The sequence below is a fragment of the Solea senegalensis genome, linkage group LG19, assembly GCF_019176455.1.
Source record: "Solea senegalensis isolate Sse05_10M linkage group LG19, IFAPA_SoseM_1, whole genome shotgun sequence".
NCBI classification, from domain to species: domain Eukaryota; kingdom Metazoa; phylum Chordata; class Actinopteri; order Pleuronectiformes; family Soleidae; genus Solea; species Solea senegalensis.
The window spans coordinates 12619718-12905343 of NC_058038.1; the positions used below are offsets into that span (position 1 = coordinate 12619718).

The following is a 285626-nucleotide window of genomic DNA, read 5'->3' on the forward strand; positions in this document are numbered from 1 at the left end:
AATGTCGCTCAGGAGGGCCGTGTCAATATCGCTGGGGTCATTGAGCGATATGGTTGGATCCAGGTTATCCAACACGGGATCGTCAAATGTCAGACCGTTCATCGTTACTCTTGTGCCTGTCTTTCTAGTGTAGACTTTTGACTCGATGGAGAGAGAGACAAAAAAAAACCGGACAGCTTTAGCGTTCTTACATTTGTCAAAGCACTTAGTTCCAATAGCGGTACCAGAAACACGCGCACAAAAAGCTGCAACTTTCGACAGACGCGTTAACTAAGTATTCACTCTAACCATGATAGCGTAGTGGAACTTGTCAAACCAAGACAAACACTGAGGCTCATTCAGAGATTACTAACTTGCTTGCGATGGCTACTGCCGAATAAACCCGCCCACAATTATTGACAGGCGAGTCAAGCCAATCGTCTCCTTCAGACTGGATTTCCCACGTCCCTGTTCCTTGTTGTTGTGACTGACTGAGGAGCAGAAAACCCGAGGGGTTTATGGCTTATAATATAATATGTCGATGCATACAGAGCCATGATTTTTAAACTCATATAATGTCAACATTACTTTATGAAGCCAACTAAATTGTGCCATAAAAAGCCTCAATATACGGAGTACATATTGTGTAATAAAAACGTATGTTTTTGGTTTTGTAGTTCAGTAGCATCGTCCTCTTTTGAACCATATTCTTCCAACAGATGTGATTTTTTTTTTCTTCAGGACAAACAGCGTGGATATGTTTATTGTGGGCTTGCCGCCGATAGCCAATCAGAGCCGAGCGGGCGTGGACAACGGAAAGTCAAGCTTGTATGACTCGCAGCCGTAGCACGTCCTGTAGAACCAGAGATATCGTCCAATGGGAAGCTCGAGAGCCGAGTGGGGTGATTTGACGTCACATCTCTGAGACTTGTGATTACATCATGTGTTTCTCCCCGGATAATGTAATGGCAGGTAACAGGGAGGAAATCAAGGAGGATGTACTGAATGTTGGCAAAAAATAATGTAACATTAAAAAGAAAGAAAATACTCAATACATATTCCCAGGATTAAATTACAAATAAAGTGAAAGTTTCAGATAAGCATTGCCTTCACTGGATCATGAAAACAAAGGCATGGTGTGAAAGTAGGTCAGTGACCCAGGGTAACAGTAGTAAGTTGTTGTCAGTGTCACAGAAGTCAAATAATATTAAATAATAATTAGCAATCATTTTCATCAACACAATAGTGTGGTTTGTCATAAGATGTGTGTGTTAACTGCTAGTGGAAACTTAACCACACTGAAAAACATGACTTTTAAAGGGGAAAAGTCTTAAAATATCAAGGTGGAAACAAAGTTTGTTTACATTTTAGCTTGGCACATGTAAAATGGCACATGAGCATATTTGTTGATGTGTCTATAACCACCATACGGGAGGGGGGTGATGGGTTCACATGACAATGCATGGCCAGTACAGTGATATTCACTAACTGATGCCAGGTTGCATCAGCAGCTGCATGAGGGAAAGGGGAGAACATGTCACACAATACTTCACAGTAAAATAACGACAAACATTTGTGAGGTAGAGGTCACACACTGCTAGTGTTTTATTGGGCAGTTACATACGTACAACGTGCATTAGGTCAAACAAAAAAATCTGACCATTATGTGATGGCAGCAGATGGAAAAGCTAAACCCACAAGAGACCAAACAGCAGAAAATAAGCATCATATCTGTGTCCACAAAATGTTCACTAAATGCTGCCTTATCTATATTAAAAGACATTCAGTAACAATTTTGAGATATAGCCACAATTCCGAGGAATACATGTTGCTATAAAGACTTCATAAAAGCAATTAACACACAATGACACTTTGTTACTGATCCAGAAACACATTGTACATATACATAAAACATTTTATTCATTTTAGGAATGCTTTATGTTTAGCCTGCATGATTTAAAAAAAAAAAAAAACACACACACTAATCAACAGCAAATTTAATGCTATTATCTCAGTTGGCTGGCAAACATACTGAACCTATATAACCATACTGCATATAAGACAGTTAAAGCTCATTAGTGATAGATTTTACAACTGTAACTGGTACAACTGCATTTAAATATTTAAATCATAATGATTATATAGACACAAATCATGAATATCTTCTTCTTCTCCACTGGGAGGATTATGGCGAAAACTGTTAATAAAACAAGAAAGTCTGATTAGGGTTGAAGATTGAAATGGACTTCCTCTTAAAAACAGGACAATCAGCTTGAGAGATAGTAAAATTAAATTGAAATTAATTGAATTTAATTGACTGCATGCATGAAATGTATAACTGTGTTTGTTTGATCCAAGACAGGTTCAAGCACGTTTTTCCTTACATGACCTATAAAAAACACAATCAGGGGCCCAAATAATACATTAACATTTCTGCCTTCTGGGTTTTATGAGCTAATACATTTTGACCAGATACAGAAATTAAAAAATCCTGTATTTTGAGGTATATACATTATTCAGTATAGAATATGTGAGGACCCATCTATGCAAACACATCCTTTAATACTTAAAGAGTACTTTATTCAACTATAATGCTTGATAATTTGAAAAACAACGTTCGCTTGTATCTTTGTGCAATTTCTAATACTTTTTTTTTGCAATCCCACTTTTGACAGTTCATCTACCCACTTCTGTGGGAACAGGAGCTGCAATTACACAGTTAGAAAAGTTATGTGCAAAATGAAGTCAATCTAAAGACCATTTCCCATCCCCTAGAAAAATAGTGACCATCTTGTAAACATAAAGGAGAAAATACATATTTGTTTTTGCTTCAAAGTGCACTGACCTTAATGATAGCAGGGGAAGGAAAATGTGCATGACACAACAACATGATTATTGATGAGCAGGGAATATTAAGAGCTAGCTGGTCATTAAAGCCTTCATAGTCTTTGGAACGGCTACGCGTGTTAGCAAGTGTTTGAGATATTTCTCTTAGTTTAAGTGTTGAAGCTTTTTAGAGGACTGAAAATATCAATGGACCAACTTCCTTCCCCTTCTTCACTACTGCTTTTCAGATTTTAGGTTTTTTTTCTACATCCCTTTGGTTAAACAAATACTGGCATACACGATTAGCTATGATTTAGCTGTTGTATTCCCAGTTAGCAAAGTTTGCCTGCTAACATAATTTTATCTACATTGCTTCAGGCACCATTGCACATATTAGTTTTTTGACTATAACTCCATCTGGTGTACAAACAAAATGCATGGATCAACCATAACCACAGAGCTAGTACAGAGTACAGAACAAAATTATTAAAACAATAAATGCATAAATTAGAAATCAGATGAATGTAGTACAATATTGTCCTAATTTTGTTTTCATACTGACTCAATCCATGGACCTGCAGCAATCTTTGCGTTAATCTCGCAGTAATAGTCCATGTTTTTTTGATTTTTTTTCTCAAACCACATCGGAAAAATGTTGCCCTCCTTTAGCGGAATGTTATAAACGCAAGTCTGCAAGTCGTACATCCCATACAACAGGTTAATACATCCATATATAGTTAAATGCAGCACAGTAATGCACAGCACACATGTTGGAACTCTGTACATTAGAGCAACACTGTGGCACAAGCATGACAAAGAGGAGTAGAGCACTTGCTAGAGCAGTGCTGATCGGCTAATAGCTTTGAAAGGGCACTAGAAAGACAGTCCTTCAGATGCCCTGGAGAGGCATCAAGGTTCTCGGGGGGGAACAGACTACAAGGCAAAGAGGGCATCTTCTGTCCGTTCAGCCTTCTTGAGGGAGCCACCAGGGGCTCGGGCTGGGTGAGCATGGTTAGCTGCCGGAGGAGATGGAAGGGTGTCCGATGCCTTTGCTCGCTCTTCCAGGAACTTATCAAACTCTGGAGGAAATAAATTGTTTTTCTTTCAGTCGTGTGCTTTAAAGGTTTAGTGGAGGTGTGAAAGCTAATAAGCACATTTAAGTTAGTGGACCATACACAACTGTTTACATTAATTGAGTCTGTACCTTCACTTGTCACCCCTTCCTCACTGGCATCCCCTTTCTATTAAAGGTGAAAAAGAAAAGGAAAATACACGTTAGTAGAAACTACTGAATTGTCTTTGTTTTCAATGACAACTATAGACCATATACGTTTAAAAAAGCAAGGCATACACAAAAGTGTCAATATCACACAGAATAATCCATACAAAGTTGCTCATGAAGAATCCATCAGTCATGCATCCTTCACACCCCTCTGACAGTTGGACTCAACAGGAAACCTTCTTGAGCCCAACTTCACAACCATCACATGTACTATATACGTTAAGTAAGACCAGCATATCTTGTTATTTATAAGTGTCACGTTAGCTGAAGAAATATCACTCATTGTTGGAAATAAGTTAACAGTGAACAGTGAATGAAAGGATGATAAATTAAAGGACGGGGGGTTTTTGTACCCAGTTATGAGGTGGATGAATAAAAGATGTTATCTCAAAAGAAAAAAAAAAAAGTGATGGAGAAAGTAGAGGAGAAATAGAGAAGATATAAATCAGGGTAAAGAAGTCTCACCACGTCAGCACAGAGCCACTCCTCTATGTCATCCATGACAGAGGACTGCGAGACAGGGATCTATGGAGCAAAGCCATGGACAAACCACCAGCCAGCACCAAAGCCACAGACACCCAACCCCAACAACAAAAACAAAAATTGTAACACACACACACAAATAACTAGAATAGGTGTCACCAAAAGATCAGAAGGAAAATGACAATAATAAAACAAATCAAAATTAGAACAAAAAAGAAAAATTTGCTTTGCCAACACTCAACCCCTGTGGATTCTGTGCTCTTACTGCTTTATCAAGTGCAACACCCTGCTACTCATGGGAACATGGGAGTTCTCAGGTTGTGTATTGTTCGTATTAGTTCTGTGGAGCTGCCATGGCTCAAAAGCTGCCGGCTAATGTCACACAGCAGTGTTAATCAGTCCACATCATTAGTTAATGAGCAAATCACTAGAACACCGATTAAGAGATTGATTGGTTGGGAAAAGCTGAAAGCGGCTGTTGAGAAGCAAACACAAACGTGGAGCGCACACGCTCAAACACACACACACACACACACACACACACACGCACACGAGACGTGAGCAATGCTGCATGGTGTGCCGTGACTGTTATTATGAAAGCTATGTTAGAGTGAATGATGGACATTTATATTCATGTCGGCGATGTCAACAGACAGTCAGGACTAGCAGTAAATGGGGCAAAAAAGCGAGTTGAAATGATGACACAAATACCCTTAGGTAGCTATTTACATGGGAAGGAAGGTACATGCATGTGTTTTGTTAGGAAAAAAAAAGCAGAAAAGGTGTCAAGTTTTTCCTGGTCCTTTCGCTGCCTACCCGTTAACAGATGTAAGAAATTTTTTTTTCTAAGGTCCTGTTAGAAAAACACTGATGGGGGTTCCTTGTGAGATCACAGTGGAGTAAATAAGGAAATCAAAAGAACAGCCACAGCAGTGGGTCAGTGAAGGTCATTCATAGAAGAAAAAAAACAACACATACACACAGCAGGTGTGTAAGGGAAGATACTTGTGGAGAAGTGATCAATAACACCTCTGTGTCCCTATCACAAGTCACAGTTTATAGTGATAAAAGCCTCATCCTTAATTTTGGAAAAACCTACAACAAATGAATTGTTATGCTAAAATGTTAGTCAATCTATTTTGGGCATGCAAGTTTGTAACTCATGGTTCCTAATGTATTATTTTAAATCCACAAACTGTTAGAGAACAGCTAACAAATACTCACCACTACACAGCAAACTGCTTTTAATGATCTTAATCTTTCGTTCTCTGATGTTATTTTACTATCAGTGTGATATTAAAATTCATCTTTGATGATATGACTTAGTTTGCTGTGTAGCTTAAGGATCTGTACTCCTCCATTACTTTAGTTTGTGACTGTTAAGAGGTGGATCCAGCAGATGGATGCTCCCAAGGACCAGATATACTAATTTTTTCATCCACAGAGGGGTCAGTGTTTAGTGCTCTTGTCAATAAATTACAATAGAGCTGAGCAATATGGATAAAAAAAAAAACAGTAGATCATAATAATGCATTTTCTGGAAATTCAACTGGTCTGCAAATGCCGGATATGTTATCTGGCTTTTCAAGTGAATGGTATAACAAATAATTTCATTACATAAAATCCAACAGATTTAATTTTACCGCAATCAATAAAAATAAATCTTATTGAATGTATTACAAATATGTCAAAACCAGTGGTATATGTATTGTCATATTGCCCAACACTAAAGTATATCATCTGAACTACATAGATATGGGAGGTGGTGAGAAGGAGAAAGATTTTGTGGGTTCTGGTCTCCTTGAGCATTCTAGGACAAAGTAGTGCAATGAGGCTGGAAATGCAGCTTATGAAGTGCAGCATATGAGGGCCATGGGTGATGGTGGAGGAGCTTGACTGCAGGAGTGATGGCAGACATGAGGGAGTGTTAGGAGGAGGACACATTGAGGATGGAGTCCTCACCATTCCTTGGGTAATTAGCCAGCTGTCTATGGGCAGCTCCTGATCTGCTGGGTTATCATCACCTTTTACCCTCAGCTGAATCAACAACAGAACAACACCTTACACAAGAGAAGAAAGGTAGCAGGCCCCTACCACAGCATACAGCATACAGTGCAGAGAGAGAGACAGAGGAAAAGTCAAATATGCAAGAGAAGATTTTAATTTAAAGAGACAAATGATGCGAAGAGAAAAAAAATAATGGGAGAAAGGTTCATTCCATAGAGATGAAAATGCAGATGACTTCAAAACAGCACCTGAGGTAACTTAAAAATGGATGGTATGTCACCACTGGCTGTGTGTTTGTCTGTGCCTGTGTGACTTCAAGTTTCACAATCATCTGTGTACTTTGTGATAACCATTCAAATACATTGGCCAACAAGGATATATTGAACTTAAAATGTGACCCTTTGTGTTTGATTTTCTGTGCAAACTGTAAAAGTAAACAGGAGCTGGAGAAAAAAAAAACTGATAACCACTTTGAAATGGCATTCTATGTTTTTCATTAATTATCCACAATGAACTTACCCATGACAAATGCAAGAATCTGAGAGATTTTGCACCAGTTTTGAGTACCAAACATATCAGCAACCAAAATATAAGATATTCAAGTTCCACTGCACACAAGATAAATATCACTGTTGAACATACAGTAATACAGACCATCACGTGCACAGAGTGTCCAAAGACCACACACTGGAACAGGAACCTTTGACATAAATAAAAAACACACAGCACCCACACTCCACATGGGTGAAAGCTTTATTGCCCATGTGCATCAATGTACTCACCCCTCCTGTGTTGTGCTGTCTCACATCCAGAGCTGAGGCCAGGCCACCCAGGGCCTGTGGGTCCTCATACTTTACACTGCATGCAAAACAATAAACAAAACGGATGAGATACAGCACCGAAGCAGCACAACAAAAACAACACACAAGACAGCCAACAGCCAGATCACTTAACACATATTTGTCTCACCTCCTTTGATGTTTATTGTCTTTGCCCAAAATGTTCAAAATACTGCTAAATACAAAAATATCTTGGCAAAGAAAATAGGTTATTCTAGGATATAATAATGAAGGGAATGAGCTCATTTAAGAAAATGTGGTAAGGGCCAATACACATAAACAAAAAACACAGCTGTGTGCCATTACAGTTTTTAAGTGTAGAAGGGTAGAATTTATTTAATATACTGAAAAAGGTTTTGAAATAAATGAGACCCTGAATAGCATCATGAGAGGACCTGGGCTCAGACCACAACCACAGAGAAATCCAGACCTACTTTTTGCGTTGTTCAGCCAGCGAGCTACTCCTGGTCTGGGCAAACATGTCAAAGTCATCCTGTTTGCGGCCCGGTAGAGACGACAGCGTGCTGCTCACACTGTCTGCACCTACATCTGAAGCGAGATGGACACAGAAGAGAACAAGAAAAGAGGAAGGACAGGAAAGGTGGAAAAATTGAGGATTAGGTAAAATGATTTTAAGAAACAAAAAAAAAGAAGTGAAAAATACATGTACTGCAGATTTAAGTTTGACTGAAGTTTTAAATTCTCCCATTCAGCACTATGTGGTTGCCTATACTCTACAAAATAAGAAATGCAATATATCTACGCTTTAATCAGGTTTGTGCAGTGAATTACGTTGATGGCCTTATTTCCCATTAGCAGTCAGATTAAGAGCCTTTCTTTTACACTCTGCTGAATCTCCATTGTCAGACTGGGGGGAGTGCTACAGCTCTGATGAGGAAGTGAATAAGGCAGGACATATATTAAAGCATGCATGTTATGTTCTTACCAAGGCCAGCTAGAGCAGTGGACAGTGATGCTGTAGTGGGGTGATGAGGTGGGGAGGTAGTGGCCCCAACAGTGGACTGAGGTGGGGGGCTGGATGTGACCCTGGGTGTGACCACAGCAGGGGAACCAGGGCCCAGGTCTATCAGGTTGTCTTCTGTGGCCTCATTCAACATCTGTTGGGGGGGGTAAGCAAATGATACAACTGACAATCTCGAACAACACTGTGGGTCAGTAGTTATGGACTAGTGGCTAGACACAGAAACAACAGCGGGGACTAAATCATGTACTGTATATTTGACGAGTGAATTGACAGTCTTTGCAGCCAGAGAGCAATCAGGCACCTATGTGCAATGCTTTATCATGTATTTTAGACGATAAATAATAAGAAGAAATATGTGAAATAGGAAAATGTTTACTGATGTTATAAATCGTGTGGAGTAGAAGTAGACCCACTAGTGGACTCGCCTCCTAGAGGCTAACTGCTACTTCTGTCCTACTTCCTGGGCTTCTTTTCAAATCAGAGGACTACATACATTTTTATATACAGTCTATGGGTAGTATAAACAATAAACAACACACGACTTCAGATATACGAGGCAGAAAGAAAGAGGGATGAGAGAGGGGGACAATCTGAAAACTATCTATTCTATTTTCAGTGTCACTGATGTTGACACAATGTATGGGTCGATTAAGCGTTAGCTCCACAGAGCAGACGTGCTAACATTCATCACTCTGTTCATCCCTGCACACTGGCTTGGATTGAACATGGCATTGGTGTCATACTTGCCTCTGACAGCTAGCCACAACACAAACAGACAGAGCACACAGAAAGATCATCTTAATGCAGACACAAACAGCTATTTGGGGTGCAGTGAGAGACATCCCAGTCCTCTGGCAAATCACTGATACTGGCAAATGTACACTTTGAATAGCACATTGGAACAGTTTCTGCTCTGCACTTATGTAACATATCAATGCTGCTGTGGAGTGTGTGAATTCAGACACTGACACGATGAAATTAGCACAACAAATGGCTACGTGGACTCGTTTGTGTTTGAAACGTCCCTCACAGCATCCCCAAAGTTAATGCCACAGGCAATGTAGCTGTCAAAATATTTCTGAAAACAGGCTTAAAGCAAACAGAATAGAGGTAATCCTGAGAGAAAATTGGCGGTGTTTGATTTCTACTATTGCTTTGCATGCAGAGTGGTGATTGATGGCACTTACCCCATTGTTCTGCGCCGCTCTACCCAACCTGCACCTCTCAAACCTGTGAACAGCACAAAAACTTTTGAATGTTCAACATAATTCTTTGTGGCCTTCAAACGCTCATGGTGTGTTTCATCTCCTGTTTTGCTAATGAAATAAACTCTAATGGATGTTTTAGTTGACTGTACCTCTCATATCGGAGAAAAATGTTGTTGAGGTCATCATTGACATGTAGCAGCTCCTCGGTCACTTCCTCATTAGAAACACGTGAAATCAGCTCAACCACTCTTTGCTGCATCGCCCTGCATGTCCGGTTCAACTCCTTAAAAGATTGGCACATGCACATATAGATCAATACATTGACCGATAATTCAACAGATTAAAAACAGACCCAAAGAGAAAAAGTGTGAGATGCAGTCAGAGGACATGCTCACACACATACTGTACAAATGAAATTGTATATAAACTAATGGCTCAGTGTTGTAGTAACAAATCATCAAGTGTCAGACACATCCCAAGTCTATCGTTCAATTTTGATAGAGTGGGTGGAGAGTTTTGTCTAAAATGGAGGAAATAGATTTATGATAAATGGATGTCTTTTACGAGTTCCAAACAACTCAGTGCCACAGACATTTTCTAAAACCAGTGAGGACAAAAGAAAGCAAATCAGTCTGACAATCCCCTACATAACCATCAAAACTAACTAGCAAGGGTTCCTGAACACAAAGTCAGAAGTTTGCAGTTGACACAAATACCCAAGTTCACCTTATCTAAGGGGATTAAACTTTTTATACCACTGGTTAATGATCAATTCACAGAATTTTACCACAGCCAGCTGAATGATGAGAAGCTGCGCTGGAGTTACCTCTGAAAACCTAAGACACCACGCCCCCTAGTGGCTGCAAATAGTTTAGTTTGGAAAAAATCTCAAGCTGATAGACATGCAGTGTCGAAAGCTTGTTGCTCTGAATCTCCTTGCTGTCTTTGAGTAAGAGAGTGATACAACTGTGACCTCTTAACAGATGGCTATGAACAAAAAAATCCTCACTGGATTCATCATCATGATTTAGAGCATTTTCAAAACCACATTAAACACTAACCAATCACACCATGTCCCCACTGTTAATTGTGACATGAAATCATATGGTCAAACACAAAATAAATAATGAATACATGAGTTGCATGTGTGCAGTTACACACTGAACTGTGCTGTCCATTCATCTAACCTGCAGCAGTTCTAGGTCAGAGGCATCTTCCTGGCCGGGGACGATCTCTGTTAGCATCTCTGACATGACTTTGACGTTTCCTCTCACTATGTCCAACTCACTGCGCAGCCGAGCGATCTGAAAGCACAGAGAGTCAAAGGCACATGTTCGTGAAATTGACGTTTATCATGCAGCGTCTAAACCGTTTAAAAACACATGAAAAAAGCCTCACATCGATGCAATTCTGCCCTGCTTGCTGTTACTAAGCAACCAAAACCTGGGAGAGCAGAGATGAGGAAAGTTTCTGCAGCTTCCCTGAATTAATGAAGTAATTCAGTGAGGCTAAGAAAAAAAAATCTAAATTAAAGGATTACTAGTGCTTTTCCCTCACCCCGTATGTAGAGAAAATAAAAGAAAAAACACCCGTTTGACATGCATATGAGGCCCAAGTATAAAAAGATGTGCTAAAAAGGCTGCATTCCATGAAGTTGAGATATTATGGTATTATTATGGCTCTATTATGGTGTGGTGTTGCACGTCATAACAGATGCACTTCGGGACCACACTGCTCTCCTTGGTGCACACATCTCCAGTGAAATGAATGTATTCGTACATGCAAAATGGGCTTACAGCAACAAGTAAAGTACAAATGAATATGACTGGTCAAAGACAGCTGTTGATGTCACCTGTTCAGGGGTAGCTATGATGGGGCCGGGCACGGTGGAGACGTGCGCAGCGGGGACAGGAGTCGGGGCAGGTTTCGGAGTCTCAACAGCAGGTGATTTAGGGGCGAGGTACTTGATCATGGCCGGATCCACCTCAGGAGTACCCTGGTAGAAGAAAAATAATAGCCCTTTAGAGTACTGCTGAGTGAAAATGCATGTGTTTGCAACTCATGTGTTTTCTTCTCACCCTCTGTGGCGTGTGAATGGGAGACAGTGCATCCAGGTCTGCCATTGGGAATTCAATGCCTTTCCTTTTAAGTTCCTCATAAATATGGACGACGCCAGTAAGATCAGGGCTACTCCTGAACGCATCGGCCCAGGCCTGACGAGACACACACACAAAGGACAAATGTAATTTTTATAATTTTATATCCCAGTTCCTGTATTACGTCACAGTAAAAAAAATGAATAGTTTTAACTGCTCTGTGAGCAAATACATTCACACAATTATGAGACCATCATTGAAATACTGACAAGAGCGACAAAGAAGAAAGCTCAGTACCTGTATGAGCGATAGCACTTTGTCTTGAACTATAGTTGGAGGATTGGATTTCGGGGAGATGATTTTAACCAAAACGCCATCGATGAAATCTCTGTTGGCCACCTGGACATGAAACCTGTGACCACAGTTCTTTACGCATGTTTCCAGTACCTGCAGAGAGGCAAAGGATTACACACACAAACAGAGGTCTGCAGAGAAAGGAAAGCACACTTGTTGTTCACAAAACATCTCAGTCAGGATGCTTTTATTACACAGAGCAGAGGAGCGTTCATCAAAGATGTGGGGGGGGGGCAATGGCTGCTATAAAGAAAATGAAAGACGAGCAATGTCAGACAAATGTCAGATAAAAACAGCACCAACAGCAGCTGAGAGAAAAGACGCAATGGTGTAAAAGATCAGGAGAGGCCAGGTGTAATGCAGGGAGCAACCTTTTAATGAGGAATACAAATGCTGTAAAGCAACAACAACGGCATGGACGAGGCTTTATGAGAATGAAAGGCTCACAAAAAGTTCTAAGGTTTAAAGCCACTTTAATGGCACAAAGCCCACCGATTTGCCACCTTACCGTTAGCGCCAGCATCACTTCTCTGAAGTTCTTGTTGCCACTGAGTCTCTTCCTCAGTGCTCGCATGGCATCTTTTGGCCTAGAGAGAAACAAGGGAGAAAAGAACCAAACTAAGTGTAGGCACAGTATCTTTGTTGGAATGCATTTGTTTCTGTGCCACAAGAACACATGCCAACCAGTCTGTCAGTGCAACAGTCTGACTAAAACCCGAGATGTATCGTCACACCATCTGTTTCTTTTTTGCTTTCGCGGGACTGTGTTTCTCCAACGAACAGGATCAAAGCTGTCCAAGCATGAAGAGCTCATTGGCTCTGTGCCTGCGACTGCCGATCTTTTAACTGCAGACGAGACCAAACATAAGCTTCTTGTATATTTACCAAGTTCACATTTCTACCAGACTTTTATTTAGTCGTGATTGGAGACAGAACCTTATATTAAGTCTGAGGTGTTTTGCATTCGGCATCTCTGGACACTTGTCTGCTACGTGACTATTAGGTCCCTAGTAGGTTTAAGATTATTTAACAGAGTTTAATTTGTGTTCTTTTCTTTTTATTCTTTGGTCAAAGTGGCAAAAAAATATTTAATCCAAATCCGGGGTGAAGCAGACATTGTCTGACCTAACGAACATCTTGAGGACAAGACGTTTAGTGTTCTGTGAAGATGAACACGCTCTCTGTCACTGCATGTGCCACTGACTGTGACAGAGAACCCATGTCGCATGCCAATACAATGAGTGTGTGTAGGCATGAAGAGAATGTGAAATGCTGGGGGAAACGGAAAAGAGGACAGTACTGAAGGCAGACTGCAATAAAAATATTACAAAACACATTTAATCAAAGTATGCAAATGTCCTTTTAGTAAGCCCTACTGTAACTTAATATTGTAATTTAATAGTGTTATTGTATGTGAAGAAAATCACAGGCAGAACAATATGTTCATGAATTTTTTAGATTGTCATTATATGCCCTAGTGTTGTTGCAACCTAATAAAGTAGAGTTAGCAACACATGCACATCTGTATGTAAACTGTCTAAATGTATGAGTTGAAAGAGCATGTAATCAAAAATAATTCTGATCTTCCAATGCACTGATATTGAAAAGAAATCTAATTATATGTAGATGCTATCTTGTAAATCATTGTAGGCTGGGCATCTTTCGGTGTAGGAGGCTGGTACAAGAATTGCATTCGTTCCATCACAGACACCTATAGAAAACAAAAGGCTTTCTGTCGTGTGGTGTATGCTGGTGAAACACAGTAAGTCAGTGTATTAACTGCTTGATACTCAGTCAGCTAGCGAGAGATAAAACAAAACAATTTCATTACATTTTTTTTGGTACAAATGATCTTGCGTGTTCTGCATACATTAAATGAAAAACATACATATTATAGAACATTATAACCACAATCATGAATTCCATGAAGCTCACCCTTCGTCCGTCTCATTTATGATGTCACAGATCTCCATGTTGAGGGTCCAGTCCTCATTCTGTAGTCCTCCATCTGTGGCCCTCTCTAAAATAAAACATAAACAGTTCAACCACAACATTATCAATATTTTAGTTCATATTTGAGTGTGTTAAATAGAAAGATGTTTGGTGTTGTAACAGAGAGAGTGAGAGCCAGGGACGTTTTAAAACTGAGAACATACACTAATTGTTCTTCTGCTTATTCTTGGTTCTGCACCAAGCCTAAAGCAGCACTGTGGCTGTTGCTGAAGAAAGCTTTAGTTTTGGTGCCCGTGCCAGTGTTTGCAATGTGCCAGCTGTCTCACTTACAAGCATGATACTGCATTTTTAGTCTGGCTCAGTTGTCGCCTGCGCCAAAGTCACTATACAATTATTAAAGAAGCCTGTGCCTTGCATAACATTGAAAATATCAACTGTTGTGTACAAAAGTCTCCTTGTAACGACTGCAGTGATTCAAATGTTTTAAGTCCTCAAAGAAGATGACCTAATACACAGGTGTCGTCTTAACTGTTTTACTTTACCTTCCTAACTTTAACATAAAATACTGTTTACATCAGATCCTATTACTAAAAACAAGAGTAATGTGATCAGCCAACTTATGCACCATACATGTTATGTTATGGTGTGACAGCACTGTGTGGATGTCCTGAGTGACCACAGCCAGTCAATGATGACCACTGCTTTAACTCAAAGGTTAACATGAACTATGTTAACCTATTAGGATCTCTGAATTTCCACAACATATGACTGATGATGTCATCATATGATGACAAAATATTAGCAACATTAACACTGCACATTTATAACACATTAGGGACGGCTTTGTGTGGTCATCAAGACTAAGAAAAGTGCTAAAAATAAAATACGGACCATTTACCATTTATAACACAACTAGTGTTACAACAGCCCACCCAGGAGTTACAGGGTAGCCATAATGTGAAGCTACTACAGAAAACATTTTCATGTCTTGCTTTGATCCATTTGCACTTGTAAAGGTCGTAAAGGTGCTGTATGAGAGGTAGTCCTGCAAAAATCTGTTCCACTTATTTTATATTGGAAATACAAAGTGACTATAAGGCGTATCATTCCTTCATAGTAGCAGTGGAAATCTACCATCACGGAAGAAAGTGAGGCTGACGGTGGGTGTGATGTGTATTATGTGCTCACTCCTAACTTATACAAGAAGTGGCCACAGAGACCTGGACACTCCAACTTACCATTAAATAAAAATATTAATAGAAATATTGTGATTCAGAATGTGAGAAGCTACAGTGATACACTGTTACTGCATTCAACAGTGTGTTCCACACTCCTTCTCCTCCCCTCCTCTCCTGTCCCCCAAGTCCATCCATCCCATCTGTGAAAGCTGATCTGTTTCAGAATAGTAGTCACTGGGGTGGGATTTTCAGTGAAACAAAAAAAATGTTCCTTCTTTTTTTTTTTTTTAAACTACAGCGAGCAGTGAAAACTCTCACTGGGCCATGTTGCCTTCCTTTTAGGAGTCTCAGCCATGGAGCCTAATAGCCATGACTTATTCATGCTCCAACCCCCCTCTCTCAACAACTGAGGACTGGGCAATTACAGAGAGATGGTTATACAAAAATAGAAATATGATGTCGATTTCAACACAGGCTGCCTTTAAAAACCACTAATGTGCCCTTGTGTTTGGTTGTAAACAGCATCAAGAACATGAGTTAGGACAAATTAACCAGCCACATCCACTAGTACATCCCGTATAATCTCCTTAAGGGGAGTGCCAGGTTAAAGGGGGCAGAGCATGGGTGGCAGAGAGGAAAAGAAAACATGTGATTTCTCCATGTGAAACAAGTTACAATGACCCTGAACAATAAGAGCCTTGCTAATGAAGTTAAATGCCTGCTGAGTGCATTCATTCTCGATGTTGTGTCAGTCCCTCCGGTCCTGGGAATCAACAACACACCAGTGAAACCAGTAGATCACATGGCTTTACCAGGGGAAAGCTGTGCCACGCACTGCCAAGAAAGCCACAAATCTCCCACACTTCATTAAAACGCGTGCTGTATTTTATACTTGTCCTCTTTTGTCTTCATTGTATTTATTTATTCTTCAATGTGTCCCACAAATAGTAGTGATTATGTTCAGGGAACACCAACTTACAATACATACAATCAACCAGCATTTAGATAAAGTGGTAGAAATTCTTACATTTCTGTTTAATATTCAGAGCTCTACAGACTCCCAAACTAAATCCACATTGTCATCATTTCTGCTTTGATTTATCATGGGTGCATCAGCATTTTGGACTGTAATCAACTAAATTACATGAATATACCTTTGTATTGTCAGCAATTACAGACATTGCCTATCCTAATTTGTAAAGATTGTATTTCTCAGCTCTGAAGACAAGCAGTGACCAAAAGGAGATGTACAGAAGGCACACAGTCACACACATCGTTCACCACCTGCAACACCCTTTTCTGTCCTTTTCTGTATCTCTTATCAGTTGCTTTATGTCTCCTCTGTCTGTCTCTTTCTAATTTTGTCAGGTAAGTTGATCCTTCACCTTGCTTTAACAGCCAGACAGTTGGCTCAGAACGACACAGTGCAGCAACTCAGCAAACACAGACACAAGCTGCAGTTACAGCCATCTATGTCAAATGGGAAAATCTGAGATGTACAGCATGACGCTCACTGCCTGAACAAGAGGAATGTCTGTGAGTAAAACACTGGACTTGATGTGTGCAATTGGTGCCTTAGTCGTCATGGCACATAGCAGCTGACCAGTAGGTGGTCAGGAAGGAAGAATTTCGGCCTCAAAACAGTTTGTTTCTAGTTGCGTCAATGAGCTTGAGTAAAGTTGTGTGTTCAGTTTCTCTACGTTCCATCCTAAAAATGTGAAAAACAAGTTGGGTATGCTTAAGAACATGAGACATTTTAGCCTGTGACAATCAGACATATTTTGCATATTATTTTTAAATAATGTCAAATAATTTTTATAAAACAGAAAATGCTGTACAATTACAACACTCAGATTTCAACATATGTTTCACAATACCCTTGATCGCTGACTGCTGCATTTATGTATTTGTGATGTAACTTTGGATGATTCTGTATTATATTTTATTTAAATTCATATTTTATTGAGATCTTATGGATACAGTGTTTTATGATTCTTGCAGATTTACTGTCAGTTGATACTTGTAGTAACACGGTTGAATGTTCTGCTGCCTATTTTAGACACTATCAAAGAAATGTGTAGTCTCAATTAGGCTTTGCTGATTAAATAGAGGTCTATTTATTACTACTACTATTAAGGTTGGCACAATACCACTATTTTATGTCTGACACTGATAACACAAACTCGACAATCTACCGATATCAGTCTGATTCTGTTATTTTAGACTTTTTCAACTATGAAGCTATTAACAAATGTCTGCTAGACATTTTAAGCTATTTCAAGAGATACAATTATCCAACTGTGCAACATAAATACGAAATAAACAACCAACAATGTGAATCAGCGGAAATGTTGTTGCTGATTTTTAATGACATTTTTACAATCTGTGCATAGCAAAGCATGTGATATTTAGGATTATTTTTGATAGTGTTCTACATTTGAATCTGTCCATATCTGATCCAGTGATTTTGAACAGTATCAAATACTCTGAGTATCAGCTCATCCCAAATTATTATACTTATTACTTAATGTAAAAGCAAATCACACCACTGTCAGTGTAAGAAATCATCTAAGAGAGTTAAAGATGGTGAATGGAAGAGGAATAGAAAAGTCCCAAACTTATGTGATCACCGTCATCTGCGATCATCAAAGATACAGACACAACGAGGCTGGGTGGAGTTTGTTGAACTATGAAATTTGGAAACAATGGGAAAGATGTAGAAAGGCTGACGCAATCAAAAACAAAAGGATGTGTGAAATAAGCCACGTCTGTCTTCGTGCCTGCGGAACCAATGAGCACCAGAGCTCCACCATGTATTCATCATCGATATTATTCATCCAACCAAAAAGTGTAGTCAATTTTACTTCAGCAACTTAAAGAAACACTCAACTGCAACTTGGTTTCGGTTCTACAAGTCTCTACAAATCGTGTCATTACACTGACCGCCTTATGTCATTGTCTTAAACGTCTTCACAAAAGCTGGTTAATAATGACTTGCGATTAAATACGACTCAGTCAGGTAAGATTAGCAAGCTAACATTAGCGGGAAGCTCAAGCCAAGTGGATGACGTTTGCTGTGATGATGCTAGCTCGCTGTTTCCACTGGCAAACCCGAACAGAAAACACCAAATGTGTGTTCCCGCCGACACTCAGTATGTTGGAGAAAGTGTCGCACCTGTAATGAATGATTTGAAAGCTAACGTACCTACACACTGGCCCACGGGAGTGCTGTACGGATTGCCGAGTAAAAACTCCATTTTGACAACAAACAATCCGCTCAAGAATGACAGAGGCTGAGGCCCAGAAGCGGCTCTTACTAAGTCCCGCCTACAAACGAATCCATTGGTCAAGACGCCCAAATAGCCCAATATGATTGACTAAAAGCTATGTCAATCATATTTAACAACTCAAGCTGCGTTCAATACACAATGTCTTGTACATGTAATTATCCGTTTTCAGAATCAGAATTCTGTTTGGTTGTCCATGTTTGAGTTAACGTACGTGAAATGCGTTTTTGTTGTTGTTGTGGTGCTTTACAACACATTAACTAGAAGATATGATTAAAATAGGCTCATGATAAAGATTAAGGCAGAGTAAATTAAGAAAACCTATGACTGTAAGAGAATGGTCCTAGGATACCACTATCAATTTGTGTTGTTTTTATGCAAGTTCAATTCTGATTCTGATTTGGATTGGAGTGGTTGAATGATGAAACGTTGTTTGAAACTTTGAAATATGTTTTACTGTTATTGACTTCGTAGTTGCATTTGTGGAAAAAATGTTTTGCAAAAAAACTGCCCAAACTTTTCTGGCAATGTTAGTTAACCATTATAATTGTGTTGTCTGCATTGATATAAGCCAAGCAAGTGCATTCGGAAGATAAGGGATAATTCTGAACAGAAGCGTCTGACCGTCCTTGAACGCAGCTTAAAGCCAACCAGTTGCTTAGCAACAGTTTGTAAACAACAGGGGACTATCGAGGTGCTACACGTGTAGCCCTGTTCTTGAGAAAACAGCAGATAACTTTTACAGTTGTCTTGGTAGGTAGTTGTTTTTTTATATAATCATCTTAATATGGTGTTTTTATTGGTCAGTATTTTGTCTTATTTTATTGTTTCTCCCTGCTCTACCTTCTCTCTCCCATTTTCTCCTTTAACCTCAATCAGATGAGACAGATCTTACATCTATGAGTCTGGTTCTGCCAGAAGTATATTCATATTTAAAGGAAATTATGTATTTTCTCACCAATGACGCCAAGTGCTGGCAATGCTGGGTTTTGTTTTCTCTCTATAATATTGTATGGTCTTACTATGTAAAGTGTCGAGATGATGTACTGTATGTTGTGATTTGGTGCCATACAAATAAAGGTAATTTGATTTACTGGTGAATAAACTGAGCTCCACATTGATAATAAATATGATGTACTTTTGTATGTGCAGAGGTAACAGTGAAGTAAAGTGAAACTACAGCCCTGTCAGCATGAGTGGATTCTGTGATAAATCTGAGCCCATTTTGATGAGTGACGAGATTCTGCAGAAAGCAGTCGATGAGCAAACGCCTCAAAATCATGCTGGGAGAGTCGACAAGGCCAAGGGAAAACACTTTAATGATGTCCTCAAAATACGCCTGGAATACCTAAGTGAGTCCATACTTCTTTATTGTTTTGTTTTTTTGGAAGAGGAATTTGGGTAATCAATTTGAGAACTTATTTGATCACAGACATCTTGAAGATTAGCCACTTAAGGGACTTCACATCCTTGACCAGACTTGATCTGAACAATAATCTCATAGAGAGGATTGAGGGCCTGGATCATCTGTTGAATCTGACCTGGCTCAGTAAGATGAAGCTTTGTATTTATTGTACCCTTATTTTGTAATGGTTCAAGTCTTGAAACACACCAAGATTTTAAAATCTGAGCCCAGTGGATGAAACCTCCATCATTGTAAACGTGTTTTTAGATCTGTCTTTTAACAGAATAAAGAAAATTGAAGGTCTGGAGTCTCTGCGCAAGCTTGAATTGCTGAATTTATCTGACAACAAAATCTCCGTCATTGAAAACATGGATGAGCTTGAGAAAATGACGAACTTCAGCTTCGCAAACAACCTCCTTGAACAGCTGGACAGCGTAAAACAATATTTAAATAATCTGTCACGTATTTGAATTATGAATTGTACGTATACACAACCTAATGTAAATCAAATAAATTTCAAAGGTGCTCTATCTCAAGAAATTCAAGAATCTGTTCACCCTCAACCTCTATGGAAATCCCGTCTCCAAGGAGGATGATTACACCTTGTTTATTGCTGCTCACTTTCCAAACTTGATGTGTCTGGACTACAGATTATTCAATGAGAAGACGGTAAGTATAAAGAAAGATACAATTGTGACATAATCATATATCATTTGGGCTAGTTTTGTTTAAAAGCTTAACTATGCTTTCGCCAGTTTGTGTTGGTGTATATCTAAACGGCATGTGTCTATATGTGCAGAAAAAAGAAGCTTCTATCAAGTACTATTGTGTCATTGAGGAAACAAGACACGAAGAGCTGCAAAAACAACAAGTTTTGGATGCTGAAAAACGCCAGAAAGCTGAACTCCAATTACACACGGTGACGTAAAGCTCTGGTTTTGTGGTGCAGTTAATGTTTGTTGTCTGAAAAATGCACACAGCTTTAATGTCCGTCCTTTTCCCCCGCAGGACGCCTTTGTGGAGTTCCTCAATGGATCATGTCTGTTTAAGAGCATGGTCAAAGATGATCCAGAGGCAGAGACACTACACTGTGTAGCAGGAGTGGCCCCTCTGCTTCAATCATATCCTTTGTTTCTTCTCATTCGTGCAGGTGTTTCTGACGTATTAATCTGTGGCTTAATTCCTTGACCGTGCGCTTACATTTGAGCAGCAAATGGTGGCACTTTGTGTGCAGTTGTTTGAAGCGGGCATGGCTGAGCATAAACAACGAGAGGCAGAGGTGAACTCCTTCCTGAGTGGTCAGACTCAGGCTGTGACAGATTACCAGAAGAGAGCAGCACAGATATTGGCAGAATTTGAGCAGCAACATAAAGAGGTGAGCTGAGAAGGATAATGAATTCTTGTGCTCAAGAATCTTGAAAACATTAAAGGTCTAGTGTTGGGTCACACTGTGGGGCAGTGCTGGTGCTTCAAGAGTCTTCTGTGTGGAGTTTACATCTTCTTGTTAAGTGCGCGTGGGTTCTGTCTATTCTCACATCTCTTGTTTCCAAGCATTGAATTGAATTTTATTAACCCAGCAGTGGGCTGCCACACTGTGTAGCACCCAGGGAGCATTGGGGGTTGGGTACCTTGCCTTTTTTGGCTTGGTGGGGATTTGAACCCTCCGGTTACAAGTCAAGTTCCCTTTCCACTTGGCCACGGGCTGCCATTCCAGCCAACAATGGTGGGCTTCAGATACCAGGAGGGATTTAGACTTTCTTTCCCAACTCCATCTCCAGTTTTGCACCCAACGACTCTCTTTGCTACTTCCTCCTTCTTCTTCTTCTTTGGTTCATGTGGACTAGTGACTTTTCCTAGTTTGTCCATTTGGGTTGCTGTACAAAACACAGGAGCACAAAATGGCGGCCTCCTTTGGTGGCTTATTCCGAAGTCACAAAAATACACATAATTGTCCCCCGGTCCATTTGAGAATTTAGAATTTTTAAGAACTTCTGTTGTTACAATTGGGTCCTTCACACTTTGTGTGCTTGGACAAGCCACAATGGAACCTGAGATCATCCAGCAGGTCATTACTGGCCATTTAATGGTAACAACAGGTGACCAAACCCCTTCAGTTGTTGAAGGGCCTAGCGCAGGAGATCAGGAAAGCAAACACACTGTCCTCTTGAAAGTCCCTTTTAAAATCTCACTTTTCTAGACTTGCTCCAAGTGATCCTGCATGATTACCTCCCAGTGCACTGGCTACCTTATAGAATTATATATGAATTAATTTAAGCCTACAAAAATCCATGGGATTGTATGTATGGGCGTGGTATATTCAGTTTCTGTCAACAAACCCTGGTAAATGTAACACATTGGCCCTTAAAATCTGCTGAAAGACCGTTTAAAAACTCTCTTATCTTACTATCATACTTTCATGTAGATGCTATTGGAGCTGCAGCAGTTATCAGACCCAGACATAGTGGAGGTCAAGGTCAGCCACCACAGTAATGAAATCGAACAGCTTTGTACCAGCCTCATGTCACTGGAGTTTCAGCTGGTCAGCCAGCTGGAGGTAGGTGTTGTCGACAATAAGCTGAAAGTATATACAGTATTGTAAAGACAGATGAAATACTTCCCACCATTTCATTTCAGGAAATCATCAAAAAGTTGGAAATCAACATCTCAGACATGGTGGCCAACTTCACTGAATCTGTTCAAGGGATATATCCTCTTTGACCATGAATTACCATTGTAGTTTTAAATCATTACAACTGAACTGTAAATAAACTGTTGACATTTATACAGCAAATATATTCTGGAGGAAATGTATCTTAATGAAATGTCAAATGAATTCACCACAGTATGATGTCAGTCATGGCTGTCCATGCTTTGGGTGCAGTTTGAACTAAACCCGAGTCCCGAGTACAGTTGCCTGTTTTGTCAATTATGCAGTAAATAATGCGGAAAATGACTTCTTTGACCCAATCATACATTTGCCCAGTGTCGAGAGTTACAGGATAATTATCACCGGAAGGTGCAAGAGATCGCTGTGGCAACTCTGAAGAAAGTGGCCATGGACAATCGGGATGAGGACATGCCAGATGAAGTTAGAATGGTACGTTATCTTTTTTTTAACATATGACGGACAGTGTTCATTATTGTACTTTACTACAAAATTCATGTATCTGTACTCACTTTTTTAATACTTTTACTTCTAAAACTTCAGTACATTTTATTAATTATAATTAATATAATATAATATAAATATATAATTATATAATAACTATAATCATAGTTGGTTTGGACAACTTTAATCTTACGTTGAATACAGCTTCTCTGAGTCTAAGTTTAATAAATGACAACATAATATCTGCACATGTTGACACTCCCGTGTTATAATTTAGCTACGCTCTCTTAAAAAAAATCCTGACAGTCTCTTGTTAACTTTAGCGCATAAATATGAAAATATACCGTATAAAAGAATCATATCAAAATGTTACTGGGGATGACAGAGATTAATCTCAGTTGGTCATGTGGTGTCAGGACATGGTTCATTACCTGTGTCAGTGCCCTCAGCCTCTCACACCTGTGTTTCCCTGTGCAGCTGTTTATGGACAAAGACACAGTGATGGATGCGCTGGCCACCGCTCATGATAACCACCTGCAGAAGATCAATGACAGAGAGACTCAGTTGGTCACACGTGTCGATGCCTGGCGAGTGGCTCTCATTAAAGAGGTAGGGAGGTGGAATTACCTCAGAGCAAGCACCCCAAAACTGACAATTTCCCGAACTCACAGTCTTGTTATTGTTGTCTTTTTTTATGTGTTATTACAGATTCAAGACAAAGAACTTAAGCGGAACCGCACATGCGTCTCAGACATCCTCAGATATACAGACTATTTGCGAGAGCAGCTGGAGGAGTTTCTGTTCCATGATTTTTTACCTCACCCTCCAGGACAACTTTAACAATTGTGTGTGTCCAACTAGTATCACTTGTTATCTGTTCTTGTTCCATAACCTAATTGTCCAGTTTTTTTCCCACTGGTTGAGATAATAAAAGACTGCTTCACGTTTTGTTTTTTGTTTTTTGTTTTTTTAAACCAAACATTTAGTTTAGGTTAACTGTCTAATCTATTTTTCCAGAATAAAAGCTCTGAACTTGATATGTACCCGCTGTACTCGTTGACCCTCAGGTCATTTGAGTTTGACAGCCCTGCTATAGGTTGTAATGGTTAACTAGAGCCAAAACCAGAGGGAGGCAGTAGTGCATCGCACTGCATGCTAACTTTAGCTAAAGTCCACCGTAGAAGAAGAAACATCAGGGTCCAGCAGCCAATGAGCTTCATGGAAACAGTGCGTCTCTTTAGGAGCCAGTCAAGAGGCGCCGCTGCGACTCAGCTCAAAGTCCCGGACCTCGGCGATTTATGAGTCACTAACAGACATAACTCTGTTAGTCAGTGCACCATCTCTTTCCGGCTACGTTGTGCTCTGCCACGAAATTCATGACGGTTGCTGACTGTGACTCTCTAGCGCTCATCATGCCTGTCCCAGCAGAGTGCTGCACCACCACCGCCCCGGCCCGCGCGTCCTCGGCGTCGCTTGTTCCCCCTGCCCCGATCAACACGTACCAGCCGGGGGTAGCGACCTCGCTGCTGTACGGCGGCTCACAGTTTCGTGGTTACCAGAAAAGCAAAGGCAACTCCTACGACGTCGAGGTTGTTTTGCAGGTAAAATGGTTGTGCTTTTAATAGTTTTGGTCCTGATTAGTTTTTCGAGTATTCCTTATAAGTCGGCTTATTTGTAGCTCTGTTGCTAACCTGCTATTTTAGCAGCTCTTCGTGCTGTCAGATCATAACCAATTGTCTGACACAGTTTTGAGGCGACTCTGCTTGTACTCTGTCATTTCAGTTTAAATTTGCACTGCATGTCAATATTGATTTCCTCACATAATGTGTGCAGATACTGAAGACGTTGAGCTTCAGCATAGAATTGTTAAATATAACCTGTCAACAGTCTTTAAAACCTAAAATATAATACATCATAGAAAGTAATATTTGCACCAGGCCTCAGTGTTTCAGTCTCATTTTAGCACTGTATTTTTTGAGGAGCAGCAATGGGTTTGTTTGTTTTTTATTGTATATTTTACAATGACAAATAAAGACTTCCTGTACTCTGATCTCTTCTATTCCATTGTGATATATTCTACTAACCCTTTCTCTGTTTTTGGCAGCATGTTACCGTGGAGGACTCATATTTGTGTGGATACCTGAAGATAAAGGGACTAACTGAGGTGAGATTTGAAATGAGGCCAAATGTTAGATGAATGAACTTTACTCCGTTAAAGACCAACATGTAGGAACTGGTGTTTGCCGTTACCTGTCGAAGCTAACAGAAACTGGTTTCCACTTGTGAAAAGCATACTGAATTGAGAGAAATTCAAACAAGTAGACGTTAGTTGTTTTTTTATTTATGTAGACTTTTTTTGCTTAAGTGGGTCGACATTATGCAACATATGGAAAAAAATAATGTGTGTGAACAGTCCTACTTATGGCTGTACACATATGATCGGATCAGTGTGGACTGATGTTCATTCCAGGTTTGAAAGGGACCTGTAGTCTGAATGCAGTCAGTGGACTCAGACTCAGCAAGGAACATTGGAATATACTGTATAGCGGTCTTGTCTGTCCCTGATTTTGTTTTCTGCCACTGCTGTGCCTCAAACATTGTGTACGTCTTTGTTATTACCATAGCAACCCACGCAGAAAGGCTGCTTATTGTCTGGACACACAAATTCAAAGTTCATAAAGACTGCTGACAGATGGAGCCTTTTGATGTGGTCTGAAAACAAAGTTTCACTATCAGCAGTGTTGCAACTTTTCATTCATGTTTGTTTCTCTGTGTGTGACAGGAGTACCCCACTCTCACAACATTCTTTGTCGGGGAAATTATTAGTCAAAAGAGGCCTTTTTTAACGAGGAAGTGGGACGCTGATGAAGACGTGGACAGAAAGCACTGGGTATGTTCTGTTCACTTGTGCTGCTGTTTTGTTACAGGTTAATAATTATGAGATATGGCGTAGCGATATTTGTGCAGTCTCTGGTTTGCATTTGCTTTAGAGATGTAAACATTGAGCAACCATACTGTGATGGTTTTTTTTGTCATATGAATGGAAAAGCACATGAGATATGTTGGAGGTTTCATTTCACCCACACTGTAGCATCTGGCTCTTCATCTTACCTTTTTAAAGACTGTGTAGTGTAGGATTTAGTGGCATCTTTATAATTAGCAGCAGACTGAACAGTAGCACAGTAATCATAATAAGCATGTGATACTGATGGAAGATAGTCAACTAAGAATTGTCGTCACCACCTTCTAACGTCTTTATTTAACAATATCCTCTCAACCAGGGCAAGTTTCAGCCTTTTTACAAATATGCCAAAAGCTTCAATTCGGATGACTTTGATTACGAAGCTCTGGACAACAGTGATTATGTCTTCATGCGGTGGAAGGTTAGTTCACGACTTTACATCTCTCTCCCTCTCTGTCTCACGTGTGTTAGCGTTAATCTTGAACCTTCTCACTTTTTTTTTTCCTCTCCACCGTCAGGAACAGTTTCTAGTTCCTGATCACACAATCAAAGACATCAGCGGGGCCTCATTCGCCGGCTTCTACTACATCTGCTTCCAGAAGTCCACAGCCACTATTGAGGGATACTATTACCACAGGAGTTCTGAATGGTGAGTACCCTTCTTTTTTTTGCTTTTTTTCCAGGATTGTTTCCAGGAACAGGACTTACAAAAACATTCAAAGTTATGTTATGTGCAGTTGAAATGCTTGTTGTGTTGTGTCCTTCACAACACTCCATCCTCTCTCCAACAACTCTCAAGTCTCTGTGAGAATTCAGAGGGCGAGACATGAGACCTGACACTAAGTGCTTCAATGATCTTGCTAGACTCACTTACAATAACCATCTTAGCCATTTATAGGCAGTAACAAGCATTTAAGTGGGAGTGAAGTAGAATGTCCCACAGGATGTTGTGGCTGCTGCCCAAATCGATCTACTGGACCTATTTAAAAAAAAAAAAAAGTCTAAATACTATTAATTTCAACACCCACATTTATAAACACTGTCGAAGTCCTCGTAGATTATGTAGAATTTTAGTGGCACTCTTCTACTACTACTCTAATACTGAGATTTCTCTCTCTGTCTCTACATCTGCAGGTACCAGTCTCTAATCCTCAACCATGTTCGAGAGCACAGTGTGCCCATTTATGAGTTTCGGTGACACAAAAACGCAGTATTACTGAGAGAAAAAAGGACAGTTCAGTGCTGCTCTGTGCTTAGATGGTACGGGAACGACGGAGAGCCCTTTAATGCCAAGTGTGGGGTTGACGTGTTCTCCTCCCTGCAGGGAGGAAAACCGTGTAGCCAAGAGTGAAGGAGAAAGGTGTTACGTTGTGAGACAGGAAACCTGAAAGGAAGACAACAATGGACAGTTCTCGCACTCGCTGCTGTAGAACTGCTTTCATTTTGTGGCCCATTTTTCTTTTAAATTTCAACTCTGTGCAGCTGACTTGTTGTTGCACTCTTACAGGATCTGTCTCCCTGTAGCGGGACGTGAAAACAGTTCCCGTTTTTCCTTCAGTGGAGACACTACAAACGTGTTTGCCTTTTTAGTTAAGAGTCGCAAAAGAGAGAGAGGGAGAGAGTATAATATAAGTGGAATTCTGTCCATCAAAGCTTAATTTAATATCTTTGCGTCATCACCAAGGTGTTTGACACTGTGTACGATGAAGGGGGGGGGGTCTTCCTAGATAATAATAAAAATAAAAAAACTTTATTTATATAGCACTTTTCTAAACAAATGTTACAGTGCATAACAGTCCAGTATTTTTTCCACATCACCTTTGAGACGCGCTCACGACCTGTTGATCCAAGAACTGGAAATGTTCCCTAGTCAATGATTTCCATTAAGCTGCCTCGCTTTTCAAAAATCCTCCTGTAAACACTGTCTCATCAAAAAAAAGAAATAAAAAATCAGATAATGGCTCCATAATTCTCTATGCAAGACAAAACTCACTGAAAAGAAACTTGTTTTATTTTCAGATTCTTTTAAAAAAAATATTTATGTATATATTTTTTTTTTTTAACCAAAGCGCACGTGCATAAGGAAGTTAAATGATGGAGCGTATTTAGTTACACTGACGACATTTAAAGCTCACATGCTGTATGTGACAGTGGTGGCCCCACTTGTGATTATTTGAAATCGAGCTCCAGTAAAACCTGTTTTTTTTCTCAGTTTTATGCCATTTTTAGGAGATTGCGCTGAGATTGAGTAACAAAAGAGTAAAAGCTCCTTTTGACGAGTGAGAGGGAAACCCTACTGCCTTAAAATGTACATTTTTTTAGAGCCTTTTCTCATGAGGTTCATAATATTTTATTTTGAAAGATCATATGAAAATATAATTCTGTGTTTGAGAGAAAATGTGCAAAGTGAATGAATACTTTCTGAAAAAGGCTCGACGTGCATGTTCCTCTGCCCGCCTCTTTGTTGCTTGTAGCCTCTCAGCTGGTTCGGTGACCCTGCAGCATGACATGTGGACTTCGGTTTGTTATGGAGAGTCACTGTTTGCACTGTAATTTTTAAGTGGATTGAGCATGTTATTGTTTGTTTGAACGATGTCAGAATAATTAACCTGCTTTTTGTTGTTTTTTGTATGAATCATAAAGAGAATCAAAACGTGCAATGTCAGAATCATGTTTGTTTGGGAGTGTCGTTAAATGTTGAATTAAATGCACAGATGGTGCAAAAATTAAAAAAAAGTGGTCAGATGGTGTATGATACATCTGCTATGAGTGTGTTGTGTGATGAGAAATAAAGAGAATACTATTTTGCTTTTGTTGAATTTCTTTTCCAATAAATCCACTTCTGAAGTCGGGCCATCAAGGTAATAGCATCCAGCACTAGATGTCAGTGTTGGGCCATGAAAATTCATTCTTTTCATGTCATAATCCAAGCCAAGATGTACATAACCCAGATATCAAACAAATATACACACATCCTAATCAAAAACAATTGAAAAAAAACTTATTTTCAGCTTTTTAAAGAGATATTTGAAGTTTTTTTTCGTGTGGTTCTTTGAGCCACTTAAACATGAATTATTTTACATCTGGCTCTGCTGGCACTAAACTAAGACTAACTAAATCAAAAGTTTAGTTGGAAAATAATTGAAATGGTATGACTATATGACATTTTCAGTATGCATTTGCCACTTCAGCTTGCTGTTCGACAGCCTTTTCTGACTGAAACACAACGTTTGTGTCACATTGTAAACAGCTCGCTCTCCTGCACCAAAGTCCATAGGGAAAATCATTGATTTTACGGCACACAGGAGTCATTGACCCGCTGCTGCTTTCATCTGTGACTTAAAATGATTCATTTATTTTGTAACTTTGGGCACTTGAAATCCTTTGCACAGATTTACCTTGTTGATACACACTTACAAATCAAGATGGCAGTGTAGACAAGCAGCCCCTGTGTTCCAGCAAGCTAAAAAGACGGACTTTCTCTATGGAGCTTGGTTTACAAACTTCAGTTTCCAGTATAACTGCTAAAATGCTGTATAACGGCGAGACTGACAAACATATCTCTCATGTAATGTAGCGTAAATATAGATTGACATGGTGATGGTGTGGAACGAGGATATTTTGTTGCTACAAATATGGGACACTCTTCTTGACCTACAATCTCTACACACACGTTCCAAAGCCAAGCGTCAACAGTTCACCTTCATTCATGTATCAAGTCAGGCTGAAGTCAGTGTTGTGCATACAGGGATGGGTTTTTTTTGTCCTTCATGCTTTGTTGTTAACTATTCATATGAACCCACAAACAAGGTGTGGCTTTCTTTGGAAATAATCTCACATCAATGGCTCCTTCAAAATGTCAACCCATTTGGTTACTACAGGGTTTTTGTTACATGGTTACAAGTGAGCTGCTGAATATCCTTTATGATAGATAGATAGATAGATAGATAGATAGATAGATAGATAGATAGATAGATAGATAGATAGATAGATAGACAGACTGAGTCAGCAGTCTGCTTCACAAAAATCGTTTTTGTCGTCGCAAGTTGTGTGTACTTGAGATATTTAAAATATTTTAATGCACACTCACAGTAAATAAGGGGCTGACAACTATTCATTGTGACTTCACAGTTATATCATATATTACTGTGATTTAACACTATTGTCCTGTATAAATAATGTTGTTTGCTCCATAGTAATGTCATATATTGTTGTGATTTAACAGTATGTTGTTTAAAGTGTTAATTTCACTCTTGAGATTATTTTCCAACGTACAATACAATATGTATCATTGTTAGTAATAGTAGTAATAGTAGTGGTAGTAGTATTGCTGAACGTGTCACTGTTGGCGTACGTGCCAGAGCTAACGATGCCTGACTGAACATGATGCAACGTTTGCTCCTTTTGAGGGTGAAGAATGTTTAAAAATGTGAAGAACTACTTCCTTATCTGCCTTTAACAATGCTGACTATTGTCAGGTCCAGCTTTCTCTAGGTCAATGCATACAAGTATCACTGCATTGTACATAATGTATCCATTGTGTGAAGAAAAAATATCGTGATGGTGATGGTTTTGTTCCCCTTTTTAACACAAACTACTGAAAATGTAGAAGAAAGAGAAAACATAAATACACGTTTAGCATTGTAAACATCCATAACTGCACACAAAGGCCCTGTAGATGATGTGAAAACATAAATACACAAGATACAAAAACTACAAATGAAGGATGGGCTAACTTTATCATTAAATATATCATTTAATATCTAGAGGCACTCATATTTAAAATATTGCAGCCTGTTGGAATAAAATGTACACATGTAAGTTTAAAAATAATATTATCAATAAATGAGGTTTCTCATTTTCCTTGTTTGGACTCAGTCCATTTTTATGTATTATATCACTTTTCATAAACACACACATTCAACTCGATACTTAAAACTAAAAAGAGTCTAAAATCAATTATGGGAACTGAGGATACAAAAAATCTAAATAGATAGATACAAAATTAAATGAATAAATAAAATTCTAATAATAATGATAATAATAATAATATACGTATAACCTGAAAAATACAATAAATATGCCAAATAAAAAAATAAAATAAAACAACACATACTGTACATCAAAACTAAATGGAATATGGATAAGATGAAATAAAATAAAACAAAATAAAAGTCTCAAGAGTACAACAGGCTAAAGGATAAATGAATAAAAAACATAGGATACATTTCCTTATGGAGCGGAAACAAGGTTTTCCATGATGCAGAGAAATGCTGGAGTTTCCTGTGAGTGACGAGGATGGCTTTATGTTTCCACCTGTGACTCATGCAGCCACACCTGCGCGCTGCAGGAGGGAATATAAACGCAGCACGACTGCTCCAGTGTCAGTCCAGGCTTCGCTCTCTGCTGCAGCCACTGCTCTGCCCTCACATCATGGAGACTCAGCGCTATCCCATCACTGTGCATTTAACTGGAGTCCTGCACAAGGAGAAGTGCAAAGTAAGAGCAGATCTTTGATTCATCTGTAAAACATTAGACTGCACATTCACAGCAAACCAGGGGCTACATATTGCTTTACTCTCACAGTAAATTACTGCATGATTCTATAGTAAATCACTGTAAACTGACAATTTACTGTGACTTTCCATTTACAGAATATATACACTATTTTCCAGTACAAATACTGTAGTTTACTTCATGTTAATGTTATTCATGGCTGTGATTTAACATACTGTATTTTACTGAAACTTCATAGTTATATTATATATAGAACTGTGATCTTGCAGTATTGTCCTGTATAAAAACTGTTCTGAATACTGTATTGAACTGCATAGATTAAACCATGTTAAACCATGGGAAAATCTACCTTTTATGCAGTTTTTTCCCCACACTGTGATCACGCCTGCATTCTCCATTTCCAGATGTACATGACCTCCGTGCTCTGGTCGGATCAGAATGACATCGTTGTTTACAGAACTTTTCAAGAGTTTGAGAAATTGCATGTAAGTGTGACATGTCTGAATCAAACAAAAACAACAAAAAAAAGTTTGTTTTTGTGTATATTCTAAACCATCTGTTGATTTTACTCACATTACAGAAACAAATGAAGAAAGCATTTCCAGCAGCAAGTAAACTGAACAAATCTGATAGAATCATCCCCAAATTTCAAGGTAAATGTGTGCAAATCCCAGCTGCACTTTAGTTGTGACATTTTATCTGCATATGTTTTTGGACGATTTTTAAACCTTATCAGATATTTTCATCTTAACCTATACATTTACTTTCTTCTTTTCTTTTAAGATTTGATATAAAACTGCCGTGTGTGCACATTTTGACTCCATGTGTCTCTCTTTTGCCTTCAGGCAGGAAGGCAAAGCAGGGCGGCCGCAAGAAGGGGCCCACAAAATCGCTCGTACGCCTCAAGCTCTTGCAGAATTATTGCAATGAGCTTCTGAGCTGTGGCCTGCCGGTCCTTCAGTCTGCAGATCTCATTCAGTTCTTCCACCCAAAAGACCAGGACCTGCAACCAGAGTTCTCCAGGAAGGGGTGAGTTGCCACACACAGTTTTATGTAGACTTTTACTCTGTGGACTTTAAGGTATAAGGCCCTAGAGAATTCAACACTGATGTAAAAAAAAACATTGAAATAATATATTTTGTCTCTATTGTTGATGAATAAATAAGATTTTATTATGGTTTATGATTTTTGTATTGCTAAAAACCTCATCTGGCTACACCTCTAAGAAATCTTTCTTCTCATTTTATTTATTCTCCAGAACAAAGAATTTGATGAACGGCAAAGCTTTCATAGCCCAGTCCACAATCCCTCCAAGGCCCACACTTTTATCTTGACCTACAAGATAAAAAACATTCCAGGGACTCCCCCATTAGTTTCCTCATTCATCATTGGTTTGGTTAGAGAGTAACCTCTGAACTAGATAACACACTTCTACCCTGCTACAGGCAAACAAAGTTAAAAGTGTAATGATGAAAATGTACCACACGTTTGTTTTTCAAGGCTTTTGTCAGTATCTCTAATATTGTGTAATGTATAACCAAGGTTTTGTAATGTTTAAGATTCATAATGTTAGAGATAAACAGCCTCCATGTCCGAAACCAAACTAACCCACAGTTCTCATCTCCAGCGTCATAATCATGCCATCAGCTGACGACTTGAAGGACACACAACACAGCGTGACTGGCAACGTCACCCAACCATTTGTCACAGAGACGTACAGGTGCGTGGCTCCGTACGAGACCAAAGACACCAAGAACAAACCGTTCAAAGTGGCGCTGGATGAAAAAGTGGACGTGCTCATCAAGGACAAAGGAGGTGAGCAGTGAAACCTCAGCCAGTTGTTGATGTTGATGTTTTTTGCCTCAGGCTCATACCATCACTGGAGTCAGTTTCATGTGCCTTTGTGTTGGTTTCAGGGTGGTGGCTTGTGGAGAATGAAGACAAACGAATGTCCTGGTTCCCTGCCCCCTATCTGGAGAAGCTAGAAGACGATTATGATGAAGATGACACAGATGGGACTCCTGAAACAGGTGCGTGCATAGACACAAATCAAAACACTATCAGCACGAGGCAACAGACATAACGTCCGTGGGGTATGACAATAAAGTTATCTACTTCACTCTCAGGTTCAATGCATACTGCAATCAAGAACTACAAAGCCACCAAAGGTGACGAGATAAGTGTGAACATGGGTGCCATGGTGGAGGTCCTGCAGAAGTCTGACAATGGCTGGTGGCTCATCAGGTATTCATCCATTCATTTCATTTTTTTTTCCCCCCGAAAAATCATATATATATATGATATATATATATATATGTATATATCATATATATACATATATATATATATACATATGTTGTACTCTCCAGAACTGCTTGCAAATAAGATCAACAGTGCATTCTCGTCTCTTTTTCGTGAACAGATACAACGGTAAAGTGGGTTATGTCCCCACCATGTACCTGCAGCCCCACAACTACCCTCATATCCGCATGCCAGCCCACCACCAAGATCGGCCCGCCTCCTCTTTGCACCTGACCCCCACCATGACCCTTCGACAGTCCCACCAGCTTAGCCACTCTCAAGGAAACCTGCCGCAACTTCCGCCCAGCAGGTCTCCATCGCCTCGCCTGCTCCAACCAGAGGCGAAGGAAAGGTCACGGTCCCTAAACATCCTCTCGTCTGACCAAGCGCCTCCTCAGCAGCCACAGATTTCCTATGCTGTCAACACCGCCACCAGATCCGCCAACGTAAAACACACACCTCCACCCACCATTATGGTGGAGATGGAGAGAGCAGAGAGTGAGACTAGTTTTGACAGCAGCAGCAGTGAATTCAGCTTCACCGACGACCTCAGCTCCTCCTCGGCGAGCTCGACCTTCAACCTGAGCCCGAGCACCAACGGCGAGCCCCTGCACCTCAGCCGCACGCCTCCACCCACTGCGAGCAACTACCTCAGCCCGACAAACGGCCCCATGGGCAGAATCAACCCCAGTGTTTCTGATCCAAATCTTTACAAGGGGGCCACAACACCAAAGATTCCCCCCAGGCCGCAGCAACGGGAAATCCTCAGCCGCTGCACCACCATCACCCGCAAGAACGCGTCCAGAGGTGGTTCCTCACCTACACCACCCGGGATACTGAGCCAGTGATGTTTTTAGATGAATGTTTAAATGAAAGAATTGCATTTATTTCACTGCTGGTGAGGTGTGTTTGATGATTAGTCTAAAACACAGCACGACCTACGGAAGTCATAGGTCAGGGATAAACATCCATTATCATTCAGAGAGAGAGAGGGAAAGAGAAAGCTGTGAAACTGAGTCCATGTCAATAATGATTTATGAGGAAAACTGTAAGAAAAATAAAATGTTAACTGATTCAGCTTAAAATTGAAAAACTCCACTGTTTGATCAAAGACGTGGTAGTAAACACTCACCACTCGTCTCTTTACTGTTTTTGAAGGATTTATTTTCCATACTGGAAACCTTGTGTTGTGCCTTATATGCATTTTTTCTATAGCAAGTGCACTTATGTGTTAATATGAAGAACACGCATGTGCAGGCTGTTCTCAAGAGTTTGAGTCTAATTTAAATAGAATATACACCCCAGTATAGACCTTGTAAAATTAATATTGGGTATATTAATAAGTTACTGAAGAGCTGGGAAGAAATAAAAGCATTTGATCATGTGTGACAGTGTCTGTGTGGAATTGTTTGTGTTTGGATTGAGAAGACTAAAGTCATATGTGCATCACCTTTGCTAAAATAAGAAGAAAGTAAAAAAACAAACTTGCAGCTCACAGATTTTTTACAGCAGTCACTACGTCTGCTGCAAAATCGAAACACTACTCAACAAAGTCACGTAACAGAACATGCAACTCATTTTTAACTCGTTTTAATCACAACAAAATTTTTCATTTTATAAAAATGTGTATTACATAAAAAATAATGTATGGTAATATAAGGAGCTTGCTGTGCTGTGGTAGAGCCAGTAGATCAGGACTGTGCAGCATTCCAGAACCAGACAATGGGTGTTGGTATTTGCTATGAGGGATGTAAAGTCACTTATGTAGCTCCTTTTCACCTGTCCTTCCTCCATCCTTGACTCCATTCTGTCCATCTCGTCTGAGGACATGAGGACAGAGACTACTGTTTTCTGTGTCATCTTCCCACCCCCCGTCTCTTCCTGCACAGCGACACTTTCAGTGTGTTCCTCCAGCTAATTGTCCGAGATAAGAGGGTCTCCTGAGAGGGAGTGAGTCATCTGTCCCCAGCTTCCTGATCCCTGTCAGCTGGTGAAAGCCGGACACTGAGGTACAGACGAAACTGGGAGACATTTCACCGTTTTGGTTTGATCGATCTCATTTTCCCCTGTGTCGTCTTCATCTGAGCTCTCCTCACTTCCAGAGTGGTGGGCGGCATTTGTTGCTCTGCTTTCTCCGTTTTCCAGTCTCCCATTGTTTACGGAGGCTTTCATGACGACGACGCTGACCTCGCCGTCATCCTCATCCTCATCCTCATCCTCAACCGGGCAATTTGGATCTTCATCTTGTCCACTATCGCCGTCGTCACCAGCATCTCGGCTCTCCTCGCCGCTGCCATTTTCTTTCTCCTTGTCGATCGCAAAGAAATGTTGGGTGGTCTGTGAAAGGGGAGTGGTGTCCATTTCTTCATCTTGACTCATACTAATAGAAATAACATGGATTAGATTCAATATCCATTATGTAAGGTGACACATCAAATACCTTTCAGTAAAGCGGTAGACGATGAGTGAGTGAGTGGTAATGGAGCTGTGAGTTTTGAAATTTCTGAAATTTTGCTTTTGACAGGTTCACACCTAGCCAATCGGAAGGTATGCTGGTGACGACGTGACATTTAAAATATTCAGTTCATATATGCAAATGTGCAGCTGAGACTGCATACCAAACTCAAAACTGTCAAACAATGTAGTTTATTCTGTGTAAAATGAGCACTAGCACATCATCATCATCATTAGAGCTTGAATTCCATTCCTGGTTCTTATAATTTATCTGGCCAATCACAATGTGTTTAATGTTAATAGTGATGCAAAGTTTGTGCCACATTGTTGAATAGAACATTTTAATCTCGCCAGGTTCAATGGTAAGAATCCTGCTCAGCAGCATACCTCACAGAGAGAATTCAACCACTGGAGACTTTGAATAAACTGATGAATGTTAGTGGCAGGTTTGACCCACATTGAGATGAAAAGATCATGAGACAGCCTTTTTTTTTCAAGTGGGACAAGTGAGTCTCTGTGACATGAAACTTTATACAAACAATGTAAAGCTACTTTCAACAGGTACTGCAATCCGGAGATTATCTGGTGAGGCGACAGGAGAAACTCCTCCTGCTGTTATGAACACATCTCAGAATGTCAAGATTCAAGGCTACATTCAGATTACCAGGCTGAAATGAATCGTATCAGAATAACTCGACTGATTGACTCAGATGTGATATTGTGTGACCCCAGATCAGATATATATCCGACATTACATTTAGTAATTTGGCAGACGCATTTATCCAAAGCCACCGACAAAATGAAAATGTTCATTAAAAACTTCAGACCACGCAACATGAATGAGAATGATCATATCAGAATCCATGTGGCTTTTTGCCAACATGCATGTGCTGAGCACTGACGCATATGCCCTGTTTTAATATCAAGTATGGCATATTCTGTTGTTGATGATGACTCATGCGATAGGGCATTTGTGTGTTTGAGGGCTATTTGAGAGGGCAGTCACTTTCAGAAGCAAGACATTTCATTTTAGTAGTCAAGAATAAAAACCATCAAGTCTGAACTGTAATGAATCATATTTGAATAATGTGGCTGGTAATTTGAAACGTAGCAGACATTACTCTGAGTTCATGTCTGACAATGACTCGAGTCTCTAAGGCTCTCTCACCTGGATGGAGCTCCAGCCACTCTCATCTTCTGCCACATGTAGTTAAGGAACATGGACGCCTGCAGCAAATGTCCAATCCTCTGCATGTGCCTCTCTGTAGGAGAAAGAGGAGAAATCGGTGAGTCGTGTCAAAGAAGTGGGTTACAGGAAACTGTGGCTGCCTCCACAGTAATGAGATTTTTTCCATCCGTTTTGGCTTTGTAACTCTGTCCAGGAAAAAAAATGAGGAAAAGAGACTCAAACATCCAGTTTCTCTGGTTTACCATGTTTGAGTCAAATGTACGAAGGCAGAAAGTAAATATGTCGTTTGTCACTTTGAAGTCAGCTGTCACTTCAAGGTACACGAGAATGTACCACCATGTCATTGTGACGACATGCACCGAACGCTCAAAGGGAAACAAAAACAGAATGACAGCATTCTCTTCTGACCTGTATATGGAATGAGGCCCTCCAGGTGTGTTCGGGCGCCTTGGTACTGCAGCAGCTCCTCGGGCGGCAGGTGTGTGAGGAGAACCTGGAGGACGGCCTGAGCATCCAGACAGTTTCGGGCGTTGGTGTTCCACACTACACAGTAGCGCAGGAGTGACTCTGGAAGACATTACAGGGTTGAGTGTCGGGCAGTAGCCAGTGTTGAAGGTGGAAAGGAAGGGAAGGTTAAAAAACTAGATCACATCCTAGAAGGAAAGCAGTGGATGAAATTGAAGATTGATTTGGTAAATGTTCTGGAAGTGCACTAATTAACATATTCTTGACATTAATTACATTATATATGAGTGGGATGGTTTCAATTCTTGGAAAATATTTTCAAGTTTTCATGATTTTTAATTTTTTGGAGTGAATTTGAACCCGATACCTTTTTGATCCAGTCGTAGTTTTAGTAGCGTCTTCTCCAACAGCTCCTGTCTGTCTTCACCCTGACGGATTGCTATGAAAACAGAGACAGCAGACAGTCAGTGGCCTCATTTAAGGTTTTTAGTGGCCACTTTCATTATCCTTAGTCTTGTTTCACAAATAATACGCGACACATACTGAAGACAACAGTTTACAACAAATTTACAACAGTACAGATGATACTTTCACCCAGAAATCTCTTGGTTTTGGTCAGCGGCAGTCAAGTAACAAAGGACATGACGTTTACTGAACAATTGTCCCAACACTCCTGTTTTTTTTACTGTGCCATTGAGGCGACAAAAGAGATCATCAAGACAAAAGGAGAATCGCGAGTCGCCGTGAAATGACGCCGTGAAATATGGGTGTGTTTTTTGGGTTTTTTTGAGCGCTGTGCTGTCTAAGCAGGGCTATGCTGGTGACACATAGTCAAGATGAATCCAAGTGAAAACACGTGCGTTACGAGTCTCGTGTTGAGCGTGTTAAAATAGTCCCTCCCTACAGATGAGGCAATCTCTCCATCTCTCCATCACATCTGTCAAGAGAGTCATTTAGTTTTAGGCCGCGGTGTGTAAGCAGCATAACTCAACAAGTAAACAACAGGTTTTCATTTGATTGTTTGATTTAGGGATCAAGGAAGAATGCACTCAAGTTTGGTGGGGATCCTGACACAGAGGTCTGGCCCCTCTGAGTGCTTCCTCTAGTTGTGTTTACTGACCTACTCTCTTTTTGTTCTCTGTGGTTGCAATGTAGCATCGGCAGTTGTGACTGATGATGAAATAGCAAACTTTCCCCTGGAGAAACTTGTATGCATGTCACCTAAGTGGAGCAGCCAACAGATTACCCTCTCTCACTCTCTAAACTCTCCTGTGCAGTATCACCCGTTGTACAAGACTCTAAACAGAGCCTATAGGAGATCTCAAATTACTTAATTTACATTATAAGGAAAGATTATTATAGAATGATTGGCCAATAAGCCCTGTGAGGGACTGGCAAACTGTCCAGGTTGTACCCCGCTTATCGCCCTATGTCAGCTGAGATTGACACAACTTGTCAATCTCACGCGATAAAGGATAAAGCGGTAGAAGATGGATGGATGGATTGGTCAATAACACCAAAAATATTCTGATTACTCCAGTCTTAAGGACAACCGAATATATTTTGGAATCAATAAAGGAGAGACAGTAGAGACAGACATGTGGGACAAAATACCTTTGATCACAGTGAGCACGGTGTACGGCTGGTCCAGTGAGATGGCAAGACCCAGGGCCTTGAGATACTTCTTCTCTTGAAGCAGGTTGGACAACTCCTGCTGCCTTTAGACACAATTAACACATCAACACACCTGCACCTGAATGCATCTTTGAGGATTTGTACCACAAGCAGCCATTTTTAAACAGCCAAAATCTCCAAGGACTGACCAAAAAATCAATAATCAATATCAAATTTTCACCACGCAATATACAATCAAATATGAATATTATGTTGGAGTGTGAAAGACATCTGGATGCATAGGATTTGTGTAATTTGTCTGTCTGTGGTAGGACCTGGTAATAATCCATCTGTTGAGTAAACTGAATTAAAAATGAATGCAAATGTGTGTGGGAAAGTCTACAGGCAGCAGTGAGCAAACATTCACTTAGCAAAGATATAATCAATTGTCTGGAAGCTGAGATGTTTATCAGAATACCAGAGTAGACACACACACGCACACAGGCACACATGCACGCACACCTGAACTGTGGCCCACTGAGGTCCACCTTAGGCTAACACAGAGCCTCTATTTATTCAAAGAGACAAGCAGAGACATACAAGGTTTGGGACTGAGCAAAACCTCCAACAAAAACGCGATAAGACTGTGTGTCCACCACTTCAGGTAAACACGATGGATTTTTCTCATAACTGAAAGATAATGTGTGTCACTTACTTGAGGATTTGATCCTCCTGTTTTGCCTGCTCCTCTGCCAGTTCCACTTCTGTCACATCCTAGGGTTAGAAGACAACATTTTTTCTGCTAATTCGTCAATCCCTGCAGTTTCCCTAATTTTTTCCTCCTCCCATTATCAGAGAAAGATCAGTCTGTGTGATAGGTCGGCGAAAAACAATCAGACTTAAGGGTGCGGTGAAGTTACTACTGCACATTTCTTTTGACTGATAAGAGCCGATAACACATTTAAAAGGTCTTTGTGTACTTCAGCCCAGTTGCCATGACATTATTCAGTCAACCTGACTTGCTGATTTAAGTTATCAATTCATAACTTTAGTTTGGGGCTTATTTCTTAGAATTGAATGTGTGAATGAGAGGTAGTCCGAATAATTGGTTGGGCTGATTGGAGAGACGGAGCATTACACTATTACAGTTCACTAACTGGTTATACAAGCAAGCATTATTTTCAGATGCCCTCATTTCTCAACATTGGCATAAGCCAATGGACAAAACCTATATCAGTCGATCTCTATTTACAACAAATGGGTGTGAATCTGTTCCAACTTGACAACGTAGCTTCAGCAGACTTTACTGGTTAATACGAGCTGTGAAGAAGGGTCTTGTCGCCATAGTAATTGGCATTTAGAATGGCAAATATCACTGAATGGGTGTTACAGAAATTGCACAGCATGATGAACATGAAAGACTGCTGTGGGGGAATTCTTGGCACCACCTTTGCTAATATCTGCAGTGTTAAGGATATTTTTAGAATGAAGGCATACAAGTTTAAATCAATAGACAAGAAACACAGGCTCATTCCCATAATGGCATCTGAATGGCATGTTGGTTTGGGGCAAGGCAATGAAAATAATCATACAGCATTCAATCCCCGAGTACAAGATGAGTCATCAAAGATCTCAAAGTGATTTCATAGGGACTTTAATCTTCTCTTTTCCCACTTACCAACCACACAGTGATATTGGAGTCCGCTGACCCAGTCACCATCTTGTCATCTTTGCAGCTGGCGTGGAGACCCCACACTTTGTCCTGGTGGGCGTCCAGTGTTTTCACACACTCATTGGTCTTTATGGTCCACAGCTTGACCAAACCATCTGACCCACTAAGGACGGAAAGGGAGCATTTAAAAAAAAAAAAAAAACATTTTGAGGAAATGAGGAAATTCATTGGTGAAAGGTAAAACCTCAGGAATTCTTCTCTTGGCCATATAACAAGGTGGAACTGTTACTGACAGAGACGCTTTGTATTCACCACTAGTAGTTAACTTTTTAATTACTGATATGACCCAAGGAAGTGTAGTTGACTGTGCCATCGTTTCCAAAGTCTTAGCTTATTCCTATATAATCTAAAACACAACCCTTACGTTCAAACCATAATGGGACCTATGGCATTTTAGTGAAGTTGCAGTTAACTCACCAACACTGAGCTGACTTTTTCCTTTTTATTCAACATGTCTTGTCTTGATTTAAGCCTTTCTTTTTACTGGGCATTGTGTGAGATTAATTGTTTGGGTTTTCTTTTAAACTGTCCTCACTTTACTTTGAGTTTGCACTACACTCACATATAAAATGTGCATATTTTTTACTGTGCAAAAGTTTTTGGAATACTTCCAGAAAACATGGGAAACATGTATGCATTGAACAATAGCATGACCCTGGCTTTCTTAAACCTGGTGTGGAACCTAAATTAACACAGGTTACTGGTAAAACCTCAGTCACATCATTCCAATCCAAATGCCAATCATCACAGAATTTGACCGACATAAAGACAGCAAAGCTCAGTATACTGAAAGTTAATGTGTACTGGAACATTTACTGTATGCACTATGGAAGAGTGTGCGACATGAGACATTTAGAGTTACCTTGTTAGAAGCTGAGTGCCTCGGCTCACAAATACGACTTTCAAAACTGATGCATCGTGTCCCTCAAATGTCTAAAGAAGACAGGAGAACAAAAACAATCACATCATTTCTACTTCAGACGCCTGTTATCGGGACATAAATTATTAAGTACATACAGAAGAATATAAAGCAATCTGTTGTTACATGTCCAATTAGACTGAGCATGTGAAATAAAGCTTTTCAACAAAAAAAGGACACTGATAAGGAACAAAGTGCTGTCACAAAGCACCTCTTTATGATATCTTCACATTCAGCCTAGCCGCTCACCTTAAGGCAGCTGAAGTCTTGCAGGCTCCAGAGCTTGGTGGTGCCATCTGCAGAGGATGTGGCCAGCACTTGGTCGACAGGAGAGAAGCACACGGCCCAGACACCACGACGATGACCACGAAATACGCCCAGCAAGCCTATGTTCCCTTCCCCTGCCAGCGACCAAAGCTTGGCAGTTCGGTCCTGGGAGCCTGAGGCCAAAAGCTTGTCATTGGGTGACACTGCAACGCTGTTTACATCCTGGGGAAACAAGAGGAGAGGAAGATGAGAAAATTAGGAAAACCCTTATTAAATCTGAATAGTCATACTTAAAACTGTAGTACAAAGGTAGAGGATTTTAAAATAAATAAAAGTTATGCCATATATATAGGATAGTCAGTATTAATAGATTTATTTAGACTTCCTTCTGCTGTATTTCTACCATCTTTGTGTATGCATTATTTGAGAAGAGACGTTCCGTGTATGTGTTCACATGCTTGGTCAATAAAGATGATTCTGATACAACACAACCATGAAAGCAGACAAAGGCTCAAACATAGATATGGATGTTCCTGAAACATTATTCAACTTAAATAGACATCATGACAGTTTTGATTTGACAAACTACATTAAGATGCCCTGATGAACAATCATTCATTTGTTACTTTATTGATTAAAAAAAAGAGACTAACTCAGAGGGTTTGTTACAACATTTTACTTTCCTGGAGTTAGTTTAACAAACAGGCTTGTATAAATAATTCTTTATAAAACCTCTTTAACTTCTGTTTGTTGCTGTCAGCTTTCTGTACTAACCTGAATGTAAAAAATGGCACATATATCCTGACTTTACATGATTTTTGAAGATGTCAGTCGAGCCAGCTACCTTATCATGCGCCTTCTCCGTGGAGCGAGCGGTCAGCTCATGCATGTCTTCCTCTGTTGAAGGCAAGTCCACTGGCAGGTCCCACACCTTCACTGTGCAGTCCTGACTGCCAGACACTATGAAAGACGCTTTCATCCTTGACACGAAGACAAAGATGGATCAACATAACTGTCAAGCACATTCACAAACAGTCAGTTTTACATGAGTAACTGGAGGAATGTAGTTGTTACCTGGAGCAGGTGATGGAGCCCACGGCATTTGCGTGGCTGGAGCCTTGAGCCACACATCGCACCTGACCACTGTCACTGTCCATCTTCCACACACGCACTGACCTGTCCTGAAGGCAGACCACGACACACCATACAACTATTACTCTTTGCTTAAATGTTTTTTTGTTTCTCTATTTAGAGATTACGAGTCTTTTGAGTCTGAGGGTGTTGACATTTGTGGAGTTAATTAATCTTTCTTTTTCTGTTCCTTATCTGCAGTGCTGCTAGATTATGCAAAGATGTTAGCTCACCTTCGCACAGCTTGCAAAGAGGGAACCTTTTTTGAACACATCCAGTGACAAGACCGTATCTGTGGAAGAAATATAGGTAGAGTTACAGCAGATAATAATCACAACACAATCTGACCTGCTCAGCAAGTAAAGATGAGACAACCTGAATGTCTAAGATCCTCTTTCTGAAAATGATAGCTTTAATTGTTTGCTATGGTAAGCTTTGTTGTAAGAAGAGATTAAAAGAGATATATCATTATTATAACTCATTTTCATTTAATAATAACTAGTACAGAGTGAATTAGTTTCAAATGTCTTTTTCTTGAGACAATTCAGCATTTCTGCAATTGACTGCACTTTCCAGGAAAGTGCCTCTGCCTCTGCACTGTGAAACATTTCACATGAAGATCTAAACAAACACATGCTGCCCTCTGCTGTTGACTGACCTGTGTGTCCATAAAGGATCTGGCAGCTGTTGTTGAGCAGCTCAAACACTTTAAGCTGGCAACTGTTAGTGGCCACCACGATGTGACTGTCGTCTTTACCCAGAAACTTCACATCCAGCACCTCGTCACTGTAACCCACAAACTGGAAGAGGAAGAATGAGTGTTTATTAATTTGGCTGCTGTTCAGACCAAGTATTAACAGGTGTCTTCAGATCCAGTTGTATGTGGACAACCTTAAGCAGGACTGTTCATCGGATCATTGAGGATGGATGATAATGCCAAGTCTGCACAAGTCATTGGAACCAGGCCAAGATGTCTGAGGTCACCAGTGTGACATTAATGAATCTGCTAATAATAACTGCTTTACCAAATATTTATTATCACTGGATGATGTGATTGCAAACTTAGTTTGGTCTCATTAAAACAGACACAGAGGCAAAATAACTAAACACATTTCCTCTTGTGTTAAAATTAACAGAAATACACATTTGTCTTTTACCCACCTGCTGCTGTGTGGTGAGGGCAGGCAGCTGGTAAAGCACTATGTTGTGTTCAGCAGTGACTGTGGCCAGCTTATTAGATGTGGGCAGGTGAAGCAGGTACGTTAGACTGCGAGGGTCATCGTCCTTCTCCTGCTCGTCCTCAGAAGCAGGGGTGAGGGTGGAGGGAAGGGCCTGGGTGTAGACACAGCGTGCTGTAGTGGCCTCCCACACTCTCAACACACCTTCAGAGAAGGGGAGAGACGAGGGGTGAGTTTAAGGAAACACAGAAACAAATGAGTCAAAACAGTGAAAAAGAAAAACAAACCTTTGCTGCCAGCAGTGATGAAATGCAGGTCTTTGCTCTTCACGCCAATCTGAGAGAAATCTCCATCTTCTGGCAACAGTGCAACGCCCTCTACAGCCTGGAGACCAAGACAACACACACAGCTATAATCAGATACATTTCGGAATCACTTGTTTGATCACCTAACCCTCTAGTGTACATGCCAACGTGTCCCTAGGAACAACACTTAACGTAAAGTTGTTCCTGATGACTGTGCTGACTGCATGTAAATGAGCATGATAGATATGTGATAGAAAAAGCACTTAATGTGGATGCAGTGCATCACCGTGTGAGTGAATGGCAAAATTGCAGTATAAAGTGCTTTGAGGGGTCAAGACTACAAAATGCTATATACTGTAGATATAAATAAAATAAGGCCCTTCAGCATTGTATCTTTTAATTTAGCAGTCTTACCTCATAGACAGGAACAGTTCTCTTGGGTTTCCGAGTCTCAAGGTCCCAGACTGTGCAGATCTTATCTCTGCCAGAACTATAAAATACAGATCAGCACACAAGTAGCTTTAGAAGAAAATAATATTTTCACCATTAGAAAGAAAAACGATCAGCATTAATTAGGTCAGTCAAAGAACTATTATTTTCTCAATGAAGATTCATCACAAAAGTTCAACAGTTAATAGTTGCGATGTATTGCATTTTTAGCACAAAAGTTCAACAGTTAATAGTTGCGATGTATTGCATTTTTAGCACATGTTTTTTTGTAATTCACAACAGTTCTAAGCCCAAAATAATAATGTAATGGGAACCAAAAGAATGCAAAGAAAGTTTTGCTGCAGGAGTTCCAGTTCCAGTTGAGTTGCTCTAATAGGGTTGGCCAAATTAACGAAGCATTAAAATAAGCAGTCTAAAATGATACAGACAGAGTGATTCTGAGACAGCTGAGGAGGCGGTCTTTAATCCATCATACGGACTAACTGGATGCATTCATTCACCTCAAGAATGTGGCCACCTACGTATGTGGTTTTGTTGACTGGTTTGTTTAAGGGGGTTTTGGAGTGTTCAGACCAGACCTGGACATGATCGTATCACTCAGGACAGATGTAAACAGATCGGAACAGGGTCGAAATCTCTGACGTATGTAGAATGGATAAAATAAACAACACTGCATTAATTTTCTGAAGGTAGCGGCACATACCTGACCATCGTGTCACCATCAGGGTTGAAGCAGAGGGAAGTGACAGCACTGTAGTGGCTTTGCAGCACACACACACACTGACTGGAGCGCAAGTCCCACATCCGGATGCCGCAGTCCAGAGAGGAGGAGAAGAGCTGCAGTCGGCTGATGTCTGGGTGAAACTGAACAAGGCTGCAGACACACAAAGACAGAAAAACCTATTGTTTACAAATGTAATTACAAATCCAGCAGCCTCAGGTTTAACCTGTAATCTCTAACTAGTGAAAAGATATATATACAGTATATATATATATTCATATGTAAAACAATGGTCTTATTGATCTTAATACTTTTGAAGTAAACGTTTAAATATTTTTTTCATGACTTCCACAGAAACAATAAGAAATAAGCTCCATGTGACCATAGACCTCTAGACTTACTTCACAACACCAGATGACCCTTTCAGGTTATGTGTGCAGTATTGCTTCAACACATCCCAAAGCTTTATGGTACCATCACAGCCACCTATGGGACAAAAAAAGAACAAATTATATTATTAACTGTAAAATGTATATGGAGCAAGAGCAACTGACATGTACTAATCCAATGTGAGCTGACCTGTAGCCAAGAGTGTAGAGGTGGAGTCAAAGTTCATACTGGCTACAGGCACAGTGTGGATGGCCTTCCAGGAACGTGTACATTGAGCTTGCTTCCAGTCCCACTGCTTCAGCAGCAGAGCCCTGCTGGCTGTTACCAGCAGCTGGGTTACAGAGCAAAAATATAAATATTTGTCATTGTAAACTTGAGACAAATTCACAATCAAGCATTGACAGGTGGTCTAGGTGTTTGCTTTACCTCATCATCATAGCTGAGTGCAAAAGATGTGATGTCCTCTAGATCATCCTGTAGTTACAACATGGACAGACAAAACAGGATTTCAGTGTAATCAAATGACAAATGTAAATATTGCTGAAATTATTAGAGAAGGGAGGGGTGTAATTAATACAGAACTATAAAATAGGCAAGGATGACAAAGTCAAATACAGAAATTATTTAAACTTTGGCTTTTATCTGTGTAAAACAAGTAGGCGCATCCAATGTAATATGTTTACATGTTTTTTAAAATCTATCATGTGATATATCTATTAGCTTGTTAAACAGAAACAACTAAAAGAAGCAGTAATTTACCAAAATGTTATGTTCATTAGAACAACTATTGCATCAAATGAATACATTACTAAATGAATAAACGTAAGGATAAATAAGCAACTATTCATGCTATGAGGATAACTCTGTCAACAAGTTAACCTCAAACCTTGTAAAAATCACCCAGATACTGAGGTGCTTCATTGTTGTAAATATCATAGACTGTAACTCACATGCTCAACACTGTGGACAATCTTCCCTGTGCTTATCTCCAGAACATTGACACGAGAGCCACAGGTGCAAAAGATGTAAATCTCATCATTGCTGATCTGAAAAACAAAACAGGGAGACATGGATATATATATATATAAAAAAAGCAGATTCAAACAATCTCACCATCAGTCTAGTCAGTCTGTTGCCAAAGAGCAACAGTATCTTCCATTCAGTGAAGATGTCAAGAGCTTGTCCCATAATAAGAACAAATTCTTTGGCGTTTTCTGCACCACTTTAAACCTGTTACTCACAGTACTTTTACAGTGCCAAGCTAAACCACCTTTAAGGTGTACATAATAATCGTGATATGTGCTGACATTAGTGACACAGACTGTTTCCGCAAAGAGCATGCATCTCACCTGCACTTTCCCTCCTTTGTAAAACGGCTCAATCTTGTTGGAAACCGCATAACTGCGTGGAAAAGAGCAGAAACAGGACTGTAGCAACGTTATGTGACACATTAGCTTAGCTTGTGTTAGTAGCCTGGACGTGTGGTGTCGTGTCACCAAAATACATTTTTCTTTAAAAACCTTACTTTGTCTTGAATTGAAGGTTTGTATTCGCCATCTTTCCTAACAGAAAAAAAACACCCTTTCTAAAACTAAATTAAATATTTTGGCAGCTGCGTTGACGAAATTTGACTTAATTCTCAACACACGTTGGTTTCAGTCAACACATCCACCCCGCATGTTGATAGCCTGAGTCGCACTCATTGTACGTCATAGGAAAGCACGGCGCTGTGATTGGCCAGAGACTTTCAGTGCTGGTAGCATCCCACTTTATGTATAAACACTCATATTCACATATTCACATTCATAAAATGTGTAAGCTTGTGATTAAGATCTATTTTATTATTTTGTGCACACTATTAGTGAGTGAACGCCATTTATTTGTCAGAGTCTCATGAGCAATAATAGTTATAATTCAAATCTCATTATAACTGTTAACTTTGTTCACAACAAATCTAGAACCATGGTTCTCAAACTGGTGGTACATGGAAGAAGAAGATCATACTGTTCTACTGTATATACCTGGTTATGTGATCGGAGTGCGTAGAAAATGAAATAAATATCAAAAAATTATAAATTAAATAATAACAGTAATTACCCTATCTCTCCCTCCATCTTAATCTAATTTGGCTATTCCACTGTCTGAAGTATATGTGAGGAAGAGGATGATGATGAGAGAGTAAATTATTTATTCACCACTGCATTTAATGTTGGTGATAATGGTATTACTTTGTGAGCTCAATAATTTCTCAGGTGGTACTTTTGAGAACCACTGATCTAGAGTCATTCATGTTAAAAGTCCCTGTTAGACTTGTAGAGGTAGAGCTGTGCTGCTGGAACAGCAGGAAAATATCTGCCTTCGTTTTGTATGGTTTATTCTCAGAGAGAGACACAGATGGTCCGTCCTTCATGTTTGGTCAGGAATGTTCATGTGTGTGTTGCATTGATAACAAGGGTGTGTGTGTGTGTGTGTGTCTGTTCTCTGTGTGACATGTGAGAGAATAGATATGGAGTAAACCACTAATGGAAACACGGTGAGGAGGAGAGGATATTATTATGGTGAGTACTCTAATTTTCTTTAAAATGTGTATAATCTATGTTTTATTACACACCTTTACTGACAGATCATCGCCTTTTGTGTTTGTTTTTTACAAAGTTATTCTCAGCCACTAACAGCCATCTTTCTAATGTTTTTGTTAAACTCTGAAATGTTCCATAGATTTTACTGTCTTATAAGAGTATTGTGTGTTTTTTTAATTAAGTATACTGATTGCTATAAATTTAATGAAGCACATTTTTGCCTCACTCTCATATGTATAATCTAAAACAGAAGGGGACAGACAGATTGCACCTGTTTGTTTGGTTTTTTTAAAATCATGTGATCAAGTCATATGACTCTCCAGAACAATTCTCTTTTGTTGCCTTTATGTTAAACGTGCAGTGGACAAACAAGATGAATGCAGCTGTCAAGTCATGCTTTACAGTTTTATAGGGGGAAAAAAGTTAAATAATCAATCACTCTATCCATCTCCTCCACTGTTGTATATTTATAAAACATAGAATATACAATAATAACTCCATGTTTATTTTGATTTAATCCAGGCGGACCCAGAGCTATCCACACAGAGTGGGGGCTATGATGTGGAGCTGTTTCTGGACACTCCAGACTATGATCTGATCTGCACTATATGTCAGGGGGTCCTCAGGTGTCCGGTCAGAGCGGCATGCCAACACATCTTCTGCAAGAAATGCATCTTACAGTGGCTCAAAAGGTACTGAATGCAACAAGGATTAAAAAAAACATTGCAGAATTGTGCTATATTGGATGTTTTGATCCACACAGAAGATTGTGACTAACCTTTGACTATTTTGACTGATACATAGACAGGAGACCTGTCCCTGCTGCAGAAAGCCTGTCAACCCGAGCTTGATCTTTGTCATGTTCAAACTGAGCAAAGCTATTGGACGCATGAAAATTAAGGTGGGAAATTATAAATACATTCAGCAGTGACTGGATGTTATCTACTGTTAATATGACAACTGTCATTTTAGACACTGGATACATTATGAGGAAAAATAATAAAATAACCTAGACCAGATGTATTTGGTTCTTTCCTTTGGGTTTAGCTTCTCCTCTGATATCAGTAAAAGTCATACACTGCTCACTACACTGAAATCAGCAAATAACCCATAATATAATCATCTACAGCACACTTTGTGTGCACTGTGTGTGTTACAGTGTGTAATGCTGAATTTTGAATTTTGTTTAGTGAGTGTGATGTCATTTTTCTCTCTATCACTGAATTAAGTCAACTGGTTCTTCTTTGTAAATAACTTTTTGTTCCCCTGACACTTCCCCTGTAGGTTTTACTTATATGTCTGTTTACATGAAGTACATTTAATTTCTCTACAGTGTAAGAATGACATCCGTGGCTGTGCAGAGACCTTCCCCCTCTCAGAGCAGTACTGCCACAATATGAGCTGTCAGTATGAGCTCATCTCTTGTCCATATCAAGGATGCCGGGCACAGCTTCTGCGCAGGGACCTGGACACCCATGCTCGCCACTGCGAGCACTGGCGTCAACCCTGCCACATGGGCTGTGGGACGATTCTCTCCCACCGCACACAGTCACAACACAACTGCTACAAGCAGCTGAAGCAGGAGTACGAAGCCAGGCAGAGAAGCCACAGGGCCATTGCTACTGCCCTGCAGAGGAAGATGAGAAGGATGCAGAGCACCATGGCCCACATGAAGAGGCAGATAGGGCTGATCTGTGACAGCCTGGAGGTGATGGATGATCTGCAAGAGGCAGAAGAAGAGGAACTTGGAGAGAGCAGTAGCAGCTCCAGTGGGACTTCAGGTAGCAACACATAGGCAGCTGCTGAAGGACAAGTCAAACGTACCGCTGCTGCTTCCTTAATGCTGTGTGGAACTTTATCTATTTAAGGGTGTTTGAGTGGATTTGTTACCATTTTGTATTGTAGTTTTTGATATTTTGTAAATAAAATGTTCATTATTACACTACCACCTGCTCTTTATCTTCCTTCAGGGGAGAAATTGTGATTGAAAACAATGAATAATGACAATCACAGTAAGTTGATTCATTTGTTCAAGAAAAAAATAAATCTTGAGGTTAAAGGTAGGTATTAAGTTACTGGTTATTGTGCAGCAGGGTATGAAGTAAAGAAACACTTGTACAAGAAAAAACACAACATAATAAATTGTTTTAAATAAATTATATTAAAATAAAAGACAAACTAAACAAACTCTCAGGGGCCACAATAGCCTTCAGTTCACCCTATAAGTTCACCCAATAAGACTTTTTTATTATCAAGGCGTACACATTTTTGTTAACTTGCAATTTAGTTCATTTTACTTTTTCAATCAAATTGCGTCCATTATTTCTGAGTGATTTATTCCATCATATAGGGAAACTGTAAGGCTGCAACCAAGAGTCATTTTTATTTAAGCTGGGAAACCAACTAATATTCACGTTCAATTGAGATATATTGAGATATATTGTATTTGGGCTAATCTTTTCAGCTTGACTGGTTATCTGATTACAGGAAGCCGCCACTAGAGGGCAGAAATCAGTAAGATTTTTTTTCGAGGAAATATCGCGATATTACGTCTGAATAAAATCCAGCGGAACCTCTCACGGGTCTTCTTCCTGTTATAACGATCACGTAAGTACTACGTCTTCCCTCACTGCCAGTTTTCAATCTGTTTCTATCTCACGCATCGTTCAGCTAAACAAAGTGAACACACACATACAAGTTCAAAATAGCATATTTTGTCAAAGTCGTGGTACAGTTGTTTGTGGAATGATACGATATTCGAAATATTTATACACAACATGGAAGGGATGTTCACAGCTTTCAATATGGCGACGGTGCTCGTGCTGTTGGCGGCAGAAACCGACAAGATGTTTATTGAAATAAGTGAGATGCTCATGTAAACGTGTTTTGTCCTCCAGCAAATGGCGGACGACGCCGGTGGTAGAGGAGGTTTCCGTGGGGGTTTCGGCGCTGGTGGCCGCGGCGGCCGGGGCCGTGGACGCGGCAGAGGCCGTGGCAGGGGCCGCGGTGCCCGTGGAGGCAAATCCGAAGATAAGGAAGTAAGATCAACACTTTGAAGACAGTTTATTCTCAATTATATGATGCCGACCATGGCGTTAGTGTGCTTTGAATTCTGGGGAATAATGTTGACCAGAAACAATGCTTTTTCCTTTCAGTGGGTGCCAGTCACCAAGCTGGGCCGCCTGGTTAAGGACATGAAAATCAAGTCCTTGGAAGAGATTTACCTGTACTCTCTGCCCATTAAGGTAAGAATTGAGTGCGGGTGGCGTTTAGTCTGCAAACTGTCATCCTAAGACATTGACATACACTCAAGAGAAGGGACTCTTCTCTCCATAAAAGTACACATTTGTATATAGTATGTTAAGTATTTGAAAACGATACAACTTTTGGTCAAGGAAGGTGGCAGTTTTGAATCTCCGGTCTGCATTTATCGTCCTGTGTATTGTTAATCCAAACCATAGCATACACTGTAGCTATATTTTTCTTTTCTTTTAAATGTGATTTCATGTAGACCTGCAACCCTTGACAGCTAATAGTTCTGGTAACTATGAACTGCTATAGCTGTCAAATCAGTTCTCTCTGTGGGTGGAGTATTTTACTGTGCATACAATTTGTATGTGTATAGCTGTTATAAATCTAGGTTTAGAGAAATACTCAATTGTAACTGTCTTGTACTTTACTTCTAATATAGCACTCACATTTTTCTCATGGGGCTTGTAAAGGATCTTGATCTCAATAACAAATGCATAACTATACTATGGGTATTTCCTTCTAAAAGTGATATCGCACCAAAGATCAACATGCCCTTTTTTCCTGTTGGCAGGAGTCTGAGATCATTGATTTCTTCCTGGGATCTGGTCTGAAAGACGAGGTGCTGAAGATCATGCCTGTCCAGAAGCAGACCAGGGCTGGTCAGCGTACCAGATTCAAGGTAAATCTCAATTGTGACGCTCATCTGTATTTCAGAGTTCAAAACTATAGTCATGCTAGTGTGTAAACTAACACTGGTTACTGGCTGTTTACAGGCCTTTGTTGCCATTGGTGACTACAATGGTCATGTGGGTCTGGGAGTGAAGTGCTCCAAAGAGGTGGCCACAGCCATCCGTGGAGCCATCATCCTGGCCAAGCTGTCGATTGTCCCGGTCAGGAGAGGTTATTGGGGTAACAAGATCGGTAAGCCCCACACCGTGCCCTGCAAGGTGACTGGTCGCTGTGGCTCTGTCTTGGTGCGTCTCATCCCTGCCCCCCGTGGTACTGGCATCGTGTCTGCCCCTGTACCCAAGAAGCTGCTCATGATGGCTGGTATTGATGACTGCTACACCTCTGCTAGAGGCTGTACCGCCACCCTTGGCAACTTTGGTAATATTCCTCACTTTATTTCTTTAAGTGTTTTTCTAGTTTTCTCCTCGCTCTGCCCAGCTTCACCTGCTGTGGTGTAGTTGACGTTATCAGGAGAGAAAGAAACGAGTATTGTAATGCACGGCAGACAGACTTGTTTGGTGGTCTACTCTGTTCCCCTTTTCAGTACTCAACATTTTGTTTTAAGAAAAAAAACACAACAGACAGATGCTGTTCCCCCTTTTAACATCCACTCACCGTTTAATTTCCTTTCCAGCCAAGGCCACCTTTGATGCCATCTCCAAGACTTACAGCTACTTGACCCCAGATCTGTGGAAGGAGACTGTCTTCACAAAGTCTCCATACCAGGTACAAAATTCTTAGTCTAGGTAGAAAGTCTTGCAAAGACCTCCTTTTTTTTTTTGTCATGTAATTTGTATTAATACCCCTTTCCTTCTTTCTCCAGGAGTTCACTGACCATCTGGCCAAGACTCACACCAGGGTGTCTGTACAAAGGGGGCAGCCTGTCCCACCAGCAACCTCCTAAATTTTGTATAAAGAATTGTTGAATAAACATTCTGAAACTAACAAGTAATATGCCTTCACCTTTACTTGTCTCTAAGAGTAAGTGTATTGGATTATTAAATCTTAGTTATTCTATGATCTGGATTCTGGTGGGGTCTGATCCAACTTTATTTGTAAAGCACTTAAAACCACCACAGTGGACAGAAGTGCTGTACAGTATAATAGATGCAATAAAAGCATAGAACAGGAGTCAAACTCAATGACGGGGGCACTGAGTGTCTAGACTGGTCAGTAGGGGATCATTCAATTGTTTGAGAAAACATTGAAATTGATATTTCACACTTCAAAGTGTTTTTGATATGGAATTAAATGACTCGATGTTAATGCAAAATGAATATTAAAACATACAGCAATAATAAATCCTTAAGTGGCAGGTTTTGAAAAATGTTTGGGGCTGTATATGGCCCGCGGGCTGGTATAGAAGCTCACAAGGCAATAAGATCTGAAAGCAAAATGCCAACTTCAGCCAGCTTGTTCAAACGGTCTCTGAAATCGAAGTTCTGATGAGCTTGTCAGATGTGACCAAATTAAAGGAGAAATTCTTTAATGGTTTAAATACATAAATAGTGCTGCTTTTAAATGTAATTTCCTGTTGCTCACTAGCTGCACAAAGTCTGGCCCAGCTAAGTTGCTTGATATGGGAAAAAATGGCCCAACCAACTTGGTAATTGATTGGCATTGACCATCAGTTATGGTTAAGGTTGAAATGTACTTAATATCAGGATAAAGAAGGAAGTGGACAACTGCCTTGCCATCTTTTGTAGTTGTGTCCAGCATGAATAATTGTTATTCCAAATATCAAACTTGTTCATAATAGGAGATACATTTTATTTTACAATTTATAACAGGACACAAGTAGAACTCTTATGCACTCAGGGCCTGAGCTTCCGCCATCATTCGTTCTTTCTGCTTCATTAGACATTTCCTTGCACTGGCATATGCTCCAAGGTCTTCATCTATAAAAGGAACAAAGTGTTAACCATTTAATGGTAGTATGAAGAAGTCTAGACTACCATCTTCATATTTGTAAAAACCGACAATTCTAATTAGAGAAGCTAACATGTATGGGCAAAATTTAAGCAACTGGTTATCAAAGATGTTTCTACATAGAATCCAAATATTGTCACTGTATTTACATTGAAGGTTGTTTAATGAAAGCTGCAAGGTCAATGGAACAATGTTTTTTTTGTCAACTTTAATAGCTCAATACTTACAACGTGACTGGAAGTTCCTTGTCACCTCGTTGAACTGCTCTATTTCTTTAGCACAGTTCTGCTGATTGCTGGCTCCTTCTCTTTGCTGGCAGGCCCTCATACGCTCCTGGATCACTTTCACGATCTCCTGGTCTATTTTACTGAGGAGAAGGAATGACAATTTTTATTTATTTATTTTTTCCCTGGGGCAAAAGCTCTTTCATTCAGATTCATGGATGAACTGACTGTGTATTTGTAATTAGGAGAACAATTTTCCCCCTTATTTGGGTCCCAAAGATAAACCACATGCATGCAACTATATACTGTAATTGTTTTTTATTGAATAATAGCTTCCACTCTTCTAAACAATTTCCAACATGAACTTAAACTTGACTGTAATGAATTTCCTCCATCAGTAACCACGTTAGACTGGAAGTTCTGACTTAAATGTGACAGGTCTGCGTGGCAGCCATGTTCTTCCTTGTCAAACAAAATAATACTTTTTCTTTGCTTTGTTTTCAGTGAAATCCCAGAAGCACACAGTTTATAAGTGGCCTACTGACTTAGACCAGAAATTAACATAGCAACTATGATATCAAGAGTGTTTACATTATAGCAAGAGATGACGCAATATCATGTACTACTGCACAAATGTCTTCAGAAAGAATATATATATATATACACAACTATATATATACACAACTATATATATATATATATATATATATATATATATATATATATAGTTACTGAGAATGGACAGACTGGTTTAGAGTAATTCAAGATTTCTTTATTGTCATTCCAACACACATTAAGATGCAACTAATAATGCAGTAAATCAAATATCCGCTTGATATAACCCAGGTAGTAGGCCAAACAACTCTGAATGCATGATAGATAGATAGATAGATAGATAGATAGATAGATAGATAGATAGATAGCTACTGTACTACTGAAAATGTATTTGTATTTGACTCGTTACTTACTAGTCTCTCCTCCACTGCATCTCTGCCTCGTAGTAGCAGACGTAGTCTCCCTTATGGCATTCAGTCAGATCTGGGACACGGCGGAACTTCTGGTGATAGTACACCGCCCTGTTTTTACCACGAATGCTGTCTATAGTCTCTATGTGAGAGAGGAAAAACACAGTTTAAACCCAGTCAATCCTGTGTGGCATAGCACATAACACCACGTTACTTCCATTACATTTTCATGGCAGACATGACAGGTCACACAGAACGAAAGCACAGGTGTTAATAATCCAATTAATTATGGTTGAGTTCAGTGCAACTGCTTCACATTCAGGGTGTATTCTGCCTCATTGGCAAACGGCCCTGAGCTGCACTGATCTGAACAGGGCCACCGTTCCTGTGTTGTTGTCCTGTTAGCACAGTTAGCGCTGTTAGCTTCAGTTACCTCTAAAAGTGGTGACAGGCAGGTCCACGGAGTAATAGAAGAGTTTGGACAGAAGCAGAGCCGGGTTCGGCAGCGACGTCTGTTTATCCACAACCGGGGTTTGCCGAGGAGGCTCTGGGTAAGCTCCTTTATCATAGTCTGACGGCATTTTTACCTAACTTTAACTGAGGTTACAGAAATCCTGGATTCGACCTCGGTAGCTCTCTCGAGGTGACGCATGCGCAGAAAGACGAATATAAATGGCGGCCAGCAAATTTCTTCTTCGACGGGAATTAGCGACAGGTTGTCTCCTACACTGCTGCCACCCTTCAGGAGTCAGATTATTCGTCGATATGAATGGATGTTTAATGAGCTCTGATTGGTATTTCTGGGATCATCCAGCCACAAATGTATTATAGTCCCTAGATTTAGATATTTCTGCCTGATATTATGTTTGTGATTCTGTATTTTCCTCATAGTAACCAATGGATACTGTCCCAAAGATTTGGGGAAATGCAAGAGAACTGGTGTATCATCTCCCACTCAGGCTTGCTTAATTATCAGAAAGTATCAGTTATTTTATGCACTTTCGCAGTAAAATCTTTACACAAGAATTAATTTAATACATGGGACAGTGGATATGAAAACAGTGTTGTGCTTTGGTCTCATAAATATCTCATAAATGGCCCATCGTTTCTGGTGATCAATCCATTAGCCTCCCAGGTTACCAGGTTTATGATAGGCATTCATATCAAAATGCAGTCACCTACAGCAGAGAACAATGAGTTTGTAGTTTTGTGCACCACACGCAGGTTGAACACAAAGACTGAATTAAATATTATCACGTTTTTTTTTGTGGTGAAAGATGGAAATTAAAATGTTCCTCCTCCTTTTGCTCTCCTTTCTTGGTAATGGTAATGGTCCTGTTCACTGCCCCCTCCCTCCCTATCTTCTGCTGTCTGAACCTGGCAGAGATGGCGTTGTTTGAAAGCAAATACGACCCCTCAGCTAGGCCAAATACCAAATTAGAGCTCTACACTTTTTATCATCTTGTGTATGACTTGCATCAGCACTGGCTCCTCTCTCCTTTCTGTCATACGACTGGACAATACACGGACATGGTTAGTATTCACTGTGTTTTTGGTTCTCTTTAGCTGAGAAGGACACAATATAGTGCATTTTTATGTTTTTATCTTTCACATGTGGAAAACTTTGTGGGATTTATGATTCTTTTTCGGCAATATGGGCTGTCTTGTAATAGTACTTGTATCTGTAATGCACTACACGTGTGCTGACCTATGTCAAATGCAACAAAAGTAATATGAGAAAATTCTTGTGACATTATGGTAAAGACCTTCATCTCTTGTCGTCTGATGTTCATGTTAGTAAGTAATGACTCTGTGATTTACGTCTTGTTTAGTCACATCGCAAATTCCATGCACCACGCCATGGGCACATGGGATTTCTGCCCCACAAGCGTAGCAAAAAGCACAGGGGGAGAGTGCGTACGTGGCCCAAAGATAGTCCCAGCCGACCTGTCCACCTCACTGCCTTCCTGGGATACAAGGCTGGCATGACCCACACCCTCAGAGAAGTGCACCGCACTGGCCTAAGTAAGTACAGATGCACTTGATGCATCTTGGATGTATGCAGGCTTTATGATAGAGCTTTAATTATTCTCACTGCTTTAATGGAAGCACTAGATTGAAACATAACATTTTGTAAGAAGTGATTTAAAGGTCAGTGAGTAACATTTAGGATGGTTACTGTCATAAATGGAATATTCTACCCATGTGTGTATAATTGTCTTTTACACACTATGTACTTTAAGCAAGGACCTTACGTTTTGGAGGCCACCATCTCATGTTGTCATGTTTCTACAGCAGCTTAAACTGACAAACCAGTTGTTTTTCCTTTTGAAGCATTTCCTATGCAAACAGAGAAAAACAACATCCTTTCTAGTATCCAAAGGCCATGTAGTCCCTTGATGTGCTTTAGAATTTAGAATTCAGCGTTTGTTACACTGTGCAGTCTCAGCATTAGATGTCACTATATTCTTACACATTAGTCATCTAGTTGTCAGGAATTTTGCATATTGTTGCTTTTCCTTGCTGCATATTGTTTGTGTTGGTTTGCATCTGCTGTTCAAATTGTATATTGGTAATCAACATCCCATGTTTAATTTTCCTCCCACAGAGCAATCAAAACGAGAGGAGGTGGAGGCAGTCACCATCATTGAGACGCCTCCTGTCATCGTGGTGGGGGTGGTGGGATACATTCAGACTGTCCGTGGCTTACGTTCTCTCAAAACCATCTTTGCTGAGCATCTGAGTGATGAGTGCAAGCGCAGATTCTACAAAAACTGGTGTGACTAATTATTTTTTACTCGTTAGTCTTTCTACTAACACATTGAAATGTAGCTACTTTAGCAAAAACAATTGAATCACTGCAATCACTGCAATCATTGCTGTTACCAGTCATGCTTATGTATTCAGTTGACCTTTTTACTCCAGCACATGTTCTACAGTGTCCTGGTGTTTCCGATATTTTAGTGTGTTTTTGTTTTGTGTATCAGGTACAAGAGCAAAAAGAAGGCCTTCACCAAACACAGTAAGAAGTGGCAGGATGAGACGGGAAAGAAACAGCTGGATAAGGATTTTGCCATAATGAAGAAGTACTGTTCAGTCATCAGGGTTATTGTTCACTCCCAGGTAGGCCATGTGGTAACTTTCTATCTCTCTGTCTCTTGAAACACTCACTGCAAAAGGGCAAAGGTGTCAGACTCAAGCCACATGCAGAAGAAAGGAAAGCTGCCACAACTCGAACGCCTTGACTGCCAAGAACCAAATAACTCTGACCGCAACACTCTGTTTGTGGGGAGTGCTAAAGGATGCTGTTTCAAGTGGCAGGTTAAAAATAAATCTTGGAGCAACCTAGCTGCTCACTACAGGCATTGCCCAATGGAACATTAAAAAAACATACTGATAAAGGTTTGTGTGAAACATTGTGGAAGGTTTTTCACTGTATATACTTCCACCATGAAGTGTGTAATTGCTTAAAAGTAATAATGTTTTTTGTAGACAGCAGAATGGACAATCCCGCCTGGGCAAGCTTTCTGCATTTTGAAGTGGAAGCTTACTTTGCAAATATAGAAAAATGGCTCGTCATAAATCCAATGCATAAACCAACAGGAAGAAGGAGGGAATAGCAGAGAGTGTAGGAAAGTGGAAGAGTAAAGAGATGTATGAAAACACCATCATAGTACTCACCACTGGATGTCACTGGAACTGTGGAAATGTGATTTCTGAGATCCTGTGTGATATAATGCTGAACAGTAATAATAATAATAATAACAATAATAATAACAATAATAATAATAATAATAATAATAATAATAATAATAATAATAATAATAAAACAGCATAGTGTGTAAAGCAAGATACTCCAAGAGAAAGTTATAGCTTGTTTAGGCTTTTCCAGGCATCACAGACATTACTTCTTTATTTCCAGATGCGACTGCTGCCCATAAAGCAGAAAAAAGCCCACATCATGGAGGTGCAGCTAAATGGGGGCAGCATGTCAGACAAGGTGGACTGGGCAAAGGAGCATCTGGAGCAGGCTGTGCCAGTAACTTCTGTCTTCTGCCAGGATGAGGTGATTGATGTCATTGGTGTCACCAAGGGTCATGGTTTCAAGGGTAGGGAACATGAAAAACAAATGTACAGATTGAACTGACTGGCTAGATCAACCCTTTCCTTTGATTCGCTGATAGGTGTGACAAGTCGATGGCACACAAAGAAGCTCCCGAGGAAGACTCACAAGGGTCTGAGGAAGGTGGCCTGTATTGGAGCCTGGCATCCAGCCCGAGTGGCCTACACTGTTGCTCGTGCTGGTCAGAAGGGATATCACCACCGCACTGAGCTCAACAAGAAGGTTTGCTGATTGCTAAGAGTTCAGTGTCAGAGGCAGCTTCAACCTAATTCAACTGAAATAAGCTTTTATGGATTTTATTATTTTTATTATTAGTGGGTAGGATAACTATAATGTTATGTGTCCATGCTTAAAGCCCTGTCCCCACTTGTGCTCTCAGATCTATCGTGTTGGTCAGGGTGTCCACATTCAAGATGGAAAAGTGATCCGTAACAATGCCTCCACCAGTTATGACACCAGCCAGAAGACAGTTACCCCAATGGTACTGCAATAGTCAATCATATACACGTCAGTATATGTTGTCTGATATCAGCTAATGTTAAATGGTTGGTTTTAAATAACATAATGCAATAAAACATGCTTGTGGTGTGTATATATATATATACTGTATACACACACACACACACACACATATGTATACATATATAGTGCACTGTTCTTAATCTTGGCTCGCTAATGTACTTGATCAATGTGTTATTGACGCAAACATACAATCAATCAATTTTTATTTGGGTTTGTGTCCCTGTAGGGAGGCTTCCCCCACTATGGTGAAGTCAACAACGACTTTGTCATGGTCAAAGGCTGCGTGATCGGTGCTAAGAAACGTGTCCTCACCCTCAGAAAGGTACAGTCTCATTTTAGTGAAGCTCATTCTGCATCACTGTAGGATATCATAAATACATGTACCTTATGTTTTTGTATGTTTCCTCCTCTAAGTCTTTGCTGCTGCATACATCTCGCAAGTCCAAGGAGACCATTGAGCTGAAGTTTATTGACACAACTTCCAAATTCGGTCATGGTCGCTTCCAGACTTTCCAGGAGAAGAGGGCATTTATGGTGAATGCGAGAGTGGTTTAGTGCACACTTAAGTGTGAATACCAGGAGGTGTGAATCAGTCTGCACTATTTTAACCTCTGGTTTACCTGCAGGGGCCACTGAAGAAAGATGCCCAAAAGATACTACCAGAGACTCTGCCTGAAGATGCCTGAGGGAAACATTTACATTAAAAACGTAATAAAATTGAGTTTCAAATACTGTTTGGTTGTTCCATGTAAATTTGTTTAATGCAGCAGCTGCATATTCTGTGGGCATCCTCATCATCACATCATTATCACATATTTAAAGTGCTGAATGGGTTTTAATTTTTTGCTGATAACTCAGTAAGTTTATTTCAGTAAAACTGTTCAGAAACAGCATGCACCCTGTCAGCTTAGATGAATCAAAACTCTTCTCAAAAATATTCAATCGTACAATCTCATAGCCTTAAACAAGATCAGTGGATTAGAAAATTTGATGGATGGTGCTTCTTTCCAAAAGCAACAGTAGCCTCACACAACTCTTTGTATGGAAATCAGATCAATTTTCCTTCTGTCTTTAATCTATTGCAACATCAACGTTTAAGAAAGTTCCCTTTTAGAAATCCAGTGGAATCAGTTCCGTCTACTTCACATTAGAGGGCAGTGTAGCACCATTGTCGCAGTCCTGAGGTCAGTATCATGTGGCCTCGGGAGGCAGGAGGCACCTTCACACTAGTGACAATAAACACGACTGCACTGTGGCAATTTGTGATGGGAACACATAGCAGCCTCAAGGGTGGGGGGGTTACTCTGACATGTAGTCCTGGGACTCCATTGAGGATTGTTGGGATGTGGATTGGATTGAAGAGTGGTGGGATGCAGGTGAGCTTTCCAGGCCAGATGTCATCAGGGGCAGATAAAGATCGTCCATATTGGGCATGACAACCACTTTCTGTTGGCAGTAATTATAAGAAGAAGTTAGGAAACTGTATCATATACAATCTTTTCCACAAAGAGCATGTGAAATTAAACGTCTATGCAAATAGAGATTAACGGGTGGACTCACCTGGAACTCACACTGTAGTTTTTTCTCGATCCACTCAGTGACATGGCTGAAAGTGACCTCCCTCTCTCCGAACATGGGACGCACATGAAGATCCAACCTAGGAGGCACCTGGAAGCTGTACCTGAGATGCAAAGAAGATTAGTGAAGAAACATGCAACAAACAAATCTAAATGCAGTTCTGTATAGAATCTGTGTATAAAATGTCAGTACCATATCCTGTCAGTAGGAGGAGGTGGGATGTTGATGGCCAGAGTACCAGAGAGCTCCATGACCTCCACGCTAAGCATCAGAGGCATGTTGGACACCTCAGCGATCTTCTTTCTAATGTACTTGTTCTCTGTGGCCTTCTGGAAGTATTTGGACTTTGCTATCTTGTCCACAAATCTCAGGATCTTTGTACTTGTGCTACCTCCAGGGTGCCTGTGGTAACATAAGAATGACAGTAGGATATTAACCACACATGCACTCACCGGGGCCTTTATTGGGTACAGTCCTTCAACTGCTTGTTAATCTAATCAGCTCGTAACATGGCAGCAACTCAATGAATTTAGGCATGTGGACACGGAGAAGACAAACTGCTGACGTTCAAACCGAGCATCAGGATGAGGAGGAAAGGTCATTTTTCGCGACTTTGAGCATGGCACGGTTGTTCCAAACAAGCAGTTTCAGAAATATTCAGTCCTGAGTTTACAGAATGTGGTTTCTGGTCCAAACATCCTGTAAGTGGCAGGTCAAAAATGCCTTATTGATGCCAGAGGTCTGACGAGAATGAGTGGCGGTAAATGGATTATAAGCCTGGCTCACAAATCTGACCATCCCTCCATCCCTCCATCCATCTAGTCATCCATCATCTATACCACTAAAGCCAATCCCAGTTGACACAGTGTGAGACCTGGGGACATATCGACTTAAACATAACCACAATCTGCATGTCATTTAACTGTAAGAGGAAGTCAATGTGATTAGAGCATGCCGTCAACAGCACCACTACCATCATCCCAGTGCTCACAAATACAACACTAATCTAAAGATGCTACTATTTTAAAAATACTTTTAACAGTTTAACAGTTTTTCAATCACTCAATCTGTGTTTTCTGTCATGCTGCTTCAAGGACGCTAAAGAGAGAGATACATCATTTGGTCCTTTGCAAGAACAGGTCAGACTGTGTTTTATGTTACACAAATTTCTCATTATTTTTGCTGTGAATAGTAAAAATGAACTTGACACAGCTTTTTTTACAAGCAGGAAAGTACACAGAGTCCTCTGACAGTAATCTCAACAATAAGAGCATGTTTATTAACATAAATCTTGCCTGAGATTTATTGCCTTGTCTACTCTCTTGCCTTGTCACAGCTGTGACCAATGACCCATGGTGCATTTGTGCAATAACACACCAATAAGTGTGATGAATTACCCATCAGCTGCCACTGTTGTGCTCTTATGTCCAACAGATCCCTGGGGTTCAAATGAGGGCACTTCCTCTTCATCTGATGATGACTCTTCATCACTATCAGCCAGTATGCACAGCCTGGGCTTCGAGCTGTGAAAACAACAACACAAGTGATATTAATGGTACAATGTGCAAAGCTTACAAAATGCAAATGTCCTGAGGAATATTAAAGTGAGACTGGCCTCACCCCACAGGCTGGGTGTCTGGGACGATGTGAGCCTCATCCTCTCCGTCCTTACCCAGTTTACACAGATTCATCTTAGTCTCCAGGGTCATCTGAAGGCAGCCTGTGTACGTCAACTCCATCTCCAGCCACAGGCCTTGATGAAAGAGGGAGGGAGTTAAACAAAGAGGGAGGTAGTTGGTGGTGCTTCAGTTTTCCAAAGGAGCTCAGCAAACATTAGGGCCAGCATAGTACTCTGTGAATCTGTTATTGTTGGTAGAGCTTAGTCGAGGGTAAGAGGATTGCTAATTGCTTCAGTGACAGATAATAGAAAGCATTTAGGGCTGGCATGACAAAGGGGAAATAAATAAGATCATGACCCAAAGTGACTGAAGGGGTGTTTGTGTATACCTTACATACACACACATAATGACACACATTGTACCTCTATGGTCCAGTTTGGGTTTAGAGGTGTTAAGGACTTGAGGTAAACAGGTGCCCATGTCCAGATCAGCCAGAGTCAGTTCATTCATGAAGTATGGCAGCTATAATGAGAGAAAACATGTCTCATTCATTTGATACATGAGAACCATTAATCAAATGATAATGTGTAAAGCTGTTAGAGAAAGATACAGTGGTTGTAAATAAGTGAGGAGTAAATGTAAGGAAAGAGAGAGAGAGTGTAAAAAGGATGGTGAGTGTCAGAGAGAAGAGCAGGGAATGAATGATGGAAAGTTGTGGTGCTGTCGCCGCAGTGCATTATCAGCAGACTCACACAGACACGCATACTTGTCTTTCTTTGTGGCTTCCCTCATCGACATAACGTGTTCGCTAGCTCATTACCCAACCTTCAACCATAAACCTGAAACCAAGTCTTGGCCCTCAAACAGCCACATGAAATGGTAAGACAAACTACCATCCTCATCCACCCTCACCTTATTTATTTATTTATTTATGGTTTATTTGACATGGACAGTGCACATTCATAAACATACAATGTAAATGTGCCAGAATTAGCCAAAATGGCTATTTTACATCTGTTGTCCATGGACCCATGTTAACAGGTCAGATGCATACTAAAAGAAACAAAATCATAAAATATACATACATCATAATAAAAGCAATTGGTAAAAGGTCAGTAAATATAGGGAAAAACGGGGGAGAGAAAAAAAGAAAAAAGGAGAAAAGAAAAGAAAAAAAGAAAACATGAAAACATGAAAACATGGCAGTGATGGTATAAATAAGATGGCGCCCAGATACCTTAATCTTCCCAAGTTTCTTCTGGATCTTGTGCACCACCTGATCAGTCCAGTACTTCTCTCTGAGAAAGTCCCAGAAGATCCTTCCTACCAGGGCGTTCACCCACTGGTCCTCTGTAGAAAGTCGTCCTTCCCCTGATCCTGCACTGGACTCAGGTCCAGATTGACCTTCAGAGCTTTGCTCTTCACTGGGAATCTACAGGGGATCGCAAAGATATAAGTCAATGGTAGTAACATTTTCAGTGGTAATTGAATTCTTCTCCTCGTCCTCCTTCTTCTTTGTCTTCTTCTTCTTCTTCTCTTATTCCCCTCCCTCTTAATCTGGATTTTTAGAGATTATATAACCTGATACACCCGAACGTCGAGATAAAATTGTGTGCTTGCGCTATGCCAATCTATAAATTCACTTTCTGTTATCAATGTCATTTAAAATCAAGACAGATTGTTTGGTCAGGATTAGCAGGTCAGTTGAGAATGCTGCTAAAACCACACTCACTAAAAAGCCGTTGAGATCCTTCATGTCTGGTGATACCTGATATTTCACAGTGACATTTCGTCTTATCAGCGAGGACGTGTGGCTGAGGCAGCATCCTGGAAAAGGCTGAGCTGAGCAGCAGCACAGTTGCTGATATTGATCAGCTTTTTTTTTCATCAACAAGAGTTATTTTGAGAAATAAACCCCACATCCGGAGTTTAAAATGAACGATGGAAAATTGTGATCTGCTCATAATGGATGCTGTAATCTTATCACCAGGGGCGATAAACATTTAAACCATTGCATCACTTTACAACTGCATCTGCCATGATGCTGGATCTAAAATCTGAATATCAGTGTTGTTCACTGACCTTCTTGTGGCATATGGGGCTTCCCTTGTCACTGTGGCAGGGGCTGGGGGTGGGATTGCAACTCTCTGAGCCAATCAGTTGAGTCATGTAAGTGCTGTAGTCCAATAATGTTCTTGTTTTCATTGCTCCTGGCAAATCCTGCAGCTCCTCTATATTGTCTTTGACTGCAGTGCCACCAGAGAGTGCTTCAGAGTGACCTGCAACTAAACACAGACCTTGAGTGAATAGGCTGAACCAGTTAGCAAACATAACCAAACACCATGAACCACAAAATCCTCTTACCGGTGTTCTCTTCGCCGCTCACACTGCTCTTGGCTCTAGGCCTAGAGGCAGACAGGAAATGCTGGAACCACTCCTCCTTGTCTCTTCCAGAGCGACCAAAGAGGTAGAGGGTGACAGGAAGCTGGTGGTCCAGTGTGACGTGTCTCTCTGCCCTTTCTTCATCCTCTTGCCCTTCAACCAGGATCTCTTCTCCCACCTCCCCCTCAGCCAGAGTGATGCAGATGGGATACTTCTTGTTCCACACCCTCTTACAAGCCAAAGCAGGAGGCAACAAAGACACCTAGGGTAAAAATGAACAGAAATCAAATATCCAATTTTTTAATCCATTTACTCTTTTCAGTAGAGATACTGACAGGCAGAAATTTACCACAATCATTAGATTGTGTGTTGTTTTTTGTTGTACTTTCCTACCCTCTACTCTATGAATTTTAAGTCATTCTTCTTCTTCTACATGAAGCTACTGCAATCTTCCTTCCTCAATATGCAACTTTGCAAAGTGGATGGGTCGAGTTCATTCTGTGCATCATCACTTTAGTTGTAATTCTTCTGCTCTTTCACCTGCGTGTTGGATGACAAAGTGGGTGACGAGAGATGAGAGTGTGGAGTTCAGGCAAGAGGTCACCTTCTCTCTCTCTCTCTCTCTCTCTCTGTCTCTCTCTCTCTAGTCCCTTTTCTGGGAGACATGCCTGCTCTGCTGCTGGGATCAGAAATGAGAATTTTCTTTGCAGACACACTGACCTTACTGTTTGCCAGCTGATAAGCACGCGAACGCAAAAACAATGCCTTGCGGGGCGTCTCGTCGAACGTCGCCCACCGAGGGATGTTGGCACGTGGGTATGCCAGGCACAGCCGGCTGCCCTCCAGTGTGACATGGACTGAGTGTGTGACCGAGGGGTGGAACGTCTCAGGGTCGTAGCTGTATGTCTCATTCATCCAGCCCTGAAAAAAAAAAAATTATGAAAGCAGCAAAACAGTGAGTCACAAATCTCTTACAGTATAACCAACCTGAACAACACTGTTAGGGCAATGTTCAAATCCACCATAAACATACGTCGGCCGAAATAGGCATCTACTCTGGCAATTGAAATTCACAGCAAGTGGTAAAAACAGTGACAGTGCATCTTAGCAGGAGAGAAACATGAGCCATGGCAGAATACATGTGTCTCATTTAACACTATGGACGTGTCTTTGAAACAGCCTCAGCCATCTATAGCCTCACTCGTGGTAGTAACTTCTCTGTGCTCATAAACATCAACTCATGTGGACCGACTATCCTGCTAACTCTGCACTTATTCAGGCAGACAGCATTACGCAGCAGTGCAGTCAGGATGTGCTTCATGTCAGGCAATTATCCAAATAACTCCCCTCGCCTCTTTAAAGCTGAGTCTGCTGTGTCTCTGGATAGTTTTTTAAGCACAAATGACCTCAAAACAAATCCATTAGGCACCACCGAGTATCGTACTTACTCTTAAACCATGGTTGCAGAATACACTTGAGTTCATTTCCATGAAACCAAATCAGTCACATGAAAAGATCAAGTTCTTTAACGGCTGTGAATGATTGTCTTGTCTCTTGTTTTATAAAGAACAGGACTTCAACTGTCTGCAGTTCTCTAAAGCTCTACTGCTGTACCTGGACTAATTTGTGGTTTGAACCTCATGGTAACCTGCTCATATAACAATGATAACAAGCTGTTTTCAGCAGCTGGTGTGATTCTTACAATTGTCAGCAATGTACACTGTAGTCCTAGCATGCTAAAATGAACTAAACTAGCACTAAAGGAGCATTATTTTGCAGGTATGTGGTCATGAACTCAAATATTATTCATACCTAAATGTTGACCTGATGATGGGACCAAAGAAAAAGTCAGAAAACATCATAGTTTGTACTCAAACTGCAGGATGAACCTGCATCATAGTCAGCCAGTAACATTCATTGTCTATGCACCATGCATGTGCCACCTTTCAGTGCAATCCACTTTTTTCCATTGTTAAGATAATTTAGTCTAAACCAAAGTGGTGGATTGACCAACACCCCATTCCTGGAGCCATGGGCTTAAAAATCAGTGAAAGCCAATATGTTAAAGTGTAAATGTATGGATTCACTTTTTGAAACAATCACCCTTGCGGTCCACTGGGTTTTCTAGTCTGGCCTCTTGTTCTCTGCTACTATTACTTAAGTAATACAGCACACAGACACAAGTCTCTATAAAACATTAGTATTTCTCTTAAAGGTTACACACATCTTTGTTTAAACACTATATGTTATTGATTTATTACCTCTAGGATTTCTGGATGTATGATGTTCCCGTCCTGTGGATATGTGCTGGATTTGCTTTTTTTGCCTCTGGTATTTGAGCGTCGTGGGACAAACGTGAACACCACCATCAGGCCCAACATAAAGCCACATGCAACTCCGATAGACAGACCCGTCAGGTATGAAGGAAGTGGCAGCACAAAGAACCCATACACCAGAAGACCCACAGGGAGGAGCCAGTGAATAGGCAGCGATGGGCCTCCTTCTCTGCCTTGAGACTGGGTGTAAGTATTGCAATGTGTCTCTCTGGATTCATTCTGGAGTCCCACCACTTGAATTATATCTCCATAAGAGTGGATTTCAAAATGGTTGCCCCTGTTGCGGTTGCGATACGAACCCTTTTGATGTCTTAGAGAAGTGTGGTCAACATTGTTCTTCCTCTGGTACTTAAAATCTCCATCTTCAGTGCTCCCCTCTCCTCCACAGCTTCCTTGGGAGGCTGGGGAGTCTCCAGCACCAGGGGCCCTCCCATGCTTAGGACTGCCAGAGCTTTCATCCCCCATAATCTTACTCAGCATGCTCAGTGGATCCTGCATGGCCTCAGAGAACTTCCTCCGCGTGTCCTCCAGCTCAGCAATAAGCAAACTGCCCCGGGATTCAGTGGGCGACATGCTGCCCGTGGAACGAGGTAAGTCCCAGTTGTCATTCTCATTCAGTGTTCCTTCTTCGGGCCTCACCTCGGACATCCTGGACTGGGTAAGCTGCTTCCAGGGATGCAAATGCAGCTTGGAGTCAGACTTGGAGAGGTTGACCTCAGGCTCACCCCGACGGGAGATCTCTGTGCTCAATGACTTTACCAAGCTGAGGAGTGGTTTGCCTCTTAGCGAGCTGCTCTCCCTTGGTTCCAGCTCCGTGGAGGAGGATTTGACCAAGTTGGAGGTGACAAGCAGGCCGGCTGATGATGCCGACAGATCAGCTAAAGAGCCGGGAGAGGAGGGTGAGTGAGGCAGGAAGTGGGGATGTGACCGATGGCCTTGGCTCAAGTCCAAATCGATCCCCAGACTGAGGTCAGGTTGAGATTCTCTGGCTTGTGGTTTTTCTTTCGAGAAGGCCACGGTGGGACCCTCATCAGGGCGGTCCAGGCTGAAGATGAGCTTGCTCTCCTCCATGCTGGCTGTCAAAGATTTGATGTAACTATATTCTAGATTTGTAAGATCCTCCTTGTATGACAGATCATGATGGATGCTGGAAAATTTGGAGAGAAACAAGAGAAGTCATGAGCATATATATTTATATATCAAAGAAAATATCATAATTTCTTTTCATTTCAACAAGTATGTGTCAAATTGAAAGGGGGACGTCTCATTGTTAAAAGCATAATAATGAGATGCCCCTCCAGCAATAAATGCTTTAAGAGCATATTGGTCTGTCACACATCCTTCACATGTAGTGTTATGTGTCAGTGTCTGACACACATCATGCCCAGACGTGCTGCAAAGTCCAATTCACTGAAAGTCATCAGCCACACGATCCAGACAGGGGGTCTGGACATTCTTCATGGAATGAATGCAGCAGGGCACTGTGATGAGAATGCCCGCAGAATCCAGAAGCAGGAAGCAGGACACTCATCCATTCACTCGAGTTCACTTGAGCTGAGACAGACATTAACCAGAGATTATGCTGCCGGAGAATCTCCAAAGAGACCTCTGCAGACATTTGTGTTCACTGACACGCTTCCTCCAGAGAATCTCTGGGGTTTGGTGCATGTCTGAAAGCAAACACTAGGGACGTAATTTAAATCTGATGAATGGACAGTCAGTACTACTGTATATTCCGGATATATTCCGGATACATTTTTTAGATTTAGTTTACATGCATGCACACACACACACACACACCAATATGCAGTGTCACATGACATTGCAAGCTGGCTGTATGCAGCACAGAGTGCAGCTGTCAAAAATATCCAAACAATATCCATTTTGTATTAGGAAAGTTTTGTGTCTATGTTTTAAAAAGGTTTTCCCATGTTTGCTTCCTTTTCTTGCTGCAGCTAGATTCCTACAAATAATACAGAAGACAACAGCGTTGACAGAAACGAATATTCCTACATGTTTACAGTATCACAAAAAGCAACAGCAGTAAGCCACGCACAACGACTGGCACTAGATAACCTACATATGTTAATCAATTTATACTGGTTCATGCTGACAGGGAGGGGAAAATCTTTGCTGCTCAGCGAAATAGTCAGCAGAGATTTGGCAGCTTTCCCATCAGGACTGAGTGTGGATATCTGCAGAAGGGGAAGGAAATAAAAGAGGCATGCAAGGACTGCCACAGGAATCACAAGGGGAAAAGTCAGGCACCTTTTACATTTTATTATGCTACACAGTGCTTTATAATTCGTTCACCATTATTTCCCCCATTTAATACTGCTTATTTATCTACAATATATCATTGGAATTTCTTTGAATGTTTGGTTCAAATATCAACTCTTCAATCCATCACCTGTTTTTAGCTGTACATCATATGGAGAAAGGTCAATCAGTATGAAGGAAAAAAGTTATATTAAATAATGAATATTTGATGACAGTTTACATTACGGTGCAGTAACAACATGGTGATCATTTTGCAATAGTGTGCACATGAGACAATATTACAGTAATACTATGTAAACATGTAAAATAGCCTTGTAGCCAGGTAATAACTTGGTAAGCAGAGTAACTCAAGGGTTTCCCATCAGTGTAACACCTTCACATAAAATTTAACGTGAATTAAAATGGAAAATAACCATATTGTAAAGTTTAAATTCATCCACTCTGTCACTGTTAGTATCAAGCTATTACTCTGTGATTACCGTAGAAGATAGATGGTAATATCTTATTATTATATTGTACTGTACTCATATTCTAATGGGAATGTTTGAGGCTAAAAATAAGCGAGTGAGTGTCCTTTCTCTTTTGGGGTTATCAATATGGTAGATTCTTAGTTATTCAATTGTCTGATGTTTTTCATCTGGTCCTCACATTGTGCTATTAGACCCAGTCTGACACATTTGGCTCGGTCCCTGGGTCTGTCTGGGTATCATATGCTCAGCTGTTCTTCATCTCATTAGGCAAATCATTAAGACAATCTCTTCTGCTAACAAGACAAAAAAAGGTTAATTCAAGTTCTATCTGTATTCGTCTCACCTGATTTCACCTGTGCAAAACTACAAGCCAGTCTTGTGCATCGTGTGTAATATTCTGCATATGTTGAAGCGGTAATGTATGACAAAGCAGTCTAAACAAAAGCACTCACATGGATCTGTTTGAGCAGCTGCTCCTGCTGGATCACAGGCTGAGGTTGGGAGAGGTCCACAGTCCATAAGGCATCGCTTTGCGCATGCAGAGCGGGGCTGCAGTCATCAGCCCTGGATGCTGCAGAGAGCAGAGTGCCGCACACGGAGGTGCTCACCGTGCAAGAACAACAACAAAATATTCAGTCAACTTCACACTGACTGCAGCCGCTGTCTCTCTAACGCCTCACTCACTCACTCACTCACTCATTCCAACACTTTTATCTCGGAGGTGAACGCGTCACAAATGTTGGCTCCGTATCCACGTCGCTCCTCCTTCCTTCGGCTTCGGGAAGCGTCAATCAACCGACGCAGAATAATAGGATTGCTGGAGCACAGGCTGCAGACTGGACCGGCAGTAATCCAGATTAGTGCTGAGGGGCCAACAGTTTACAGAGCGATGACTTCTCTCGGCTCGAGTCAAAACCCTCTTAAACCGCAGTCCTGTGCACGCTCTGTCATTACCTGACTCACGAATTACTACTCAAAAAAGACTTTATTATTATCAATGTTATCATTATTATTATTTCTTCTACTACTACTGTAAGTGCTGCCCCTCTAATAAAATTTTACTAAAACATTTTTAATATGATTTTATTTGTTATTTTTAAATCTATTAAATATAAACAACACACAAAACAATTCTAACTGCAATTAACTAAAACGAATACAACATATATAAAACAAGTTCCTCTCCCCTAAGACAAATAGGGTTTAAGCTAAATAAACATAAATATTTTTTCAAATTCAAATTTAGGACCTTCCCAATAAACTACATTAGACAAACAAGGATGCCAGATTAAGGATAAACACAACAGAAATAAGCACATAACCAGGTTTAAATTCTGAATTTATACTGTCATGGCTTGTCAAATCCTTGTCCAGTGCAACAATCTGGGATAGGACATCAACGTCCAGTTTTAAAGTATTAACTTCTTGAGTACAAGTAATTAAAAAAAAGTCCTTGGATACTTCACTATATGCAAACATTTGGAAAAATTCCATTTAATGGTTAAATATATATATTTTTTCATGTTAACCAGTGTTCTACCTTTACTGAACATGTAGGAGTGTTTATTGTCATAACATACTGAAAAAGGTTGTTTGTATTACTGTATATATCACTTTAACAATGCAAATCAAGTAATTGGGACCGAACGACACTTGTGCACCTCCTCTGTGCTTCATTAACAGCCTCATGACTGTGACAGGAGACTTTGAACCAATCATAGACTGTTTATAGAGAGAGCAGGTGCTCTTATTGGCTGCTCCACTAGTCTGCATACAGGTTATTTCTGGTGCTGCTGCACTGACATACATGTTCCACACTGCAAAGAAACCTATACGTGAAACAGTGTAGAAGAGAATTGGTCATTTGCCTCCATATTACTGCTCTCACTGTGAGCTTGTAATAGAAAATTGATCATGAGAGTGTCTCGACATAACCTTGCAAATATGTGCCATATAGCTTCTCATACTCTATCTGCTCTGTGTCTGGTACAACCAGATACTCACACACTGTCTAACTATTTGCGCTTCATGATGTTGCTGGGCAGAAACAGGGATGTTCCAGCCAATATAAGCCCCACTGTGACTCACCTTTTATGCTTGCTTTAATACTCTGTGTTACTTGTTCCTTCTTGCAAGAATAAAACACACAAAGACGACCTTTTTCCACAAGTCTGCAGAGATGGCTGAAGATAGTGGCTGTGAATAGCCTTAGAATAAGCAGTTCTTTTTTTATCACATCTCAGGCTGATCTTGTTCAAGTTTCACAACTTCAGGATGTATGACTGTAATACCCAAGTTCCTCCTGCTCCATTTTATTCTTTCTGAAATAAGCAATAGTTCGCACCACTGGTTTCTGTATCTGCACTAGATTTACAGGAGCCTGGGACCTCTGCTGTTCCCCAGTCAGCCTTCTCTGGTGTTGAAGTCTCCTGCAGCACATTTTCTCCACTCACACCACTGTTGGTTAATGAAGATGCAGTAACTGCAAATGAGATGGAAGCAAGTTACACATTAGCAGTTTGAACGAACAATGGAAATTCATTAAATTCATCTTCACTTCACATTTTTAACCATTATTAATCATCTTCAGGGTAAGATATATTCCAGATTTATTTTTCAAGCTTAAGGAATAAGCATCCAGTATAGGTCCTCTGGGACTTTGTTTATTCCTTAAAGACCAACTGTCAGATCAGCTTTGACCCACCCCTTTTGTAAGCACTGTTAGACTGACCATTCAACTGCTGGATGATACAGCTATAAATGATTGAACAAATGGTTTATTCCCAAACATGTTGTGAATAATCATTTGTGGACAATCACATAAACAAAAATTGAATTGCAGGTGCCCTTTCTTTTCTCACAATAAATTGATAATTTTGCAGGTGTGTGAAAAAGGTACAGATGTGGAATTTTAATATGTAATTTCTATGGAATAGAGCTGATAATTAGTGGGACAGAGTTGTTCTGACTTAAATACTTAAACTGTCAGACATCATAGAGGATTGTGTTTTACAGTAACTAGAGTTTTATAAATTCAGTCATATCAATATACATATCTAAGTCTTTAAATGTGTTGTTGCTGTTTTTTAACTGACATAATGGCTTCAGTGCAAGGGACACAGCTAATTGTGTTTGATGAACGCAAACTTCAAATAGGGATTTTATTTTGAAAAGCAGGCTAAACCGGAAGTGTAATTATTGTTTTCCTTCCCAGCCTTATAGCACACGCTAGTCGTAGAAAACGTAGTTGAAAGTGAAGAAATGTCGTTTTGTTCATTTTCCCGTGGAGAAGTTTTTAAAAACCACTTCAAACCAGGTAACTTCACAACTTTATTCCTTGTACTTTGTTACAAAATTCGGCACATGCGTGTCTTTTAATATAGAAGAGATAACGATAACTAGCTAGTCACCTGTGACGAACAATAACATTATAGTCATCGTTGATAGTAGGACTACTCTGTTGTTGCTATTGTTTTTGAGTGTTAACCAAACGTTTAAAATATTTTTGTCGTAGGTGTAGAAAAATGTACTGCGCGTGAAATTAAGTTTGTTTAAGTTTGTAACCATGTTTCTGTTGCATAACTGTTACCAAACAGCGTGTGTATTGTGTAAAGCAACCGCGGCGGATAAACTACTCTAGGACGTAACCCTGGACTGTACCAAACGTGTATCCAGGCATGGGCAGTATTTCTGATACATTTGTTTAAATATTATTTATTTTCTTTTTTATTTATTATTTGTATTTTATTGAGATGACAAAAATCATCATCAATCATCTTCATGTATTGTATCGAAACACTTCAATGTCATGTATTTATAAAAGACTGTGAAATACATGTAATTAAACATTTTTTTTTTAAACAACATGATGAAACCATAAGAATACATACGTGAGGTGCTGCAGCAGATTCAGACGTCATGGTGTTTGGTGCCTACTTAAATTTGCCTGTACTTTGTAAAGTCAAACATAGCGGCACAGTGACCGCACTTGAGTTACCCTTTTTTAAATGTATTCATTTATTTGTTCTCCATTTAGTGATTAAAGTTATAATACTTTTTTTCTTCTAAACAGCTATGGTGTGTACAACTTGACAGGCTCACTTCCTCATGTCATTCTAACTAATTATTGTACTGGATGATAATAGGATGTTACTTTTAAATAAGATTACCTGTTTTTGACAGTTTCAGCTGTAGAATAAATTATGCAACTGTACTGTGATGAAACACACCATTAGTGTAGTCCGATCATCCATTTGGTATGTTTGCTGTGTCACTGTGGGCTTCATCTGTTACTGAACACCAAGAAAGTAAATAAATACTTAAGGAAGAGTTCCTTAAATGTGAGTATTTTTGGTATTTTGAAAATCCAAAAATACAGTAGTGTATTTTGATACAGGGTGTGACTGCTGTATTTGGTATTTTATTTTAAAATACATCTAAATGTTTGCATATATAGTTGCTTTTATATTGCATGATAATTAACATTGTCGACTGATTTGAAATTCTTTCATTTCGATGCTGTTTCACAGCAGTGTTTCTTACAATGATTCAGTTTTGGTCCTGACCAAATCAAATGTGTCCGAGATCACAGGTCTCAAGCACTACCACAGCATTCTATAATAAATAAACGCCAACACAACATAGTTGTTGCTTTGAACAATTTATTCTAAGGTCTGTATTTAAATTGTTCTCCCGCACTTAACTCCTCAGGAATTTACGTTTGTGCCAAGTGTGAAAACCAGCTTTTCTCGAGCCACTCAAAGTATGAGCACTCCTCTCCCTGGCCGGCCTTCACTGAGACCGTACATGAGGACAGTGTGTCCAAACATAAGGAGAGACCAAACGCTTACAAGGTACCACCACTCACCTTCAATCTGTCAGAGAACACAGAGTTGTATTCATAAACTTGTGGGGCAGTCATAGTTAAAAGCTTAAAACTAGCACATAATGTACAAATAAAGGAGCAACAGTGCAAATTGCATTGAGAAAAAAAATGATTTTAAGTAAACAGATAGACACCAGTCATGACAGTGAGAAAAAAGTTGGTAAATGAATGAATGAATGTGGAGATACCCAAAGTGCTCATTCATATTTATGATATGGTGCTCCAGGTGCGGTGTGGGAAGTGTGAAAATGGACTGGGCCACGAGTTTGTGAATGACGGGCCAGGCAAAGGGTTGTCCCGCTTCTGAATATTCAGCAGCTCACTGAAGTTCGTCCCTAAAGGTAAAATCCAACGTAGATTTGTGCAGCCACAATTTTCATTACAGATTATATTCTTATGGAGCGAACAGAACGTCAGTGTAGCAGTGAAGCCTCCAGCACTAGTTATTTACCCTCTTTTGTGTAATTAAACACAGATTTTATTTAAGTTAAACATTTTTTGTATTGTTTGAAGATTATGTAAAGCTTTTGTATGTGCCCCAAACGATGTAAAGCACCAGCAGATGTAGATGCGTTTTGTTTGCTATTGCATTCTACCCACATTCTTTCATCAACAAACTGTTCCCATCCAAATGTGTGTCTCTTTGCTCTCCCCAGATAAGGTTGATGGACAGTAGAGTGAGCTGGAAGGAGGACGTGTTGTTGGACCTGTAGACGTTTCTTAGTGCTGCTCACAGTGCGGTCAGTGTATGAGGAGTTCTGGGACAAAGCCCAGTCTGGGAGCACCAGACCTCTGATGGATGGTGGCTTCACTGGACAGTCAAAATAGACGACTGGTCTTGGCATCAACTATTTATGCAATCAATACCTACTTATTGAACAGCTAAGTGCAGGAAAAAAACTACAAATAAATTGTATTTTCTTTAAATATAATATTTTTAATAGCAATAATATCACAGTTGGCTGCCACTTTTTTCAGTACACCTGATGAGCTTTATGTAAATGGTACACAATAATAATAATAACTTTGATTTATAAAGCGCCTTTCATGAAACCCAAGGTCGCTGTACAAGTAGAAACAAATCCACATGACTGAAATGCAAAGAACTGCAATGAATATCAAATAAAAAATATTTTCTCTTTATATTCAGTTTGTTATATTTTTGTCAAAGACTAAACATCAAGATGGTAATATAACTGTTTTTCTGAAGAAATGAATGTTGAAAATCCAGTCACCTTTTTCTCCTTTTGTCTCTATATAATGATGTTTTTGCAGGGATATAGCACCTGTCATCATTCTTCATTTTAAATATGACATGATTGACTTTATAGCTGGCAAATAAATAAAATACCCTAAATGTAGGTGAATGTAGATAAGAGAATTCAATTTGTTCTTCAAAAGTGCAGTTCCATGTTTCCATCAGTTGAGGGTGCTATCTGCACTTAAAACATATCTATGGGCTCATGTTAACAACTTTGCAATTACAGCACCGTGAACACAAATAATAAATATGTACAGTCCAAAAGATCTAGGTGCAAAATGACTAATTAATATGCTTTCATAAATAATGCAATGGATATTTATCAGTAACACAAAATGCTTTGAATGTTTGTTTTTTTCTGTGCTGTCACAGAAACAGATCCCTTTGTTCTTGTAGACACATTTGTCTCTAGAAGATCTTGGATGTATTACTGTGTCCCATGTTTCTTCTTGTGATCCCAGACAGACTCGTGCTGCAGGACCAGTTATTTTACTCACTTTATGTTGTTAACTGTAAATTCACCTTCCACTTTTAATCAGTGTATTGCTTTTTGCAAATAATTCCTCAGAGCTGCCATCAGTGTTTCAGAGGTAAAGGTTACAAGAGTGACTTTAAGTTATAGTTAAACATACCTGAGGTTTTCTTGTAAATTTGACAAGCCATGTCGTTGCCCACGGAGTGGTGGAATTCTAAACAAAGGGATGATGCAGGGGGAGCGGAGAATGTTTAACAGCTCCAGTGACGGCGATGAGCAGGTGTGGAGATGCTTGTTTCAAAGCCTGAAAGATCAGAGCTGAAGATGAAAAGCTTCAATGTGAGGCAGTGGATTAAGACAGGAAGTGCAAACATCCATAGATTGTAATGCTCACAGCACAGTTTTATTCATTTGATGGGATAGTGATTATGACTTCAAAGGCACACTTCAGTCGGAGTACCTGTCGTATAAGTGTGAGCACAATGTGCGTTTGTGTCATGTATTTAAAGGTCCAGTGTGGAGGAATTAGTGACATCTAATGGTGAGAATGCAGATTGTAAACAAAAATGGAGCACTCCTTGAGTGAAATGCACATATCAACAGTTTTGTCCATTGAGTTGCTGTAGAAACAGTGGTAAGATGGCTACCTCTGTAGGGAAAAGATTGTAAGGCTACGCACACTAAACACATTTTATTTTAATTGTACACTTCTATGATCTGATGATGGATGGATGGATTGTACACCTTTTATAAACACACTCATGAGTATGTTCAGTTTCTGCCAATAACTCCTCCTAAATGATTCACAGTAGACCGTAACCTTTTTTTTTTTAACAGTAATTTTATCTTCGCTCCAATGCTGTCTCACCTCAAGCTCTTCATTAATTGAGTAAAAGTTTCCATGTGACCCATTAGACATTGTTGTGTTGTTGTGCATTCTGTGTTTTACCATCACGCAGCTGGCACACAGACTTAACTTTCCTCGGGGGGTCAAAATCTGGATGAGGAAACGGGGAGAGTTTGAGAAGCGATGATGAGCAACAAACCCACAAACAGACACAGAGAGAGAGACAGAAATATGCAGATAAACTAAATGTGAGAATGAGAGATGAAGACAAAGAGGAAATGGCTCAGAGCACAGGGCTAATTAACATTTGCTATCTGCAGGAACACTCTTTTTTGTTGTTGGTTTCCAAGCACAGCTGTATGGCCAAGAGGAAGTAAACAGGAAGAAGGAAGTGGTAATCCTTTGATGGAATCAGAAGACAGACCCCACTTTTATTCTACTGACCTCTGGGGCTCATACTACAAACATCATCCTTAATTACATTAAACCACTACAAATCCAAAGCCTTCAGCAGCCCCAAAGGCCAAGCCTTGAGATCCGACCAAACACATGTGTCCCACCAACTCATTCCCGGGACATCTTGTTTTAATTTGAAATGATGTGAGCCTGCTGCTTGAATGTGGATGTTTACGGGCACTGCACCTGCTTCTGTTTTGAGGCAGTGTCTCATTCTGTGTCCATATGTCATGATATCCAACATCACTGAGGTAGTCTTTCCCCCAAAAAACATCTGTCATCTAGTCGCTCCGCTTCACACCCACCACAGAAGCTGCGATCGCTTTGTGAGAGCAGTGAAACTCCTGGACGTGTGACTGTAACGGGAAGAGCGAGAGCTCCTTTCATCAAGGAGTAAAATTTGAAGCTTGTATATGATGTCTCTATCTGCTGTGGCTGCCCTCCACATGTTTCAGACATACGTACTGGCCAAACATCTGTCTCCGTCTGAGAAACGAGCGAAAGGATAAACAAACCTTTTATACATGACACTGGAATGTGATTTCCGCTCTAAATCAAATGGAAAGTTTTTGGAAACTGCAGGTTGGGCATTGTTGTAATCCTGGGTTTGAAGGAGATGGAGCCTATGAAAACCAGAACGAGAACATTGTTGCCAATCCTCTCTCGAAGACCCGGCCCTGAACCACAATGTGTGTAGTTTCCTGAACATATAAACAGATTTTATGTGGTGCGGGTATGTGAAATGCAAATCTTTACAGGCCCTTATGGTTATAAAATCCGTAAATGTGGAATGCCAAGCAATAAAAATACAATCTTATTAAGGGGGAAACAAAGGGGAAACCTCAAATTTCTGCCCATTCCAACAAAATGTCAACAGTTTAATTAAGTGAGAGATTGCTTTGCTGAATTCAAACGTACACAGCGAAACCAAAAAGTGCCCTGTAAAATCCCAAGTATGAGGGCTGCCGTGTGGGAAAATAAACAATATGGGAAATTTCAATGGCTTCTGCTGCTTTATTGTCATCTTTATCACATGATCACATTCCTGCTTTTGAGCCTCACCAGCTACAATAACACTGAGGGGTTTGAACATATGTGTGTTTTTTTAAAACATCACTCGCTATCTGCTCTCTGATCTGTTTCAGGGAGACGGGCCGTCAAGGCAGCAGCACAGGTTAGTCTGAAAGCTTCAAAGGAATGTGTCAGGTGTGTGGCACTGGTATTGTCTGCAGAGATCAGGGAGAGGGTTTCGTAGTTTTGGGGATGCTGCACTGACTGAGGGATAAGAGAGGAGAGAATAAGACTGATGCTGTGCCCACATGTAAACTTTTCTTTATCAGTCAGACACTACAGAAACTCATCAAAGTGATCCAGAAAGAAAGTGGAGACAACTATTCTTTCCTTAGCTTGTGTTTGCTCTGTGAGTTTCACAACAGTAGGGTGCTGTTATTAAATGGATCCTCAGACAAACGTGTGCCGGAGGACAGGAAACATTTATCAAACAATCGAAATATCAGGATGGTTGTGGATTTCAGCCTGACGATTCAAAAGGTGGTTGTGTGGACGGATAATCAGAGCAGAGGTGGACTGTGTGTGGAGAATGCCATGTTAGTGTCGGCGTGTGTTCAGAGTAGTCTCTGACATCTGGAGAGGTTTATGGCACGCTATGATGGAGACACGCTAATGCAGATAGAGGCTGAACACAACAGTGAAGAAGAAAGTAGTTACCTCAACATTTCCCTGGGTACGATGCCACAGACTGTCTCCCTTCTCGTTCTCCTCCTCCTCCTCCCTTCATCCCTTCCCCCACACTCGCCAAAACTACACCTACCTAATCTCAGCAGCTCCCTGCAATTTGTGGCTGCTCATCTACTATCATCTTGGTCAGTAATCCCAGTGTGCCTCCTAAGAAATCCAGATCTTCTCTGTGTGTTTGAGAGAAAAAGACAGACAGTAGCATCTCTGTATGTGTGTTTACTAACCTCTGCACAGGAAATGTTCAGGGGTGTCCTACCTCTTTTCCCTTCTCCTTAGTGGTAATATCCCAATTCAGGAACCTATAATCTACATCCCACCCAGGATTATGAGTGAGTTATGGAGCTGTTTTGACGTTTTTGTGCCTTTTGTGTTGTAGTTGGTATAACCACTTCCTAAACAACAGCTTGATAGTTTGACAATTCTTAGTTTATTAGCTTAATTCATTAGAATCTAGGGATTATAATGTAAGAAAGTACAAATAATTTGTTACTGTACTTAAGTACAAAATTCTATTCAAATCTGTACTTTACTTTATCATTTACATTTCTAGCAAGATTTTCTTTTACTCCACTACATTTCCTCTAACTCTCTTTGTTTCTGGTTGCTACCAAATAAAATCAGAAGAAGAAGAGTTGGTAATGGTCTTTGTGTATATAAAGCTTTTTTAGTCTTCATGAGCGGCTTTACACTACAGTTTTGCCACTCACACGCTTCAACATGGGGTTAAGTGTCTTTCTCAAGGACACATATTGACTAGCAGAGCCAGGAATTAAACACACAACCTTACAGTTGAAAGACAACGCGTCCGACCACTGAGCTACCTCACTTTTTTTTAATACTTTTGCTTCTAAAAGTACATTTTACATGAACCCTAACCCATATATGTATATATATATGTATACATATATATACATATATATATATATATATAAAATGCTTTTGATACAGTAAATATACTTTAAGTATATCATATACTTTAAGACTTTATTTTAAGTAATATTATAAAAAAGTGACTTCAACTTCTACCAAAGTCATTTTCGGTGGAGATACTTGTACTTTACTCAAGTATCGCTTTAAGGTACAAGACTGGATTGTGTTACCTAACAATTTCTATGACATTTTTTCCCAGTTGGTCTGGCCAAGAATATTAAACTCCAGCCAGCAGTTATTTTAGCTTGGTATAGAAACTGGAAACAGGGGGAATATCTGTCTATGGTCCTCCACGTCTGTGAGTTTAATCTGTAAAAAAAAAGAGAGGGAGAGAGAGAAACAAACAAAAGAAAGGGGTTTTCAAACAAATATAGAAGTCAGTGGCTGTGCATCAGGATCTGCTGATTGGTTAAGAGAATGTGCCCCTGCTTTTTTCAACATATTGAATACAGACCCCCCAGCTACCTCCCTGAATCTATACAGCATATTTTAAAGCTGACAACACATTTACACTGTGGTTTTTGTACAGTTTAAATGAACTACATCTTCAAACCTTAATAAATGAGTTGTACATGTGCTGGTTGGTGCATTTTGTTGCCTTTGGATGGAGGGAAGTTGTTCCCGCTGATTTAGGCTATATTAAGTGAATGCTGATGATAAAAAAGCACCAACCATTACTTTATTCCACATCCAACATCTGTAATAGATAAAAAAAGGAGTCCATATTTTTCAGTTTAACAGTGTTTAGATTGACACAGGAAGTGATTTTATGTTATGGCAGATGGAGACAATAGCATGATTGTGCTAGAAAAGTATGGCTGCAAACGGGTTGCAGTATGACTAAAAACACAAAAGGTGCCCATGAAAAGTGAATTCTGCTGCTCAAAAAAAACTTAGTTCAGCTGTTTGATCGGATAAATGCTTCTTGCCCCCGTCCACTCCCTCAGTAAGACTCAGGTCTGATAGTTTTGCATGACTGGGCCTGTTTTCAGATGATTTATGCAGCATACACATAATATTGCACAATTTCTGTCCAAGAAGGCCAAACACAGGCACAAAGTTATGCACTGCAGATTAAAATAAAGCATGTCACGTGTGTGTTTTTGTTTGTGCAAACACATCTGGATCCCTCTTAATGTGGGAAATTCCGTGCATTTACTGCTCAATGCCCCTCAGCACCTATTGTGCAACACACACACACAGTTGTATATGTGCGTTAAAGCCAACAATCTGTCCGTGGACCTCATTAATCAGAGATTTTTACATTTCAAAAAGTAATCCTTCAAAAACATGATGAATATTTCTAAAGTATTAACATGTAGCCCACACAAACTGTACTCTCGACATGCAGGTGGTCATAATACCTCTGTGCCAGAAAAGCAAATATGCTCAGATCTCAGCTGTCAGTCACTCGACAGCGATTGTTTCTTTTGATCCCTCAGCCTCACCCTGTTGGCTCATCACTATCCCAGATTTGTGTGGACAGCACAGTGTAACTAAGCATGTTTTTTTTCCTCACAATATAGTCTACATGTATCAGTCACTACACGGAGTGAAATCCATTTTACATGTATTTGGGCAAAGTCAAAGAAAAGCCCTCCTGTTGTTGACCAGCTGCTACGTTATGTCCCCCCAAAACATAGACCTCAAAACCTAAAGTGAGAGCAGATGGGAGACACAGGAAGGAGAGGAAGTTATGTGTGCGTGTGTGTGTGTGTGTTGGTAAGATTTTTTTTTTGTAAGACAAAACACATTCGTAGAAGAATGAAGAGAGAGGGTGGTGTTATTTAGAAGTAAATATTTTCCTGTGAATAGAATAGTCAGTGAGAGACAGGAAACATTTCTGTAGAAGTCTGGCATTGAACCACAGACCCGCGTGGTATGACCTGGCTACCAAGTCTCCAACATGTGGTGGTGTTTTAAAAAGAAATATCTGTTAGTTTCCTATCCAATTGTTTTTCCCTTGTGAGTTTGAAAGTGTCTTGAGAGTATTGAATGTGTTGTATTTTATTGTTGCAGTTCCAGTTGCTTCAAAGCTTATTAATTATATATCTTTTTGTAATTTGGACAAAAGCACACTAAAGTAAACACACTACTCCACAAAATAACATTCATCAAGCTGTTTTTAGATATTGTAACGCAGAACTGTAACATATATCTTTTATTTTCTTAGCTGTTGGCAACTTGACTTGAGTTTGAGAAAGTTTCACCTGTCACTCAAGAGGCTTCTTAAGTTCTTTAATTGTAGATATATAAATCAGTGCATGTTACACTTTAAGAAGCCTCACAGTGTACGGAGTCATCATATCCTCATGTCCCAAAGGTTTTCATTTAAAACCTTTGCTATCCAAGCCAATTGGTTTTTTGAATGCTGCTGTATGTGTCCAGTTAATTTAAACACTTTACAGTGAGTGACTCAAACTAAACAACACGTCAACCTCTTAAGAGAAATGTCCCATTTTTACTCCTCATTTATCTCTTCACAGGCCTGCTCTAGTCCCAATATAGGTCACATATTTGGTACACTCCTGTCCCCTTTGGCCAAAACAACCATCCGCGTCCTAGCTGATGGTTTGCCGATGTGAGTTGCACACAATTTCACATTCCTGTGAAATGCAGACTGCCCCTACAGGGTAGAAGTCCATCTCCTGTTTCTACACACAGGACAGGTGATACTACTTTGGCAGACCTGACTCAACAGTGAGGCAATGAACAGTTTTTTTGGAGTGTTTTTTTCTCGAGGATGACAGCTCTCTTTTCTCACAGTCAATGTGAAGCGTTGGAATTTGAAAAACATGGGAAACTCCAGTGCGCGGGGAGACAAACTGCTGTGGTTTACACCAGTAATTACAGTCTGTTAACACCCATCTGACGACTTTTTTTTGTATTTTTATTTACACAAAGCTGTCCAGGTTCGAGTCGTTTACAGAAAAAAACCCCACACATTATCCAGCAGTTGAATGGTGAGACGTTCACCCAGGCGCTCACTCGCTCACATCCATCTTCAGTTACTCCAATTGCTTCAGATTTGATAAAAGAGAGCAAAAATTAACAAGCACATCCGTTTGGATGGCGGTTCTGGCCCGCTAACAGTAGCACAGTGTTCGATCCAGCTGTCAGTGTCAGGGAATCTCAAAGATGGAAAGAAAGTTGTTTTTCACACACTGGGCGGAAATAAATGGTGACAGTGACACATAAAAGGGCAAGGCTGCGGTTTGTAGCTGACGTCATGGCAATCAACATTTAAAAATGACGACGGGGCCTTTCAATGGAAGAAAGCCACACAGAGCAGCCCACAAACATTTCAGTAAGTAACAGTTTGGGCCCGGGTACCGCAAGCTGTACATGTGCGCACAGAGTGGAACGGTAGGATTCCACGGGCACACGTGTGCATGTGCACACTTCACATGTGTAGTCGGACACATGCTGCCGTTGCAAGAAAATGCTCCACTTTGGCAGCACTGTCAGTTTTACAGCCACATGTCTTAAATGGGTCCTGCAAAAGTGAGCTGGAGGGCATGAAACTGTATACTGAGCTAATCACAGTTGTCTCATTTTTAACCTCTCTCACGGCATATCTCTCTCTCTCTCTCTCTCTCACTCTCCACATCTCAGAACTGCTTCCCCCCCGCGCCTCCACACTTTCCAGCGCACCCAATATCACTTATAGGAGCCGGCCGCCACTGATCCCACTTTTCACTGCACGGCTCGGGATTGAAAAGAAAGCATTTCCCAAAGGGCCTGCGGTTTGTATGATGACATGATTGTCATTCTGTTACTTCCCCTCTGTAGTCTTTTGATTCCCACTCATCTGATTCTGGTGCTACAATAAAGCTCCCATAGAAAGAAAATAACAGTTTGAAAAAAAAAAAAACCACACATGCATGGGCCTCCTGTACGGACTTGCTTCCTGGAAAGGTAGCCTAGCTTTTATTGCCAAAATGAAAGACACATTGAAAATTGTTCTGTGCAGCTGCTTTCCAGCAGTCAAGGACAGCTTGAATGCATTTTTTGTTTATGTGAAAAATATCTGCGGCCTTATATCCCTTATATACATGTATATAATTTACATAATTGAACCTCCTGGTGGTGGGTGCTGCCCAGATCTAATACTCATGAATCCTGAAATGAATCCCTTCCTTGGAGATAAATTACTCCCATATTGAAGTTGAAGCACTATGTGGGTCTAACACTGTTTAATGCTTCCAAGGACACTGTGGGTGTCGCATAAGCAGCATAGCAAAACATCTCTCCTCACCGATTGTGAGTACATTCGTCTTTTTCAGTGAAGTCTTTGCACAGCTGCAGGACAGGTCGGACAGTCTAAACAGTGCTGCTGCAGGTGACAAAGATTGATACACCTGTGTGGAGGTGGCGGCACACAAGGGGTGGACGGCGGGAGGGGAAGTGCACCCTTAGAGAGATCAGAGTGATTTTGTTCCCTCCTCCATCTCCTCAGTCTTTCTGATATTTTGCTCGAGTTTGTAGATGAAAGGTTGGGAAGGCTCCAGGAGAAGGGCGGGGCTTCACTGTTGCTTTGTTGCTGCCTTTTGTGTGCGCTCTACCTGAGGGTTCAACGATTGAGCAGCTATAACATATTGCAGGACGTGTGTGTGTGTGTGTGTGTGTGTGACATCTTTCATTTCTTCAAAAGAGCACGGCACTTCAGACACCACAATACTTTTAAGCTTTAAAGGGAATCATTTTGGGACAACGCTGCCTTATTCTAATAATCCTTATAAATAGTCCTTGAAAGCTACTGCTGATCTAAAACTCTACAATCACGTAATGTGTACATCTTCAAACTTCTTTTTTGTTGTTGTAAATATCTCATTGATTTTCATTCCAAACACACAAAGGCATCAGGTTCCCTTTGTTGAATACTAGAGCCATGCCTCTGCGCCACTAAATGAGTATCTCCTGGTCTGTGGTTTCTAAGATCTGTAACGATGGCTCTAAGGAGACAGACGGGTATCTTGCGGCTATTTCAAATGGCCGACAACTTCTTCCTCAAACTGGAAATTACAAAATGAGAGTGGAACATTCTGCTTTTGCTCGAGAGGATTTGTAATTTACTGTAATGGCTGACACATGTACCCACCATCAGCAGGCCTCTGGCTATGGAAATCTCTCACAGGGATCACGCAGGGATGCTGCACTAGAGCCTGTACCTGCCTGTTGGACATGCTGTCTGGCCTGTGCATGTACAGTAGATGCACAGATGGGGGGACATCAGTGGGGACACAGGCACCAAGACAATTGATGCGTCGCAAATCACCTACATCAACACGCACACACAGTTTGTGCAGTTATTTTCGGGAAACCTGGATTTTCCAGGGCACTTTTAGTTGAACATTTATTCACTTAAGACTCTTGTTATTTTCTTTACCTTGAGTTTTTTTAGTTCTGTTTCTGGTTTCCTGTTTCCTTTGCTTCCAGTCCTGTCCTCCCTGATTGTCTGCCCCGCCCTAATGTGTTTCACCTGTGTCTTGTTTGCTCTCACCTGTGTTTGATTGTAACCTGCCGCCCTGGTGTCTTTAGACTCTGTGCTCGCCAGTGTCTGTGTTGGGTCATTGTGGCGTGTTGGTTTATTTGGTAGTTTATGTCACATTTCAGTCTCATTTATGTTTAAATCTTTACATTTTGGGGTCTTCTGTTTTTTTACATACCTGTTACAATAATCCCTAAACTTAAATGAAACGGTAACAAAAAAATGTCTAACTCTAACCTTAACTTAACCAGTCCATCAGATATGAAGGTCTGCCTCATCAGGACCAGGTTTTGGTCTCCATGAGGACTGTATTTTTACTATATTTATATTTCTAGGAACTTTTACTTTTACTCCACTACATCCTCTAACTTTCTATCTATCTATCTATCTATCTATCAGGAGAAGAGTTGGAAATGGTCTATATTTATAGAACACTTTTCTAGTTTTGATGACCTGCTTTACATTGTAGTTTTGCCATTCACCCATTTCAACATGGGGTTAAGTGTCTTGCTGAAGGACACTTATAGACTAGCAGAGCTAGGACTTGAACCCACAACCTTCCAGTTGAAAGACAACTCATCTTACAGTAAATGTCATACACTTTAAGACTTTTTACTTCTGGTAAGATACTTGTACTTTTACTCAAGTGTCCCTTTAAGGTACTTTATATGCGACTGATGAAAGTCAGTGTTTATGCCAGAATAGGTCCTAAAAAGGTAACAAATAAAAGTGCACACACAGTTAGCCTACAAGTATATGTGACACTGACACTGAGCAAGTATGAAAACATAGTGCCTGACAAGTACTCACATGACAAACTCCAAAAGGTTGAGTGTAAAACGATTTAAGGCTTGCAGCGTCAACTGAGAAGTCGGATCATTTTCCCATAGAGTTGAAGAGACCTCTTTTTGCAAACAGCAGAGACGCCTCCTTTTGGCTCCTTGGATGACTCTTACTTCCAGGTTGGCCTCAGGCAGCAATCTGGATGTCTCCATCCAATTTATATATATATAAACACACACGCAAAAATAGAAATCCTGTCAGGTCGGGTCAGGCTCGGTTTCTACTCTTTTGGGTCAAGTTTGGACAGAAAAATGTGTCCCCAGCCTCACTGTATTATAATCAGAGAGGCAGGCACGCAAACGCATCAACCTCAGTCCCAGACAGAGCGACACAGTTCGCAACTTGCATGTCGTCTTTGTTTCCTCAACACTTCTCCCGCCTGCTCCTTTAATCTTACTGTTTATATTTTGGGCTCCAAACCTGTCAATGTATGAGTGGAGCTATTATGAGGGAAGAGCAAATAAAATGTCTGATGAAAGCAAAGCTTGGATCCTGACCTCCTTCTGTCTGAATTTGCCGCAAGCCAGCAGACAATCATCTCCAAAGCTGTGAATTCCTCAGTGCCAGGCTGGCCTCTTTTTGAAAGGATTTACAATGGCTGTTTGTGCTTCAAAACATGTCATTATTCTATATTTGCCAGGGTCATGTCAGTTTCCACAGAAACTTTTGTTGAGGACTGTTTTGGTGGAAGGTGGAAAGTGTAATCATAGCGCTGTGATACTAAACTCCTTATTTTTTTACATTTTGACTTTCGCTGTATGTGGTTTTTCATTCCCTCTGCAGTGGCTTTTTAGAGGTTGAGGTGATTATAAAAGCGTTTGAAAGTTTCATCAACTAAACCATGCCTCACATCCTATGTCTGCACAGCCGGCCAACTGCCGTCTGCCTACATCCACAGGAGTAGGTCAATCCACAGTTGACACTGGCTGATGAAGACTTGTGGGTCTCCACGTTCAAAATCCTGATGGATGATCTTGAAGATGTTGCATGTCAGAAGGCTGTTATCGCCTGAATGTGTACCTGTGAGTGCACTTTTCTGGCATAAACACTGACATCGTCAGGATCTGCAAAACCTCGTCCTAATGAGGCAGAACCACATTTCTGAGCAGCGGGTTAAGTTTAGGGCTAAGATTCAAATTGTGGTCAAAGAACTATATTCGGTAACTTCCACAGACGTCCGAAACTACGTTACCGTCAATACTGCGCGGTCTTAGAAACACGTGGATTTCACCCAGCCAATCAGAGATCTGCATGTGTTATCGTGAAATTTGACAGTCAGTGGAGCCCTCGAAACTTCAGTGCAGTTCTAGAAGGCAAAAAGTAGGGTCATACATCTTGGTCTTAAAAGGGTCCATGAGGAACAAGATTGAGAATGCTGTTCTACAATGTTGTCAAATAATGTTCCTTTCACTTTATTTGAGTTTTTCTTGTATAGGCAAGAAATACGTAAGGAAAAAAGTTGTGTTATATCCCAAGTATTTTAGTGAGTGCCCTGTAAAGTGTTATGGTTAGTGTTTCCTTTCCTCCACCTTCCTTCATACATCCAGACAGCCGCCCTTGGTACGTTAGTCAGGTTCAAAGTCTGAACTCCATCTCCATGCTGGAGGAAACTTAATACCTGCTCCAGCTTCACAGAGTCAGGGAACATCCCAGCGCTGATCCTTCCTGTTCAGCCCCCAAGGTGACACACAACTCAGCCTCAGATACTGTATTTATGGATGGAGGCACAGCAGTCATGGAACCCTTCACTTGCTTCAGGCTTATTGTTCTGAAGGTTTGTGTCAGGAGACTTGTCACCGCGCGGGCTGTGAGTCTCAGGGTGCACTGATAGACAACCTCGGGGCATCTCTTATTCGCAGGGCGGACAGAGGCATCTATCACATGGGTTCAAAGGGGTAAAGAGGATTGTCCTCAGTGGAGTCGGTTTACATTTGTGAAACAATGATGTGCCTGTAGCTTGAAACAAAGTGGACCCGTTTTCTCATGTCACAAATGATACAAAGACGATTAGTTCTGTTGCTTGTGTTGCACACTATGCTGCTATAAGGCCGACATTCTTGATTCTTTGGGCACTTTGGGTGATGACAGAAAAACCTCAAAGATTAAGTTTTCTTAGATATGATGATAATGCATACTTTTGTTCGAAATAAAAAAAAAGTATTTGTGAATAGAAATTAACATATAAGTTAATACAAGAGTCCATGTTTACCCTTGTTTATGTTTGCGTCAGAAGGGATGGGAAGGGAAGGGTGGAGACTTGTAAAAAAAAAAGAGGGGCGTAGGGAGAGGCAGAGGCGAAACCTTGAATGAGGGATTAGAGAACCTCAGAGTGCATTGACACAGCAGGCTGTGCGCAAACAAGCGTGTCAAGCTTGATTACCAACATCTCACGACTCTATCGTCATTTATTCTGGAAAGAGCAAGCAAACAAACAAACAAACAAACAAAGCAGAGAAGACTATGAGAAGTACTTTTAGAGAAAAATCCCGTGTGCCATCTCGCCGCTGTGAGCAACTCTCCAAGTGATGCCTCAGTTTTACGCAACAGGTTCTGCGAGATAAACCAAACAGAATCACCTCCAAACAAATGTAGGAAGGAGAAGAAGAAGCATGCTGTCACCACCTTGGTCCTTTGGCATCGAGCAGGAGATCACCTCATGGGATGTAGCGGATGCAGAGTCAGGTTCAACTTTGGGAAGGCGCTGTCCAAAGTCTCGGTGTTTTTTACCATGGTCCTGATCTTCACCTACTTCTTCTACTGTCTCACCGCGCTTTGCGATTCGGCTCCGAGGACTCCTTACAGCCACCGCGCTTCAGACAGAGACTATGAGATTTTGGACGACCTGCGACCGCCGCCGCGTCTCCTCCTCGTCGACGCGCCGCTTCAGCGCAACCGCACAGCCCCCGTGGACGCGAGCGGCCAGCCGCCTCAGCACGCGCCGGACAACGCCAACGACAGCGCCCACAGCGACGGAATCCCCGTGTCCAACACTTTCGGTACCAAAAGGTTTCCACAGGCGATTATAATCGGCGTGAAGAAAGGAGGCACTCGCGCTCTGCTGGAGTTTCTGCGCATCCATCCGGACGTGAGAGCTGTTGGATCAGAGCCTCACTTCTTTGATAGGTTTTATGATAAAGGGCTGGAGTGGTACAGGTATGCACTCTTTCTATGAACACATGAGCATGTTTTATTCTGATCACAGTAATATGTATTTATTCATAATATGTATTTCTATTTTTGAAGAAACAAAGCTCTTAAAGGCTTTTTGGAGTTTTGCGCATCTTGCAAGCTTAAGAATTGTGTGTGTTTTTGTTTTTTAATCTTGAATCCCGGATCTGGATCTGGATCAACGCCCAAATCCCAGATGTTGGTTGATCCTAATCTGTTATCTTAACCTCCCCGGGGCCTCGACTGTACGATTATATTCATAATAACTCCTTTGTGATTATAATCTCGATACATCTATTAGTGTTCGGTCTATAAATGGCAGTAAATGGTGGAAAGTGTCCATCGGTGTTTCCCAAACCTGAAAATGTTGGTGTCCTGAAATATTTTGTCTTGTTCACAAATTAAAGAAAGAAATTACGTTTTCTGTCACAGAGAAACAAACAAACAATATACATTATTGGATAAAATAAATGCTGGTGATTATGTCCTTCCTCTGCAGGATACAGTAACAGGTAGTGGGAGCTCAGGTAAACAGCTGACAAGTATTTACCTGTACACACATGTTGGTGACTCATGTCAATAGACATGAGTCACCAACATGTCTCAGCCACATAGACTGACTGATGTATTCAGATCAACTCAAGCCAATATTCTCCTTTTTGTGTGTGTGGATCAAAAATGCTGCTGAGGTCCCCACAGAGCAGTTCATCATCTTGACAGTCAAACCACATTAATAAACTTCATCATGACACATATACCACGTAGAATATTCTCACCTTAATGGTTCTAAAGAACAATATTAACATACATATAACAATCACTACTCTTTTTTTCTAAGGATTTTTCTCAGGATACAAATGTGACTGAGTTGCTTGAATGCACATGTGAACAGCCTTGGTTGCAACTCACAATTTTACGGTTACTATAAAAGGAGGCAGATGAAACGCTCATCGGCTACTGTCACAGTGACAACAGCTGCTGTGGGGTGACCGGGCTGACCAGAGCTATCATTTGTGTGTAGTCAAAGGCTCTGAAGATGGATTTGGATCTGGATGAAGCTTATCATCTCCAGATGTTCTGCGAGAAGAACAAGCTCATCCTCAGCAGAGTCAGAGGAAAAGTGATTTGAATCCTTGAGCATAGTATTGAAGGTGTCATGAGGGGAGAGTGAGGTATATGACGGGATGAGAACGGCTGATTAACAACCACTTTGACAGCAAAAGATTGTGCTTGTAATTGAATCTGCTTGTGACTTTTTTTTTGTTCCCCTGCTTCCCTCAACTCCCTTCTCTTAGATCTGTTTCAACTGAGAACACAAGGACACATGGAAACACTTACACCAATGATAATTTTAGCAGACTGCTCAGCTTCTTCTCTGTTCTTCACACAATCACAAACACATGCAGGTTATCTAACACTATTTTAGATTTTCACTCGTCCCCTTCCTTGTTTCTGTCTTTATTATTCATTTAGTGGTGGCAACATCTTTATGTGGAAATACCTGTGGCAGACCTGGTGTTTCCAGGCCATGTTTTATGTGTGTTTCTGTGTGATTTAATTAGCCTGACTGGCTCTGTGAAGCTGTTGTGCCTCTTGTGCACACACATCCTCTTAGATCGATCACAACAAATGCTGAAATGATCAATTCATTAACTGAATATTTCCTCAGATAATTAATTTTTCCGTTAAATTTTCTGACATATTCAGAAAATACTACTTTTGCTGCTCCAGTTTACTCAAATCATTATTCCAGGGCTGATCATATGAGGAGAGATAAGTTTAAGACAGGAAGGTTATGTGGTTAGGGTTGTGTGTGCGGTCCAACAAACGTAGTCACTGAAGATTTTTCATGGAAGTGTGTCTGAAAGCCAAGGTGGAGAATAGTTGGAAGGATGAACACAAAAACAGACATGTTTACATTATTAGATTGAAGCAGGAAAAATCACAATCAAAGAAAGCAAAGAAAACGTCACCTTGTCGTTCATTGTTTCAGATTAGGATATCAGACAAGAACACGTTCCCTGTGATAATCCTGCCTGGTTCCACATGTCTTGGATTGAGAAACAAGCACAAACTGTTTGTGATGGACGAGAGTTGTTTTCCGTGTCGTTCGCTGGAGACACTTCACAGACATGCATTGTTCCAGCAGCATTGTCTCTACGGAGACAAACTTAAACTTAAACCTTCATGCATGTTTTCCATTTCTTCTATCCGGGCAATGCAGTCCATTTTTCCCCTCTCTGTCTTCTCCACCCTGTCTGTCTCTGCGCTCCATCCCCTTGTTTGCATGTGAGCGGATGATGGGAACCGAGAACCCATAAATAGCACATAGTTTTAATGAATTTCTGTGTTGTTTTATGGTTTCAGAGGAATGTGTGGAGTGATGGTTGTCATATGGTACTTGAGAGCCACCACACAACATCTCAGCTTTCTATGGCACAAGGGTTCTGATTGTCACAGCTCTGCCACCATGAGGTGGCTGTAAATTATTTATTTGTATCTTGAAGTTGTTATACTGAACACATTTGTTTTTGGGTTGTTGTTTTTTCCTTGTAGCAGAACAAACAGTGGTTCTTTCAAGGCTTTGTATCCAAGAGCCAAATTACAACTTGGAAAAAAACGACAAGTCTGATTTATGAAAAGATCATTTATGCATTTCTATATGAGGTAAAACTACAAGTCTCATCAGTATTTTGAAAGCTTGTCAATTGTTTGACTTACTGTTTTGACACCAAAGGCCATGACTGATTGGATACGTATAAAATATAGGAAATATCCTTTTAGGGTAGCAGCACAAGGGCACACTGAAATGTCAGCCATTTCAGAATATGACAGTGGTCATTCATTAAATAGATTTATGTTAATGAGAATATTACATGATAACAGGTGAATAACAGAGTTGGTATTTTCTGCCTGTATTGACAATTTTTAGTTGATTGATTGGAAGCCACACATTTAATTTTCCCTTTTTGATTCAGATTTTATGTTTAGACCTTAAAAGAAAATCATTTTCTTTGAGCTATTGCAGAAACAATAAGATCACTGCAGACTTTATGTCATTTTTTTCACATCTTTGCTATTATAATTGAAATACAATTAGAGACATATTTAAAGATATTGATTTGGCATGACAGAGTATTGATCTGCTGCATGTGTATTGAACCTGAACTCTTTGTCGATGGCTTTAATTATGCTTTGCACTGGTGAATGTAAATGAATCTTGATTAAGTATTGCTTTTATAGCGTTAAGTAATGATGCCACAAAATTTCTATGTACTTTCATTCATTAAACCCTTAAATTACCCGGAACTGCATTTAAGTATACATGTGTTTCTTCAGTACGATTCAGACCTCAGTGTGGAGTTTAGACATTTGAAATGCTGAACAAGGCCTGCAATGCACAGGTCACAACACTTTCCACTGCAGCGGGGGTGATTTTCCTGACACCTCATTCTGTGTGCAACCATGAGGCCTTTAATGATAGAGAGCGAACACCTCGGCTGATCGGTGTAACAGACAGGAAGTGGTCTCTGAAGTGTTGAAACTGTAGTCTGTTTTTGTGGTGGTGGGTTTTGGCTGGAGTTGGGTCGAGGCAGTGTTGTAGAGTTTTTTTTTTTTTTTTTTTTAAAAAGGCCCACACTCACACCCATATGGAGGGAATTATGATAATTTGAGGTGCATTGTGGTGCTCTCTGGGGCGCCTGTAAAATATTGGGGAGGCTTCAGTCATGCTGCATTAGCTCTGTGCTGCAATTAGATATGTATAGATGCTTATTATAGACATAATGGGAGATGATAAAGTGTTTTAGGTGCAAGGTAGTTATGCTTAAAGTTAAGTCGTACCAAAGTACAGGCTTACAAATCCAACATAAATTGTGCATTTACAAAAAAACAAACAATTGTTTTATCACACATATTCAAGAGACTCACACAACTGCAATAATGCCCAAAGGTTGGGCTTTGTAGTTTAATTCTGCTTATTATATTTGTATTTTCTTATTTTAATAAGCAGGTCCATGCAGGTTAATTTCTTAAAGCTCTTAAAGACATATGTGTCACAGCCGTCTCATCAAGAAAAACCTCCTCTGATTCCGTTGCTGCATCATTATTTATGGTGGGTTTCAAAAACAAAAAGGGGGAAAAAGCTGGAAACAACACAGTCTATTTAAAATCTGTGGGTGGCAACAGTCTTTCTGTCGTCATGTGGTTTCCATCCACTTCCTCTCTGTATCTGAGAGAGAGAGAGGTTGATGGAAATCATAAGCACTGACATTTACCTCCAGGCTGACACTAGTGTGACACACATACACACACACAAACACAGTGCATCAGGTATATTTTTGTGTGTTTGAAATATTGTCGAAAAATGTTGTTTATGACGTTGTTATTCACCCTGAAATCCGTCTCCGGGCTGTTTGGTGTAAGTGTTGTTCATTTGTGTTTTAGTACCTTTGACGGACACTTTGAGGCCTGAATGCTCGCTCATGTTTCTGTTTAGACAAAGAACACGCCCTCACTGCTCCACAGACAACGATGATCGTCTTTATGTGTTCAGGGTCGTGATTACTATGCGGATTTGTGCATATGATGAACTTTTAGGCGTGGTTAAACTGAATCTTAATCTGAAACTGTAGTTTATCTTATAAAGTCAAACTTGGTGATTAGGGGGAAGATAAATGGAGGTTCCATCATTCATCCAGGCATCCGTGACCCAGGGGTTCCCTTTATCACAGCTGGGAAAGGTTTTCCTTCAGTTTGTTGTTCACTTCCCATTTTTTACGATGCATGTCAGTCACTCTCAGTAAATAACAATCCATAGCGTAGTGTAGTTCTGCTTTTGTTAGAGAAAATGAAACAATGCCGTTTTCGTTGGTTTTCTTGCTTAAAATTATCTTTCATTTTTGAGTGCATACACAGCTCTTTGTTGAGGGATGTGGCTGCAGTGGGGGAACTCGTAATCTCAGAGGGGGGCAGGAAGTCTCTTGGCCACATCCTTGTTGCCAGCGTTAGTACAGTATTTAATCTTGTGATCCAGACTGCCTACTACATATCAGCAGTGTAATCAGTGCTGTAACACTTGTGGGAGGAAAAGCACGACATCCTCTTAGCAGCAGGGAGTTCCACACTCATGTGGTTAGTCGGCAAGGATTTCCAGTGCTGAGCTGAACAAAAAACATCTTCATCAAAATCAAGTGAAATGAAAGAGGTGTGTTTGTGAAACATACACAAGCATCACATGTATGATTTATACATATATTAGAAATCTGACCGGGAGATTAATCATCCCTGATCTGTATGCGGATTCTCTGACACCATGTAAGAACAGATTTATGATCGAAAATGGCTCTTATTGATTCTCTGATAATGAGACTGATTGTGTTGAGGCAGATAGGGACCCGAGTAGAGTGGGGGCAGAAGCCACAATTCATTAACTATTCATGAGTAGGGAAAGACAACTTCTGGTCAATTACTGGAGTGACACTTAGGTGAAGGAGTGAAGGACAATTCAAAGACTTTGGATGAGAGCAGAGAGTGTTTCTCTTGTGTGACTATGTTGACGATGTGCACACACACACACACACACACACAAAGATGCTGAGCATCCAGTCGTACAGAGACAGACGCATCGATTAGGCACAGATAAACAGGACAGACAGACATGGAGAGGCCATTTGCAGCCATAGTTAGATAATAATCAATGAATTGTCTTTTAATGGAGGTGGATTGAAATGACTTAATTGGAAGTCAAGTTGTCTGTGACTTTGTCTTTTTTTTATTTTTCAGTTTGGCCAGCTTGGTATCTTTGAAGCATTTCAGTGATGAGTCTAATTCAGATTGTACAAAGACTAACTTATACGAGGGATGTGACAATAATATCAATACTGATACTGATATCTCAAACTCGAGCATCTACCGATACTGATATTAGTGTGATACAGACATTTTAGAGCATTTACGAACTATGACGCTCATTTCAAAGACAGAATTCTCCAACTGTAACAAATATTGTTCCCTCAAAAAGAAAAACATCCCAAATGTGACTCTGCTTCAATGCTTTTCTGATTTTAATTTACATTTTTACAGTCTGTGCGTAGTTAAGCATGTGATATATCTAGGATTTTGGATTGTACCGAATTTTACATTGTTAGCTGACCGATACCGATTCCCCAGTTTGTACTCCAACAAAACCTTTACATTCCCCTACAGAATTTATCTACGAGCACTTCCGAAGTTACAGACAATGCTATTTATTTTCTAACGAATCATATAAGCTTGCCTTTTAACAGCATTTCTTTTTGTTTTAAGAGCAATATTTCAGTCACTGAAAGTGTTGTATGGTTTGCCATTGATTTCAACCACAGTCAACATTGTTTTTTTACACTTTAAAATTGCCATTGTGTCTGTTTTGTAAGGCCCCCATGTTCAACCGAAATGGAACAAAACAAATCAAGTGCACTCAAGATGTTATGATTAAGATATTATTTCTGCATGGCAACATTTTGTATTTTAACTGATTGGTTTCAATTGAAAAATTGTTTGCCGCCAGCTTTTATTAGAGGATAAACTGGATGAGCCCCTTTATAAACTGCACTTGCAATCATCAAGTTCACTACTACAACAGGCAAAATTAACACATTGTTTCCGAGAGCAACTGTCATTCATCAGAACACCCTCTTTTCATTGACACTTGGACTTCATGCAGACTTCCAATCTGAAACAAATAAAGCACACAGAGTCCGTGACTTGTTTATTTTACTGGAAGTCACATAAAAGCTCTGCCAGTAACACAGTATAAGATTGAAGAGTACATGTGCAGCGTAAGTGAGTTACAATTCATTCACTCCTTTGAACATTGCTCATCATCCATTTGTCATGTGAGACAAAAAATGAAAATCCACCACAAATCCAGTTGTGCATTGCGTTTTTTCTGCACAGGATCTGTCCTTGTTGCAGGCATATGTTTAACACACGAGCTGAGCTCAGCAGCTCGCCACCCCCTGGTCACACTTCCTGAAGGTTTTGGTCTGTTTGGGTCTTTGCAGGAGCCCATAGGGGAGATGAGGGTAGCTGGGGTGGGGGGTCTTTCAGGAAGAATGAGGGTTCAAAATCTGTAGGAAATTGCTGTTAAGTGGGTCTTGAGGCTTTGTGGTTTTGACTCATCAGGCCCATAGTGAGTGGATGGTCCTGTTGTGCATGGCCTTACCGTAAGATTCAGAGAGGGGGCCATCTGGGGCCGTCACACTTAAACACAGCTTTTGAAACAGAGCTTTGAAGCTTTAATCACACAGACTTTGGGGTGCTTTAATGTCTAATGTATATAATGTGTTTACATTATCCCTTGATGGTATTTTCACTGAAGTCGGTATCAAATAGCATTGAACTTGCTGGCTCCAGTATTTGAGAATATGTATATTTGACCAATTTGACATCTTACCGCCTAGTGCACCCTTTCTGAACCTCAACATTTTAGTGTCTTTTAGCGCATTGTTTTGATTTTATAGCCTAGTCTCATTAGCTGTTCTACTCCATGTCCATTGGATTGTATTGCTAGCTGTTTATTAGGCTCCAAAAAGGGGAGAAATATTAAATGATCAGTCAGGTTTGGTGATATCTGATGAGATTCTTTGTTTCTTTCAGGAACCTGATGCCTCGGACGCTGGACGGCCAGATTACTATGGAGAAAACCCCCAGCTACTTTGTCACAAAGGAGGCTCCTAGTCGAGTCTGCACGATGAACTGTCAAACCAAGCTCATTGTGGTGGTTAGGGATCCCGTGACACGGGCGGTGTCTGACTACACCCAGACTCTGTCCAAAAACCCAGGACTTCCGTCCTTCCAGAGCCTGGCCTTGAAAAACTCCTCCACTGGTCTGATCGACACCACGTGGAGCGCTGTGCGCATTGGTCTCTATGCCAAACATCTGGAGAACTGGCTCCAGCACTTCCCCCTGTCTCATTTTCTGTTTGTTAGTGGTGAACGGCTGGTTAGCGATCCTGCTGGGGAGATGGGCCGGGTTCAGGACTTTCTGGGTCTGAAAAGGGTTGTTTCAGACAAACATTTCTACTTCAACCAGACCAAGGGTTTTCCATGCCTGAAGAAGCCTGAGGGAAGCAGTAGACCTCGCTGCCTTGGAAAGTCTAAGGGCAGACCCCATCCCCAGATCCCCTCTGAGGTCCTACAGAGACTCAGAGACTTCTACAGGCCCTTCAACCACCATTTCTACCAAATAAGTGGACAAAACTTTGGGTGGGATAAATAGAGCGGCATATAAACTGGGCTAATATTCTCAGGGACGGAAGAGGAATACAAAGGCCACAAACTGGAACACTTTTTGGACCTTTCTGCCTCAGAGGAATCAATGTGACATGTAGCACTCATGAACTGCCACTGCTTTGTTGTCGCGTTAGAAGCTGACATGGGCACAGTGCTGCTAATATGCAAGTTACACACATACTTAATGGATTATAGTTATCAAACCATTCTCTTGCTTGTATGTTAATGTTGTGCAAAAGTACATGTATATATATATATATATATATATATATATATATATATATATATATATATATATATATATATATTTATATATATATATATATATATATATATATATATGCAAAATAGGCACCAAAGGGAACGCAAAAATGATCGCTTTGAATATCGTTTTTGCCCGCTCTTCATGTTTTCCTAATAAATAAGCTATTTATAGTTTCTGTTGATTTGAAATACAACAGTTACCACTTTTTATTGAAAGAAATGTATTTATTTCATGACAACGCAAGACATCGAAACCGATCATGTGTTCATTGACAGGACATTTGAAAAAAGATGTCGTACTCGGCAATTAATGTCTCCTTTTTTTGTTTAACATTAGCAGTGTTAATAAAAAATGTACTGCATTTATATTTTTATTTTATTTACGTTTCTCCAAATGGCATTTGGAATGGTGTATATCTTAGTCTGACGTGGCCAGATATTTCTCTGTGTTCTGCTGTTCATATCACAGCGATACCTCATCTGCAAACGTCACATGTGTGACATCGATCGGAGAACACATTCCCATCCATAGGTATTTGTCAGTAGTGTTTCCATTCGAAAGCCACATCACTGTTTCTGTTGAACTGGGACAGTACCGACTGTATCAGCTGCTCACGTACAATAAATTTTGCAGTTTTGATCTGTGAATATTTTGAGTCATTTTGGTGCCATATATGTAAAGCATGCAGACCACAGGGGTGACTCCCTGTACGATGACGTTTTGTTTCATCTCTCTATAATGTATGAATATAATGTATAATGTGTGTATGTATGTATCTAACAGCAACCTATGGGCCTTTTCCATTCATTATATCTGTGACGACAGATATTATATCTGATTGACGACCACTCACTAACTTTCTCGTCTGAGCAGCAAAAGTCCACTCATGAAACGCCTGCTACCCTGAAAAACTAAACCCTAAAAGGCTCAGTGTGAAGGATTAAGTGGCATCCAACAGTGATGGCGAAGAAATACCTGTCACTCCATTTTCGCTTGTGACAGAACTTACAATGACCATCCGGTAAAATAAAAAAGAAAATATGAAAGGCCTTCTCCAGAGCTAGTGTTTGGTTTGTCTCTGTATTCTTTCTAAGGTAAGGGAGGAAGGTAATAATTAGTAAAAATATAGTATGAAGAACTTTTAAAGGGTGCTGAAAGATGCTTTACAGTAGTGGTCGGCAGTTGGTGGCCCGGAGTTTATGAAAAAATATGAACTTATTCAAATAGATTCTGTTGCTAGAATTGACAGTTAATCTAAACTAAATGTTTGGTTTGAAAAATAAAAATAAAAAACACTGCTGTTGTCATGGACAGCCAGGTTTGGGGAGTAAAATAACCACTTGCATGATATTCTGATTATTATTATTATAAAGGCTGAACAGCAATTCTTAAAATTGAAATGATGCACAATATATAATAACATCCACATTATTGTTAGCTTAAGGCTGCAAACGTGTGTTTTTGTGTGCATTTCAATATTCAAATGCAAATTACAAAGCCATTACAAAAAAATTGGCCCTCAACCACTTGCCGATCCCTGCTTTACAGATTGTAAAAAACAAACACATACACATAGTCTCGTCTACACCCTCTCCAAGTCCTGACTCTTGTTTGTCTCCTGGCATCACTGGGGTAAAATCTCACTCTTTCCTTCATCTTCCCAGTTTCTCTCGCTGCTTCTGCTTTTGCCACCTCCACTCAGTGAGGCCACATATACAGTCTGAGGTCTGCGTGCACTGTGGCCTTTAATTATGAGAGATGTCAGCTCACCCAGCTCACCCCCCCTCTTTCCTCCCTGCGCTCAAAATTAGTAGCAGAGCTCTTCTCTTTCATGGTAAAAAAAAGCGTCTGGAACAGCCGAATAACTGATATAAGCACCGACTGAAATGCAGATGTTCAACACTGCATAGTAATCGGTGATCTATCGTTGATCTAATCAATGAAGACTGAGCTTTGTTTGTGTAAGTGCTTTGTGAGCGTAAAAATAACTTTTATTTGTGATTGTTCGCATGCACACACACCCCGGGCTCTTCTGATTCCAGTCAGTATTTAAGTCATATCCCCCTCTTTTTTTTATATATGTCTGGCATTAATTTTTAGTGGGCCCCACTAAAATTTAAACGTGCTTAGCTCACTTCATTTCTGCCAAGTTTTATTACTCCGTGTGGCGGCCGTGCCAGCCCAACAGCTGGCAAAGATGTTATGATGAGTATTTGCACAACTGGCCCATTTATTAATTTTCATTAAATCAGCAGGAGGTTTAGTATAATCTACCGTTCTGGCCTAACAGTGGTAATGATGTGAGAAATCCAAATGAGGTGAATTATTGACAATACGTAGTCTAAGAGTGGAACATGAAGATCTGCTGCAAATTTACTCAACCATAACTTGGTCCAACTCTGAGATCTAAGCAAAATATTGCCCCTGTACAGTATGTCAGCCTCCGCTCATGGTTGCCATGGGAAACTGTGGACAACACCAGCATTTAGTCATGTTTTATGACGCTGTCGTCGCCATTTTAGGTGTATGGCAATTCACAAAATTCATGATCTGATGTGATTCAGTAAAAAAAGAGTGTCTGACTGTTTTACATTGTTATTATCAGTCCATTATGGGGGCTCAGCACCATAGGCTACACATATAACTTTTAAATCTTCCAAATAATTCAGTGCATTAACACGTGGTGTAGTTTCTGACACTGGACTTTTCACTACAAAACAACACACAAAGAGAGAAGTGGCAGTAATGTTGACTTGGCAATTCAAACCTACGTTAAACATAAATTATTATTTAATCTATTTTGAATTATCTAAAAATGTCCAGAGGATCCTTATTAACCACATAATCGGTTTTGTTTTTTTCCGTCTCTCCCACAAATCAGAAGAACATTTGTAATTAATCATAACATGATGACCGAATGATACACTATTGTACAATGTGTGGTTACATTCACACAATAATTGCATTCTATACTACGCTGACTATAATCAGTGTCAGATTTAACATCTTGTGCTGCTCATAATAAAAAAAAAGATTGCAGTAATAACACGGAGCCAAAGCCTGAACACATTCATTTAACATCAAAAAAAAGAGATTTCAGAGTGGTGCCAAATCCAGATGATCGCAAGATAATACACGGTATCTTTCTCTAAGTGAACTAGAATGTAAAATTGCCCGAAAAAAAACCCAACTTAAAGACACAGACAATAAATAACAACTCCAAATCTTCCGTTCTCCTGGGGACGGGGATTTGTTTAGCTCTCACTGGCATCAGGCTCCCAAGTATTTAATCCCACCCTTTAATGCGTGCCATCAATTCTTGCCATAGTGGATTTGTTTGTATGAATGGAAATTACCCAATATGGACTGAGTTAACAGGCCACTGAGACTATTTGAAACGAGACGTGATGAGGGATGTGTATTTTGTGTGGCGATTCTTATTCGGGAATAATGGGCAGATGTCAGACTAATTAGAAACACCCGCAGGGAAGGATGAACCGCTCTAAGGGCTAAAGGAAAAGAGGGTTGATTTCTACATAGCAGATAAAAAACGTAGGATTACAGTGTAAACGTGGTTTTCCTTTGAGCAGCCACAAATGAAGATGGTTCATACTAAAGACTCCACACATTTTCCACCCATACCGCAGTCTCCTTCAATTCAAGGAAGAAATGCTTGGGGATTTTCTCTCTTCTCTGTGGTTTGGGCCCCACAATGTCTTGTTAAATTGTGACTCCATCTTTAATTGATGAGAGAGTAGTTTGGGGTTGAGAGATGTACAAATGATCATGGTAGCTCAGCACAAATTGGGGAACTTTTGAGGGATATGGCAATTAGATCTTTTACAATAGGATTTTACAACCACGTTTTTTCCAGACACATTTCAGCACATACGTCGGCTGCCATTGTAGTCCACAGAGAACCGGACCATGGTAGGATTATCGGGCCTTGATCGTAAAACTTGAGACAATGGTTCAAATGGATTAAAGCGTTTTTCACAAACATCCATCAATCCATCCATCCATCTTCTACTATTTTATCCTTCAAATGAGGTCCCAATGCCAGCTGACAAGGGGTAAAGGTGGGAACACTCTGTTGCCAGTCTTGCATAAAGTAAAGTAAAGGTAAGTAATGTAGCAGAAAATGACTTTCGCAAGAAACTTAATTCCATGTTGAAGCGTGTGAATGGGTGAATCATGTCAAAACTATAGTGTAAAGCAGCTCGTCAAGACTAGAAAATACAAATATTACCAACTATTCTTCTTCTGATTTTATTTGTTAGTAAACTATCAATTGCTAGAGGACATGTAGTGGAGTAAAAGTACACAATTTATTTAGGAAATGTAAATAACAACGTAAAGTGCAGATACATGAATTTTGTACTTTGTACAGTAACAAAGCATTTGTACTTTGCCAGACCATCACAGGGCCACATAGAGACAAAGAAAACTCATATATCTACAGTATAAACACATTTAAGACGAAGACCGCTTGAATCAATTGCTGTTTAATTGCTATACGCATGACTCTGTGGTCCATGGTACAATAGCACCTGCAACTTTGAGCCAAACATTAACTTTAACTTACCATTAATTAAGTTAATCCGATTGAATGAAAGAGACTCGCAACTACTCTCCATATGTGACTTTTCACATCACTTTGTCATCATTTGGCTTATAAAGAAACACAAGGAGAGACTGGATAGATGTATTAACTGCTACAGTAGCATGCAAAAATGTGGGACGCACGATGAGAAGACGAGACCTATGCATGCCACAGTCCCTCTGCCTTTCCAGAAAAGTTCAAACCGATCAATCTACTGACCATGTGGTGCATGCCTGCTGATGTCATATGCATCCACTGTGACTCAGTCCTTCCGACGGAAACGTGTGACGGTGGATTCTTTTCTCAGGAGTGGGCTACTGGTCACCATGCACACACGCGTCTTTTGTCATAAGTTAAAAACATGCATGTTGGTGTGATTTCAATATCATTAAATGGATCTTCATGACATGACTGCTTCCCTTCACGATCCATGTGCAACATGTTCAAGCCTGTGTTTCAGTACAAATCACCTATGGCTCTGGAAAGATCCCTCTGTAATAATCCTGCTGATGGCTGTTTACTGATGTTATAACACGTCCATAGTAATATGTCACATATAGTAACAGTTTCTGTAAAACAAGACCTTGTGTATTATGTCAGTGTATAGCAAATGTGTTTTTCTTGCATCATATCAGTATCCAGCATCAGATCAGTATCCAGCTTTTCCTTTATTATTGCATTTTACTGTATATCTACTCTATTTTAAGCACATTTTTAAATGTGTTATCTAAATAAACCCTGCAATCAATAGCCCACAGGCCTAAAATCTCACCAGTGACTACAGGTACAGCTGTTCAACTGCTTGTTAATGCAAATATAGAATGAGCCAATCACATGCTAGCAACGTGTATAAGCACGTACACATGGTCAACGTGATCTGCTGAAGTTCAAAGTGAGCGTAAGAATGAGGAAGAACGGTGGTTTGAGTGACTTTGAACGTAGCATGGTTGTTGTTGTCAATTTCAGAAACGGCTGGGACTTTCACATTTGCAAAATAGTCCAAAAAAAAAATTAACCAGAATGTTGGAAGTTCTTTGGGGGAAAAATGCCTTGTTGACGGAGTTCTGAGGAAATGGCCACACTAAAAGGCAACAGTAACTCAAATAACGACAGGTCATGACCAAAGCATGATGCAGAAGTCTGTGTACCTAATAAAGTGACCGATGCATTGATGCATGAGAATTTTCTTTGTTTTCCCAATTTCGGGGAGTGTTCTCTCTAAGAAGATTCTCTCCAGTCTCCAGGCTTTGGCTCAGTTACCACCTGGCTTGAATTCATGTCACAAATTACATCATCATTGTGTGTGTGTGTGTTAGATCACAGGACTTTGGTCTCCTCCTCATAATCCCCTCGCTCTGCCTTGAAAGCATCAAATGTACCTTCTCGGGGCTTCTGTTCCATGACAACATAGCTTCACGTGGTGAACGCAAAACCAGATCTGAGCTCGAGCTTTGAAGCCATTGTTCAGCTCTGTAAGGGTATAATGCCTTCAGTCGCATGGGGACAGTGAACGGTATGATTCATATCTCATAAAACACAACACCTGTGAGCACTGGCTGTATGCTGCACTCCTCCAACACTGTCCTAACACAGAGAGACAAAACAGGTCGCAACTATGCATTTCTCAGAACCCCCAAATCTAATTGAATCTTTTTTAAGTGCTGTAATGATGGACACATAGACCCCGGAGTTCCCTGAGGGTCAGGGCTTAGGTGGTGCGAAGGCTGGGAGATAACGTGCCCTGCAGGAGTGGAAAGATGATGTGCACAGACTCCGGTTACAGCAGTCTGGCCCGGGACAGGTTGGCGGAGGCTGTGATTGATCTTAAAAACAAGGAAGCTTGTGGGAACATTGTAATTGAACCTGGAACAGATGTTGAACAGGCCAGACGAAACATGGACGAAGTGATACCAGTCAAAATGATTCTGGATGCACAGAATTCATAACATTGGAGGGTATATATGAACCACAGTCAGTATCTGGCACGGCAGATCATTTAACAAATCTGTTCAGAGCTTTTATTCTGAAAAAATATGAACTGATTCATATAGATTCTGTTGCTCGAATTGAACTCAAACTAAATGTTTGGTTTCAAAAATAAAAATAAAAACACTGCCATTGTCATGGACAGCCAGGTTTGGGGAGTAAATGTCTGTAAAAAAAAATGTTATCATATCTTAGGCTCAAAGAAGAAGCAGTAATTCTTACACGTGAAATGATGCACAACATATATTAACAGTACAAGTACGTATCTCACACACATACTGTATATCTTCATAACAAGCTGGTGATTAAAGACAACATCCACATTATTATAAGTTTAAGACTAAAGACATTTTAAGGCATTTTGCCTGATGAAGATACAATGTTCTGGCCCAATATTCAATTGTTTACAAAGAAAATTGTCCCTCGGCCACATTTACTTGCTGTTTCCTGTCATACAGTACATCACAATGTATACTGAAGGGTTCTAGTTATTAAGCCAGAGAATGCATTTAGAGAGCACAAACCTCCACCAAGGCAGCTCAGTGTCACACCCCCTCTTATCTTGGAAGGTTAATGATTATTAAAAAAATCCAAATCTGTTCTCTGACTCACCACCAGAATGTAAGCAATAACCTATGCCCCCAGAAAAAACATGCCTCCTTGGCGGAGATAATATAACGTAACCTTATCAGAGTTTTTGGGGGAAAAAACAAAACAAACAAACAAAAACATACCTCGGGTAAACCAACAAACAGCAGCAATTTAACAGGAACCACGGACAGCCGGTGCCAAACCATCAGCCTCCCTCACTAATATGACTACTTGAACTCATCTGACTGGGATAAACTACATAACCATCAATCATGTAAAGGATACGCCACATAAATTCAGTCCGTGCTGTTCAAATAACTGCAGGAAATGTAAGTGTGGGAATTGGATTGTAGCAGATATATAGAAAAATACAGTCATTCTTACAGTAAGTGGAGGCATTATCTCATTATCATTATTAGGGCATTATCATTCATTAAGTGCAATTTTGTGGTGGTTTAAGGTACACAGGATTTCCCATTGAGGGCTGACTTGGATCTCCTCTCAATTACATTTCACAAGGACACATTACACGTTTACTTGAATCCAATTGTGAAGTTCTTTGTTGCGTTTTAACTTCTATGTCAGAAGATAAATGTGCCTTTAAGCTGCTGAATAACATTACTAAAGTGTGATATAAAATACCAATCGTTCCAATGGAGACTTAGTGTGCTTAATAGGCATTTTGATAATAATGCATATGTCAGTACTTTTTTGCACTTTCACATAGTACGTACAGGCTCCATTTGTACAGCAAATAAAGTGGCTGGTGCCCTCTACAACTATTATATTTTTATATTCATTTACATTGCTCAATGAAGTACATATATATCTACATCTGCTGCTACATGAGTAGTAAAAATATTAGGTTAATTGCACGACAGAAAAGACTAAATGATCCCTGCAGTTTGGCACAGGGAAAAACGTATATATATCTGTATTTTGTCCGTTATCGGCCAAAGCACTTCCAATATATCAACATGTCAGGCAATATTGGCAAAAAGTCCAATATTGTGCATCAACAACAACAACAAAATATAGATTGGCTCATTAAAAAAAGATTCAGCTGAAGAAAATACTTGTGTGTGTATATGTGTACAATAACACATGCATAAAGTTGTGATTCATTTATAAAACATCCTCTCTTTTGGTTTACTGCCTCAAAATAATATTAAGTAAAAAAGGCACTACAGAAATGTTACATTTCACAAAAATGTGCTCTTGGATTGCAGTGGATCACCAGAAAAAAGTGGATCACCATGTAAAAAAAGGTTTGGGAAACAATGCACTACGACATATGATTGAATCTTTTATTTGAGTGAGTTTTGAATTACAGTAACACAGATCTTCAACATGAAGGACATTGGTGTTGCTGATTAAACTCAGTACAATGAGTGTGGGATTCATGGGGTGTTGGTGGCACTGCGCTGCCACCTGCTGTTCCACACAGAGACACGTTTAAAATAATTAAGATTCAAGTTTGGATCCCTCCTTTATCTTTGCATCTTCAGGAGTGATATGAAGGCAACGTCACTTAATATTTAAAATTCAACTTCACTAAAACAAGTGCATTTAGTCTTTTAACTAAAGCAATGAAGACAGAATGATCGGAATGACTGAAAACCTGCACCAACTTGTCTGTGGTCTGAATGCCTTTTTTAAAAAATTTCCACTACTGCACTTGTCTGTCTACTCTGAAGCTCATGGTAACAACATCCTCGATCCCAGCCTGCAGCTCGTCGTGCTCCTGCACGGCGGAAACCCCTTTAGGAGTGCCGGTCAGTATGAGATCTCCCTCCTCCAATGTGATGAAGTCACTGATGTAGCTGATGAGATACGGAATGGAGAAAATCATGTCAGAGGTGCAGCCGCTTTGCCGCAGCTGGTCGTTGACACTCAGCCACAGCTTCACGTTGTCAGGGTCAGGGATGCGCTCCCTGGGGATGAACTCGCTGACGGGGCAGGAGGTGTTGAAAGCTTTGGCCATGGTCCAGGGGAGACCCTTGGACTTGCACACGTCCTGGATGTCCCTCGCTGTCATGTCCAGGCACAGAGCGTAACCAGCGACATGCTCCATGGCGACAGACTGGGGGATGGCTGTGCCCCCTTTCCCGATCACCACCCCTAACTCCACCTCATGGTGCAGGTTGCTGGTGTACATGGGCACCAGGATCGGGGAGCCTTCTGTCACATACGCAGAAGGAGGCTTCAGGAACAGGATCGGCTCTGTGGGAATTGCATTTTTCAGCTCTTTGGCGTGATCCGCGTAGTTTCTCCCGACACAAATAATCTTCCTTCCCCACTCCCAGAACCGAGATATGTTCCGTGCAGTCATTGTGGAGGAATATGGAAGTTAGAGCCGCTCTGAAGCAGTCCGCACCAGATTGTGAACTAAACTTTAACCTACACCCAGGAACCTTGAGTTTACACCTACGGCAAGCCAGGAGCGACACATACCATTTTTAACACAAAATAATCACAACCATAATAGCATGTAGCTGAGTTTACTGGTATCAAAATATGTTAAAATAAACAACAACAACAAATATATATATACTGTATATATACATACGTTTAGAATAATGTGTGCGTAAGAATGAGTATATCACGAAGTTAATCGCCGATTCGCGATCAACTCCCCCACGTTTGATTGGTCGAGCCTGTGGGGTTGAGTAGAGGAGGCGGAACTAAAAACGGAACTAAACTTTTCTGGTTTATGGGAAATGTGATAAGGTTCCTGATGCTGTTATGTTATTGAAGTCACTGGCACTGAGTGCCTGCACTCTAACAAGAGCTGCTACTTTCCTAAAATCTGGTACGTCAAGCTTGCTTTTTCTCTTTCTTCCCTTCTTCCACACCAGCTAGCATGTTAGCCTGTTAGAGTGTCATGTTTACCTCTCGTGTTAGTTGGTTAGAGATGAGCTCAGCAGAATCCTCCTCTTACACTTACATAATCCCTGTAGCTGCTGCTGGTGCAGCCATGTCAGTCCAGACCAGTGCGTTAACTGCAAGGTGACACATTTCGTTTGTTCAGTTAGCATCCAAGCTAACGTGGTTTGTTGTTGTTTTTCGAGTAAATAAACAACTTGTCGTGTCATGTGAGAAAACGCTGATAGGCTTGCGAATATTCATTATTTTAATAATCGAATCATAGGTTGATTATTTTCTTAATTATACGATGTAATTGTAAGTTGTTTGGTTCATTAAATGTCAGTCTAGACAATGAGAACGTTCTGAATAACAAATAAATATTCCTGAAAGTATTAATATTTAAGAATCTAACTAACAAACCAAAAATATCAGAAGACGTGTTTGTATTCATTCATTTATTTATTTATTTTTCAAACAAAGCAAAACAACTGAATGCATCATCAAAATAGTTAGCGATTAATCATCTGTTGGTTAATTAGTTATTGGCCTCAAATGCAAAGAGTTACATGACTTAGAAGTAGCTCATGGCAAAGAGGAAAGGAATTGGGCTCGTAACCGGAAGGTCGCTGGTACAATGCCCCTGAGCAAGGCAACCAATCCCCCATTGCTCCCGGCTTGTGTGTGTGTTCACTACTGGTAGTGTAGTACACTCTCATTCTCACTAATTGGCGTGTGTACAAAAAAGACTAATTCTAATAATTCTTCATGTCATGTCACTAACCTTTGTATCTCTCACATATTAACTCATGTAGCACCAGTGGGCGTCCAGGCAACTGCTCTCCTTCACATCGCAGTGCGGAAGTCTTCTCTGGTGGAACAAGCAAACATGAGGATTGAACTTGTTCCAGCTCTCAGTGACAACTACATGTACCTGCTGATCGATGTGGACTCCAGAGAAGCAGCTGTTGTTGACCCCGTCGAGCCAATAAAGGTTTTTTACATTCAATATTCATGTTGTAGTACAGTATACACCACTTTTGTACATGTGTGGTTGTCCAAGATATTACTTAATATAACAATAATAATAATAATAATAATGACATAATAACAGTCTGGAACTTGTGTATATGTAATAAGCGAAAGTGCCCCATTAAGTCACAAGACAAACGCTCTAGAGTGTTAAAAGCATTTGGAAGTGCCTTACTGGCTGCCATTCATTTGTGGCCTCTAAGCAAAAATATACATTAAAAAATGTATTGTTTCTGAAGGAGTGTCTTTCTTGTAGAAAAAAGTGATGCAGTGTCCTATAAGATGCCCTTGTAACTTAGTTTCCTTTCGATCTTTGTGATAGAAAGTGATGCCATGCTGTAAAGGATGTCCCTGTATAGGTATACATAGATGTGTGAGAATGTGGGAAATTATACACTAGTGGTAAAAGCCCCGCTGGTGCCCAATAGGTGACCTTTTAATTTTTACCCCTGCCCCTCGAAATGTCTCTGCATGCCACTGATGATCAGTAATTAATGTCCATGACATAGATCAATCAACAAAACACTGCAAAGTTTCACTAAGTTGTATTTCTTCCTTCAACAGGTTGTGGAGGCTGTTAGAAAACATGGCGTAAAACTCACTACAGTTTTGACTACTCATCACCACTGGTATGTTACATGTTGTGTATCATTTTATTAATACACTGGTTACTATAGTCATATTACAATTCTAGACAAATGGGCTAACCCATCAACTAAACATGCTTGAAAATGTGTAACAATACATTGATTTTCATTCAATGAAGTTTGAGTAATCTTAGTAAATCACCAGTGGCTTGGTTGTAGGTCCCTGAAAATCTTCCACCTCATCAAAAAGTGACTGCTTCATTTGTCAGTAAGCTTTTGTGGCCTGTGGTCGGAGCTTGTAGAGCACCCGGCTGTTTCAATATAATCTTAAAGAATCTACAGCCAAGTTCAGTTACTCTGGGTTGAACGTATTCAGATAAATAAACACATCCTTTTCTCTCCTTAGGGATCATGCTGGGGGAAATGAGAAGATGGTGAAGCTGATGCCAGGACTTAGAGTCTATGGAGGAGATGACCGAGTTGATGCTCTCACAAAGAAAGTCTCTCATTCCCACAGTTTCAAAGTAAGACCATCAAGTCATGTATCCCATGATTCAAATGCAAGACACAGATGACTGGTGCTTTCCTCACTTGGTGTCATTCTTTTCCCAGGTTGGATCACTCAATGTCAAATGCCTTTTTACACCATGTCACACAACAGGTCACATCTGCTACTATGTGACAAAAGAGAATTGCAGTGAACCACCAGCTGTTTTCACAGGTATGTCCAATCACATTGACCTTTAGAACACATGATTGGAACAAGTAAATAGAATTACAGTTTAACAGATTAAAGCATTTAATCAAGAGCACATTGACCAATCACAATTCACTGTATGCAGCATCTGTGACATTTCAATCCTTAGTCATGTGCGACGTTTAAAGTGCGATGTACACAGATAGGAGGAGTTTTGGGGGTGGCTGACTAACAGGTCCAATAACAACATTTCTTGTTAATGTATAATAAATATCTTAAGCAAGGCAGTGTGATAAATCGAGTGCAAGAAATAAATTATGTTATCTGTTTTGTTTCTTAATAAATACATTTTTGAGCAGACATGTGACATGGCACATTGTTGTGATGACCTCCGCACTTTCACCAAGCTCTACTTTCCTAATACAATAGTCTAGCACTTTTCTAGTCTTGATGACCACTTCAAGCTGCTTTACACTGCAGTTTTGCCATTCACTCACACTTTAATACAGTGCATCTACTGTATGTGCAGCACTTTTTTTAATCACTGAACTTTCAAACCCATTCACATACATTGGCATGTAGACCAGCAGAGCCAAGAATCAAACCCACAACATTCAAGCTGAAAGACGACTCGCTCTATCACTGAACTACCGTCGTAAAATCCATATTGTTGGTTTAATATATACGTATACACTGTGTGTGCTGTGCTTTGTTATTAATAACTCGCTATGTTTCTGAACGACTGTTTATCTCCTTTATGGAAATGACAGGCTTTGCAAAGAAAACTGCAATATTTGTGATTTAAATAATGGTTCTTGGTTATGTTTTACATGAGCTCAGATCCTGTGTTACTCAAACTCTGCTTATATGTAATTAAAGTGGTTAGACACTGAAGATCTGTAGTCTCTGCATATCACGCCACAGTAGTTGTACTGTGTACTGTCGGTTAAAAAAAAAAAAGTTTGCCCCTGCCCCCAGTGCAAAAGTCAATCTCCACCTATGAGGACACCTCTTTGTTTTTGTGTGTTGTTGTTGTTCTGTCTGCAGGGGACACACTGTTTGTGGCGGGTTGTGGTAAATTCTTCGAGGGCACAGCAGAGCAGATGTACAGAGCCCTGATAGAAACTCTGGGACGCCTGCCTCCTGAAACAGTAAATCTGTTATACATTAAAATTATATATGTACTCCATCCATAGATGTCAGTGTACAAGGTAATAATAGAACATGTTAGCACAACACTTGATACGTTAGTGATTTATTAGTGAAACGGTGGATTTAAAAGTGCAATAGTCTGAGAAAAAGTATAATGAAGCTGTTGGGTTTGACTGACTAACTGTGTTGTTTGTTTTGTTTGTTTATCCGTTGAAGCGTGTGTACTGCGGTCATGAATACACGGTCAGCAATCTGAAGTTTGCTCGTCATGTGGAACCAGACAATGAAGTCGTTCAGAAGAAGCTAGCATGGGCAAAGGTATTTAATTCAGTCATTGCCTCACTCGGATGATTAATATGATGATTAATACAAGTAAGATTAATATGCAAGTGTGTGTGTGTGTGTGTGTGCGCATGGTGTTTATAGGAGAAAAGCAGCAATGGAGAACCTACTGTTCCGTCCACTTTGGCAGATGAATTCACCTTTAACCCCTTCATGCGAGTAAAGTGTGTACAACCTGATTAACCCCTACTTATTTCTGAAGTTTGTAGTTGGTTTCGAGCCAATTACACTTAATGTTCCCTCCTCACTGACTCTTATTTTCTCATGTTTATTTAGAGAGAAGTCAGTCCAAGACCATGTGAAGCAGACCGAGCCGATCGAGACCATGAGAAGTCTCCGTAAAGAAAAAGATGGCTTTCGTGTGCCCAAAGAGTGACTCCCAATTCTTTCATGCTGACTGCAAGTTATGACAATACTCAAGAAAGTATCTGCAAATTCTGTATTCACTTTCAGTTAAGGAGCAAGGTTTTGACCGCTTTGTTCAGCACATGTGTTCTGGTTGTTGTTGTATTTGTATTTCTTTTGTTTGGCAGCGTTAAGGAATATATGGCCATAAATTCAATGCTTTAAATTGGCAACAATTCTTTTAAATTTCTTCACGTTTTTTTTTTTGAATATACGTATCTAATATTATTTTGTAATATATTGATGTATAAAATTTAGTCTTGTTGACGTTGAAACAAAACAGGGCACTCTTTCTTTTATTCTTTTATTTTTATATTTCCATTGCAGTTGAACTACTTTGGGGGAAATCTTCATCAAACACTAACTGTATGTGTAGATTCTTATTCATCCAGGTCATAGTTATCTAAAAGTCATTATCGGTAACAACTGGGCTTGAAGATGTTTCACTGCTCATTCAGTTCTGAAAGTGTGTGTGAAAGTCAGGGAATTAACCTCTGTGAAATTTGGACAGCGCTTACTGTAACTTCAGTGTGTTGCCTGTTTCTAATGATGTAGGTGTGTAGTTTCATTAATTAAAAATATTTGTTCAGTATTTCCTCTATGACCTGAGCACAGACTCCGCCGGACACAGTCACTGGACTGAAATACAGAGGCAGGGTTTGTGACGCCAGTCGCGATCAGCAGTGCTGTCGCTAAATACACCAGACTCCTCTGTTAAATATTATGATTTTAGACATTTCCCTGGTAATTGTTGGAGATTAACCCACGTTTTTAGGATTGCACACATTTTAATTTAGGTCTTTTTAACTGATATACAGTTGGGCCTTGTTCAGCTTGATTCTTGTGTCGGACGTCTCTTCCTGTGACGGCACTCTGACTAATCAGTGGCCGGCAGTCTGGCGACATCACACATAGCATTACTTCAGCTCTCTTGGAACCAGGTACTATCGCTAGTGGAAACGCAAAATAACCGTGCTGTGCCGAGGCGAGGCGAGCCGGTGGAAACACGCCACAAACACCTTGTGTAATTTAGCCTCACGACCACAGGCATGCCATGGGATCTCCGGTGACTTCAATACTTAAATGACCATCCTTAACAACCTGGAACTCCCCAACGATTGTAGTTGTTCTCAAAGTTGTTCTGTTACACCTTGAATCATCAGTCGTTACAATGAGCATTGCCCACGTTGCACAGCAGTTAAATTGCTGAGTTTCACCTCAAACTCGAACATCTTCAGGAAATCTAGTAGTCCAGTTGCTACTGATTCAATGACGAACGGGATTCTCATTCACCACAGAAAGGTTTTGCTCATCTAATTGGAACACATGTAATAAATCCATGTATTACTATAGTATAAACATACTCATGTTCATAACACAAGTAAAATGTGTTACTCTTGCGTAAGATGGTGGGAATTCCATTTCACATTAAGCGAAGGCCTGAGTGCAGTAGTTAAACATCAAAAAGGGAGGTCAACTTCATGAAGTTATTGTAGTGCTTGAGTCCAGGACTCTCACTTGAAATGAATGTGTCCACTAATAACTTGTGTTTGAGCATTGACAATGTTTGGATTTATAACAGACCAACTCAATTTAGCTTTTAATGCTGAAATGTTGCTATATTACTTGTGGTATGGTACAATATTGCTATGATAATGTTGTAAATATGAAAGCACAGGTACAGTACTTATGGTCTAGTTATTTCTTAATGCTATTCACAGCTGTCACTTTGAAAAATCTAATGTTCAGAATCCTCACACTGTTCACTTCTAAATAATGTATGCAGTTCATTCACTTATGTCTTACTCAATCAGTAAATTTGTTGAAATACTGCTAATTGTGTTTTTTTTGTTTAATGGAGACTGTTTATTTGTATGTCAGTTCTGCTCTCAGTGGAGGCATCAGACTGGATTTGGACTTAAATGTCCACTGTGCAGCATTTTGGAGGAATATTTTTGACAGAAATTGAGTAGACTACCCATACTGTAAGTGTGTAGAAGGTGCAGCCACTTTGCTGCAGCTGCTCATTGACCTTCAGTCACAGCTTGATGTCGCCTGGGTCAGGGATGTGCTCTCTGTGGGATAAACTCGCTAACAGAGTGTGAAAAGCTTTGACCCTTGGACTTGCACATGTTCCTGGATGTCCCTCGCTGTCATGTCCGGGCACAGAGCGTAACCAGTGACATGTTCCATGGCCCCTAACTCCATCTCATGTATGTAGTGCACTTACCCCAGTCCACCCATGATAAACCTAGAGGACATCAGATTAAAAGCTTGAAATATCCATAATGATGATGGTATTGACAGTTTTTTATGCTAAAATCAAACATTATTTCAAAGACCCTTATGTATTAATTGTCTCCTGATTTGAAACCTTTAAATCAGTGGTGGGTACAGAATGTGGCTAATGAGTGTGAAATATCTGGATGGGCCAGAGTATTGTTTTAATGTAGTAGCCTATTGAACTGATATGGAGAAATGTCAAATAAACCACATATAAGAAGACAGAATAATACAAAAAAACAACAACAGTCTTCTATGTTCAGATATATTCCTGACAGATGTCTTCTTGTTTTTTAGTTGAAGAGCTCAATAATGGAATCCAAAGTACTATGTTGTTCCCTTTACAACGAAGAGAACCAGTTGTGAGTTTGCTCAAGTGTGCGTCACCAATGAGTGATCGGGGGAATGTCAATGCTGCAGGCCGGACAGCTGTTCAGTACTTTCATAAGTGTTTTGGAATTATTGGAAATTTCTATTGTCATTACCTTTCATTAATTTAACTGGATGTTAAAAAACAGTAGTGAACACACACAAACCGGACGCAGGAACAGTGAGCAATGGGGGATTGGGTGCCTTGCTCAGGGGTACCCCAGACCTTGGCCCTTCCCAGGATTTGAACCAGCTATGTTTATTGACAGATAACTAAACAATTGCAGTAAAATTGGCTAAATATCAAAATCCTGAAGAATAAAATAAAAAAAACAAAACAGGGCAGTGTGACTTAATCTTTGAATAGTGAAAACTCAATGTTACATATCACATACTTTTAATTTCTTTAGTAATGGTAATTCATATTAGGAAATTCGCATCTTTGAATAAGAATATAGAGTGAATAATAGTTTGAAAGTTCCCTGTTCGATTAAAATGTCTTGGATTTGACCTGACAGGCTGCCTGTATGCGAGTTGTCGCGATAACTTCCTGCTTTGAAGTCAGAAATTCAGCACAACGATGACTCCCCTCATCCTCACGAGTAAAACAAGAATAGCCGGTCTCTGCTTCACTCAGGTAACAGGAGGTTTTTCCTATTCTCGTGCAAACAATGTATTCGATCATTAGTGTTTGAGCTGCAGATAATCTTAGCCTGATTTGTAGGTTGTTTTAACGAACAGCAGTATTTTTTTTATCTGTGTTTATTCACAATATCAACAGAAAGCGTATATGGTGTTGATGACAAGTGACACAAGTGATTGATTTGTCTCCAAACGAACAGTAAGCGTCGCGCACGGTGGTGCGCATGCGCGAGTGTGGTGGCGCCATGAAGGTAAAGGTGATCTCCATCCTTGAGGATAACTACATGTACCTGATCATAGAGGAGCAGACTAAACAGGCGATAGCGGTGGACCCTGCTGTACCTCACCGGGTAAGACATGCACGCAGGGATGGATCCTCATTATTGTGCATCTCAGATGTTTGTGGTGGTGACTGTAGGGACTTTATTTCATTTCATCCTCTCACAAAATAATTCGAATAAAAACAATGATCAAAAACGATAAAGAAATTAAGATAATTTATTTCAAGCTTTGTTTAAAACCAGATTTGGGGATCAGGTAAAGTGGACACTTTAAATTGACTCTAAATAGGTGTGAGTGCGAGAGAGAATAGTTATTTGTCTCTATGTTGACCTGTGATGGACTGGCGACCTGTCCAGAGTGTAGCCCGCCTTTCGCCCTCTGTCTGCTGGGATTGGAACCAGCGTCCCCCGTGGCCCTTATGTGGAGGATAAAGTGGTAGATCATCTCTAAGACTCACTCAAATCACTTAAAATAAAATCAGTTGACCATAACAATACACATCCAAAGTCACTGATTGTCACACTAACAAATTATACACTTTAATTGTTAAAGTTTGAATGGAGTAAATTGTTCATCCTAAATATAATTTTTTTTTACAATAGTTGCTTTTTTTCCCCAGCTGCTTGAAATTGTCAAGAGAGAGGGCTTGTCTCTGACGTCTGTTCTCACCACACACCATCACTGGTAAGGACAGATTATTGGTGTAAAAAAAACATAATCCCCAAAACAGACCAAAGCAAACGTAATAACTGCACCTGTGCTCACTGAGCAGGGACCATGCTCGTGGGAACGAGTCACTGCTGAAGGAGGTTCCTGGACTGAGGGTGTTTGGGGGAGATGATCGGATTGGGGGTCTGACTGATAAAGTTATCGACGCTCAGGAACTCAAGGTGCCCACAAAGTAACAGGAGTAAAATCTCGTTTTTGTTTTTCGTTTTTTTTTATATCAGCACAGTAATTCATTCTCTCTCTGTCACATTGTATTTTTTGATGTTTTGTGTTTTGTCCATTTGCAGTTTAACTCAATCAATGTGAGATGCCTGTTTACTCCCTGCCATACCTCTGGTCACATGTGCTACTTTGTGTGGGAGGATGAGTGCACTGACGCCCCTGCTGTGTTCACAGGTCTTTTGTCTATAAACATAAAAGTGCTGGTGAACCAGTTGTCATTTGAAACATGCAGGTTTTTTACCAGCACACTTCACCCACTGCGTTACAAGGCAAAAACAGAGATATTAAACCTTGCTGACCAGCACAGTTGCTTTCTCCTTGTAGTGCAGTATGAGTTCGGCTGACCACTGTGTTTTTTGCTGTTGTTAGGGGATACGCTTTTTATTGGTGGATGTGGCCGGTTTCTTGAGGGTACGGCAGAACAGATGTACCACAATCTGATCCAGGTTCTGGGCTCCCTTCCTCAAGACTCGGTCAGTGGGATTTTCTTGTGTTTTCTGTTATTTGCTGCTGCTGCCACCGTGTGAATTGCAGCTGATTTTGACCTCAGATAAGAGTTGGGGTGAGACTGAGTCACACGAATGAATAAATAGCACGTACAATGGACGGTTTGATTTCAGCCTGGCTCAAAATCTACTTCTGTGTGTGACTGAACTCATGCTTTTGTTGTCCTGTAGAAGATATTCTGTGGACACGAGTATACCATTAAGAACCTGAAGTTTGCCATGCTGGTTGAACCAGAGAACGAGAAGGTTAAGGAGATGCTCAGCTGGGCCAGGGTAAGCTGTTTAATTTAAACTTGCTTTTTTTTTAAAACAGTTGACAAGAGTTCAAAACCAGTCTCTCTTTGCCCCAAACCCAGTGGGTTATATTAAAGATGTAAATCTTACTAAAACCTAATAAAAATAGAGTTTTATTGATGTATGCCCTGCAGCAGGATTCAATATGCTACTTTATTTGCTGACAAAAGGGGAGCGATTGAATATTGTCTTAAATGTAATAAATAATATCTCTCTTACACCATTATTTATTTGTTGAACAGCCGGACTATCTTTTGTCTGCAGGCAAGAGATGATGACGACAAACCCACTGTGCCATCTACCCTAATGGAGGAGTTTGATTACAACCCCTTTCTTCGCCTCTCGTGTGTTTGTATAATTACATTTCATTCTAGTGCGAGGGCTAGTGTTGCTTCAGGAGAGGACTGTATTATGTATACTCCTTACAGCATAGTCTACTCTATTTAATAGGCTGGTTAAACAGGCACAGCTTCTGGTGAGCTAATTTCACAGGATGTCAGTCAAAGTGGTTTCTTGATATAACAAGTTTCCTGCCGGAGTTTTGTATCATATCACACTTTGTTTCAGTCCTAATTCATTCTCTTCCTTTCCTGTAGGGAGGAAGGAGTGCAGAAGTTCACAGGAAAGACCGATCCCATCGAGGTGCTGAGGGTCCTTCGAAAGGAGAAGGACAAGTTTAAGAAGCCAAAGGAGAGACTTCCTCCCCACGCCATGCTGGCTTTGGAGTGGGGGCTTCTACGACCCTGAGTTCCATTTTCAGAGCTTGCGTCATCTGTCATCTATCTGCTATATAGCATCTATCAAGGAGGTAAAAGTTTGAATGCCTGCAGAGTCGGGCTGTGTGTATACTTTCCAGTGGTTCTTTTTTCCAACTTTTGCAGTTGAATGCTAGATAACTACAAATAATTTACTAAAGACTTAAGTGTCTGTCAATGAGACAGCATTTAAGACAGGTAGCCTATATGATAAAGTTAGAAACTCCGCCACATGGGCAGAAAAAGACAAGTGAGTACATGATTATAAATGTAACTTACTGCTTTCTCTCTGGACTTAACCTCGTCTCTTTGCCAAATAATAATTGTACGACAGAATCAAGATTCAATAAAACATATCAGTCTGAATCTATCTCCTGTTGGAAAGAGTCATCACATTTCACAAAAATCCTTTCAACATTTATTTATATATAAATATGTATGCATGTGTACTAGGAATTATATTTTGTCCTTTATTCAAAAATTTCCAAGGATGATTGTGGAATGGTGCTGGGGCTCTTTGTCAGACCTTACACATAATTTGGTTGATCTTAGATATAAGATCTATTAATCTAGGCTTTCACGATATCGGATCAACTTTTGGTCTACCTTTTAAAGGTTTTATATTCAGCAGTGTCCACATAACCCTTCTCTCCGCTCCCTCAACAGTCTTGGCATAGTAGGACGGCTCTGTAACATTATATCACCACTTCATAGTGAGTCCATTGACCATCTTCTCTACTGTATGGTATTGTGTGTGCAGCAGCTCTTTGGCTCTCTCCTCCCCCACGCTGTGAAGCCATAATTGATATAGCTCAGCCACACGTGTGTCATCTTCTGGTGACTGGGTGCACTCTGCTTGGTAAAGCTCCTCCACCTTCTGGAGAACATCCTTTTGGTTCTGACCAGGTGAGGCCTTCACCTGTCCACCACCATTTAGACATCCTGAATATTAACACATAGGAGACAAATGACTGCAGTTGCAATAAGCAAAAAGCTACAAAAATACAGGCCCATTTTTGGAAATTCTTGATTGTGTGTCTTCTCCTTACCTGATGGACAGGCCATAACTTCAACAAAGTGGTAAGGTGACTTGCCCCTCTTGAGTTTCTGCACCAGGTTCTGGATGTTACGGAACCCATATGTGGAAGCAAAGCTGAGCAGGACTTCTCCATCCTTCTCAAGTGTCACTTCCTGGAAGTCTTTATTTCTGCAGCAGAGGGGTTGGGAATACGGGGGCATTACACAGAAACAATAGAAGACAGAAGACAAGTAAGTTGGTGCAATTATTTATTTCATTTATACAAATGAACATTCTAAAAACAATGAAGCAGGATACTTGATTGGTGACATAATTGTGCATGACTCATGTGAAAAGCTTTTGAATGTTTATAACAAGCACTGCAACTTGATTTATAATGAATTACATCAGAATTAGAATCAGAATTGTACATTGTAACTAATCAAGAATGCACAATTATTTTGAATTATTAAGTGCTGTTGAGACAGACTAACCTGAGGGTCTTGTACGTGAGTTCCTGCACTTCCTCTCCAAATAGCTTCTTGGCAGCATAGGTGAATACATGATGGAGGTAACCCCCTGATCCACTCCCAGCATGACTCAGGAACTCGTCCTTACTAACATTAGTGAACCTGTGAAGTGAAATTATTAGAATAAGATCAACTGTTGTTCTGGTAAAAAGTAGCAACAGGCTAACAAAAAAACAAAAATGTACAGAACGTACATTGTTTCCAGGGCTGCAGGCTCTAAATCATTAAGGGACACATCTTTCTCCTCCAGCATTTTCTGAACCTCTCCTTTATGACACAATGGGAAATACAAATGAGATACATTTATATTCATACACACTGGCAGCATCATGGGGTACATACACTACCTGAGGTGATGACACAGTCCACTTCTCTGGTCTCAGCTTTACTTAGGTAGAAGTCTGACCTTGATGCTTCAAGTTTCTTGTCAAAGCAAGGCATTACAGCCACATGATAGATCTGCTGTGGACTTAGGCCCTAAAAACACACAATATACACCTCAATGGCAGCTCATCTTTTTCATATATCTACGTATATTCATAGCGGTCATCCACCAGCAGTGGATAAGTTCACATTCCCAATTAGCCTAGATACTAAATCTTTAACAAACCTTACCTGTTGTTCAGCAAAATAGCCCTTAACCAGTGAACCCATCATTTGCTGGGGGGAGCGGGTTGTACTTATGTATGGAAGGATAAACTCTCCATGTGTCTTCTCTGCATAACATATCCAACCTATGTAAATCAGACACAAACACACAAATAATAACAAAACTACATCTGACTGATTGTCTTTGGGCAAACAAAAATAAATGTGTTGAGAAAAACATTTATAAATTAAGTTTTATTCTACTTGTATATAATAATGATTCACAGGAAGGCCTATAATTTCTGATAATGTAAAAGAAAAAATATACACTAGTTTGTCAATAAATGAACAGTGTTTCTCTTTTGGTTGGTTGGTGATAGGAAATAAGAAGGGTAAATGATTATAACATGTAACACAGGCCAGGACGTTCATGGCTTTTAGTGGAATACCTGGACAAGCAGATGTCAACATCGGCAGGGTTTTTTTGTCCTGCTCCTTCCTCTGGAACCGCTCCACAAACTCTCTCTGACTCTCCAGCAGACTGAAGGTCCGGCTGAAGCTTGTGTCGAACACATGATGGACCCCTGAAAAAACAGAAGAAGCTATCATGCATCTTCAGGGGTGACTCCCTGCCTAAATCAAACCATCCCATTGTCATTTTATGTTTTACTTTATATACTATAATTTGAAAAGTAACATTTGAACTCACCAATGCCTTTGAAAAAAGTAGTGAGTCTCCTGCCTGCCTCACTACTGCTGAGATTATAGTGTGCTGCAAGAGAGGCTCTGGACTGTGGCGACACAGACACCACGACAACCTTCTGCTCCGTTGCAGTTGCCTGAGAAACAAAATTATTGAAATCATTAGTAATGCTGCAAAAGCAATCTTGTCTAGAATCATAATAATAAAAATTTGAAACACATGTATCCAACTATACCTTGTTATTCTGCAGCACTTTAAAGAGTTCCTCGTGGCTCTGTTGTGTGATGAGGACACTCTCGGCAGAGGTGATGCAGCCACTGCAGGCCAAACAGTCATTCAGTGTGATTTTTGCTTTTTCAAGTTTCTTCTTACCACCATCCTGTGAACAAGCAAATGTGATTCAAGTGCATTATTTCAGCTTTCATCGTCTACACGTATATTTTGTTTTAGAATCAGCACTCACAGGGTTGACTTGGATGTAACTTCCATCATCTTCTATTTGAATTTTGGCCACGGATCTTCCCTGTTTCTTCTCTACTTTGACAGGTTTGACACATTCCTGAAAAACAGGTTCAACAAAAACATGTGTAAAACAAAATACAAAATACTGGTGCTGCGTTTTACTAATAGATCTGAAAAACAAGATTGGAGAAAGCAGTTGGAAACAAAAATCTCTACCAAGACTGCTCATATTTCCATTTTACAATAGAGTTAAAAACATCATTCCCATTCCTATTATGGGCAATCAGTGTTTTTGAAGCTATATAGCCAATGAGGTAAAAGAGAAATCTAATTTCAATACAGTATTTGTATTCTGTGCTTAAGATTCGGATCCTGATCTTAATTATGACCACACTACACAGTGCCTAAGACAGGACAACACATACACATTACCAAGTAACAGGAAACAAAACAATAGATGGAACAGATATGGGGTGAAATAACGCTTTTGAACTGATTCAGGAGCATGTTTGCAGAGGTCAAAGAAAGAAAATGCCAGGTAAAAAACAGTGAAATAAAACTCAGAATTGCCAATGACGCCAATTACAACACCGGGCCATGGACTACAGAGAAGAAACTATAGCCAACTTGTGTCTGGCATATTTAGACAAGTTTCGTAATATTTATGTCAAAGTCAAATAAACATCTTAAACGTTGCCACAGTGACATTCAATTGGAAATGAGTAGCTCCAGTAGTATATTACACTTTAAAATAAAACACAATTTTAACATAGCAACTAAAGGCACAGGTTTATTTTATAGGGGTTATAATAGAGCTAAAATTAGCAACAGGCTAAGTGCACACGGGCATTACATAATTTCGCCTTTAACGGGCCAGACAAGACATTATTCGGTTCCTTTTGTAGCTTTGACTGCTCCTTTTTACTGTTTAACTTCATCAAGACGTGAATATGTGGTCTTATCTGCGAGTAAAACGTATATACTACCTGAGAGGGAGTGATAAAGTCATCCAAATCCGTCAACTGTAGTACACCGCTGAAGTGCGACGCCATTCTTACTGCCGTAAAGTGTTCGTTGTTTACTTTTTGTGTCGTGAATAGCTGGATCTGGTTGATTCAGCTGTCATCTCCCTCGTAATGATAGAGAACACGACATTGGACCTGATGATTCATGTTTTACTTTTTCAAGCCAAAGCAAAGCAAAATGTGCCAAAGACCTTTATGCATTAATAAATAATGACCTCACAAACGGAGTAAGTCTTTTTTCTGTTCTCCTTTCCTTTTTATACAAGTTTATTTTTGTATTTAAATTGTGTAGTTAAATTGTGTACATTTTATTTTTATTGTATGTTGTATTTCCATGTTTTTTTTTTCTATAACCGTACAAATGCCTTACAGAGTTGTGAAGTTTAAATAAATACATAATAAAAATATCTGTCATCGCTCACATGTAACATACTACAACAGGAACAACAACATCGTTTTGGCATGTGAGATAAAACAAAATCAAACTCTAGATATGATTTAAGAAGTGCATTTCTCAAAATAAATCTATACATTATCTGTAAATGAACATTTATCCCACATAAAACCTAAAGCAATATAATACACATCCAGTCTTGTATAAAGTACCTAAAAGGCACACTTGAGTAAGTATCTTATCAGAAAATGACTTGTAGAAGCTGAAGTCACTTTTTATATTAGTTAAGTAAAAGTCTTAAAGTTTATGACATTTACTATACTTAAGTACGGTGTCCACTGGTCCTATCTTCTATGTAGCTTATTCCTCTTTTGTAAGTCGCTTTGGATAAAAGTGTCTTGCTAAATGCTTAAATGTAAATGTAAGAATCAAATTAATTTTCTGATATAAAATGTACTTAAGTTTACTTAAGTAAACAGTATTTAAAAATGTGAGGGGGAATGATGGTAGCTCAGTGGTAGGGCGAGATGTCTTTCAAATGGAATGGTGTGAGTTCAATTACTGGCTCTGCTCGTCTATATATGTCCATGAGCAAGTCACTTCACCCCACGTTGAAGCGTGTGAATGGCAAAACTATAGTTTAAAGTAGCTTATCAAGACTAGAAAAGCTTTATATAAATACAGACCATCACCAACTCTTCTTCTGATTTTATTTGGTAGTAACTAGTAACAAAAATAGTTAGAGGAAATGTAGTGGAGTAAAATTACACTATTTATTCAGGGAATGTGGAGTTGCTAGAAACATTAATTACAAAGTACAGATACGTGAATTTTTAGTACAGTAACAAAGTATTTGTACTTTGTAATATTATAACACTGTAAATACATCAACCCAAGAGAGTTATTATTGAACATTTTAAAGGTCTGCCTTCTCTGCCAGTGAAAAGACACAGGCGCTCTTTTTGTTGTTATGACTACGGGGTCGTAAATCCGCCATGTTTTCCATCCGCGCAGCAGCGTTGCGACAGGGACGGAGAATTCGAACGACATGAGTGTAGAAAATAATCATACGGCAGAAACAGAGAGTGAGCAAACGGATAACGGCACCGAGACAATCACCATTCAGACAACACTGGGAGATGAAGGTAAGCACTTTACAACAACTCTACAAAAACATTTTTTACTTGCTGCGTTTAGGCCATCGTGAAATGTTGCTAACAGCTAGCTGCCTCTCTGGCTAGTTTGCGTTCTCACTGCATATCAGTGTCCGGCAGTGTTTACAAATATTGCCATCGGCTAGCTGGTAGCTTGCAGCATTCACGCCGCAACACGGTGTCTCATGCAGAATGGTTTTGTTTGTGTGCCCTCAGATGAGGATGTGCACAAATGTGGACGTTGTCAGTCCGAGTTTTCCTCGCTGGAGGCTTTCATCCAACACAAGCTGCACCACAGCTGCAGGCGAGAGACGAGCAGCCTGGGTGACAACCACGAGGTATGAGCAGTGATACTTTGTTTTGTATATGAACAAATTTACCACTTAACAAATGTTTAAATGTGTGTTTTGGTAGGTTGCTGACGCCAATGTATCAACTTCCTCTGAGGTGAAAACATCATTAGATGAGCCAGGGGAGATCACCAATGGTAAGGACGGCATTTAACGACTTATTATTATGCACCGTATTAGATGTGACACACTTACCTGGGTCAACTGTGCATTGGAGACATTTGGTGGATGAACAGGATTAGAAATGAGCATATTCGTGGTACAGCTCAGGTTGAATAGTTTGGAAATACAGTTAGAGAGGCCAGGTTCAGATGGCTTGCTCAGTGTAGAGGAGAGATAGTCATTATATTTTATTATATTATAGACACAACTTGTTGATGATGGAGCTGCCAGGCAGGAGGTAAAGAGGAATACTGTCCATGGATGTTGTGAAGGATGACAGTTGGTGTAACAGAAGCCTTATGCAAGGCTAAAACACAAAACTACATAACACAGTAGAGTTTCAAAAATTAACTCTTTAAGGAAAAGCTCAATGTTGTAGCTGTCAACCATGACTGCTATATTTAGATCCAGAATTCCTTTTGCTTGGTGTACCTAATAAAGTGACAAATTAGTGTGTATACATGCCCATCTATTTTCTTTAGCCTTTGAAGAGTCATTGTAAACACATGGCTGTCGCCACACTTTTTTAAAAAAAGATTTAGTTTTGGGGCTTTGTAATCTAGGTAAAGCACAAACACAGAATGTAATATCATACAATGTGTGGACTCTCCTCTCCTTTGTTGATTGTTTAATGCACAAAATGCAAGGAGACTGACAACTGATAAAATGGCTTGTTCCAGTTTTTGCTTATCCAGTCCTCTGCTCAAAACTACCTAATCAGGATACCCAATAGTAAATGACAAAGCATCAAATTTAAACTTTTTTAAAGGTTGGTCATTTAATAATACTACTATGTTATCTTTGTTTAAAAAGGCGTAATTTCAGCATTGCATTCTTATTATGCCTGTTTTTACACAGATGAAAGCAGTGGTCAGTTGGGTCGAGGTCGCAGGAAGAAAGTCACTGCTCATAAAGTCCCTGACCAGTCTGATGGAACAGAAGGATCCACATCTGACAATGCAGACAGTGAGAGGCCTGTTTACAAAGTCAACCCAGAGGGACGTTACATTTGCCAACTTTGTGAAAAGACATTTAAAACAGTGAGTCACACATTTCATTTGGGTGTCTTAAAACATGTTATTGTTTTACATGAGGTACATGGGATTTTCTGGTTGTTGCGAGGCAGGTTGTTTACTACACTGCATGTTCCTGCTGTTGATTCTCAAATAAACCCCTGTTTTCTTTTCTCCCAACAGAGTAACATCTTGAGAACGCACATAAAAACCCACAGTGACCAGAAGAACTTCTCATGTGACCTGTGTGAGACCTCCTTCCGTACTAAAGGTTCCCTGATTCGCCACAACCGCCGTCACACTGGTACAGAGTGGAACATAGCAACTGTTTTTTGTCTTGCATTGAGATCATCTGATTTTGTGAAAGCAGATTGGAAACATACATTTATCTTTGACCTAATAATCAAGCTGCTCTATTTCCTTGATCTCTTGTAGATGAGCGGCCGTATCGCTGTACTCTCTGTGGCCAGTCGTTTAGGGAGTCGGGTGCCCTCACCAGACACCTGAAAGCTCTCACACCATGTACAGAAAAGATCCGCTTTGTACAATACAAGGAAATCCTGGTCAGCAAAGATGGAATACAAAAAGGTCAGATTTATGTGGATGACGTTGTCAAACTATTTTACTAAAGCAAACAAGCTGTAGCTATTTGAATAGACCCCCATCTTATACTCAGTATGTATATACTCAGGATTTCCACATAGTAATGCATTTAAATGTAGATTCAGAATACCTGACGTGACAGTTCAATGAATCACAAACTTTTTGTATATTGTACAGGTGTTGACGGTGTCCATGCTGCAGTGGATGGCCAGGAAGAGGTAGTGGTTGTGGAGCAACAGCCTGAGGAGCAGGAGATGGTGGAGGCTCAGACTGCTGTTGTCCGTGTGGTAGAGGCAGGTTCTCAAGAGGTCCTTCACCAGGTCCACTTCACAATGGAAGTGGATGGAACAACACAGGAGCAACAGGTGAGTTTCCTTAAAGTGCTTTTGGTTCATTTTTGTTGTTTTGTTTTGTCAATGGGATTTTGATATGAAGTAATTTTGCTGCATGTCACATTCACCCTGTTCTCTTTATCTGTTGATCTCCACTTGTCCAGGTGGTTGTGGAGCAGTCTCAGGCAGAAGCCCTGGCTGCAGCTGCAGCAGCCGGTGACAGCCTCATCTGCCAGGCCATCATCAACTCTGGCATTGCACTAGAGACTGAGGAAACGGTGGTTGAGGAGACCTTCGAGGAAACTGAGGAAATCAATAAAGAGGTTTCTGACAGTCCTGATGTTGATGAGGATATCACAGAGATCCGGATTAAAGAAGAGTTAGAGGAGATGCCATCATTGGTAGGAACAACTGTATAATGAATCTTTTTTGTTCGATCACTTATTTGCACACTGTTCACAAATTGTAAGTTTCTTTAGCAGTCTTCCTTCCTCTGTTTCTTTTACAGGAAGAAGATGGAGATGGTCAACCATTAAAACTGTACACATGTCCACACTGTAATCGCTCCTTCAAGGGAGTGAACTATTTCCGCTTTCATGTTAAAGGCCATGTAGGTAAGTCCACACTCAGTAATGGAGACCCACTGCATCACATTAACCTTTAAAAATAGCTATTTGTGGGACACTGACTTTTTGTTTATCTAAAAATAAATATAATAAATGTTTTTCAGGTTATAAGCCCTTTAAGTGCACACTCTGCCCAAAAGATTTTCTGACTGGTTACCTGCTGAAGAAACACATGGAAGTTCATGTCAGTGAGAGGAGATATAAGTGTGGCGAGTGTGGTAAACTGTACAAAACTGTTGGACATGTCCGTGAGCACATGAGGGCCCATTCTGATGAGAGACCCTACAACTGTTCCAAATGTAGCAAAGGATACAAAACCAAGGTGATCTGAGTGTAATTCACTGGTAATAGTTTGTGTTGTATTGAATTTTCTCTATTGTTTTTATTTGTTTTACTTCTCTTACACAAATATGCATCCTGTCCTTGCCCAGAATGCTTTGCAGGTGCATCAGCGGACTCATGGTGATGAGAAACCCTACGTGTGTCAGTTCTGCTTGAGAGGTTTTCGGGAGAAAGGTTCTTTGGTGCGACATATCCGCCATCACACCGGGGAGAAGCCTTTTAAATGCCCAAAGTGTGGGCGGGGCTTTGCTGAGCATGGGACCCTCAATCGGCACATGCGAGCCAAAGGTAGGTGTGAACATTTAGAATCAAAATAAAATCACTGTAAATCTTCCCATGTGTTGTCAGTGAATTAACTGGTGTTTTATATTTCCACCAGGAGGCTGCCAGAAGGACGATTCCAGTGACCAGCAGGTTACAGTAACAGAGGAGCAGGTGTCGACAGACAGCCTCGCTACAGCAGCCATCATCTCAGAGGATCCTCATGCCGTCCTGGTGGAGTTTTCCTCTGTAGTGGCAGACACACAGGAGTATATCATCAAGGTGAGAGCAAATGTTTCTTCTCCTTCTCCGCTGCAATTAATTAGAGGAAAAACAACACTGACAAAACTGTTGATGTTCAGGTGCATGTCGATTAAAACTTAAATGCATTTGGAACAATATGTCCAACATGGCTGTAGACGCCCACAAAATGATTGCACATACTTAAAGGTCTGTTTGTCTGCAGACAAACAATAGGTTGCTGGTTGAAGGTTCCAGAATAGGCTAAATTATTTACTTTCCCCAAAGTTTCATACAATATATCTGTATTTTGTCATAGAATAATTTACTGAAAACAAGATTAAAGGTGCTCTGCTCTCTAACCTATAATCTTTGTTGTCGATTATTTCATTGTCCCTCTGTTTGATCTTCATAAACAGACACAATGTAATATTATTTGTATGTGATGTCCATCTGAATATGGGTTCTGTCAGGCAGTACTGTTGGTGCTTTTCCATCATACAGTTCAAGCACTACTCCGCTTTACTTGACTTGATTTGGGTATCGGGCTTGTTGTTTTCCATACCTCTTCTACGTGGGTGGGGTCTTCATGCGATGTTGTACTTGCTGCTTGGTTTTTGGCTTTTTGTCGCACAACAAAACACAGGAAAGTTTGCACCAGGTACCAAAAAAGCACTAGTTACCATCCCTCATGGAAAAGCCAAAAAACTACTGAGTCGAGTTGAGTAGTGCTAGAACTGTATAATGGAAAAGACCCATTTGAGACCACACTGAGGAAGCATGTGTGTGTATATACTGCAGTTTAAGTCCTGAACAAGTCTTAAAAGCAACTTAAACATTCACATCCATCCTACATTTCATGCATAACTTGCATACAAGTACCTTGTAGAATTCAGTAAGACAATGTCTTGACCCTCCTTGCTTTAATTATTAAATTTCAAGTTGTTGTTAATTACATTTTCAATTATCTGTGCAATGTACTGCCTTTCATTGTTATTAATTTTATTTGTCACATTCTCCAGACTGAAACGGAGGAGGAAGTACAGGAAGAAGAGGTCACACTCATTCAAGATGGTCAAAATGAGGTCAGCATACATGATTACATTCACACACTCTCACACACATATGCGAGCATATTTATACAGAAGCTTTATAATGTAACTATAACCATAACCACTATTCAAATATTAGCCCTAAACTGCCTTATTAGGACCAGATTTGGTCTCCATGAAGACTAAAAGTCCTGACAAGGTCAGTGTTTATGCCAGAAAACGTCCTAAAGAGACAACAAATCCATGCACTCACTCACAAATGAGAGCATCTGTATACAGTAGCGTCATAAATGTTAAATCTTAAGTTTGGTTGAGTGAAGATATAAACATCAGCATCTTGAGTAGAACACTTTTTATTGTGATATTTTGAGACTGTTTTCATATCAAACCTCTACCTGGCAGATGGGAAACCACATCATGAAAGTGGTCCAACGAATTGTCAGCCAATCACGTGGTGCCGGCGGCATAGGCAGCCATCAGATCATCGTTCGCAACGTGGGGGCGAACGAGGAAGGTCCGACCATCTCCGACTGTGGTGACACCATCACCATCGCGACACCTGAGAGCCTGACGGAGCAGGTTGCCATGACCCTGGCCTCTGCCATCAGCGATGGCACTCTGCTGGCCACGTCGGGCACCGTGGAGACGGCAGACGGAACAGTTACTATGGTGACCACAGAGGAAGCAGTGGAGGAGGAAATACATGTGGTGCAGCAGCAAGAGGAGTATGTTATCACCTCCCCAGAGGAAGTGGAGATTCAGACTGTCATTGTATGATAAAAGTGGACACGAACTGTGGGCTGTACCCGTGGAGCAGAGTATTAAGGACTGTGTATGAGATTCATCATGTGTGATATTCGAGTACAAAACAAAGGCCAAAGTGTTAATAAGTTATAAACCTTTAAATTAAATGTGCACAAGGACGAGGTCTGTCACATGCTTTGATTTTTGATTGGTTTAGTGAAATGAGGCACTGCATTTGAAATATTAGCCAACTATTGAACTAACTAATTTGTGAGGTTTTCACTCTTGAATGTCTAAGTAGTTTTATATTAAATTTCATATTACATAAGTAAAATAACATTTTCTTATACTACCTAGAATGGCATCATTTCACTTAGTCATTCGGCTCTTTTAATGTCCCGTTTGTCTAGAGGTTTTGTCTTTCCTCCTAAAGGTCTTATCTGTTGCTGCATGTCTGAGGATTTTTAGGGAAATTAAATTCCCCATGAAACATTGTTGCAGTTCTAAGACGGTCATCAAAATTCATCCCTTTAGCATGGCAGATACTAGACGCAGAAATGTGCTCAATTTACTAAAGCAGAGTTCGCATCAAATAAATACTGCTATTTTGTTAAAAAAAACAAACGTTATCTTTGTGGATGCTGTGTTTGTTCCAGTGATAACTGACCTTTCTATATGTTACTTAATGTAGTAATTGGATCCGTGCTCCCTCCATCCATGTTGGGTCATGTTGAATGAGTTTTAACCCCTTTGAAAAATGCTCATGATCAAGTTCAATAGTAATGATAACTGTTTTTCTTAAAGCTTGAAGACCTTGTGTTACTGTGCGACAGTTATGTACTGTTTTAGGGATTAATGTCATGTTGCTGTCATTTGTTTATAGGAGAGTGTGGCTGCAAAAAGAATGTCATCTGCTAGGCCAACATGAGAATACCAACATTTGAAAGCACTCACCTGACAAGTAAATCCTAATTATCAGAACACTCATTGGCAGGCTTGTATTAACTGACACATAGAGAGACCAGTATCTAAATCATGCTAATAATCTTTTGTTTGCATTTCCAGTGCACAATATATCACAGCTGAGCGGGTCAGCTGAAACACCCCCTGCTGTACTTGGTGCGTGTAACCTTGAGCATATCTGCAGGTTACATCTCAACTGGTGCTCCACTGCTGAGGTTAATACTGTACAGACACTAAAATCAGAGCAGTGTCCCTTGCTGGTACAACACACAGTTTCTGGGTCACTCCTCAGCCCTCTGAGAGGGCCCCATCCACATTGGCAACAGAGGGAGACAGAGCGAGCGGGTAGGAGAGAGAAAGAGAGAGAAAGGGAAATGTATTTATAGAAAAATGGGGCTTTGCAGTACCTTTTCCTGCTAAGAACCATTTCAAGACCAAGTGAGTGTGTCCCAGTTTTCTGATCACCGCTCAGCCAAAGGGTTTGGGCTGAGGCTGAGGTTGGACCACCTCATCCAGGATGGAGATTTTCAGATGCTCTCCCTTCTCCTCTAGCCTCTCTATCCTCAACTAGAGACCAAGGAAGCATTGGCCTACATATCTTACACATGTGACCTTTAAGGCACATTAGATTTACCTCGCTGGGTCGAGGCTTTTGGAGGGAGTGAGCTCAGGTGAGGAGCAGCACGAGGGTGTCCAAGGGCACTCTTAAGCTGCATCGACCCCCAACACGGGGGTGGAGGGAGGCTGGCTGGAACGTGCCCTGCCGCAAGCCGGGCAAGGATGAGGCGTTTTCTGAGCAGAAAAGGCCGCTTCTCCCTGCGCCAGAGCAAGTCCGGGACCCGGAGTGCCTCCAAAGATTTCTGTAAGTCTTATTTCTCTGGATTTTAACTTGTACATCATGTATAAACTAAGCTGCCTCTGTAAGGTGAAAAAGCACAGGAAGCGAGGAGGAGCCGAGCCTGAGATTGTGTATGTAGGTCACAGAATGTAGAGAACGGGACAAAAAGAAGTCTTGACAATCTCTGCTGCGTGTGTTCTCGTGGGGTGGAAAGATAATGATCCACAGCTCCTAGAGAGTGATTTCCCAGTCTGTTTTGGGTCAATAATCGGTGACATTTTGTTGCTTCCTTTCATTCACTGAACCAAGTCCTGTGGCTTGTTGCGTCTCCTGGATTTAATATGATTCATTCTCTCAGCCACATCTCTCTCTGAATATTTAGCCCTGTGGTCCTCTAAGATCTTTTTCTGCATTGATACCGATTTCTACATTTCTTGGCAAAGTCTTGTGCCGACTTAACTTTTCTCGCTCATGCAATTTTTGTTAATTTCTTTAGTTTCTGTATTTAACTTTCTGCCTTTGTCTTGCCTGTCCTGTCTCCACTTTCCCCTAATTATGATCTAGTACAAAAAGAAACTACTGTTTATTGCTGGCTGTTTGATGAATGACTGGGTATCTTTAATTTTAGTTTCTTACATAAAGCATGCCCTCCTACATTTTCACATTGTTTTGCACGTCATCATGATAAGTGATTAAGATAATTGTCCATGGGAGTGGTAGTGCCGCCTCAACATGCTTTATTAAGTCTTTATACCATAACACACACACACACACAAAAGCAACAGTTATGTAATACATACAGAAAGTTAAACACACATAGATATAAATGCAAGGTGTGAAGCTTACAAACACAGCATGAGAAAATGATTTAAAATAAAATTAATTTCAGAATTTAAGATTTGATTAATCAGTTCATTACTTAGGACACGTTAGGTTTGACGTTATTGGTGAAAGAGTTAAAACAATATGAAGTGGAAAGACTCATAACCATAATGTCTTACGTTACATACATTTAAGATAGGATAAAAGTGAAATGAGCCTGTTGGGACGGCAGCAGAATGAGGTCAGTGATCAGGGGAAGGGCAGCAATTCAACGTTGTCAAAACGAGTCAAAAATAACACACTGTTTTTTTTTTAATGTAGTCATTTTTAATTTACTGTCATACAACTTACATGAAAATCATTATCTTACTTCTGTGTCTTTGTATTTATGGCCTCATTAGATAGACAAGTGTACCTGCAGTGACAACTCCATCACTGAGATGCCCTATTTAAGCTGACGGACCATCTGACCTCTATTTTACAGTGACAACCTACTCGTCTGTAGAAGCACCTTGTTCCAAATTTGTTCTAAGTTGTTTTTTTTTTAAACAAAAAGAAGAAAATCCTGATATGATTCACATAGATATATAGTTGTTGGTTTATTAGTAATTGACATGGTTTGATAATTTAGTTTTCATTACAATTACAATTTTTAATTATTTTAAAGCCATCATTTTGTTAAACAGTCTGGTCATCACATAAGTTACGCAGGTAGGATGAATCGTAATGGACCAGAATGTGCCTGGGTGAGCCTGGCAGAAATGCATGTCTTTGTTCATTTGTGTGTTAACTTGTCTTTTAGACAATATTACCAAACTAAACAGGAATAACCTTGACTGGACACAGATCCACTGTATTAAAATACATACTAATGGAGCAATAGTTGTCTTTTTCTTCAGTTTGACTTTGATTTGCCACTACACCAGGAGATTTCAAACTATAGCTCAGCTTGTAAGGAGTTGTGCTTTGAAACCAGAGTCCTGGGTTCAAAATCAACCTGTGACAGACAGTTATATGCATCTCATCTCATATTATGTTATTCGACTCCAGATGTGCAAAGAAAGGCAATTTTTCTTTAACTTTTTTCACTCCTGCACGGCTTAGATTTGGTTACATTTCCATTTAAAATGATAATTGTGACAATGAAAATTACATTTTAATACATTTTTGTATGTAAATGTTACTGTTAAAAAGAAAAGTGGAAAAAAGGGACCATTGGACACCCCTGCACTACACTGATTTCACATCCTCGTAAGAGAATACTACTCCTTGTATACTTATTAATGTACTAATATCTTTCAAAAGCTTGAAAACAAAATACTATCTACAGTATATTTTCGTGTGGTCCACTTTGTGTTGTCCTTCCATATGTCCAACAGACCTCGGTCTTCCAGCCACCAATCAGAACTGGCCAGAGGCATTTGGTTTCCGGCTGGGTGGCACGGGGCCCAGCTACATCCTGTCGGTGGTGGAGGGCAGTAGTGCTTACCTGGCTGGCCTGCAGCCTGGGGACCAGGTGGTGGACATTGAGGGCCAGGATGTGACCAACCTCAGCACACCAGCGCTAATCGCCCTGGCTCAGACCCTCAAGACTGTCCCACCCAGCATCGGGGTGGTGTCACGGATTGAACAGGTCAGTTATCACAAAATGTTTTTTTTTTGTGTTATTAATTGTTGGAAGAAAATGCTCTGATTATGGTTTTAATTTAGATTGACATCACTCCTGGCCCCGATGGCCGTTTTGGATTCACCATCGTTGGCGACAGCCCTCTGATGGTGGAGGAGTGCATGCCCAACGGTCCGGCTGGGCGCAGTGGCCTGAAAGCCAGGGACTACGTCATGGAGGTCAACGGCATCCCAGTGAAGCATCATGAAACCGCAGCTGCCATGATCAAAGCAGCGCAGGGGCGACCTCTGCGCCTGGGCGTGCTCAGCATGGCCCGACGACCCAAGAGGCTGAGCAGCAGCATGAGGGTGATGTCACAGAGCGGGGACAGTGTCAGGGAGAGTCGTGCCCACAAGGCCATGGAGTTCAATAAGAAGGTGAGTTGGAAAAGCATTTTTTTTTTTTAATTGTGAGGTAATATTTAACGTCTTTGCTTTGATATATGTATCTCTCAGGTGGAGGAAGTGCTTGGAGAGGACCCAGATGTGAAGGAGCACCTGTTTGAGGTGTTAAAACAGTACGCTGCTGAGAGGGATGTGGAAAGTCTTGCCGAGGCCCTGCCTGACATCCTGATCACAGAGGAGCATCAACAGCTGATTGACAGTGTCAGGTATTCAGCTACACACGCACACTCAGACACAGACTGTGTATGTTGTATATTTCATGTTAAGAGTATACAGCTTTGATGACTATTCAGTCTCTGTGCACAACCAGTGTTGATTAAAGTTTCCATAGACTGTATATAAGATGTGGACGTAGCCTTCTTGTTTGAAAACTGACACCAAGTGAGTCGGAGAAGAGAATAAAACCCCTAATAGTTCCATGAAATTAATATTTTAGCAACACCCCCTCAGCATTTAATTGTTAAAAGTGGGAACAGTGTAAATCAAGCGCAAATGTGAATAACTGTGATCTGATGTCAAACACTGAGCCACTGACTGTTTGTCTGCATTGAGTGCTTGAATGTCACATTGTTCTCTTTCTCCTGTCTTCAGTACATTACAGTACACAAGGGTATGTTTTTGCAAATGGACAACTCAATATTGCATTTCTCCCCACTCAGCAGTAATCAGGACATCAAAACCTAAACACCTGCACAAATCCACAAATTTGTCAGCCCCCTCTCCTCCCTTTATATTTTATAATTCCCCTCGTTCCACTCTCACTTTGACATTCTCTCTCTTGGTCCCGTTCTTTTCCAATCCTCCCTGTCAGCTGTGATGCACTCTTTGATACATGCACCATTTTTTTGTGCATCACATCACTGCTTGGTCTTGATTCCCTCCTCTGCACAGAGCCAGTTTGCTGCTGCTGCTGCTGGTGTAGATATGCACACAAGTGAAAACAGAAAAATGTGCGGGTTCTGCACGCACACGCGGCACAGTCTCTCACACACATGCACACGGTCCCTGCTTTGAACTTTTATGCTGGAAGAAATATGAACTGCTGCCTCAGGTGAGAAAATCTATTTGATATTGTGCATTTACAGGACAATTGGAGTAGTGACTTGGTGATAGAATCGACCGTTTAAAGCACCTTACGTAACAGTTTAAGACTTCTGTACTTTTTTTTTTAAGCAATTAATTAGATTTCCCAGTGTCTTATGTTTTTGTGACTAATCCATTTCTGCCAGTCATTTTACTCTGACGCCACTGTCTGTCTCATATCTTATGATAGCACATTTCCCTCTTCGGGAAAGCTGCCTCTGAAAGTGCTTTGCAATGTTTGTCTTGCACAGCAGTTGCATTAATTATGCATTAGCATTGTTTAAGTTGTTTTCCTCTCATTTAGGCAGTGACTAAGCACAGTTAGTTACCTTCATTTCAAAACTGGGATGTATAGTGTGTGCTGTAACCTTGAAAGGTTTTAATATGCAATTATATGCATATTCAAGCAATGTATTTTATTTCTGTAGGATTTTGTTTATGTCTCTGCCCACAATCTTTGTGTTCCTTTTGTGAGAAAAACTTTCCCGAGCCTAATTGGGTTCGAAAAAGGGCCAAGTGTTATTCCGATTCCATGTTTTGAATAGCTCATAATCACCTCAGGAGAATCTGACAATCATATTCCAGTGTTAGCAGCCTTAGGGAGTTTTTCCTCCAGGCTGCCTATGAGCTATAGGAGGTTCTGGTGCTGCTGCTGACAGTGTGATGCCTCAGACAACTGAGAAATAATGAAATGTGGACTTGCTGTGTTCTTAGGAAAATGTTTTGCTGATTTACATTTGCAATAGAATAATATGTTTCAAAGCCAAATGGTTCGGTCTTTAGTTGTGTTGTTAGTTGTGCTTCAGGGCTGGCAATGTACGTTTGATGGTCAGTCCATCACTGTAGTCGAGGCGTAAATATCTAAACTATGGGTTGCTATTTGGTTTAGCACAGATGTTCACAGTCCCCAGAGGATGAGACACACCCACTGAGGTGCTTCCCTTACACTTCAGCACACTAAAGGTCCAGTATTGAACATTTAGAGTGGTATATGGGGTAGGAATTGAATACACTACCCAAAAGTATGTTTGTGTTGTGTATAATTGCTTTAAAAATAAAAATCGTTTGATTTGTAACCCTAGAATAAGCCTTTCATATTTACTTCAGGTGAGCCATGGTTATACAACAATGGCACTGGACAAGCCAGTCAATGAGATTGTATTTTGAATTGGAAGCCTACTTATGCAAATGAAGAAGAATTACATCCTTTTTGGAGTTCAAGGCCACCGTAGTTCCCTTCTGCACTTAGGGAAGGATGAGCTCCTCTGTTTGTTGCAATATGGAGTCTCACCATTAGATGGCATTGATTCTTACACACTGGACCTTAATTGGAAAGGATTTCTGTCAAATGTATCACACCACTGCAGTAACGCTTCATTATTCCTTCTGCACCATTATTATATCACACTTTAATTAGATGTATTACTATAAATAATCACAGAACCATAAACATTCCCATGAGATTTAATTTTTGTATGGCCATGTGGGATTTTATTTTCTATATTTTCTCTATTCCAGTTCAACGGTTGTCATGAATTATAATGCTAGTTGCATATTTAGCTGGTTAAATATGACCGTATCTGAGGAGAGATTGTTGGCGTGGTATATCTTGTGACAGGTGCCAGTGTTGTCATTTGATGCGTGAATAATCAACGTGTCTGTCACTAGAGGTGGATTCCCCCCAATCTGTCAGTCTCTCTTGCTCCTTCTCAGACACACACATCAAGTAATTAATGGTTGTGTTAAAAGGATGCGAGGTGTGCTTGCTAAAAGTAATTTCTTCTTCCATATAACTTCTTAAAAATTGACCAGCTGGGCCACATTCCACTAAGTCTGCCTCTATGCCCTTGCCGATTTGCCTAGCCCTCCCACAGGATGTGTTCTATTTTTAAGCAGCCTATTTCTGTTAAATTCTCTTTTAGGTTTCTAACGCACTCTGAATTGTCAATTCTTTAAATGGCTCCAAAACCCAGGGGTTGGCAAGTGCTTCAGCACTTGGAAGTTAGGAAAAAGATTGTGTGTCTGTGGTGTCATTAGAGACTCTTTAGTTCTTGGGATTCTGTTGTACTGCGGTAATTGAAAGTAATTACAGTGGACTGCAGGCCTTTGTCTGACACCGTGTCTGTATGTAGACTTCAGAACGGCGAATTAATGAGACCCATTCACTCTCAACCCAGGCTTTTAGCTCCAGTGTGTTTATTTAATGAGTTACACTGAGGATGTTTTTGGGCTGGAATTATTTACAGAGATTTGGATGGCTGCCCTTGTACATGCAGAAATAAGTGTGAGCAAATCACATCACAGCAAACTTCTGTACCATCACTTATTCACATCAGTGGTTCTCGCACTTGCACACGTACACACTCTCAAATTGTGCTGACCTGCCTATGAAATTCCACCGAGGCTCTCCTCTCCCTCCTCTCATGCTCCTCTGTTCGTCTCATTCTTTCCTCCTTCCTCCTCTGAGGGAAGAGATGATTTGTCACTCACTACCTCTCACTGCCAAATGATGGATGACTCAGTGACAAGGATTATCCTGTAGCTGGTGTCGGACAAGACCACACTGTGGTGACCTTTTATCGAGCTTCCTTTTTGCACCTGAAGAAGCTGCTACACCATGGGAAAAAGGGACGAGTGCTGCCCCACACATGAAGTTGGAGAACAGCTGCTGTTGCTACCTGAGGATGTTTTGGAGGAGTGGAGGGATGTGCAACACAGGCATTTTTACACTTTGCTTCCTCTCTTTCTCACATACTCTCTCTTTGTTCATCTGGCTACTTTCTGCGACTGCAGCAAGCGCGTTTGAGATCGCGGACACCTTACTTTTACATCTCTCTCCTATTTCCCTTTTGAGAGCTGTTTGTTCAAACTAAATGGGGACTCACCGAGATAGAGCGGAGGCGTTTGCATTGCTTGGCTGAGCGCAGGCACTTCCTCAAAGCCTTGAAGAACCATGGAAAGGGACAGGAACCTTTCCAGACACTTTCGGTATGGCACTTTCCCTTTGATCTCAGCAGCAGGGTTCACTATGCTTTGTGTCTGTGCTGACTTGTAAGTTGTTTAAGTATTGTTGCACAGCGGTTTCTGTATTTGTAGTGATGATTATATTTCATGATCTTTGCCCACATGCACACATTTGAAAACCAGTGCTGTCTGTTAGTTGTTGGAGGCTTTTAATTCCACTCAGTGTCTAAGCTCCACAGTGTCTCCAGCTATGCTGCAAACTTGGCCCGCTGTCAAATTCACTGATCAGAAGTTCGTCATGATAATGTTCTCGCAGTGACTTTCCCTAGCTGATAGCTTTTGTCATTCATCTGCCTGTGTGCTGTGTCCTTGATCCACCCCTCCTCCTGACCTAATTACAGACTCTTCTTGTCCTCCTTATAATTGAGGGCATCCCAAGGCCTACATCCAACTTCAATGAAGTCAACTTTGAAGTTTCTTGTTTTGGTTGGTTTACAAAGATTTGACAAATATTTTTATCTTACATTGTAACATGTGAACACAGTGAAACCAAACTAAAAATCAACTTTTTGTTGAAGGGAACAGAAGTCAATGGTTGATCAAATGAGATGAACAACGAAACATCCCCATTCAGTTTCATTTTCCTTGTCCACCGTTTGTCTGAACAACCGTGGTGATATATGAACGTAGTTTGGGAAAGTTCAGTGGCCTACATAGAGTACATAGAGCAGACTATCCGGCTTTATTCCCAATAGTTCCATGACCCTGGCCTAGAAAGCGTTCTAGTTCTCCACTTTTCTCTCCCTGGCTCTGTCTATTTTATCCTCAAATTGGCTTTTCGTGCCATTCTTCATATGCTTTCATTGAGTCTTTTGTCTCTCTTCTCTCTCTGCCTTTTTTTCTGCTACTTTATTTAGTCCTGGTGAGTGTCTACAATCAGCCTACTTCTCTGCTTGCTATTATAAACTTGACGCTTAAAGTAACACCACAGAGCATCCTGTTGTCACAGATGAGCACATTGCAGCCCCTGGGTAAAGTGTTAACTTTTCACTAAATGAGCACAGTGTGCACTTCGTCACTGTCACCTACATACTCGTCTTTGCTCTGCTTGTATTTTTATTTTATTTTTATTTTATTTTTATCTTATTTTTGGGATATATGATCATTTACCATGGTATTGGGTCTTTTGAACAGTGATAAATACATTTTCAGTGTGACTGAAAAAATAGAATGACCACATCACTAGAGTCCAGTATGTGTTCCAAGTAAAAGGCTTAAAATAGGCTTCATTACACATTTAATACAATAGCTGATTCCATGAAGCTCTAATAGGCAGGATCACTAGATAAATAGATTAATGTCATGTTGGTTGTTAAATAGTCGAGGCTCTGTGTGCTGATATATGGAAGCACATTGCATTCATTTAAAAAAAAACAAATAAACTCTCTTTTTTTCTGAGTAATTAATTTTTTGTTTTGTTTTGTTTTTTGGGTCATTTTGCAGCACAGGTAGATGTTGCCATTGCTGAAATGGTAACCTTTTCATTATGCAGCTACTCAATAGAACAGCCAATAGGTGGCGTGCTCTCTGAACTGCCCCGTGATTGCCTTGTCAGTTCAGTGGTGGTGTTAAAGTCTTGTTTTGTTATGATGAAGGGTTATTTTGAATTAGTGATCAGTGACACCAAAGGCAGTTTGCCTGTGCTTGCTTTAAGATACATTTGCATTATACTTTTTTCGTGTAGCCTGTTGTTTTTGGAAGATTCAAATATTGATGATACGAACGATGTGTCTCCACAGTTAACAGACAAAAAAACCATGTGAATCATTTAGCACCCACGACCGGTGAACTGGCTGTTAGCTTATGATTCCCATCCCTTGGGAGGTTTGTTTACTGACTCATGTAATCCGGTGTTCGAAAGCAGTGGGAGGACGAGGCTTTTGAAGCTTTCCAACCATCTGACAACCTGTGATGGGGCAATGAACCAGGAGAGACTGTGGGAGGGACAAACGTGCTGCACTGCTATTTACTTATGCTGTTTGGCACAGCCACACTGTCATAAAAAAACATGAGTCTAACTCATCAGACTTATCTTACATAAATACAGTTACTGACACACTGACTAGAAATGTAACTCATTATCTTAATGCATTATATACACAGAATGTTAGTGATGAGCAGTTCAACTTGGATTTATAACCTCAACCTGTGTTCAGGCTTACACTGAACTCTGGAGATTCTCCAAAGACAGCGTCCCACTGCATTCATCACATGTGAATGGCAAACTCTTTAGAGTGGTCACGGACAATCATTTTGTTTTTAGTTTAGCTGTAATAATGTTTTTGGTTACATACGCCTATTGAATTCAGTGAGTAAAACAGTTTCTTAGAAAGAAAGCCCCAGAGGGCAAATATCTGTTAGCTTTCCTCACTTTTGGGTTCTACTGTAAGATTTTGACACGGAGGCAGCTCAGCTTATGCATCCTTCTTATTAAAATTTAAAACCAAACCAGCTTTTCCTTTCCTCTGAAAAAATGTTCCCAAAGCTATCTGTTAAAGGACTGCGACAGCTTTGAAAACCCATCCTGTACCAGTGAATCTTATTCTCAACAGTGGTGTTTGCCTGGTGGATGTACCCAGGAGATTTTGTGGGGAAGAGATGGGAAGGCAGATATGCAAAGGACAAAAAGCATGTTTATGTGTGTGAGGTATTTTGCTCAGTAATGTGTGTGTGCAGCACTGGTGATGAAGAAACAGAGAGAATGTGTCATTTGATTAAAGGAAAAACATAATAAAACCCTTCTACGACACAGTTATTGGAAATATATTTTTTTTCTGGGTCGTTTCTGTTGATTTGCTTTATTTTGTTTTTCTTGTACTTAATGTAGCACAACTACAAGGGAGGGAGTTCAATGGGCGCAGACATTTTAAGCAGTCGGAATCATCAGTGATAGATGACAGGTTTCAGTCTTAGGTCTTGAAAACAAAAGAGCTTTTTTGCAGTTTGGTGCAGATTCTTAAAAACCAAATAACAAAACCCTGTCATAGAAGAGGAAGGAAAAACAATTTTGCCACCAAGCCTCAGACAACTTCTGCAGCTAAAGCACAAGCCAGAAATTTGAAGAATCAGTTCTTGTCACCACTGCATGCTCTCTCGCCAGTCTTCACTGGAGCCTGTCTTGTAAGAAGCACATAAAACAGATTGGACACACAGATCATATAAAACTCATGTGTATCAGGTGTTTCTTCCTTTAAGAAAGTAAAATACATTTGGATGATGGGACAAAAATATAATGCTGTAGAGGGAGTGGAGTGCTTTCTCCCAAAATTGGCTCTGGTACTGTGCCTCCTCCTTTTCGCACATTAGATGTAGACCATCACTGATACTGAATGTGCTTACCTGCAGCTGCAAAAGTGACAGGACTGCACAACAAAGCTCGTTCCTAATCTCTTTTATTCTTGATCACACACATAATTCACTCCCAGACAGACACACACACACACACACACACAACATCGAAGGATGGACCAGTCTTTTCTCCCAGCCTCTTTTCTTCAGCCCTCCCATGAGACGACATGGGCTGAACTATTTTTAAACCAATTAAGTGGATCCTGCAACTGGAACTATTCGTTTTCAGAGCATCTGTGTGATTTTTCTTTGTTTGTTCTTTAGACAATCAGAAAAAGGAGTGTTGGACTGTGTGGCTGAGCTGCTGCTCTGATTTGTTGCTGTGCTCTTGTGCAGAAAACTGTACATGGTGTTTTCCCTGGCAGCACACCAGAGGAGTTGATCTGGAAGCTGCTCCACATCTGCTCTGCTGTACCACTTTTTTTTTAGTCGGGCTGATAATTGACTCTTGACTCCCACCATGTTTGTCAGGATATTCATTCCCAAGAAACATCGGGAGCGTTTTGATGAGGTGGTCTCCCAGAGCTTGTTGAGCCGCCTCAAGGGCCGGAGCTTCAGTGACCCTAGCCGTAGCCACCTGCGCCGCAGCCGGAGTGAGGATCACCCAGAGCGCCTCCTGGTTTCCACACGTGCCAGCTCAGTGCCACGCACCCACGCAGAGGAGGGCGTGGTTCCACCCACCCGAGGCATGCGAAAGACTACCTCCCTCATAGCCGGCCACTCCAGTGGCACCACCAACTGCAGGTCACTGATATGTATTTTACAGTATTTCCTCTGCTCATCCACCCAGTGTGTTTTTCCATCAGTATGAGTCACAGCTTTTCTTTTCCTGAAATGTGTTTTTCTATTTTTGTCGCCAGTCATGAAATTTCATGTCAGGGAGTTAAATGTGTAGGAGTAAAGTTAAAAATAAACCCAATGGGGTAAAGCCTGAACCTTTATCAAGTATAAACCTATTTGGACAAGTCATGCCTGACCTCCCACAGTCTTTATCTGTTGTTATACTGTATGCTGGTGTGTTTTTTATGAACGGATGTGAGTTTCTTCTCTGCTTAGATCCTGCTCACATTCATCCAGACTTTAAAATATTTAATAAAAAAACACGATTGCAAGCATCCCATAGCCATCACTTTTAAATTGTGGGACATAACTTGCCCAAGAATCTGCTCATAATGCAGTAGCTGCAGCACTTTGAAGATATTATACAGCTCCCTGAGGAAGTATTTGTCGATGTTTAAGCAAAGCTGTTTGTGCAGGATGTGAATTTAAAGGAGTCAGCTGGGTATGACTGTATGTACACACAGGACTGGAAGAAGAAACAATGTGTTCACATTATAGAGACACTTTATTAGATACATAGGACACCAAATAAATGATGTTGTCTTTTGCTGCATCCACTTCAATGTGTTGTAGAGATGTCGTCTTTTTTTATTTTCAATACTGGAGGTGCTTGTGTGTAAAAACCCCAGTAGATCAGCAGTTTCTGAAATGCCCATGTCACTATGTCACATTCAAAGTCAAATAATGGACCATTCTTCTTCATTCTGATGCTCAGTTTCAACTTCAGCAGTTCACATTGGCCATGTCTACATGCATAAATGTGTTGCTGCCCTGCAATTGGCTGTTGAACAGGTATACCTAAAAAAGTGAATTATCTTATCTGCTCACATTTGTCTCTTCAGGACAGTGAGGGTTTGCAAGGGCAACATGAGTTTTGGGTTCACCCTGCGAGGTCATGCTCCAGTGTGGATTGACTCTGTCATCCCGGGTAAGTTTTAATCGTATGTGGACTTACTGTATAGTTGTGTCTGTGCAAATGTTATTGTGCTAGTTGCAATTACATGAGTTGGCTACTTTTTCTTATTACACTAAGCCGTAACCCTGTCATAAGGCTAAACAGATTTAGGAAAAGTAATCTTTATCTCACTAATTTTCTGCAATGCAGGAAGTCCAGCAGACAAGGCAGGTCTCAAACCAGGAGACCGCATCCTTTTTCTCAACGGACTCGACATGAGGTTGATCTTTCCCCCTGCTTTAAGTTGTTTTTGCCAAAAAAACATGTGACCATAAATACTTTGTTTAATACAACACAGTTCCTAGAGAAAATCGAATTCACTAGGAAATTATTTAGAATGAGCAGAAATATTGAATGTAGTAACACACACGCACACATTACTTGGGGACAGTAAAAATCTAATTTAAAATGTATGAAAAATGACCATAGAAGACAAAAATGTGCTTTTACTGCAGTGTTTTCTGCAGAAGCCAGAAATATTTTCAAGCAAGTGAAATAAAAGAATTGCCATACCATCCACTGAATATCTGCATGTGTGTCCATGCATTACATACCATGTATTTGCCTGCAGGACCTCCTCCCATGAGAAGGTGGTGTCCATGCTACAGGGCAGTGGTGCCATGCCTACATTGATGGTGGAGGACGGTCCACCTTCTTTCGCTCTGGCAGAGCAGGACCTTGCGGGCGGCGGTGTTCCCACAGAACGTGCTCGCTCTCCAGTGCTCAGCTCCCTGCAGTGGGTGGCCGAGATTCTGCCGCCCAGTATCAGGGTTCATGGCCGCACCTTCGGACAGCAGCTGGAGCACCTGCTGACCATCCAGGAGAGGTACACCATCTGCAAGGCTTTGGAGAATTTCTTCCAGCACAGGTGAGCAAAGGGTTATGATGAAGATTGGGGGAGTAGAAGAAGGGAGTGGGCAACAATTGTCTAGGGTAATAGCTAATTTGTTTTCATTTTACAGTGTAAACTGAAGTGCCATATTTTATAATTGTCATAAAAGAGACACTGAAAAGACTTCACACTGAAGACTTGAATAAAATACTTTTCTCTGTGGCCAAATTTAGTCAAATCAGTGGATTGTGTGTGCATGGACTGCCAGGTGATGTACTGTAAGTCACTTTGCCTGTGTTTCCATGGCAACAGGAATGTTGACACTCTGATCGTGGATGTGTTCCCGGTGCTGGATACTCCAGCCAAACAGGTGATCTGGCAGTTTATTTACCAGTTGCTGACATACGAGGAGCAGGAACACTGCCAGAATAAGATCTCACGCTTTCTGGGATACAAAGCCCCAGGTGTGTGCACACATTTGCCTGAGATTTCTGGGTTGTGTGGCTTTACATTTTTATATTTAATTTTGTCTGACGTGTGTGAATGAACAGAAGTTTGCTTATTAGATGGTCACGGTTACAGAAATATTAAACATGTTAAAATATACAAACTTAGATGATGTAGCAGCTCTTCACACACCTCTTCCTCTGTACTACTATTGTGGTGTATGTGTATGTATGTGTGTGTGTTCCAGTTCCACCACCACCACCACCACCTCCCCCTCCGCCAGAGACGGTGGTTGCCCCTGAACCCCACCGCCGCAGCAGCTCCATGAGGGTAATGGGGACTACATACAGGAGCAGTGTGAGGGGACGTAGTTCTGATGACCTGGTCATTGGCACACACTTGGGCATGGGTACAGGTCTTCATTGTCTTCATTGTTTTGATCAGAAGCAGCATTAATATTCACTGTATTCACTGGCCCACTACTAACTAAAAACTGTACAAAGTTTAAAGACTAGCTCCACACAGCTCTCTTTGTTTTTCCTCAGTAAAGCGATGTTTAGAACTTGTAATTTCAGAGGAAGACGTTTGTTTTAAGTTGAGATAGATGGAGGTAACGTTACATTACATTACATGTCATTTAGCAGACGCTTTTATCCAAAGCGACTTACAAAAGTGCATTTAAACATTTGGGTACAAATAAGAGCTAGAAGTAAGTAAGAGCTTCATTGCTAACATTGCACTAGTGTGGCAAGACAGCCGCAAACAGGTTGCCGTATGAGTGAAAACGCCCACAAAATGTCCCAGAAGTGAAAACCTGGTTGTCTAGCTGTTTGAGCATACAAATGTTACATCATTTCTGTTAGCGAGGATCAAACAGAGGCAGCATAACATTAACAACAGTAACAATCACCATAACATATGCACTGCAGCTTTAAATTTTGTAACAGCTGATTTTTATCCCAGGTTTGCTGAAGCTGCTTCCATTAAAAACCTGAACAAACCATTCTAATGCATGTATTAATATAGGGCTGCATGCAGAGCCAGTGTTGGAGACAGGGATGAGGTTGGCTCCAGGGGAGAGACAGTCAGGAGATGGAACCTCCCTTCCAGAGACTCCTAACAATCTCACCAATGTATGTAACAACAGCCATCTCTGTGATTTAAGATTTACTGGTTATCATTAGAACAAGAGGTTTTACTTTGGTTTCTCTGGATATTTCCACCATACAAGCTGTCAGCCGTGTATGCTGAACTGGAGAACATGTATTCAACCAAGAGGTCCAAGTCTATGAAGAGCCGCCCTCCTCCTGCCCCCGAGAGTTTACTGGATCTGGAACCTCCTTCACACTCTGCCTCCCCTACAATACATGCTAACACAGGTAGTCAATAGTATATGTTCATCAGAATCTCAAACATTGGAAACATGAGTGAGTGTGTTTATGTGGAATGGTGTAAGACAAAATGCGACAAAGCAAGAATTATGAAACTCAGGGTAGTCAAACCAATTGTGTCTCAACTGAACATTCTTGAAATATACGTTGACAGACATTTTTGCAAATTCATGCTGTACTAAATATAGAGCACTGCAGAGTTTTTAAAGCACCTCCTTTTAATGTCTTGTTCAATCTGGATGTTATGGTGTGGAGTAAAAGAGTAGAAGATCAGAGCTGGCATCACACAGGAAAAGGATTTTTTATTTTTTGTTTTGACTTAATTTGGTCTTTAAATGAGTTGTCCTCATACATGACAGACACTCACTCCAAGACAGGGATGTAGAATGCACTCATGAGGATAAGAATCGGCAATTGCTGGGCCAAGAGTTTTTTACTCTCATGAAGAGGATATGGTGATGGTGGAAGTGGAACTAGAAAACACACAAGAACCACTCAAATTAGAAATGTGTTTTCTGGAGCATTAAGTTCCTCAGGGAGTTCTGGTTGCCTTTTGTGCCAAACTGCCCAAATGCCTTTTTATCCACGTATTGCTCTAATTCATTGACCTTTAAAAGTCTGTAAGGAAACATTTCCATCTGTGGATTTCTCTGACATGGTGCTCCCAACATTTGTCCCTTAGTCATATACCTGTATGTGTCCCTTGCTCATCTCAGGTAGCCGTAAAGGTCCATCACCTACTCAAGCCTGGCAGGAGGCTCTCCCCAGCCCCCCTCCAGCCCAGTTCTACCCACCAGGGCTGCCAAGCCAGACCAGTGGGGAGTCCAATCCCTACATCAGCTTAGACAGTCCACCACCCTCACCTCCAGACCTTGCTGATTTCCCATCTAGTCCTCCACCCCATCGCAGCGGCAAACGGCGTTACACCTTCTCCAAACCGCCCCGCTCAGATGACACAGATCGCTTCCTGGATGCACTAAGTGAGCAACTGGGACAGAGAGTGGCCATCATTGACGACTTTCTGACTCCTGAGAATGACTACGAGGAGGTAGGGTCACATCAACACTGCATTTCTTACTCATACTACTTAGACATACACAAGTGTGTTAGTCACAAGCCAGTGCAAATTGAATTATTTTGTGTAAAAAAAAATGCCCATTACATCATAGTGTCTCAGAAGAACACTAGTGATCAGGTCTCTGTTTCAGAGACCTGATCACTCATCTCTCTCCACCTTCTTCCTACTGTACTTGCACAGTGTGTGTAAATGATTTTATCAATTGCTTCAGCTTTTACTACTAAATACAACTGTGATCCATCAAACCACAAAAACCTATTTTTGTTAAACTCCTGTAGCAAAACTTTCTTTCTTAAGTTCACTTTTGACATGAATGGGCTAATGAGGTGTGATTGGTGTTAATGTCAGGATGTTGTGCAGATGAGTTTCCCAGATGAGGAGGATGAGGATATTGAAGAGGAGTTGGGGGTAGATGAAGAAGAGGAAAATGGAGGATTTGTTGCTCCAGAGCTGAGCAGCCCAAGTGATGTTCAAAGCAGCAGTGGAGAAGATAATGCCTCTTCCCTCACCTACTCCTCATCCTCAGACCACATTCCTCCTCCCCCCATGACACCTCCTCCACCTCCACCTGTTCAGTTCAATGACCTGCCTCCTCCTCCTCCACCACCACCTACACAAGCTCAGACTCAGCAGCAGCAGCAGCAGCAACAGCAAATGCAACAGCAGCTTGACTACTCCCCAGAACACTCCCCCAGAACATATGTGCCAATTCGCCGGAAATCTGGACCACCTCCACCACCTCCACCCCGTAGTAATCCACCACCTAAGCGGCTTTCTCTTCATAAAGTGTTACCTGCGAGAGAGGATTTACAGGTACATGCTACTATACAAGAGCTAAAAGCCTACCAAGAACGACAAGCCTACCAGGAAAAACAAACCTACGAGGAGCAACAAGCGTATAAGGAGAGGCAGGCATATGAAGAGCAGAAAGCCTATGAAGAAGAACAACTTTTTAAAGAGCAGCAGACCTACCAGGAACAACGGGCCTTTCAGGAGAAAGTTTTAAAAGAGAGACAAGCTTATGAAGAGCAGAAAGCATATGAGGAGCAAAAAGCTTTTGAAGAGCAGCAAATGTACAAAGAACAACAAGTCGACCAAGAAAGACAAGCATATGCACAGCGCCAGGCCTACAAGGAGCAAAAAATGTTGGAAAAGCTTCAAGCCTACCAAGAACAAAAAGCATATGAACAGCGTCAGGCCTATAAGGAACAAAATGCATTGGAGGAGCTTCAAGCTTTCCAAGAACTAAAAGCCTATGAAGATCGTAAAGCTTATGAGGAGCAAAAAGCTTATGAAGACCGCCAGGCTTATGAAGAGCAACAAGCGTATCAAAAACAACAGATGGAACAGATCTACCAGAGTCACCACTCAATGCCTGTTCAGCCAACACAGGAAAAAGCAAATTCACCTCGTCCTCTCCAACAACTTCATCAGTCCTTACCACCACTCCCCTCCCCAGACTCCACCCATCACCATGCCAACCATCCTCTCTATATGATGCGCCAAGCACAGCAGCAGCAGGCTTACCCGAGTCATCACCACCGGCGTCTGTCTCGCTCAGCTCCTCCTCCTCACCAGCCATCAACTCAACCAACGGCCCACTCTGGCCAACAAGATAAATATGCTGAGGGCATCTACCAAAGTCGTCAGGGCCTAAGAACCCATCAGCTCCATTCTTCAGCAGAGATGCTCCACCAGATGAACCAAGCCCCACTCCATCACTCATCTACGGAGATGCTCAACCAGTTGCAACAGTCCTTGTCCCACCACTCATCTGCTGAGATTCTCCAGCAGATGCCGCAAGCCCACTACTCCTCGTCAGAAATGCTCCACCAAATACACAAACCCAAGGCGCATCATTCTTCAGCAGAACTTCTGCATCAAGCTCACCAAATGCAGCAGATGCAGCCGCACCACTCCTCAACAGAGCTTCTCCATCAAGCTCATCAGATGCATCGGGGTCAACCGCACCATTCATCCACTGAGCTGCTCCATCAAATGCACAAGCCACAGGCCCACCACTCCTCCACAGAGCTGCTCCATCAAGCTCATCAAATGCACCAACCCATCAACAGAGCTGCTCCATCAAGCTCATCAAATGCACCAGCCCACGCCCCATCACTCCTCCACAGAGCTGCTACATCAAGCCCAGCAAGAGCCCGCCTCCCTTCCACTTCAGCTCAAACGGGACAGCCAATCACACCACAGCCGTAAAAGTCTTAAAGGTCATCATGAAACCCAAGTGACACCGCAGCAGAGCCACCAAACTCATCACCCCCAGCCCTCCAAACCCTCTCCGCAGAGACCCCACTCTATCCAGCAGACCCACCACCACTCCACAGCTCAGATCCACCACATCCACCATATGACCCCACAGCCCCCTCCACAGGACTACCAACACCAGATTCAAGTCATCCACCCTCCGCAGCAGCCCCACAGGCCTCAGCCTCTCCTTTCTACATTTCAGCCCCTGCAACCACATCAGCCCACACTCTCCACTTTCCAGCCTCTTCCCCAACACCACCACTTGCAGCACGTCCAGTCCTCCACCCAAACTACCCGGCCACAGTCCCAGCCCTCACATCACCTGCTGCAGTCCCCAAACCCGCCACAGTCTCAGTCGTCCCACCATAAGCAATCACATGGCCAAGGTCAACCCCCATCCCTCCCCCACTCTCTGTCTGATCCCGCAGAGCACCTGGAGCCCCCTCCTCCACCACCCTTGCCCCCACCTTGCTCTCCCCCGCCACTGCCGAGGCCCAGTCTGTCCAGGATGGACTCCAATCATATGAGTGTGAAGAGGTTGCGCTGGGAGCAAGTAGAGAATTCAGAGGGGACTATTTGGGGACAGGTGAGTTGTGTGGTGACTGTAAACAAAGAGCTACCATTTCTAAAAATGTCTCACACTTAACTATAAAAGTCTGTTTTTTATATATATAGTCTATTTTTGCATATCTTTGGTAGTTGGGAGCAAATTCGGATTATGATAAACTGCATGACATGGTGAAGTATCTGGATCTGGAGCTGCACTTTGGGACACAGAAGAACACCAGTGAGTCCAAGTGACAGCATGCACATGTGAAGTGCTTTGATTAGTAGTTGATTTGACAGAAACACACGTAGCATTATTTTTTTACCACATTGTCTAATGGATGTCAAACTGAATCCTAAAACAATCACAATTTCTGTTTTATTTCTTTAAAAAAAAATGTGATACTGAACTTTATGACATGGTTATGTAATTATGGTACTCATTGCAGTTGAGATGCACCTCAGTAACGTTAGGCTTTTTTACCAACTAGTGCTTGCCCCAGAGCCGTCCATGCTGACAGAATCCTTCAAGAAGAAAGACGTGATAGAAATTCTGTCCCATAAGAAGGCTTACAATGCTTGTAAGTATAAATTACATAGATGTACAACAAATTAAATGCTAAGTATAATTATTAATATAGAGGATAAACTGTAAAATCTGCAATCTTGTTTCCTCTTGCAGTATAAGAAGGGCAAGATTTTGCTTGTCCAGTACTTGATTTTATGACTAAATAAATAGCAGCAAATGCAAAGCTGTTCCTTCTATGCTTCCTGACTATTAGCTGAATTGTTGAGTTTTAATTACCAATGGCATGGTTAACATGCTAAAATTGAGATGTAAACATTATAATGTATTATAATATTATATATGTTTTTCTTACACCTCTAGCCATCCTGATTGCCCACCTGAAGCTTTCTCCTGGGGAGCTGCGCCGGGTGCTGATGAACATGGCCACTGATCGGCTGGAGCCAGCCCACATCAAGCAGCTGCTGCTGTACGCCCCTGACGCAGAGGAAGTCAAAAAGTACGAAGAATACAGACAGGACCCAAGCAAGCTCAGTGAACCAGACCAGTTTGTGTTGCAGGTACAGTGCTGACAGGAGTTTTTACTGTTGATTCATGTCACACGCTGCAGTAATCTTGTCTGCTATGTGGACACGTAGGACTCTAAAACAAGAGCAGAGTATACTTTTGTTTTATTGGAATCATGTTTTGGGGACTTTTCACCTTTATGGGAGCAGGACTTTGAGGCATTGTGTTTTTGAAATGGCTGGTTATGACTGGTTATGACTGACTGGTTATGATGGTGATAAATGTGTCGTTAACTTCGCTTATTAGAGTGATTTCAGTGGATACTCAAGGTTGTGATATTGTTAGTGGTATCAAGTCATCCCTAATTTGAACATTAGACATTGTGTGGGTGTGGCCTATGTCATTATCCATGATGTGCCATCAGTCGCTTATTTGCTGGTTGTGTGTGTGATCTCTATCAGATGTTATCAGTGCCAGAGTACAAGACACGCATGCAGAGCCTCCTCTTCAAGTGTTCTCTACAGGAGAAGACAGAAGAGCTGAGGGGAGCGTTCGACTGCATCTGCAAGGCCTCCATGGAGCTGAAAACCAGCAAGAAGCTAGCTAAGATACTGGAGGTAACATATAAAAAAAACCATACTCTTTGTTATATAAAGTAGCTCATTCTGTTTGATTTCAATTAAACAGCAAAAATGTTAGTTTGTGGTATTTGTTATCACATATAATAAAACAGTATAAGCACGTTTCCTTCTTTCCTTGAACTAGAACTTGATACGACCTCATTCTTAATTCTATTGCTTACATGTTTGGCAGCATCACAGTTCTGGCTTTTTACAGTTTGTGCTGGCGATGGGAAACTATCTGAATAACGCGCAGCCTAAAACCAACAAGACGACAGGCTTTAAGATCAACTTCCTCACAGAGGTGCCTCATACATCAATAGATATTTAAATGAAGTGTTTCCAATAACAATATTGCCCGTTTACTGCTCTTCTTTCCCTCCATCATATGATACATTCATGTTGTCATCTACAGTTGAGCACCACTAAAACAGTGGACGGAAAGTCAACATTTCTGCATATTCTGGTCAAGTCTTTATGTCAACACTTTCCTGAGGTGTTGGATTTTTCCAAAGAGCTCACGATGGTTCCTCTTGCAGCAAAAGGTCGGTCTCAGCATTTTTCCTCCACTGTATAAAACCATTTCCAGCATCATGTTAGTTACTGATTTGAAACCTACCATCCTTTTTCTTTTTTCAAATTTGCTATTTTATACACACATCCATAGTGAACCAGAGGACTATCACGTCAGACTTCAGTGACCTTCATACAACAATCCAGGATATTCGCTCGGCCTGTCAGAAGATGCCTGCATCTGCCGAGGACCGTTTTGCTGTTGTCATGAGCGTATCCTTCACCAAACTGCCAAAAGTACTGAGGAGCAATGACTTATTTAGACCAATTTATTCCCAAATGTTTTGGGCTGTGACGCACCAGAATATTCAAACAGACACTTGCACCCCCACTGTACTCCAGCTTGAGCCAGAGAGGGTTAGGATAGACAAGTGTAGGTAAGTGTAGGTGTCACTCTGTAACATCCACCATAAAACAGAGCCAGTACAGACGAATGGAAAAACAATTCCCAATCATTCATCTTCTGATTTATCCTCCACATGAGGGTCATGGGGGCGCTAGTGCCAATTCCAGCTGCCATGGGGCGAAGGGCCTACCTGGACAGGTCGCAAGTCAATCACATGGCCGCATAGAGACAAACAACCTCTCTATTCTATCTCGATCTATTATTTTAAATATATTATATACTCCACAGGCAATTGGATGCCCCCCAGCATTATTTTGCTATGCATGCTGGGGGGTCAGGACCCACAGTTTTGATTCACCAATTTACAAAACAATGTAGTAGAAGAGATCATTAAACATTTGTGCCCCTTGACTCAGATGTGTGTGTGTGTAGAACTTTTTGGAAAACAGTCACCCAGCAGTGCAGTCTCTGGAGTCCCTGCAGCAGAGAGCAATGGAAGAATTCAACAAAACTGCCTCCTACTTTGGAGAAGACGGCAAAGCCACCAACACTGAGGCCTTCTTCGGTATATTTGCGGAGTTCATGAACAAGTTTGAGGTGAGGACGGAAGATTCAGCCATCCACTTATTCAGATAATTCCCGTTCTCCTCTCTACTGCAGTCAAAATAATACATGTATGTGCTTTGTAAATCTGGAAGCTTAATATGAGCACACGTGTCTTATACTACTTTTTATTTAATAGTAATTGTTCAGTTTGTGTCGTTTTAACTGCAGAGAGCTCTAAGTGATCATCAGGCTGCAGAAAACCTGAAGAGTCCCCACAGTCCACGAGTGGCCTCCCCACTGGCCTGGTAACACACACAAACATATACATGTTATACATATTATAAATATACACAGAGTCATTCACAGATGTACTGTAAAATGTGCATGTTCTGCACAGACATGTACACAACGTCCATTGCACATTTCAGAGCAAAAAATTGCTGTTTTCATACTGTGTATGTGTGTGGTTACATTAAGGGAGACAGAAAGTCATTTGCATAAGAGAATTGTTTTGCATTATACCAGTGATTTTGTGTACGAGTCCTTTTACAAGATTGGTTGTGTCGAGGTCTAAGACTTGCATAGTTAAGATGTGAAAATGTCCGTACCTTTAAAAAGATAGTGACTCAATAACAACATTTAGTTCATCCTAAGTTTTCTTTCTCGAAGCTGTTTTGTTATCTCCTGTCCGTGCAATATTACGGCTCTGCAATAAAAAAAAAGTTTGTGATATATCCTTGACTAAGATGTAGATTTACAAACCTCATTTTCGGAAAAGTCGGGACGCTTTCGGAAAGTGCAATAACATCTGTAGATTTGTCTTCACTTGAACCTTCTCCGAACAGTAAAATTACTAACGATTGCTGTTCTGCTCATTTCCTCAATGAGCAGGTTAACTGATAAGTGAAGTTATAAAATTGGCTATAAAAAGGATCATCTGCTTGGTCTCTGAAAGCAAGGATGGGTCGTTGTTGCTCACCATTTTGTGCCAAACTTTGTGAGAGCAGTGACAGTCGGTTCAAAGACACTGAGATTGCAAACAATTTAGTTCAGAAAAGAGTCAGGATTGAAACCTTGATTAAAACCTTTTTTATGAATGTGTTACAGGCATCAATTTCTAAATGTGTTTATTCTTAAGTAAGTTTGTCCCTCTGTGACCTAAATCAAAGCTCAAGTAAATTAATAAATGACAGATTTGAGTCATTATTGCATTTTTTTTCTTTTTTAGAAAGTGGTCCAACTTTTCTGGAAATGGGGTGTAGTAAGAACACTTGAAAACCTAAAATAGATGTTTATTTCAAATATATCTACATGCAGTTGGTGGCTTGGAAGAACATCAAATAGCTTTTTTCTTAGTTAACATGTTTGTTATTTTCCTAAGCAGCCCACCACTCTGAATGTAATATAAGTTCATTACTGACTAAGTGTAGCTTATTTTCCCAAGGAAATAATCATTCACAGCAGCTCTCAGAATAATCGATTAATTTACTGTATTGTGTTTATACTTCTATTTCAACTGATTTTTTGTTTTTTACCATGTCATTTGTAACTGTAAGAAATTTCTATCCGTATATGTTACTGATATTGAACGATACCTCGACCTCAATGGACTTGTACATAAGACTTAATGTCAGCAGGAGGTTGGCACGTATGACTCGAGATACAAATTTGCTCTAAGAATCCTGTTATTTACGTATTTAGTCAGTACTGGAAACTAATAACTGGTTTGTGGAAGTGGGATTTTGTGGAACTCAGAGCGGGCAGTGTGCAATATGTGAACGTTTAGCTATATTCTGCTATAATACACATTAAACTGTAACAGAGTTATCTTTTGTTTGCACTGTTCAGCATGAGAGAGTAAATGTAATGAAAACATATGCTACTATATATATATACAGTATATATATATATATATATACATGTAAAGCACTTTTGTGTGTCACTCAGATACTAATTTGACTGTGTTACACTGCACAGACTGAGAGAACAGCCATGTCATTACATGTAGAGCAGGAGATTCAGTATTTTTCATAGATTTCCAACTAATTAAACGACATACCAGCTTACCAGTGCTTTGTAAAAGTTAGTCTCCAAGTGATCTTTTAAAGTGCTAAGCTTAGATTTCTCTTTGTCCAGGTTATTTTTCATAAATTAAAATTGTTATCTATTTAAGACCAATAAAGTGGTACGTCTGTATTTTACATTGTGTCCTAGTGATACTGACAAATATACAGTTGTATGAAATCGATCTCTGTGTGTTTTTGAAATATTGTGGTGTTTACTGAGAGAACTAAAACTGTATACACTAGTATATTATTGACAGGTAATCTCACCTCTAAGGCCCTGTGTGTGTCTACATTCCCTTTAACTCACATCATGTTCTTTATAGCTTTCTTATAACTGCTGTTAACACACCTACAATTGCTGCGATATCTCAGATTAATTTGTTCTTGTGAGATAAGCCTTTATCTAAATCGGTGTATTTCTACTCTGCTAACTTCGATTATGTCACGTCTTACATTCTCTTGTTGTGTAATTAGGAACTTAAAGTAACTCCGCAGTCATTTAGCTCCTCTGACAGCGGCGGTGTGTTGTGTGCATATACTTACTGAAGAGTAATAAATCCCTTACATTTTAACCAAACCTTCTCACACCTGTGTGTGGTGCAAGTGGAGTTTGATCTTTTGGTGAGTGAAAGAAACCTTGTGACAGACGCAAGCTTCCTGGGGTCATCCTCACATTATTTGTGACGCCCATATATTAGGGAAAACAACACAGGACAGTGCAGCTGTGGAAGGACACTCTGTGTGGCCACTTGCAAAAAAGGTGAGTTTGTTTCCTTCTTAAACAACACAGTACCATCTCTGAAAGCCACCTAATCGGCAACTGGACGTTTCACCTCTTATCCAAGAGGCGTCTTCAGAACTGAGAGGTGAAATGTCTTTAAGAACGTCCAGTTGTTACTTATTCAGTGACCTTTGGAAAACCAGGACGTGGATGAATGATCGACGCAGACAAAAACATTCCCATCCAATGCAGAGCCGAATACTGAGCTGTATATAAACTGCAGTATAATTCCAATACACCTATCATTTCAAATGTATTATTATGTCTTCTTTGTAATCATTCAGCAGCCTGAGATACACAAATCAAGTAGCTTTCTAAGTGATCATTTTAGTCCAACATTCCCTCTTGTGTGTTTGCATTCTTTCTTATCTGAGCACTGGAACAGATCTTCACACTACAAGATATGTCAACCTGTCTTCAGGGTATTTAAAGTAAAACCTTGCAAGTTTCCAGTGTCTATTCACAGACACCTCATTTGCATTCTAGTCTTATGTATCATTGTATTTTTACTTGGCCTTTCTGCCAAGAGATGTTAAATGCTTTACTGGGCATCAATTACAGTAATTACATGTGTTTATTCCGTTTCCGAATCAAATTTGATCCTTAAGAATTTATTCATGTCTTGGTGTCTAGATGTTTGACCTTACCACAGGATATCAATGGACCAATACGACTCAGTCTCCATCGCCCTCTCCTGGGGCAGGAACCACTCTGGTCACTGTGGATATAGTCGTGCTGGTGATCTACTTCCTGCTGGTGCTGGCAGTGGGATTCTGGGTAAGTTATGAAGGGATAAGAGAAGTATTTGTACTTTGTTACATTAAAACACTGGTGGTACTTAAAATGTTAAGTATTTTACACCCAGCCCAGCAGTGTATATAACAGTGAGATTCTATTATATGTTATGTGAAAACAGTGGTAAAAAGATGTTTACATGGATATTTTATTGGGGGAAACAATGACACTTTGATCCAGATAAGACACTGTTATACTTCCAGGAAAGTATTACAAAAACATAAAGATTTTGGAAACATAACTTTCAGGGTGGGTCTACATTTTCAATTATATTATCTAGGGATCCTGCTATGAATCATCATGTCTTCTTTTACATGCATCTCTAAGTGATTTTAAAACAAAACATGTTTTCTGTCAGTCTATGTGGAGAACACAGCGCAGTACAGTGGATGGATACTTCCTGGCTGGGAAGAGCATGACCTGGTGGCCTGTGAGTTGAAAGAAAACACCCATAGACTGATAATTAGATTACAACAAAAATACTACAGTCTTGGAAGTGAAGTATGTTTTTATCGGTAGAACCTTCACCTCTGATATTTCACATTTTAAAAGTGAGATGGAGGAAAATTCTCTCTGTGTTATTTACGAGTTGATCCTGATTTTGACTGTCGTCTGTGTTTAGGTCGGTGCCTCCCTGTTTGCCAGTAACATTGGCAGTGGTCATTTTATTGGGTTGGCAGGTTCAGGAGCTGCAGCAGGAATTGGGGCAATTGCATATGAATGGAATGTAAGAGGTTACATGTGATCTCAGTTTTGGATTATAAAAACAGTTATCTAACTCAGTTAGTTTATTTATTCAAGTGTGTTATAGTGTTGATGTCTGTTAACCAACAGGGTATGCTGATGGTACTGCTGCTGGGATGGCTCTTCCTGCCCATTTACATTGCCTCTGGGGTGAGGTGTCTGCATGCCAACAGAAAGATATTCCACACTAAACATGAACACATGCATGACTGTCGTCCTTTTGTTCGTTCTGTTTATTTTCCAGGTAACAACAATGCCAGAATACTTGCAAAGGAGATTTGGTGGGAGAAGAACACAGTTATTTATAGCTGTCCTGTCCTTGTTTATTTACATTTTCACAAAGATATCAGTATGCTTCCAATCCACAACAATCCTGCTTTCTGATTTTTGAAGCTTTTACACTTTCTTTTATCTGCTTTACTTTCCCACCACGTCTCTGGTTTGTAAAGTACACATGGCATCTTGTGTGTGTTTCTCTTCAGGTGGACATGTATGCTGGGGCTTTGTTTATACAGCTCGCTTTAAAGTGGAATATCTACCTGGCTGTTTTGCTGCTGCTGACAATCACCGCCCTCTACACAGTAGCAGGTTAGAATGTTCCTTCCCTCGCCAACATAGAATCTCTCTCTCTCTCTCTCTGTGAGCTATAGCTATGAGGAGCACCGTGGACACTGTTGGATTCACTACATATGTTGTACGTTGTGTTTCAGGTGGCCTGGCTGCCGTCATCTACACGGATGCTGTGCAGACTGTTATCATGGTGATAGGAGCTCTCATCCTCATGGGTTTCAGTAAGTAATGATCCACACATGGGAGTCTTCTCCCATCAGCAGCACTGCACTCTCAATAAATGACCATGCTATGCCCTTGTGGAGGCTTTGCTGAGGTTGGAGGCTGGAATGCTCTGATGGAGGGATACATGCACGCCATACCATCCATCCGTGTGCCAAACTCAACCTGCGGCATCCCTCGACATGACGCATTCCACATATTCAGAGACCCAGTGAACTCTGACCTGCCTTGGCCTGGGGTCATCATTGGCATGTCAATCCCTTCAATGTGGTACTGGTGTTCTGACCAGGTAAGAATCATAAAAAATGTATATTTTTCCTAAATAAAGCAACAAAAATGGAAAGGAATGTATTATACAACAAGTTAACACAGCCTTTACTATATTATTTAGTGTGTAACTTTTCAAATATGAATGAATATATGTTACATTTAAACCCAAATGCCAAATGAGCTCACATAGTGCTGATTAAGCCATCAGCTCCACATGACTCTCTGTGTTTCTCAGTTTTGAATTGTTTTGTTTGAGTGTCTGTGGCGACATTACAGTGCTGCAATAGAGTGTGATGCATTTAAATGCAAAGACGTGCCCACAGAGTTCCTTAATAACCCTTCCGCCTCCTCTGCTCTTGGGCACACATATGTACATATAAAGTAAAGAAGCCGGGAATGTACTCTGTCTTCCACAGGGGGGCGCTAGAGGTTCCAGCACTTAACTCATTGCCAATGGGATTGGCATTACCAACACAGTTTTTCTTTTTTTTATCTCTATAAAGATGAAACTTTTCTTTTTTGTTGTTCTACATTTTGCCCCAAATTTAGTACTGAAAGAATCACAATCATTACAGTTCAAATCTCTCATGTACAACATTAGTGTATTAATTAATGTTCCTGGTACTCTGCAGTGGAAATGCGGCTTTGCTTAACAGCCGAACTACAGTCCTAACGTTGTGTTGTTTCCTTTTCCATTCCGATCTGAAACATATCTCTTAATAGAAAGTGATTATATGCAAACAAATATCTCCCAGTTACTCATTAACTAAAAGTTGCTGGTTGCTAACTGAGGGTGAGCTGTGTTTGTGTTTTTCTGCAGGTGATAGTGCAGCGCTCTCTTGCTGCGAAGACACTGACACATGCGAAGGGAGGCTCACTGCTGGCTGCTTATCTAAAGATTCTGCCTTTCTTTATTATTCTGCTGCCTGGCATGATCAGCAGGATACTCTTCACAGGTGTGACATGCATGCATTTTTCACTGAATTGGTTATTTATTTATGTAGCTACGTATAACTTTATTGTATAATTTGAATCTCACTGTGATTTCCTTGTAAAATAATGTTTTAAAAATAGAAAATGAATGAAGTGTCCAGTTTGTCTTCAATAGAGAGTGCAGGGCGGTGTAATGCTGATACTGCAAATGTTTTACAATTTCATTTGGGACATTAAAATGTGGCTAAATGGTCAGTTAAACTGATATTTGAATCTTAGTTGTTGTGTTTTAGATGATGTGGCGTGTGCAGATCCTGACATTTGCAATGAGATCTGTGGCAACCCAGTGGGTTGTACAGATACGGCCTATGCCAGACTGGTCATGGAACTGCTGCCTGCAGGTGAGACACTGCTATTCTCCTGTTACAGGTCATGCCCTGCCTTTTGCTCTCCTTGACCCCAGTTTGTGTGTGTACGTGTGTTGTTCTTGCCCAGGATTGAGGGGTTTGATGATGGCAGTGATGATTGCTGCCCTCATGTCCTCGTTGACCTCCATCTTCAACAGCGCCAGCACCATTTTCACCATTGACCTATGGAAGACTTTTAGATCCCGTGCATCTGAGTGGGAGCTCATGATTGTGGGAAGGTACGTGAACACATCTGGACAAACATACAGTACATAACCGATGGGTCTAGTTGAAGCACAATCTGTATCTGTGTGTACCACATAGTGAAGCAGCGTCTTGTTTGTTTCTGCTGAGGCCTTAAACTTAAGACTTTTAATTTATAATCAACAACATTTCACTCCCACTTGGACTGTTTACATTTATAAAGTGACAATTCATTAAACTGCGCTAGTGGGTCAAAACAATCCATCAACCCATCCATCTTCTATGGCTTATCCAAGGATATGTATATATGTATATATGTATATATATATATATATATATATATATATATCTTTTCTTTGTATGTTAGTTGAGAAAAGAAAGTCAATACAAAGAATAGTTTTGGACTTTATGTTTCCGTGTGCATACCTGCAGGGTGTTTGTGCTGGTGCTGGTGGTTGTGTCGGTGCTGTGGATTCCTGTTGTTCAGGCCAGTCAGGGTGGGCAGCTCTTTATCTACATCCAGTCCATCAGCACCTACCTCCAGCCCCCAGTGTCCATCATCTTCCTCACGGGCTGCTTCTGGAAGAGGACTAACGAAAAGGTAAGGAGTGTATGAACAGTTGAAAGACATAGCTTCACAGTCTGTCCTTGTAATTTTTGTCATGTGTGATGTTTAGATTTCTTGCACAGAATTAGTGTTGGGTCATGTGTGTGAGACAGCTGTGTCTGATTGTATAATACACTTTTATTTAAATGTGTAACTAATTCTAATAAGTGCTTTTTAGTCAATTATGTTTATTTACAGGAAACCTCATGTTGTGTTGTTCTGTTTTTCACATTTCCACTGTGGCATGGCAGTGTGAACATCATTTCACATTTCATTTAAGAAAAGAAAAGACCAATATATTCAGATATGACCTAAATGCATCTGTGCCTGCGCTTGTCACTCTTCTCTCTCTCTATCAGGGTGCATTCTGGGGCCTCACTATCGGTCTGCCGGTGGGCTGCATCCGCATGGTGTTGGACTTCATTTACCCTGCGCCTCTTTGCAATGAGGAGGATAGCAGGCCTGCTGTGATAAAAGACGTCCACTACCTCTATTTCTCCATGTTGCTGTCCTTTATCACCCTGATTGTGGTGGTCGTAGTCAGCCTGGCCACAGAGAAACCAAAGCCGGAGCAGGTGAAGTGACAGATCTGTTTACATTACCTCACTTATTGTCTTTCATATTTAGCATTCGCATTGATCATTAAGGGCTAAAGAAAGACCACTGGGATCTGCAGCAATACAACACCAGTGCGTCACACCTCAGGGTATTTTTAGTGCAAACTGATATTGGTTAACAGTAGGCTGATTATTTGAAAACAAATTTTTTTGTGTGTTTTATGCTAGAGGTGACACCTATCATTACAAATAAACAGTTTTGTGTTAAAGTCAAACTAAGTCTGTACAAGAGGACCAATCATTTGGAATCTGAATGCTATACCATGCTTTTTTCTCTTTACAGATCAGTCGCCTTACCTGGTACACAAGGTTTGACCCAGTGGAACCCAGGGAGCATGTGTTCACAGTGACAGGGAGCAGTAGGACCATTGACGTGATCACAGATGAGATGGGCGTTGAAGGGAAAGAGCAGCAGGACAGCAACAACGGAAAAACATGTCATCACAGGAAAGGTGGGACTCTTCTGTCTTTTTTGTCAGGTGTTTTTTTTAAACTAGCAGTTTTAAACGTTTCCCCTCGCTTCCTTTGATTGTCTAGATTCTTCATCTTCTGTGTCCAGCGTCCAAAGCCAGTCCAGGCTGATATCTGCCTTCTACTGGCTGTGTGGGATGGAAAGACGGAGGGAAGGAGCGAACAATCCTGTGGTGACTCCTGCGCCCGAACAAAGCAGGATCTGTTCTTTGCAAGAAAAGCCACGTCTGCGAATCATTGTCAACGTCAACCTCATCATTTGTCTCTCTGTTGCGTTCTTTATCATTGGCTACTGGGCATGAAGAGCAGGTAACAGCACTTTTAATGGACACGTGGGTGGTGAAACTGTAAATTAAGATGCATCCACAGTGCGACAATTCACCTCAAATAAAGTACATCTTAAACATTAAACCATTACATGTGGTTACTTGCTTCAATCATGGTGGATTCATTAGATATTAAATGTTGACGAGAGTGAAGCTGAAAAGATATTTACAACACTGTACAAATTTGGAAGTATTTTATTATTAAGAGTAACGATGCAACATAATCAAAGAGCTTAAAAATACCACAACCAGGTAAAGATTGTCAGCTGAAGTAAAAATGATACACAAAAGGAGATTTCCGTTGTTTGGCAGCATTTGGCCAAAGCTTTGAGCTCAAGTGGGCGTAATCATTTACAAGATATGATATAAAAATCAGTTCAATCCCTTTTTACAATAAAAACCTAATCTATTTTGAACTTAAATCAAGTCAGCTGGACTAAAAAAGATCTGATGGAAAACAGTTTCAATTTAACAATACCCCACAGGATCACTAGATTTATTTAATGAAATAAAGGAAAGCAGAGTAAAGAGCCTGAAGTGTCCTATAGGACAGGGACACTATTGGAAGACTTGACTGCATTTTTTATATTGCACAAAACATTTGGTCATTAACAACCTTAATACAAATCAAGCAGCACATTTGGCTCCTGGCCATGTCTTTGGTCTTTTATGTTCTGGTGTTGAAATGTGTGACTCAAAAACCCCTCTCAGCTGAACATCACACTTAGCCAGAAATGTGTCTGAATGTGGATCTTTTCAAAGATAAATAGATCATTCACAAAAGCTCCACATACTGTATACAGCTGTGCTGCTGAATAAATGAACGATCAATGAGGTCAGACCTGGTGCCAAAACCAGAACCACAGATCTGTCAGCACGGAATCTTTAACGTTAAAAAAAAAAAAAGGAGAAAAAGAAAAGAAAATCAATATCAAGATATTAGGGTACAGAAGAAAGCTTCACCCGCACTCTTGCGTTCAGCTGCTATAGAATATTTTTGAGGTTATATGTTTGTGTCCCACTGAGGCTTGCAAGGTTCTATAGTCCAATCTCTTAATACCCAGCAGTATGCAGTCCAGAGAAAAAAAAGCTGTTCACTGTGAAATCTCATATACAAAAGTAATCAAAAGGGGTTTTGTGGTTTAAGCCAACACTGTAAAAAGACAATGTTTCTGCTTGACATATTTACTTAGAAAGCAGAAGCATGGGGAGCGAACTGATACTAAACATTCAAATCAGGAGGGTGACGGCGATCCCTCTTATTTTCAGAGCGCGGTGCTCTCTGTATCGGCGTAAGGATTCGTCGGTGACGCCGGGTCGGAGTTGGGCTCTTGACCAGCAGAGCTCTCATCTTGTTGATCCACAATAACCGCAGGGATGAGGGCTCGTCCAAGCCCCTTCAGGACGAGGCCTCCGTCTGTACAGGACATTTAATAGGAAAGCAATCAGTGAACAGACCCATTTAGATGTGTTCTAAACTTAAATGTCCAGTGTGTAACATTTAGAACTAGGAGAAACTGAATGTACTAACCCAAAAGTATGTGTAAATATAAAAAATCTTGCAGTGCCATGCTTCTACAGCAGCCTGAATGAACAAACCAGTTCCCTTGACATGCTTGGTATAGTGCAGGATGAGCAAAATAAGTCCCACCCCTTTGTTACAACCTGCAGCCTCACCACTAGATGTCACTCATTCTTACACACTGGACCTTTAAGTTCAAGGCAACAAACCAATCTTATCCATAACCACACACTGACACACGCACTGTTTCGAACAGCAGAGTGCACACACTACATGCCGCTTTAACACACTCCATAAGACACAAAGGATGCTCTCGTTTTTATATTTGATATCGGTTAAATAGGATTTTCAGAGGTGAAGGGAGTTGTGAGAGATTGTATCCTTGGTGTGTTAATCTTTAATCTATAATCACTGCTTCCAGAAGGGACGAGAGTGCACATACAGAATAACAGCACATGGTTCGTTTAAAATCTGCTTAGTATGTCTACGGGCATGTTACGGAAAACTGTTAAGCATGTTAGTGATGCCGGACAGTGGTGTTAAAAAGCCAAACAAGTGCAAACAAATACACATGACAATGTATGCAGTAGGAGTGATGGCAGCAAAGTGCTTTTTTTTTTTCCTTTCCCCACAAAGACACACAAACATGCAGTGGGCAGAGAAGCCAGTGCATCAGCCAGTCGCACCCTTACCATTACCTGCCTTTGCAAAGCTCATCTCAGGCTGCCAGCTCAGACATCTGCAATATTTACACATATCCTGTCATGCTTCAGATCACCACAGGTACATTTAGTGTGTGAGGTACTTAAGAGAAAGTGAAACCAAAGCCAGAGAGGTTACAGCACATACACATGTGCCATGAGGGGATGCTGAAACCAGACAATACTGAATAAAGTGTCAGCAGACGAGCGGCAAGTGATTTCAACTCAAACTTCTGCACAAAGAAACGTTTTGATGTTGTTCAACTTCACTGAAGCTCATGGTGTATATTAAACACACTGTGGTCCACATCGATGAAATCCCGTCCTTTTTATACCTTCAGTGGCTGTTCACGACATACAATACTATTGTTATTGCACAAACAAGTACACACTTTCATGCCGAGGTCCACAGAGTTCAGAGTCAGTATGGTCAACAAACACTATTATAATGTTATTATTACACAAGTCACATGTTTTCCAGCACTATATAAAGTAATATTAATATTATTATGCATTAACTATGCTGACAAAGTAATGACTTAGTTGTAGATACTGATACTAACGTATTTACTATTTTATTGTTATATTTTACTTATGTAAACTCTTAAATGCTGATGTTTGTAAGGGAGTAATTTGCACACCGACTCTGTTGTGTTGCCACTTTCACTTGATTATGTGTGGCTTTTAAACATTAAGAAAATAATAAAGAAATATAATTGTAAAATCCATCCTCTTTCAATTAGCGTCACTAGTTTTGCAATTTTGTATGATTTATGATGTTTATGCATGACATGGAAGTGGAATTTCTAAAAGTATCTCAGTGCTTCTTTCACCACTGACAGACGAGGAGCCAGATGAGTTTCCACTGGAAAAATGTTGTGCACAAAAACACCAAGAACACACATACATAATTACAGTTATTACATTACTCCACTGAGTAATTTGATGTCAACTACATTTTGGCTTTCACAGCTTTTTACATTACAGCTGCAACTAACGATTAAGCTCTGGATTATTTTTCTTGATAATTGTTTGAAATGGTGTTTCCTAAAGCTCAAAATGATGATATATATGTAAAAAATAACAAAATTATTCAAATGTAATGAATCCTCATTCATTTAGAAATCAATCAATAGTCTATTAACCGTTACGGCCCTGTGTAATTACTGTGTAATTACTTTATAACTCTTGAAAAACAGGATTTATGAAGCACAAAAGGACAATTGTCTTACCCGTTATAATCTTGGACGCTGAGTTAAAGAGGCCATTTCCACTGTCATTGGCTGCAGGTTGAGGGGGCGGCGGCATGTTGGGTCGGGGTCGTGGCTTTGGTGCTGGCCTAGAGGGGCGAGGGAGGGACCCAGAGTGGTAGGAAGTCGGCAGACCGGAGTGGGGTCCATCATGAGGTGGAGTGCCAGGAGGGGTGGGAGTGCTGGGGGGTGAAGGCTCCGACTCCCCCTGGGCCTGATGGGGCTGTGGAGGCTGTGGAGGTGGGTGGCTCGGGGCGTGGATTGGGCTGTCTTTGCCGGAGTGGCGTCGTGGCATTATGGGTGGATAATGGGTGTTACTGTGCTGGGAGGAGAATGGGCTGGCCTGCTTTGGCGGAGCTGGTGCCTGTTTTTTTGTTCCTTTAGAGGAAAAACAACAATTATTCTACATGTTTTTATTAATAATTAATATTGGTGATATGAGATTGCACATTCTCTTACCCCTGCGGACCATGTGTGGACTAGGCCCCCTGGACCCACCCTGTGACTGAGGGGGTCCGACAGTAAGATGGGCCGAACCATTCCTCTGGGGTGGAGGGGTGGACATGTGTTCGCGGGCCGGGCTGCAGAAATACAATAAGTCGAAATGTTAATCCATCGACATGCCATCTATACTTTTCATTCGACACGTGAGCGATACATCGGTGTAAGAACTCATGCGTGACAGAAAAACAAACTACACACAATTTCCACATTAAGGAGAATTACATTAGTTGAAGGTTGTTGCATGAAGAATAATCAAAAACAGACAGACAAGTGTAGAAAGAAATGATGCAAGATCAGAAAATAAATTTGATTGGAAGAGAGAAGAATGAATGGTTGTACGCAGCATGCTGATTTAGACATCAAAAAAAAATAAAAAATTGTTTGCTAAATGATCACAAATGGCACGGGTGGGTGGGGGGGAGGGACAAACGTTCTGTAGACAAAGCATTGGGTGATTTTCATTGCATTCCATTCACAGTTTGTAAAAAATGAAGCCAGATATAAAGCTGTGGCCATTGTACAGTGTTATTCACATGATTATTCTCTTTCAGGATTTCTTGTATGGGAATGGTTGAAGTCAAAGCCTAATCAGAGACATGACAAACATAAAAGGGTGGTAGAGCTCCAGATTGGCTGATTGGCTGCGAGCAGGCGGTGGAGTATAGCTGCTACCTCAGCGCGCCCCTTACCTGCTCTCCTCTGCGCTGAGCTGGGTTACAATCTGAGGTTGCACTGTGGCTACCTGGACCCCACCACCACCAACACCGCCAGCAGCAGCAGCAGCACTACCAGCTCCACTCAGGCCAGGCTGCTCAGCCTCTACAGCCAGGGACGGAGCCTGGGGCTGGAGCTCGGGCTGAGTAGGACCCCCGGCTTCCAGAAGGGGCATTGGGGGTTGGAAGGTGGGTGAGGTTAGATGTGGCTGCTTTCTATTTAAAGCGCTGGGTCTACGTGGAGTGGGATCCGGCTGTTTGTTAACAGTGCTATGGAGGGGGGGAGAGGGGAGAGAGTTCAGGAGGACAAACCAGACACCATCAGACAGAGTAACAGGGAGAATTAAAGTGAGAGCAGAGACAGACCGAAAGAGATGGTGCCAGAGACAGAAAGAGACACAACTTCCTGAGTTCAATGAAACCAGAAAGAAGAACCCCCAAAAAAGAAATGAAACCATACGACAGTGACCTTTTTTAAATAGAACAGCTTTGAAGTGTGACATTGCTGCTGGGACAGACGAGACAGATGCTGCACCATACAAACAAAGTGCCACACAGGAAGCTCACACAAAACAGAAAAACCAGCAACCTACATTGAGAGCTAAGCTTTAATTGGAAATAAGAGAGATAACACAAGAGTACACAAGAGAAGCACTAGAGAATTATAATTCTAGACAAAGTGGCATCAAACAGTAATGAACTGAAATATGTAAGAGAGCGTTTATCTTTATGTTCTTCACCAACCTCAAGGAAAAAAAAACTGATTCGCTGGTGCTAAAAATCACATGAACATCAACAGAATATGGTGGAAAAGAAAATCACAGTAAACATCATTCCCTTCTTTCACTTTTCAGGAACTGGATTAATGGGAGCTACATTTTACTAAGGCACAGCTTTGAAGTCTGGACTGGGCAGATCTTCAGTGGGTGTCTCAGTGACTGTGATGGACTCGTCCGCCACTACATAGAGAGCGGACACGGCTGGGCCCCGCGACTCCTGCCTGCTCAGTGGCTTGGGGCGGGACGGGAGGGTGAGGGGCAGGCTGAGGCTGAGGTTGGGGCGAGACAGGTACCTGTCTTTACGGGGCGCGTGACTGTCCCCGTCCTGCCCCACTAGGCTTCCAGGGCGCTTCCTATCCAGGCCGGATTCAGGATCTGGGGTGGCTGGGTGGGTGGGCATGGCGAACATGCCTGATACGTTGAAATCCACCTCTGAAAGAGGAAGAAGCAAATAGTGGATGTGGATGTGAAACATTTCCTTCAGCTAAACGCTGCCCTACAGCTGTATTTACAGACATTTCTGCATTCAAAAGTCTAACATTACAGGTGGTCGGTAATATATTGTACAGTTAAATAAAATGATACAATAGACAGACATTTTACCTTCAGGGAAGAACCAATCAGCATGCTGGATAATTGGCTCAATGATGGCTACGACATGGACCGATGTAGCTGCTGCCATCTCTGCCAGTGTCCTGAATACAACCACAGACAGACGAGAAAGACAGAGCCTCGTCAGATCTGAGCAACGTTGTACTCAAGAGAATCACGTGAAAAGTGCACAAGCTTTTTTTTTTTTACCCCTCTGCCTTCGCCCAGAGCAGGTTGGGTCCAAGGACAATGGCGATGTTGCTGGGAGTCATTTTATTAATGTCACTGTCCTGAGCCAGTTTAGCAAGAAACTTAACCAGATACCTGCAAGAGAGACACTGGTCACAAGTGTGAAATCTCCAAGGCGGTAGTTGTATTTATTGTATGATGGCTGTGGACCTGAGCCTGCAGTGAGAATGTTGATCACGTCTGTCCTTCTAAAACACATTTTCTTTCAGGATAAGCTGTCTCTACTGTATGTTGAACATCTTCATTCATTCATTCATCTTCTACCGCTTTATCCTGGTGCCAATCCCAGCTGACACAGGGCGAGAGGCGGGGTACACTCAGGACAGGTCACCAGTCCATCACAGGGCCACACATAGAGACAAACAACCCCCCACTCGCACACTCGCACCTACTGTCAATTTAGAGTGACCAATTTACCTAATCCCCAAATCTGCACGTTTTTGGACTGTGGGAGGAATCTTGAGAGCTCGGGGAAAACCCACGCACACCTTGACATCTTTTATATAACAATTAAGTTTATAGAATGTCTACAAAATGTTTTACAGTTTTAAAGAGACTGTAGCTTCAGAATGTTGGAATAGAACAGAACTCCAGACGCTCTTACCTGAGGTTGGCTTTGTTGGTTTTTGGCAAGTGGTCACATGCCACCCACAGGGCCTGAAGCCTTTTGTCAGGGTCCGACACACTGAAACCAGACACACACATTCTACTGTGTAACTACCCGAACATTTAAAGCAGCCTGCGAGCACACACACACGCTGCTTCAGGTATGCGTTTACTGGTGTTTTATTTGATATTAACAGGGCTGTGTTGGAGTTTGTGTGTTTGTCCTCTTACTTGGAAGCATTATGCCACTCGTCGTACAGGCCAAACGTCATTAGAGGTTCAGGAAGTTCCCTGAGGTAGGACTTCAGCGCTCCTGTGCGTTAAGAGAACAGCTATGAGAGAAACGATTGAGACCGGATTGTGTCACATTTTTTTTTGTGTATTTGTAGCAAGGGTACCAGCGACAGCATGAGGGTCAGAGTAAAATTCTTCAAGCTGCGAGGTGGAACAGTCGAGTGCGGCTTTGAGCTTCTTCAGCTTTGAGGCTCCGGCAGCTATTCTGAAGAGTCCCTGCAAGGACAACAAAGACAAAACTACTGAATTGTGCCTTTTAAACATTTACAGGTGCTTCCATCCTAAAAATAAGCCAAAGTCTGAAGTGGAATACTTTCTAACAAGAGACATTTGGCTCGGAGTATCAGACAGATATATTGCAAGAATTATCTTCCTTCTACCTCCTTCATCTACCTAGTATCTAGTAATAGGGTTACTTCTAAAGAGTTAGCGAGTGAACATGCTAATGGGTAACAGATGCCTTGGCGCACTCGCACACACACACACACACACGTTTGTGCAGCATTCTTACTGAGGACATGCAAAGACACAATGTATTCCCTAGCCCCTTACCCTTTTATTTGGTCTTCACAAAGGCACAAATACAAGAACACACAAACACAAGCTTGTCCCTGCCATGCAAAGTCTAACAGAACCATGTGTGCCATCATTTCTAGAGAGAAGTTCTGACACAGTGGAGCAGTTTTAACAGTAAACGTCTACCTTCAAATTTCTGATCAATTAACCTCAACTTTTCCCTACTTTGGCAAAGTTTCTCTCAGCATGATTTTTGCGTGTACCTCCTCTTTCATGCCAGTTTCCAGCAGCATCATGACGCAGGCCTCGATAGGCAGAGCGATGTCACGGGAACTCCTCTTCAGGTGCTCGTCCAGAGCTGTGCCGAACGCCGGCTTCTCCATCCACGAGTCTGGGTGAGAAATACATCAGTGTGTTTGACGGTGTTCTAACATGTCCGACTTTCCTCACGCCTAGTCTTTAAAACAGAGCTTTTAATAGTAATTATTTTGTATTTGTTTAGATTCATATATGATTTGGCTGTTCACCTTGCTGGATTTGGATTGCTGGTATCATGGCCTCCAGAGCTGCCAGAGAACTCCTGTGGTATTCAGCCTGGGCCTCTAATAACTGGTGCATTAAGACAAACATAACACAGGGTCACAGTTACGGAACACAGAGTAGCGTGCGATTAGTTATGCGGTTATAGAGGAACATATTTATTCATATAAATGCCCATTTTAGTTCCGGGTGCACTCACAAGGACATAATACCGTGCGTACTCTCCCTCTTTGGAAGCAAAGTTGTACATATCTGCGGAGAGCTGGTCCTGTGAAGGAAAAGAACATAAACCTTCATTAAGACACTTGAACTTCAGAGGACAAAGCAATGACCTTTAATGACATGCGCCTCACAAAGTGCTCCTGCAACATACAAGACCTCCTTTGTTCAGCTACTTAATTACACCACATCATAACCTGATGAGGAGGACCTGGCTGGAATGTGCCGTTTAATTCAGTTCTAACATGTCTCCATTAAACACTACAAATACAGCATCATATCTAAACCTACTCTCACACCATTACTATATTAACAAACACTTTGAGGAGTGAAATGAACTGTGTAGTACAGACCAAATCTGACACAATATCTACCTTGCATATTTCTACTTTATTCAGAGCCTCGTCCATCTCATCCTTGAGAGAATCCGCCTTAGCTGCCATGGCTGGGTTGTTGGACTTCGCTGCCTGGTACCACCTGCAGGCCAAGGTGTTATTAAAGGTATTTAAACACGCACACTACAAAATGATGCACATCACTTTAAATATTAAAACGCAAAACAACACAAAGTGACACTAAAAGCAGAATGTCTACCTCGTCTTGGCGGAGTCAAAGTCTAGAACCAGCTTGGCGAGTTGCTTCCTCTGTTTGAGTATATTGGGAATCTCCACCTGTAGCAAAAACATTAAGAACTCTGAACATTTTTCACAGTAAATTTTATGCAAAAATAGTAATCAAACACGTAAAAAAATGACAAAGGCCTTGCTCAACAGAAATGAGTTTGTCCTTCAATATAAATCATGGTTATAAAGGCTATAACATGACTTATGATGTGTGAAATAAGATGTGTCTGTACCTCTGCCAGCTGGTTAAGAGGTTCCAGGACGTCTCTCTCGAGCTGCACTTCATGCTGCATCAGCTCAGAGGCCAACCTGTTCTCTGCCTCCCCACACACACCCATCATCTTGCTGTTGACAGGAATGTACACAAACATGACAGTTGTCACTGTTTTGGAGAAAATATAAAGATTTTGTAGCATCTAGATGATTCATTCATTCATTTACAAATCACGTTACAGAGCTCATTTGTGAATATCTGAGGCCTTAATTCAAAGATATAAATAATGTAATGCAAGATTTACTGTATTTTGTATATGTATTTTAATCCCCATTTCTTCTCTTTATTACTCATGTGCCTAAAGAATGACTGACCCGAGACAAAAGAGTGAGTATATAGCAAAGCATATAACCACATATGGGAAGTGTGTGTATGTGACCAAGTGAAACACACATTAAAGTAAAGAAGTAATGCAGTCGCTATAGAAATTGTATTCAAGCACAACATAAACACAGATAATGGCACATAGAAACAAGTAGAAAACAGTGACATTAAAACGCTGCACAAAGGCAGATATAGGCCAAAGCACTAAACAATGAGAATGACATACATACAACCAAAATACCTCAAAGGAAACATTTGTAAACAAAACCACATGAGCACAAAAGCCTCTTAAAACCCCTTCCCTTGTGCAGAATGTAGAACAATTTACAGTGGACTTCAGGTAATAAAAATAAAAGACCCTTCCGAGTATGAAGTTTGTCTGTTCTGAGCTACTGTACTATCCAGGGTACTCAACTTGTGGTCTGTGTGGTTTAAAAGCTGCCGAAACAGCACTCGCACGCAATAAATTGTTAAAAGTTCAATTTCCGCTCTCACCCAATCAGACTCTCGTCTCCCAGTTGACCACCTCCTTCCTCCATGGCCTGGGACAACGTCGTGAGGGGCAGCTTTTTCTGCAAAAGAAAAAAAATCACGTCACTTAAATAAATGTGGGAAATATTACAGACAATACAAACACACTGGCCGTTTGTTCCGCCATGTTTGCTTTTCTGATTTGCTGTTGGCAAAAGTGTGGCGAAAAAGTCCTTTATTATTATTATTGTTGTTGTTGTTCTTTTTAATGATGTTTATTTGATAGGTGCAACCTCAATACAACGAGAATTACCCAACAATAACTCACTGAAATGCACCACACAGAATTTGTAGCAACTGCTCACTTCCAGGGGCATTTTAAGAGACTTTGAGGGCCATGAACTCAAGGGACATGGGGACATTCAGCCTAGTTTCTATATATCTATACTATCTTTTACTCCTATTCTAATATCTATACAATATTTATACAAGAAATTAAAGTGACAAATTCACAATAAACGATGAATCCTTCAGATGTGCAGTACAGGGCTGCAACTAATCTGTCGATTATTTTCTCGTTTAATTGAGCAATTGTTGTCTTGTTTGGTCCACAAACCAAAATGATTCAGTTTTACTGATTTCTTTGTTATTATGGAGCAAATAAACCAGAGAATATTCACATTTAAGAAGCTGAGAAATCAGAGAAACTTGAAAAAAAACTTATAACTGAAAAAACTTAACCTGAACTTAAAAAACTTATAATATAAATATATTTAGTGTTATCTACTGTTACACTTGAACAATAACACAGCCCTGTCTCCCTCAAAACACTGGAGTGGAACCATAATTAATGTAATCGACAAACATCTGCTGTGAAAAGGTTTATTAAAGACGTTTAATCTATTTGCAGTTTGCTAAAATATAAGACCAACTTCCAGTCTCATCATACCAATTCAAATGCCAATGATCACAGAATCTGACAAATACATAAACATAAAAAAAACAGGTCTGTCTAACAGTGTGTGAGTCTCTGCATGTGTGTGTGAGAAGACGCTGGCTCGTGACCAGGAGTGAATATTTTTCTCCTGCTCATATCTGTGTGTTATGCAAGAAGAGATGCAATGTGCTCATAGCAGATGATAGCAGGTCCTTGTGAACCTGACATTGGTGTCACAGTGTGTCATTCTCTGTGCTGTGTACATGCCACACCAGCATCCCTCTGTGAGCCTCACAGATGAACTTTAATAAGCTTCACTCTTCTTTACAGTTAATGAAAAACAAAAAAGATCCACTTCTCACGTGTCTCTTTTCCGTGTCAGTGCCGAGTTGACCCTGCAGACAGGACACCAGCCTCTTGTGCGTGTTGTGCAACACCAAACGCACCAACTCCATCCGCCTCTCGATCTGTGAAAATCAAACCACATCAGGTGAAACAGGGTACATGAAACGTCAGTGATCGTCTTGTCAGGACACATTCCCGTTTCCCCGCTGAACAGAAGCAAATCAAGTAAGGGCTACAAATAAAAACACAGATATGACACATTTGAATTGCCTCAAAACTTTCCATCCCGCTCAAAAAATACCTTTTGTTTTTTCCCAATAGCTGTCATGTGACCAAATTGTATTACTACACTATACTAACAGGACATACTGTATCTCTGTCTACTGAACTTTTGTTTATTTGAGTATTGATTTATGAGTATATAAATATATATACAGTATATGAATATTAGTGTTCAAAAGTTTTTTTTCAATGTTTTCCAGGGTTACAACCGGTAGCACTGACATTCAAGTGCAATGAGTCATGGCAAGTAAATAACCGACTGATGGACTGTTCCATTTGAGGATCAAATGCCCCACTAGCGAGAGTTTGCATATCAGTTCCTGTTCCCTGTTGCATGGTCAGCTGACACTAGAAAAAAAATCTCCGACAGTAGATTTCCATATGTAGCTCAACATTAGATCGTTTTTTTTAAAAAAAAAATCTTCTAAAAGTTTGAGGTATTAAAAAGTCACAATTTATGGTCAATATGTTGGGATATTAAAAACAAACAACAGCAAGAGGATTTTGTACAAGGCCAACAAATGTTCATTTTATAAATGAAATGAATGTGACATAATGACTCCTGTTGTAGTAGCATAAGTGAGTCCAACGAACAGCCTCTCATGTATTCACTTCCTCTTCCCATTTCACTGTAAACACATTACAACATGTGAAGGCCTCTCATCTGTCATCTGATCTCCCATCTTGCTCCTACATTTCTTCCTTAACTTTTCCCTTCCTCACTAATTTGCTCTTCTCTTTACGACGTATAAAGCTCCTGCTCACACACGACTGTACTTTTCTTCCTCTCCCTCTTTCCTGCAGCCACTGCTTCCATGCCAGACCACAGCTGGACTTGGCTTCTTTGCCTGGATCCAATTGATTCGCTCACCATTCAGCTGATCCCCAGCTCTGATTAATGCATGGAAGTCGAGCTCTATCTGGTGACGACTCGATTGGATCCAGACTTTGAAACCTCTGAGCCAAAAAAGGAAAGAATAAGAACCGATGACTGCAGTGTGGGTGGCGAGGACTCACTGGGTGATCACATTGTCTGTGTCCATGCAAAAGGCCACAAAAAAATACCTTTGGGGCACTCACTGATAGGAGTGTAAAAAATATTAAGACACTAAAAATAGTGTTTTGTGCTGCATTTATTTATTTTTCCCTATGGCCCACCACTTCATATCAATTTATAATGAGTTATTTCTGTATGTTTTTCATTTTACATCAATACATTTTTACTTTGAGTTATATATCGTCCCATATTAAAACATATTTTGTTTTGGAATTCTATTAAATATCATCAAAAATATTGTTATTCCAAAATCATATTATGGTGATATAATTTTTTCACTTCACCAGGCCCCTCGTGACCAGACTCAATGCTCAGTGGCTCAATTTGAGTTTGAGAAACTGTATATTATTATATTATGTTATTAACATTGGTATTTTTACTATGAAAATTGTCATATATTGCCCTGCTTATGGTATCACAATATACCGTAATGTACTGTATCTTCATCCTTGTATCAGGATCACATCACCAGATTCTTGCCAACACACAGCACATCTCACTGGAATGATTATCACCATGTCTGCTTCGGACAATTTAAATTTGTAACGTCCCTAAGTTATCTTTCACTATTGTGGCTTGTTCGCTGCTTTTTAGATGTAATTATTTAAAACTCTGAGCATAATAACACGTGCAAAGAGTTCTGGCCTCGGGGAGGAACTCAGTTAAGGAAACACAAACAGAAACTGGCTGAAAAACTGAAGGCACACACACACACACACACGCACACACTGTTATTACTGCATGTGTTCGAGACAATCCTCTACTGTTGTATGTCCAGTTATATTCTATATCCAAAGGTTTACAAGCCAGTCACTGCCATCTTGTTTTTTTTTTCAGACCGCAATGAAAGCATTGAAGAGCGTGAGCTGACGACCTATGACCTTCCACAGCAGAAAATGTGGAACGTTCAGTGAGTCACAGAGGAAACAGGCGGGCGCAGATTTGTTTTCTGGCATTGAGCTGCTTTTGCTGACTGAATAGCTGGTAAACTGATGGGTGTGTGGACAGTACGGCTGCTGCCGGCAGGGATATGAAGGGATTTCACATAGGGCTCCACCGTGCCACTTCCACAGGCCATGTTCACTGTGAAAACATACCACTGCGCTCACATACATGAGGCAGGCAAGTCATTTTTCTTTTCTAAAATTGATACTTTGACATTTTGGAAAATATGCTTATTAGTATATGACGCAATACCCGCCAAGTTTTACTTGACAGAACTTAGCACAGTTGGCTTTCTACAAAGGCCAACTTTAAATGCACAGTGTATGATTTCTGCCACTAGGGGTCTCTCAACCAAACAACAACAAAAGACCTACGACCTTTGATAACTGGAAGCAGTGTGGGATCATAAGAAGTTGTTCTCTTGTGTCGTCTGTCCATTTGTACTTTATAGGGACAGCTTCAGTGATCCATTAGTGACAAATAATAAACAATAACAGGCAACACACGGGTGGTGCCAGATATATCCTTTCCTTCTCTGCTTGGCTGAACACATCACAGGGTTATTGTTTCAAAACAGGTAGTGGTCTCCCTCAGTTATAGTCATTAAACTAACACAACCAGCTGACAGTCTCAAAGGGATTAATCCTCTCGTGTAACTCTGAGAAAAAAGACGGCAAAACAAATTGGCCAAAATCTTCCTTTAATGGACCACAGCAGTCTTCACACATAGCGCATGTACTCGAGCACAACAATAACAGCCCAGTGTGTATCCTTGTATCCGTGGAAATACTGAGATGTCCCTGATAATATGAGGCAGCATTACCATCCAGTCTGACAGCCTCCTCACTTTTCCCACTGCAGCAGGAACGTGTCCAAACAAGATAAATGCCTCAGCTAAAGAAAAGGAATATGGAAAAATTGGGGGGGGGGGCTACTTTGACAACATGGGAGAGTCAAATTTCATGTTGGAGAAGGGGGTGTGTGAGTGTTTTTGGAAGGGTGAAAGTGAACATTATTCTTTCTCTCTGCACATGTTTTCCAGCAACTGTGATTAAAATTAGAGTGCTGATGATTCACCGGTACATGAATCAGTAAACTCTGGGAAGAAGAGTTTTTTTTATCAAGATGACTAATCTGGGAGCATATCTGGAATACTGTAATAATCTTGAGTGACAACATCACATTCCTCTGTTATTTCTAAAAAACATGTTTTCTCACTGGCAGATTGGAGCTCGAGCTGTTGTGCCAAAAGAAATCCAAGCCACGTCCCCTTTTGCCGATCACCCGACAATCACATTCCTCTCTGAGAGCTGGAGCTAAAGGAATGTCTAACGCAGCACAAAGCTCCTGTCGCTCAGGACAAGGACCAAAGATGAGTGAAAGCTGAAAGCATTCTCGTGAAGGGTTGGGTCAGTTAGCACTCCATGTTATCAGGACACTGATATACTATAAATGTATATAGGTCATTTGAACTCTTTCCACTTACGAAGCAAACATACATGTAGCGAGAGCGTTTGATTACAACAGAACTCCCTTGTACAAATTTAATAAGAAATACAATTTGGATTGCTCGTCAAGGGCTGTGTGTCACTGTGTGTTAACCACATGGGGTTCATAGTTCATTACTGCTCGCCATAAAACTGACATGACGAAAAGAAAGTCCTGGAAAGCCTTTCCCTTCACTCTCTCACCTCCACCCTAACAAAAGCTTATTTTTCCTGTAAACATGCTCTTTCTCACTCACTTAGTCTTGAACTTAATCACCTTTTCCTACCAGTGATCTGTTTCCCTTCAAACTGCAAACTCCCATCCCCCAACACACCCCATACTATGTCCATCATCAGTGTAATTGCGAACAACAGAACATTGCCAGGGTTTGCCTTGAGTGGAAAACCATGAGGGACTTTTCCTCCACTGCCAAACCTCTGAGCTGGCGAGGAATGACTGAATGAACGACTCCCCTGTAATGTAGTAATGCTCCACTACCAATACTCCATGACGGCAGAGTGACTCGCTTTGCCATGATGGCTTTAACAGAGAACTGGGAACGCCAGCAGCACTATAACTTCTGCATTTTAGAAAACAAGTTCTAAAAGGGGATTGTTTTTGCGCCGAGACACAGTCTTCTGAGACAGACTGGGTTAGACGGTGAACACAACACCCACAGATAATAAATCATAAAGTCAAACTGACTTGTAAACACTCGGTGTCAGTGATTCGGGGCAAAACTGTAGAAACAATGCAGTCAGCTCCCAGTCCAGTGCAGTTTTAATGGTTTGATATAAATGGACATTCTTAGATAGCACCAATACAGAGAGAAAATAATACAATTTATTCCACATACAGGAGCACAAATCCAAGAATGAGACAAAAACACCAACAGGTCGACTTAAAAAAAAGACACACCGTTACACCTCCATTCCAAAAGGCTCATGGTTTGGGAGATTCCTTATTCAAGCATATTGATGCATTTTGTGAAATACCAAATACATTACATATTTGGACCATTCAAACACAAACACCGTTTGTCAAATGCACATGCAGTTATAATGGAGAATATTGTATGTACCTGCAGGAGGTCATCACTCAGCACCTCAGTTTTCTCGGCCCTGTTGAGAGAAACACATCGAAGATGAGGTCAGTAAATAGAAGAATAAAAATACAAATACTTTTTTTTTTAGGTATGAAAGGATTAAGACACGTCACCATACAAATCTCAGCAATATTATGCAATCCACGAACATGTAAGTAACTGTAGTGTCTAGTGTTTGCATGATCCCCTGCATCTGCATGCTTTTCTTTTTTGGCTTTCCAAAGACATGGAGAGTGTGAATGTACAGTAAGTATGGATAGCTGTTGTTTATCTCGGAGTCAGCCCTGTAATGGACTGAAGTCTTCTACATCTCCCCAGCAATCCTAAAAGGAAGACTGGTAAAGATGATGGATGAATGGATGGATCATTTAAGTAGAATACCACTGCTCACCACTTTTCACTTTCTTTTTCTCTTTTTTTATGAAGGTAGAGCTTCTGCTTCAAAGTGCAAAATGGATGTTCTGGCTGGTTGGGCCATTCGGTCTGCTGCAGAAACACGGCAGACCAAAATGACGGCCTCCATAAAGCAAAGCTTCTACAGCCTTATGCTAAGGCTACAAGAACCAAAGCATCTTTATTTGGTAAGTAAGAATACAGTTCATAAGAACATCTATATCGGAGAAACAAACTTCAGCACGGCACAATGTTTCCTGGACAAATAGAAGAACAGCCAAGGGAGACCTTCACACTGAAGCAAAGAAGTCTATCCAGCCCTACCTGTCTGCACTGTGTCCCTGCAGCAATGACACACTGAGCATATACAACATATGCTTAAATCCACAATACAATGATGTCACAATTGTTTACAATTCAAATGTGTCCCAAAGCCCATCACTGCTAAGGGCTGTTGCCTTTTTTCTCTCTCCATGAACTCGGCAGATTCCTTCACCGTGCTGAACGCTCACTTCCTATTGTGTCATCTGCACCTGGTTTGTTATGGCAACAGCAGAAGGTGTGTATGTTTGTGTGGAGGAGGGTGGGTGTTGCCAAGGGGCTTGTTGATGACTGAAACAGGCCAAAACACACACACACACACACACACACACACACAAACACCACACTTTGTAGCAGAGTCTGCAGAACATGACTGTGGCATCAAGATCACCTCCACAGTGTCTGAAAAAACATCCTCTCCTTCAAATGTGACTTCTAAGACATCATTTTTTTGGTTTGAATATTACTGAGCTTAAGGGCCCTGAAACCGAGCTCACAGAACCTATCAATATTCAGCAAATCCACAGACCACACACACAGCAGCATGCACACGTATTACATCTCCACTCACAAACCCCTCAGGACCTCTTCCCTCGCTCTACCAGTGCAGACACACCACGCTATAGATTAAACTCTCACAGGGATCAATTAACCCTCTCCCACAAAAGAGTTATTACCTAATACTGGTGAAAGATGCAGGAATAATATCCTCACGTGTCACAGGCTTACCTCACTGCCCGAAATACCCTTTAGTGTTGGCTGAAAATGACTTTTGGCTGCACTCAGCTGCCTCGAGCTTGTACCAGGAGTAGACATTTTAACTGAACCATTACACTGATCGTGCAGAAGAGCAGCCATCATGCCACAAGTTTTTATAACAGAGCGAACAAAAGGATGTCTCTCTGTTCAAGCAAACTAGTACTTTGCAAAAAAAAAAAAAAAGACACCTAAAATATGCTGAGAATATGCTAAGTCTGAACTGCTTGGCCACTAATCATAAGCGTCATGCCGCGCCAGGCCAGCTTCCCCACATTTCTCAGTTTTTTCAGACTGCCAGCCCAAGGTTGTTCCAAACCTCCTCCTTTAGAGATTATTTTGCTCTTATAAACCTTCAATAGAGCAGAAAATCTTTTTTAGTAGCCGTCCAGATCGAGATCTGTGCTTCGACTCAATCCTGTTTCTCGAGCTGTACAGGCAGCGCCTTCACCCACAGGGGTTGGGTTTTTGTTTTGATCTGCACTGTCAGCAGTGTGACCTTGTGTGCCTTTCCAGATCATACAAGGCATTACAATAACCCAGGGCAGACACTAATCGAGGAGACATTTTAAAGCCGATAAAGGCAATTAGAAATGTGATGCTGCACCTTATGTGTCACACCAAAAATGTCTGAGCACTAGAATAACGCTCTAAAATGGCAAATACAGCATTTAGACTATCTATTTGGCAAAGTCAAAAGTCCCAGCTTGATAGTAGCAGTCTGAGAAGCAGTCAGTGATGGCATTAGACACGATCTGCTGCCAGAACTGCCACGCTCTCATCCACATGATCGCATTACACAGCCTCGCCTCTGATGGAAAAAGCTTCATGAGCAATCTTAAGATTCCTATCAATACTGAATTTGCATTGATTCGACTGGAACACAGCTCGGCTCTGGCCAGCAGCTATTGTTCTAAGAATAGACTTCCACAATGCTGGAGCTCAAACCCTGGAAGAAAACCTGGCACAAAACAGCACAAAAAGCCAGAGAGGAACACACCAGTACATGGACTTGTACTGCAAATGTCTAAAGGCTAAAAACTCTGCATTTAATCATCATTTTACTGTTATTGACCCAAATCAAAGTGTTATTCAACTTTGTTGAAATTAAATGGCTGTCTCCAAGCACTCAGTATGTGATGGTTAAAGTTAAATCAAATCAAAATGATTCCTCTTTTTTTAAAAACAGTCCTCTTTGATGTCACCAGTCCTCACACTTCAACAACTCCCCCCCTAAGTCTGGATATTTCTGTGCTGAACAGAAAACCACATCACAAACTGCCATGGGGGAGAAATATTCACCGGACACAAGTCATTCTCATTCTACGGCAGCGTAAAGTTTATATTATTCATCTAAGATTAATTTGGATTAATAATAATCCACAAAACACATGACGTAGTGGAAAACAAACCCCAAACACAGGCAAAAGGTCCAGTAACACACGTTCAAAATATAATCTTCTGTAACTTTAAGATGCAAGTTGATTGTGTATTTTCCCTGCTGTGTCATGAAACTGTTATCTAGGTTAATTAAGGACGTCTTTGGCAAACTATCGCTGCATTATTCCCCATTTTCTTCTCGAACTCCCAGCGTCTGTGAGTCATGCGGCGCTACAAATGGCACCAGAGGATTTCAGGCATTTTTAAACTCTGTCCAGCAGTAATCCAGAGAGGGTGTGTGCCCGCAAACACTTCCACCTCTCAGTAAGCAAGCCGTCATTCTGCTCAGCAGAGTTTTACTGCTCTTACACAACATAAGGTGGAATGTATGCGAGGAATCCCACGCGTGTGCCTACAGGGGTTTTGGTCAGGAAGTCTTTTCAAAAAAAGGAACATTATGAGGACGCCATTAAGGCAGTAATAACAGGAGACACCGTCTCAGTGAAGACTCCTGATGGAGGTGAAGAGAAGAGGCGGTGTAAGATCGTATTATCTTATATGTAAAAATAGTAGTCCCACAATATAAACTGATCATCTGCTTGGACACATATGTCAACAGAGTTACACAGATTTGTGGGCAGAGGATTGTATTGTAATTCCAACCTCTAAGTATACTGAGCTACAGAGATACAAATGTATCTATTTATCCTTTATTTAGCCAGGAAGGTGCTATTGAGACACAATAAGAACTCCTGGTTAAGATACACAAACAGTACACATCGTTACAGAGACAAAACTTCAGATATAAAACTCACAAAAGAATATCAAAGCTAAAGGGGAGTATTTAAAGTAAAGAAAGAGAAAATCAGTTAGTCAAAATCCAGCAAATAAATCACGTAATGATCTTGTCCCTTTTCTCAAAAGTGAGAATGTACAGCTTTTAAAGCTAAATAAACTTTGGCTATTAGACCTTTGGTCAAATAAAACGTGACATCTGCAGGTGACATCTTGAAGAGCTTGATGTTTAATTGAGTCCTCCTCTACAGGACATTCATTGGCAAATGTTCTAAAAATTCAAAAATGTCTACACATTCCAGGTTTGCAAATATAAAGCTCTGCAGCTTTAACTTTTCTTTTTCCAAATCTGCAGCCCTAAATATAATGGCAGCATTAAAACAAGCACTGATTTACAAAAGGCAATTAGTAAGATTAGGTTTCATTTTAATTAAAGAGAATGTAATGACACCGAAAATGTTGCTTGACGTCACCAAATTGCAAAAACTAATCTTTACTTTTTCCTAAAAAGTTGCACAAACATGGCTCAGCCCTTCAGACACCGCCCACAACAAGAAAGCGGATGACAATGGAGGAGTTCAACACACACACACACACACACACACGCGCGCGCTACAGTTGACGTTATAGTGCATATCATCAGCTTCATATGTGAGACAACAGACCCAACAATGTTCGAACAAACAAACAAACACCCACCTTCCCACAGTCTGGTTGGCAAGTTGCCTCATGCGGTTAAACTGCTTCTTCATGTCTGTGATCTCCTCTCGTTTCTTACAAAGTCAGTAAAAGTTAACGCTGCTTCACCGACGCGCGCAGAGTCTTCCAGTCATCCAAAAGTTGCGCTACGTCGCAGCCATAGCGCGAGAAATGTGCTGCGCTCCGTCCACTTCTCTCTTCCCTCACTGAGACTGAGCGCTTTCTCACTTCGTCTCCCCCCTTGTTTGATTGAACCCGATGACACGGACGCTTTTAAAAGCCAGAAATAATAAAAGAGCCCGTGACGAGCCTCAGGGTCCCCATCGCCACGAATATGAGCCGCTCTTTGAGACTTGACTGGCTTCTGTGAGGCCAGCGGTGGAAAGAAGGAAGTGCTTTTACTTCCCCACTGTACGGTGACATGTGATACCGGAGCAAAAAAAAGAAAAAGAAAAGAAAAGCATAGACTTGGTCTGTTTAAGTCATGGCAAAGTCACATTCGTATTAGTTTTATGGTGTGATTAAAAACTACAAAAATGAAAGTTAGGCTGAGTATGTGAAATATCACAGATGTACATTTACACTTCTTCAAACAACAACAAAACAAACAAACAATCGCATGTTCTTTCGAGACAGCACACATTATTCAGCAGTAGCAGCAGCAGCAGCAAAAAAAAGGAAAATAATTATTCATGCCCAAAACTCTTCAACCACTGCAGGTAATTTAAGTCTCCGGACTGATTGGAGGTCAACTCATGATGAGCAGTCACGCTTTACAATGATCTGCTGCCACCTTGTGGCTATTAATGGAACCACAAACACTTGGACTTGGTTTTAGTACCGGAAAGGGGACAGGTGTTGGTGATAACACACTTCATGTAAGTCAGCATGCAGCTAAATGGAACTCAGCCATCTTGTACACCTCCCTCTGCCACTTGTCAAAAGGACTGTCATTTCATCTATCTATCTATCTATCTATCTATCTATCTATCTATCTATCTATCTATCTATCTATCTTACTGTAACACCAAGCGTGACACTGTTACAGTTCAGTGTTTATGAAGCTCATAACAGCTAAAGATAATCCACCATGCCTGTTCAGACAAAGGGCATTCCTCTGCCTTATCTGGCCTCAGTATTACAAGGGTCAAACAGTTCGATGTCTGGCTGCTTGCGTCTTAACTCTCATTTCATACCAAACTAAGTTTTCAGTCTCCATTCTCCTTCTTCTCTCTCCCTCACTCTCTCTCTCCCTCACCATCCAACTCTATATCAAGCTTTCATCATGTCTTGTTGCACAACTGAAACATAAATGTTGAGGTTGTTTTACTCCTGAAGTCTACTGGGAGGAGCCAACTGCGCATGGACTCTGACATTTTGAGTGCAAGTCTGTGTACTGGCGTGTTATTCTTTGGCTTTTTGTGTTGTTTTGTGCCAGGTTTTCTTCCAGGGTTTGAGCTCCAGCATTGTGGAAGTCTATTCTTCAAAATGTGTCTTCAAATTGTTTTTAAAGTCAATGAAACTGTGTGATAACAATATCATTCCAGTGAATGAAATACATGTGTGTTCTTGTATCAGTATCTTAAAACTTAGATACCACAGGGAGTGAGGACATTTTGGCTGGTCCTCACTGGTCCTTCTGTCACCCCTTTAAAGTGTTTTTCGAGGGTTAACACTTGGTTTTAGGATTAGAGTTTGGACTGGATGTAGTTTAGGGTTAGGTTTAGGTATTTAGTTGTGATGGTTAAGGTTAGGGTAAGGGGCTATGCCATGAGGGCAAACTGTGTCTCACATCCTTTGAGGACATTTTGACATTATGAAGACATTTGACATTTTAGCAAGTCCTTGCAACTTTAAAGAACCTTTTGATGCTTAATACTGGGTTTAAGGTTAGAATTAGTGTAAGGATATGGTTAGTACTAGTAGTAGAGATGGCTAAGGTTAAGGTAAGGGATAACACTTTGTCAAAATTGATGGAAGTCAATCTAGTGTCCTAGAAGAGTAGCTCATCTTTTATAGTATGTGTTGCCTCTTTAGGGCCTTTTCTGGCATAAACACTGACCTTGTCATGAAGACCAAAACCTGGTCCTAATAAGGCAGAACCTTATTTCTGAAGGCTAAGATTTGTAATGTGGTTGGGGTTAGCTATTAATTGGTTATTGGTAATGTTAGGAATAAAGCTTTGTCTAAGTTGTCCAAATGAATGGAAGTCCTTAAAAGGAAAGCTGTGTACATCAGCATGTGTGTGTGTGTGTGTGTGTGTGTGTGTGTGTGTGTGTGTGTGCGTGTGTGTGTGTGTGTGAACCTTTTGGACCTTCACTTAAGATATGCCACCTGTGTTTGGTCGATGTTAAAGAACAACCAGTGTCATAGTTTCACATCTGTGATTTGCAGGCAGCTGTGCAGTCAAGTGAAAAGTCATCTCACAAAACAGGTTGTGTGAGGGAGTATGTGTGCGTCCATCTGTGGCAGTGAAAATTACCTTCATCTGTCTTTGTTTATACTTAAAAAAGTTGATTTATTCACTTAGCTGGTATGAAGCAAACATAGTTTGCACTTATCAAAAGCTCTCATAGTTTAAACTGGCTCACAAAAAAATGTAAAACTTATAAACTGTCTCTAAAAATCCCACTCTAAACCAGAAATCACCCACTCCTCATTGACATAACAAATCCTCAAGAGTATTTTTTATCTCCACTGTCAGTGAATATACAACCTCAACGGTTGTGCAGGAAACACTGTTACTAATATAACTCATCATGTGCACCTCCTTACTGAGCTAGACCAACAATGTTGCTAATATATTTTCCATCACCTGGTGACAGTAGAGAAGGGCGCTCTGAGAGGAAGGACGCAACAGCAGCTGCTCCGTGAGGAAGGCCTTGAGATAACTTGAGAAAACTTTGAGATAACTGCACTACAACCTGCACAACAGGGAAAAGTGGACAAAAAGGAGAAAAGAAGAGAAAAAACAAGTGAGAAGAAAATGGTGAAAAGTAAAGCTGACCAAATGTTGGAAGCTATGAGCGAAGGAATGGAGGATATGAGCGAAGGAATGGCAGCGATGAAAGAAGGAATGGCGGCGATGGGAGATGAGATTAAAGCGATAATCTCCCATGAGATTAAGGCGATAAGAGGGGAGATTCAGGAAAGCATGACCGAATTCAGGGAGAAGTTGGTGGGAGTGACAGTGGAAGTCAAAAAGCTCCAGGAAGAGAATGCAAAAAAAGACAAGCTGCTTCAGGAGCTGGGGAACAGAGTGGAGGAGATGGAACAGCTGGGAAGACTCAATGAGGTGATTGTGACTGGCCTCAACATAAAGCATCCGACCTACGCAAGGGCGGCTGCGGCAGCGGACGACCGGTCGTTGCAGTCTGATGAATCGGAAATCGAATCTGTGGAAGTGGCTGAGTTCCTGGCTGGCAGAGACATCAACGTGGATTTCAGCAATGTGGAAGAATGTCACCTCTTACCCCAAAGAAACGAGTCTGGAACACAAGCCGTCGGGCTGAGGTTCACTGACAAAAAACACGAGACGGCCTTGCTGAAGCAGGGCAGGAATCTCAAAGGCTCGGACGTCTACATCATCGAGAACCTCACCAAAAAGAATGCTGACATCGCCAGCCAGTACTACACTGAAGACCAATTTAAAGAATGCATTGAGATGGATGGGAAACTGTCTTTAATTCATTTCAATAGCAGGAGCCTATACACCAACCTCGACCACATTAGGGAGTACCTACAACACTTCAAAAATACTTTCAACATCATTGCGGTGTCGGATACATGGATTAATGAAGACAAAGGCACAGATTTTTGCCTGGATGGATACAAACTTGTCTATGTTAACAGAAGAAACAATGGTGAAGGAGGAGTGGCCCTGTTCATCGACAATAACATCGAGTATGAGATTGTACAAAATATGTCTGAAGCTGTCGACAAAGAAACAGATGTAAATGGCGCTTACGATTCCCTTTTGCAAATATTTAAAACGCTGTATGATCGACACTGCCCTGTAAAGACAAGACCCGCAAATCAGAATAAGGAGGGGAAACCATGGCTAACAAAAACATTGATCAATGCCTGTAAGAAGAAAAACACCCTGTATAGACAATACAAGTGATTAAGGACGGAACAGTCAGAAACGAGATACAAACGATATAGGAACAAACTAAATGGAATCCTAAATGATTGCAAGAAAGAATACTACAGTAATCTGCTAGCAGAAAACATGTACTATACTAAAAACTATGGGATATTCTAAACAATGTGATCAAAAACAAAAACACAAAACCTAGCTATCCTCTCTACTTCAAGGACAATAACACGAAGGAAGATAACAAGGAAATCATAGCAGAAAGATTTTATGAATTCTTAGTCAATATGGGGCCGAATCAGGCAAAGAACATTCCTGACTCACTCCTTCACTGGGACCACTTTGATAAGGACAGAGACAGAAACCCCAGCACAATGTTTCTCACCCCAGTGAAGGACAGAGAGATTAGACACCTGGTCAACAAATGCGTAGCAAAAACATCCACGGATGTAGATGACCTTGACAGGGACATTTCCCACCAAAATGAAAGTGGCAAAAGTAGTGCCATTGTTCAAGAAATGGGACATACACGAATTTACTAATTACAGACCAGTCTCAATACTACCACAACTGTCAAAGATTCTGGAGAAACTATTTAACCATAGGCTAGACAACTTCATTAACAAACACAATCTGCTATATATTGATTGGATCATTTTGTGACTCTGAGTGCTACCTGATGCTGAAACATGTTTTTGTCAAAATGTCATACGAAAAAGAAAAAAAAAAAAATTAGTATGATGAAATTATGTATTGTACAATATGTATTCTGTGGGTAATGGGGGCGGGGCTAGATAAGCTTTTGCTTCTCCCGCTTTCCCTTTCGGTTATGTGTATTGTGTGGACTACACTAAGATGATGTGTGATGATGAGTGATCTAACTGACATGACCGAAATAAATAAATAAATAAATAAATCACAATTCCTAATGTGTCCACCAGAGTGATTTTTTGTAGGGATGGCTTTGTCTTGTATCTGATACAGACACCGATATTGCAAACTTGAGTATCTACTGATACCGATATCAGTCCGATACATTTTTATTTTATACTTTTTAAACAACACATTTGGTTTAAGGTTTCAAACTATTTCAAATGCATAATTCTCCATTTTCTCATAATCTGATCCAGTGATTTTGACAAATATCGGACAAATACTGATACCAAGTATCGTTCATCCCTAAATTTTTGTTGACATTAAAATAGAAGTGTTGGCTGAGATAATACTTTAGATATTTTCAACATCCCTCATTTTAATATCAACCCCAAAACACATTACATTTAGATATTCTGGATTACTCTCATGTTGTTGTCAGTTTCCTAATTATATTTTTAATCACTCTATAAATTTAAACAAACATATTCTCATATGAGAACAGCAAAAATGTAAAATAGATGCAGACTCTTTTCCATATCTTTCTTGTCAGGACTGCTTTATTTTTCTTTGAGTAATGTGTAATCACCTTGTGGTGAATGATTTATTAGGTGAATCTTCTGGATTACGAAAGTATGCAATTTAAGTACTTATCTTTTCCCCTAATTAGAAACAAAAGCAGAGACTTTGCTCTTGGGTAAACATTTGGCAAGTGTGCATCCTTATCTAACCTGATGTTTTTGCTTAACAAAGTTGTCAGACCTCCTATTCAAGGAATGTCAGCCTAAATTCTAACTTTTTATTCCCAACTCACGTTCAATTTCTATAAGAACTCTCTGTTCCACTTTGATATCTTCATAGGAAACTTGTGTTAATTCTACATTGACTTCATAGTATTTGAAGCTCCATTCACTGGCTAACTAGCTCACCAACTCATCAGCAAAGTTCATCAAATATTTGCCAGAGCCAATGATAAAAACTCCCCCCTTCGTTGTTGAATATGAATAAGAGTTTATGGCAGGTCAGAGGAGAAACATTGCCAGGCTCAGAACAGTCACACTGGAGTCACAGATCACTTTGGAAGAGTCAGTGTTGCATCGTCTGCTCTTGTGACCTGATCTCACTGAGAATCCATGGCGGATAAGAAGATGGAGATGTGTGAAGTTGAGACGTCTCTGATGACTTCCGAGTCTAAACCAGCTCCGGCCAGAACTCCCAACAAGTTTGAGAAGATATATCAGCCGTGCCTGGGCGAGCTGGTAGGAACCGCGTTCTTCGTGTTCATTGGCTGCGTGTCAGTCATAGAGAACGAGGAGTCTACGGGGAGGCTTCAGCCAGCTTTGGTGCATGGTTTTGCTGTCGCTGTCTTGGTGACTTGCATGGCTGAGATTAGGTGAGGGTCACAGTTTTCATGCCGTTGCCATGGGATTGTGGATGGTCAAGATTAATTTAAACATAAAGAAAATACCTATTGGTTCATTAGAAATTAAGAATAGGATTAGTGGTAAAAAAATAGATTGATTGGAGAACAGTGATTCTGATATAGGACACATTTCCCATCTTTTCTACCGAAAAATACATGATTAATTACATTTAAACTCTGTTGAACTATTTCTTGTATCTTGATTTACTTCACTTTGAATCCTTTGTATCATTTTCTTTGTATTCAAAGTGAAGGATAAAAAAAATAGTCTTGACTGAATGACTTCATGTGCTGAACAAAACATTCCTCAGATTATACTCAGATGTAAAGTTTTCTCTCATCTCACCAGTGGCTCTCATTTCAACCCTACATTCACCCTGGCCATCTATCTGTGTGGGGGCATGGAGCTGAATATGGTGGCCCCATATCTTGCATGTCAGCTGGTTGGAGGGATGCTGGGAGCTGCTATGGCAAAGGTGCTGCTGTCAATTTTGTTATAAATTATAAATATCCAGTTTAAACTGTCTCATACAGTATTTTACAACTTCAATTGAATCATCGCTGACTGATGCTGACAGGTGATGACCTTCGACGACAACTTTGCCAAAGTCCACGGGGCTGCGTTTGCTGTGCTGCAGTCAGACGACCAAGTTGGAAGAGCTCTGTTTGGAGAAGTCGCCATGACTTGCCTGATCACCATGGTGCTGCTGCTGGGTGCCTTAAACACCAAGACCAGGAACCCCATGGTGCCTTTCCTGGTTGGCTGCACTGTAATCATGAACATCTTTGCTGGGTGAGTGAAAAGTTGTGAGAGGAAGACCTGTGCATTGACATTATATCACATATTTTTGGGCTAAGGGTTAATCCGTCTTGTAGCGACATTTTGCAACAAAAAAAAAATGCATTATCAGGATGCATTAAAGCTGCAGAGCGTAACTTTTTATATAAAAAAAGAACTGTTCAGGCTCTTTGGTCTTCATGAGCAAATCTGAAAATGGGCTTTGTCAAACAATACTATCAGACCTGCCCGAGGGAGCATTTGTGTGTTTACACCAGCAGCATTTTATGGATGACATACATTTATCCTATCAAACTGCAGTGAGACCAGGTTTTTAAGCAGCATAATTCACAAAGCCTCTTCGAGTTGTCTTAGAATTTTCAGTCAACTTTCTGACTTTACTAGCGCAATATTACTAGGTGCATTTACATGCACAGTAAAAGACTGATTTTAGTCGGACTGAGACAATAATTTGGTTTTCTTAATGTCATGTAAACAAGTTAGAACTACTAAAATCATATGACACAAACAACGATTAGGAGGATTAATAATACATAAGTCACACCTAAAAGACGATACAAGCATTTAAAAGCAAGTAGAAAATATATATTTAATCAGTATTATGTGAAACTAGTGGACATTCATTTATAACCAAAAGTTATGCACTACAGTTTTAATGGTAATTTACAGATTTTTATCCATTATAAGAATTGTATATTCTATCTTTGTATTTGCAGTTTTAAAACTGCACTAGAACATTACACTGTTATATTTTTGCTGTGTCAGTGACGCAAATAGATGCAAAAAAGAGTTTTACATTGAGGTGATATTCCAAGACACAATGATGAAGCTGAATATATGATGTAATGGTTTTCAGTGGTGATATATCTGGGACATGTATGAACCCAGCCAGAGCCTTTGGTCCAGCTGTAGTGAGCAACTACTGGACCTATCACTGGGTCTACTGGGTTGGGCCTATCGCAGGAGGTCTAATAGCAGCAGTTTTGATCCGGTAAGTGTAAGAATATACTTTCCTACTAACATATAAACCTTAATACAACCATCCTTTGTTCACTTACATCTAAATTAATGACACATTACTAATTAAATTTCCTATTTTTTTTGCAGACTCCTTCTTGGAGATGAGAAGATACGACTCATTCTGAAATAAGCACATCAACTTAAATTAGATTGCTAGATCATGAATGGTTTCACCTTTTGCCTTTGTAGCATAATCTGCTTGTTTGACATGTTCTGTCAATAAATTTGACTTTTTTTAAGTGAAATACATGTTTGTTTTTTAATGTGTAGTATAAGAAAAATGTAGTGTGCCTTCATAGAATCAAAAATTATACTGAGCTTGCAGGTTTATTTAATATAAAACAGGTCTTGCTACTCCTTAAGGCTATAGGTTAGTTTAAGCAGAGCAGTAGATGATTAGTGAAATGAGTCAACATGCTTCTTCCACGAAATGAGAAAGTAAAATGGAAAAAGGTAATGCTGTGTTTTCCCACATGATGCCATTATTTCCAAGAATTCAGGGAGTTTATTGTCAAATGCACAGTAGAGAAAAAAAGGCAGCTACTTTTCTTGTTTCCCCTGCAAAACACTAACACACAAAAAAAACACTACAAGAACATATATTTCTAGGGCAGATAAATAAATGCTGGTTGCATGATTGTAATGCCAGACTCACAACCAAGTGCAGGAGAGGGGAAAATTGAATAACTCATTACCTTTTGAAGAGGGAAACCGCTATAGCCGAAAATTCAATCACTTCACATTTTCAACCACAAATGCTGCTCACTGTTAAAAGGGGACCAAATGGCAACCTTTTCAAAGCCAAGAGACAGCTCTGCTCCAGCTTTGTGCTTCTGGTACCCTCGCAGTGAATGCCTGTTCGGCACAGGAGGGTATCACGCTGTTTCCATATTGTACCCCCGAGCTTCCCCACAGCAGTGGCCCACATGGGAAAGCGGGCCAGGCGGTGGGATAAACCAATTACCCCTCAGTCTGGGGTGAACTCCTGCCGGCGCACTATACCCGCAGCTCCAGTCCGTGCCCTCCTGGGCTCAATCCCCATGAGAGCCTGCTGGAGTTCCCAGAGAGGAGGATTGTGTGGTCTCAAAAGCCTGCAGAGAGGCTATATTTTTGCTTGGAAATTTGACATGATGACCCCCAGGGACAATAATGAGGGAGGAAACTTCAAACTAAGGTTTGTGGAAAGCCAGAGTATTGATTTGAAGCAAAAAGTAAAAAGATATTTTGTATCCTGTAATTATGTCTGAGACACAGAAAAGGGTTCATCATGAAAATATTGTATTAGCAGTCCACATTAAAACTTCTACATCAGCAAACACCATCATCATCATATTATTGCATGGCAACATTTTTCAGTCTTTTCAATTTGGATTATTTATTTATCTTCTGAATAATGATGTAATAACATCCTGCAGCTTATCAAGTTTTAGAAATGTAGAGAAATATAAGAATATGTAGCAGAAGAAGAGAAAATGTGAACTGAGGGCCTGGTCTTTACTCCTCTAGCTCCTTGGATTCATGAGCCTTGATGGTTTCTAGATGACAGCAGCCGTGACAATGGTCATTATGTCTGCCAGAGGCCTTGCCACTGCAGGGCCATTGTGTGGGCCCCATTCACCACACAGTCATTTACACTTTCATTGGCAGCTATTTAGTCCTCATAAAAAGCTCAACACACCAATTTGTGAACTCTGCTCAGCCAAGGAGAAGTGTGGAATGGGCTCGGAAAGCAGTTGCTTTAAAAGTCAATTAATTGTTCCTCTCTTCTGGGAGGGGCAGAGGGGAGGATCCCCCAGGCTTTGGGGCCTCACATCTGTCCATTCGTCTTCTTCAGCCTTGATGCAGGGGCCACACAACTCAAAAGAAAAGTCTCATTCAGTCTGCTCAGAGCCTTGGCAAATCTGAGGAGATTTTGTATTTCATTTTATGGTAGGGCTATCCCATTATCATAAGAATCTGATTACAGGGGAAAGGATGGGATGCAGAAGGAAAAGGACCAAAATAAGCTTGTTGGACAGTTAAGCCCTAAATCCTATTCACCATAAAGGACTAGAGATTATATGCCATATGATGGGAAACGAGGGCATGAGTTCATTTAAGCCTTTACCATGCCACCTATCAGGAAGAGCAGTCTGAGGACCAATGCAGGAAGAGAGTCTTAAGGGGCCAGTGCATTCTTGTGAGTTAAAGGACCTCATGAAATTTAGATTTTTATGCACTGGTCATGAACTCAGCTCTTCTGAATTCACCACCAGTCATCTGGCCTTCAAAATGTAAATTTCTTGTTCAAAACAAATGTGTATGTAATTGTAAAATAGTACCAGACAATAAAACTAATTCATGTGGTCAAAATCCACTTTAATGTGCATTAAAATAACATCAGAGGGAGAACTGTGGCTGTAGATAATCCAGTAATCCATCAACTATATATATGTAGACCTGCAGAGTGGTCTTAGGCCCATCCAAATACCTAAAGGATTCCATGTGGTCTAACAAAATATTTTGGAGGAAAGTCATTTTTAAAATCACAGTTTGAAATAAGGTCAAATTAAAACATTTTTTAACCAGATTTGGACAATGTTAAGCATCATTTGAATAAACAAAATAAAAAAGTACAGACTGTTTGTACTGTACATGTCATAAATACACAAAACAAATAGGATGTGAAACAGCACAAATGATTAAAATAGATTAAAAATAACCCCACCATTGCACATGTGCAAGTCTGTTTCCATTAAAACCAACCGGCAATTCAAAATTTGGCACTTCCCTCCCACCTCGGTTCAGAGGGCAAACTGACACACACAGAGGCAGCAAAGTGAACAACAGTCGATGTGGAGCGAAGCACAAAGAGAGAGCAGCAACCCGACCCCTTCTCAGTCTCCTAGGAGCAAGGACAGTGATGGGAAAGAGACAAAAGCTGTCCCTCTCTCTGAGCCTTAGTGCAGGACGCCCCTGCTGCTTGCTTCTGTCCTTCTCTTCCAACTGGGGTTTTCACCAGAAATGCAGCAGCTTTACCCCTGCTGGTGACGCCACCTTGACAGCATATTAAAATGTTAGGGATCCGACAGTGCGAGTGCAGAATGCCTGTGGATAAAAAACATTTGGGCTTAATAACAAGACCCTCAATCTAAAGGGAAGTCACAGGAATTCAGACGTGCTGCCTGGGCTGTCTTGTAAACAGACAGGAAGTCTTTGTACCGTGGTGCGCACCCTAACCAGGCTTCACCAAAGTGATCTGAGCCGGTGAAAAGGAACTCTCCATCACCAGGCTTCATGTGACACTGCAGGAGTGTGTTGATGTGTCCATGCCAAGATGAGACAGACTCAGAAGCACCAGAAGCCTCTTGTCTGTTAAAGAGTCCACTGCGCTGCCAGTACAGCCTCACTGCTGACACCTCCACCAACGACGTCTGACCTTCAGGGTAGTGGGTGATATTCTTGATGTAGCCGCGGACCACTGAAAAAAAAAAGCCAGAATTTCCTTAAGATTAAAAATCTCTAGAAATTAGTTCAACTATAATCTTTTTAATTTCCTACATAAATCATATCTCTACACTTTCCCTCTTTTTAATTCAACTTTGTGGTTCTGTGAGACAAAAGAAAAACATAGAAACCATCTCATTGCCATGCTCAGCACAGGAATCTCTCACTGTGCAACTGCTCCCTTATCTCTTTTTGATCTGTACTGATTGAATACAAAGCAAAACTACAGCTTTCTGGGCACAAGACCACATTTCAACCCTGATCCAGGTAACACTAATCAGCAGTGGATGAAGTGCTCAGATCGTTTAAGGTAATGTTTGTAGTATTACTTAATACAAAAACTCTGTTATGAATAATTAATGTAGATTTGTATATGTATTGTACTTGAATAAAAGTATCAAAGGTCCAGAGTGTGAGAGTGTGAAATTCTGCGGCAACATTTTTGATCGAATACTGATTCTCAGTAGAATGCATTGCTGGAGCATGCACTCTAACTATGACATTTTTGTCTCATTTTGGACAACATACTAAATTATAACTTTTTGTTGACTTTTTGGACAACAATACTAAACTATGACTTTCTTGTCTCATTTTGGAAGACATACTAAACTATGACATTTTGGTCTCATTTTGAATGATATTTGAATGATATTTGACCAAAAAGTCAGTATAGTATGTCGTCCAAAATTTGACAAAAAGTTTAGTATAGTATAGTTTAGTATATCATTTTGGATGACATACTAAACTATGCGTTTTGTTTTATTTTGGACGACATACTAAACTATGACATTTTTGTTTCATTTTGGACGACATACTAAACTATGACATTTTGGTGACTTTTGGACGACATGCTAAACTACTACCTGGTTGATAGGGCCAATAGCTGCTTCTCACACACGGCTGGTACAGTTAAACTGCAAATGGCTCATTAAATCTGATAAGAAAAAAGTCATACTTTATTATGTCAACCAAAATTTGAAAAAAAAAACAATAATTTAGTATGTAGTCCAATCATAGTGTAGTATGTCGTCCAAAATTTGAAAAAAAAGTCATAGGTTAGTCTAATCTACCGCTTTATCCTCCACCAGAGGGTCGCGGGGGTGCTATGCCAATCTCAGCGGGCAACAGGCGGGGTACACCCTGGACAGTTCGCCAGTCCATCGCAGGGCCACACACAGATAGAGACAAACAACCATTCACTCGCACACTCACTCCTATGGTCAATTTAGAGTGTCCAATTTACCTAATCCCCACATTGCATGTTTTTGGACTGTGGGAGGAAAAAAAACAAACTTGTACATTGCACTTATGACTAGCACTTAATTGTTTGTTCTACTTGAAGCTCTTACTTACTTCTAGCTCTTATATGTACCCAAATGTTTAAATGCACTTTTGTAAGTCGCTTTGGATAAAAGCGTCTGCTAAATGACATGTAATGTAATGTAATGTCATCCAAATTTTGACAAAAAAGTCATAGGTTAGTATGTCGTCCAACCTATGACAAAAAAGTCATAGGTTACTATGTTGTCCAAATTTTGACAAAAAAGTGATCTTGACAAAAAAGTCATACTATAGTATGTTGTCCAAAATTTGAAAAAAAAAGTCAAATTCGATTTTGACAGAAAAATCATACTATAGTATGTTGTCCAAAATTTGAGAAAAAAGTCATACTAGTATGTTGTCCAAAATTTGACTAAAAAGTCATACTTAAGTATGTCGTCTAAAATCTGACAAAAAAGTCATAGTTTAGTATGTTGTCCAAAATGAGACACAGCATGGGAGACACATACCCCAAACAGAAAAATCCCAGACCTGGAATCGAACCCAGAACATTCTTGCAAGAGTAAAAGAGTTAAGACCTACTAACCACCATGCCACCCGACTCTAGTCTTAGAGTCAAATATGATATTTTGATACTTTTGTATGTCGTCAAAAACGAGACACAATGTCATAGTTTAGTATGTCGTCCAAATTTTCACAAAAAAGTCATAGTTTAGTATGTTGACCAAAATAAGACAAAAAAGATCGTCCAGTGGACAAAGACGTCGCATCATGACTCAAAACATTGTGGGTTCAAATCCCACCGGAGGTATGTGTCTACGAATACATATATATGTGTGTATCTGTCTGGGTGTTTCAAAAACAACAAAACCAAACAAAAAACTGTCAAAAGCAAACAGAACAACTTCCAAAAACCAAACTAAAACTCTCCTTTGCGTGCGTGCGTTTATCATTTCGACGTCATTGATAACGACTCTGTGGTTATGGGAGGAAAGAGCTAGCTTTGAAAAGGCTTGAAAAAGCCTCAAAGGTGCTAGCTGGTATTTTTTGTTGACTAATGTCAGCAAAGCCATGACCAAAGAAAATATGTTAAAATAGGAATCGGAAAGTCATAGTTTAGAAAGACGTCCAAAATGAGACAATAAAGTCAGTTTAGTATGATGTCGAAAATGAGACAAAAAAGTCATAGTTTAGTAAGATCCCTACTAGAGCATCTACTAGAAAATTCCACAGCAAAATTTTGATCGTGCCTGCTTCTTCTGCCGATATTGGGTGGATTGAACCTTTAAAACTTAAAGTGGCTATTTAGTCCAAACTTCTTTTTTAACAAGGGCTAGATTTGATAATGTGAAGATGTTCGGGAGCCAACGGTCACTTCACACCTTTTTTTTAACAGTAACTTTTACAGATAAATGCATTTTCATTGTCACAATTTTTGTACAAGTCCCTCCCTAGCCATAAATAATACATTATAAAACCTACGCTAAAGGCTGTACAAAATCTCACTGAGGTCTGTGATTGGCCCGCCATGGTTACTCGAAACACTTAGAAAGGTCATAGCACACCATCCTCACTAGAATGCCTTGCAGCAGCAGGCTCTAATAAGAAGACGTTTTCCTTTCCTCCTTTCCAAAGTTATTTTCTTTTGTTGAGTTTTCATTTCAGTGAGTCCATCTTACTTTTTCTTTCTTTCATTCTTTCAACCCGCCCCCCCCGGTTCCCTCACACTTTCTTTGCTGTCTGACCTGTTCATAATTAAAGTTGCAGGCAGAAACGAAGGGCTTGGATTTTGTGTCTTAATGTATAGCTTTGAGAAAAGCTGCATTGCTGTGGGCTAAGTCACTATCTGTGACCACCAGAGCTCTCTGGCAACCCTTGAGATAAATGACAGACAGAAACCCTCACAACCAGTGTAAATTGTGTGTGTGTGTGTGTGTGTGCGCATGTGTGAGGTGGAGTCACGACTAAGAATCAGTGAGAGAGACAGAATGTGCCTATCCAACTGTCTCATCACAGCAGATGGCTGGGAGTCTGTATGTCAGGGATCATGCCATGGCTTATGGGTCTGTAAAGCCCTGCTGGGTTCTGCGTGTGTGTGTGTGCGTGTGTGTGTGTGTGTGTGTGTGTGTGTGTGTGCTTTAACAATCAGACCAAAGTGATATGATATAACACATGTAAGACTTTATACAATAACTATCATAAGGCTTCGGTATATAAACAATAAGTGCTCTGATCATTAGACCGCTTTAATAGACACATAAACTACACTGGTACTTCAGTAATACAACATGGGATTTGTCACAGTCCCTTCCTCTATACTCTCCTCTTTCATTTTGGAGAGAAAAGAGATCCTGTAATCTCACAATCATTTCCTTGTCTCTGATTACCAAAAAGGAAAGAAAAACACAGTTACTGTACTTTGAGTCTATTAAGACTGTTTGACAGGTGGTTTCCTTAGTTTTTCTGTAATGCTGCCACAATGTTCAGAACATCTCTAACAATCCAGTCAGCATGTATGCTTTTGTAAGAAGTAAAATAACAACAATAATCATAATAATGCCCAGCTGTTATGCCAAGTAGCTGTAACTAACATAATCTCTACTCCCCATTACTCTTTTTATGTAATTTCTGAAATTGCTGATTTGCTCTCTTCCTTTCTGGACTTAATTGAGTGGCTTGACATATTCAGCCATGTTCCCTTAAACCAGAGAAGCACATTCACTGGTGGCTTTCAGAGAGAAGTGCTACCAAACAGCAGCTTTCTGATATCACTCAACGAAGTGTTTGATGACTCATCAGTTAAGTAGTTCACTAAGTAGTTGTTTTTTTGTGACATTACAGCAGTTCAACACCAAAGGATACCCTATGCACTGCAGTCTGCAGTTAAACTACAACATAACATAAAAAAACTTCCTGCATTAAGAAGTGTTCGGTAGTATAGTGCCCACAAAACGTAGCGTGGTAAATGATCTTGGTAAAACACCTTTGTTAGCTAGAACTGTTTTGTTTGACCAATATGTCTTCCTCATGTGATCACAGAGGAATTAAACAGCATCACATGACATTGAAAAGAAACATCTTCGTGAGAACAACTGGCAAAGACTTCAAGTCCAAATCCCAACCGTCTCAGGCTCACCAACCAACAACTGAAGTTTGTCCAGGGACTTTTGTTGCACTTTCACCTGATTTTCCTGTCTTTTCTCTACTATTAACTCTGTAATAAAACCATAAATTGCACCAGTTAGCCTTAGAATTGCCTGGTGCTAGCTGTGCTGCTCTTGCAGACTCAAAGGAAACACAGACTGCACAATATTAGACAAATAGATTCACATCAATTCACTTTGTGACCTTTGTTTAATAAGCACGAAATGAGGTGAAATGAAGCAACATCAACATGGTCAACAACAAAAGCAGCTCGGGATTTGATGGTGTAGTGTCACAATAATGAGCATTCGTATACTGGAGTGAGGCTGCTGTTTTCAAGGATGTACTATTGTGTGTGTCTGTGTGTGTGTGTGTGTGTGTGCACTGAGGGGATTATACTGTATATTTTCATGTACTTGGAGGATGGGACAGGTCTTTATGCTTATGGCTGCCCCTTTCATCCCCTCTCCCTCCCCCCTTCACCCATGACAATGCACATCCTCAACAATCAGGCTCATTCCAGCAACACAGAGCCACACTTCATATTTAAATTTCCATCCACAGAGGATTAACCGTTTTCAATAGCACAAGTCTGATGCAATCCTGCACAGGGAGCCCAAATGTACGAGTGTGAACAGTGAATTATGCAGAACATATGGAACCATCCAGGGTATTCTGAGGTCAGCAGCAGTTATATGTTAAAATATCAAAGCGGTGCAATATTTAGAAAAAAATTATCTTTGTTCTCAGCTTTCACAAAATGTATCTCTCCCACATTGGATTCTGAGCAGTACTCTTTAACACAGGTCCACCTGTCCTGAGAAAATCCACAAGGCTTTGACAGCTTTACCAAACTGTCCATCTGTGTCAAGCAATTTACCGTGAAATGAGGTATCAGAGTAATGTAGGTTGCTGTTGTTCCCCTATACTATCACAAGTCAGACCACAAACACCATTTTTTCTATGCAGAGAAAGAAATAGTTCTCATGACTGAGAAGCACAATCCCTCTTAGATAACATTCCAGCAGGAAATTCCTCCAGAAAGCCTCAAACAGTTGTCTCAATCCCTCACAGCTCCAGAATTATGAAAGAAGATGAGGACGGGGAGGGAGTACTACAAAGCACGAAATACCAGATTCAAACTGAATAATGTGGGGGGGGAAGCATAATAGGCCACGCACCTTGGCACTTGTTTTCTTCGAGAGAGAACAGAGGATCAACGATGTCCACAAACACCGACTACACTTCGATAATGGAAACAAACGGTATAGTTCTCAGCCATTTTGGGATCAGTGGGGGATTTTAAGAGCTTTCCTTGTTTGTGTCTGGGAGGTTGTGTTACTGCCTCCACTCTAAATCAATGGACATGGCCGCGAGTCTTCATCTCAGAGACATTGAGCAACAAGTGGTGCATGCTCTCCAGCATGACATGTAAGCTAAAAATGATGAGAGGTTAAAAACAGTCCTGGTCTGAAGTCAGTAAACTGCAGGGTTTGACATAAATAGTCTCACCACTGAGGTTGAGGAGGGTTTTGGGAGCAATTCAGAAAGCTGCTGCAGGTTATCTTCTCACAGTCTGCATAGTTGTTCCCTACTTTTGACTGCAATCTGAACTATAATGGCTACATAAGGGGTTGGGGGCTTTCTTTGTACACATAAAGTTTTGGAAGTCTCCTCAAAGCTGAAGCAGTGCTGTGTTTTATGATTGCTGCATGTTCTCGCTTAGAAATAATATAGATTTGAGGTTATAAAAGGCTAAAAGAAACTCCTGACCTGCAAGAAAACACAATCATGCTCTCATCTTGGACACAATGCAAACCAGATTTCCTGAGTGTAAATTGGCACTTGACTGGGACAGAATAATACAAGGCAAACATTAAAGCATGCCGTGTTAAATGGATATTCTAAGAGGCTCTGCACACAGGTCTGTCCTCCAAAGTAGCCTGCAGTGCACACTGGTACACATTTATTTGATTATCACTCCAGGGCTACACTAATTAATGCAAATTCTAATAAATCCAGAGAAGCATTCATTTCCAGGACAAATACCCCAACGTGAATGTGTCGACACACATGCGAACACACACACACACACACACACATACGCACAGGAGCAACACTAAGCCTAACATAATAAGAAATAAAGTAAGAGACTCAAGGTTGAGATGGGTTGGTCATGTGTGGAGGAGGAATAGAGATTATAGTGCACAAAGGAGGACAAGAGGAAGATAAGGTCTATGGATGCTGTGAAGGAGGACATGAGGACAGTCGGCGTAACAGAAGAGGACACAAGGGATAGGACAAGATGATCTGCTGTGGCAAACCCTAAAGAGAGAAGCCGGAAACAAGAATTAAATACGCATTACCTTTTCATTCTGGCTTCATTTTATGCTTTGACAAAACTTACAAATTGTGTTTTTTGTGCATGTAAACTAATCGCTGATCACTACCTCTTTTAAAATAAACATTACTCAGATGATCTGTCACTTATTGGTTCAAGTACTCGCTTTGTAGTCGAGAATATAGGAATCCAATCTGAATTTTTTCTCTATTTTCATTAATAAACTCGTTTGTTCTGAATATTATGCTCAGCTGAACGAGAACAGTACGGCCATTCCATCTCCGTCACAAACATTTCATGAATTTATTATCTACAATATGACCTCCACATTCTCAATGGATTTATTGGATATATACTGTATATGTTTAAAGGTTTTGTCCTTATGAGCTTCTGCCTCGTAAGGACAAGGTTTTGGTCTCTACATCGCAGCCATTTATTTTGAATATCTCCGGAGGTTTTAATCCATAACAAACCATAACGGCTTGAAAGGCTCAGCACAATTTCCCCCTTGATTAGCTTAGAGCGAGGCTTGTTTAAATGCCACTTTCCAGCAGCGCATGAGTGATGATTGAACACTATTTGATTAAGCAGCGCTGCGTTTTTTTCAAGCGTCCTAATGAATGTGTTTATTAGTTACCTGCAAAGCTCTGGTGAAGTCATAATAAGCTGCTCTGTTGGCGTTACAGGTGCCTGCAGTTCATCCATCACTTCACTCAGTTTGAGAAGGAGCAGCTTCATTTTTAGCAAGCTGTCAGTTATTTTCAATGCTGCCTATTTTCACTGTCCTAAATAGATTGCACACCACAGAGTGAAACTTAACTACATGAAAAAAATAAAATGCTTCAATTCCTCCACCAAAGAAAGCAATTAAAAAAAAAAGACCTTCCAGAAAGCTATTTTGTAGCCGAGGCACAAGTATTTGTGCTTTGTTTCTCCCACAGCTGAACTTTTCTATTTAAACCTGTCAACAGTCTTGTTGTGCTCAATGGTTTGTGGTCAGATGCCATTCCTTAAATAGAAACCATCAATCAGAGGCTAAGTAGTAGCTGAGAGATGTCATAGTGGTCATGAGTGGGTGATGGCGGTGAAGGAGGATGTGGTGAAACCACTAGAAAATCACTTCCAAGAGTTGCATTTATCCTTGTGTAAGACCTAAGTGGGATGGAGCGAGTGCACTGCACTTGAGGCTAAATCAAGTTAATTTATATTTGAAAGAGAAAGTCATGTCTTGATGGAACCAAGAATAGATTCCAAACTGAATCTGTATATCCAATATCTGCCTGAGATATCACAATTACATTTGTAGTGCTATAAATGATGCTCACATTGAGAAGGAAGCAAAAGAAACACATGACTCAACTGTTAAAAAGGGAAGAGTCTGAGTAGGAAAACATTATTGTTCATGGAGCGTATCACGAGGCAATAGCCATGCATCATCATGTGACGGCTGCTTTTTGCAATGTGACCTATAATGTCACAGCAGACCGCGCACCGATGCATCATCTTTAATGTTTCCGCGCTGAACGTCGGTGCCCTGCTCCTGCTTGTTTAGAGGGGCACATCTTATAATATCGTGTGATCAAATGCACATTGATAACATCCTTCGACATAACCATGAGCCGGACACTCAGACTACACAGATGAGATACACACATTACATCAATTAATGTGTTCATTTATATTCTACCACAAATGCAGCTGTGTATCCACAATGCAGCAACAGGGCATTCTTTGCAGCAGCAGCTGCACTCACTGAGTCTCCCTGCACCTCCAGCACAGAGGCTCCACTGTTTGCATCACTGATGCCCAGAGCAGCAACATGGAGGATGCATGGTCGGATAGGTATGACCCAGGCAAACTCCCAGATCAGGTTCCTGACTCCCTGGCTCTGTTAGCAGACCTGAGTAACAGGACCAGACCACAGCAAGCCCTCATACATCCTGCCCAGACAATGGCCAAAGCCAGGAAGCCCCTCCCCTGGTTTAATTGGTAGACAATGATTGTATTCTCCTCCCCTTCCCCAGGTTTCTGTCAGGGGGATAGGAGAGTCACACACATGCACAGCCTAATTGCCACCTTGTAGACAAGCATGGGTCTGGCCTACAATGGTTGTATTAACCTTTGTGCATGTTAGCACAAAAGGCCGGAGTTACAGAGCCACAATGCTCTCTCTCTTTCTCTCCATCGAAAGAACTGTTGTTTCATTCATTCAGCTTGGATACAGACTCAAGTGGACTGTGATAGATCTACCTGGGAAAGGTCCTTATCGAATGACTGGGCTCAGTGGTAAGAGGTGGTGCAGTGCGTGTGGTCCCATTGTTAAAGGACAACAGTTGGTTTAGAGCCTTGGTAACAATGAGGCATGTGTGCAGCCTCATTTTAAGAGCGCTGCATTGAAAGAACGGCGAAGCATAGTTCCTGTTTTGTCTGTTGAGCCCAAACAATTAGTCTCATTATGGCTTCTGAGAAAGACTACAATAACAAACAACAGGCTATTAGCAAGAGTTTATGTTTCGGCTTTAGTTGCGGTCTAATTTGTCAGGATAAATTGTTAAAAGGCAAATTCTTAATCACAGATAGTGGATTAACCAAAGCACTTAGCGTTTGAAAACTCCCCTCAATTAAATCCAGTGTACCTGAGTGCTCATTTAAGATAACCAACCTCGGATACTTAATGAGTCATTTCAGCAGATATGTTCAACTGCAAAAGACCAAAAAATAAAAACAAAACTTGAACCTTCAATCCCAGCCTCATAAAACATAACGCTCATTGTGAATGACTTTAATTCATGTCCTGGAGCAAAAATGAATTTTCTGCATTCCAGACAAATGTGGCAGTGACATTCCTAGAGGGAGGCTTAGGAATTCCCCCCATCCAGTATTTCAGACTGTAATGATATGGTAGGACAGCTGAACAGCATAATCATGTCAAGCAGTGACAAAGACAGGGTCAGAAAGAAAAACAAACACGCACAACTGAAAACATATAATTCACTCGGATGTGGTGTGACGGAGACGTGCACACACGTTCTGGTCCACACCCACAGACGTGGAGAATAACACACAAAGTGTACAGCGCAGGTCAGCAAATTAAATATCAGGACCAATCCCCTTTGCCTTCAAGGGTAAACAGACATTTTGACATGTCGACCACTGCATGTGTCTCTGGGGAATCTTGTTTTGGAACAATGAATCTGAACAGACACTTGAGTCGACTGTATATAGCTTACACATAGATAATATTTATCCCTCTTTCTGGAGTCAGTGGGTAAGCTGTCACATATTGAAGGCTTCTTAAAAATGCAAAAGACAAAATGCATCCTTAAATCTTGAAGAGCCGTGAAATTTTCAATGCTTCTCAGGTTTTTTAAAAAGTTTTTTTTAAAACCTTAAACATGTTAAATTTTTTAATGAATAAACTCTTTTGTTTGGCAACAGCAGTGAGAGCAGGAGAAGCTGGTGGCGTGAAATGGGACTCCTCTGTAGATCATTTTGGTTTCAGTGTAATACATTTTGGCTCGGAATTGAGTTGAGGGACAAGCCAAAGATTAGTACTGCCTCAGCAAATCAAACAAACAAGTCCTTAAAGGAGCGTGGATAGGAGGTGGAGATAAACACAGAAAAACATCACTATCTCTAGAGCTGACCTTGTGAAACGTTCATGGGAAAATGTCATCATGTGAAGTGTGCATTTGTTTGTGGGGGAGAATGTGGTACAAGAAAACAGTCCCGTGTTTCCCTGTCCTTGTTTTGGCGAATATGCGTGTGCCTGTCAAAAAGTTATTCGACATTTGAAATGACACCCAGGCATGCTCACTGAATGAGGAATATCAAGAATAGACACCAAGCCGAGACCGAGGAAGAAAGAGGAACATGAAACTTCTTCAGAAGAGCCAACAAATGGAAAAGAAATATGTCAGTCATAATTATAATTATGGCATGAATTATGCAAAATGACTGACCCAAATGTGTGAAACACACAGTTTGAATAACAAGGCATAATTAGGTAATGGGCAGAACTCACAATTAACACCTACTGTAGACTGGAATTCTGCATACTCAGTTCCAATTTGTGTGTGTGTGTGATCAAGGATTTCAGCTCGCAGTTCGTTTGAATAGATGCTTCAAACGGATAAAAAAAAAGTCAGAAAGTAAATGATGACAAAAGAAAAACACAGAGAATTTACATCCACACTGATATTTTTTGACAAGATCAGCCTGAGGTTGGACAGAATGAAAGCCTTTGACGGACTGAACAATGGATGAAGAAGGAGTGAGGTCAAGAGAGGATGAAGGAAGAACGTGGAGGGGTGTGTAGAGAAAATGGACTGTGTAAGATTAGCAATCCTCTGTCACATTAGAGTGGCTTAAACCCAAATGAATCTTAAAGACCTGAGGAGGGAGACCATGCTGCTCAGAGCCTGGAGAAGAGCTGCTGGGCCTGATCCTCCCCGGCTGCCTGGCTGAAAGTACAAAGCTGCATGAGAAACAGATGTTGTGACGCCTGACTGGAATACACTCACTCTGTGTTTGTGTGCGTGAGAGATAAAGAGAGACAACAAAAATGTGAAAGAGAGAAGAGGGACAAACGTAGCAGATAATGTTTGATTTTACCCAACTTTGGAAAAACACGAGCAAGAACCACTGATACAAGTTGTAGCCGATAACAGCTCCTGCTCAAGAAATATGATAAATCATAGAAAATCTGGTTCACCCAGCTGGCCTATTACAATAAGAATGTGTTGAAACAGTCTTGGTCACTATGGTTAAGGTTTGGAAAAGGTTGTGGTTATGGAAAATGAGCTATGGATTAGGAAGGGATAGAATTAGGCAAAACAAGTGGTGAGGGACATGGAACACTGTGGTTATAGTTAATATATGGACACATAGTCACATCTTGTCCACACCATGACTTTCTGCCTCACAACATCGAAAGCACAAAGCTTCTTGCACTGGCACGATATGTCAATCAAAATCATCCACAAGGACGTCCATTCTGAGCAATCAAGGTTAAAGACGTTTTTGACATAAGATATCCAGCAGTGTAAGGGGATTAAGCAGCACTTCAACACAACCACGGCTCTCCTTCCTTCATTGAGTAGAAACTCGGTAAAGAATTGGAATTTCAAAAGCCAGTCGTACGCTGAGGCGTACACTCACGCAGCTTTTGTGCACAAACTTCGACTACTACTACTACTGAGCAGTTTCACCGTCTGCAATGGACACTCACACAATACACACCGACATGCGCCGCAAGTGGGTACACGGCGAGAATCGACACGGACACACACAGATAGACAGACGTGCACAAATACACACACTTGAAATTTATAGCCTCCTCCATCTGCCTGACCACACCTGCGCCCCACAGAGTGTCATTAATTTCAAACGCCAGGTCGGACAAATTGCTTGGCATCCTGAGCTGCTGCTGCTGCTCTGTCCCCTGCCCGCTGATTGGTCTAGTCAGGGTGTTTGTGTGACACGAGTGGACTCAATGGGACGGCTGTGAGGCTGCGAGACTCCATTCCTCCAGAAAGGCAGGATAAAACCCACTATGTCGACAATTCGCTGACACAGTTTGTATCAGCGAGTGAAAACATGAATGTGACAACTCAGCTGAAGCTTTTTATAAAACGTAAGATTGAGGTCAGGGGGAAAAACTTTATTGTGGACTTTAGGGCAAGGGTGTTAATGTGAAAAGATGTGATGTTTCATCACATCTGAAGTCTCCTCATGCGCTTCAAGGCTTCTCTCTTTTTTTCTGACTTGTCACAGTGAAAATCATTAGGCAAGTGTTAAATGGTGCATAGTTGGGAGTGCGTGAGCTAGTTTTTTTTTCGAACATGTGTGCAGGCAGAGTGTGAGCTCACAGTCACCACCTTCTGTGTAATATACTCACAGCTCTGATTGAGAGGCTACAGCTGCGGCTTCACATGCTGCTCATGGATTTTTCAGCACCAAGCCTGGGCGATGGAGGATGCACGAACTCTGTAACCCCCATGGCGTTTTTAATATTTTCTTTTTTTTTGCAGCTTGTGTGTGCATGTGCATGTGTGTGAGCTGCAGCTGTGCTAACAGCTGTCTAGAGTAACATGCTTCAACTGTGTCCATACAAAGCGCTTTTAGTGAAAGTCAGGAAGGGATTTTGTGTGTACTGCAACACATGCATTTCCACGCCTACGTTTGTGTTTATGCATGCACGTATACATGATCATGCCATACTCAAATGCAGGTTCTCAAACAACGGGACATTTGGCTTTTCTACATATTGTGAGGACATTATTCCTCTCCTCTCTTTGATTCCATTGCTTTGTTTATCTGGGATCATCGCAGCTTGTGTGACAAGGGACAACTCAATCTGTGGTCCAACTCTTATTGTCATTTGGTCCACAGATGCTCGTTATCTGAGCTGCGGTTTTACAGGATTGTAATCCTGGCATATACAGTTAGAGAAGATTGAGTGTCAATTGTAGACAAAAGCAGCATCACGCTCACCATAAGAACACACCAAAAAACTATTTGAATTAATAATACAATCAATTGATCTTTCGTGGTCAGGTGATCCCTGTTCAATAAGCAGAACAGGGAGTGGCAATCTCCAGAGGACGTTTTCATCTTAATTGAATGTCTCAACGGACAGAGAGGCGCCATGGAGGAATGTCACTCATAACCCAACAGGGACACAGTGGATAACATGAAGCCTCCAAACTGACTTGTGGATATGAAATAGCCTGTGGATTATAAAAACGAAAGCAGCCTCCTGGGTGTTACAGCTTACAACGGGCTCAACAACCAACTCCACTGGCCCACGAGAGCCCGAGCTTGTCAAAACTGATTGGGTTCATGCAGATGAGGATGTATGCTGATTCCCCACGGTGGCACGGAACAGGCACATATGCCCTAGATGCAGTATATGTTCTAGCACATGTGTTTACATATAATGAGCCCTGTTCGTTGATATGACAGCTCTCGGCAGGACTCGGCGTGTACACAACAAAGAGGGACGATCAAAGTCATTTCCTGCAGTAAGCCATTTTTGAACCATGAGACTAACAACCAAATCAAAGTGAGGGGAAACAGACTTGTCAAACAGTGCATGATGGAGAAATGAATTCTCTCCTTGCATATATGAGGCTTATACCTCTTTCCTCAATCCCTCAATCCTCTATCTGACAAATCCAATTAGCATGACATGGACATTATGGTTCTGTATACACACAGAAGGGCTGGGCATGAGAGACACGAGCCAAACAGAAATGAAGGCCTGACATAAAACGTCCACATTCAGCCAGAACCTGGCTCCAGCTGGGAGACCTGGTTTCTTGACAGGTTGGCAGTGCTGACTGCTCCCTCACCCTCTGGTCTATCATTGCTACACATTTCCAATACTAACCCTCTATTTTCTCACTTGACACCACATTGCTCTGCTTTGTCTAAAGTCTTCTCGTATCTGTCTGATATCTGAACGCTTTAAGTTAAAATTGTATCTATTCACGATACATTTTTATCAGTGACAACACTGAGATTCATCTAAAGATTGTAAAGGAGTTATGATTAGAGCAGATGTCTGCTGTTTTCCATTACTATGTATAAGAATGTGCAACATAGAGTGTCTTGTATCCTTTCTTCTGTTAGCACAACCTAAGTAATGATGAAAAAAATAATAATTTTCACCAACTATATAAACACACCTGAGCAAAAAGGACTCAACATGTTTAAAATCAGATTGAAGTTGTGAAATTTGGAAATCAGTCAGAGTTCAAAGTTTACTTGGCTCTTTTGTATGAACAAAAAGAAAAGAAAAAAAGGTTAAAAAGGCGGTCTATTTTGTAACTTCTGCACAATTATTGCTACTTTATATCACTCTTAAAAATGGCATACAAAATGAATCATCAGCATTTTTTTCATCTTTAAATCATCTTACACAATCATCCAATTATTCAGACAGATAAAATGAAGTCAAGCTGTCAGGTTGTGTGCAGCCTCCTTGCCCACACCAGTATTAGGAGAATTCAACTCAATGGAGACGTGAAACATCCAAATCTCTTCGAAGCATCATCTGATGCTACACAATGTGAAGAAAAACAACGCACCACAGCAACTATCTGAACTACTATACCCAGAATGCACCGCCACGCCTAAAATAAAAGTGGGACACATCGGTGCCATGATGGATGGAGACAACAAAACGTAACGGTGCGCTTCGACAAAAGTAGAACAAAGGTTATTTTTCTACAGTATCTCTCTCAGATATTTTTAGATTTCTACTCCGAGGACTCTGTGCGGTATTACTGTAAACACTGGAGACAAATGTTAGTGATGGAGCAGAGAGTTTGAATAAAATATGACAGGCTAAATAAAGAGCCGCAGGAATCTGTGCTGTATAATTCAGAAGCTGTAATTACTGTCAAAAATGTGTCCACAGTTGGGAAAGACTGAAATTCGCACTGCTCCTTTACATTTACAATCCTACCATGTTCACACCATTATTAAAGTTTTACCACATGTCATCAATAATAAAGCATTATAATGCACTAGTGCATTAACTAGAATCTTCATTCTTTCAACCTTAAACTTTAAAAATTGCAGGTATTCTATAAATACTATAAATCTATTAGTGAATAAAGATGAATACACTTATACTTTCATATGACACTTTGTCCTAAAAAAACAACCCAGGACCCAACCTTAGTTCAAAATGTGCACTAATACATTATGAGCTGTCAGTGGATATGCACATATTGTCTAGTTGTGTAGTCCAGTGTAATTTGTGTCAACCATGGACTGACCTTGAAGTAAAACGTCAAGTCAAGACAAAGAAAAATGACTCAAACGTACAAATCGGAATGGCCACTGCTGCTGTTTAAAACTAAGGGATAAAAAATCACTCTTCATTCGGGTAAAAGGAGTATATGAGCACAAAACACTAGGTGGAAAAAACTTTTAATAAACTTCGTAGCCTCTCCATAAATCAAGCTCTGACAGTGAAAAGATATTCAGCAGGAATATTTCATCATTCATTTTTCAACTTGATGTTGAACTCACTGGACTGGACTCCTTATCCGCCCACTAATGTGACTTTGGCTGGTACGGTAATGGACTTGGCTCACTTGGAATTAAGAATAATAATAAACTATCCCTGCAAAGGTCATCAAAACATGACACTGTGAGCCTTCACAGCCATCACTCACTTGCTTCTACAAGAAAAGACACACAGACACCCTCTCTGTGTCTCTACTGCTTCTCCGCTCTCTCCGTCGCGTCCCCAGCATCTCATACTCTCCACGGACGCTCTCATGTAGAAAACAATTATGCATTTCAGAGCAATCAAACCAGGTTTCTGAGCAATTACTTCTGATCACAGCCTAGTTGGCCTGGACACTGTTTATCCCCACTGGCAAGGGAATGCATTAGGCAAAACTCACCATCAGCTGAGAGAGAGGGCATTTCTTTTTCATGTGCAATGCGCCTTTGTCAGCATGTATGCCTCCCCAAAGATGTCCTCATGATGGCTCAGTGCTCATTTTAATTAACACATAAGCCCGTTGATGTTAATTAAAAAGAAGACATCAGAAAAAGAGCACACAGACGAGAGAGGCCGGGTGTATCTGAACACACCAAACGACGAAGCAGGAGCCTTTGGTGCTTATTCACGTGGGATTTTGTGCGGCTCTCTCGAAAAAACATTCACATTGTAAGTGAGCACATCAACCCGAGTTGTATCCAACATATTTTTGGGGCAAATAAATATTGTGAGATCAGATGTACTCGGGTACTAACATGATTATTATCAATAATACCCTCAAAGATCTGACATGGGCTAATACATACATGTAGTTTAATTGAGCGACTTACTTCATGGGCTTGAAAAGTGCTTGTCCATAGTTCTGGAAAGTCATGATGAGTTTCAGCTGGGTGCCTCCTGATTTCATGGCTGGGAAGAAAACAAAAGAGACGTCAGATCACAACGTAAACCTATTCAAGCATAAACACGCACTACATGCACAAAATGCAAAGGGGGGCTAATTAACCCTTAGAATACAGAGCATTTCGGCTGCTTTTTTCTATTACTATGGTGAATTATACAGTCTATACAGAGGCTATAAGAATGTGCAATAGAGAGTGTCTTATATCCTTTTTTTCAGCACCAACTATATAAACACACCTGAGCAAAAACTACTCTTAAAATACTACTTAAAATCGGATTGAATTTGTGAAATTTGTGAATATGTCACAGCTCACTTGGCTCAATTTTAAGAACAAAAAGAAAATAATTTTGTGTTTTCTATTTTGTGACTCCTGCACAATTACTGCTAAAATGAATCATAACTTTGACTCAACAACACGTGAGAAGATGACAAAACCCATATAACAGCATATGCTGTTATCCAAAGCGACTTACAATAAATGCATTTAAACATTTGGGTACAAATAAGAGCTAGAAGTAAGTAAGAGCTTCAAGTAAGCCAAACTATGAAGTGCTAGTCATAAGTGCGATGTATACGTTTTTTTTTTTGTCTAAGGGTTGAATGAAAGTGTGTTTGAAAACACAAGCCATCGGAACTACCTCAGTGTCCCTTGAGCACTGTTCCCACCAAGTGGTTCAGTTTCGGTAAGTAACACAAAACTATTTGCACAAACTTTGATAAGGGTACCACAATAATCGATCTCTGGCAGCCTTTTGTTGGGGGTACCAAGCGCAGTGGTCCGGCTCGTACAGGGTGCAGCTAGAAACACTACAGTCTGCTGATTTTTTGACAGAGATTTGTTATTTGTGTGCGACAGTAGAGAAAAACTGTCTGCAGTATTCTCCCAAACAAAGCTTGTTTTCTTCTTGTGATAAACAGACAAATGCCAAGAAGAAATAAAACGAAGTGCTGGATGTCTTCTTTTGTACAATTAATTGGCAAACTACACACTGTGTCACGCTGGTATGATGTGATGTGTCCACACACCCCACAGTGGAAGCATAAGCCACATGAGTGTGTGCCGTACCAAATCGCACCATGGTCAGCTGAACTGCACTGCTCCACTTGGTGGGATTGAGGCTGCTGTACTAATCCTGTACGCTTCTAAATGCTACACTGCTATCCTGTTTTCAAGGCGGACACTTGAACACAACGCATGAAACCCTGCAGTGACCCCTTGCTCCCTGTGAATGGACTTCCTTGAAGAAACTACTTTCATCAGTATAGAAATGATTCATCACTGGACGCGGTGATCTCTCACCACAACTTTGTATTGATTTGCTGTGATCCTTCCACTGTGGGGGTCAAGCACTCAGGCCCGTAACTCCCCCCCCACACAAGCATTTGCTCAGGTTACAAAAACAAGGTGAACAATGACTCATCTGATCATATACATGTACGTGTTGTTTTTTTTACACATCTCTGTGGACCTGCCTTTGCAGCCCTCCTACACTTTTTATCTTTCGAATGTACTGAACAAAAACCTAAAGACGTCCTGCACTGATATTCTAATTCACCTGAGGAAGAGCTTATCAAGCATCATAGTCATCAAAATGTGCACTGACCCCGTCTTTCCCATAGATCTGAGTGTAGATGTCACCACAGTCACTGCTCCAACTAAAACACCAGTCAGCTGAGTGTTTATGACAGAAGCCCCTTCCATCTCTATATATAATCAACAATAATTCCATATTTTCTACACGATATTTTGACAGAATGAACTGGATCATTAGCTTAGCATTATCATACGTGTCACAGAGCGCGGTGGGACGTGAGGGGCTTTCATTGTAACTGCGTAGCAACACCTGTGCGGAAAGCATCTGTATCGGTTCAATTTCTCCACTCATTTATTCAGTTCATTTTACCGGAATCCATTACCCATCTGTATGAACATACACAGTAAATACAAAGAAATACACTTGCACATAATGCACAGCTGCTCCCTTATTTGCCAATTTAGAGAAAGCAATTTTGCATGAATGCATAATAGAGCTATCACATCTGCTGACCAATTAAAAACCGGCGCTGTACAATCACAGTGCGACTGAGGCAGTTAGGAGCTGGGCGAGTGTGAGGAACAAAAGTGGGAGAAACGTTGAGTCAAAATAAATCCACAGTGACTGAAAGTCCAAATGAGCACTGACTGCACGCACTTTGCCTCAGAGAGGAAAACAATCCTCTTGTATCACAAGTTTGTGGAATATTAAAATTAAAAAAAACATTAGTTGCCCCCAACGGTGTGTTCCCATCCTTGTTATTGATGCTAATCAATTATTTCGTGTTCAGAAATGTAAAGGTACAGTGCGTGACTTGTATCGCTCCCTGAGGATAGCTGCAGTGTTCAGCTATAGTTCAAACTGTAAGCAGCCGTCTTGCTTTACGAGTAAATGGTCTGTATTTCTATCGAGCTTTTATACTCAAAGCTGCTTTACACTACAGTTTTTTTTTTTGCCATTCACTCGCACTTTCATTTCATTTTCTATCATCTTTCATACACAGACTTTCATGGACCTTGAAGAGGGAAAAAAAGCAAAACACTGCTATACTGAGAGAGAGAGAGAGAGAGAGAGTTGTGAGGAGTTGATAGCATTGTTCAAACTTATGTGACAATGGGTTAATACTAATATTTACTTTGCCGCGTAACATTTCTGTGGATCTCACAGTGTAGTTATGACTTGGGACCAGCAGAGGGTGCACATCAATCAGCACACTAATGTGATTAGCAGGAGAAGAAGTGGTCATTCCTGGAACAATGTAAGACTAGCCTTTGAGTTGCACCTCTGTCGTGTGCGAGCTGCTTTTCACATGAACTTCCTCAGTGACAAACTCTCCTCTGCATCCAGACGTTAATCTGTTAATCAGGTTAATATCGGTGTATCCCACGGACAACTGTGTCATCAGAGAGAGTGTTTCTCTGCAGCCTGACTATAACAACAGGGCAACATAAGCAGCTTTTTCATGCAGCGGTCTTTCATTAAGGTCAGATAACCCATTAACTTACAATGTTTAAAATTTAAACGAAGAAAAATATGTGATTCTGTAATTTATTTATTGTTTACGATCAACCAACTGTTATTCATTAACTTATTCACCTAACACTGAAGGATAATGCAGGGAATTTGTTTTACTTTTGACCAGATGTTTCTCTGCAAGCCTCCGTGGCCTTGGCCTGCCTTGTGCATATTGTCAGTAATTGTTGGTGTATGATAAATTGACCTTGTGTAGCCAAGGCAAATGTCCCTGACTATGACTCTTGTCAAAAGTGTCCACCAGGGGCTGAAGGAGTCTCACTGCTCTCATCTGTCTCAGATAAAGTAACCATGAGGCCGTTTAAATGCTTAGTGTGCCTGTCATAATACACTAAGGGTTTCATTTGCATTATCTTGAGCACATGACAGAACACAGTGCTTCTGCCTAACCCTAACATCAACACCCGCCTGCTGTAGTGGACCTGCTTATTGACTGTCTTGCCAGCTGAGGAGCTGGCCGCACTCTAACCTCTGCACAGATCTGTGTTTAGTGTTTATTGACTCTCTTGCTCTTTCTCTTTGTGTGATCCTCAGTGTTTCCTAGTGTTTTTGTTCGTATATGTCATTCTTTTGTATTCCTATTCTCTCTGTTACGCTCTGTCTGTCTGTCCAACTTCATCTGACTCACAGCTGGCAAAAAGTCTCCCCATTTCCTGTGACTCACTCTGAGAAGCTTTTGAATTTTACAAACACTGTTTCACAAAGTACAATGTACATAACCTCAGGTCAGTGTATTTTCTTTGCCACACGGGTGAGATGCCTCGTCAAATCAAAGACAGAGAGTACATTTCAAATATCATGTCCACACAAAAGCCAGATTTGTGGAAGCCAGGTCAAGTGGATAGTGCCCTGCAGAGTAGTTGTTAAACTTGGTATAGCTATATATCAATCCTAAAACCCTGAGAGATCAGAAACCACTGCCCTACATTTAATGCTGTGACCTTGACCCCATAAGCCACAATCCTAAGGACTGACTCTATTCACTGTTAGGTGCTGCAGGGCCTTTCAAATGTTTCTAATCAGAGTACAAGTACAAAAGGTAATCCCCTGTGGAAAAGCCCGACAGAGATCAGCTGATTGTTTTTTCCTGGCCTGTATCTGCTCTGACATGAAACCAAACACGATCAACTTCAACAACTGTGATTTTCATAAAAGGCCATCTGTCCCGTTTGTGCTCACCCGACTATCTGTATCTCGCTCCGTTTCTCCGAGCGTCTACAAATGAATCAATGTCCCCGTCTTTGTCTCTACACCTTTCAGAAAGCTCCAGGTCTTTGCCCACCTCTATCTGATTTCCCTCCTGTGCGGTGGTGATAAATCCATCCTGCTCTCACCCATGCCACCTCACGGGACGGTGCTTATGATTTATGAGTCCAGCTGAGTGAGGGCTGAACAAAAGGCCAGCGCCTGCCCCAACAGTGAGAGAGACACAGAGGAGCAGAGGCAAGGAGAGAGGGAAGACGAAGAGAGAGAAACTGCTGAACAGGGAAACTTTCTAATGCCGTTTTGTAATTTCAGTGAGACAGATAAGTGGTACGTGTGCGCAACAATTACAAGGCACAAAAGCTGTGATGCAAGCTTCCAGGCACAAACACACAGTGCACAGGCAGTGTTTTTATAGGCGTGTCTAGGCCCATATTGATGGTTCATATATAATGAACAAAAGGGACAGAAAATGCATATACAGTAAATGACTAAAGTGCAGGCAGAGATGTGGGGTATGAATGAATGATAACCGATATGCACTGGCCGGGAGCCTTACTACATTATTTATCGCCATTATTTTTGCACAGAGACAAGCTTGTTTTTCTATGTGCTTTGGTAAAAATAATAAAGAGTAATAAAAAAACACATTTATAGTCGTTTGCAGAAAAAGCAAAACAATGAGAATAATACAAATCAGTGTTATTGCAAACCTGCAGTCAAAGATAATAGTATTTTGACATGTGCGTATGGGAATTATATTTTACTACGCTGACCATGTTAGGACACACATTCACTTTTTTTCTGAAAAGAATTTAGAATCTAGGTTCATGGCTGGTCTCTCCTACCAGTACACAAACTGGATGTTTACTAATAAAAGAAGAAACGGACGTTTGGACTTCCTTTCTCTATATTCTGCCATTGAATTTATTGAATGCCAAAATAACTATTTAGGCATATGTGAACTTTGCTTGTTCAGAGCTTTGAACAAGTGAATTCTATTCAATCAAACCGTAGCTTCTACACAAACAAAACCTTCTAATACATCAAATTACATGTCTTAAACATCAGTTTGGCCTACACGTACACAAACACACACAGTTCTCTCACACACTGGCACACCAACACTATGTCACTTATGTGTGTGTGTGTGTCATTCAAGGTACTACAATTTCCTCCCGCAGTCCAAAAACATGCAGAGGTTAAATGAACACTCTAAAGGTGTGAATGCGAGCGTCGATGGTTGTTCGTCTCTGTTCCTTCCTTCGCCCTGTGTCAGCAGATTGGCTCCAGTTAGCCGCGACCCTCATGTGGAGGATAAAGTGGTGGACAATGAACGAATGAATTAATTAATCAAGCCCCTGGAGGAAAGAAGGCTGAATTCTGATTTCTAAACTCTACTCTGGGCTCCTTCTTATATACACATATAAACACTACACACAGAGGCGATCCTAGACTCTGGGGGGGCCCCAGGCAAAGAAGATAATAGGGGCCCTTCACCATCACTCCCCACCCTCATCTTTGAGGGCCCAGTTGTTATTATTTATGAGATTTTTTCATTTGGATGTAAGGGTGGTGAAGGTACATCTGGTGACATTTATAATAAGGGATGACAAAAATGAAGACTGACAGTTCAAATGATCCTAACATTTCTAAATAAAGGTGAAAACACAAGTTCAATATTGGCCAATGACTTCAGTCTAATATACAAGTGCTTTATGACACACTTCACACACACACACACACACACACACACACTGATAAAGTAGACCCTTCCTGACTGACTCACCAACACTGGTGATCCTCTGCGCAACCAGGTCCTTCAGTAGGGCATCAAGAACAGGATTGTGTCTGCCATACAGCTCGTAGCGGTTGATCCCAATGTGGAAACGTAGCCAGTTAGGATAGGATTCTGCCGTCACGGCTGCTGTTGGAGAGAACTCTTCCCCTGCATTCCCTTCTTCATTGTGCCTGAGGAGGCAGGGGAAGGAGACAGTTTACTTATTTATTTATTTATTTATTTGTTTGAGAAGATTTGGTGCGGCCAGACTATGTTTAAGGTTATTTGTAGTATAATGGTTAGACTATTTGTTACAGTCTCTTTACATAGAAAAAAACTGGAATGGACTAAGGGATGCACAGTCAGTATGAATCCATGGTTAAAAAACAGTTACACTGACTAGACATAATCCAAAACTTGGATAAGTGGGATGGATAGATAGATAGATAGATAGATAGATAGACAGACAGACAGACAGACAGACAGAGAGACAGACAGACAGACAGACAGACAGACAGATAGATAGATAGATAGATAGGTTGCACATTCAATTTTAGTTGAGTTTTAAGGGTTTCTATAATCTCACCATCCTTGGTTCCCTGTTGCTCTGGGATAAAACCGGATGTCAGTGTTGACGTTAAACAAAGTGTCATCGTCCGTGAGGGGCGGAAGGTCAACCTTGTATAATGGATGCTCAAACAGAGCGGAGAGTTTGGAGATACCGTGGGCATCGTCGCTCCGACCCCCACTTGCGCCTCCGATGAGCGGCTTGTGGTCGTCCGCCTTCCCCGCCGACGGTCTGAGCCGCCCCCGGGAGTCCGTTTTGCCCCCGCCCGCTGCTGTGATCTTTTCCAGGGAATTAGATGTGAGGTTGGAGCTCGGCTCGTTGCTGAAATCCTGCAGGATCCTCAGCGTGTGTTTGTTAGGCCATCCGGCTTCAGCCGCCGACCTGGCGCGCTGCTTCCCCCAGCTCTGCGTCTCTCCGCCCGGGTGAAGTGCGCACTGGCAGCCGCCGTCGCCGCTGTCCGCTCCAACTGCACGCTTCTCTAGTTTCGGTAACAAGTCTATCATGATGTGCATGGTGCACGCAACCAAAAACACCATCAGTATCAACACTCGGAATTTGCGAAACAATATCATTTTGACGGTGTGTGTTTTTTTCCCTTTACGCGGAGTATGTAGCTTTAAGCGAAGCGCACCTTACGCACCGTCATTGATGTCCACTGTTACTCGATGACAAAGCGGCGATGTCTGTTTGAAGATTTATTTACTCTGCCCAGGATCCGCCAGTGCCAACCACTCCATGATGCGCACACTCTTTATTTTTTTAATTGGTTCCGATGTTTCCCACACAGGTGAGCGGAGCCACGCATGCTGAGCACAAAACACTTCACTGGCAGCGGCTCAAAAAGTGCTTCTCATTCATCCTGTTGTTGAATAGGGACTGTGTCAGGAGGAAGCACCGCTGTATAAAATGTCAACAACAAAAAAAGTCAGAAAAGCACACACACAGAGAGAGGAAGAGAGAGAAAATGGTTCTGTTCAAAGCACCGACATTCTGCCCCAGCGCTCGCTTCCTTGTCGGAGTAAGATGTCAAACGTCTTTTTGTGGGAGGAAAAAGTGACAAAAACAGACTGATACAGCTAAAAACAGCTAAAAAGCAGGCTCCCCTGGATAGTTACAATTAAAAATAAGCAATGAAAATGTAAATTCCAGACAATCCTTGGTGAGGATGCTTGGATGCTGTCCCGCTGCTGTTCAGATCAGATCAGAGACAGGGCTGGCAGCAGGTGCAGGCGTCCTGTTTTGTCATTTGTCCTCTCAGACACTGTCTTCTTTCCAAGTGTTCATCCTCGGTGGGTGCGTTCAATGTGGCCATCGTATATAGCTCTACGGTGAGTCCAGCCTCGATGTCGTCATGAGGAAGAGATTGGCTGCGTCTCCCTGCACATACAAGCAGCACTAGTGACATGAAAGGCGAGCTTCAGGAGAGGAGGAAGAAGAGAAAAAAAAAAAACAAGCTGTGCACTGAAAACCTGCGAGGCTGCAATTCTACTGTGGGCCGTCAGGGGGCGTTGGTACAATCTGAAACTGCAGAGGTAATCCATGAATGGAGAGACAATGTGCAGTTCAGTATGTTCAAAAGTTTAAAAGAGCATGAGCATGTCAGCCTAGGATGTGAAGACCGGGAGCGACAAATAATGTGTATGAAATTGATGATGACAGGCTTTAAAATGTGTGGTTATGGGAAAACAGGGGTAACGTTTTCTAGGATTGGACACCTGCTGGGTAAAACCTGATACTGGCTTACAACAATAAATTGCTCTTTGTTCATACAAGCCTTGTGTCAGCAGAATCGTTCCTACACCATCAACTCATCATCTGTTGTTTTAAGAAGAAGGAAGCCTGATTAAACGACATCACCGCACAACAATACATCTTTTACTCGCTGTCTAAATCTTGCAGTTTCACAGATAGCAATACTCAGAAACACGTTTTGAAACAACAGAATTTAAAGGGATTGTTCAGTTCAGCGGTTAAGCTATAATTTATAGAGGCAAAGTCAGTGATGACAACTGGAAAACGGAAGTGTGTGTGTGCTGCTTTATAAACTGTTCCCCAAGTCCTTCTTGGAGAAGGTATAGATGCATCCAGACCACAGGACCAGCACAGTGGCCCACAGCCTCTTCCCCCGAGGCGGTCAGGCTGCGAGATGAACAATCATCCTCACACCCCTATACCTGACCTCACACTCCAACACACAAGTGAAATAAACTGAGAACTGGACTTTGCATTGGCGCATCACACTCCACCACATGCAGTCTCTTTTCCAACACTGCAGAACAAGAACTGTATGAAGATGTTCCAATGATGCACTTTAAGAACAACGTATTTACAGGGTTTGTACCTCACAAATTGGGTTTATGCTACAAGGTGCTTACATGTTATATTGTCGTTGCGTAACAATGACAAGAATAAAGTGAAGTATTGTATCACATCACACTTAAAAAAAAAGAAAAAGCTGATTTTCTCTATAGTGTGGGGGAGTAAGCAGTATACAGTACAGTCGGGGAAAAAAGGACAGAGCGAGCATATTCTTGAGATATCACGTTTTCAGTGAGCGCAGGGATCGATGCATCAAGCTGGTTTTTGGTCAGAGCCAAGTGTATAAATTAACTAACCTTTTATTGTATAAACTGCAGATTTAATGTGTCCGATTATTATTATTATTATTAGTACACACTGTATAAGCTACTTTTCCTAAGTGGTTGCTTGATCTATACCAGTCAGCTGCACAGCTGAACTGTCAGTGCATACGGTTGCCTATAATTTTATTTGACGTGCTGAGCATTGTAACCATACGCCACAACCCTGAGCGAGAAGATTTAAATACGGTATAAATAAAAGTAACTGAGCTATAATTGAATGCTGACCACATACCGTGTATGTGCACTCTAAACAGATTAGCACTCTTACCGTGCTGTGCCCTTCATCTTTATTTGCGCCATGAACAAATTTCAAAATGTGATCAGTTCGGTTTCTAAACAGATTATTACAATCGTCAAACACACCAACTATCTCTTAAGTAATGGTTCGTACAGTGGCATGAAATGATTCAAGCTGTACATTTTGGTCATTTTTTATTAGAAATAAATGGAGGTATTTTTTTACAGTTCAATTGAACTGAGCAAAAATACATAAAAAGTATTATACACATTCCTTTGGCTTGTCTGATATACAAGTCTCCCCAAGTGATTGGAAGAACTTCACTTGGCTTCTGCCTGTCCTCCCAGAGGCACTCGAACGCTTATGCCACTGTTGGATTTGTGCATCTAAATTTAACAAGCAAACAAGTTCAAAGACACAATATGCTTAAGTGCAAAAAGTAAAAGGTTAACCACTCATGAGATATCATGAGCGTTTACTGAAGGTTTGTAAGAATGCTACATATAGCGTTGGGCATAATCCATCAATTTGTAAAGCTCGTAAACACAGGATTAATGTGCAGTACATCGGCCAGTACTTATGCTACTTCAGACATAAAAAGACACATCTACTGCAGATTGTTTTGTCAAGTTTTTGGCAAATAAAAAGGGTGAGTAGCAAATTGAAATAATGTACGTTTACTGCAAAAAAAAAAGAAAATAAATCAAATGACAGCACTTTTAAAAGTGAAATTGAAAAATCCAAATTGGATGCCTTTGCCATCTAAACCAAATTATAATGTCAAGAAGGTAACAAAAAGAAATATGCCGTTCCATTGCGTTAAAAATATCATGTTAGTCTTTGTACACATCCGCCAGGGTTACTCTGTATTCCTTATAATTTCCAGTGAAATTCAGTTGAGTTAAGTGACTCACTGCTTTCACTTGTCAAGAAAAAGTGGCACATAGCTTTTTCCACATGGTTTGCTGTAAAAATCATTTGACAGTTACATAAAACTGAATAAGATTACACAATGTTATTTTTGTGAACGTTTGTGATTCCCCTGATAGAGAATAATTAAAAATGACGAAAAATGACGTTTGACACATAAAGAAACCTTCTTGTGATTAAAAATGTGATTCATTTAATACAAATGTGTCTTTTTAATAATGATGTTAACAGTAAAGTATTATCTTACGTTTTTAATCTCACCTCAAGGAAGTTATGATGGCATCGTGCACTAAGGTTACACAGAGCATATTTATTGGTCCAGAAATGTTCCTGGGGGCAATTTCTCTGCATCAATTCTTTCGGCAACCTTTGACCCAGAGAAAGAACTGTGACGAATGATGGAGCAGTTCAGCGACGGAGGGACCCAGAGTCATTCTGTATTTCATAGGTGAATGTGGTCGTACATGACTTGGGCATAAAAAAAATATATCCTCATTGTGTTTGAAATAAGATGGGAAGGGAGCAAAGAGGAGAACAGATGAGCTAAATGTAAGATAAATAAACCAGCGCATACTCTGGATTGTGGTGTGGTTTGGCCCATTGGGAACCACCGATGAATATTTTTGTGTCTGTCTGAGTGTCTGGAAATTTCACCCGAGGGCTTGTCTGCTCCTCAGGTTGGAAGTTCAACTCAAGCCTCCGAGACCTTTAGACATCGTTACTGTCAAATTATAATCTGCGAGACTCGAGTCTATAGATGAATTGAATTGATAAACATTCATGGTATATATGTTTTCATTTGGCTCCATAAAAGGCCAATCACATCAAGCCCTGTTAGGCACTTTTATGAGCCTGATGATTTGTTAACAGCCAATTTCAAACTGAGATATAAATGGCTGAGCAAATGTCAAAAGTATAGAAGTTAATCGGAGAATAATGGGACTGAGTAATAGCAATATAAAATGGTGTTTTGACAAATGGCTTGTCATTTAGCAATGTCGGCATGTTAAAAGAAAGGAGGGGTGTTGATGTGTGGGTCTGAACTATAGTGACAAAGAGAAAGAGAGAGAGAGAGAGAGAATGAGTGTGAGGGAGGGCGATGAGTGAAAGTTGTTGATTGGATTGAGGACACACTGAAAATGGACTTTGGGGGCATGTGCAGGACACTGTGTGCTATGAACCCATTAATGACGTCTCTAAACAAGTGAGGTTTATCTTTGCTGTGACCCAAACCTTGTTTTGTCTTTAAAATGACATGTTTCCCTCATAATTTGACCTCAGCAGTAGAATTAGCCTTCGTATGAGTGCATATGTGTGTGTGTGTGGTGCTTTAATGTACGGCTGTAAATGTGACATTATAGCATGCTTTCAGTTTTAATTATTGCACAATCGTGTCGAATGGAATAGGCTCTTTAATGTGTAAAACAAACTTCAATATGAAGCATCAGTCAGACACATGGACTGTATGAGTCTTTGGCTGGGACGCTCCGCCAGTCACAGCATGACACAGAATTAAAATAATGGGTCTGTTGGTGTCATGCACAGCGGTGCAGTGGTCCCGCTGTGTTGATCTCTTTATCTCAAAGACTCAAAGAGTAAAACTCAGTGCAGGGATTTTGAATTAGGGCATGGAGTGTGCATGTGACCTTGATGTTTGTGTTGTGCCTTGTGTGATCATATGTGTGTATAGAGGGACTTAATCCAAAAGAGAGATGACAGTGTGTTATAGCAGCTGTTGGTCCATTTGTCATTAGCATGCTTGGGTGGTCCATCATCCACTGACAAAGTAGTTGGCATCGCGTTGTCACCCAAGGCCCCCGCTATCAAAGGCCACATGACAGGCGTCTGTCTTTTTCACTTACTCTGAGGTGACTATCAATATCACATAAGCCCCTTTTCAAGGATAATGGACGACTGGAAGATTCCTGTGAGTGTAAACAAGAGAGCTTGTGTGTACCAAGGACATGATGAAATTTCCACCTAAACGGCGCAGAAGAAATTATGTCACATGACATTAGCGAGCAGCGCACAGTGCACTCGTACTTTACCAACCCTGTTGAGATTGCTTAACAGTCTACGTGTAGTAGTTCCCTAATGAAAGAGTTTGTATTTTGCTCTTACATGAATTACATGAATCTCAGGCAGAGTCTGGTTGAACCACAGGTGCAGCTGACCGAGCTACTGCACGTCGTTCAGCATCATTTACTAACAATACAGTTTCTCTTACTTACATCCTGTTCAGGGAAAATGCTACTCAGCTCGTTTAACCTGCCTTATAAACATGACATCACACCAAATGCAATGCACAATGCAATCTTTAAGTGGTTTGTCAATGTTTTATATTTAGTTTTAGTTCACATTGTCTGATCTTTCAATAAATGACATTATCTAGCAAGAACTACCTTACTTTACACACACCATCTCCCCTGATCTTGTCTTTATCATAAACGATAGTTCAAAGTTGCTAAGTGTGAATTGTGGCTTTTATGCCACTGTGTACATTTTACGCAACAACACAACAGCAACTGCAACTGCACAGTAACCATCTGTTGAATGGGACATGTCTTAACCGAACATCTTAAAATCTCACTATATAAACTTTACTTGCATGGACACGAAGGAGTATTTATAGAAGAAGAAAAATAGTGCTGTTTGAATATCCCCGCAGATTTATTGACGTTTATACTGGGGATTGTGGCAGACTCTCTTGATGTTTATTTCCTACTCATATATGTTGTACTTGAAGATGAATGAATGCGGAGAAAACCAAAACCTTTTATTTTAAATGCAGGTATTTTTTACCTCCATTCTTTACATTTTTAAAGAAAGAACGACCCGCAGAACGACCATCACAGACAAGATTCACCAGTCAGCTCCTCAAGTACCATAATTCCTAAATGTTTGAATAACTGCCACATTTTTTGACAGTTCCTTAAATGTCACACACTGGACCTTTAACACGGTGGAAATAAGTGAGAAAAGTCATGATTTCATCTTGATAAAATCTATCTGTAAAACTTTTACACGTTTTAGTCTGATTGTGTATGTTCGTGTGATCAGTTTGTGCGGCAGCGGTCATGAGCAACATTGCGATTGGTGAGTCTGCTTAGAAAAGACAGCTTGTGCCCTCAGTCCTGCAGCTTGCAAATGTATCGTGGTTGGACCTACGCTCCTCGTTCAGAACACATCATGCCAACATTACATCAGTTGCTGTAGATCAGATCCAGTGGCTTGGATGGTTAAATTAACACCATGTTCGAAGGTGTTACAGCAAACCCCTAAGAATGGGAAAGGACAGGCCTGTGACCACTCACTGTAGCAGAACAGCATCTAATATCTCAGCATGTTATTGGTAAGCTGGGTCGCAGCAGCAGCAGCAGCAGCAATAATATACTCTCATATTAGCTCTCGCTGGATGTCAGAATGTGGCGCCTCAGAGGTAGATCATGGACTAAATCTCTTGTAGCAGGCCTTACGCTGGATCACTGCTCAACCAAACAAAAGTAATGCACACGAGTGAATAATGATGATATTGTTAGTGAGGTGTCATTTCCTGTAATGCATGTTTTGGATATTGCCTTTCACTGACCATACAATGAGTCACAGGGCAACGATGAGTTTTGGATGCTGTGGAAATAAAAATCCAGAACACTCCCAATTACATAAAAGTCTGTATGCATAGACCAGTGCAGTATATAGTGCATGGTTCCAAAGATAGCACAAGTTATTGTAGACCAGTGGGGTCACGTCCATAATGTAGCAGTGTTAAATTTGAGGCACAGGGTCAAATGGATAAAACAATATTTGCAGTGTGTTGTATATTTTACGAGTAAATTATACAGAAAGAATAAAAAGCTGGACACTGTTGAAGTGCAAATGGTCAGGGTGGCTGGGAGGGTCAACGAGACGCAGCACACCACTGTCTCTTCCCTGTTTCCAACCAACACTTAAAACCAGCTTTTTTTTAAAACATGATCACATTCATTTACTAACCTTGATTTGTTGATGGATGATGGATTTGTTGATTTAATCTGCCCCAAGTATTTTGGCCCAAACCGCGATCTTCTTCTAGCCTAAGTAAATTAGTTTTGTGCCTTAACCTCACCAAACCTTAATGACAACACTGTCAAAAAAATAAAACTGATTTACTTTTAAGGCGATTTTTTTAATGGTTTTTAAAACTCAAAATTATAATCTATCTTGGGGTGTGAGAAAGTGTCAAAAAATCTCTAAAACTGACACCACCTACTTGTGCAATTGCTTTTCTCAAAATTAGCTGAAACGTTGGCTGAGAATTTATCCTTAAGAGACCATGAACGTTTAAAAAAAGAACAAGAACAATCTGCCATTAGCAAAAACAGCACTGACAGTGTCGGTCAAGATTTGTTATGATAGCAGAGACCAAAATGTGTATTATGTTACTCAAAAAGCAATAAATACTGTTTGTATAGTAATGTGTGGTATTTGAAGTTACACAGACAGTTTATTTTAGTATAGGCAGTGCAAGGTTGGCACGGCACGTTGTGGGCCACAAGGACACTGAAGAGACAATCATGATGCCGATGTGGCAATCCTCTGATTTTCTGTTTTTGTGTCTGCAGGATATGTCCACAGTAGTGCAGCCACTCGCCCTCACTTCCTCCTTTCGGCTCCAGCTGATTTAATAAGGCTTATTTTTTGTTACACAAGAGTCTGACGCGACTGTTGTCCCACTGCTGCGTGTCCCTCATGGGCCACATCCTGTTACGGCTCTGCTTCCACTCACTTGTTGACACATAGGTCATTGCAGGGTGTTGGTCATGTTTCTAAATATTCAGATATAAAAAGACATGGCAGACACACACATTTAAGAAAAAAAACACACACACATGCACACAGACAGCCGAGCTGTTTCCACGGCCAAGTCTTATTACTTCCCTAGTGTTTCTTTTAATTGTATGTAAATATTCCAAAAACAGTGTCTATCCATTGAGAAGCACTAAGTCTCTTTGTCCAATTTACTGCGTCTCCTATTTTTTAGGAATACATTTGTTTTCAGTGCTTCTTTCATATGAATATAAATATTAAAAAAGTACATAGTGGCTTCCATGTCATGTGAAAACCAATCCTACATTTTAAAGTACTACTCAAGATGAACCGACACACCTCTTTTTTTTTTACTGGATTTTACTGCTTTTTTAACTGTTCTACATGCGTTTTGCTGCTCGTAGATTATGTTGTTGTTGTATTTGGACATGGCTCTCCATCCTGGAAGTCCATAATTAGACGACAGCGGAGGCTGGAGGAAGGATGAGGTTAGCGCGCGGAGGCGAGTGGCCTGTTTGCTCCGTTGTTTTCATAAGCAAAATGAGTGTCGAGGCTTAATTACAGGGGCAACACCCCCACTGAACCTCCGTGACACATTTCCTGTGATTAGAGGAAATGATCGCTATTGATGGTACAAGGAGAGGAAGAGGCATGTTTAATTGCATTAGAATAATTGCCTATTGATGGCAGACGTAGCCCCCGTCCCTGATGATGAGCCTGCAGTGTGTCAGGTGTGAAACTTGTGTACGCCTGAGTGCACTGAAAGCTGTTTAACACGATGATTGTGCACTGCATTTGTGACTCTTGCAGCAAATCTTTAAACTCTCACCTAGTGTATGGTTTGAATCATTAGGATCACAGCTATACCACACATCCTTTTCCCATGCATCCACCAGGTTTCCCAATACTAACCAACTAGAATTGAGTTTGAGTATAATTGATATATTTCCTGGTGACCTTTGGGTCACCTCGGGCTACTGTCGATAGGCATTTGTGGCTGCAATATCAGGGCAGGCTCTGCAGCCAGCTCCCCTTGCGTCATCGGTCCATTGATCTTCCACCTTTCTCCTGAGAAATACAAACAAAGTCTTATATGCTAACTCGTACAATATGCGCCATGTGTTCCGCTGATTCAGCTTTTGCTCACAACATTTATCATCCCATGCCTAATCACTTTTGCACTGAACACCTGAAATAAAACAATGGTACATGAGGATAAAAACAATCAAAAGACACACTGTCTCTTGGGAATTGTTACTGAAGTGCACCAGAAAATAGCATCAGTGGTCTTTATTATTCTAATGAATATTAAGACCACTAATAAATAGTACTGATTTTTGGGAGCTTACAGATAGGACCACAGTTACTAGTTAGTTATTTACATTTGTGCTCTGCACTCTCATTCTCCCATCGTGTTTGGGTCCCTGCTTCTAACGGGTTGTGTTTAAAGCAAACTCAGACAGCCTTGATCCTCAGCCAGGGACTGTGGCTATGGGGCAGGCAAAGGCCGCAGAAAGTTACCCTGCTCCTAGGTCATTGTGGTCTGGACGCCACAATGGGATCACTGAGTAAACAAGTGATTTTAATCCAAAGGCGGTCAGGGCAGTCAATACAAGGGCGTGTGTTTCTATGGATATGTGTACGTACATGTGCCAAAAAGTGTTAAGTGTTTAGTGGGACCTTAGAAATGCTGTCTCCTGCAGCTTCTTTTGGGAATTTGTTGACTGCTTCATGTCCCAAAAAGAGTTGAATGTGTTTGTGTAAATATTCATTATCAGAGATAGTCATGAGGCCTGTATGTGCTGAGGCTGGGGGACTGTTTAAACACATCTCATCAGTGGGGATTTTGATATGTTCAGATTATAGATGATGTTGTCAGCCTAAGGAATTATGGTATGGGCCTCCTCAAAGAATCCTTTTAGATTTTGTCAATCACAATCGCTGGGTGTGCGTGAACCGAATCCGCGACACCAGTAGTGGGGGTATAAGCCCCGCTCACCAAGCAGAAAAAAAAACATTTAGACAACAAGGAGAGTCATCTGAGCCTTGATTGGGCCGACACCACGACTCCCCTGCCTGACGGGCCTTACAGCTGTGAGCCGCTCGAACCAGCTGTAGCATCGTTATCTTCTTCTGTGGTAGGAATGCATCCTATTCCCTGCATCCAGACATGTACCGCCACCCGATGGTGAAGTCAGATATACAGGACCCTGCGCGGCATGTTTGCGGAAGTATTCCACGGGCTTTACCTTTATGGCAAAAAGGGTGCTCTTTGCAGCACCCATGATGCCGGTCTCAGGTGTGTCTGTGAGTACAAAGACATATTAAAATGGATATACAGTATTTATGGCCACAGCAGCAACTGAGGATTCAAAATTCAAGTTTTGCACAGTTGCATTACGAGTACACAGGACTCTTCAGTACTGCAGCAGGCTCACGGAGGGCGTGCACTCGAGAGACGCAGTCGATCAACCATGCAAACATCACTCACTGCACATTCATCCTCTGTGACCCACAAGTTCACCAGGCAGTCTTGTTGCCTCAAATTAAGTCAACGAAGTTCCAAAACAGTTTTGAACTTTGGTTTGGACTGCAGTCTTTTCAGTCAGTCCTCTGTCTGACCCATTCGTCTACCAAAACGCTGTTCTTCTCAGTGTTACCTTTATTTAACCAGATAAAGTCCCATCGAGATCTGGTATTTAGATGTAATATATTTAGTGACGCAGAAATAAAAGATGCCATGTGACACATTTTTTTTTTAATATCGCACATCATCAAAATGACAAGCAGAGCAATGTCAAAGATTTTAGTTTCTCTCTCTCTTGACATTTTAACTTTGATTCAATAACTATCAGGTTCTGGCTAATGTTTGCTTTCCTCTCACAGACTCATGCCAGCTTCGACTTGTTGTTGCAACATTATGTCAAAGTTCTCACTGAACCAAAGGAAAAGAATCATCTCTTACAGAGGGTAATCGCTTGTTGTGGGGGGGGTTTAAATGTGGGAATCAGTTTTCTTCCTTTCCTATTTTTTGAAACAAAAACAAATCTAATAAATAATAATAAATATGAAATTAAGTAAGTGAAAGTAAGGGCACCATAAACCTACAGTTACAACCTTGTGTTTGTTCAAAGTTTGAGCAGCATTAAGTCAGTGGTGCAGCAAACCCCATTACTTTGATGCATATTTAATACTTTATACAGTATTCCATATCTTACATTATTTACTGACGCAGTGTAATGTGGAGTATAGCTCTTATTCGCTTCAAGCCACTTGCTGACAAAGTGGGAAATGCCCTGCGTGAATGTAACCTTTAAATGTCCTTCCTCACCGTAGGTCGCTCCTATCGTTTTAATGTTTGCGTGCGGAACACAACAAACACAAAAAACCACTTATTACATGATATACATGCAAGGGCACACTTGCTATGGGGCACGACTGCAGGAAACAAAGAACAAAGGGGAATGGTTGCGTCTCAAAGAAGTGAAGACGGCGACACTTCCAGGCGACCTGATGATTTTACCTTTTGTACTTTCGTACAAAGGATTCCGGTCTTTTTGTTGTTCCACTTAAACTGAGTAGTTAATGAGTTGAGTGCTTTGGATAATGTGTCGGTCAGGTGGTGGGAAGCACTGGAAACAAATAATACATCTGGGGTTTTATTTTAATTGCAGTGGTTCTTGCTGAATACGAGCGAGTGTGGGAGCCTGGTCCAACATTTGATGCTTCCTCATCTTTCTTTTTGAGATTGAAAAGCTCTGACAGAATTGGAGAACTATTATAATCGTGCGTGGATATTTCCTGCTGGCGATGTGAAGTGGGATGAGAAGACGGCAGAATCCTCACACATGTGGCAGTATGGACTTGTTCCAGTTTTATTGTCGTGTGTTTTGTTGATTTAAGAAAATATATCATCGTCAGTCCCTCATGTCTTTAAAATTCCGTTGGTGATTCTATTGCGACGACATTTCTAACATAAAGAAATAAGAAAGATTCATTCGTTAAACTCACCTAGTGCTGAAATTAAGCTGGGACGCACGTTAAAATATGCTTTTTCTTTTTTGAGGCCTTCGATGAGTCTAATGAGCTTTTATAAATTCATTGAGGAACTTGAATACAGCGTTACAGCTGTACAGCAGTGTGCAGATGGTCATTATGCTAATCCAAAAGCCTTCAGTGTGTACTTACATAACCCAGTCATGCAGTGAATGGTGTTTCATGATGGGAGAATAAAGCATGTGAATCAAATGTTTTTTTTTTTTTATCACAATACTCATATGAATCATGACTTTGGTAAGCCAACAACATACTGTAGGCATCTGTCCCTGGGCCCATGTGCGTCAAGTCCTGATCAGGAGTTAATCATTAAGTGTAAGATCACAGGGGTAAAGGTGTCGCTGATAAGTGAAAAGTGTAAATCAAAACAGAAAGAAAAGATTTATTGACTCATACACTGCCACAGGCTGTAATTATATGTATGATATGCTACACACACACACACACACAAAAAGATCAATACTGATAACCCACAAGGCACAAGCTTTGCAAAAACAAAAGCTGCATAAATACTGCGAGGGTGATTCATAAAAAACAGCCATTGTGTTTGATTATTGTTTGTTTTAGTCTGCTGTTTTTCACCCACGCCCACACCGCTGTGTCCTCCAAACAATTTCCTCTCGCTTACTGATTCTGCGCATTCGCTCCGTCTTTGGTCTGCCCCGCAAAACGAAAAACTGAGTCGCAGAACAAGGTCGAACATGTGCCGTGGATATGTCTTAACCCCAGGCTAATTTCTTTAATTCTTAAACAAGATGTGCATGGCAGAGAATTAATTTTCTGCGTAAACAAGTTACAGTTTGTTTCCCGGGGTTATTTGGCTGGCTTTTCATCAGAGGCTGCACATGATTAATAATGCTGTCCGATACACCTCCTGTTAAGGGAATTAACAGAAAATGGTGGAAATAAGAGTGGGAGTGGGAGCTCTGTGTGTCTGTGTGGCAGGACAAGGGTAGAAAGTTTTGTCCGTACACTCAGTGCACGGTTTCACGCGCGCAATTTTACACATGTGTCTTTTCTGTGTGTCCTTTTGCATATCACTGGTGTGCCACAGACCACATGTCCCTTTTATACCACACATAATGAGCATATTAATATGTACATATACCAAGCCAGGTTAACGCCTGCCTGGCACTCCAATTTCACGGCACTGTCTCAGGTTGACGCATTTTCCGCGGCTCCAATAGGCCGAGGCATTTCTCTATCAGATGAAGAAATCAAAAATGTGTTTCTGAATTATTGAACAGATACATGAATGACAGGCCGGCTGATGAAAATGAAGGGAAAGGAAACAGAAAAAGTGGAAAGAACAAAAATTGGCATGGTGACATTGATTGACGTCAAAGATAACATTGGGTGAGGGGTTGATACTGAAAAATACTGACACAAAATATGGCTTGAAGGGCTGTGGTGGAGTGGACAAAATTGCTTGAATTGCCTTCCAGGACTGTTTTCTAAAAGTTATTCCAGGAAATGGAGACTTTCAATCCGACTCATGATATCTTTTTTGACAGCTCAGCTCATGATTTTTGTTTCTTCCACTGCTGGTCTGGAAAGTGTGTCTTAAAGCAGATTGAGTCTAAAGAGCTGTCTGTCTTCATTGAACACACAATATTCCCTAAATGGTAAATACTTTGAGATAAGTTCCTTTTCAGTGACACCTGCTGGTATGTGTCAGCCATTAAGCATCAGAAATCATTTTCATCAAAAATGATTGTGAATGTCAGGCAGATAAAAACGGTCTCATCCGTGGAAATTACTGACGGACAGCGCGGTCGGACCCGTCTTGGCGCTCTCTGAAGCGGAGACGCAGACATACCTTATCTTCTAGATCACTTTTAAATAATGCAAACATTAAAAGGCATGTTTTGAAAAGCAAACCTTTGCATGGCAAACCTTTGCAATTCACTAAATATCGGTGTTGGATTTTTTTCTTACAATCAGCCGATTAAAAATGACACAATTTACTTATTATTTGACATATTTGTGTTCAGCAGGGAAAACTTTAATGCATGACTTTGTTGTGGTCTCCCAGTGAGACAATGAATAATCTAAATAAAAAGGTCGACCTTTGAATCTCAACGTAGCAAAAGAAAAGTTTCTTTGCCCTTCAAGAAGTTGTGAGAACAAATGCATAACTTTAAACATGATGTATTTAAAGGCAATGATATTCATCATCACTTCAAACAAAATGCAGTTTTGATCCAAAAATACTTGGAGCTGGTGAGTCACCTCCTCTGGTGCAACACCCCGGCTGTACGTCCTAATCACCAAACACAAACATGGTCTTGTCTGCTGCATCATGGGGGGACGTCAACACTTTCCATAACTGCACTGAAGGTCATAGAAGCATCTGCAAAACAAAAACAGCTGGTGAAAAACGCACACGTCGCACGAGACAACCAAGACCCAACATTAAAGGCGTTGTATCTTCTGCAGCTGTGGATGCGGAGACAAATAAATCTAATGAACCACAAATTACAGATTGGAACGGAAACAAGTGCACTCATTTTTTACCAGTGTTGCAGAAATGCAGCAACAGAGCTCTTAGGCACCGTGTCCAGCATTTCAATGGCCTCTGGAGGAGCGTGTTGGCTCGTCGTGACCACACATGGATTCGTACTCGTCTGCATCATGTCATGTCTCAACAGGACTGTGGTTCATTGGTATTTGCAGTGCTATTTTATATCTAACAACAGCTATATGGACAGTTTAATGTTCATCAAGTCTGTATTTTGGTTTGGTGGTACTTTTGTTGTATTTGTTTGCATCGGATTATAATCACAGTTCTTGTAAATGGATTTCCTCTGCACTGAATATGAGCCTATGTATATACATGAAATGCTTATACATCACAAACATTCTGACAGGAAGTCCTTTGAATGAAAAATCTCTGCTGTGCAGCGAAAATATTTCTGCTCAAATGACAGGTCCACACTTCCCCCTCCTCTTCTTCTTCTTCTTCGTCTTTTAAGGAGTCTGTGTTGCAAGTACCCGAATGATGTCATGCATTAAAATATCCACTTTAGGCCACAGCTGTTAACAGAGGAAGTGTCTGCCCTATTAATGAAAAACAGATTTTACCCAAGTGTCTCTCTCTGCAACCTGCCTGAGAAAGTCAAAAACTAAGTTGATGAAAACAAACAAAGGTTATAAAGGGTCAAAGAGTACTGCAGGGGGGAGAAAGAAGGATTGGAAACTGTAGTTGTAATTTACAAAGTACAAAAATCATTTATTTTAATATTAATGTGTCGGAGTCACTGGGTATAACATAAAACATTGTTATCACATTATGTGTGTTCACTGACTTCTCAACTCCCAACAGGAAACATGGCGTCATCACCACATCTGCATTTTATATCCAATGACACCAGCCATAATCATGGTGATACTGCATGACGGTACAAAAAGCAGTTTGATGAATGTTGCATACCGGTCTTATTTGGCAATATTGTAATCCTAATTGCAATAATAAATAAAGCTATGTAAAAAATGCATCATGGTATTTCAAAACGTGTGTAACTAGTGAAAGAAACTGTATACTTAGAAATTGGTAAGATGTGATTTGAAGTTGCCTGGAGCACGAAGCAGGACTTTCAGATGCAGGTACTAAAGAGCAATAATTATAATCATATACATATGTGTATATATATATATATATATATATATATATATATATATGTATGTATATATATATGTATATATATATATATATATATATATACATATATATGTGTATATATATATATATATATATATATATATATATATATATATATATATATATATATATATACATATATATATATGTATGGGTGTGATGTGGAATCGTGACAAGAAACAATCTGATCTGCAACAAAAGAAGAATGTTAGATTTCAAAATAAAAAAAACGAACAGACGTTATAAAAAACTACAATTTGCATATACTGTATGCAGATTGTAAGTAAGTGTTATCAGGTCACATAAGTAGATTTGTACACTTTTATCAGACACTTTTATTTGTACTAAGATCCTTAAATGTAAGCCGCCGTCGAGTGGGGGTTTCAAGCTGCTTTGTTCTCTCCATGCTGCCCAATTAATATACAGTATGTTTCCCTAAGAGCATCAATCAAGTGAGCTCATCTTGCTAAAAACAACACTGCGACTACAGTATTACTCGGCACAGCAAAGATCAAAATGAATTTGTGCCTTGGGTGTACATTTACATTTTCTCAGAACACATTTGCACATCTGAGTGTGCATTTGCAAACCTTATTTCGTATCCACAAGTCTCGGTTCGTATTTGTTAAAAGGTCAGCTGAAGTCCTGAATATATTTCCACACCGCAGAGCAGATACAGTTGGATTTACACATCAGTACGCTGATTAAAACAGGTAACTGGTTCTGATGAGGCAGACGGATGTGTATCTGTGGCTTGTTTTGAATTAGAAACAAAAAAGGACGTACAAAGCTTTGATCCATCAGTGTGGATTAAAACTTAGTTTGAAGTTGAATTAGCTTCATGTGTTTCAAGTCTTAGTCAAGGAATAATCAGCAATGTTGCACATTAAAACGAATTAAACTGCTTTGAGTTTGTTGTGCTCGTATAATCAGGACAGCGGGATGTAGTTTAACAGTTTCATGTCAATATCAGTGGTCAAAATACACAGAACCTGCTGCTAATCAAAGAGAAATATGAATATTGATATATCCTCTCGATGTGCCATTCCACATCTTAAAGCAGCAACTTGTTCCGCCTCCAGCACTGACCTTTGAGGAACCTCCTCTCCAGCACATGCATTATTTCACACTTCAAAGTAAGCAGTTAAATTATTCCAATTAGGCCCGCAGCACTGTTCTGGTGGTTCCAATCTGCTGATGAAAGACCTTGCCAAGCCTATCGTCCTGCCTGAAAAGCTCGTTGCAGCGGTACATTATACATATTCAGTGGACTGTTTGGGGAGAAGTCTTTGCACAGCTATGCACAAAATTCGAGAAGATTATCCACTCTGAGAGTTATTGTCTTGAAAAGAATAATTGTGCAAAGAAAGCCACTGTCAATTATCCACATGCATATGCAAAGATACAGTGTGTGTCTCGCAGACGTCCCTGATGGAGTAAAGATGAAGCTCTTGTGCTGCAAGAACCAAGTTAAGATATGACTTCTGTAGCTCTGAAACTTGCCAGGCGGTGATGCCTTGTAAATCATTAAAGGATTTATATGCATGGCATCAAACACGCTGGCAAATAATATTATGGTCAGATGGAAACTTTTTGGAAGCTTTTTCATGGATTTTTAGACAACAGTATTGACTTGGCATGCATTGCGGCGAGGCTGACGCGGCTGAAGTACAGTGTGTGAACATTCACTCGCTAAATAACAGCATTAGCATGATCACGGTGACTTTACAAAGCAGGTACAGCGTTTACAACATTTACCAATTTTAGCACGTTATATGCTTACATGTGTTACTTAGCAGCAGACAAAAAGAACAGCTGAGGCTCAGATCATCATTATAGGTCAGAATGGCCTATAATAGACCCCGTCTGTCGCCCTATGTCAGATGAGATTAGCAAAGCTCCCCCTGTGACCCTCATGTGGAGAAGTGGTAGATGATGGATGGATGGATTGTACCACGATTGTAAAATGAAATAGTGAAATAAGTCCCCGTGAAAAAGAAATGACTCTTCACTCTTGATCACATTTTAAATAAAACCTTAATAGAATATTAAAAATGACCAGGATTAGGAGAAACATAGGAAAATCTGCGTGGCACCTGTCGTCATCATGTTTAGGTGCAATGCTTTTAAGGAGAATGTCATTTTCAAAGCACCTCGTCTTAAATGCTTTTATTCATATAATTTCAGCCTCCATCTTTTCCTCTAAAGGCATTTAATGTTGGATGTTGAGTGGGAATATGAGCACTCAGGGTGCCCTGCTGTCTCACCTTTGTGGAGAAGAAGGCGCTGTGACATTTAGGCCTCCGTCTTCAGCCGGCTCTGGACCGGGTGGCCGGGGTAGTTACTGACAGTGTGGTGAAAATGCCAGCCATCAATCAAGTGGTACATCAGTCTTACCACTTTATTGTAATGATGTGGAGGCAGCGTTACGAACCATTATCTCAAAAAAGGTGTCGTGTTTTTGATTTCATGAGTGAATATACTGTATACCCACCAAAAAACTTGTCATTTTCCATTTTGCACTGAGTATTTGTCCATCCATGCAACCTACACAGGAAATAAAGGAAACAGTGACTGCTCATGGACTGTGAGTGCTCTTCTTTCGTCTTCTTTTCCTTTGCAGTGGACAACGTCCAACCCAGTTTGGCCAAAACCATAGAGGGGAAATCCACGCTTTGCCACAGCTGACCACACACACACACCCACTCGTCTGAATTCCACAGCTTGACCTCAAACACACATCAAGTCAACACAGACGTGTAACTGCGCGTCACACTGCACCAAACAGCACCAACCTGCCACCCACACAAGCCCAGATACTCAAGGCATAACATGACATGTGCACGAGGATGTGTTATGTTCATACACATGTTGTGCACAACAATATCTATATATATATCATTTAAGAAGCTACATGTACAATATGAAATATTCGTAATCACAGCATTTTCTGCAGCAGGTTGGCATCCCAAACAACATGAACACTCACATCCTGCCACAGCATAATTTCACCCACATGCACACACAAGAGCACTGAGGCCTTTGCCATAGAGACCAGACACCACACACATCTAGTTCAGAGTCCATTTTGCAGAAAGTCATGTCAGCTACTTTAGCCACCGGAACTAAAGATTGTTGTTTTTTGGCTGAATAGTTGAACGTTATAGGTATTGCTAAACTAAAATGTATTATACAACAAACTAACAGCTATTTTTGACGAGTCATCAGAATACGATTGAGTTGCTGTTTATTTCTTGCTTCATTTCCTCCTGTGTGCATCAAACCACGCACACTCACATTTTTCCCCCAGTGAAAACACTAATGCTTGTGTCACACCTCGAGAGTGTCGCACTTTTCGCTCTCTCCATGAGAACAAGACGACTTCATCCTCCGTCAGTCTGTGTTGCACAGCTTTCACATGTGTCTTTTTGACTGAGAGTAATTTGCGCGTACTTCAAGAATGCAGTGACCGATGAGAGAAGTGTTGTGGGCTGATGCAGGCAGAGGCTAATGCCTATTTATTTCATTTAGCAGTGCTGCTTGGCAAAAAGCCATTTTGCACACACCCAGGGTAATGGCTTGACAAATCAGATCTGTCAGACTATCCACACTTGCCACTTCTCCTTTCCCTGCAGGTTAAAACTCAGCTAACTCACCAGAGCAGGGAGAACACCAAGGAGACATCAGACACCACAGAACACACAGAGGATAATATTGGGGATTGGTTACATAATGTCAAGGTTAGAGGAAAAGTGGTGGGTTAATGAGGATGAAACGAAACCATGGCACCACGACGTACCATCATAAATTAAACTTCATTTGTACGGTCATTTATACACATTGAAAAACATCTGACATCAATGCTATGTACCTATATAGCTAAGGCCTTAGTCCAGCTGAGTGTGATGTCTTTACTTCCCACTTGATGATTAAAAGTAATCAGTTCACATATTTGCTGTCACATATGGTTTTATGTTATAGCTGGTAAATGCACAAAGAGGACATACATTGTTTGATTTTAAACAAGACATTAATATGTAACATAATATAACACACAATATAGAACAAAACCTTAACATAAGCCATTATTTTCTCCCAACATGTTGGCTAATCATCTTTATAATGATTAAAATTAGGATTCAATATCTAGATTGGCCCCAAATTCACCTGTTCATACTGTTTGGTAGATTTCATATATATATATGTATCTATCTATCTATCTATATATATATATATATATATATATATGTTATATATTAACTTACACATCATCTCCAAAAGGGTTTGTGCCATTCCCCATACCTAACCCTCTCAACAACCTTCAAAAAAAAATGAATAAATAAATGAACAAACTGACAGAATACAACCTCCTTGGTGGTTGTAATAAGTCAAAGCATAAATAAATAAATAAAAAGAGGATGTGAAAGGACAGAATGAGTAGGAGGGAGCTCCTGTGGAGCGACTCAATCTGGCAACCTCAGCATTATCCTGTACTGCCACAGCCCAACATGGTGGCTCCTCCATTCGCCCAAACAGTGCTGTTATGGAACTATTATAAAGCCATGATGTTTACACTAGACACATCAGTACAGTAGATGACGTGGCACATTTTTTAGGGGTAGGAAAGACGTAGTCAGCAGGTTTAAGGTGGAAAAAACGGCTACCTCACATTTGCAGCTGAGATGAGAGCAAATTCATTGCTGTGTTGAATTAACAAGCGGTTCAGCAAATAAGTGGAGTTGATGATTTACAAGAGGTTTTTAGGTATGTTGTAATTATTTGTTTTCACTCTCAATATTCTTACCTTTTATAGACCAATATGAAAAGTAATCCCTAATAGAAATGAGTGATAGTTCTGGCCCTGTCTGTTGAAAGAGCTTTTACTGGGACCTGGTACAACAAACGAGAGCATGGAATAAATATAACCGAGTGCCGTGTCACCTCACATTTTGTTTGTTTTGCTCAGGCTAATTTGTAATTTGTGTTCTGGTTTCACTGTATGAACACAGAAATGATTTGGATCTCCACTGAAGTGTGCAAAACACAACTGTTGCTGGTGGATGAAAATGTCACCCATAATAAACATCTACATCTCCATGTGATTCGAATAGTTTTTTTTGTTTTTTTGTTTTTGTTTTCGTGGCATGTAATATTGTTATGCAGCGACATGGGTATAAATATAATAGAGCTGAATGTGGGGGGTTTTGTGAATTAATAATGGTTCATTCAATATGTTCAGTAATGTGACGGCATGGATTATGTAAGAAACTGAACAATTTCCATTTAGGAACTTTTGATGAGAGTCATGATTGTTTTGTTGCAACAGGTAATGTTAGATTCAGAAGAACTCAAGTTATGTTCAGATGCCTCTGGTGTTGGAATCAATATATAATTTAATTAAAGGGGCTAAGGCAAACTTTCAACTGTTTATTTTGGGAATGGGAATGTTAAAAAGGAAAATGTTACGTATTTTAATCTACGTACATTTTTCATTCTTTATTTTATCATTTGGGGTAACCAAAATACAAGTGCACTGTTTATTGTGTGTATGATTAGCTTACTTACGAAATCTTGGATACTAATTATGTAACTGATCAGCATTTATTTATACAATTAAAACATCAACACAATTAGAATGTAGTGGTGTATGTGTGATAGAAAATATTGAAAACACTGAGATCAGTAGAGCATTAGAGACAAGAATAGCAAAAAAGTAAATTTAGTACACTGTTTTGTTTTTTTCAATAGGGAATATGAACCCATTGACATTTTAGTTCATTTGGATATAATAAGATAGAAAATGTTGCTGTGTTAAATAAACCCAGCAGGTAGTTGCTGGTTTATTGTTAGTTTGAGGATATATGGCAAGGGTTACCCTAGCAACATCACACATAATGTACCGTATTATAATTAGTTTACTGCAAATCTCGATGGATGTGTTGTATATTACAAATCCAGTAGCATTAACTGTATCTCCAGAGAAAGCACGTACACTTTTACGCAGGAGACAGCGACGACCAACGTTCACAAGCCTTTCTTTAAACAGGCAGGCTTCAGGTTGTTCCACTCTGTCGCATCAGAAAAGACAAGACAAGCCTGAGCTATATCACAGTAGATAAAGATGCAGCGCAGCTTCAGCGATGCAGCTTTATTTTGGAAACAGCAGCATCAAAGACGAAAAAAAATGACTGATTGGAGATGTATAGCATCCTTCACTGCTACTGACTAATGAGCTGCACAAAGAGAGGTGGCTGTGTGTACAGAAGACATATGTGACAGCCTTATTAACAACGAAAGGGCAACGTGAACCACAGCACTACGCAGATGCAACCTTCTCACGGTCTTGTTAAGAAGTTTGGAAAAAAGGGTGCATAATAAATCAGTTACCGCACAGGTGCGTGCATCTGTGGATGTGACACCAGCATGTAAATGCGACTGTGAACGATCGCAGCAGTCGTCCTCATGAGTTTCCGCAGAGACTGTGGCTGCTCCGTCAGATTTACTTTTCCTTCTGCTTCCCTCGCTGTATTCTCCCTTCATGACGCACAAAGGTAATTGATTTCATTTGTGCTCCACAAGCTAATATTCAATCACAGGGAGCTCCTGACCTTTGGAGTGTGAAACACTTAGCCATGCTAATTCTGTCACCATCCGAGCAGCTCTGTATACAGAGGCCACCAGGCAATAATGGGTTATCTGCTTAGCCTGCTAAATGAGGTGTAAAATGAAATGGCACATGGTTTGTTTTCCATATTTTTGTGTACAACGCAGCTGTGTTTGCTCAATGAATCGTACTTCGCCGGTCACTCTCACAACTGCCGGAATGTCCCCATTTGCTTCGGGCCATGGCTGAAGGATGTACAGCTGTTGTGTGTGTAACTCCGGGTTGCCACAATACTGCTCCTGCAGTTACGGTCCAAACCTGGAAAAAAAAAACACAGACATGATCTGAGCTTGTGCAGTGAGTTACAGAAACTCTGCTGTGAGGAGTGAGATATCTCCTCTCCTGCTGCAGCTTCGTGACTTGGAGAATTAGGGGGAAACCTTTCATGGGTGCTTCTTGGCGTTTTCTGCAAAGGAGGCTGGCAGAGCTTTCACAGAGGTCCGTATTCCAACTGTTAACTGCCGTTTTTTGTCCATCTCACATGTGTAGCTGCTATGCTTCCGGGCACGGTCGCTGCAGAAACAAAGCACTGCTATCCTGAGATACAGAGAGAGACTCGTCGAGCTGATCGCTGCGTTAACTCATTTAACTATGTTTCACTGCCACACACTATGCACTTCAGATTTAACTGTTCTAAAGTTCTCCCTGTGTGGGTGTGGCTTTTCTCCAGGTTCCTCCAGGTTATCCAGTCCAAAAAAGAATGAATGAATGAATGAATGAATGAATGAATGAATGAATGAATGAATGAATGAATACGAATATGAATGTGACATCATTTATTTGATATTTATAGTCGATCGGTTTGAATACATTACCTCTTAAGAAATGACAACTGACCAGTACAGTAAGTGTGACACTGCTGAGGTGGAAGATTGCTGTTATTTTGAAAAGGAGGGAGGAAAAAAAAAAAAAAAGTAACTTGGCAAAGTCCAACTGCCAATGCATTTGCCGTTTGTGAATGCATTCATCAGATGGGATGAGACTGTGGTCGGAGCCTGGTAGATGTGATTCTTTTCTTTGCACGTAGAATGCTCTCTGGCAGGTTTCTGCCCAGAGGGAATGAGATACAGCTACTCTGCATTCTGAGGTGAAATTTCCTCGGCACAAGTGAAAGGTTGCAACAAATTGCCAATGTGAGCCATTGACATGCTGAAAAAGAAATGCTTTTTTAAGCCTTTCTGCTGAATACCAGTCTTACAAGAGCTTGTAAATCTGACTTTGCCTTCTGGGATAGAAATGAGCTATATTTCCCCCTCACTTGACACTTTGTGAAAGTGTCAGGAATGCTATCAGGGCCATTTTTTGTTTTGTTTTACCTTTGGCTATGTCAAAACTATCCAGTCATATGTGATGCATTGTCAATGCAATTCAAAAACAACCTCCTCACATCTGTAAAGATGTATTTTGTTGTGAGGTTTGACAGCATCATTACATTTCACTTGCCTTAGCCAAAACACGATTGCCCTGCTTTGTAGCATTCAATATGCAGCTAACAGCCTTTTAACCAAAACACACAATTATAATCATTAGACCCCTGGTTTTGTCCCATTGTCATTCGAGAGAAAACCACATCTCAATCACAGTTTTGGAGCAAACACATCACAGTCATAGTTTATTTGTTCATGGGGAGGCATCACAATGACCTTCTAAGAGGGGATACATGCTTTTTACACACACATGTTATTGTCAACTCCAAGGAACTATGTCACACTGACATAATCCATGAAACATGAAAGAACAATATTAAAAAGATTTGTGTAGTATTCAAGAAGAGAACATATTATGATCAAGATCAACAGGCCACGTTCTGGGAACCCTGGGATACATTTCAATGACTTTCTTGAATGGAAACATTGAATTCATGTGTTTTCTCAACTTCCTTCTTTTCTTCTTTTTGCTATTTTATCTTGAGTATTGTGTTAAGCCGTATTTTAGAGAAGTGCGGCGCAACTTTAAATCCCCCGAGTAACTTCTGGTTTAAAGCTGCCACAGGATCACTGAATCAAAGGAAAAATGATTGTCAGCAACCATTTTCATCTAAATGCAAAGTAGAAATCAAGATGTGTTGATCTCGAGTGGGTTAACACAAGATTAGGCCTTAATTCAAGTGTTCTACAAACGACTGCAATTCTCACTTGTTTACTATAAGACCACATGTTGCGCCAACAACGGTATGCAACAATCCAGTTACTTAAGCATAGTATTTCCATAAGCGGTTTTCATTCAGTGTTTGATAACAAACATTAGAAATAGTAGATTTTCTTGAATATCACACTTAGTCAAAAATGTTGATTGCATTTTGGAGTAAAGCAATCGAAGCTACGTTATACATAAAGACTCAATTACAGCTCTCACTCTCACTAACCGTGGTTTTTTTTTTATCGCTGTCTAAATGAAGTGCATATTGACACTGACAGCTGTGAACATTGTCTCAAAAACAAGTGTCAAGCCCTCTGTCAGAGTGAAGGAAAATAACACAGCTGCTCTCACTCTTTCTGAATTATTAAGCAGTCAGAGACACACGCTAGGTGAGCGTGTTCTCCTCTTGAATCCAGAACTGTCACATTTTATCCTCTTAAATCACTGTCACCTCCACAGAGCGGGCCTCTCTTGAGCTACCTTTAAATTACCAGGCTGAAGTAACTTAGATCCGGTTTTTTTTCGGTTGATGTGACTCAGATCTGAGACCGTTTTCAGGGCTGTGAGGACACAGAAATCCGATGGCCACTTCCGATTTTGCTTCACGCCAGTATGCGGTCCTAGTTCGGACGTGTATATATATCCAACATGTGGCCACGCTATAGAACGAGAACAGTGATTTCATAATCAATGCTACTTTTTGCTCGACACCAGTGCTGCGAGCATTGTTGTCCTCGATCGGCAGCACACGCGCGCTGGGCAGTGGCGTTATCGACTTGCACCACAGAAGCACAGCAAAATCACACAATAATGGAGGAGAGCTGAGCTAAAGCTCACACTCACTCAGAGATTCTCTGTGAAAGCTTCCACTTTTGAATTTCCCTAGGGATCAAAAAAAAGGTACAACTTATCTTCCATTTCTAAAAGTGGTGACATTTTCTGCTATTGTTAATGACGAGTCACGTTAAGATGCAAGACACTTGTAGTTAAGAATGTGATCCATCACATCTAATCTGTAATGAATCAGATTTGAGTCATATTTTAACAATATGGCAGGTAATCTGGTGGCTTTTTTTCCCTCAAGTATAGTACTAACACATACCACGCAACCCACAATGAGCATATGTTTTGTCCATGTTACATACAAAGCACTGGGATCAAAGAAAAAAGGCGTCTTTGCAACTGGACAGACAAAATAGTTTCAGGCTATCCAGACAATCACCTGCTTCCCACTACCTATCATCCCTGAGAGGTGCTTGCACAGCTCCTCTATATGTCTACGGGCAGCACTGCTCTCCAACTGGCTCCCATATTTCTGCTCCACTGGACGATAAAATAAAACTCTGAGAGCTGCGCGCACACACACACACACACACACACACACACACGGTGCTAAGTGCCTTGCACGAAGGATTTACAATTAAAGTCACAATGATGCTCCATGCTGAATGCAAAGCAGAGCTCTTGAGTGATCTATTGCTTTCCAGTGTGGCAGGCCCTGTCAGTCATCATGACAAGCAATGCTTAATATATTTCACAGAGGGTTTTTCCACGAGCCTTACGCGTGTGAAATGGCAACATGTAAACATGTACGAATATTGATAGCCGTGAAATTGTGCAACTGAATTGATCATATGATATTCAGAAAACTTGCTGCAGATCAATAATGTTCCACCACAATGCTGATTGGGCATTAAAAACAATGGGTTTTCTATCAAATCTGTGTACTATCGATCTAGCATTGATAAAAGAAAGGGTCCTCTCATTGGAAACGTATCTGGAACACTGGTCACTGACGCAAGAGCCATATTGATATTGATTTTGTCCGCTATGTTGGGTGACTCCAAAGTGGTGCACATAACAGCACACAGCGTTCAAGGAGCACGGGTTCCACTCAGGTGAGACTGGGAACAAGAAAACACGGGCTGCACGTACATTTAACCACGGGCAGAAAAAGCTGAGGGGAGGGCCCAGCTTTGGAAGGGCATCCGAGCTGGCATGAGACACTCAGGTGATTAAGGGCTTAATCTTTCAACTGGCACAACACAGCACAAACTACAGAAGTCCATATAGAGACAAACCCAAACCTGGCTCTTTGGGAAGGATGAGGTCTTTGTTATTTAGTCGGTTCCAATATGCAACTTTTGTGGAAGCTGCTACTTCCACACAACCTTTAAAATGAGGTCTGCTCATGTGCATTGTTTGCACTTTGTCATTGTATGGTAGTGATTTGACTACATTCCTCTATGTGTGTCGCACAGTTACACTTTACACTTGGCCTGCACAGATGTTTCTCTCATACTTTCAAATTACAACAATAACACTGAGCCACACTTTTAGAGGGAATAATAGATAACACTGATTGGCTAATTGCATGTTACGCCCTTCACACAGTCACCCAATCAAGTGATTAATTATTTTTTTAATTTTTGTACAATGTACTTGACACAGAGGCTTTTCTGCACTTTTGTCTTTCCTTAAACTTGTCAGAGAGTTTGTTCTAAGTGCTGACACGGCTGTCTGCTCTCATAGCACTCTCTAGGTTCACTTTTTCTTAAAATCAAGTTCAAATGAATATTATGTGACATGCTATTGCCCCCTGCCTGCACACACAACACTATTTATTATTACACTACACAAGTCACATAAGATTGATCATTCTTTGTGCGGTCTGATGCTACTTCTGCCGCTTCATTGGGGGCGGAGCTAACAGGTGGGTCAGTGGATTTGTTCCTGGGGGGGTTATCATTTCTTTACAATGTTTGCAGTATTTTTCTTCTACAAGAAAAAAAAACAAACATTTTCTTTTAATCCAAACTCAGAAACCCAGGGTTTGTAAGCAGCACTGCGTATTATACTTATTGCAACAGAGGCATCAAAATACCAGAGGTTAAAAAAACAAATACATAACACAGACATCTGTCTGACCAAAACGCCTTCACATCTGCATCTGCAGCCCGAGTTATGAACACAAATTCAGCCCATTGTTCCGTGTGGCAACACAAACACATCTTTGTATTACTGGAAACCATATTCAAATGTATACACAAATAAAATCAAAAAGTCTTTTTGTATTATAGCTGTTACTGTACATGCTGTCACTTCCCTCTGTTTGCTGTCTAGATGTTTTACATATGCTGCTCATATGCTCATGTTTAAATCTGCATCATGTACGAGCTACTCCTCGTGTTTCCTCGTGGCCGTGGCCTTCAAACACTCTCCCTTTGTCGTCTATAGATGAACTAGATAAAGTCCCACTAGCTACGCTGCTTAGTTTGAGTAGTCAAAGCACGTTTGGCAGTGTGTTAACTGACATTGCTCCATATCCTCACTGAGGTACGTTCTCCCATTGTGTATTAGCATTTGCGTTTGAATGCACACGAATATAAGTATATGGTTGGAAAAGAGAACCAAAAGGTTGGAAAGATTTTTCACAGGCAAAATCATTTCACAGACTTTCTTAGCTCTTTCAGGGCCGTGGAACGTGTGAGCGTTTCTGTGAGGTGATTAAACTTTGAGACTGAATCAAATCAAATAAAAATGTTTATATCGAAGGCCAAATAGATGATGCCCTACAGTAGAAAATGAACTTCAACGCTGCGGTTATAAAACATTTCATCCTTGTTAGTCTCAGGAGTCCGTTTTCAGTGCCCACCACGTGCGACACACTGTCGCACACAGGATTAATGCCTTTACTCAAAAGACTCTCCTGAAGGAGACGACAACCTCCATGTGACCACCCATTCAGGAAGATTGCCGTAGAACAGTTGATGTACCATAAAACCATTATTACTATGGAGCTGATAGAGACTTAATTAGAAACATAATGAATCCATTGCACATCTGACAGGCTTAATTAAGCCTGACTGAAAAGCTGAGATAATTGGGTTTTCAGTTCAGAGCCCCAGAACATCGACCCAGACCTTCTTCCTGACCCTCTACGCGGGTCTCCGGGTCCCTAGGCTGCTTGCCCCAACCAGAAAGATGGACAGTCAGTATTTCGTTACAATAAGTGAAAACTATCTCGCCATGTTGACTGTCTCATTTAGTAACTGCCCGGTGTATCTGTTGTGTGCTTTGTGATCCATGGAAATTCCTCTGATGCCCTTTATAATCCCATTAAACTTATTGTCTCCAGCTCATGGCTCACTCGCTGAAGGAAAAGAACCCAGGGAAGTGCCAGACTGCTGGAGCAGAGCAGACATTTGTGATACGGTGTGTTTGGCAAAGGGTGTCGAAGGTTATCGATTACACTTTTCCTCTTTAAGGCATTTAAGACACGCTGGGAACACACGCTCTTTTACCTTTGTGTCCGTAACCACCTTCATACTGTAGCTGTGTGTAATTAGGCTATTCTCATTAGTCTGACGCACATTTCAGACGTTCATTTATTACCCTCTTAAATTTTTAAAATAACACTGAATTTGTATTGTGTCTCAGTCAGTCTAGTCCTTGAGGATACTTGTCTTTAATTTAAAGACAATTGATATATGCTGTGTCATCATCCTATAGTTAAACATTTCAGGTCACCACTAAAAATGACGATGGGAGCAAATCAGGAAGTCGGGGTGCCACGGTTTCCTTGGAGTTACCTGTGAGCCAGACACTCGCTCGTAAAGACAAACGGTCCATTGTCCACAGAGAAAGTCTCTATTGGTAGCTCACAGGGACACAGACCTGCTGGTCTACTACTGCATGAGTCACTTAGATAAATCCCAACAAAGGATTTCAAACACTGAGGTCACGAGATGAAATATTTGAACTTGCGATGGAGGAGGAGGTGGCTCAACAGCTGTGTGCCTAGATGTAAAATTGCTGATTTTCTCTACAGACTTATGTGAAGGTGAGTAAGCGGATAACAAGCTTAAGTTTCCAGGAGAAATGGCTGTCTAAGGGCTACAAAAAGCTGAGAACATATTCCCCATATATCATGGACTTAAGCAAGCATAGATTATATTAGGTAAGCCGTGGCTGCCATGTTATCAGAGAGAGTGGGTCTCTGGTTCCGAGGCGGGCCCCTGGAAACTGGCGGCAAGACTGACCTTGGCAAACGCCGGTCAGCTCTAAAGGATGAAAACACGTTACACTGCACGAATACTGAGTAGATTTTAAACATAAATAAAGCCTTGGGTGATTGCTTTGACAATGTGTGGTGCTCTGACAAAATATTGCAATTGTTTAAAATCATACCTTGCACTTCTGCTGACGTGTGGGTTGAAATGTAATTACAGGGAGACACAGGGAGAGAGAAAGTCACAGATTGACAATTGGAAACTAGGTTGTGAGAGAGCTCACACTTAATGGCTGAAAAACAACAAAGGCCGTGAGACCGACATGGGCGACACGGAGAGGTGTCCTGGCATGGAACAAAGAGACAGAGCATTTACAGTGTGGGGACGATGAGAGCAGCAGCACCAATAGGAGTCAGATAATCACAGCTGCCGAGGTGACAGCACAGCATGATTAACACTAATGACCCTACACTTTATGAGCCTCTACAAAGACAATTAGTCGTCCCACTCTCCTCCTTTTAATCCTCTCCTCTCTGGGGCTGTGTACGTGAATTTAACCCACACCTTACCCATCCTACATTTCCACTTCATGTCACTGCTGTGTTTCATGGTTAGAAATAATATAAGTAGCATTCGTAAAGTTCATGAAATGCTATGCACAAGAACACCTGGAAGGAAGTTTGTCTCTCCGTCACATCTTTGAGGGATTTTAGCGAATAATTGATGAACAACAGTTCATAAACACAGTGTGCAATTACACGTGATCGATGATTCAATAAGGTGATGGCTGCTAAGGTGTAGTTGACGTGTGATTAATCGTATGGCGGCTGATTGATGACTTGTGTGAATATGATGACCAGACATTACAGAGGTTTGAGGAACATAATACATCTTAGTTAGAACAAAATGTACCAGTTAAACCAGTTTTTGTGATCATAAGACAGAGATCAGCTGCAGTGACCCTGAATATCCTCACACATTATAACCAAATCCATAAATAAAAAAAATAAATAAAAATAAAATAAAATAAAATAAAAATAAAATTAAAGTAAATTAATTTGAGTTAAACATAACAAAAACGTATGATAGTTGTTGCCTTGTCTCTGTAAGAAAACATGAAGTAATTCCCAGTAGACAATGTGTTTACACTGGAATGACAACCCTCAAGCGGGTGTTGTAGTGTTGTAGCTCTTTCTGTGGGAGACCATCTTTGTGCGGGAATATAAGCACAACTTAAGGAATGGCAAAGACACAATTGCTTCAAATACATAGTGTTTATATGTACACGCACAGTCAATGTGTTACATACAGCATTCAGCACACTGCCTGTTTGGAGAGGGAGACGACACATTTTCACATTAGTTCTGGAGAAGAAGGTTCAACTGAAGAAAACCAATCACATTCTAACTGCTACGTTTGTACATTTTTAGAGGTTGCTATCAAACAAACAGCCCCTTTCTCAGATACAGTCATTTGTCCTCCCACACCCATAACCACAGCAGCATAGAAGCTGTGTTATGATATGGCAGATCAGCTGTTTGAGTTATACTTCATACAAAGGGCTGTCTGACACCATGGTAAACTGGTGAAGGTATTCAAAGTATAGCCTGCAGAAAGACCCCAGTCCTTCAAGAACATCACTGGGTCCCTGAACCACATTGTATTATAGTTTTCAGAATGGAAAAGACTGCACAAATACAATGTTGTAGAGCTGAAACAATTAATCGATTACTAAATTAATCGACAACTATTTTGATAATCGATGAATCGGTTTGAAGCTTTTTTCATGATTAAAACAAGATTTCTGATTGTTTAATCTTTTTAAATGTGAATATTTTCTTCATTTCTTTGCTCTGGACAACAAAGAAATCATTAAAAGTTAATGATTTTGGTTTGTGGACAAAATAAGACATTTGAGAACATCATCATTACCAGGTTTGACGAACACCGATCAACATTGTTTTCTGATATTTTATGGACCAAACGATTAATCGAGAAAATAATCCTTAGTTGCAGCTCTACAATGTTGTATTATTGTAGTATACTGATACTTAAATTAAGAGGACCAGACTCCTATTGGAAAATATCAGGAAGATTATTTACAAATCTAACATGTAGACATTGAAGAAGATCCAAAACTCTATGCTCCCAACCTACACAACATGAGAGGATATACAAGCAAAAATTACCAACATTTCAACACAATTACATTTACCATCTTTGCAAACACACAGAGAAGCAGTTTTGTAACCTGTGCCTCCTCCGAACTAATCCCCATGTCAGGATCACATGCCAATATATCTGTGGAGCATTTGGGGCTCCACTAATGATTTGCAGCCGAACCCGCAGTGCCAGATCTGGACTTCTAACACTATGTAATTAGCAGACGATTGACTCTCTCAGACACCTTGCCTGTGCAAGTTGACAAATGGTTCCAATTTATTGTATACTCCCAAGACTGTACTGAATTAAAGACATAACATGCGCGTGCGTGCCTGGTGCAATGGGGAGCATGTTTATGTGGTGTGCCTGTTGTGTTCAGTGTGTGGTTTTGTGCATTTTCAATTAAAGTGGGCTACAATACACCGTGGCTGTCAGGGCAGACTGTATTTTTAAGCATGCATGTTTGTTACTTCTACTGAGAGCTGAAGGACCATGGAGACTTCTCAGGGGCAGAAGAAAAACCTACTTGCAAATGAATTCAGGGGCAAAGGCGAGTCAGACAACAGGTAATCAATATCACTTTGTTTTATTGAAGCTAGCTATAAAAACATCTTTGATGTATGTGTGCATTGCAGTGCAAGTTGTGTTTATTGATTTACATCAGATCTCTTATTGTTTATCCAGTTTTCTTTTTTGTGCTTTGAAATGCAGCAGATCAACCTCTGGACCCAAAACCATCCTGGCTGGGCAGCATGAGCTCAGAAAAGCACCTGGGATTCACTAGGCTCATGAGAAGCACAATCATTAAAACAAGTTTTAATTGGAATAAAATGTGGCAGCACTCTGTGATGGCAGGGACCAGGGGAGTCTGTGAGAATTTCAATGATCTGCTGCATTTCTGCTAAAAAAGACACATTACTGATGGAATGGCCCTATAAATGACAGCCCAATGGCAGTGCAATCAGATTGCAGAAGATCAATGCTGTTATTAAGCATTCTGGCCACATCTGTCAGACTAAATTGCTACACAAGGGGACTCATGCCCCAGTGGGCTCTGTGATGAGCAAAGGAAGGAAGCAATACTGAAACACATCCTTCCCACTGACACATTCGTCCTCACACGTGCAGAACTGCAACCCTAACAATAACCACACTACATGTGAATCCTTACCCCAGTCACATGTGCATGGCAGACATGAACATTTTCATTTCTACATTCTCTGGCACTCTCACAGTGTGTCTGCGTGAAATCCATGCATCCGTGCAAGGCACACCATTACTGCATCTTCTGTCATTTCAAGAACTACCTTCCATTTTGGAAAGACAAAGTTCATGAACATGTGAAAGGCAATAAGAGTTCAAACATACCCCTACTCCATAATGATTCTTTGTTTTTTTATTAAGAGCACTTTTCTACTTATCTGCAACCTGGTGCCTTTGCCTAGTGTCAATTTCTAACTGCAGATATTTTGTGAAATAGCCATTAAATGAATAAATAAAGCTGATTTACCATAACACCATGCTTCTAATGTGAACATAAGCCTGTGCAAAAAAACCTGAGGCTGGCGTGAAGTGGTATTCTCTTACCAAGTAAACTCATATCCGGTAAGATAATAATTTGCTGGACAATATGCACCGATATTAGTCCCCAGAAGCATACAAGTCTAAAGTCAAATAGATTCATTTCTGAATTCTTTATAATATGAACAATTCATGTGATGGCTGAATGCCATGAAGATCTTTGTTGATTAATGATTAATAACCTCAATTCATCCATTTTTAAATAAATGATTGACTTAATTTTTTTTATTTTTTTATGTTGGATGGAGGTATTATGTCAGGTTGCACTTCCCATCCAGTTTGTGTTAGCCTGTTGCCATGGCCACAGCTTGTTTGGTTACAGACCTGTGCAGTACAAATGACATTCAATATAGACATAGGTGTCCACAAACATGTAGAACAATTCAAAATATATTTGTCTGAATCAAGTGTGACATGGCAGGAGCAGGTTGAATATTTTAGGTGGATAAGCAGAAGCTGTAGCATGCAGCCACTGATGTGTTATCTCTATCCTGAACATGGTCAAATGTGCTGTTGCTGATCCTTGTTTGCATACACACACAAGCCTGAGAGGGAAACAAAAAGGTTTGCATGTGTGTGTGTGTGTGTGTGTGTCAGCCCACAGTGTTTACTGTTTGGCAACAGGGGACAATCCACTATACTGACCACAATTTCTAGATTCAGACTAGAATTCATTGCATCATCCAAGTCAAACTCACTGCTTGTAAAGTTAATGTTGACTCAAGTTTATCATTAGCTGACTGTGAACACATATATCATTCATTCCCCTTTACTGGGAAGCCAATTTTTTTCAAACTCACTTGAGCCAAGAAAGATGCAATAAATGAGCTGAGTGCACCATCCATCCATGGATGGTTGCTGGTGCCAATCCCAATTGACATAGGGTCGACAGTCCATCACAAAGGCCACATAGAGACAAACAACCATCGTCTCTCACACTCACACATGTTTTTGGAGTGAGGGGGGAACCCGGAGAAAACCCACGCACTCACGGGGAGGAGCTGAGTGCATGTGCTGCTCAATTTCATGTGCTCTCATGACAGAGATGCTTCATCAGTTTAATTATCAGCGTAATCATGAGTTCAGTCACTAATAAAACAGCAACATTAGGGCAAGGTAAAGGGGAATAGCGAAGCAGACCAAGCGAATGTTCAAAATACACAATGGATTACATGGATGTGTGTTCTTGTATTTTGACTTTTACCTCTTGTCAGGACCACAGAACTTGTCAGGACCAGAACCTCATTTCGGAGGAACTGGTTAAGTGTAGGAGTAAGATTGAAATGGTGGTTAGTTCGCGGTTATGGTTAATGTTCGGAATAACGCTTTGTTCAGGCTGTCCAAGTAAATGGAAGTCTGTGAGGTGTCCTAAGAAGAGTAGCTGTGCAAACTGTATGACTGGTGTGTGTGAAAGTCAGAGAGAGAGAGAGCAAACAGCAGTCCCACATGGCCAGACTGCTAAGTGGAACAGAAGACTTAATGGGATATTTATCAAGTGAGCACACTCAGCCAAAGACAAGGAGAAATAAACAAGCTTGTCTGACCGGGGCATCCTTGGCCATTATGATAAACAAGCACATTGTTTGCAAGTCTAATGACCACTAGATAAAATGTACTATGCTACACCCTTCAAGAGGTTCAGTGTCACGTTTACTGCTTGAGTGTGGGCCGCCTCCTTCATCAATAAAGAAGACTTTCAAATAAGGCACAAAACTATTTTTTTCCAATTATGCCCAGCCCCACACTGTACACACAGATCTGCTGTAGTTTAAACATGTGTTTACTTTTAGGTCATTGCTGTGTTTTTGTAGTGTACAAAAACCCCATTTATTGAATGATGACTACCTCCTTCCGGAGACGTAGGACCGGGATTAGGCTTTAAGACCGCATCTGGTCTCATGTCTGCATCTGGCTCACTCTTTTTATGGTTTGTGAATTTGGCAACCGCGAGACACTCATACACGCTGTCTTCATAGACGTTAACGAACATAAAACTAAACACAAAATCATAGGAATGAATTATAGAGAGGGGTTGGACAACAGGAAAAGTATTTACCGAAAAGGTTTGTACTACAGAAGTACGATTATAAAATATATAATGATGTCTTTACCTTCTCATTCATACAGCGAGGGAGCGATCAAAATCTGTCCTCAGAGAGAAATGAACAAGGATTATGTGGCAACAGACAAATTAAGACTTTCAATATGTGCTATATTTGGACAATCACACAGCTCAGAATGTTTGAGAGCTGTTCCTTTGATTAAAATGTATTGGCACTGTTTTGTTTTGTTTTTTTAAAAGAAAAAGGAACAAAGCAGAGTTGTTTTCCCAGATAGTAATTAAAGTGGATCAAGCTGCAGGAGATACATGAAGTATGACAACACTGTTGTTCAGGAGGCTGTTTATTGGCTCCTTAATGACTTTGAGTTGATGGAAACTATAAATCACTTATAATGAGCAGCAGTTAAGAATTGCCCACATCACTGCTTGTAGCTTCAACACATCTAAACATAGAACAGGTCAAGTAGTACTGAGTGAGATGACATTGTATTACGGGGGGGTTCAATCATGAACACTTAAAATGCACTTGAAGCAAAATTATTCATCATGTACTACTGTTTTTACCAGTAATCATCCTTTTCCAAAGAGTGGCAATGCATTTTCCATTCAGATGTTGCATCAAAAAAAAAAGATTAAATTCCATGCAATTCCATGTCAACTGAGTGTGGACAATTTGACTGTAAATCTTTCCTCGGATTGAAAAGCCTGTAAATGTGCAAGACGAGGTCAATACCCAGCGCATGGCTGGACTGGACGGTGAGTGGTCAGGATGCAAAAGTGACGACCCAGTTGTAAAGAACACTGCAAATGTCAAAGGTTGATGGAACAAAAGTTAAAGCATAGACGCAGGATTGCTAGAAACGTATGCGTGTGCTTCATATGCGACGGATGACCTTTACGCTTTTCACTGTTGTTGCCAATGCTGAAATAACACTCTGTCTGAACTGATCTGTGATTGTTCTATGTCTCACCGGCGTTGTCGTGATGCAGATTTCCCAAAATGCTTGACACAGAGCCTTGAGGAGGGGCTTATTGTCTTGTTTGACTAATATTATACCTGAAGTAACTATAAAGTTATTGCTTGATGAAACCAAAACTAAGTTGTAACTTCACATAGATGATGTAATACTAACTAACAATTTCTGCCTCATGTCACTTGGATTCAGCTTTATTAGTTTGCTGCTCTCAGTCAGGCACACACGCACACACATGAGCACCAGGAGAAATCACACCTGTGCCCCAGTTGAGAAAAAAAAAGAAGTAGAAGATGTAGAAGAAGAAGAAGAAGAAGAAGAAAAGAGAGATACCAAAACAATCCATAGACTTTTTACTGTCCTGAGCATTCAAGCAGAACTTGGCAAAAAGGACCATCCGCCACAGTGAATCTCATTCAGTTGGAAACACGGTATGCTAAAGGATGATTCTTACATCACTGCAACGTGATTTGTTGTCCTGTTGTTGTGCTGTTAGAATGCAGACTTTGTTTAGTTGAGGAAAGATGGAGGATATTTCATAGAACTTTCTATTCATTAGTATTTAAGTGGTTGGTCTCTCTCTATTGAAAACACTTAAATGCCAACATTCTGCATGAAATAGGGCCCATATATCCTGTGTTCTCTGTGTCAAAATGCATTGTCCGCTCATCTTCACCCAGACTGAGATAGTGAGTAAGAAATTGTATCTATCTCTGTACTTTGAAATTGAATTTGAGTGGGCCTTTGCTCATTGCACCAGTCCCATTGATTCCGCCATCTGTTTCGGATAGTATTAGAGGCGACAGCTCATCTGGAGGCTCCTGCTACAGAAAAGAAATGGGGTTCTCCACGCCTGGCCTACTACATATACACTGAGAACAGAATCTCAGAGAGGTCCAGATATTAATACTGCTCCTGAATAGAAAATGAATTGAAGATACTGAAAGTAATACCAAAGCAGTATGAAATATGTATGAAAGGATGCCATCAACTTGAACAAATCTGAATTTACTTTAGTGTCTGTATATAAATGTTGGCCTTTTTTTGGGCTACTTCTGCTTTCTCACCTGCCACAGTGTGACTACGTCTTTACTTAGAGCTGAACAAAGACCAGATATGACAAATATAAATCTAATTCTTTTTATTTTTTGCCTTTAACGATAGGATAGAGAGAGACAGGGAGACGCACAGCAAAGGACCATGGGTGGAATCGACCCCGCATCACTGCAATGGGCCCTTTGCCCTACTAGCACCTGAGCTATCCGGCACCCCACACATATGAGTCGCTGTATGGCAAAGTTGTTGAGATGTTTATTATCACAGTGACCTGACGGTTTTATTTATGGATGTCTTTCTGCACTCCATCAATGTCCACAGGGACAGTAAACTGTGTCGATATGTCAATCATAACTTGTGTAGCCTTGAAATACAAGGTCAAGCATTCCCTTCTGTCATGTATGGTTTTGGGACAAATGAACAGGGCCACACACACACACACAAAAATAGGACGTGAGGGAAAAATGTATGTATTCTGCTAAGAATCTCCTCTTTTGCCATCGTATGCGTCACACTTTGTAATGCGAGACATTATTGTGCAGAAGCTCATGCACTGGTCTTCCAACAGAATGAAAAAAAACAAAAAAACAAAAAAACAAAAGGAATGAAAGTAACCGGGGCACGGATGAAAGGGAGCTGGGTTCTTGCAGGCAGAGAGGTCCTGTTGTTACGTGGTCACTCTTATTCCCTGATGTCTGAGTGTTGCCATATTAAGAGGCTGTCAGAACAAGTCAGTTTCCACCACATCGACTCCCAAGTACACTACTTAGGGACCTATATAAATAACCCTCTGCCTCCGTTTTACATTATGGTGATGGTTGACATTATGCAATAAGAACTGCTTAAAGGGCACTAACTGTCGGAAGATACAGCAACTGGTGATTACTGCAAGAATGCTCCAATACGCTCAGTTGACAGTTTGCTAAAAACATGTCATGCAACATTTTTGTTATAAATCACCCAAAAGGGGGGTTCACATTCAGCTTTTGTTGAATTTGCGATAAACAGATGTTGATTATACTTGTTTTGATAGAGGTGACATTTTATTGATAGGAACACCTATCAACATAATGAATTCACAGATTGCCTCCTTCAGAAGACACCAATTTAACACAGTTTTAAGCAAATGTCAACAGTTAAACCTTCATGAGGCGGGGACTAAAGGCCCTGGTAACGTGTGCATAACAGTGCGCGCATGCAGTCCAGATTTTGGAACAACGTGCAAAGAATGCGTTGGGTGTGCGTGGACAGCGCATGCGCAAACTGAACTATTAAGTCCCGCCCATCAAAGCAGAGAAAACATTCCGACAACAGAAGAAGTAGTCGCCAAGGATAGTGACCTGATGACTCACGAACGGGCTGACACCGCGACTCTCCTGCCCGACGGTGCGTTTTAGCTGTGAGACATGTCCGAGGGAGCTTCTGCGTCCTATTCCCCGCGTCCAGACTTGTACTGCCCCCCCGATGGTGACATGCGTGACATGCGAGTCTGTGATATGCAACGCAGCATGTGTGTGGAAGTGTACCCGGGCCTTTATGAGAGACCGACAATCTCTCAATCCCAACGCTGCTTTAGAGACGTACTGGATCCTAATGTGCACCACCAGCACAACTTTGTCTGGCATTTAAGATTAAACACTCAGGAGCCCATTGAGATTTGAACCACATTGTGCCCAGGATCCTAGTGCTCTGACAATTTTCAAAGTGTTGCATGTACTGTAAATTATTCATATCAAAGGGAGATTAGTGTGTTACTTCAAGCAGTTTCAGAATCAACTGTGTTTTGGGGAGTCAGATTTTTCATTATCTTTTTTGAATGATCTGATCTTTTTCCCTGGCTCTATCCTTATGACCTTGATATTACATGAGAGAGCAAGAAAAAAAAGAAGATATTTTTGCATAAAAGCACTAAGGGGGACAAAAACAAAAAAAAGGAGGTGATTCAGGGCCAGTATTGCAGCACGTTGATGTCAACAGCCCCTCTTCACAGATTTCACACATCTTGATTGACTCGTTCGCACATGTCATCGCTGTGATTACTTTCTACTGAGAGGTCAGACATTGTTAACCTCTGTTTTGTATTCCGTACACGAGAAGTTAATTTAAGCATACAGTCTTGGATATTATCAACGTCATTTTGACTACTCTGTATGAGGGAAAGAGATGAGAGAGCTGGTGGTCAACAAAACCCTATTAGCTGCACAGATACTGGTGTATGTCACACGCTCCCTCAGGCATGTCGCCTTAATTGGCAGGAGATGCTGCTGAGGAGTGGTGCTTTGTGTTTGGCTGCATTTAAATGTAGGATGGGATTGCTGCACTCTGTTGGCACTGTGGGAATCGGGGTGGGGAAATATCTATTCATGCCTATTATATTTACAACGCCTAAAGGCGAAGCAGTCAACTGTGAAAGAGTTTACATTAGACCCTAATGCACACACACACACACACACACACACACACACACACTGTACAGATTTTAGTGTCTGGTCAATAGCGAGAAATGAGAAGTGAGTAATGATTGAGGAATAACTCAGGAATTAGGCTATGTCCTGAGCAATAAAAAGTAAATAACGGTTAATTCCTGAATATATGTAGGTAATAAAGACACACTTTTACAATATGTATTAATGGTAAATACACATTTAGATTTGTATTCTGATTTACAGCTTCAGTAAATCAGAATCGTTGACAAATGAGTTTTCTACAGAGAAGAATGGACTGGTTGGAGCTGATGGAAATGCTGGGGTAACTCTTTTAAGTAGAAACACATCTCAGAATATTAGATCTTTTTTTTTTTTACCTTGAATGATTGTGAATTATTTCTGGTGTCTTTGTTCCATGTTCTGACATTTTATGGAACACAACAGATCGATCAAGAAAAACTAATCAACAGATGACTCGATTATGAAAATAATAATATTTATTATTTGCAGCCCCACAGAATATACCACACACACACACACACACACACACAGATATAGACCATGTCAGGTTCCACTCCTGTCAGCCAAGAAGAGCTATCTGAGGATAAAGTGAGCACAGGCTCTCCAAACTTGACAGCTGAAGACTGGAAAAACAAAGCCTGGTCTGAGGTCTCTTGATTCCTGCTGAGGCTGCAGATTGTAGGATCAGAATTTGGCAGCAACAGCATGAATCTATGGACCCAACATGCCTCGTATCAACAGTCTAGGTACTCTGTGTACTCTGGGCAATGTGATGTCCACAAGTCAGGGTGAGGCAATTTATCAATATACAAAAAATTATTCTCAAACTGTTTTTAATTTGTTGAATGACCGTCAACAGTCTCCTGATCTGAATCCAACAGAACAGCTTTGGGATGTGGTACAGGAGGAGATTGGTTCCATAAATATGTCAACATCACATCCCATTGCACTAAATATTTGTAAGGAAGAGTAAGCAAACATTGCTCACTAAGGGTGTGTGTTGTTGGTAGAATAACACACTCAGGGCTGAGATTAAAACAGAAGGTGGCTCCGCACCATATTAAAGCAGGGGCTGATTCTCTGTGTTTCTACTGCCAAGACATCATACACCACACCTCATACAAACAACGCTGTAAAGCATTCAGTATCACACGGTCTGAGCAATCTTTGAATTATTCAATACTGAATCACAAAAACTTGCCCCATCTTGCTCACACTTTACTTTGTTCACTATAAAAATATGAAAAATATGTGAGAGCATGCTACATCACTTGACGCATACAGAGGTTATGGTGGTTAGGCTATGCTGATCTCTCATTTCTTTACCGGTGCCATCATGAGTCACCAAGAGATGACTGTATTCATAAAAGAGGCATATAATAATTGAATAAAAATACATAATACATAAAGTACATGCAGTATATCCAGCGATTTCTTACAGTTTTATTAATATGAAAATGGCTGTCCACATTATGGAAACTGGAAATCTACCAAAACAAAAAATGTAAAAAGAAAACAAGCTTAACAAGCTGAATGTTATTCATCTGTGAATCTTCATCACATAACAAGATAACGTCCATTCATAATGAGAACAAAGCTCAGGCAGCTCCTAAAACATTAATATTAGCCTATATGTGAGCGTGTTCTGCTTATACACGGAGCTGCTTTTGAAATTCAAATCAAAGGAGTGTCCTTTGAAAGGATTCTCTCACCATTTACATGGCACACACAGTTTACACACTTTAATTCGTCAGTCTTCTTTTCTCAGTGACATATTGGTCACGTGGTCTTCTGTTTCCATGGTTTTAACAGTGAATGAATAAATCAGCAAAGACGTGGTTTCCAGTGTGTTGAAAAATGAAAACTTGTCTCTTTTTTCACCGAGTTGTATTTCGTGGCACTGTAGACATTTGTGATCAAATATGTTTGTCAGTTTCATGCACATATGGACTGAGTTTACGGCGCCACAGGATCCTTTTGCTGAATCAATTAGGAATTGAAGTTAACAGTCACTGTGAGTGATTCACACCCTCAGAGAGCAGCCTGGTGTGTGATCACACACCCAAACAAAAACAGCACACAACTCCGACAGTGGAGTGATGCTCCAAACGTGTTTAGATCCAAAGAAAAAACAGCTCGGTGTTGATCCAAAAACACATTTTCCACTCGTTTCAACTCACATTGGAACTGATGAATATTTCATAGCCAACACAATTTCTGCCTAAGCAGAAGCACTAATGAGGAACAATTGAAATGAAAGCTTTCCAACTGACAACTTCCTTTTTACATAAAACCCAGCAAGATGAGCTTGTTCTCTGCAAAATTGTTTTTTATGGGAATCATTGGTCATCCACCTTTATATTTCATAGTGGATATACTACATAGCGTACATTATACACTGGTTAAACACTTAGAATTTGGGAATTCAAACCATTCAGGTCTGTTAAGTTCATCTATGGGTTTTGTGCCTCAGCAAAATAATATCCCAGAAACAAGAGAATGGGCAAATCAAATCATCAGTCAATAAATAACATTTGATCAAGATTGCCTAGAGACAACAATTACAGTCACTAGAAAATAAGGTGAAAACACTGACGACATGGCAGAAGGTTTCTAGAATATGATGATAAACGAATACCTCGCTTGTCAAAACGATGCTTCGACCTTTACGCCATCCGTCTAAATGTAATGGAATACTGAGGGGATTTATACAAGGACACTGAACGGCGTGTTATTCATGCAAATGCTAAAGGTTGACTTCACAAAAACTGGATTGAATATTTTTTACCCACAAGATCCTTGATATTAAAGGAAAATGTAGCCAAGAAAAAAAACACACACGTGTGTTGGTTAATCAGGGGAAACAAGTGACAGACAGAGAGGCGACAAACAGCATCTGTCCTCCACGGTGTAAATGTCAGGTATTGGGAATGGATTTCTTGTTATGAAATCCATTACTGAATCTCCCTTCCTTGGCAGCTGTCCTCCACAGAAACATTTGAAAGTAAATGCTCATGTGCTGCTTGTCTCTAGACACACACTGCATGGCTTATTTACTCCGATCTCCAATATTCTTTCCCAGACAGGTACTGTATAAATAATGAAAGTGTGTTGTGCGAGATGAAGGTATTATGTGGATGTGTGGGCTTCAGGGAGATATGAAATGAAAGTATTGAATGCCAGATATTTGATTGAGCGATGGCCTAAGGGAATTCCTATTCTTTTCATTTTTATGTATAAGAAAAATAAATATGCAGTGACACATTGGTGCAGTCTCTGTCATTGTCTTTGGCACTGAGTTGATTAAATGCAGTATCATCGTTTTTATTTAAAAATGGAAGAAAAAGAAGGTGCCTACAATCTACTTATTGTTTTCCATTTTGGAAGGTTAAGGTTAATTAACTTTATTCATCCCCGTCCTCTGCAAGGAACCTTCCTACGAGTAACTAGGAGCTGCACTTGAATGTCAGTGCTTCGGTCAGAGACACTGACAGGAGCAGAACCCTGACACATGCTTTGATGGTGCGAGGAAACCGGAGTACGAACATGGAGAGAACATGCAACGTCAATATAGAAAGGCCCTGCGACTGGTCAGGGCTTTAACTTGTGATCTTCTTGCTGTGAGGCAACAGTACAAATCTAATTCCATTAATTCCTCCGTGCCTGGAAACCTTATTTTTATACACATGATATGAGTGCCTATACATCATACTGTCTTCAATCTATGATCAGTCATAATTTGTGTGATGAATAGAGTTTTAAACATGTGGATGTTGCGTGTTTCAAATGAAAAACCAGAAATTAGCAACTGCAGAGACAGTCACTGGCACACATCACGCTCAAATGTGTTGTGTGGGAGGAACTGTGACCAGTGGAGGAAGTTTAATAAGCCTCCGCTGGTTTGTACTGTACTTCTTCAGACGTGATGTTTTTCACTTGATAAAACAGCATGTTCTCCCAAGAAGGACATCTGCTGGGGTTTTTTTTTCCTCCTGCACTAAAACCGTCCATATTCAAAGTGATGGAGTGACATTCAATGGCAACAAGGTGTAGTGAAATATGTGGATGTACAATTATGCGCTTAAGTGAGAGAAAATGGTGCAATCTCAGGATAATAGACTGAGTGTGTGTGTGTCGTCGTAGGTTTCTTTGTGCATGCCAAACTCAACAAAAGCTACTTTTGGAATGGCTGCATTTTGCTTTCTACATAACACAAATGTGGAAAGACAGGACAATGGAAGGAACTTTGAAAATAGAGTTGAGAGTAATAATGAATCCTGGATGAAAAAAATCATCTCTGATTTGACAGTTTCCCAGAAAGTCAACAATAGAAATAAGAAAGTGCCATGAGGTTTGAAGGTATAAGATGCAAAAGGCTTAAAAAAAAGACAAAAAAAGGCTTTTAAGGTGACTGCTACACTGCATGGATGTCAATGCAGACAATTCCTATAGTCAACATTTAGCAACTCATCAAACAAGTGAACACAAGATGTGTATATGCATGGAAATGTATGTTGTGTTCACTACATCAAATCTTTTGCTTTGTTTCATTAGTTTGATCGTGTGTGTGTGTGTGTGTGTGTGTGTGTGTGTGTGTGTGTGTGAGCCACTGTCATTGTTTAAATCACTGCTCCTTTTAACGTGGCATGGCTCTGTGGGAATTTTGGGTCACACAGGGTTTATGGAATGTGGGTGTTGGCGCCGTCTCAGAAATGTCGCGTGTTCCCCAAAGACAGAGCGTAGGTTAAGTGGTCACCCAAGAGATCTAACCACGAGAGCACAAAGTGCATTGGAGGTTAAAGTCTGTGTGCTGCTGAAGGGACTGTGTCCGTGAGTTTTGTGAAACATTTAAAAGCTGAGGTAGGCAGAAGTGGTGCAGTGTCATCCCCCAGATGGGCGTGGTGAGACACACAAGCATAACGCATGACGGAGGCAATCTCTGTTTCTCTGACATAGATTCATGGCGTTTATTGTCTGATATTCTTTTTATAATTTTTTGCCTGTTTGCTTTGGAAAAGCATACTTTTTAGCAACAGATTTTCCAAAGCCTAGCGGTGGGAAAGAAGTCTTGCTCTCTCTCGTATCACTTGATTTACACCAGAAATCATTTTAATACTATGCACAAAGTGAAAAGTACATTAAAACTGCAGCACATATTGCGTCTATTTTCAATTCTAGTTCACAAAGTCTAGATAACCAGTGTACATAGTCCAATATAATGCATCTATTCTTTGACTGGAGGAGATGTGAGGTGTGACATTACTGAAGGAAGGACCGCCCCACAAACTATGCCCCTGCGAGAAGCCGCCATGTTTGCTAATGTGTGGAAGAGCCATAGTGGGACGTACTATGTGGTGTGTCTGCAGTATGTCATGCAACCACAAGTGGATATGGAGCAGTAAGTGAGGAACACACTGACTGCAGTGGGTCTCGGGGGGATACTGAGATGGAGAAGGGCTCGCCGTGTTACCATTTAATGCCTGTCTGACGGGGCTTTCATTTAGCCACAGTGTTAAAGCTCCCTCGTAGGTGCCATGTGTTCAGGGCAACACGGCGACTGGCCTCTACATGTGCATCATGTGTTTGTTTGTTTTTTTTTTGCCTCATATCGTTGACACCGTCACAGATGCTGTTTAAGATGAGCTCGTAAATAAAACCTCAACGTGCTGGAACTAAAAGGAACAACATTAATCATGTCAGCCTGAGATGCTTCAACAAGTGAAATGTTATGACATGTAACCGGCATGTGGAATACATTTAAACATGCAGAAAGTATGCAGCAGAGGTTTCATTCACTGTGTGTGTGTGTTCAAGATTATTTGTGACTCTATGTTTTCAACGCAATTCAATTCACATCTCCAGTAATGGCCGCCTCTTACAGAATAGTTGTGCAGGAAATGGCTCAGCGTAATACTTAAAATATGCCACTGTTCAGCATGGAAATATGCTTGTATGGCTACAATGTAAAACGGTTATTTTTCGGTGGCGTTTCTGAAAAAGCCGCTGTTGAAATAAACGTATATTATAGCACATTATAGCCTCTGTTGTTACCGCAGTTACCTGTAATTAATGTGTCTTTCCATAAAAAAATGACAGTGTTTCAATTACATTCAAACATCACTGATGATGTGCAGACACCATGTTCATATGACCCTCAGGCTGAAGAGGTTTCATTCGCTGAGTTCAGTCACGTCTGTATTTGTGTCTCAGTGTCAGTTGCTGTGCTCTCTGTGCGAGTCAATAACAGACATCACCTTGGCAGGCAAATGCTCTGCTCGCACCGTCCTTCATGCTCACTATGTGATATAGAGGTTCTGGAGAGGACACGTTTTTCAAAGGATAATTCCATTCCGTGCACTTTTGACTGCTTGTTCTTTTTCAGTCAAATCCATTCAATCGGCAACGTGCAAACATGTTTATATACTATCTTTAAGTTTTCTTAGATTTTTTTACTACCAACAAAAAGCAAAAAAAAAAATCAGTAAAGTGTCTGAATGACACATGTGACCTGCATGAAAATGTATTTATAATTGCTTTAAATAAATCAAATATACACTCTATTGGTAAAATACCTAATTAGAATATTAGAAGGTATGGGCCAAATGTTAATTTTGCTTGTGTCTATAATAAAATTCAAAGCACAAGCCATTTTGTGGAAACACAGCTCAGCAATGCCAACCAACAACAAATGAGTTTGGTCAAATGGTTCTTGTTTGAGGTCTAATGTATACACGTTATGAGCTGGAGTCACACAATCAAATGTTGGCAGGATTTACAGAAAAGAAAAAGAAACATACAGTCGATAGTGTTTCCAAGTTGATACTGGCATTATTGTTTACTGTATTGTTCACAACTCCTACTGCAATAAAAAGCATTTAAGCAGAACATGTATTTATCACCACTGTGAACTCGCTGCAATCATTCATCGAAAATGTGCTCACAAACATGACAGCTGATCGTTTCGATACAGAAATAAACAAAAAGCAGCAGCCGGTTGGTAAATGAAGAGCTGCATGTGACAGGCTCCACATCTACAACTCAAAAAAGCAACATTCATTCATTCATTTACAGGTTCTACATCTAAACCAGCCAGTGAGTGGATCTCATTAGGGCTGTGCGATACTGCAAAATTTGGTATTGATCCAATACCAAGTAAATACAGGGCCAGTATTGCCAATACCGATACCAATACCGATACTTTTTTACCACTACCATCTACTTGTGTGTAGGGTATTATATTATTTCGTAAGTTTTCCTTTAATTAATCATGTTTATGATGATAATAAAACACAGGACAAAGTTTTCAGGCAAATAATTGCTGTTATACAAAGGCTACCGTAGTTCCCTGACACACTTGGGAAAGAGACGGGTGAGCAAATGAGTCTGCTATTAGATCTACAGACTCCTCATTAGCTGCCACCCAATTAAAATACCTTTTAATTTTGTTGTAAAATAAATTACACATGTTTTTTCCAAAGTAGCTCCAAACGTGGGGCACACACTCAAAGATATTCTTCGGTCTCATTTTGAATGCACGGTGAACTGATATCAGTCCTCTCATCTCACTTTGGTTTTTATTACTTATACCTTTTTTTTTCCTCTCCAGTTATTACGATGAATATTAAAAATAGGCTGCATAAACTCAGAGACCTTGCCTTTTTTGAAAGCCATAACTTGAAATTCACAGCCATAACTCAACTCTCTTCTGTTTCCATGTGTCTTTAAATTAGTAATGTGGGGTGGATTCTACATTGATAAGGCTCAAACAGTTGCATATAGAGCGCTCACATATCTGGAAGGTAAATATTAAAGGTAAACGCAACAGGGGCATTTCACCGCATTGCTGCAAAGATGGTTTGCATCCTGTGGCGCCTGGTTGAGGCAATCATCAGCATCAAGCATCTGACTGCAGTGGACTGACTCGCACACTAAAATGGAAAATATATAATTATCTGATGCCTCGACAGATGCTATTTGAGAATATATTCATGTTTCATACCTACTGGACCAATACCTCACTCACCCCAATGGTAAGGGGTTGTGTAATTTTTGTAAAATCCATTTTACATGAAGTAATAAACCTTATAGTGCATTGAAGAGAGTTTTAAATGGCATGTGAATTCCTGTGTAACCACAAATCCTCTCATTGCAGCAACCATCAAACATTTCAGCCTTTGAAGTAAACTCTCAAAATCCCATCTCCTCTGTTATTCTAAGTGCAAAAGCAGCCACAGCAGAGGTTGTCTCGGAAATGCAACACGATTCAGAAATTGCAGAAGATTGCACTATACCCCTGCACTTGAGACTTTGAGTCGACAAGGTACTTGTTGGGCTAACACAGAGAAAGGAAGAGACACGGATGGAACATAACATTGATCACTATGTCCTTGCCTTGCTGGAGGTCCTGATGCCGTTGGTGTCCCCAGAGTTGAAGGAAGTGATGCCCCACTCCGGCTTTTGTTTTGAAAAACCCACAAGACATAAACTTCACCTACAGTACCTCTGCATGTTTCCTCTCAAACACACACTCATTCATTATTAAAAACATTTCTTAGTGACTTTATTTAAGTCCCTTTTTCTTTAAACATTGCATGCAGGGTGATTTTACAATAATACAAGGTGTCATGTATGATACAGCACTCTGCAGGTGCTACAGATCAAATGCCATAGCCTCTACCTGAATTACCCTCCCAGTGGAGAGGAAAGGTCAAAGTCCCAGTGAGTCCCAGAGGGGGGCAGTGGAAGCTTTCCGTGTCAGTGGGAAGTCAGGAATGAGTGTATGTCTTAGAGTCCAACCCTGATATTTTCTCGACGCTAAACCACAATAGGTTTCAAATGCTTCCCTGAGCAGTGGTTATTATTGATCTATATCTCCAGTAGTCGGTGGTTGATATTAGCAGACCTCACTCCTACGCAAATAACTCATCCGCTACTCGCTATTTCCTACTCACTGCACTGGTTATGATGGTGGTGGAAGTGAGCCACTGATGTTTCCCCAAGGTATATGCGAGCACAGAAATCTAACACAAATCCAATTCCTTTACGCCAGTCTACACGCCAGTGTAGGCAACGTAGCAGGAGGTTTGTTGAATTTGAAGTGTGAATTTGAATTTATTTAGTTCACATCATAATGAGTCCATTTTTTGGTATTAAACCTTCAAGAAATCACTGTGGTTTCTACAAAACCTCAAATGCCACACATGGACATGTCCCCCAAGCGCCCTTGCATACCCACTGCTTCCTGGTTAGGGTACATCCTTCTGCATTCACACATTCCTTTAGAATACAGTGAAGGCTCTGTAACATTCAGATAAGGATTCTAATTTTGCGAGCCAGTGCACTTTGTGTCGACCACTAATGGCTAATGGAGTAAATAATTATAAAGCCACCCTGCGATAAATCTGATTAGTTTCTCTTTCTTCCCCTTTCTCACTGCTCTGAACTGGAGGCTGTGAGAGTATAGGTCTGTTGTGGTATAATTATTCAAACCCCAGCTTAATGCTAATCCATCGACTATTTTATAGAATCTGTCAGAGCACTGTCAAGTATAGGCGCAAAACCAATACCTTTGTTTGCACTCCTGAGTTGATGTGAATTCTTTTGAGAATGCACCAGGAGCTTGGTCATAAATTGGGTGGAAAAAAATCCATTATTATTGTGCTAAAATAAAATGATCAAAATAGGTACAAGGGGTCGTAAAATAAAGCGCATAGTCTACACTTAAAGCTATGTCCATTAATATTGTATATTAATTGTGGGTCAAATGATTGTGTGTAATGTTGTCAAACCCCACGCAGCGTTATTGTAGCCACAGAAGAGCTTAGAGGAGAGAATCTGCACAGGTGCTATTTGTGTCATTCAGATTCCGCCTTTTCTCTGAGTATTTTTTTTTTTTTTTTTACTGGGAATCATGAAGAAAAACAGGCGAGATGCCAAAACTCGGAGACCTCGGAGACCTCCTGTGTGCAGTGTGAACACTCCAATCTGTTAACATGGACACTGTAATTAAAAGCATAATGGAACACAGCAGTGACACACACATGACACATCCGGTGTGAACCATGCTTTAGATTGCTCCTGGAAAAGCTGATTCTACAGCAATAATAGGCTTGAAGGGAGACAGCTTTTATGGTGTTGACATGTGATACCTTAGACAGTTGTATTATGAGGTTTTCATCTTTCCCTTGTTTTAATGTAAAAGACTGTAGCTATTTCTGTTTTTTTTACGTATAAATTGTATCCAGTATTTCAAACATTCATGCAGAATTGCCCAGGATGAACCCTTTCCTCTACGCTGCCAAACGGGGAGTTAGTTCAGCCATGAAATGCTGAGGAAGTGCAGGTACTCCCCTGCCTCTGGGTGCCTCAGAAAGAGATGCAAGTCATCAGCCTCAGCTCAGTGGTCAAACTGCCTGCAGTCAGACCTGGATCACTCTCCCTCCATCAGCAGGATGTTAAAGAGTCTGAACCCTGAGAGGTCTGCAAAGTGAGGGCTGATAAGAGGGGTATCAGTGATGCTGAACACTCACCTGGTATGGGGTGAAAGTTGTCATTTTCTAAGGGTATTTCTCTCTAGATTTGTCTGGTTATCTTTGAATGAAAACCGAGATGGCTTTGACTTGCTGTACTTGAAACTTTGCTGCTCAATAATGAATGAGCGGTTACAATAGAATACAACGCAATTACAAAAAAACGCACTTTTTTTGCTTCTTCCCCTTTTGCTTCTTCTTAGGCAATCTCCTATTACTCCCAGGGCATAAATAGAAGCAGCCCACTGCTGCTGTGCCTGGTTTATGTGTTCAATACCGGTGTGTAAAAAGGATGGGTTAAATGCAGAGGTCACATTCACTATCACTAATTATAAGTGCTTCTAATTCTGGTGAGAGAGTGGCTGTGATTGCAGTGTGATTAATAGATTGTGGTAAGCTGACTTTCAGCTGATTGCACATGGGGCATACGACTACCCTGAAAGGCTTCATTCTATATTCATTCAAAGCCCAACAGCTGTGTGATGCAAGCTAAATACAGTACGTGTATTTTCTCTCGTATTACTGTGTTTAAAAGTTTAATAACTTTAATAGAAATGCGTCAAACAATGTCACAGTGTGATCTTAGTGTTTCAAATCAGTGCTTAGGCCAGAGCTACACAATGAAAAGTAACAGTATAGAAACGTTTTAACTCTTAACCTTCAACTAGGATTAAAGTCATGTACATCTATAGACTCCCTGTAAATTTAAAAAAAGCTGAATCATTGTTTTTCTTGCACTATGCTCCTTTGAGGCCAACACTTTTTAACGTGTGAGCCTTATGGGCCACATACTGACCACTTTCTCATCAAAGCACCAAACTGCATGGATTGACTCTACTTAGTGGAGTCAAGTGCAGTCTATATTTCAAAGGGGGGGAACTATGTTGCAGCTGAGGCAATTACAAACAAGCGCTTGAAGCCTGAAGATCGGCCAACAAGTTATACCTCTGTCAGCAGTTTGCTGCACAGCAACCATAGAAGCAACTCTCCTGTCTGACCAGTTTATCTACCTGCTTAAGGGAGAAAGGCAAAAAAACACACACGTGTAAAGTATTTCCTTTGTAATCAAGAGGTAAAGAACCAGGTTTGTCTTGTTGGAAGGAAACAATGGAGTCTTTAAAGAGCAGGCAGCAGAAGACAGAGTGGAGACGAACTGCCGCTCAATGTTCACTGCCCCCAAAGCATGAATTAAGCATAACAGTGGGAATGGATTCACTTACTGTGGTGGATCACTTTGTTTATCCCTATTTAGTGCAGTCTAAAAGACAATGGAGTATCTAGTGATGAGGTTGCACATGCAACACATGATGGCCTTCAGTGATGTAAATACACAAAAGCCCTGTTGAGAGTAAGCGTTTGGTTTGTCCATACTGGGCTACCGTAGAAACCTGGCAGTTTAATGTGGAGGAGGACTCACTGCCCATGCAAATATAAACTGAGCAGATAACAGGTTATCTCTAAACTACGTTCTTTTATTCGGCTAGTGTAAGTTTGTTTGTTTACCTTGACCGTTTCCGCCGCACTTCCTGCAATCTGCCTCAGAAGTGGCACGTGACGTCGATGTGATCCTCCGGTGTTATGTCCAGGAGGAAGACTGCAGGAAGTGGTAAACAAAATAGTTTGTGGGCTAGAAGGAACCTTGTTGGACAGATAACAGGTTATGTTGTGGGTCAGTTATTATAATCAATGCAACATAACACAATTTAAACCTTTTTTATGTTTAAAGTCAGAAGATACATAATTCAAACCATGACAAGGAGCTACTTGTTTGTGTTGTGGATAATTGGTGTAAAAGGCTTATACTAAGTCAGCAAAAACAATGAGGATTCTTAGTTGGAAGTGTTTAATCGGCGAAAGAATATCTGAATATTATATTCAATAATATCGGTAGTGGAAGGCAAGCCTATAAAATAAAGAATACAGCTGTCACTCAGAGCACAATGAACCACTGTTTGCACAGTGACATCGATTGGCCTCAGTAAATCCTTTACACAATATTTTTAGAGCAGGAAACTCAACAGTGGTCAAAAGGCCTCAAAAAGCCTGTGGACCAGACCAGGTCAAAAATGTCAAGGTTTGACATTTACAGCTTATTTAAGATGTGTACACACACACACACGCACACACACACACACACACACACACTCACACTCACACTCACACAGCTATGCATTGATTGTAACTTATTTGTTGTCATTTATATATTACAGTCCATGTAGTTTGATAGAAATGAATATGGCGCTTACAAAACAAGAACAATCACAAAAGAAATAGATAAAGATAATACAACTGCCTCTGGCTGCATACACGATCTTCAAGATTTGAAGATCGTGTATGCAGAAGTGCGAGATTTCCCAAGATAATATTGCTGAAATGCAACGATACATTTAAAAGAAATATTTGATGGCTCCATCTCCATGTGAACCCTTGTCCCCCGTTCCTTCCTCAGTCTGATGGCTGCCTGTTGGGAGATGCGTGGCTTTTCAGATGGTTTTACAATGTAATCCACCGAGAGAGAAGAGAGATATTTATCCGAACACCGCTTGTATTGTTTGATTACTTATTCATAGGGACAGATCAGGCAGAGCATTTGTTGAGTGTGAGTGTGCTGTGCATTTGTGAGTGTAAATGACACACAAACATTCACACTGTCTGTGTGTGTGTGTGTGTGTGTTAGAGTTATATAACACGTGACGGTTTGCAGTGCTGTTATCAATTCATAACTCCAGATAAATAACAACTGTGCACTTCCCCTTTCCTCTAAATTCCTCTTCCCCTCTCTTTTTAACTTCCATACACTGTTTTTTTTTTTCACTTGAAAGAGTTTGCAACAATGCTGTGACAACTGAACGGCATTTTGGTCCAGAATCGCTGGCGGTAGTGTTACATAATTTGTCTTTTTCAATTTATTTCAATGCACTTCAGCCTTTTACACATTTAAGACATTACTGTGGTTTATAAATAATCATTATATTTACTTTCTCCTACCTTTATTCACTGCGACTCTCTATATTGACAATGTGGTGAAGAAAAATAAATAAACACTAAGCTTGATTTGTTGTATAAGGCATTTTAAGCACCAAGAATAATATTATTGGTGCTTAAAATGCCTAATACAACAAATCAAATGTGTTTTAAAAAGTCCGAATGATGAAGCACAGTATAGTGTAATCAATGTTCATCGTGAGGTACCGTTAATTGCTGAGGATAATAAAGGATTGACTGAGGCGGTCAAGCTAGAAATCCAGAATCCATGCATGAACATTTGATTTATTTTCTTCTGCACATGGAACAAAAGAAATATTGATTTGAACAATTTTGAAAATGTTACTTTCTGTAGCAAGCAACAGAATGTGCATTGCTTGTGGTGAGAAACCCTACTGATTATGATAAATTGAGTGCATATGTCGTGCATATGTTCACAGCATCCTACATTATACTCTTCAACAGTGGATTCTCGGTTTGTAGAATTCTTTCCAGGGTATTCCTATTGCTCTGCAAAAGAGAAACTTTCTCTGTTTCTGTTCTGCCGATTCTTGTCCTGATGCCAACATCTTCCACTCTGTCAGTGACTCCGCACAATAACTTCTGCCAAAGCAGCATGTGAACCTTGGCAATGGTTTTGTTTTTTTCTTGTATTTGATAAACTATAGGACAGCAATGTCGTGTCTGGATGATAACGTTTTTTAGTTTTTTTTACCAAGGATGTCTCCAGTGAGTAGTACATGAAAATTGCAAAGAAATAAACAAAGAAAAACTGCAAAACAAATACCTATAGCCTACCGTGGCACATCAAGGGTTCTTGTTTGTATTTGGGTCAAGCAGCACCCTGAGGTCCTACCATAGGACAATTAGTAGCCCAAATGTACTTTACACTGTACACTTTACTCTCTAGATGCCCTATGAATATTTCATTGGATGCAAGAGAGAGGCAGCAGATGTAGAGCACTGAGGGTCAGTGGATGGAGGAGGGAGAGCCCTTCATTTCGTTAGAGATGCAGAGGTAGAGAGAAAAACAAACTCAATTCCCTGGCTGCATGATGCTTTGGAAATATAACTGAGCATTTCTAATGGACTCGATCTACATATGTGGCCACATATGTGTAAATATAAGTCTTAAATGCACACAGTGTCCCTTATGTAACCTAAAACGTGAACATTTCAAAAATACTTCCATTGTTTTGCAGATTTTTCTTCTTTCTCCGTGTAGTGGTTGCCACGGTGGATCATCTGCCTCCATCTTGCCCTACAGAAATAAACTCTGCTTCGTTACGTTTGGATGAATATATTCAACAACTCATCAAAAGGCAGCAATAAAGACTTTATATAGTTTGAGTGATACAGAATGTATTGAATTGTATTGTATTGACGTTATACACAACCTACTATATTTACTGTTAATATTACACTCACTAACTATGTGGTATAGAACCAAGCTCATTTTAACTTGAAAAGTTAACTGTTTAAGTTTAAAGTTAAAGCTAGAATTTAACTGAAATCAGTATGAGATGCTATCGATGTCCTATTTTTCATATATTTTTTAATTCTTCATTGTTTTTTTAACAGCCTATTGTGATTGCACATACAGCGCTGAGAGAGACGGTGCTAAATTGTTTCTCATTGTCCCTGCAACAATGACAACAAAGCTGCTTTTCTATATTCTTCTATTCTATTCATGCGAAATATGGAACTTTACACCATATACAGTAAACTATACACATATTCAACACATGGAACACACATCTAAAGTGAAAACAACATGACCACAACTGAAACCTTACAAAACACACAGTACTCACACACATGTGCACAGAGCCTCTGGCACTACATGACTCATCTCTTATCTAGTAGTAGTGTTTACCTTTTATTACCTAGAATGTGGCTTACTGCCACTGTAATTTGTCCTACTTCAGTTATTCTTTTTATTTTTTTTACACTTTCATTGATCATTTTGTGGCAACCCACCACAAAATCTGCATTGATGGACACATATTGATTTTCTTCTTTTTTTTTGTTTCCAATAGGTAAAATGTTTTTTTTCGTTGTACAGCTCTTTGCTCAGCACATCGATTTATTCAATCCTTCCCTGCTCAACTCTCCTTTTCTGTCTCCCACTCTGTCTTTGTGGCAATCAGGAGTAATTGGACAGATCCTGCCACATTCTTAAGGCAAAGGACAAAAAGTCAAGGAATTCCCATTGTTTTTACCTTATATGTCCTCTTTACTGGTCCTTTCGGTGTACCTGTCTTTAGTGGATCACATGAGAGCCGGGGAGCCTAGATTCTTATCCATGCAGGTCAAAGTTCTCCAAATGTCGCTGAATGAGTGGAACTCTTCAAGAAATCTACTAAGTCCAGTTGTTACCGATTCAATGCCATTTGGAGTGAACGTGAGATATTGTACCTTTAATCTCCATTCATTTAAGAAAGCAGTAGAGATGCCACAACAGAGTGATCGTGTACGAAAACACTGGACAAAAACCTGCATGCCTTACCACCAATGCCCCCTATTAATTTTAATTAATACTACAGACACAAATAGATTACATATTCATGTGTCCAAAGCATGTAAAAGAGGAAATATAATTTCTGGTGGAAAGTGTTTATAAGTTGAGACTTCAATAATCCTTTGGCTCATGCCTGAAGAGATTGGTCTCTTGATGAGGTGCAGGAAGAATACTGTAATGATCAAGTCCACATACCCACATACCTCCTCCATTGTCCTCACTGAATAGATAAATCAATCTGCCGTCAGTGGGAACCTATAACTCTCTTTCCCCTCTCTATTCCCTCCAGCAGACCACTCTTACAGTACATCACTCATTAAGGTCCTTCTCTGAGGCGGTATTGAAGGTTGGAAACCAAAGAGTCAGAGTGTGTCTTCTTGATAAAGAAGACTTACCAAATGCTACAGGTAAGATCTGACTGTCTGACAGGCCGGCCAATCTGAAGACGTCCACAGTTACACTGGGAAAATATAAAAATATTTGTAGAGGCAGCGATGCGAGGCCACTTGAATTAGAGTGGTAATGTAGCATTACCCATAAGTGCAAAATGGCATTGAAACAGTGCATGCTGTCATCAGTGTTGCCATTAGGGCTCATTTTCTCACTCTTAATGGCACAGGCACCTTGTTTAATTAGCACGGATTACAGGTCATAAAGGGCAATGAAGCACAGAGAGCCAAACAGGCTGGGTGGGGGATAAAGGGAAGGAGGTGGAGCGCGAGGAGAGGAAAGAGAAGGGGACGATAGATAACAACGGGGGGGGGAACATGACAACGAGGGAGCAGGAGAATAAAAGAGATGTGGACGGGCATGTGAAGGACTTTCACAGGACAATTTATCACAGATAACTGCATGTAAGAAACATTTATTCGGAAATAAAATGTGGAAATTGGCAGCGATCAGAAAACGTATTCTTAAGTAATTTCAAGCTAATACCTTATTCAAAGTAGAGGTCAGCAAATGTTCAGTGGCAAATGACTGTCATTTATTTGTCAAACAAAGTATTTCTTCATGCTCTACAGTAGACCCCAAACCTTTTATGTCCAATGCCAATGAGCAGAACATCTCAGGGTTTTCATTAAAAGTTAAGTTATGTAAACTTTCCCCTGCACAATCTTTAGAAAGAATTATGAGTATAACTCAGATCGAAAGGGCCAGAACATCTGCCTCTCAAATGCACTGCACAAAACAACCTGCGACATGAGACCTCGATCTCCTGTTGTGTGTGTTAAATGTGTACAAAGTGTTTTCTTTGAAGCTGTAAAAACAGTCATTTGTCCCCATGTTTTTACTTACTTTATTTTAAACTTTTAATTGTGTTGTGTTTGAATGTAGGGAAAACATGAGCATATGTTGAGCATGATACTTATCCTAGAATAAATAAAAATGATAGAACTCAATGTAATCCTCTCGGTATTATCATAGAAAATGTCAGTGTTATCCTTAAATTATGTTCCGTCGCTGATTTTAGGGAATATAGAGTGCAAATTACCTTTTTCTTACATTTCCCCACTGGCTGGTGATTATGCTACGTTGTGGATTTCTGAGAGGATCACTGATGTTGAGTATCGGCTGTGTGCCTGCTTCTTCTTCATAAACTATCAGTGTTTTTCCTTCAAAAGGCACTGCTGTTACAAGCAATTTCACGCAGGCAATTGAAATAAGTGAAAATACAATCATGGAACTCCAAACGTTGATATGGTTGGACACACTGTCCATTACAGAGCAGGTAACAGACGCAAGACTTCTACTGAATGGAAACTGAATCCAAGTACAGGCATGAACAAAAGGAGATGCCCAAACATGCCTTACCCCTCACCCTTCTCATTTTTCAACCCCCAGACTCTAAGCCAATTAGCTCACACTCGAGGATATTAATTTAATTCATGACACTGTAGGAAATCATAGACACCACTATTATTCACTTGTCATGCCTTAATGGTAACCCCATGCTGGCATCATTAAGGATTCATCATGTTATTCAGGGCATGGACAGACTTCTTACAACCTGTTGATGAACTTGGAATTGAATAACTGCTGTTATCCAAGGTACTCAGCTGGGTCTAGTCAAACAGTGATGGATGAGATGTGCGGTTGAACAACGGGGGGGTGGAGTAGATACTGAGGTGAGGGACACTGGGAGAGCGGTCGAATGAAACGTTCGGCCTCTTAGAAGTCACCGAGGATTCTTCATATTTGCCTCAAGATGGAGCCCATTTCTGCATTAAAGGCCGTTTACAGGGTTATGACCACTGTGCCCACAAACATGGCATCCTTTCAGTCAAATAAAACACGCCTGCACACACGTGTGCTGCACTAAATGAGGCCTCTATCCTCTATCATCCAACAATAACAGCTGCAGTTACGATGGAATAAATGACTGTTTTATGATCAATTATACAGGAGCAAAGTTAGCCCATCAGCATGTTCCTGAAATCTGTTTTTGCAATGGAAGAAATTGGAGGCACATTCCATTGCCCTTTGGGAAAATTATAGTTAAATTTGCTTTGCACAAATGAGGACAAGACAGAAAAGACTACAGTTTCAGAGAAAGCTTCAAACTAAGGAGGAGAAAAGGATCAAACCTCCTCAACCCAAGCGCAGTAATTGGATACCAGGTTTAGATTGAACATGAAAATTAAACTAATATGAATTAACATGTAAATGTGGGTGTTTGTTTGTGACACAATATTTTTTTCTTGAATCACAGTTGACAGCGTTGGTTAAAAGGCAGTTTCTTGTAGGCAGTAAGTGTCCACACCTCTATTTTCCAAATATAAAAAACTCCAAGGCAACGATTGACAAAGATGAAAAAACCTGAGAGCGTTAGAAAATATTAATATTCTATACTTGAGGTCTTCTTCCAGTACTGTAAGGATTATTTTTTTTTTGTAACACATGCTCTAAAGAATAGATTCTCTTGAAGGTGTGTGAATAGATTTTTCTGAAATAAGCCACAGAAACCATAGCCCACACCAATACGTCACGATACAAACATTTCGAAGATTGATCTGCAAAAAATAAGCATCACACTACACTGAATTTGGCATATAGGGCCCAACAACAACCCCTGTGGAACTAAATGGTTTAAAACCTGAGGTGGCACCATCTTTTCACACTAATGTATATGAATGCAGTCTTACTTTACTCTATTCAGCAGTCTTTTATGCGGCACTTTATAAAAGCTTTTTGGTGCACTCAAATGTCTTCTGTCAAAATCTGCTGACCACTTATCAAGAACTCAATCTTCCGGGTATAAATCCACATTGCTGATATCTAAGTCTTTTGTTAGACCACATGTGATCGACAATATGTACTTTTTAGTACTAGATGTCAGACTAACTGCTGCATTTTTGGTGTATTTGTACTGTTTACATTCATTTATGATGCCCTTTTTCGCAGTACAAATCAAGTGTATTATATCTTCTTCTGATTATTTGAATGCAAATCAATGTTTTATTTACACCCCTCGTGTTTTTGGTTCCTACCTGCCTGTGTTGTCGGGTGGGAGGGATTTTGGTGCGATGCACATGCGTGACTAAAAGAGTAGAACGTGTCGGTATGAATTATGTCAGTGTATGAACTGTAACCCGCGTATCACCCACAGCCCCGAGAGAGCTACCTTTCAAGATTCAGGGTTTCAGTCATCGCACGCACGGAATAACGGACACACATCTCACGTATACGCACATAACACGACACACAAGCCACCGTGTGTTGAGGTGGACAACAATCGCATATCGCTGCTGCGTTTGAAGTGCAGCTCATTCTTCCCATTCCTCAGTAGAGCGCTGCCTAAGCAGCATTCATGAGATGGAAGAAACCAACCCCAAGGAGCGACCGTCATTGCATTATGCTGACATATTCAACAAAAGATGGCGAAAACCCTCACTAAGTGGACCCCCACAGTGTCATGCGCGTTTGTGACGGATAACAGCAGACTCTTGCGAGCTGTTTTCTCACCTCTCCTTTCGAGGAAGAGATCAAATAACTTAATCCCACAAAAAAAACAAAAACCTTTCTGTCCCACATTGAGCATATTCAGCACAAAGTGCCGATCAATGGCCTTAGATAACTCATCGTATATTATGAACCATGGCACCACTTCACATCAGATGAGAGCGCTGATGATTTTGCCACCCACAAAACTTTGGGACAGCAGTGCAAAAACTAAATTGGATAATATAAATTAGGAAACATAAATTGTGGCCCTTGATAGATAACATATGGATGATGGATCTTTACATAACTATATCTGTTTCTATCAGCTCGCTGGTGGGTTTGCTCCAGGCCAGACCTGTCATCTTTAGCTCCGTTTAGAAACACAAAGGACATACTAAACTGCTAGTGCAAGTACATTTTCCAGCATTATGAAGGACGCCCATGGCAACAAATTGTGAGAGCTGGCTATGTGTAATATTAGGAGATGAATGAGAAGATGGTTTGAACAAAATATGAAAGGAGAATGTGTGCGCATGTATCTCTGTATGTGTCTGCATATTATAATCAGCTTGGTGTCTGGGGATTCAGGGATGCAGGAGCAGAAGCAGAGCTGGTGGGTCTGGATTGGCCTGAATTAGACGACGACAGAAGAAAACAACATGTTTGTGTTAGAAATAAAGAATAAGTGAGCTACAAATCCTGCCCAACCTGTGTCACTATCTTGTTTTCCATCCAATAAATTGTTGGGTTTTTGCAGGAGCTGTGTGTATGTATACAGCTATTTTGTGTGTCTCAGTACATGCTGACATTGTGCACGTCTGTGTGTGCAACAGACAGGCAGAAGCAAAATATAATGGCTGAGACAGGAAGTCCAGTTAAATGCCTCGGCCTTGGGAAGAATCCTGCAGGAATCAGTGGGCTGTCAACTTGCCAGGACCCCAGGGACCAGCCGGTTGCCCGGGAGGCTTCACTCACAAGCTGCAGGGAGAAGGGCTTTAATGATATTCCTCTATTATGAGCACGAGTCAACCTTCAGCTTGCAGAAGTGGTGCATTGAGGAGGGCAGGGATGGCTATGCAATGCTGAATGTGACATACATCTGATTTTTGTTACATAATGACTTTCAAGAGTGATAGATCCTCAACTCTGTGTGCTCTGCAATACAAAGGTAAATAATGTAATGTCACTGGTATAGATACATGAAACATATACCTAAAGTTATATTATAGCTACATAATTTCTCCTAGATCTTTGGAGTAACGTTAGGTTCAAACAAACAGTTTAGTTAATTCAATTAGTAGTGGTTTCCTAATTCTGTTATCTCTATAAAAATATATAGTTGTAGTCACATTTTCCCTCATTCTAATCTTAACTATCTCTATTCTTGCTGCTTCAGTTGAGGAATTGAGGCTCTTTGAAGGAAAAGCTGAACAGTAGTGGTAGAAGAAAATGATCTCATTAGTCCAAGACACGGCGGCAGTGGTAAAAAAGACAAATGGTGTCTCCGAATGTGGAACGACTCAGTAATGCTGCCGTATGCTCATCTGAATTCTTTCTCATTATTTCCCATAATAAAGACTGTGATCACACATGACTATCAGGAGCAAAGCCAACATATGCTGCCGTCTGCTGTTAAAACGCATCAGTCTGTCAGCAGAGACCACAGATTAAGCCGACACTCATCACAACCAATCTGGGATACAAAGGATCTGATCCCAGTTCAGTGAAACACACATACGGCTGATGCTGTATCTCTGCATCTCTGGCAAACTATCTGGAGACTTTCATTCGCTGTCTCATACATCACCTCGATGAAAAAATATCACTCATCAGTTGCCTGACATGTCAGCAAAAAATGGAGTGTCTTCCTGTATTCAATTATAAATAAAGTAGCATCTTTACAAGAGGAGAAAGAATCAGAGTCTAGTCCTGTGATAGCGATCAATCAGAGAATATATTGAATAACAATAATCAATTATTTTTTGTCACCTTCCAGCCAGGGACATTTTTTACTTGCTTGAAGATAGAGAGAGAGACAGGGGAGGAGTAGAGGAAAAGGTTGCGAGCAGATACAGATGCCTACTGTGACCTTGGAGAGGTCATTCTAAAGATATAAGCATGACCGTTGCTGATACCAGACTCTACCACCTGCCTACCTATTTGCATGTTTCTACGACATCAGAGAATCCAATTAAATAATAATGTGAGCTGGTGCCTTCATGACTACCTTGAAGATAAGCCTATGAGATAAAATACAAATCTGGTTTACCACTGAGGGTAAATGTTGTCATATGGTCATTTAAACATGGTGCTGAAGGAAGAAAACAAAACTCGACTTCAAATAAACTTTCTCAACATAGTGGGGATGATTCATGGGTAACAGCGTTGTATACGCTTATCGGGTGTAAATCAATGTACATCAACATCAACAGGAACGTGGTTCCAACACTATGACCATGCAGGCAACTGGGCAATAAGTCATTTAAAATTTCATATATTTCATTTTTCATGAGGATTATATTAAAAAAATATTTAAGAGGGAAACATCTTGATTTATTGTACAGGGTGTCCTTCCTGCCAGACCAATAATCAATCAATGTAATCAATGTAGTTAGACAACATTCACAAAAGCTGCACAGTCACTGTAACTATGGATGAAAGAGTGGACAAGAAAACATGATTTGAATATGTCTACAATGGTTTAATTTGTAGTTTTATAGTGTTGTGTTTTTTTGTTTTTTTTTAAATGACCAATAAAAAGGCTTTTGAGATTGTTTGGCAAAGTAACAAACATAAAATGAAACCAACATTGGAGAAAACAAACTGCATGTCCTCAAATCCAGTAGTCAATTAAAAGTGAAGCTTGCAAATTCAATATAAAGTCCTTTTAGAAATAAAGGGTTTCTGTTTACTGAAACACTCTAGGGTGATTAGTTTGTAAATACAGGAAGGAAGAGAAAATTTATAATAACAGAGTAATATATTGACTTGAAGGATCCTTCCTGATAAAGTTTACTAAGGAGATAGGAAATAAACTTCTGTTTCCTTCAGCTGAAATAAATAAAGGCTCTGGTCACTATTTGAGGGGATATTTTAATCACACACGGTGACACATTTTCCATTGCTGTATTATTTAAAGCAAATGAACAGATGTCAAATCTAAACTAAAACAGTTTTCCAGAAATGTTAAGTTAATTTTAATTCAAGTGTGACAAACACTTGATATTGATACTTGATTTGTTGTATTACATTCTACAGACATTGAGCCTCGAAACAAAGCGAACGACGACACAAATGCCAGTTCGTATTTTTAAGGCAAAGCAATCAATACATTCATATAAGAAAGTGTGGCACGACGGTGGAGGGCTGATAAGGTTTAATATTCTGCACATTTTGTTTCAATATTAAAGCTCTGATGACGCCACCCCGGAGATGTCAACACAGGGAAACGGATTTCAGCTATAGATGAGAAATAACACCAAAGTACTGTCCAACAATAATCTTTATTCACAATTTAAAATGTTTGAAAACAGCAAAATAACCACGACAATTTAAATCTTAAATCACGTGATTACATTCAAATAAACTGGGTTAGGGTTAGGGTGGCTGAAACAAATCAGTCTATCATTGGACTTCCAACGTTACAGTTTCAGTCGGTCACTGGCAGGCTATCTGTCAGCAAGACAGGCAGTATGCCGTTGGGCAACACAGACAGTCGACAAAGCAGGCTAAATGCCTGTAGTAAAAGCAGTCAGTCAGCCAAACAGGCCGTACACCTGTAGACAAAGCAGCAGCACTCTTGCAACATGAGGAGAGTGCAGTGAACGCACTCCTGCGTGGAGCTGCCAAACCAGGCCTGCCGTCCCTAGGTTAACATGAATGAACATCTATAGAGTCTAAAAGAATATGAAACAGACACTATGAATAGGCTACCAATGAATCCGTGCAAGGGGGAGAGTCAGCGGTGACCTATAATTAAACACCCATTCATAAATTGCGCATCATGTGATTACGGGACAAAGAAACCAAAAAAAAAAAAAAGACAGACCAAGAGCGATGCACAAGGGGGGCAACTCTGGAGGAGGGAAACCAATATTAAGGAGACCGACAAGATACCTGCGACATGAAAGTGGGACAGACAGGAAGCAGGTTGTCAGGGAAGAGCTCCGAGACAACCACCAGACAGTCGAACATGGTGTATCGATCTATATCTATCTCTAGCAACATTGTAAGATATCAAAGGCGTTGTTCATGAGAAGTTTGAGGAGGAAAGACAAATTGGAGAATTGATCTCACTCACAGATCATTCCCTGAACATTCACCTTGAACACGGAGCCAGTGACCACAACTTTGAAATGATGTTGTCAGATCCCGAGGGGCAGAGAACAACCTCCTTCAAGGTCAAACAATGAAGTATAGTGTGTATTCTTTGTTTTCGAGATGAAAAACCTCTGGAGGGCAGTTAATCCAAGACCCGAGTGTTGTCATTCTGACCTTGTGCCGCCCCCCGTGAGACCTGCATTGTTAGCATGCATCACAGAAACATTCTATGGCCACAGTCTCGACAAATCCCCACCACGATGTGCAAAGTAAACAGCATTTCGACCATGAGGTGTGACTAATAAGGTGTGACAAGCCATTGATCGGAGGCTGAGCAAAACATCAATATTACCTCATTGGGGAGATAGAGCACAAGTGACATGGTCTTCATTTTTTAAGCCAATCAC

The 285626-nt window shown here is 40.6% G+C and overlaps 23 protein-coding genes across 37 annotated transcripts in view; 14 read left to right on the forward strand and 9 right to left on the reverse strand.

Moving 5' to 3' along the window:
- srebf1 (sterol regulatory element binding transcription factor 1) overlaps positions 1–351 on the reverse strand; it is a 14302-nt gene extending 13951 nt beyond the window's left edge. Inside the window, exon 1 of the mRNA XM_044051363.1 lies at positions 1–351. This exon is cut by the window's left edge and continues 4 nt beyond it. Coding sequence (XP_043907298.1) covers positions 1–102 — 102 coding nt within the window. The 5' untranslated portion in view covers positions 103–351.
- A 1209-nt stretch (positions 352–1560) lies between these two features.
- LOC122785046 (TOM1-like protein 2) lies at positions 1561–18495 on the reverse strand. 8 transcript variants are annotated; one of them, XM_044050623.1, is made up of 17 exons: positions 18396–18495; positions 13995–14079; positions 12568–12646; positions 12003–12152; positions 11688–11822; positions 11462–11605; positions 10797–10913; positions 9759–9892; positions 9589–9631; positions 9149–9157; positions 8363–8534; positions 7851–7965; positions 7360–7435; positions 6533–6607; positions 4553–4612; positions 4010–4046; positions 1561–3884 (listed from the first exon to the last, which is right to left on the reverse strand). In XM_044050623.1, the coding sequence occupies exons 1-17, from the start codon at positions 18445–18447 to the stop codon at positions 3739–3741; spliced, it is 1629 nt and encodes a 542-aa protein (XP_043906558.1). In that variant the 5' UTR covers positions 18448–18495; the 3' UTR covers positions 1561–3738. The 8 variants fall into 8 exon arrangements, with proteins under 8 accessions (XP_043906558.1, XP_043906559.1, XP_043906560.1 ...); XM_044050624.1 differs by lacking the exon at positions 9149–9157; XM_044050625.1 differs by lacking the exon at positions 6533–6607.
- Positions 16627–23939, forward strand: drc3 (dynein regulatory complex subunit 3). 2 transcript variants are annotated; one of them, XM_044050631.1, is made up of 13 exons: positions 16627–16726; positions 19630–19829; positions 19910–20026; positions 20150–20316; positions 20405–20551; positions 20682–20801; positions 20891–21003; positions 21083–21257; positions 22305–22436; positions 22517–22587; positions 22856–22979; positions 23469–23600; positions 23700–23939. In XM_044050631.1, the coding sequence occupies exons 2-13, from the start codon at positions 19670–19672 to the stop codon at positions 23829–23831; spliced, it is 1590 nt and encodes a 529-aa protein (XP_043906566.1). In that variant the 5' UTR covers positions 16627–16726; positions 19630–19669; the 3' UTR covers positions 23832–23939. The 2 variants fall into 2 exon arrangements, with proteins under 2 accessions (XP_043906566.1, XP_043906565.1); XM_044050630.1 differs by lacking the exon at positions 16627–16726 and adding an exon at positions 18464–19230.
- A 271-nt stretch (positions 23940–24210) lies between these two features.
- gid4 (GID complex subunit 4 homolog) lies at positions 24211–28761 on the forward strand. Its single transcript, XM_044050004.1, has 6 exons — positions 24211–24592; positions 25096–25155; positions 25774–25881; positions 26273–26374; positions 26472–26602; positions 27088–28761. Exons 1-6 carry the CDS (start codon positions 24368–24370, stop codon positions 27149–27151), a joined length of 690 nt encoding a protein of 229 aa, XP_043905939.1. The 5' UTR covers positions 24211–24367; the 3' UTR covers positions 27152–28761.
- A 2566-nt stretch (positions 28762–31327) lies between these two features.
- Positions 31328–35155, forward strand: noxo1a (NADPH oxidase organizer 1a). The gene is made up of 8 exons (XM_044051167.1): positions 31328–31452; positions 31875–31955; positions 32051–32123; positions 32316–32499; positions 33098–33285; positions 33387–33500; positions 33597–33714; positions 33893–35155. Exons 1-8 carry the CDS (start codon positions 31387–31389, stop codon positions 34617–34619), a joined length of 1551 nt encoding a protein of 516 aa, XP_043907102.1. The 5' UTR covers positions 31328–31386; the 3' UTR covers positions 34620–35155.
- Positions 35156–35351: 196 nt separating this feature from the next.
- tbl3 (transducin beta like 3) lies at positions 35352–48288 on the reverse strand. The gene is made up of 23 exons (XM_044051718.1): positions 48112–48288; positions 47936–47987; positions 47537–47632; positions 47013–47060; positions 46776–46917; positions 46598–46682; positions 46179–46349; positions 45440–45515; positions 45008–45104; positions 44704–44924; positions 44201–44342; positions 43776–43834; positions 43486–43592; positions 43256–43391; positions 42394–42633; positions 42088–42158; positions 41172–41328; positions 40209–40267; positions 39494–39597; positions 38247–38318; positions 37823–37981; positions 37394–37487; positions 35352–36151 (listed from the first exon to the last, which is right to left on the reverse strand). The coding sequence occupies exons 1-23, from the start codon at positions 48141–48143 to the stop codon at positions 35755–35757; spliced, it is 2817 nt and encodes a 938-aa protein (XP_043907653.1). The 5' UTR covers positions 48144–48288; the 3' UTR covers positions 35352–35754.
- Positions 48289–49023: 735 nt separating this feature from the next.
- Positions 49024–51110, forward strand: rnf151 (ring finger protein 151). Its single transcript, XM_044051214.1, has 4 exons — positions 49024–49144; positions 49688–49857; positions 49970–50066; positions 50499–51110. Exons 1-4 carry the CDS (start codon positions 49142–49144, stop codon positions 50958–50960), a joined length of 732 nt encoding a protein of 243 aa, XP_043907149.1. The 5' UTR covers positions 49024–49141; the 3' UTR covers positions 50961–51110.
- A 632-nt stretch (positions 51111–51742) lies between these two features.
- On the forward strand, positions 51743–54091 carry rps2 (ribosomal protein S2). The gene is made up of 7 exons (XM_044051585.1): positions 51743–51772; positions 52063–52203; positions 52321–52410; positions 52989–53096; positions 53191–53524; positions 53781–53872; positions 53970–54091. Exons 2-7 carry the CDS (start codon positions 52066–52068, stop codon positions 54048–54050), a joined length of 843 nt encoding a protein of 280 aa, XP_043907520.1. The 5' UTR covers positions 51743–51772; positions 52063–52065; the 3' UTR covers positions 54051–54091.
- An 804-nt stretch (positions 54092–54895) lies between these two features.
- Positions 54896–56924, reverse strand: ndufb10 (NADH:ubiquinone oxidoreductase subunit B10). The gene is made up of 4 exons (XM_044051586.1): positions 56698–56924; positions 56268–56406; positions 55303–55442; positions 54896–55044 (listed from the first exon to the last, which is right to left on the reverse strand). Exons 1-4 carry the CDS (start codon positions 56843–56845, stop codon positions 54953–54955), a joined length of 519 nt encoding a protein of 172 aa, XP_043907521.1. The 5' UTR covers positions 56846–56924; the 3' UTR covers positions 54896–54952.
- A 737-nt stretch (positions 56925–57661) lies between these two features.
- LOC122785117 (60S ribosomal protein L3-like) lies at positions 57662–61643 on the forward strand. The gene is made up of 10 exons (XM_044050752.1): positions 57662–57797; positions 58097–58289; positions 58873–59041; positions 59252–59387; positions 60187–60373; positions 60449–60609; positions 60767–60868; positions 61136–61231; positions 61324–61443; positions 61536–61643. The coding sequence occupies exons 1-10, from the start codon at positions 57795–57797 to the stop codon at positions 61593–61595; spliced, it is 1227 nt and encodes a 408-aa protein (XP_043906687.1). The 5' UTR covers positions 57662–57794; the 3' UTR covers positions 61596–61643.
- On the reverse strand, positions 61644–69897 carry LOC122785115 (testis-expressed protein 2-like). Its single transcript, XM_044050751.1, has 11 exons — positions 68750–69897; positions 67209–67409; positions 66471–66750; positions 66189–66391; positions 65344–65538; positions 64529–64628; positions 64108–64240; positions 63885–64010; positions 62680–62889; positions 62470–62590; positions 61644–62355 (listed from the first exon to the last, which is right to left on the reverse strand). Exons 1-11 carry the CDS (start codon positions 69893–69895, stop codon positions 62209–62211), a joined length of 2862 nt encoding a protein of 953 aa, XP_043906686.1. The 5' UTR covers positions 69896–69897; the 3' UTR covers positions 61644–62208.
- Positions 69898–74761: 4864 nt separating this feature from the next.
- LOC122785118 (methionine-R-sulfoxide reductase B1-A-like) lies at positions 74762–77602 on the forward strand. The gene is made up of 4 exons (XM_044050753.1): positions 74762–74890; positions 76285–76427; positions 76686–76800; positions 77116–77602. Exons 1-4 carry the CDS (start codon positions 74836–74838, stop codon positions 77133–77135), a joined length of 333 nt encoding a protein of 110 aa, XP_043906688.1. The 5' UTR covers positions 74762–74835; the 3' UTR covers positions 77136–77602.
- A 13246-nt stretch (positions 77603–90848) lies between these two features.
- Positions 90849–100200, forward strand: LOC122784845 (heparan sulfate glucosamine 3-O-sulfotransferase 6-like). Its single transcript, XM_044050219.1, has 2 exons — positions 90849–91673; positions 99327–100200. Exons 1-2 carry the CDS (start codon positions 91177–91179, stop codon positions 99946–99948), a joined length of 1119 nt encoding a protein of 372 aa, XP_043906154.1. The 5' UTR covers positions 90849–91176; the 3' UTR covers positions 99949–100200.
- Positions 100201–108700: 8500 nt separating this feature from the next.
- Positions 108701–109843, reverse strand: fahd1 (fumarylacetoacetate hydrolase domain containing 1). The gene has a single exon (XM_044051469.1). The coding sequence runs from the start codon at positions 109737–109739 to the stop codon at positions 109077–109079; it is 663 nt and encodes a 220-aa protein (XP_043907404.1). The 5' UTR covers positions 109740–109843; the 3' UTR covers positions 108701–109076.
- A 247-nt stretch (positions 109844–110090) lies between these two features.
- LOC122785592 (hydroxyacylglutathione hydrolase, mitochondrial-like) lies at positions 110091–116319 on the forward strand. Its single transcript, XM_044051467.1, has 9 exons — positions 110091–110219; positions 111088–111266; positions 111869–111933; positions 112298–112415; positions 112504–112612; positions 113636–113739; positions 113957–114058; positions 114167–114246; positions 114359–116319. Exons 1-9 carry the CDS (start codon positions 110153–110155, stop codon positions 114456–114458), a joined length of 924 nt encoding a protein of 307 aa, XP_043907402.1. The 5' UTR covers positions 110091–110152; the 3' UTR covers positions 114459–116319.
- Positions 116320–117665: 1346 nt separating this feature from the next.
- LOC122785444 (hydroxyacylglutathione hydrolase-like protein) lies at positions 117666–120939 on the forward strand. The gene is made up of 9 exons (XM_044051232.1): positions 117666–117776; positions 117982–118131; positions 118683–118747; positions 118836–118953; positions 119080–119188; positions 119384–119487; positions 119692–119793; positions 120079–120158; positions 120411–120939. The coding sequence occupies exons 2-9, from the start codon at positions 118006–118008 to the stop codon at positions 120559–120561; spliced, it is 855 nt and encodes a 284-aa protein (XP_043907167.1). The 5' UTR covers positions 117666–117776; positions 117982–118005; the 3' UTR covers positions 120562–120939.
- Positions 120940–121025: 86 nt separating this feature from the next.
- On the reverse strand, positions 121026–125076 carry narfl (nuclear prelamin A recognition factor-like). Its single transcript, XM_044051231.1, has 11 exons — positions 124857–125076; positions 123872–123967; positions 123644–123787; positions 123415–123544; positions 123155–123289; positions 122733–122851; positions 122465–122594; positions 122312–122384; positions 122082–122219; positions 121619–121776; positions 121026–121511 (listed from the first exon to the last, which is right to left on the reverse strand). The coding sequence occupies exons 1-11, from the start codon at positions 124920–124922 to the stop codon at positions 121270–121272; spliced, it is 1431 nt and encodes a 476-aa protein (XP_043907166.1). The 5' UTR covers positions 124923–125076; the 3' UTR covers positions 121026–121269.
- Positions 125077–126259: 1183 nt separating this feature from the next.
- Positions 126260–132788, forward strand: e4f1 (E4F transcription factor 1). Its single transcript, XM_044051433.1, has 14 exons — positions 126260–126434; positions 126660–126781; positions 126858–126930; positions 127814–127995; positions 128152–128272; positions 128404–128556; positions 128749–128936; positions 129068–129304; positions 129412–129517; positions 129634–129851; positions 129961–130159; positions 130251–130414; positions 131395–131457; positions 131827–132788. The coding sequence occupies exons 1-14, from the start codon at positions 126338–126340 to the stop codon at positions 132199–132201; spliced, it is 2298 nt and encodes a 765-aa protein (XP_043907368.1). The 5' UTR covers positions 126260–126337; the 3' UTR covers positions 132202–132788.
- Positions 132789–132854: 66 nt separating this feature from the next.
- On the forward strand, positions 132855–158036 carry grid2ipa (glutamate receptor, ionotropic, delta 2 (Grid2) interacting protein, a). Of its 2 annotated transcripts, XM_044051425.1 has the most exons (25): positions 132855–133129; positions 133234–133993; positions 136171–136424; positions 136502–136834; positions 136913–137067; positions 144788–145060; positions 145999–146084; positions 146262–146331; positions 146683–146979; positions 147256–147407; positions 147638–147799; positions 148417–148523; positions 148622–148769; positions 149498–149829; positions 150208–151923; positions 151967–152710; positions 152824–152911; positions 153162–153251; positions 153560–153756; positions 154165–154320; positions 154541–154627; positions 154739–154868; positions 154991–155109; positions 155675–155839; positions 156017–158036. In XM_044051425.1, exons 2-25 carry the CDS (start codon positions 133912–133914, stop codon positions 156095–156097), a joined length of 6024 nt encoding a protein of 2007 aa, XP_043907360.1. In that variant the 5' UTR covers positions 132855–133129; positions 133234–133911; the 3' UTR covers positions 156098–158036. The 2 variants fall into 2 exon arrangements, with proteins under 2 accessions (XP_043907360.1, XP_043907361.1); XM_044051426.1 differs by lacking the exons at positions 132855–133129; positions 133234–133993; positions 136171–136424; positions 136502–136834; positions 136913–137067 and adding an exon at positions 140396–140932.
- Positions 158037–158305: 269 nt separating this feature from the next.
- slc5a11 (solute carrier family 5 member 11) lies at positions 158306–164886 on the forward strand. Its single transcript, XM_044051434.1, has 16 exons — positions 158306–158614; positions 159269–159412; positions 159789–159860; positions 160053–160157; positions 160265–160324; positions 160419–160523; positions 160657–160762; positions 160885–160965; positions 161050–161255; positions 162057–162192; positions 162463–162570; positions 162665–162815; positions 163213–163381; positions 163747–163962; positions 164288–164456; positions 164542–164886. Exons 2-16 carry the CDS (start codon positions 159269–159271, stop codon positions 164775–164777), a joined length of 2064 nt encoding a protein of 687 aa, XP_043907369.1. The 5' UTR covers positions 158306–158614; the 3' UTR covers positions 164778–164886.
- Positions 164887–164978: 92 nt separating this feature from the next.
- On the reverse strand, positions 164979–185884 carry arhgap17b (Rho GTPase activating protein 17b). Of its 6 annotated transcripts, none has more exons than XM_044051429.1 (21): positions 185481–185884; positions 181113–181152; positions 176277–176381; positions 175002–175078; positions 174142–174253; positions 173880–173956; positions 173660–173762; positions 173266–173334; positions 173054–173135; positions 172790–172917; positions 172115–172226; positions 171948–172029; positions 171715–171795; positions 171072–171185; positions 170874–170965; positions 170564–170702; positions 169468–169761; positions 168734–168855; positions 168257–168652; positions 167026–167062; positions 164979–166218 (listed from the first exon to the last, which is right to left on the reverse strand). In XM_044051429.1, exons 1-20 carry the CDS (start codon positions 185531–185533, stop codon positions 167055–167057), a joined length of 2286 nt encoding a protein of 761 aa, XP_043907364.1. In that variant the 5' UTR covers positions 185534–185884; the 3' UTR covers positions 164979–166218; positions 167026–167054. The 6 variants fall into 6 exon arrangements, with proteins under 6 accessions (XP_043907364.1, XP_043907363.1, XP_043907362.1 ...); XM_044051428.1 differs by having other exon boundaries at positions 167022–167062; XM_044051431.1 differs by having other exon boundaries at positions 166155–166218; positions 167016–167062.
- Positions 185885–191441: 5557 nt separating this feature from the next.
- On the forward strand, positions 191442–193936 carry aqp8b (aquaporin 8b). Its single transcript, XM_044050109.1, has 5 exons — positions 191442–191842; positions 192222–192348; positions 192451–192665; positions 193528–193662; positions 193779–193936. Exons 1-5 carry the CDS (start codon positions 191583–191585, stop codon positions 193819–193821), a joined length of 780 nt encoding a protein of 259 aa, XP_043906044.1. The 5' UTR covers positions 191442–191582; the 3' UTR covers positions 193822–193936.
- Positions 193937–213750: 19814 nt separating this feature from the next.
- Positions 213751–221921, reverse strand: LOC122785381 (extracellular serine/threonine protein kinase FAM20C-like). The gene is made up of 3 exons (XM_044051130.1): positions 220510–221921; positions 219933–220114; positions 213751–213877 (listed from the first exon to the last, which is right to left on the reverse strand). Exons 1-3 carry the CDS (start codon positions 221061–221063, stop codon positions 213795–213797), a joined length of 819 nt encoding a protein of 272 aa, XP_043907065.1. The 5' UTR covers positions 221064–221921; the 3' UTR covers positions 213751–213794.
- Positions 221922–285626: the final 63705 nt, after the last annotated feature.

Excerpts from the sequence above, each read along its gene's own strand:
- LOC122785046 (XM_044050621.1), bottom strand. The coding sequence starts at position 18,447 with ATGGAGTTTTTACTCGGCAATCCGTACAGCACTCCCGTGGGCCAGTGT. Across the intron at positions 12,153-12,567 it reads AAGTGATGCTGGCGCTAACG|GTACTGGAAACATGCGTAAA; the intron begins GTAAGGTGGCAA and ends GCCTCTCTGCAG. Across the intron at positions 6,608-7,359 it reads GACAGCACAACACAGGAGGG|CTGAGGGTAAAAGGTGATGA; the intron begins GTGAGTACATTG and ends TTGTTGATTCAG.
- drc3 (XM_044050631.1), top strand. The coding sequence starts at position 19,670 with ATGAGTGGATTCTGTGATAAATCTGAGCCCATTTTGATGAGTGACGAG. Across the intron at positions 19,830-19,909 it reads AATACGCCTGGAATACCTAA|ACATCTTGAAGATTAGCCAC; the intron begins GTGAGTCCATAC and ends ATTTGATCACAG. Across the intron at positions 22,437-22,516 it reads AGCTGGTCAGCCAGCTGGAG|GAAATCATCAAAAAGTTGGA; the intron begins GTAGGTGTTGTC and ends ATTTCATTTCAG.
- gid4 (XM_044050004.1), top strand. The coding sequence starts at position 24,368 with ATGACGGTTGCTGACTGTGACTCTCTAGCGCTCATCATGCCTGTCCCA. Across the intron at positions 24,593-25,095 it reads ACGTCGAGGTTGTTTTGCAG|CATGTTACCGTGGAGGACTC; the intron begins GTAAAATGGTTG and ends TGTTTTTGGCAG. Across the intron at positions 25,882-26,272 it reads ACGTGGACAGAAAGCACTGG|GGCAAGTTTCAGCCTTTTTA; the intron begins GTATGTTCTGTT and ends CCTCTCAACCAG.
- noxo1a (XM_044051167.1), top strand. The coding sequence starts at position 31,387 with ATGGAGACTCAGCGCTATCCCATCACTGTGCATTTAACTGGAGTCCTG. Across the intron at positions 32,500-33,097 it reads CCAGAGTTCTCCAGGAAGGG|CGTCATAATCATGCCATCAG; the intron begins GTGAGTTGCCAC and ends TCTCATCTCCAG. Across the intron at positions 33,286-33,386 it reads GCTCATCAAGGACAAAGGAG|GGTGGTGGCTTGTGGAGAAT; the intron begins GTGAGCAGTGAA and ends TGTTGGTTTCAG.
- tbl3 (XM_044051718.1), bottom strand. The coding sequence starts at position 48,143 with ATGGCGAATACAAACCTTCAATTCAAGACAAA. Across the intron at positions 43,392-43,485 it reads GGCTCCATCACCTGCTCCAG|GATGAAAGCGTCTTTCATAG; the intron begins GTAACAACTACA and ends CTTCGTGTCAAG. Across the intron at positions 41,329-42,087 it reads GGCACTCAGCTTCTAACAAG|TGGGTCAGATGGTTTGGTCA; the intron begins GTAACTCTAAAT and ends TTCCGTCCTTAG.
- rnf151 (XM_044051214.1), top strand. Across the intron at positions 49,858-49,969 it reads ATCTTACAGTGGCTCAAAAG|ACAGGAGACCTGTCCCTGCT; the intron begins GTACTGAATGCA and ends ACTGATACATAG. Across the intron at positions 50,067-50,498 it reads TTGGACGCATGAAAATTAAG|TGTAAGAATGACATCCGTGG; the intron begins GTGGGAAATTAT and ends ATTTCTCTACAG.
- rps2 (XM_044051585.1), top strand. The coding sequence starts at position 52,066 with ATGGCGGACGACGCCGGTGGTAGAGGAGGTTTCCGTGGGGGTTTCGGC. Across the intron at positions 52,204-52,320 it reads GCAAATCCGAAGATAAGGAA|TGGGTGCCAGTCACCAAGCT; the intron begins GTAAGATCAACA and ends TTTTCCTTTCAG. Across the intron at positions 53,097-53,190 it reads GTCAGCGTACCAGATTCAAG|GCCTTTGTTGCCATTGGTGA; the intron begins GTAAATCTCAAT and ends GGCTGTTTACAG.
- ndufb10 (XM_044051586.1), bottom strand. The coding sequence starts at position 56,845 with ATGCCGTCAGACTATGATAAAGGAGCTTACCCAGAGCCTCCTCGGCAA. Across the intron at positions 56,407-56,697 it reads GCCTGTCACCACTTTTAGAG|AGACTATAGACAGCATTCGT; the intron begins GTAACTGAAGCT and ends TCTCTCACATAG. Across the intron at positions 55,045-55,302 it reads AAGGAACTTCCAGTCACGTT|ATGAAGACCTTGGAGCATAT; the intron begins GTAAGTATTGAG and ends TTCCTTTTATAG.
- LOC122785117 (XM_044050752.1), top strand. Across the intron at positions 58,290-58,872 it reads AGTGCACCGCACTGGCCTAA|AGCAATCAAAACGAGAGGAG; the intron begins GTAAGTACAGAT and ends TTCCTCCCACAG. Across the intron at positions 59,042-59,251 it reads CGCAGATTCTACAAAAACTG|GTACAAGAGCAAAAAGAAGG; the intron begins GTGTGACTAATT and ends TTTGTGTATCAG.
- LOC122785115 (XM_044050751.1), bottom strand. The coding sequence starts at position 69,895 with ATGGAGGAGAGCAAGCTCATCTTCAGCCTGGACCGCCCTGATGAGGGT. Across the intron at positions 66,751-67,208 it reads ATCAGCTGGCAAACAGTAAG|GTGTCTTTGTTGCCTCCTGC; the intron begins GTCAGTGTGTCT and ends TTTTTACCCTAG. Across the intron at positions 62,890-63,884 it reads ACAACAGTGGCAGCTGATGG|GCACCCTGGAGGTAGCACAA; the intron begins GTAATTCATCAC and ends ATGTTACCACAG.
- LOC122784845 (XM_044050219.1), top strand. The coding sequence starts at position 91,177 with ATGGGATGTAGCGGATGCAGAGTCAGGTTCAACTTTGGGAAGGCGCTG. Across the intron at positions 91,674-99,326 it reads AAAGGGCTGGAGTGGTACAG|GAACCTGATGCCTCGGACGC; the intron begins GTATGCACTCTT and ends TGTTTCTTTCAG.
- fahd1 (XM_044051469.1), bottom strand. The coding sequence starts at position 109,739 with ATGACTGCACGGAACATATCTCGGTTCTGGGAGTGGGGAAGGAAGATT.
- LOC122785592 (XM_044051467.1), top strand. The coding sequence starts at position 110,153 with ATGTTATTGAAGTCACTGGCACTGAGTGCCTGCACTCTAACAAGAGCT. Across the intron at positions 112,613-113,635 it reads ACCACCAGCTGTTTTCACAG|GGGACACACTGTTTGTGGCG; the intron begins GTATGTCCAATC and ends TTCTGTCTGCAG. Across the intron at positions 114,247-114,358 it reads AACCCCTTCATGCGAGTAAA|AGAGAAGTCAGTCCAAGACC; the intron begins GTGTGTACAACC and ends ATGTTTATTTAG.
- LOC122785444 (XM_044051232.1), top strand. The coding sequence starts at position 118,006 with ATGCGCGAGTGTGGTGGCGCCATGAAGGTAAAGGTGATCTCCATCCTT. Across the intron at positions 119,189-119,383 it reads CGCCCCTGCTGTGTTCACAG|GGGATACGCTTTTTATTGGT; the intron begins GTCTTTTGTCTA and ends TGCTGTTGTTAG. Across the intron at positions 119,794-120,078 it reads AGATGCTCAGCTGGGCCAGG|GCAAGAGATGATGACGACAA; the intron begins GTAAGCTGTTTA and ends TTTTGTCTGCAG.
- narfl (XM_044051231.1), bottom strand. The coding sequence starts at position 124,922 with ATGGCGTCGCACTTCAGCGGTGTACTACAGTTGACGGATTTGGATGAC. Across the intron at positions 123,290-123,414 it reads TACTTTTTTCAAAGGCATTG|GGGTCCATCATGTGTTCGAC; the intron begins GTGAGTTCAAAT and ends CTGTTTTTTCAG. Across the intron at positions 122,220-122,311 it reads CCTGCAGCCCTGGAAACAAT|GTTCACTAATGTTAGTAAGG; the intron begins GTACGTTCTGTA and ends TTCACTTCACAG.
- e4f1 (XM_044051433.1), top strand. The coding sequence starts at position 126,338 with ATGAGTGTAGAAAATAATCATACGGCAGAAACAGAGAGTGAGCAAACG. Across the intron at positions 128,273-128,403 it reads CCACAACCGCCGTCACACTG|ATGAGCGGCCGTATCGCTGT; the intron begins GTACAGAGTGGA and ends GATCTCTTGTAG. Across the intron at positions 128,937-129,067 it reads GAACAACACAGGAGCAACAG|GTGGTTGTGGAGCAGTCTCA; the intron begins GTGAGTTTCCTT and ends CCACTTGTCCAG.
- grid2ipa (XM_044051425.1), top strand. The coding sequence starts at position 133,912 with ATGAGGCGTTTTCTGAGCAGAAAAGGCCGCTTCTCCCTGCGCCAGAGC. Across the intron at positions 148,524-148,621 it reads CTCCTAACAATCTCACCAAT|CTGTCAGCCGTGTATGCTGA; the intron begins GTATGTAACAAC and ends CCACCATACAAG. Across the intron at positions 148,770-149,497 it reads TACAATACATGCTAACACAG|GTAGCCGTAAAGGTCCATCA; the intron begins GTAGTCAATAGT and ends TGCTCATCTCAG.
- slc5a11 (XM_044051434.1), top strand. The coding sequence starts at position 159,269 with ATGTTTGACCTTACCACAGGATATCAATGGACCAATACGACTCAGTCT. Across the intron at positions 160,966-161,049 it reads TCTCATCCTCATGGGTTTCA|GCTTTGCTGAGGTTGGAGGC; the intron begins GTAAGTAATGAT and ends GCCCTTGTGGAG. Across the intron at positions 164,457-164,541 it reads AACATGTCATCACAGGAAAG|ATTCTTCATCTTCTGTGTCC; the intron begins GTGGGACTCTTC and ends TTGATTGTCTAG.
- arhgap17b (XM_044051427.1), bottom strand. The coding sequence starts at position 185,533 with ATGAAGAAGCAGTTTAACCGCATGAGGCAACTTGCCAACCAGACTGTG. Across the intron at positions 175,079-176,276 it reads CTGACACGGAAAAGAGACAC|AAAAAGCTGCCCCTCACGAC; the intron begins GTGAGAAGTGGA and ends TTTCTTTTGCAG. Across the intron at positions 168,856-169,467 it reads CTCAGCGCAGAGGAGAGCAG|CCCGGCCCGCGAACACATGT; the intron begins GTAAGGGGCGCG and ends GTATTTCTGCAG.
- aqp8b (XM_044050109.1), top strand. The coding sequence starts at position 191,583 with ATGGCGGATAAGAAGATGGAGATGTGTGAAGTTGAGACGTCTCTGATG. Across the intron at positions 192,349-192,450 it reads TGGGAGCTGCTATGGCAAAG|GTGATGACCTTCGACGACAA; the intron begins GTGCTGCTGTCA and ends TGATGCTGACAG. Across the intron at positions 192,666-193,527 it reads ATCATGAACATCTTTGCTGG|TGGTGATATATCTGGGACAT; the intron begins GTGAGTGAAAAG and ends AATGGTTTTCAG.
- LOC122785381 (XM_044051130.1), bottom strand. The coding sequence starts at position 221,063 with ATGATATTGTTTCGCAAATTCCGAGTGTTGATACTGATGGTGTTTTTG. Across the intron at positions 220,115-220,509 it reads GCAACAGGGAACCAAGGATG|GCACAATGAAGAAGGGAATG; the intron begins GTGAGATTATAG and ends CTGCCTCCTCAG. Across the intron at positions 213,878-219,932 it reads GCAGAGGATCACCAGTGTTG|CCATGAAATCAGGAGGCACC; the intron begins GTGAGTCAGTCA and ends TTTTCTTCCCAG.